The 237,627-nt window shown below is 42.7% G+C and overlaps 1 protein-coding gene across 3 annotated transcripts; it reads left to right on the top strand.

The window, feature by feature from the left end:
- The first annotated feature begins 47,965 nt into the window (after nt 1–47,965).
- Nucleotides 47,966–236,661, top strand: sorcs1 (sortilin-related VPS10 domain containing receptor 1). Of its 3 annotated transcripts, XM_030092968.1 has the most exons (27): nt 47,966–48,151; nt 137,240–137,307; nt 157,201–157,300; nt 177,760–177,918; nt 182,835–182,908; nt 188,795–188,859; nt 190,350–190,468; nt 190,640–190,729; nt 193,054–193,233; nt 195,739–195,885; nt 197,497–197,599; nt 202,530–202,606; nt 205,431–205,522; nt 205,872–205,979; nt 209,624–209,741; nt 210,847–210,980; nt 214,212–214,325; nt 215,720–215,891; nt 216,755–216,941; nt 218,695–218,828; nt 222,817–222,943; nt 225,441–225,553; nt 229,343–229,477; nt 232,715–232,814; nt 234,124–234,229; nt 234,904–235,061; nt 236,599–236,661. In XM_030092968.1, the coding sequence occupies exons 1-27, from the start codon at nt 48,122–48,124 to the stop codon at nt 236,658–236,660; spliced, it is 3,072 nt and encodes a 1,023-aa protein (XP_029948828.1). In that variant the 5' UTR covers nt 47,966–48,121; the 3' UTR covers nt 236,661. The 3 variants fall into 3 exon arrangements, with proteins under 3 accessions (XP_029948828.1, XP_029948829.1, XP_029948830.1); XM_030092969.1 differs by lacking the exon at nt 236,599–236,661 and having other exon boundaries at nt 48,027–48,151; nt 234,908–235,056; XM_030092970.1 differs by lacking the exons at nt 234,904–235,061; nt 236,599–236,661 and adding an exon at nt 232,986–233,079 and having other exon boundaries at nt 48,027–48,151; nt 234,124–234,196.
- The last annotated feature ends 966 nt before the right edge of the window (nt 236,662–237,627 follow it).

The following is a 237,627-nucleotide window of genomic DNA, read 5'->3' as shown; positions in this document are numbered from 1 at the left end:
GGACATTTCCAGGGTTTTAATCTGGCTGGCACGGAGCCGGCGTGGCCCCTCAGAGGAGGGGAGGGGAGGGGGTACGGCAAAGAGACAGGAATGTCAAGTCTGAGGAGCAACTCTGGTCCTGTGGAAAGATTTCTAAACAACTTGGAAACCTCTTTGAACTCAGTGGCCCAGTTTACATGGGTGTTTTTTCAATCTGATTGACAACAATCGTATTAAAAGCATCTGCAAACATGGACGCCATATAAAATTGAATCCTTGTAGACACGGACCCCAGATGAAGTGGATTATACTGTATCTGTGACATGAGTAAAAGACCTTTCTCCCACTTTTCAGGTTCTGATCCTAAGTTTTGCAGTCAGCAGTTCTCAGTCCATCGCAGTGTGTTTCTATCTGTTGGATATCTGCTCAAACAGTGTTCAAACATCTCTGTGATGCGCTCAATAGCAAGCGCTCTGCTGGCCAGCGAAGCCGCTTCGCCCGCCGCTTCTGGGCCCCGTGTCACCGACCAGGGCTCGTTCGGCTGGCCGGGCTTGATCCGCCAGTCGAACTCTGCTCAGGTCGGTCTTCACGCCGCTGGCAGGGCTCTGGTCACACCACATCTCACCTCTCAAGTCTTTGCTCTCTCAGGGTTTTTACTGAAAAAGTTTTTTTCGGCCAGCGTCCAGTTCTTCTGCTTATGTTTGACTTTTGTAATCCCTGCTTCCTGGTTTCTGCGCACTTCATTACATCACTACATACGAGGGAACGCATGCGCAGAACGAATAATCTGCAACACGATCTGCTGCCTGCCGCACAAGCGGATCATCGATTGGCTTAGATTACCTTGAGCAATTGGATCCTAAATATAATGTGAATGGGTCTAATGACAGAGCCATCACAGAGAAGACTTTCTAAGGTGTGTGTGAACTTTTCCATGTTCAGAAGGATTTAGGCCACGTTTACAGTACACTCCACTGGCTCACCTGTAGAAGCACCAAGCTTCAGAAGAATGTTGACTGAGAGTCATGACACTCAGGTGACCGCCATTGTTGTTATTGTCAACCTAGTTGCACACTTACAGAAATATTGAGTAAAGTCGTGGTGTACAAGACCAGTGTTCTAGAAAAGTTTTTTTTTCTGCCGTTTCCACTGAGACAGACTCATTTTTGAAAAGTTCCACCTTCAAAGAGCACTGTTGTCATTTAAACTGACTCCAAAATGCATTGAAAGTTTTCCATTTTCACTTAAAAATCACAAATCAGGCTGTAAAAATATGCAAATCATGTGGGATTAAACAGGACTTCAATTGAAAAATCCACATTATTGATCATTGCGAAGATTTACTTCCTGAACTTGTAAAATCTAAGGTCTTGATGCGTCAGATTGGGCGTGGTGGCGTCTCCAGCGGCGACAACTGAGGAACTGCTGCCTCATGAAAAATGGGAACTCAGCATGTTTCACATACTCAGAGTTGGTTGGTCAAAATAGCGAAGTCATGTGCTTCAGACGCTGGCCGAGCGCTTTTCAAAGGCGGCGTCGTGTCTTCTGATGGCGGATTGATGCTTGGCCGCTGATTGGTTTGTTTTTTTCTGAGATCCTTGTCTCTGTGGTGGTCAGATGGATCTGTGTCACTTGTTTAGCTGCATCATCGGAGAAAAAGGCAATAAAGTAATGACACAGAAAAAACGGTGCGCTATTAGAACGGCCTTCTTTTGAGCCAGCCTTCTGCTGATTGCTCGTTTTGAAGTAATTAGTCATTAAAAGGAGACCGCATGAGCCGGCATGAAAATCAATTACGATATATATATATATATATACAGTATATATATATATATATATATATATATATATATATATATATATATATATATATATATATTTTTTTTTTTTTTTTTTTTTTTTTTAATGCGTCTGCCTTTGTCCAACAACAGAAATACTTCTTCTAATGAGCTGTATGGATTCTATCTGAGTCAGGCCTGGGCTGCTCAGCTCGCACTCTGGCTTCTCTCTACCCTCCTGCATCGCATCCTCACACACACAAACACACACGAGCGCAGTTCAAAGCTGCCAGGACTCAAAGCCATTTAGCAGCCTGTTCCAACACACAGGAACCCGGACTCATTAAGTATGAGAGGGATAATCAGGGTTTTGACTTTGGAAATGAACACGCGGGCGGAGCGAGTCGCGCTGTGACGGCCGACTTGCGCTCTCATTTATCTACATTCTCGTTAATAAAACCTAATCATCAATACGGGACTTTAATTAACCCTGCTTTGTGGTGAGGGAGACATGCTCGGCGGTGTCTGGAAGGCTCCCCGGCGACGCCGCGGCTCGGGCTTTAGAGGACATCCTCGACGTGACCGTCCGTCCACGCCACCCAATCGATCCCCTCCGTCTGCACGTGCAACGCGCAGAAAAGATGAATGTTTTCATCTATATTAAAATCCTCTCCAAAGATCCCTTTGGGGGAAATAGTTCACCTCTTTAACTCTGCTGGGGGAAAGTGGTTAGTATTCCCTGTGATAGATTATGGGCTCTATCATCCCGCCGTTGAAAGGCGGGTGCGGTGCGGAGGGGATGCCGCGGCGTTAGATAAAGGCTCCTAGCTGTCTGGAGCAGGAGCTCTCATTTGAATACAGTTTTGCACTTAAAAAGTGCGGGCGAGGGGAGTCTGCGAGGCCGCTAATGAGCCGATTGGTAATGCAATTATTGCCGCGCGCCGAATATGGAACACGCAGGCCTATTATTATGCATCAGGATCAACAGGCCAGCCTTGTTATTCTATTAGTTGTTCATTAAAAACTTGCAGTGACATCACTGTCCAATTAAAATTTCTTACCTGGCATGACATGCATTAAATACCGTTACCCTGCAACCTTGGAGCCGCGCACAACAAACGCTTAAGCGAGACTGTAAAAACTGATCTTACAGTACGTTAGTGTTGCAGCTATACATCGTCCTGCAATTAGCAGCTCATTAAGCTTAATCCCAGGCATCTCATACCGGTGATTTCTAACTTACAATTACACAAAACCCACAATGAACATTTAACACCTGCTTATTTGTACAATTACCTGTTCAGCCTGACACGTGGCAGCAGGAGACAGTCTGCATCTTCGCCCTGACACTTATGAGAAGTCTGCTCCGCTCTGCCGCAGGGCAGCAGACATATTCAAATATTGTGACTCTCCGGCGAAGCAGTGTAGAGGTTTGCCGTCTCCGTTCACACAAAGTCAGTCTTTTGGGTTTTCTTCCAGGTGATGTGAAAGGTGCTAATGAACGGCAGTGCTTATTGGGTCATTTATGAATCTGTCTTGTAGAAAGAGAGCAAATTGGACAACAAACAGCCAGATGAGGCTTCTTTAACGAGTTTCAGGTGAAAACAGATCAGTCCAGATCACAAACTTTTAAATGAATTTAGGAACGACTACAAATTACCCTGCAAACTATCGAGTTGCCTTCATATCCCCTTAAAAATAATTGTTCTTAAGAATCTTACTGTGTGTTTTGTCCTCAGTCTCGGAATACTTGTAACTGTAAGTGACACCGCCCAGAGAGCCCAAACACACACCATCACGGTGTTGTTGGAGAAACTGTGCTCCTGTCCGGGTGGCGAAGTTCCCGAACTCCCCTCTTTGCAGGGCGCCGAACTCTTTACCTCAGCGGTTTCTGCTCGGTGACGAGGATTAGCTCGGCATACGCGTTGCAAGCCGCTGCAGGATTGTGATTTTACATACAGAACAAGAAGAAGGAAGTTTGATTCGCACTCCCCCGAGTCTATCAAGAGATGTTTACGCCTGGTTGCTTTTAATACATCAGCAGTGTGGAGCTCCGGTGGGAGGACTGTAGTAGGGGAGGTGTAGATTTATGGCTTATGCCCCCCGCATTCACTCCTCTCCGTCGGCCCCAGATTAACCCAGTCCTAATGTAACAGTGCAGACATGGCTGCATCTGTGTGAGATCAATATCTCATAGGTTTGTGAAATTGAGTTTTGGGGAGCGCAGAGGCGAAGATGTGGAAGGCCGAGGCGTTTGAGAACTTAACTCCTGCCTAATTTCAAGACAGAATTAAGAACCCCGTTCTCTTTTTTCTTTCTTTACGAGGTGCTGATGCGTGACGACATGGTAAGCAGGCCGAGCCTCTGATCCCTCTTAGAGCGCCACCAGGCTTGATGCACTGTAAATGTTGCCTTCATTTTCAGAGCCTTAATGAGGCTTGATGAATGAATATAGAGAAGCAGTGACCTTTTGTAAAATGTAAAATAAAAACAGACCAAAAGTGCAAAGATAAGCATGCACCGCCTGAAATTTTCACAACTTCTCAGAAATATTGGCTCAAAATAAAAGAGAGGCTCATGCTTTTTAATTGTTTTTATTGAAGTAAATGGAAATGGAGAATACCAGCTCTCAGTTCTTTTTGCTTTTATGACTTTTTTTGGAGTTAGTCTTTAAAAAAAACAAACCGAAAAAATACAATGCTATTTTTAAGTGATAACAATCTGTTGGAAAGAGTAAAACTGGTGAAAATGACTGCATTTTCCAGACTAGAAGCTTCACCACAGGACTGGTTCCATTGATCCCGATATAAAAGAACAGTGATTTATCCTCGTCCAGGTGTAACAGCAGTGTTATTTTGAAATTAGACCGAGAGCTCAGAAGTACATGAATGAAAGCAACATGTTATTTACAGAGCTGATGATGTTATTCTGCAGCATCACGTCTCATTTTTGAGTACTTTCCAACCTTTTCTACCTTTGATAACTGAAGACGGCCTTTAAGAAAGGCTGCTGCCCTGCTCAAAGTGGACGGAAAATGCTTGACGCCTGTGTATCATCTTCAGTTAGTTGATTGTGTTCTAATGTTTCCTGATGTTCTGTTTTCCTCTGAGTCCTGAAGTTTCCAGTTTATGTGAGTCCACCGATGCACAGCCCTTCCTGCTGCTGTGAAATCAAACAAATGTGTAAACAGAAACATTGTCGGTCTGATGTTTCCCCCCGTTACCTTGCCCACCGCGGCTCAAGGAAAATCTTTTCATAAATCAGTGATAAAAAGGTTTCTCCTGTTAAAAATATGATCCTGTGCTTCTGTAATTGTCTGGCTGTTGTTATAAAGTGCTGCCGAGGTCTCGCCAGATATTTGTGTCGATGATGCATCGTAGGCTTTACCTTGAAATTTGCTGCTCCAACAAAACAAACCGTTAAATGACCGTCTCTGAGGAGATTTAGGTGTTCGGGGTTCCAAACTCGGCGAGCCTGTCTTGGTTTATATCACAGCTGCAAAGACCTGAACTGTGAAAATACACGCGAGCGGCACATTGACAGTGGTTCTTTTCTGTTTGTCTCTTGGTAGGAAGGTTGAGGGTTTGATTCTCTTTCTGAGCTGTGCACTTGCAAAGTGTCCTTGAGCAAAATGCTGACCTGCAAACTGCTCCCAATTGACATGATTAATAATAAAGCGGAAAAGCACCATATAAGTGAAATCCAGGTTGTATCAACCTGCGGCTGAATAACACATTTTCAGGAGTCTCAAAACATCTTACAGTGTCAGTCACAATCACCCATTAAACACACATTCGTAAAGGATTCAATGTTTTCTCAGGGTCAGATGGGGCTTTGAACCACCTACACCATGATCTGAGCACCGTATTCCCATCCAGAAACATGTTTGTCAGGTTAATGAGTGAATCTAAATCGCTCACTTTAACCAATCCAAGGTTAAACCTGCGTTTCTCCTCCTGTCTGCTCCTCACCAACTACATTAGTGAGGAAAATCTATCACACACACACACACCACACACGCACACACACACACACACACACACAGTAATCAATGCAGTTTGATGCTTCTCTGTGTTTTGTCTCGACAGTTCAAAACATATTTCTAGCCAAATGTAACCTTCATGGGTTTTTTTTCCAATGCTCCAATACAAAGAACTGAATTTTCACAACTTCAGCTTCTGTATATTCGGCTGGAATGTCTCTCCTGACAAATACCTTCAAATATAATCACCATTACAGAGGTCGGTAAATACACGGCGCAGTGTTTTGGATGCTAGCAGATGGTGAAATCAGACATTGTGACATTGACCGTGGCCACTGTATAAATATAAATGAATGGAACTTTCTGTTCCTGGTGTTAAAAAAAAAAAAAGAAAAAAAGCTTTGAAGTCTGTGAAAATGAGTCTGGTTTGTGTTTTATTTACAGCAGTGAATGGCTGAGGCCAATGAGGTTTTTATGGGGATATAAAATGCAAATGTGTGTATCTCAGCTGGCTCTCGAGGTTCATGGTGTTCAGTAATGTTGTGGACAGAAGGATGTATTTTGCTGGCTGATGTGAAGCGGATATTAATTTTGATTTCTCTCCTCTTTTCAATATTTACATTCTGAGAGATAGATGGATGTTTGGCTGCTTCCTGCAAAAACAGGCTGGAGTTACATCTGGAGGTAGAAATTTACAGTGCCATGATACTGTAGCATCGTATAAGGAAAGAAAGAACTGAATTCAAATGTTGCTTAAATGTTGATCAGCATGTAACTTGAGAGACATCACATCAATAATCAAAATTACAAAAGAAAAGACACTTGGAAAGGGCTTCAATCAAGATGTCAAATGGCAAATGAAGTTATCACAATTCCATGAGAAAATATGTTCTCCTCTGTCATAAACTAGATTTGGAAAAGACAGTTGGTTAAGCCAGTAAACAGACAACCACCAACATTACAAAACATATCCAAAAGAGCTGCGTTAAGAGGCTGGAATCCAGATGACAGTCAAAGAAGTCATGTAACCGATTCTGTTTTGCAAAGTAGACGTGCCTACTGGCTCAAGGCATATTTTCTGTTTTGCCTCTTTGCTGTTCGATTTGAAACCTATCACTGTTTCTTGTTTCAGGCTCCTTGACTTCCCCTCCCGGTGTCTGATTGCTGTTCTCTGGCCTGATGTGTTTCACCTGTGTGATCATCCAGTTGGTGACTTCAGCACATGTTAGAATTCAGTTTGTTGCCTCATTGCCAGTCTCCGCTGTTTCTAGTGAGCTCTTACTGGTTTCTACAGCGTCCATTGGATTCTGACAATCACCTGCAAAACTACCTGGTGCCTACAGCGACTACTGAAGAAAAGATGTTGATCATTGATTGATGGTAACCTGAAAAGTTATTTCAACCCATCTTTTTCTGCAAAATATATTTCATCAGGACACAAATTCGGTCACCAACGACTATAATCTACACATCTTTTAGTTGAAAGGACTAGTTTAAATAAACCCCGATGATTGATATTTAAAAAAGACCAAATGTGAATGAACTTTCTGTAACCTTTCCAACATGTCTGACTGAATCTTCCACATTTTTTCATGTGATGCAGAGAGTTTGTTTGACTTGGAGGGGTGAAAACATGACTTCCACCTTAGTTGACTGTCTGATGTTCAGCAGGATCTCTTTCTGCTTTTTGGCTGAGTGTGCCATGTCTGTGGCACGTCTTTGAATACCGATGGCGTGAACATCTGTTGAACTGAGAGCTGCCTGACAGGGAGTGGATGTGAGCGGAAATCTGCTTGATCCACGAGTGACAGCTCTGCTTCTACAGCTCTGTTACACATTCCCATAATGGAAATGCTCCCAATCCACCAATCCTGAGGGTTCAAGGCCATGTTCACACCAACCTCGTGTGTGTTCGCCACCGCTGGAGAACCATTAGAGGCAATGGCTGATGAGTCATACACCGGCTTCAAGAGACCTGGAAGACAAAAAATGATATTTAAGATGTTAAAACTCTAGCTGGATCTCTGGGGAAGAGCAGGATGAACATATATAATGTATTCCTTTAATTCCCTTAATTAAATTGAGGCTAATCATAATGAGAAGAAAAAAAAAATAATCACAGTCTTGCGCTAAAGTGTAACGGAGCAGTATTAAAATGTAGAAAATACATTAAGTAGATGTGATGTGATTTGAATTGTCGTGTAAATCCAACAGCTTAAATGGGCTCATAAAGATGTGGAATTTTCAGTGTATGGAGTGAATGAGATCAGAGTGAACAAAGCCGGCTCCAGCACAACGCTCATGTTGCTGAGTAAATGTGCTGCTAATCACAGGTATGATTCATTCATTCCCACCAGGGCCTCCCTTGAAGATCGTTTAAGAAAGTGTTACATAATCAAATCAAAACCTAAAAGCTTCCACTCAAACATGATTTCCTGTACTACTTTGCCACAAAATAATGGAACACGGAGGAAAAGTGGTTATGTTTAACTGGGTCATTTCTGCTTGTTCAGTGCAATTGAGCCACAGTTTATATTAAAATGATAAATCTTGATGATTTTATCGTTTTGATTAAATGAGGACTTGTTAATCTAACAAACCCTCAGCCAAATAAAACAAGAACATTAAAGTTCAAGATGCTGTGCTGCTAGGATCTGTGATTAAAGAAGAAAAGAATATCCATCAGTGCAATAATAGTCGTCTGATTACCAGTGAATAAAGTAAAGTAAGTAACTGGACGACTTTGTGGTTGATGCAGTTTTGTTTCAGAGAAGCGTTTACACTGTGACATTTTGGAAACAATGTCTGATCACATGGAAACCAGCGAAGCACGCACACACGCACGCACGCTCACACGCACGCACGCACACACACACACACACACACACACACACACACACACACACACACACACACACACACACACACACACACACACACACAGACAAAGACACTCACAAGCATATATGCAGGTATATATAGGGCAACAGCACTGTCCATGGTGCTGAAAGTTCGACAGGCATTTACAAAGCATGTTGTGTGCCAAATGTACGCCAACAGAGTGCATACGCAAACACACAGTTGCAGTTCGAATTCAGACTGTGCACAGTGCAATTACCTGGTGATGGGTATGGACCCCTGTTGAAAAGCTCTAAGCTGCTAGGGTGTCTAGTTTCACAATATGCAATGCAGTTTTTGTAAAGTTACAGTTTTGTAATTCTTATAAAATTGTGAAATAAACAAACAAACAAACAAACACACACTCTCACACACACACAATGAAACTCAGTCTCAAGCATATATGCAGGCATATATGGGGCAACAGCGCTGTCCATGGTGCTGAAAGTTCTACATGCAATTACAAAGTATGTTGATTGCCAGACATACGCCAACAGCCATGCAAATGTAAACACACACACACACACAGATACACAGACACACACACACACACACACACACACACACACACACACACACACACACACACACACACACACTCACTCACTCACAAAGACACTCTGTCAAAAAAGCATATATGCAGGTATATATGGGGCCCCAGTGCTGTCCATGGTGCTCAAAGTTGTACAAGCATTTACAAAGCATGTTGAGTACCACACATACGGCAAAAGTGTGCAAACACACACACACACACACACACACACACACACACACACACAAATTCAGGACACAACTTCAAGGAGAATTTCAGGCCACATTTCACAACAATACACTAGTGATTCTTTGAAACAAATAAGTGACTGCAATTAACCCACATGCTTTACAGATCGATAACAAATGAAACTCCATTAATTTTATAAAATATATTTCATATTTTGAACTTTTATAGTAGAAATGAATCATTCATTCAAGCTATAGTTAAAACAGATATTATCAGCCTTTCAGACAAAATGACCCAGTGCCAGGACTGACCCGGTTACCTTCCACAGTCCAGCCGGGCTTCACTCGTGCGCGACCCAGTGTACACTTGGCCCACAACCTTTCAAATAAATTCCAACATTGGTCTATAGATCATCAGTAAATCACTTCTTTGGTGATAGATGATGACCCCCCTGCCTCCTCCCGCTCCGTCCATGTCCTTCTAATCCAGTTTATAAGGATCCATTACCTCCTCTCCTCTCACAACATCCCGCATCCGTCCCAAGGCCTCCTGACGCTGACCACCAGTGATGAATCTACAACACATTTCACTGTAACCTTCCAAATACAGGCAGCTTGTTGGATGTACCTGTTTGCACCGCTCTCCCCCAACGCCTCCCTCCTCTGTGGGGGGGGGGGGGGCTGGACATGGCGGTCGGCATTTGGTACACATCGACAGCTCAAACGTCCAATTTAAAGGGGAGGTCTGGGAGTTGCGGCCGCAGCAAAGGGCCCATAATTGGCAACCTTCTTGTCTTATTAAAGGGGAGAGCAGTGGGATGGATCCCTGAAGCCAGATCGGGACCTTTATTGGAATGGTGTGTAAACAGAAGCACACCGAGAGACAGAGAACAACAGACTTGCTCATCACAGGGTTTCTCTCTCTTCACAGGCAGCAGAATAAAGCTGCTCAGTTTTGAAATATTAAACCCTCTGATAATTCAGCTTCACTGAAGTGGGATTATCTGGTGTAACATTAAGTAAATTATGCGTCTGTGAAGACTTTTAAACACACCTAAGGACAATCCATATCACCATTTATCCTTACATGCATGACTTCTGACCGTGAGAGGAAACCCATAAACACACAGGGAGAACATGCAAACTCCGACCAAAAGATATGACACAAATATATAAGACTGTCTTCTCAAGAAATATTCATTTAATGACTAAGGGATAAAATCAGCACAACCATACATTATAACATAAGCAATATGGATAAAATAAATAAATTTACGTAAATAAAAAAAAAAAAAAAATCCCCAATATGGCTTCTTTTCAATGGTTGATGACATGAAAAGTGAAGAGCTTTTTAAATAAAGCAAATAAATGCAATTGTAATAGGAACAAAAAATGAGTTGGGACTTGTTCAGGCAATCAGGGACCATTTTCTAATTGCTGCAGGTTAAAACTGTTAAAAGACCGAGAATGAACTGCTTTCATTTCTCAAAGTCTCTATATTGATCTCTCTCTCTCTCTCTCTCTCTCTCTCTCTCTCTCTCTCTCTCTCTCTCTCTCTCTCTCTCTCTCTCTCTCTCTCTCTCTCTCTCTCTCACCCTGACCTTGGTTCTGCAGGTTTCTTCCTGTTAAAATGGAGTTTTTCCATTCCAGCGTCTCCAGTGTTTGCTCATGTGGAATAGTTTCCTCTGTTAAAATGCCATGTAGTAATTCACTTTGTGCCAATAAAATTCCATAGAATCTTATTGCTGAGCTTGCAGATGGTCATGAAGTTTCTTTTTCTTAAATTACAGTGAAATAAATCTTAGGTTTATCAATTATCAAAGCCTAAAATGGTTCTCTTTAAAGAGGACTAAATGCTTGTGTCTGATTAAACCTTTAGAATATTCCAGATTTCTCACCAACACTTCTTGGTTTCTTTCTAAAGATTAAAGGTTTTGTTTCATGCATGAGATTGGAGATATTTTGCCCTCATGCCTGATTTTCATAAAACTACTCGTTCCATTTATGAGAGAGAACGCTTAATGCTGCAGTATTTTGTGGCCCGTGGATAAAGACGGGGTTGATAGATTCTCGGCTCCTCTCCCCTGCGTCTTCTGCTTCAGTAAAGCGTGTTGGTTCAACAAGTTCGTGCCGTTGGATGCTCAAGGACTTAATCCCCAAGGGGAGGCGACAAAGATGTATTCAGAGGAAGAAACCAAAGTGTTCTTGCTCGTTCTTCTCTTGTGTCTGCTCACTGAATCTCCTCCTGACTCGGCGGCATTGTTGGAAGACATGCCCGACATGAAGGGGCCCATTCAGGATCTGCAGCCCCCCCCCCCCCTCCGAGCAACCAGAAGCAGCAGCAGCCCACCTCTGCTGCCGCTCTCCGCTGTGCCAGCAGTCTCACCCCCCCTCCCCTCTGCCGGCACGAGCTGTATTTAGAATCCGCTGACATGTGAACAAATCCGACAATTAGCAGTTTTAGTGAGTGTGTCGCAGCGCGGGCGAGTTAATATCTCCTCCGCAAGCTGAGTAAGAGGGTGGAGACCCTGAGAAGGCTCTGGAGAGGGTTTGATGGAGATGGCACACGCACAATTATCATGTTACCCCTGTGGTTTGCTTTAACAGCTTGTTTTTCAAAATGCATGCTGAATTAGCTCCGTGAGCAAACTGTGGGGCTCCAAAGACTGAAGCGGGGCGCCGAGTTGCCCACTCCGCAGCACGGTCCAGCTTTCTGCTTTCGCCGGTAGTTTGATTACAACCCAGGCTACATTAGATGTGCTGATACACCTGGATGCTTTAGCCCCTCAGCCACCGGGGAACCTGCAGGAGGCATCTTCTGGTCAAGCTGAGTCACAGTCACTGCAAGCAGTTCATTCTATTCCTAGAAGAAATGCAGCCATGAATCAAAACTATCAAGACATGGCTGATATACCAGGTTTGACATGGAAATGGGTGGAACAAACCCTACTGAGAGATGAACTGGCATCTACACGACTGTGAACCAAACAGTACAGAGAGGATGGACAAATGACTCACTGCTGAAAACAAAGGAGGATTATTTTGGTGCTGGTTTGACACATTAGCTGAGCTGTCGGCTCTGTGTGGGTCTGTCTAATAACTGATCCTGTCATTACATTCAGCTGAAGTTACATCAATTAGTTCTCTAATCAAGATGTTAGTCGAGGTTGCATTAGTCATTTAAGGAAGATACTCTATGATCTGGAATATAATCTCCCCATATTCCACTGAATACACATCCTCCACTCTGATGCATCGTGCTGAGGAGCGCCGGCAATCATCAGGGTTGGCCGCTGGGTTGACGTTATTTCATGTTTCTCTGTCGGCCTTTATATACCTTGTGCTTCCTTCACAAGTAGAAGGCTAATAGTTGAATCTTTTCCTTTCATAAGTTGTGAGTAATGACGTGTAGTACTTTTTGAACTGTAGCCCATTTGCCAGTGACGAGGACTCAGGACCTAAGGCTGTTTCTTAGCTGTAAAAGTAAATGTTTTGAACATTTTTTTTTTTCCACTTCCTTGCATATTGGCTACAGCAAGTGGTGAACAAAATAGACTCGCTGCCTATATTTTGTGCCACATAATGCATCCACTGGAATAACAGCCATTCATGAGAACGGGGGCTATTCGTTGCGCCTGCCAGCATGGCCACAACGCATTCAGTGGAATATGGGCTTAAGCTGAAGATACGTCACTCAGAGGGAGAGGAAGATGCTCTAAAATCAGGACGTCACCTCTCCTCGAAATACACAGAATTGTGAACAGATGAGAACAAGAATGAGCAGGAACAAAACAGCTGAGACGGCTCTAGAAAAAGAAGCTAACTACTACTGAAGCATGCTAATATTAATCACAAGGTGCCGGCTAATGCTAATTCTACTCAGGGTGGGACATCTGTTGTCTTTCTGTGAGGACTGAGTCACTTCTTTAATGCTCAATGAAACATGACTCTGCCATTAAACAGGAGTTGAGTGAAATAGTAACTGAGCAGTCAGTGGCTTCAGCCAGCCATTAGCACGGTACTCAATAAAGCGGTACCTCACCTCTGCCTGCTATTTGACAACACATCGCTGGTCACAAGGTTGTGTGAAAAAGGCTTGTTTGGGTAACACAGCTGCCTTCAGAGACAGACGATTATCCCACTGAGCAACAATATGTGTCCACGGAGAACCAGAAGAATAGGCTGTGTTCTTCAGGGGGGAAATCCATCACAAGAAAGCGTCTATGAGTGGAGTGCACGCTCTCTTGAGGAAAATTGTCGTTTATGATGGCACGAATACCAGAAATAATTGAAAACGCTCTTCAAAGCTGTTTATTGCTGCGTGACACTTAATGGGAATTCCTGTATAAGATGCCACAGCAAAGTGATGCACTTGTTATTTAGAGGATCTGTAGTCCTCATAAATTGGTCTCATAGTTGAAGGTGCTCGATTTTCAGAATCACTTTTTCCTGCGTTTCCAGGTACCATTTAAAAAGGCCACTAAAGAAACCCAGAGATGAATGCTTTCTGACGGAGCTGTTCTAGCCATCACCGGAACCAATGAATCAAGTTAAAAAGAGGCGAAGTGAGAGCACGGCCCAAGGTTGTGCTTTTATTTGACACGATGCCTTTAAAGACACATCAAGACCATCCAAATTACCCACTTTACAGCAGGCAAGACGACAAACAGCTTCTTTTAACACAGCTGTTAACCTGCTGATCTCAGGACATTGAGGACACACTCGCTTACTCAAACACACACAAATGGGATAAAGCAGATTTCATAGTTTCATGGTGTTTGGGCATGACAGGTGTAATTTCAGCTGACTTATTCTACAGTCTGCATGTGAACTTCTTTTGGTCGATGAGACTGGATCCAGAAACTCGCTGTCTGTGAATGTTGGTAGCCGTGGACACGAGGACAAATTCCATCCACTCGTGGTAGAAAACGTGACGACCACCTCCAGATCGGGAGAACAACACATATTCTGTTCTTCAGTGTTTGGCTGAACAACAAATCTTCACTGCCGTCTGCTGTCTGACGTCAGCTTCTCACTTAGCAGTCAGGATTTTCCCAGCTGGCCATTTTCCAAGTTCCAGTCCTTATGACATGATGATATTTTAGTTTCCTTTTGGACTAATTTCATAATCTCTTCACTACTAATACCCCACATCTTAAAGAGCCGTCCTTTCCAGTTTACCCAGCTAAACAGTTCATTCTCAGAAGGTTCCAAGATATTTTAAAAGTAGAATTGTAGGTAGATCTTCCAGCTATCAGGCTCTTCATGGGAAGCTGACACAGCCTTTACTTTCAATGTTAAAGTGAAAACTTTCTATTGAACAAGCTGAGTTAGGGCTGGTTCAGGCCTCCCTGAACCATTTTCTTGTTAAACTGCTTTAGGTTTAGACTGCTTGAAGACTTGTACTGAACTGGGCTTTTTCCTCAAATGTTTTGTAAGATTTAAAAGTTCATCTTTTTTTAACTTTTCCAATCATGAATTTAAGGATGTAGAAGTTCTATACATTAAGAAAAAATTGCAACTTCTGTGTAAAATCATTCTTCCAGCTCACATTAACTGTTCATGTTCCAATGATCCAAGGTTTGCAGAGTTCTGCTCTAATATGACAAAACTAGCAATAAAAAAAAAAGTAAACCCTTTCCTGTCTTGGCGGTCTTGTTATTGGTGTTAAATATTAAAAACTGAAAACCTCATTCTAAATTAATAAAGTCACATTCTACAAATTCACCCCCAGCTGGATGTTTAAATCCCTGATTCAGGATTTCTTAGTGTTTACAAAATCTGGACTTGTAACCAAAGTAAGTCATGTATATTCATGTTTGGCCTCATGTCTTTGAAACTCTGTGACAAACTTAAAGGTGGAATACAACATTTTCTCGAAAAGACGAAGCCCCACGTCTGTTACTCACTTTTTGAACAACGCGCATGCGCCAGACCATCCGCCCAGCTCTCCTGCTTCTCCCAGAAAACGTGGAAGTGTACGAGCGCGATCTCCTCTTCTCCGGCGTGCATGGCTCTGTACAGTTTCTGCGATCCGCCTCGCTCATAAATAAAGCTTTTTTTTTCCGAAACAGCTACAGTTTCATTATGTCAGACTCGCCATCGGTAAGTACGAGCTCAGAAGCTCACCGGCTACATAAACATTCTGAATGCGCATGCGCAAAAGGGAGAAGCTGATTGGGCGCAAGCAGGGAGAACCGCCTTACGAAAGCAGCTCGTCAGAATGATTGACAAACAGACCCACCAATTATTTAGGTGATCCACCCGGAAATCAAAATGTTGTATTACACCTTTAAGCTTTGTGACTCCTCTTGTCTCTTCAAAAAATTACAAAACAACAACAGCACTCTTGAACATCAGTTTAAAAGCATCTGTCACACTTGTTCACTTTTCGTGGTTTTATCTGTGTTTGATTTCTTCTTTTATTTCATTCTTGGTCAATATTCTGATTCATCTTTGATATTTGTGAAAAGTCTCTCAGTCTCTCTCTGTGCTGCTCTAATTCCCACTGTATCTTTTTGATGTCTCCATTGGAAAGCACTTTGTGTTAATGTCTCTGAAAAGAGCTATTTGAAAGATAGAAATAAATGGACCAATTTATTTATGATATTATCATTGACTTTGTTTGATGAAGTGAACTCAGCCACGTTTCCTTTACAGTCCACAAACAGGTCATAAAGTAAGTGTGTGTCCTGTGACGGACTGCTCACCTGTCCAGGTGGAACCTGACTTCACACACTCCCAGCCAGGATCACGTTCAAGTGATATCGAAGAAGATGGATGAATTTATTATGTGGCTTGTTCGGTCTGCCGGTGGAGTTGATTTAATAACTGAGAGAGGGAGATAGATTGTGTTCCCCAGTGTGAAGGGGGATGGATTGACCGGAAGGGCTCAGATCCCACCGAGAAAATCGCTCCCTGATGCCCTGACGGTTTAAGACTTGAGGTTACCTTAATGCAGTGTTCACCATAATCTGTGGGATCCTAACCAGCACACCTGTATTCAAACATGTGTTTGTCTAACGTGTAGACCAGATATTCCCAATCTTTTCTTCTGGGGACCCAGTTTTTTTTCCAGTTGTAAGCTAAAGTAACCCCACCCCCACCATTCCATGTACAATTACAAAAAAAAAAGTTGAAGGAACCTCTCAATGCACCAAATGTTGAATTTCACTGGACTGTTTCTTCAGCTCACAGTTTCATATTTTTATTTGCGAGTTTTTCATCAAAAAAGATGCATTCAGCTGTAATTTTATCCAATTTTTCTTTTTGACTGATTCATCTGCCTCCTTAGCCTGATGCTGCTGACAGTTTTAATGTAAACAGATAAACTTAGTAGTTTTGTGACACAAATCAAATAAATGCTGACTCGCTAATTTCCACAACAAAAATAAACCTATTGAGCATATTCTTGTCACTTTAAAAGAACCAATGGCATTTAAGACTACTCTTATTGTGTGAAAATATCGAACGATAATATTTGCTATTTGTCACATCATTTCGGTCTAGTTTATCGATCAGCAAAATTTAGTAAGTGTTAGACAATCATGGCTTCACCATCCTCAGAAAAACAAAACAGCTGAGTGTTCATCAGGGCAGAGTTGGAAGTGGGTGTATGCAATGCTAACTGAAAAATAAGTCGATATACACCGTTTAATGTACATACCCGAGGATACACCACAGCCTGAGTCCCTGCTCCAGACCTCTACTGAATCGAATCAGGCACCGATTGCCAAAAGCGGTGAAAGAAAAAAAAACAAACAAACATGCTATCTGGTACAATTAAAATCCTTCAAGCCACCGAAGTTGGGTCGGTCAGCTCTGAATGGTTGTAATTAAAAGAGTCCTCACTGTTAATCATGGAAGCAGTTTAGTCAAATGAGCGGCGGGAGCCAAATGTTGCAGCACACGTTTGGGATTTGAAGTTTGTCCACCAGCTGTTTCCACATTGGCAGACCCCCATCGGCACCGCACATCACTTGTGGACATTAAAGCCGCCATTATTCATGACACCATCCCGCTTTGCATCCTTATGAATTAGAAAAGAGGAGGAAAGAGAAAAGAAGTGGGGGGTGGGAGAGAACGACGTTCGGAGGAAGAAAGGATGCGGCGGTGGCAGTGTCGGTAGCGGCGGCAGCATGGCACTCGGAGTCTGATGAAGAAGACTGGTGTCAGAAGCGGTGACATAAATGATGTATCTCTGCAGAACCATCAATAACACCCAAAGAGGGCCTAATGGAGGTATAAAACCGGACAGATAAGAAGTTGCGCTCAGAGCTTTCATAAATCAGCCACTCAGAATGACCTATATAAAAGTGGACGGCGCTGACAGGCTGCATAAATTACCACCGGATGCTGCAGGAAGTATTACTGTTATTGTAATTATCATGAAGCTGCGGAACACTTTCAACACACGCAAAAAAAAAAAAAAAATCTGCTACAATGCAGAGTTTTTACTGCATGCGGACACGAGTCATAAGTGATTTATAGCTTCACTAATGCTGCTTTATAACACAGAAACATGTACCTAAGTGGCAGCAGAGCTCCAACTCAAGGTATGTTCACTGAAATTACAGTAATGGGGAATTGAATGTGGTGTCCACTGTAGTTTGTTCCATCTAAATCAGCCTGTGTGCATGTGTGTGTTTGTCAGAGCTTGACCTTGACCCGGTAATGACTCTGCATCTGAGCTGAAATATCAGCAGAGTCTGGTCCATTTTGGAAGCTGCTGCCATTTAACAGGGAGCGATATTAGCACCAACCTCCTCAATCTAACTGGAAGATGACCTTTCAGAGCCCCGACGCCTTCCCACCAGAAACAAGACGCCAGTGATGGATTGCATTACCCGAGTCCGGCCTTTGCGCTGCAGACCACACACTGGCCATCGCCTCCAGTCACAACTGGGACGTCACGTCAGCAGAAGGGGCGAAAAAGAATAGACCACCACATCTGACGGTAACATGTTCCACAACTTTTATTTGATTTTTGTCAGAGATAAAACAGCTGTTCAGTAAATTGCATTTCGTCTGTTTTCTAAGTTTATTTGCACTGCTTTTCAAGTAAAAACATGTTTTTTTTAGGTGTTTTATGTTTCAGAAATGTTAAACAGCAACATTTTGGAAATGATGTCTGTTTACAAAGCAATGGCAGAAATGCTGAAAACGGTGTAGTTTTCATGTAGGACCACAGGTGGGTGCTGCTGTTTGTTTTTGTAATGAAACCACACAGGTGTAGTGAGAACAGTAGCATATGAATATCCACAATAGTGAATACAGGGACATTCAAATGTTTCACCTCTGCCTGATTATCTGATTGTCTTCATCTGCTAACAGCTCGATATACTGGGCTTGACTTCTGTGTCTCGTTGCCGGTTCATCTTTGTTTCCTGTGATTCTTTGTGATCCCATTTCTTTGTTTTCCTCTGGTTTCTACATTCCCTGTGTTCACTCTTCTTTAATAAAAGGAGAGTTTGTCCCGACACCTGCCTTGTCCGCCTATTTTGAGTCCTTCCTCCACAAGTGACATCTCCATTCGGCCAATAGCGTTGGTTAAAACAGCTATCTGCTGGATAATGGAATAGAGTTCAGGTCTCTCTTTGTCAGCTGTCACTGTTAGCTTGAGCATTAGCTATAATAAAAGTGAATGTCTTCTTTAAAATGTTATTAATCTAAAAAGTCCTGTTAACTCCTGATGCCTTAGCAGTCCAAAATAAATGGAATATTTTATGAATTTTTCTTTACTAGATTGTTGTTTTTTTTTCCTTTTAATTCATAAACTATGCTTTGTGAAGATACTATGGAAATGAAGATGTACTCGTAGCTAACTGTACTTTGCAACACAAAGAGCTGTTTCAGATGAAGCTGCTGTCTCTGTCTTTCTCATCAGACTGATTATCACATCAGTTGAATTTAACGACCAAAACCAAAGAAAGTCGTAAAGTCAACTATCACACTCGCTTTATCCTTCAACGCTGGGACTTACACATGGTTCTCACACACGTGCATTTCAAGTTGCAGAGACATCATGGCATGAAAGCTTCGTCCACGCCGGTTTGAACAGAGCCGAGCCGAGTGGAGATCATGTGCGCGGCGCCCAGCGGCGCCCTCCCACCAGGGGATCGCCGCGCCGAGAAGCGACTCGCTTCACTGCCTTTCTGTGCTTCTGCTCTCAGAGCGGCTACAGGAGGCTCGTGTGCAACATAAAGATTACTTTGCCGTCGGTGGCGTCGTTTCAGAATCCAAATGAGTCTGAATCGGGTCCTGCCTGTCAGCGGTCAGTGCGGATCCTCTCACAGCTGACCGGAGATCTAAACCAGCTGCTCCACAGTCACAAGCAAATTCCTTTAGCTGCCGTTCCGTGACGTTTGAGCCTCATTGCCTTCATCTGTCTCTCTCTGTCTAAAGCATCATGCAGTTGCATTCACTTATATCAGGAAAAGTCATTTCTCAGGATCCTAAAACGACACGAAGAATTGATGGATGTGCCGAAAGCTTCTACAAAATATAAACTGTGTGTGCAAAACACACCGCTGTGAGGACATGCCACTTTTTATCTCCTCCTTGTCCTCTTAACCTGAGCAGTCAAGTGAAGCTGGACTTTAAGGAGGCGGCGTAGAAGTGCCGGGCCCGGCTGGGAGGCGGTTTTCCCCGGCTCTGTAACGAGATATGTCCATGTCTGGGCGATTGGAGAGGCGCGGCGCTTTCAGCCGGTCCGAATGCAAAGCCGTGACTTTTTTTCCACCGAGGAATCAGGAGTGATGGGAAGAGAAGGGAGGAGGAAAGAGATGCAATTAGGAAGGAAGTGAGTGAAGGTGGCGAGGACGGAGGGAGGGAAAAGCAACAAAGAGAGACTGAGAGCACCAGGAGGGGAAAGTGGAAGGATGAGAGGCCAGCGGAGACAGCTTAAAAAATCATTTAGCACTAAGCTAAATGCCAACTAAGAATAGATCTTGAATCAATCAAGCCTGAATAAGTGGCTGGAGAATTAATACGTCCCCCAAGAAAGCATCGCTCAACCCCCACGAAGGCTGAGGCAGGACGTCTGTTTCCTCAATCCCATCTGACATGTTCACATGTCACAAACCCGGCGAGACCGGCGCCCACGCTCATGTTGCTCACTACAAGGATCAGTGCTTTAAAACCACGTCTGATGAAAGGGTGACAATCAAACGGGCTTTAATACGGCAGCAACCAAAGGCGCTCCTTCTCTTTGATGAACAGAACGAATGCATCGGCAGCAAAAGCACAATGAAAGCCAACGAGTATCCTCATAAGTGCTCTTCTCTCACTTTGAAGCGCCTTTTCTGCATTACAGGTACGGCGCTTCCTCTGGAGGTATGACAGCTCGGCTTGGTCCCTCTACATCTTCTCTGAGTTTGATATCTTGTAAGAGAACACAGAAACTGTTTGACAAACGGGGCCCCTGAGGGCATCCGTCCTCCCCAACAAAGGCTCGACTGAAGCAGAAACAAGGTCTCATCATGCAAGACTGTGATTAGACTTACGCCTCTTTCCCTTGACACCTGAACACACCACAGCCACAGCAATATGGCCACTGGTAGGTGGAGGGAATCGCACTGATTCTTTTTATGTGACACATTAGCAGGCGACCATTCAGATCCCATTTATGTGTCGTTTTAGGGTTTTTCATTTCAGAAAACCTTGGAATTTATATGGCAACCTTCTGAAAACAATGTCCATTTATACAGAAATAATAAATGCTGAAAACTATGCAGTTAAGCATGTTGTTCCACTAGTAGGTTCTGTTGATGTTTTTGTAATAAAACACACAAACATGAACACAGAAAAAAAAAGGAAAAAAATAATTATTTCCTATGACTGTGGCGCACATTTTCGCGCACATTTTCGCTCAGTTCATGGAAATGGTGTCCGAGTGTGTTAAAAAATTCCAATGTTTTATTTAAATTGTTTCATGTTGTCTGTTTTAAGGTATTTTTAGGATTATTTGGTTGTAATTTTGTGTTGCTGCTACCAACAGGTCCCCCTTGAAAATGAGACCCTGGGTCTCAATGGGGCTCACCTGTAAAAATGAAGTTTAATTAAAATAAGACAAAAAAAAAAAAAAAAAAAAATGTCGCGTTTTTATCACGAAGATGGAGCATTTTCTGGTTCCCTCTTGGGAGATCCATGTTCCACCTCAGGATCCATTTTCAAAAAGCTGCATTTTGCCTCCAAGCAAAGCTGTTCTGCAAATGGATTCCCTAAAATGTTACAATTTTTTTTTTTTTTTTTTAAATATGTTTTCACTTAAAAATGTCGCATAAACCTTGTCGTCAAATTTGATTTCAGAAGCAGAAAAGTGGGTGACTGTGACGGCTTGAGTGAGTTTGCCTCCCCACCTGCAGCTGTTGAGGGGTGTTCCCAGTCTGCAGTAACAAGTATCTATCACAGGTGATCCCAGGATCGAACAGAGGTGACAGCCTGATGGATGGCCTTATCGATGCAGGTGGTCCAATCCTACAGACAAACTCCTGGGGCTCAAACAGCTGCAGGAATTCAGGCTGGGTCTGATGGAAGAAAAGTCTGGGTGGAGCATACTGACTTCTGTCCACCAGCAGGAGGCACCAACAACACCAGAGAGCAGCAGAACTGGACCAAAGTAGGGATGTTTTCTTCATGGTATGTGAGTTATCTGGATTCTTAATCTAAGGGATGATATATCCTGACACAAAACAGCTGAATCCATTTTTTTTTTTTTTTTTACTATAATTTTGATTAGTTTTGAAGTGTCTTTGAATATAATTTTGCAAAAAAGATTTGGGACTAGTTTGAGGAATAGCTAATTTGAGTTTTTAGCTTCCACATTTCTCAGCCTTCAGTCCAAAGAAGAATGTGTTGTTGGCTATGGACAAAGGTTTAAATTTAGAATTTTTTTTTAATTGAAAGGATTTGCTGAAAATATCTGGATGGCAGACACCATGACACCATCTTCTGTCAGAAGGAGCAACGCGATGTCAAGAAGGTTCTCATAATGTTATAGTTAGTCAGCGAATGAGCAGAGAACAGTGAGCTGTGCCAATTTCCATTCTTATCGAAGCTTCATACATTTTGCATTGAGCGTCTGTGAAAACTAGCTCACCCGCTAATTGTCGGGCTGAAGGTAAAAACATTTGCGTTTAGCTAATGAGGCAACAATTTGTCACATTTCTGAAGGAATGAACGGATTTTTCTCCGTCCATTAAACATTCATCATAGAGCTCCTATTATTGTCAGCACTTTCTTTATTCCTTAAAGATAATGGCTTGAAAGAAAATCCTTCTCCTGCTCGCATTCAGATTTGTGGCAGGAGTTTACAGAGATCTCTTCAGCCGTCACCTCTCCGGGTTTTGAAAAGACCATTTTAAACTGTTGACGACATAATGGATGCCACATGAAAGAACGTCCTGCAAAAATATCCTGTGTCCCCATTTATCACTCTTAATCATTTCCTCCAGATTTCTCAAGACCACGTTTATTGAATGCATCTATCTTTCTCTTGTTGAGGCTGCGGACAGAGATGGATTGCCCCATCCAACACATTTAAGGACTTTTAAGGCCAAACAGAGCACAGCTGACACTCTTTAATTCTGCTAAATCTGAAGCCATGCTTTGTCTCAAGCACCTTTTTATTTCCAGCCTGTTGATTTACATGCAAAACTGCCCGATACTTGATACACTGAAAACATCACACTCATAGTGTATCAGTATCCTGGTAACTTGATGACTTACAAACATGTGTAGGAAGAAGCACCAGCAGAGCAAAGTCAAACTAGAAAGATCAATACTGCTTCCTGGTTTGACTGCAGAAAAATGAATGGAGATCCAGCATGAGATCAGACGCAGGCGTCATTCACATACGTACATAAATCAGATTTGTGTCGGACATGTGCCAATGCGATCACCGTGTGACCAGGCTGATGGAATTTTCTCAATGTCATCAAATCTGTGGTCATCTTGCTTATTTTTTCACATCAATAGTGAAAATGCAGTGAACAAGTGAGAAGCATTTAGGCTATTCGACAGGAGGACAATCCAGCACTATGGTCAGATGAAGATGTCACATGCCTTTTCAGTCTTTGAGGACAAAAGAAAATGATGAAGTTTGGAAACAGATGCGTGTCACTTCATGAAATATGTGTAATCGCACAGTAAATAAAAACCCCATTCAGGCAGCTAATCTGATCTGGACTGTAAGACTTGCAGTCTAAATGCAAAAATCATTACAGATAGTGGACGGATTGATTTCTGACTATTCACTTGTAACCCTGGACCAACCAGTCAGCCACAGCTTAATTTTTTAAAAAATGTTTTTGGACAGTCTTAGGAAAGTTCGGACTGTGGTCTCTTCATGGTCAGTCTGCCAGCACTGCGACAACAAGTTCTTCATCTTTTTCAACAAGAAATGGCTCAAATAGCACGTCGTACCAACACAGTCCGCAGACCTCAGCCTCCTCCACGTCACTGTGAGAGCTTTGTAACTTATGTAACTTCATCTCACATCCAGACGACAGAGCCAGTGTGAGTGACTCCAGTCACATGGAGGACTTGCTGGTTGAAAATGGCCTCAGCTGCAGATCTCCTGCAGCTCTGCCTCCCACCGAGGAAACGCCTCCTGCTGCGTGTGCCCCGTCAGAGGTCAGCAGCCTCATTAGACACTGCAGACGATCGCGTTTTGGGCCGCTTTTATCCGAATTAGAATATCTTTGAAAAGTTTTGTGTGTGTGTGTGTGTGTGTGTGTGCATGCTGCCAAGTCCTCTTCTGCTGCCTTTTACTCCACAGTGCTACTTCTGCTAACGCTAAAGCTGTGGAGAAACTCGTTCCTGTTTTGCCCGCAGTACCATTTCACTATGTAATCACCTAACTCATGAAAATTGCAGGGGTGGTGAATAATTTAAAGCGGCTGCATTAAAAATTACGTGTTGCGGGGTGTCATAACGATGGCCGTCCTGACACGGAGAAGGAGATGGCGGAGTAGATAAAAAGAAATCCAAGTGAAACATTTTTCTTTGTCGCTCATTTATAGTGCTCGCATTACATATTCCTCTGTTTCCAATATTTCTTTATTGTTACTCGGGGGCATGTTTAAATTGAGATGAGGAGAGTGTGCTTGGCAGCAGAGGAGGAGAATGTGCCGTACCTATGGCGCTATCCATTTTAATCCGCCGTGTATCCGAGCACATGTTGTGCGCCGAGAAATGAAATGCAAAATGTTTCATGATTGACTCAAAGTACAACAGATTGCAGTCTGAAGCAGAACCGTTTGCCCTGGCAAGCTGTACAGATGAGAGAGAGAGAAAGAAAAAAAAAAAGAAAAGAAAACACAAGTGAAGCACTTGAATGAAGACCTGCACTGATTTTATTTGATTCACTACAATCATGAAAGCCAGACTCTCTGAGGTCGGCTCCCGTCAGGCTCTGCAGAAAGAAAAAAGCCTCCGAGTATTAAACAAATACTTTGTCAGGAGGAGAGTAAACAGCATCATTTCTGCTGATGTATGTGTGTTAACTGAACGGGTAACGACTGATTTTACAGCAGCCCCCGTAACGAGCGTGTTGTGTTCGAGGACATATGAAAACCAGCCAGGCGTTCTGGAATAAAAGCCTTTATTAGAGGGATGCGTGTTTTTATGAGGCTGCAGACTCGTGGGTCACAGTTAAAAAGCACCAGAGTCTGATTCACCTGATGTCTGACTGATAAGTATCTGGAGATTCCCCCAAAAGTGGTTCTCTTCCATTAAAAAACTCTTCTCATGTGAAATCGGACAGTGATTCTATCTGACTGTTTCACTTCTGCCTCCCCTTTACACCTGAAAATTGAAAACTTTGGTTGCATATTTTGGGTGTCCATTTATCTGACAATGGTGCTCTGAGCCACTAAAAACAAGCTTTTTGAAAATGCTGCTATTTATAAATGGACATAGTTTTCAAAATAATCTAAAACATAAAAGCAAAGTCACAAAAATGTTGCATTTTCATGTAAACCACCTTTTTGTGTCGATCTCTTACTGTACGTTCTAGTATTCATGTTCTCTCATAAAAGCATGTGTTTGACCTTATTTTACACCTTTGAATGTCCAGTAGTTTTGATTGTGTGGCTGAAACAGCAGCGTTTTCTTTCTTTGGTGCAGAAAAGCTTCGTGCTTGGACGGTAGACTTCTGAAAACAATCACCATGAAGCAGAAACACTGAAAACGCTGTAGTTTGTATGTCAGGCAGCCAGTCGGTGTAAACATGTCAGTTCTTTTTAGCACTCTGTCTTTATGGTGGAGGTCGACTCAGCAGCCACTGCGATAAGAAACGTGAGTAATAAATATCATAAAATGTTGACATAACTGAAGATACATTGGTCAATTTAAAAAAGATACCATGTATGAGGCTGTGTATTTAAGAAAAGTAGAGTTGAGACAGACACTGAGGCGTGTCTATAATGATGTCATGTCCATATTTCATTGACTTTAAACAGAGCTGAAAATGCTCCATATGCTGATTGTTTTCAACTAAATATGTGATCAAAGGACTGCTCACCTGTTCATGTGTACATTTTCAGTCCTCAGTGCATCAGTGTGAGTGCACTACATTACATCTTCAAGCCTCCAGTCGATCGGCTCAAACATGCTTTCTTATGAGATTCTATCGAAAGCCTGACATCAGCTAAACCTTTCTGCTTCCTCTGAGAGTGCATGATCTGAGAGTTCGGAGTAAGAGTTTGTCTTAACGTGTAAGAGATGACAGCTCTCCTTTACTTAGAATTTTGAATATATTTTTAAGATATTTTGTCCAGTGAGAAGGAGATACATTGTATCCCTCCCGGCAATAAAAGTAAACCAGCAGAAGATTATATCCTCTTATATAAGCTACATTTTTTAAGCCCTTCAGTCTGACGGATTTGTCAGACGACTACTAAATTTCATCGCCTATAAAAAATGCCTGTGAATGAGTTTGGCTGCTGATTTTTTTTTTTCATGCCTCTCATATCAAGACCTTAATGGTGCATTAAGGAGTTTTGCAACTTTAAAAATACTTATTTTCCACCATAAATATGTTACACATTTTTAATGATGTGTACAATGTGCCCTGACATATTCATCGCAAGTACCGCTAACAGCGCTAAATTGTCACTTGAAAGTTGCAGTGCCGGTCCGGCACCAGAATTTTTTTGGGGAGAATTTCAGAGAATGTGACGTAATGCGCACTGCCGCGGACTTGATTTCCTTAAGTTTCATTTTGTCCGCCATTACTCTGCCAGATGCTTAGTGAGCAACAACTGAGCAGGATCTTCCAGAAAGTAAGAAAAGACTGGCTTCTAGCACTGCCACAGCTCCAGCACAGACCCCACCAGGTAAACTTACTTAATTAATGCTCCTGCGTTGGGCTGGTGTCCCGTCCCGTTGTGTAGAGCCGACCAGAGAAACCAGGTTTTTCCAGTACAGGCGATCTTGTGCCAGCAGGTCTGCGTCCTTCACGGTTACTCCGTGTTGTCGGAGGTCATCCGCAATAATGTCAAGCCATCGAGTGTGGGGCTTGCCTCGTGGTCGTCTCCAGCCTGCGGCCTTTGGATCAAACTTCAGGATGGCTTTTGTCGGGTGGTCAAGGGGGAGATGGAGAACATGGCCGAACCAGCAGATGCGGCGTTGTGCAGCCAGGCAGGAGGCTCTGGGCTGGTTTGTGCGGGCTCTAAGCGCTTTGTTGGATATTCGCTGTGGCCACCTAATGTTCTCAATGGTTCTGAGAGCCCTGCTGTCAAAGCCATCTATTCTTGTGGCCAGGGTCTTATTTAGGGGCCATGTTTCAGAGCCATATAACAGAATGGAGAGTACGGCGGTGTTGTAGATTTGGACCTTCGTCTTGCGTGAGATGGCTTGATGTCGCCAGAGTGGTTTCCAGAGAGACTGCAGGGTCTTGGCCTTGATGTGGCGAGGGGGCTTGCGTGTTCCAGTGATCCTGGAGAGCGATACCGTCTGGAGCTCGCTCCTGGTAGGGTCACCCTTGGCGGGACGGTCTCCAGGTGGGTTCCTGACAAACAAAGACCCCAGTGTGTCGGTACACTGCGAGGTGGCAGCCCCACCAACCGACTATCCTGCGGAGGACTAACAACCCACCCAGGAGAAACCATTTTGTTACGACACTGACCAGGTAAAAGAAACTTAAATTTTACTTGAGCGCTACTAAAAGAGTGAGAAAGGAGTTCCCCTGTTCTGTGCACGCAAGCCACAGGCACAAGTTTTTCACTATGCTACATTACGCCCAAGGCCTGCAGGGGGCGCTGCTTCGCATAAAACGTGCAAACTCCTTAATGCACCTTTAATGTGGCTGAATTCCTCAACAAAAGTATCATTTGTGCGATAATGGTCTAAATATTTGTGTCGGACTATCGTCAAAGTGAAAACCCAATATTTGCTCTCTCGACCAAATCAATATTTGGCATCATATGAAAATATACAAACTCAAATTTCTATTCAAACTGGAAATTTATGTAGTATGTGTAGCCCATTTTCTTGAAGCCAGTGAGTGTTTTTATTCTTATTTTTATTTTTGGAATAACATCTTCATGTCAACGTGAAATTACATGATTACACAGTCCGATGGAGGCATAGTGAAATATTGTTCCGATGCCACACACAGCCTGAGTTCATCTTGAGTGTGCTGGATCTGAAAAGTTGAAAGTTTTTGTTTGATGCTTTGTTTTCTTTCCTTGCAGAGTGTACATGATGAAAATGCCTATTTTCACAAAACCACACAATTATAATTGAAAAATAACTACTGTATACACATAAAGTCAATTTTATTGCTAGTGTCTGGTGCAAAATACAATTAAATGTCCCCAAAAATGATGCTATACCTGCTGCAATATGCCTGTGTTTACAAAGTCACTGTGAGGGCATCGTTTTGAGACTAATGCCTGTTTTCTAGCTTCATTACAGCATCATCAACATCTCAGCTTGGGTCTTGTCGGGTATTGTCTTGTGTCTGTTTTCTTTGGATTCTTTACAATTTTCATGGTGGTTTGGCCGGATTGGAGCCTCTTGCAGGCCGACTTTGGCCCACAAGCCTTATGCTTGCCCCTCCTGATCTAACTGGTGGGGCACAGAGGCATGAGATTTAGTGGGTGCAGGATTGGTCTTCCATGCTGTGAGAGTTGAAAGGTTCCATCTTCTATTTATACAGGTTCATTACATCAAGAGATCAATCACCTTGGCTCCATGTGTTCCACATAAGATCATATTTTGCACGTCGACTTTGTGATAAGCATGAATAAACCCTTTCCAGCCATCCTCTTATTGGCATGTCACACATGTTGTCGCTCCCACTCAGTACACTCCGTTCCTTCATCAAATGCAGGGAAACACAAACCAGCACCAACATCAGAAAGTCAAGGAAAGGTTTTTTTCTTCTTCTATTTTTTTCACTCGTAGGTTCTCCTGCACTCTTTGAAAAGACTTGTGATGTGAGGGTGCTTCAGAGGGTTGCGGTGTACAGCCTCACCACAAGATGTCCTTCTGCCTTGGCTTTCCCGTCGGTCTCAGCTGGATCAGACCGCCCCGCCGTTCGACCCGCTGCTGCTCGTCTTTGTGATGAACTCTCCATTCTGAGCACATCTCCTCTGTCCTCGCCTCTGCTCAGCAGCTCTCTGTAGGATTGACTTTAAGATTTTATTGTTTGCCTACAAATCTCCCCACAGTTTATCTTCATGATCAACTGAAGCCTGGTGTCCCTTTGAGGTCATTCAGGTCCTTGAACCAACAGCTCCTGGTCATCTTAAAATATCAAGGCTGGGCCCACATCACTGCCTGTTTTTAAATCAACTCTAAAGACAAAAAATATCTTCTTTGTCTTAGTATCACTAACACTAACTTGGTTACCTCATTTGAGTTTATTTATGTAGCATTATTTCTCTGTACGCAGATGACAAGCTGATTTACACAACAATGATGAGATTACCAACCAGTCTTCTACATCTGTCGATTAAATGTATGGATGAAACAAATCAGCCTTGAATCATCAAGATATTAGATACTATTGTGAAAGCCTTTTGGGATCCACAGTTGGGACGACATTGTGCAGGAAGCTAGCTTGTAGCTCGCCACTACAGTCTGGTGACTCACACCCGAAGCTAAAATTCATGGCGTCACTCAGCATTTGTGCCAAACTGCTCATTATGCCCAGAAAGTAACCCAGAGGACAAGCACACACTCTGAAATATATCTGTTTATAATACGACTGCATGCATTGATCATTGAATTCCTCTGTATCTCTTTGCAATGACATTGAAAAGGATCTAAATTATCAAGAGGTGTGCATATATTTCCTATTGTAGCTGAAATCCAGATGCAGTATCTGAGTATCTTTCCATCACACATGCTGTTGCTGTAGTTACAGGGCATCGCACCCTCCTCCATTATTCACAGGTGATATTATACTCAGTTATATCTGTGCACAGAGAAATGGGTGCTGAAAATGAGCTCAAACAGCCCCGCCGCTGTAGTCGGGGGCATCTTTTCGGATGCTGGTGGTCAGCGGGTATTAAAGTGTTCAACTGTGCAGAATCAAAACTTTCAGCTCATCACCACCTGGAAATCTTCAATATCTCCTCCCTGCACGTGACCCCCTCAGAGATGTCTTCCCCCATATCTCCTCCGCTTTAATCAGCATAACACGTGATTAATAACAAAATCCAATTAGACAGTGACCTTTTAATGTTTCTGGCTGCTGTTCTTTTCTGTATTATTTCCATGGCTGTGTCATTGAGAGGTTCATAGGGAAAACTGAGCACTTGTGGCTTTGATCCAGTCACTGAGCCAGGAGTTGTAAATGCCATCACATTAACGATGCCTCGGGGGGATCGGCGGTCCCCCGCATCTCCGGGCTGCATGTTTGTTAAACACGACGAGTCCACGTCTCCTCCTCACTGCCCCGCTGTCACAGCCACACTATCGCTGTAATTACTGTGAATAACTCGATGAATTAGACCTCATCTTTTTTTTTTCCAAATCAAAACCTGCTCTGATGGTAAATTTTCCTGCTCAGACGTTTAAATTTTAAAAATTATTCTCAGGATATGCAGCTCATTTCATGCTTTTCATGTCGGGGCCACTTTATATAGAATGGAAAATGTGGGTAGGTGTGTTCAGATTGTTCTCTCCTCAGAGACTTGGAGCAGAGGGAATCCGAAATTAAAGATTAAGATATGTGAGCTATCACAACCTGCTGGTAGTCCTTTAACTTATCTCATTCATCGGCTTAAACAGCTTAAGATTGCAGGGTGCTGCAGATTCTGAGATATTGGTCATGTTTTCATGAAAGCAACATGACCTACCTTATAGCTATCAAACTAGCATTAGCCTGACAGCCATGCTGTTTGGGTGAGTTTGTAAAAACATGGTGCAAAAGCTGGAGGAGTTTTTTTCTTACACTTCACTGTATTTCGCGTCAGAGGATTTCATTAAAATATGCTTAATGTTGTTTCTGGCAGTGATTGTTTGGTTATGTGAAAATATAGACATTTTCATCACAACAACAAAGGAAAGAATTTAATTTTAATATTATTATGACAGCATTTTACCAGTCAGGTCTACTTGAGGTGAAAATGGCCCCTGAACTAAGATGTGTTTGACACCCCTTGTCTAAGGAAATGGTTTATTTGTTATATAATGTGTATATTTGTTTATTTGTTATATGTCTCATATAATGGAGATGGAGCTCTAAGCCTCAAATAACAAAATTAAATATAAAATGCTGGAGTTGGATGTTTTGGTGAAGAGCATTATCAAACTTACTGTAGCAATCACAAAAAAAAAAAAAAAAAAAACTGTGGGAGATGATGTGTCACCTCGGCAAACAGGGTACAACACAGTAATAAAGTCCACAAGGAAAAGTTGTGGTGAGCCAGCTGAAGAAATGTTTGTAATCAAAATCAGAAACACTGCTGGAAGAGTTGAATTTATACCCCTTTCCCACTGGCCAAAAAAATTATTTAAACCCCCCTAATAACTGGCTCCTCATGGCAGTGGGAAAGGGTTTAAATGGCATTTCGGCCCATGTCGATTAACCCTGCAAGCACCCTGGGTTCTGTCATTCTGATCAGCTTTACTGTAAAAGCCAGACCCGGGTTGACACGGTAATTTACGTGATGACGTCGACGTAGGGTGGCTACATTAGCCCAATGTCATAAACTTGGGAAAAAAATTTCATCATCTCAGGTGAGGAGACCCTTGTTGTTTTTGGACACAGTGTGAGATATCCTTCTTCAAGATGACCCAGCATTGGCAAGATAGCGAGATCAAAGAGCGTCTCTTGATCCGTGGGGAAGAGGCTCCTCTCCATTGTTTACTTCGTCGTGCTCCGGGAAAACGCAGCCACACAGCTCGCCCGCAGGCGATTAGACCCGGGTCTGCAGGCAGTGGGAAAGGAGTCAAGTGGGAAAGGAGTCAAGTGCTGATTGTTAGCGGGTCAACCCATGTTTAAAAAACACAGGTTGACCCGCTAGTTTCAGCAGGAAGGGAGTATTCCAGACGCAACATAAACAACAGCATCATATAATATCAAAGTAACATCCAACCCTTCAGTAGACCGGGCCCTGAGAGTTTAAAACACATCATGATCTGATGTGTTTGATTTAGTCGTTTCGAGACAAAACTTCAAAGAATATTTAATCTCATTGTTATAAAAATTCTTCATGGTGACGGGAAAAGGAGGATCCATTAACCAAATGCTTTGACATGTTACTCAATCCATGTGTGAGGTGTACATTTGTTAGTCGAGTGCTGCGCGCAGTAGTAGTTGTGCTATCGATATCTTCTCTGCCTCTTCGTCTCATTGATAGATCGCGGAACAACATGACTCCACCACCCAGAATATCAGGATAAATAGTTGCAGCCTTACTTGTAAGATCATATAAATTTGGATAATGAATGCAGTTTGATTACTAACGTCTTCAAACTAATGGGCTCTCCTTGGTGGAGCGGCTCATGGCGACCGCCTCCTTCCCGGCAGTCGCGTCGAGACCCTCGGCTGCACAGACTTGATGTGTTGGCCGTGCAGCCGCTCCGCTGATATATCCCACTCCAACTGAAATGACAGATTGACTGTTTTGCCCACTAAAGCCCTTTTATAAAGCTATAGATTGCCGAGCAGAACGTCCGCCAAAACCACAACTCTCTCCAATAAATCCAGAAGGCTGACAGGGTGTCTATTTAGTCATAAATATGCATAGTGGACTCAATTACTCAGCGTGTTGTTCGCGCAGCCGTCCGGGCCGTAGTTTACCGTGAGCCCCCTTTCAGTAACAAGCCCCGTTATTTATTTGAGTCAGGTGAAGGAATCCGGGGTAATTGTCACCAGGTTGGGAGTGATTTGTTTGTGCACAGTTTCGGGGCAGTAATGGCTTGTGCCACTTTGGTGATTGAAAACAATCGATTGTAGTTCATAGAGAAGCACAGGACGGCGACTCTTTCTCAGCGTGAAGCAGCCGAATCTTCCAGCCTCCCTCCCCCTTGAAACTTAGAGGAGAGTGCTGCTGCAGAAATCCCCCGGAGCCCCTTCCTGCCTCTTGGTAGAACAGATGTGTCCTAATATCCAGGCCAGCTTATTTCTAGTAATTATGGCCACTATATCAGATATGGCGAGGGTGGGATTATATTAGGAACGTGTCTCGGATGTTGAACGAGAGCTGGGGAGGTGTATTTCAGTCGTTTTGCCAGAAGCAAGCATGGAAAGTCAATTTTGTCACGTTTAAAATTTCAGTGGGGAAATTTAAGACAACAGAGAAGCTTCCACTGAGAGAGGTTAGAAACATTGGCATTAGAATTACAGAACATACCTCTCAAAAAATATCATGTGAGCTTCACACACTTGCTTATGTATTCATGCACACACACATACTCTTGTGCATTCACACGCTATCATGTTGTCTTGTTTTTCTGAATACTTTACAAGTAGCTTACGCAGTTCACGCTGCAGCGATTTGAAAACGATGTCCGTTCACATGGAAATGGCAGGAAAATGGTATAGTTTTCATGTTGGGCTGCGAGTCGGTGCTGTTGTTTGTTTTCATACTGAAACCACAGGTGGGCAGAGAACAAGGCTCACAGTGTTGAGAATTGCTACTGTCACTGACTCTAAACTCTAAAAGTAGCCCTAGGAGAATATCGACTGGGAGCCAAGACACTCTGGAGGCAAACGCATGGTTTTGTGCATCTACTCACACAAGTGCAGAAAAACTATTTCCATTTTCACAAACTATTGTTTTCAGTGCCTCTCAGCTCCTTAGAACACAATATTTCCGTAAGGTACCATCATGGTTTGGGTTTATTAAAGCTTTCACTGCAGCGTATTTCTCAGTTTTGAACATTGTTGTCATCTGTTGTTCAGTTTTAAACCTCTGTGTTGTGTTACAGCCTCTATTCTCACAACAGAAAAAAACGTATAGGAACAAGTGCTCCAATTCTTTTCTTTTTTTAAACCACCCAGCGACTGCCGAAGCAGTAAAATCTGTTACACAACTGCAGCCCGTTTGAAAGATGAATTTTGGGTGATTTCCAACGTGACCCCTTTTTAAAAGTGGGTAAACAACCTTCCTTCATTATTTCCTGTGAACCGTGGAGACTTTCAGACATGAATCATAAACACAGCGAGATTTTGTTGCCTCTCCTTGTCATTATTCAGCGACATCTCACATCAGGGAACAGATGCTAATAGCTGCGGAGAAGTGAGACAGACTTGCTTATTAGGCATGCTCAAACTGAAGCGAAAAGACCACCCACTGTCTTGCAATTATTCTGCGGTCTCTGCCTCAAATTGCAGTTTAATTGAACTTTTCAAAATCATACCAATGCAAACTATTCCCGGGGTCAAAGTTGACTGAGTGGCGAAAGGCGCTGGAACTTAAAGACATCATTAGCACGGCTCTGCTCATAATTATCCTCTTAGGCCGGTGGCTCTGCTCAGATGTGAGGTCAATTACAAATATACTTATTTGCATGGAGGTGCGTGTTGGCAGGAGATGTGCAATTCCTTCCTCTGGAGCAAATTAATCGCTTATCTGCCAAGCGCAGGAAATACTCCAAAAGGTGTGTCTCCACTAAAATGTACAAACCGTTACTCACCCAAATGATGATATCCGGGCATCGGTTAACGGAACAAAGCAGATTATGTGCATTATTAAAAAGAGGTGGGATCACTGTCTTCCTCCACAGTTATGCAAATGAGAATTTCTTGGTAAAAAAAAAAAAGTGTTATTTCTGAAATAATAAGCCTTAGAATTAGTTTTAAAAGCATCTTTTAATCCATATCGCCAATCAGTTGTAAATGAATGTAAATTTATTTAGGATTAGTGGATAAATATTTCACTGTTAATTATTTCCCAGTGTTGTATTTAGCAACTTGTTAATCCTCATTAAGGTAACATAAAAAATATTTTAAAAGAATGCATAGAAGGAGCTGCTAATATGAGTTTCAGTGGGGCCTCGTGAAGTTGTTTGATCTTTCAGGTTTTCAAAATTAACATATGAGAAAAAAACAAAACAATAAAATACTTTTGAGTTTGAGGTTTTTCAAACTGTCTTTTTTTCAGTTGTACAAAACAATCATTAAAAAAAAATCTAAATTGTAATTAAAAATAGAGTTTTTGGTGGAAAAGAAAATCAAGATTTCGTTTAAAGTCAAAATTTTGGAGCCTGAAATCAGGGTTAAGTGGAAGGCCCTGTGTACTTGGCAACGTTTTCAAGTGAAATCAACACAATTTTGTTGCACTTTGTGTGTTTGTTTACACATCGACGACACTTGGAGTCACTGAAAATAGAATTTTTTCTCATCACTCCATCTCCAGGAAAAACAAAACATTTCCATAATGGATTATTTCCTTGAGTGAGGAGATGGACAATAACAGTAATGACATCCTCCAGAGTGTCACAAGTCTCTGTGCATGATTTCCTAGGATTTGGTAGCTTTAGAGTTCACAATTCATTCATTTATTTATTTATTCATTCATTTATATACTAATAATTTCTGACATTTCTGTGTAAATGGTATTGTTTTCAAAATGTTGCCTTGCAGAAACATTGCGGTATCCCTTAGAAGACTGTCACATAGCCGGGGTCTCAGACAGGGATGTAAAGATGTAAACTGAGATAAATAAATCAACCACAACTTTCACAAGAAGGGAACATGTCCTAACTATTACCTATGGACGAATTTCCTGACAGTCTGACTCTAAATATATAGCTTTTTAAAGGCACTATCCGCGATTTTAATTTAACCAGGACGAGAAAAATGCTTTTTACATCATGTACTACTACGAAGTCCATGCTATATTTCTGTGAAAAAAAATCACACATTGATCAGCATGTTTGGGTATCTGGACCCGCAAAGGGCTGCCTGAGGATTTAGCGTGACGGCCTCTCTGCTCCACTGGCAGCAGCGGCAGCAGCAGTGGGGGCGGGGGCGGAGCGAACATTACAAATTCATTTTTGCAAGCTAATTTCTGCATTGAACATGTAGTGACAAGATAAAATATGGTTTACCTGAGACAAAGTGGCCATTTATTTTGAACAAAAAAGAGTCGGAAGTGGCTTCTGCTGTGTTTCCTACCGGAGGATTGTGCACGCGTATGGGATGTGCATGTAGCGTCGTGCAGAATCACGGATAGCTCCTTTAATTTACAATAAAAAGAATATTAAATAAATCCAGTAAGTACATGTTCAGGTTTAATGGGGAAAAAATTCTCATGAAAAAGAGCTTGATGTGTGTGTGTGTGTGTGTGTGTGTGTGTGTGTGTGTGTGTGTGTGTGTGTGCACCTTCTCACTTTCCCGGATCCTCCTCCTCTGCCAGCAATCATCTCGTCAGCCTGAAGCCTCATTACCTGGTTCCTCAGCCACTCGTCATTTCTTCCTCTGTGGTGAGGAGCTCGCGTTGAAGGACACTTTTAGATTAATGCATCTTATAGCCTAGCCAAGTTTTGCTTGAAATTGACTTTTCCCTTCTCACCATCTTCCCTCTGGACACCCCCCCCCCCCCCCCCCCCCCCCCCCCCCCCCATAACCCAAACATTCTGCATTTCTGCCAAAGAACCATTTACACAGAGTTGTCACACTGGAGGGCCACAGGAGGGACTGATGAAAAGATCTCATGTGGCTCTCTGTAAAGCATTTTTGTGTCCTGAGTAACTGATAAACTGACAGGAAGAACTGTCCTTGGATACACGAGCGCAAACATAAAAATCACAAACCTGAATGAGGCTCAGCTGACAGCAATCAGTGGAGGAGAGTGAAGAGAACACATCATGAAACCATCCAGGACGAGGAAACACGGCGAGGCAGAACATCGCACAAAACCAAGAAACACAAAAGCATTGTGACACTTGTCAACTGTGCCTTGCTGTGATTGGTGAAAGGGAAGTGTCATTACTTCAGAAAATGGCTTCGTGCCTGAATTACGCCTTTTTTTTACACGTGAATGTAGGAATTCATCAACTCCCCATTATATCATAGACCTTTTGAAAAAGCCTCTTTTCCAGGCTCACTGTGTCCCTGCTGCTGTTGTTGTCGTTGTGAGACAGTTTTCCTTTCAGTTCAACACTGCCTGCGTGTTTTCAAGACATTTCTGGAGCTTATATTAAATTTACTGAAAAAAAAATTTTTGGATTTTATGTTTCACGAAGCTAATTCCATCAGCCTGCTGTTGAACACGTTATGAACAGAAGAAGCAACAAATTCTAGAACACAAGAATGAGCTCTAACACCAAATACTGAAACATTTAGGAAGGTAATTCCTGAACTATCTGGAACAGTGACTCACTACTGCCACCAACAGCAGAAAAGTGGTGTTGATTATAAGACGAGTAGCTCTTGGTGGTGTAATTATTACCACTTGTCACCAGTGTTTAGCTACAGTTTCAGTCTTTATTGCTGAGATATTTTTTCCAGCCATGTTTGTGTTCACTCAATCTAAATCGACCAGTCTTGTAATACTGCTTTCTGCCACAAGGTGACCATTGTCTTCCAACATTCAAACAGACGGAGACAGCATTCTCTACGAATAGCCACTTGCAAAGCTTAAACTTCATAGATTGACTTGTTTTGATGTTTAAGGAAGACGGAAACTTTACTCAGACTGTTTTATTCTGTGAGATCTGATCGCTCTGTTCGCCCTGAAACCGACGCGGTTCTCCACATGTTCATGAATAAGTCATTCCGGGCACAACCGCAGAGGTAAACAAATCAGCCCGATGAGCTCCAGCCGCAACGCGACAATCGTACAGATTGTTCATTTCTGGGCCCCCGACTCCTGATGGGAGGCGACACTGTGCTTTGCTTTCCCTGTGAAGGTCGCAGGCACTCGGAGCACCCAGCACACTGGCCCGAAAATGAGATTCATTAATAATTATCGTCGCCTCACTTCAAGGATACTAGTAATGTTCCTCAGCAGCAAACATTAATATTTCAGCTCCACTCGGAAAGCTTTTAAAGCAGTCACTCTTTTGGCCCTTTAAAATGGATTAGAATAGATCTCGTTCCCTCTCTTTACCTGAATTTCTAAAAATTTCCCTCCTCCTCCTTATGGTTGATTGGAGAGCTCAAAATGTCAGCAGGAGATGGCGGTGACAGCACACCCCCCCACCCACCCACCCTAAAAAAAAAAACCTGCCCTCACTCACTCCGCACCTCTGTTCTCCCCTCAGGGAATGAAGATGGAGTGAAGAACAAAGCCCGACCTGATGAATGGGAGCTAATTGCTTATCTGCGGACGGATTAAACCCGTTGAATAAACAGCAGGTGGATTCGGTTTCTGCTCCCCAAGTCAGAAACATGGCTGATTATGTGTTCAATCAGCAGTGCTTTGTGGACGAGTCGTTTGGGCCTGCAGGATGTTGAGATGGGGGCATTTCTAGGAAGGCACCGGGATCTGAATGCTGCTAGTGAGAGCTGCCTTTGTGTGGGAAATATGCACATTTCCCAAACAGTATGAATGAAGTCAGTGTGCACTGAAATGCCTCCTTCAGTCGACAGAGAAGTCCCTCCTCCTCCTCCTGTTGTTTACTGACAATTACACTTTCAACTAGCCACAATAACAGCTCCATTGGTCTTTTAGTTATATTTCCAAAAAACACCAATTTGTGGCTTTCGCCTTTTGCTCTTAGTGAATTAAGAAGACTCAAATGAGGCTGGAGACTTGGCCCCAGAGGTGCCGCTGGGAACCGAGCAGTGGGGCATAAAGTGCTCTAAGATAAAGTCCAGTGTGAGGGGAATGAATAAGAGCCACTCTTTGTTAACAAGTAATCTCCATGGAGAGAAGAACTCAAATTGGTGGACAGAAAAAGCTCCTCGCTGGATGTTCTGCTCAGCTACTCTGACCGTGTTGAGCTGTCTGTACATGACGGGGGCCCGCAGTGTGCATGTCACTGAGAAATAATCCTGCATTATAGTTAAGCGGTGTTCAGGGTGTCATTTATGCACTACTTTTGTTTTTCGTGATGATTCGTTTCCTGATAGTTTGTAGCATTTATCTTAGCTTGTTTGTATCGTTAGCATTAAGCTTAGTCTAATGATTCACTCATGATTTGAGTTGACATGACTTGGTTCCGGGGTCCGTTTACATGACAGCAGTGCTTGTAGCCGCTGAAAGTGCAACTTTCTTTTTTTAGAAGGATCTCCATAGTTTTAGAGCTGAAAATTACCTGTCATAGCAATCCAACTCCATCGTCTGTCCGTGCGAATGTCTGTGTACTCCCATTGTTCATGTTCATAGAGTGTTCTCCATGTGTGGCTTCACTTTAAAAATAACCAATCAGCAAGAAACGGAACAAGAACAAGAAAACGGCGTTGTTTTCAAAATGTTACCGTGTGAAAGTCAAACTTTTCTGAAACATAAACTCAAAAATGATGTTTTTTCAATTGAAACGTGTAAAACAAGGCCCAATATTGTTAAAGTAATCCATAACTGGTTCATTAAAGTTGTGGTGTGATGATGAAGCCTCATGTCCGTGTTTGAGGTTCCTCTGATTGCTCTTCATGTGGGAGATTTCTCACCGCCGTATTTTCAGGGCCTCATCGCCATCAAAACAGATCATCCAATTACTGCTTTTCAAACGGCGTGACAATACGGCATGACAATTTCAGACACTGCAGGCTACATGATCCAGGATTTGGAAATTGAATCCTAACTAAACGGCCGCCGCCGGCCTTTTATTGTTATTATTTTTTTTTTGGCGGGTTTTGATTCAGTCCGTATCTCACAAGCTCACATTATTATGGGCGGATGGTTCAGCAATTAATGGCAGTCTGAGACAAAAACATGCCAAAAAGTGGCGGAAATTGAAAGACGGTGAACTCCGCCGCTGCACTCTCTCTCTTCCAGCTCATAGCGAGTTGATTGCCGCTGACCCCGCGTCTGCTCTCCGCTGTGGATGAATACCAATAACCTGTATGTTACTGGGGAGCTTATTTATCTGGAGTAACTTCCTCTTTTGAGGTGAACACGGGGAATATAAAAGAGCCATGTACTTAATCCCCTTCAACCCACCCTCTTCTTCCTCACTTCTCGGTTCTGACTTCCCGTCTTCTTTTCAGATCCAGGTTGTTCACCTAGACAAAAAGATCTGCTACCAAATGTTTTGCTCTCCTTGTGTCTCGAGCTCTCCTGTGGTTGTGTAACAGGGAAAAACGACATCTGAGTTTGTTCCAGTCTTGTTTGTGATAATGCTGTGAAGTGGACTGAGGGGTGACCCCGGGAGCTGAGCAAGGCAGGAGGATCAGCGTTGTAAAAGGTGTGGAAAAAAGATTTTATGAGTCAAAGTCGTAGTTCAATCGAATAATGGAAATAATACCAGATCGTTGCTTTGAGAAAGGAAAAGGTCACACCAGACCATATTTTTATGTCTGGAGAGAAACTCCACAGTGCAGGAGAACTTTTCATTCTTAAAAGACGATACAGTAATAATAAGAAAGGATGGATGGATACATCTTACTCAGAATTAGAATAATGAAGTGAAAGAATTGAGACTGAATATTGTAATATTAAAAAAAAAAAAAAAAAAATGTCAGCCAAACATTCTAAAGTTATGATGCAGGTTTTAAACTTTTCCAAATGCTTCAGTGATTTCAGATTTTTTCTTTACCAAATCTGAGGAAGTGAGTATAATCAGTGTCAGGGAGTCATGTTTTGCTCAGATTTACCATATTCTCATCTGTTTATTAGGCCCTGTTTACATGACAACGTTTCTAGTGAAAACTATGTCCAAAAACGATGTAATTTGCATGTTGGGCCAGCAGTGGGTGCTGTTGTCTGTCTTTTCCATAAAACCACACAGTGAAGGAAAATTCCCACCTTGAGCCGTTTTCAGAAAGTTGTGTTTTCAGTGACTCTGAGCTCCCCAAACACAACAGAGAGAAAACAGTCAAACTCCAGACAGAAAGGCCCAGCTGAGTTTGTGTCTGAACCTGATCCGACGACTCCATATTAAACCATAATGTTTTTGTTGATTAGCGATCACGGCCCGGAGCTGATGGACTGTTTACCATTGAGGTTGAGGGGCTTTCTGTCAACATGAGGACTGAACATGCTGAGGTTCAAATCACAAAAAAAAAAAAAAAAAAAAAAATCCATCATCAAGATGCTCAAAGGTTTTTGGTTTGAAAGAATTAATAGCTGGAATCATTCAGAGGAAGAAAATACTTTCAAAGTATTAAACCCTCTTGAAGTCGAGTGAAAAACCCGGCGGAGCTGACACACATCCCTGTCCACGATGAGGAGAAAACTCAGCAGAGATAAAAAAAAAAGAAAGCACTTTCAATGTAAAGACGATTCAGAAATGCACCTGAAGAATAGCGTGTTGAGACGAGGGGAACAGCTAACGGCTTGAGTCTGTCAGACGTGGCGCCTCCTCTCCCGGACACGCCGGCTGCCAGTTAAACTGTCATGCCGGCGTTTATTGATGATCTCACCGCTGACAGAAGCAGCAGGATGAATGCAGCAGTTTACAGAAGCTCTCTGCACGCTCCCATTCAGACAAATGTATCAAAACTCTCCAGACAACATTTCAGTATTCAGCCAGGAGAATGCTGTTAAACTCCCGGCCAAGGCAAGGAAAGAACTCCTTAGAGGGGTTGAAGGGGGGCGGAGGGGTGAGGAGGTCTTCAACCGGCTGGGCAAGACATGCAGCCGAGGTTGGTTTAGGTCAACCAGAACATCACTGGATGTTTGCTGAGAGTGTGTGAGTCCAAGACTGCCAGCATAAGATTTCACCCAAATTACTAAACAGGATCAATACGCTTCAATTTATGAGTATCTGTACACCGAGTTAAAAACTCAAAGCTTCAGGGAAGCTCCCACACACTCTTCCCAGCTGATATTAACAAACTCATATAAGAGCACTTTACTGTGGAGTTCAGTCTTTTTGGACATTAGATATACTGCAGGAGAAATAATGTTAGTGTCTAGACTATTTTGGAAACTAATCCTCTATTATGACTGAACTACTTTTGGGAGTCACAGGGAAGTAAATGATAGCTATTTGTATCTTGGTTACGTTAATTAAAGTGTCTTTTCTTATCTAAGACCATATCTGCTCTCCATATGGGCCAAATGTTAGCATTAGCATGGCTATTTCACAAAATTGAGCACTGTGACTACGTTACTTTCTGTAACTGAATATCATGATCAGATTTGTGACTCCATTACAGGTTTTTTTTTTTTTTTTTTTTTTTTTTACCTTTTTTCAGGTATCTTATTTTTGAGGTGGATGGAAACTGTTGAAGAGCTAATGAGCTGCTGTCTCTCTCTGCCCTGTTTTCTATTTGATTTAGCATTCACCAAACAGTATTTGACTGAACTCCTGTTTACACCCGAAGACAGAATGTGCTGCTTCTCAGCCAATCTTTGCGCTCAATTGTTCATTTTGGCCACAAAAATGTGCGACTGGAAACTAAACACTGCCAACCGGTCTGATGTGGTTTAGTGACTGATCCTTCTGTAGCCCGAGCATTAAGGCAATATTATATCTTGGCCTTTAAGTTATAATCTTGAAATTTACTATTTAACTAGACTCCTGTTTATGGGGGCAGATCATCATCATTTTCTTTTCTTATATCAAATGTTAGCTTTAGCATTAACATATACCCAAAGCAACTGTCTCTTGTATTGAATAGTATTGTCACCATGTTGATAAACTCCTGTTTCTGGAGAAGAGACACTCTATTAAAGCTGGACGAGCTCAGTCCACCAGCCCAACAGAAGGTGAACCACTGGAAATAGCATTAGCATTAGCCTGTATCTACAGAGCCAAAGAAATCCTCCATTGTCCTGGTCTTGCTTTACTTCATTGTTCATCCTCAGTGTGTTTTCTGTAATGTGAATGAAATGACCCTTCAAATGACTCTGTCCTCTTTTGAGGGGAGGCCACTCCTCCCCTGCTATGTCCTGACTACAGACTTTAAAGATGATAAGTGCCGCATCTCTTCAGGGCACACAGGGCATTAAACAGACAGATTGTACTGGATTAATGGTGCTGCAACGGACAGAGCCCACATGGCTTCATGTAGACACTCATCAAGCTCTGTGTGAGTGACTGCGTTCGTGCGTGCGTGTGTGTGTGTGTGTGTGAGAAGGTAACTGTCTTCACTCAGCATCATCTCCCATCCCTGTCTGGAGTCACCATCCATTCACGGGGAATCGATGCCCTGCCAATAGCAAAAATGGATTTCTGAGGATGTTGCAGAAGGCAATATGCAGGCCTGAGTGCTCTGATTTGTATGTGCCGCCTCGGACTCTGAATGCACAACAAGATGGGGAGCTGCAGGAACCGGAGCAAGGGCTTCTGTGCACAGACTACGAGGGGTGTGAGTCTGCCCTCCTGTCTTAATATGAACTTAAAGCAAATTATGTTTGAAAATCTTCAAGTCTTTAAAAAGACAAGTGGAAGCTCTTTATTACAACATTTCTAAAGTTTTGTCCAAAGCAGTGAAACCACTAATGACGGGTATTTCATTTCAAAGCAATGGTGAAACAAAACTTTACCAAGTAACTAGATAGTGGGAGGAAGATGCTCTATAATCTGGATTTAAACTCTTGAAAGAAACATTTATAAATTAAAGATATGAACAAACAGCTCCATGGAGAAAAACAGACATCTCTTCAAGCTTTTTATCTGAGCTAATAGATGCTAAAGCTAATGCTACTTTGAGCTGTAAATCCTTAATGTTAACTGGATCGAGTTATTTTGAAGGATTATGGGAAGCCCTCCTTGGTAAACAGGAGTTGGGTGAAATAGTTAACGCACTAGCTATAGCTAATGTTGATGCTAATGTTGTACTCACTGATCCAGAAGGGTGAGATGGCGTTGGTGTCAACTTCAGTGATAAAGATTTGAGACAGTCAGAGTCAGAACATGTGAAATGATCTAATTAAGGGCCAATCCCAATTCTACCCCTTACCCCTACCCCTATGATATGCGCGTTCACGAGGCTTAAGGGCTATCCCAATTCTCCTTTTTGAATAGGGGTAGGGGTAAGGGGAAGGGCTATTTCACCCCTTTCAGCGAAGTCTGCATCGATGCTCCCTATTCTCAATAGGGGTAGGCGGAGTTTCACATTGGCCAGAAAAAAACAACATGGCGCCCACCACGGAGTCGCACAAATGTAAGATTGCTTTCTGTATACTATTTAAAAAGCTATAAAAAGTGTATTTGCTTCATTGAATTTATAGATAAACTCGCGTGACAGTGTCCCAGTCATGGATTAACGTTTTAGCGCTGCGCAGCACCGTTTCCAATCGTGAATTTGTAACTTCTTTAGAGCACTAATCACTGAATTAACGTCATCCTTTATCATGTTTTTAACGTAATATGTTAGACACAGGGACCCCCGATGAAACCCGACTGCTGATTCAGTTTAGAGCCGGGTTCCTCAATTAGCGGACCGCGGTCCACGACCGGACCGCGGCACACCTCGCTGCGGCCCCAGGGCAAATGTATGGGGAAAAAAAAAAAAGAAAAAAAAATCTTTCTTTAAACGCTCCATGTTCCGTGTGAGCACCGTTCTGCACCGCGCCGCTCTGCGCGTGGTGTAATCCAGCGCGCTCCGTCGCACCGCACTGCTCGGCAGTCCTCGGTATCGCCCCCCCCCCCCCTCCCCACAGGGCGCTGAAGTCCGGACCCATGCTTGTATATAAAAAGCAAATGTGGACCTTCAAGATTTGTATTTGAGGACCCCGGGTTTAGAGGTTAAAAAGGAAGAAAAGTTTTTGAAATCAAAATACAGCGCCAAAACACATTGGGAGTAAATTATATTATTCGTCTAAGCTATAATATGTCAGTAATAAAGCGTGTTTATATAAATATATCTGTATTACTTTAGGAAATTCATAAAAGAAAATGGCTTGGAAGGGGAAGTTACAGCCCAGCAAGCTTCAAAAAAGTGGGAGAACCTCAAAAATAAATATAAGGTAAATAATAATACCATTATTAAAAAATAAAAGTAATTTCTAATGTAATTTCTATCATTTCTAATATCCATAATTTTTTGTTGTTATAGGAGTGCGGCCGGGCTTAAAGGGCCAAGGGGTATCCCAATTCATAGTGCTGCAAAGATAGCCCTAGCCCTCAGCCCTATTCTAAAAGGGGTAGGAGAGTGATAGGGGTAGGGCTAAGGGCTAAGGGGTAGGGGTAAGGGGTAGAATTGGGATTGGCCCTAAAAGTAGTGAAGGATTTTCTATTTGAAAAAAAAGTGTGAGTGAAAAGTAATTAAGAGCCGTGGTGTATAATGACTGGATGTGATGCTCATGCTGAACACGTGTGTGTGAATCATTATGATTCCGGCGTTGGGGAAGGTGGAGACGGAGATAAGGAGGAGCTGCTCTGGGGAGCCAGTCAGACTCTCTGGTCATGAATGTGGAGCAGCGCTGAGCTTCGATCACCACAGATGGGTCGTTACCGTCACGCCACGCCGACGTCTTTATACCCGGCATGTTTGTTTAGAGAAAACACACCCTGCGACATGTGTTGGGATGAGTCGTTCGTCTGAACAGGAAACCACAGACGAAAACCTCCTTTCCAGTGTTGTTTGGCTCTAATTCAATTATCTATTCCTCTTTAATTTCCATTTTCTGGGGCTTATAGATATTTTCCTTGTGGTGGAATTAATCACCTCTCCAGGCTCAATCTGCCCGTTTTATTCCCTCCTGGCAGCTTCCTGTGCTGGGAGGGGGAGGCGGCCAGCTGTTGTGGTCGTCTGTGTCCATGAGCGCTCATCAGCTATCGCCATAACCTCTGATGAGACTCACCGAGCTGCGGGGAAGTATTGAAGAGATGAATCTCCGGGCCGGCCGGTCGTTCCTGCACGCGTCCTGGTGTCACGGCTCTCTGGAGGCTTGATGGGCCGTGAACGTGCAGAAAGTACGACATCCAGGAGGCACCTTACAGAAAACACCTGGTTCACACAGTAATTAGCGCATCGCAGCGCCGGGTGAGACGTGTGCTGGAAACAAGTGCCGGGAGTGACTCAGACAACAAGTTCCACCTTGGTAGCCATTTTCAAAACGTTCTGTTTTCAGTTGCTCCGAACAGTGTTGTCATGTGGAGGGATACCCATAATGCAACAGAAGCTTTCCATCTTCCCTTGAATATGTTGCCTCGTACACAGGGCCTCTCTCTTTCTCTGATCCTCCATCTCTTTGTCTCTCTGTTCTGCAGTGTGAGCATTAACAAACTGCTCCTTCTTTCTATATCAAAGAGAAAAACGTCACCTTTAACCTTTAACCCTTGACATCAGAATGAACAGACCTACTGGAGCTTTAAAGCTTTCCTACTAACACACCTTACACAGAAACGCCGTGCACACATCCACTGCACATTCTCTTGTGGTTATCAGCGTGGAATCAACGAATTACAAACGCCCCCATTAATGGAATCAAGCAGCAGTTTTTGGATTCTTTTTATATTTTTATTTCAGTAATTTTACTCATGCTTTAGCAGATTTAAGGACACAATGTCGTCTACTAATTTGCTGAAGATGCCAGCAATTCAAATCGATCCCGAAACCTTTTGATCTGCATTTTTGCAGCCAACGAGTTGATTCTTTGAACAGATAAATCATCTTCTTTCCATCCACTTTATTGATTTGCCTGGGAAACTTTATGAGTTTTTTTCCCCCCCAAGGATATAATTTAACTCATCAGTAATGAATATATTTGATGCATGCTCACATTTTTACTCTGGAAAATCCTTATATATCTGCATTTGTTTACACTTTGAACAAAGGTACCATTTAAATCCAAAATATTGCAAAAAGCTAATAGAGGCTTTTAAGTCTAAATCTAAGTGATGGAACAGAAATGAGAATTTCACTTTAATTCACATCTACAGGTATCCAATAATACTACTCATAATATTAGGATTATCTATATTTTTTTGTATATAATTTATTGCATTGTTTTAAGAATTAAACATCTTTCTTTGAACCTCGTTACTGCAGATGCAGGATCGGTTCCTTCATGAATGCAGAAATATGTTGCGCATAAAGAAAAAAAACTCGTGTTCCTTTGTGAGCTGTTAAATTCTTTATTGCTGTTTAATAAGTGATGGAATCTGCCATCCCTGACACTGCTGCCTAATTGGAAACATATTAATATGTTCCAATTACCACAAACCCCCGTGGAGACATGAGAGAGCTGGATCTAAACAAGTTCATCAGTCCTATATAGGAATGGATGAAAAAAAAAAAGGTTTCATTTTCTAAATGAGGAGATTTCTTCTCCCTGGAGGGAGGTCGATGACAAAATCTGCAACAGGAGGAAAAAAACGAGCAGGAAAAGCTTCAGTGAAAAAACAATGTGGCTGTGAGGAGGAATAAAAGAGCAAATGACTGAATCAGTGACTGCTTTAATTATACTCGACCATATGGTGGAAAATAACAAATATGGAGAAAGACAGTCGCAACATTATCCTCCCATCTCTCAGTCTGGCTCCTCAGCTCCTCCTCCTCCTCCCCGGTGCGCGCGCGAGCCCGCGCGCAGGAGGGGGGCTTCATTTCATCAAATCCTTCAACTTGGACCACTTGGAGCTCAGCCGCACTTTTTACAACAGCGCGTCCGGGCAGCGCAGCGCTGTGTGTACAGAGTTGGCAGATCGCGGACAGGAGGATCCTCCAGCAGCCTCAGCTTCCCTCGGAGCCGCCGGTCCGGCCATGGAGACGGGGGTCACGTCCAGCCCGAAGGGGCACCGTGCGCTCTGCGCCGCGCTTCTCCTGCTCCTGCTCTGCGCCTCCGCCGCGGCGGACATCACCTGCAGGTCGTGCCAGCCTGGAAATAAGTGGCGCGCACAGGAATTACTGCTGAGATTTGACGCATCCCAAACTGCAACAGGGCTGAGCGGAGAAGTTTTGGGGGACGGAGGCAGCGGCTCCGCCGGGGGGGCACCGGGGGCTCCGGGCGCGGGCAGCCGGCGGCTTCTCCGTTGCGCAGCGGGCTCCGCCGGGGAGTGCGCCCGGCCGGGACACGCCAAACGGAATACCGACAGCCTGCGCGCAAAACGTGACACTGACGAGTTTGCCAGCGTGAAAGTTTCCAGCGGCGGTGACTCCACCCGTGGTACCGTGACACCACGGCCCGGCCCGAACCGGAGGCAGGACCCGGACACCGGAGCGGCGGCGGCGGGACGCAGGGTGACGCGCTCTGAGCTGCGCGCGGAGGAGCGGAGAGCCGCCGGTTCCAGGCAGGAGGAGCTAAAACTTAACAGTTCAACCTTCGCACTGACCGGAGACTCGTCTCACAACCAGGCCATGGTGCACTGGTCCGGCCAGAACAGCAGCGTAAGTCCCGCACCGGGGCCACACACACACCCACACACAGCCAGTGCGTGTGCGCGCGTGTGATGCAGAGTCCGAAAGATTGTCTGATGAAAGTGTCGGATGAACCCTGACATGGGCTCTGCTGATTTCTGAGTTTTGGTGACCTCCAGAGAGGGTGGGACAGGTGTGTGTGTGTGTGTGTGTGTGTGTGTGTGTGTGTGTGTGTGTGTGTGTGTGTGTGTGCAGGGGCTTTATCTCCGGAGCTCCTTCAAGTCTGAGTGGCTGAACTGATTGGGTGGATAAAGCAGGTGGTGCTGAAGCTGGGAGCGTCTCTGGCCAGAGGGCAGGATTTTCAGTCGCCTGCAGGTTGTGGGAGAGGTGAAGCAATTTCAGCCTCCATCCCTCCATCACCCTCCATCATCCCTCCTCCATCCCTCCTTCATTCCTCCAGCAAGAAGTGTTTCGGGGGCTGCAAAAGTTTCCTCTGCACTTGTTAGGAATGAAGAATGAGGCGGTTGAAAGGCTCCAGCTCGGTCGCTGGTTCTGGAGCAGAGAGGAAGATGAGGATGGAGCAGGTTGATAAAGCAGATGAAGATGAGCCGGGGATCAAACCTGCGCTGTTGCACCATGAATCCCTTTTTATTTTCAAGTCATCATTTACAGATATCGACCTGTGAGTGCACGAGGTGGTTGGAAATAGAAGTCATTCATTAAATAGCTGGTTTGAATAGTTTACAGCTGATTGAATTTCTCCTTTGTTTTGTGCCTTTTGTGCTGTGTGGATTCAGATAAATCCATCCTGCGTTGATCTTTGGAGTAAATCCCTGCATACATAAATGCAAGTTGAGGCTGCGGGTAAAAAGCCAGAAAGGAAATTCAGGGTGCCTTAACACAAACTAACACTTGACTAATCCCCCTTTTTTAAAGACAAACAATCTGAATTCTATTATTCACAAACAGAGTTGTCATAGACCTCAGAGGTTTGTGTTTAGCACAGATCAAACTGTGATTCAGTCCGATCTGCATGACCTCAGAGCTGCATTCTTTCTTTCTTTGCTTTCTTTCTTTCTTTCTTTCTTTCTTTCTTTCTTTCTTTCTTTCTTTGCCGCCTCCTCTGGAGTCACCTGCTCTCCTCACGTGTTCACCTCAGATGTGTCACTGTGGCGTCGCCTCTCTGCCATTAATACAAGGTTAGCCTCCACTTCCTGAGGAAGTTTCCTGCTACGACCATACGAAGGTCTACAGTCTTCATTTTCCGGAAATGTGTCTTATTTATAATTATTGGATTTTTTTTTTTTTTTTTTTTAAAGATATAAGTCATGGTTGCTGTTTTTATTTCTTCATTTTGAATTCATTATTCTCATTTTCTTAATATATACTAAAATAAATATAGATGAACTTTTTTTTTAACTACTCGAGCCAGTAGTTGATTAAAACATCTTAAATTTTACAAAAACCTTTCATTTACAGACAGGTTTTGTTTAGATATGAGTTTTTGTCATCATCTAGATTTGTAATTTAAATTAATGAATACATTAAAAAAGTAGCTGACTTAAACTATATTTTGAGTTAGAAGTAGGAGTGTGAGACCCCGGTTAAAGAAAATACACACTTCTCTTCAACTGACCTGTTTTACAGAATGAGAAAATGAAAAAAAAAACATTGTGAAAATTTTTTGAAGAAATTCAGAGCAAATTCTTGCAAACTTAATATGTTAACTTTTGTAAAAAGTTAACCCCTCACCACTCCACCAATTTCAATGTACAACAAAAACACCCTCAGCTCTCAGCTACAATTTGGTGTTATTGAAAATCTGGATCTTCATTTGTTGCCTTACAGCGATGGAAATTCTGCAGGTCGCAAATTTTTTCTTGTTCGGGAACCTATTATCCAGAATTTTGCCAGGATCCAGATCAAACTCTAAAAAATTGGATGAGAAGGCTATTTGAAAATGTCAACATAATTCGTCCATAAGTTTTTTTAATTATGGTGCCAACAGAAAAACAGACACTACTGAAGCATGACCTCCTTGACAGAGGCAATAATTCACATGAAATATTGTATTTTTACAATAGAGCTCGATGTTGAACTGGCAATTGGTTCTTGATTACAGTAATGAAATTTACTATTCCTGTATTAAAACTCCGCATGCAGCTATAGTTGTATTATAAAACAGCAGTAGATTACATTTACTGCATTAGGAGATAATACTTTGAACAGATTACAGTTCCCATGTTGAAAATTGACAGTCAGTGTTGCTGTACCTTTAATATTTTTCTTTACTTTTTTTTTTAACCAAACTGACTTTACATTTTTATTCACCTTTTGAAACTTTTTGCACTCCCCTTCCTAATATTTAAACTCTGCTTCATTCTTTGTAATACAAATGTATTCTGAACTTTTGAGCTTCATCCTTGACATTTAATTTCCATTTCATCCCTTTTCTTGTTTTTTTTTCTCCCATAAAGTTAAACAACTATTTCTTTTTTGTTTTTATTCAGATCTCAGTTGCAGACAGTTTTTGATTGGAGCAGAAGAGCGAGAAGGAAGCTACATGATGATGTTCTTGCAATAGTAATAAAAATTACATTCCTACTGTAACGTTTGAAGCACAAACATTTCTTAGATATTGTCATTGAAGAGATTTTCCAGTTTAATTTGATATGTGACATCCTCATACATTTAACAATGACTGCATGGTGTGCAGACCTTTCTAAAAACCCTTGTTTTATAAGGTTATCATGAAAACAAACACATATTTTCAATCTTTATTAGTGTAAAGTGGCAGTTCTCTTTCAATTGGATCTTTAGGCCACGTTTATGTGACGTTTCTTTTCAGAAAGGTTTTGCTTTTATGTGGCAACGTTTTTGAAATTATGTTCTTTTACATGGAAACAGCAGAAGCACTGAAAGTGATGTAGTTAGCCTACCGGGCCACTAGTGGGGGCTGTTGTTTGTGTGTATGGTGTGTATATCTCCAGCTAACAGCACCCAGCCTGTTTATTCCTCTGCTCTGAAGACCTTCTTCTTCTTCACAGTCAACACATCATGGAAACACAGAATCTGCTCTTTTTCCTCTGAGATGAGAAAGTCCTCATCGTCGGCTCGTGGTGTTTGAAGTCCTGGCTGCGGCTGCATGTTAACGCGGTCTGTAACTAAACCGGTTAGAGTCCAACACGTATCAGCGGCCGCTGGGCTCTGCTCTCTGAGGCTCCGTCCTGATCCTCCACGGAGCGCTGCAGAACCACCAGCTTTTCAACGATGCTACATTTATGGAAGTTTTTTGTGAAAAAAAAATCCAAACATTCATCACTATTGAGCAGTCCTGATGGATTCTTTTTTCAGCGTTTTGCTCTGAGACAATCCGTCCTGATTCTTTCAGTCGGAGCAAAGCGAGGAAGTCGGAGCGTGCGAGAGCCGAGGATCCCACATTAAATATGTAAGTCTTGTTGCTATCAGCAGGAACGAAGGCGGTGGGTCTTTACAATATGAGCCGCTGTATAAATAAACAGATGAGTCAACAGCGAGCCACCGAGTGAAAGGGATCCGGATACCGTGCTCTTAATATTTAACCTCTGAGGCATTTAAAAAGGTGCAACGTCAGATCACATCGAGGTTACGATTCTGACTCACGAGCGGCAAACGCAGGTGTAAAAATACACCCTGAGCAGATGAATGGGCTGCTCAGGATGGCAAACTGCCCACTTCGAATACACACAGGCTCATTTGATTGAAAGATATCGAACTAAAAGAAAAGTAATGAATTTGGATTCCTGCAGTTGAAAGAAGTGCAATTTAAACCGGTGAGATTTTGTGGAGGATAGTGGTTCTCAAACCCAGATCAGGGGTGTCAAACACATTTTACTTCCCATTTTCATCTGGAGGGCCCTAACCTTAACCCTTAATAACCTTAGAGTTTAAACTTTGTTTTCTTTGTTGGGGCACTTGATGAGAATTTGTCTGTGATGAAAATGTTGACAGACTCAGGAAAACAAACAGTTATGATTGAAAATGCCAACAATGTTAACATTAAGTGACTTTTATTGATACGTTCTGGTGCAAAATAGAGTGACATGTCCCAGAAACTTCTCCTGTTTTTACAACCTGACAGCATGAATTTCAAGTTAATGCTGGTTTATCTTTCAACACCAGTATCTCTGTTGTGTTGTGTCCGCTACTCTTAGGAAATTAAAAATGAATAAATAAATAATAATAATAAAATAAAATAAAAAAAAAATCAATGCTTTCTTTCTTTCGGTTTGGACAACCAGATTGGAACCTCTTGCAGGCCTATTTTGGCCCATGGACCTTATCTTTAATATCCTTGTGCGAGACTTTTGGAGAACGGTTCCTCACCGAGCGTCTGAAACCCCCTTTGAGGCGTCACAGGGGAGCTGAGGCGTTGCATTCTATGAGGTTGCCAAATTAGATTTTTTTTTCCCTACATCTTTAAATGTAAAGAGAAGCCATTGCTCTGTGAGGGATTTGGCCATCAACTCATTTAGTAGTATTTCTTAATATTGGAGAAAGGCTTCTTGCACATTGGTTCCCAGTCTGGAGGTCCACGACGGAGAGATGACGGACGAGTCTGATGCTTTTCCTCCACCCTTCGACCAGTTGGACATGGCTGGTCCACCAGGAATACAATACTCCAGCCGACAAAGCTCTAGAAGTCCTGGAGATACTCACACTATCCCATCACATTAAGCTGGTTCATGAGTTTCCTGCTCTAAAGTGGCTCATGTTAGATTTTTACATCAAGCCAAACCAGAACAACCAATGTTTGGCTTCACTGTGATGCTTTTTTCCACTCAGAAATCAGAAAAAAACAAAAAAAAACAAAAAAAAACTTCGAAGTCTTTGTGATCAAACCACAAAATAAGTAAGGGTAAGGTCGTATTTTGAAGCAACAAAGCAAAGCAGAGTCTTTTATAAAATCATTTTGCTGCCTATTTACCCTTGTCACAGCTTTAAGTGGCTTTAGTACTGTTATGATGAAACATGATTGGATCTGTGACCTTACCAGACCTGTGAAACACTGCAGAGTGCTCATTAGGGGGGCAGGCCGGGTGGATGTGTGGATGGAAACATAAAGCCTCATGTCTATAGAAGTGCTCATAAAGAACATAATGTTAGCAAGGTCATATTCTGGAGCGAAGTGACCAACTCATTAAAATCAGACATTTTTCTAAAGCATGTTTTCGTGGCGCTTCAAGCACAACAAACCGACTCACAACATCACTGTGGCATTCGTGATGGTGACGATGAAAGATGAAGGTCTGGGTGAGGAAAGCGAAGCATCAACACTGATCTGTCTTTTATCCTTAATGATTGAAGTGGTACCTTTCACTTCATTTCCTCTCGGTCAAACCAGGAAAGGCCATTAATTCAGGATAAAAGACACAGTCGAAGAAAGCAGCAGATTTGATACCTTGAGCTGGATTCGGTGTGATGCGCCCCTGATTTGCTCTTGAATATTCATTTACCGTTCAGTTCGGCTCAGACAACTTTATTCCTCCCTTATGGGCTTTTCTCTTTTTATCCTTCCTCAGTCTGCACAAACAACCGCCAGTCAGCGTAGTTAAAATGTCAGGGAACATATTAAAAGCAGAGGAACATATAACAAATACGACAATCAGGAAGAAGCTGAGTCACTGTAAAGATACATAAAAATAAAAGCAAGCTGCCTTGGGCTGAGCGGACTCCTAGCTTCCCTTGTGCTGCACTCACACGACCCCAGTCCGGTCTGACGTGAGTCAGCGACCCTGAGCTTAACCTATTCCCCAAAACTGAGTCAGAGCCAAAGTTTGAAGAAGCCCTCCTCTCCGTTCACTTCAGGACTTACTTTAGTTTGTTTAGTTTATTTTTTTATTTAGTTTTTCCCAGCATGGATCATCTTCTTCCTTCCTTTGTCTTCTCCGGTTTGTTCCCGCCTCTGGAAAGACGAGTGACAGCTCGGAGAGATCAGCTGTGAAGCGGGTGCGAGGAGCTGTGTAGGTGGACAGCGCCGCACTGTAGTGACGGCACGGGAAGATCTGAAGAGCCCGAGTCAGGAATCATACGTCTCTGTCAAACAGCCAATGTTCTTCAGAGGCGTCTCACCCTTTCTTCTCACTCCTCTGAATGTGTGTCTATATGTATAAGACACGTAACTGCTACTCTTTATATTATATTTAGCGTTTCTTTCTTGGTTGTACTTTTTGAATTTTTTTATGTGTTCAGCGCTGCCAACGCTCACATTTGACTCTAAACTCACACCCTTGTGTGACACGTGCCTTTGATCACAGCGGGCCGCCTTGTTGGGTTGCACGATGTATGGAAGACGTTTGGAATTCCAGCCGACCTGATTCAGGCCCGTTAACACGATTTTACCTGTTTACGCAGCCGAAAATGCAACTTAGTAATCAACTTGTAACTTTTGTGGAACTTCTGTGAAATGTTGCTATATTGCATGCGCACCACAAGCGTAATATAAAGTTCTTCTGCACATGTTCAGTAGATGGAATTTAACTATAGCTATCCGACTTCCCCGGCTGTCCATTCGAATGTCTGTGCTAATGTTTCGTTACAAAAGCAGCCAACAGTGCCAACTCATGGCCTGGCAATGAACCGTTTTCAAAACAATGCCGTGTAAACACAATACTTGTTTTCACCAAAAATGCAAAAGCGATACGTTTGCATTGAGATGCGTCTTAGCTCAACAAATGAGAATATGTATAGACGAATTACAACATTACATCTATCATCAATTTTTCTCATTTCAATGAGCGATACATGATATTTAGACATTGACAACTTGATCTCAGACATAAATGACAGTTTTGGGAGCATAACAACGATCAACCTACGACTCGGCCTTGAAATCCCAACCGTCCCAATTCAGTAAATCATCTGAAGGATGTACTTTATGAAGAAGCTAAATCTATGGAGGCTCAAACCTGCATCACTTTACGTTTGTTGCAGGCGCCACAGCAGACCTTGTGATGTCTGGAGAAATCCAGACCTCTGCCTGGCAGAAAGACAAGCCTGCATATAATGCTAGGGCTGATTGGTGTAGGTTTACCAATTAAAACAATCCAACTTGGACTCAATCAGTTATTTTTCTCTTGAGACACTAATGGTGCCGCAACTGTTTCCGCTCACATCAGATCTTCAAGTAAGCAGAGAAAGGATGCAATTGAATAAATACCTGCTGAGTTCTGGGTTCAGCATTGATATTTTGAGGGGGAAAAAAGGTTAGAGGTAAAGAGCAGGCTCAGTGTGGCCCGCTGGCATATTGCTCAGATGGATGTGCGACACACGGCGGGACAGCATTATTTACATTAGGAAATGTCAGGCATTAAGTACTTTGGTCTGCCACTCAGGTGGATTCAGGCTGACATATTGTCTGTCAGCGGCAGAAATTTACTCTGGAGCTCCTCGCAGACGTACGACGACTCCTGCTGGATCACGTCCAATTGAAGCAAACAGGAGTGGAGAAATTAGAGGATGAAACCCCGCAGAAGCGACGGCGGCTCTCGGCGTGAATGAGGAATCAATCACATGACGTGAGAAAACCGGCTCACGTGTGGCGTCTCAGCTGACAGTCTCGCACGCCTCCAGGTGTTGAGGGAGTCTATTTGAGGTTGTGTGTACACCTTCGGGTCGCCATGGCAACACATCCACTGCTACACCAGATCCACGTAGGTTCCACCAAACCTGCAGTGTCAAAGTCTCATGTCAGCTCATTTCGTTTGTGGACTGAAGTTGTCATCAGTGAGCTGCAGGACGAAGCTGTGAGGTTTTAGAAAATCAGGAACTGTCCACACAAATATCCGTGGATCTGTTTTATACCATATTGTTATCTGTGCGTGTTTGTGGTTTTCAATCAATCAATCAATCAATCAATCAATCAATCAATCAATCAATCAATCAGTCTTTATTTATAATGCGCTTTTCATATAGGAAAAATAACAACATAAAGTGCATTACAGCATTAAAATTTGGTTTTATTACGAAACAAACAACAGCACCTACTAGTGGCGCAGTTTGTTAACGACTTTATTTTCAGCGTTTTTGCTGTTTCCATTGTAATGAAAACAGCAAAGAGATGACTTTTTCATTTGAAACGTTGTGCAAACGGTAAATGAGACAAAATAAGTTTATTTTTTCATATTATTTTGTCGTGCACAAGATATCAACGATTTTTCACTCTGGACTATAGACATTATGAAAAAGCTATCCAACTATGAAAAGTCCTGTTTACTTGCTCTGAGCATTAAAGCTCTGCAACTTCAAGTTGATTGAGTTTTAAATGTGAAGTAAAAGTGTGATTACATTAATTGAGCTACTGTCTATTGTCAATGGAGCATGAGGCAATAATTAATAATGCATCAACATCATCTGCATAAGTGCTTTCTTTTTGAAATGTGTATCTTTTTTTTTTTTTGTAGTATTGAAAACAGTATTACATGTCCAGAATATCATGCAGCTCTGTTTAAACATCATCTCATTTACACTTCATTTTTTTATGGCTTGCTTCTTTGTGTTTGCTTCTTTCTCATATCTTTCAAGAAAGTACAGCAGATGAAACTACTCAACTGATCACCTTGTTATTATGCTTCAGTAAACAATGTGGATCTAATTAATTATCATCCCTAACAACTGCAGATGATGCATTTCTTTTATCTGTTACGCTTCACTGCCTGTTAATGCAGATTTAACCAACAGGGGGTCCCAGACCTCCCTTCTGAACCCGCCAGAGATTAAAAAAACAAAAAGGTAGTTAAAGCATCTATCTATCTATCTATCTATCTATCTATCTATCTATCTATCTATCTATCTTTCTATCTATCTATCTCAAAATTAAATTCTAAGGATTTATTAATGATCAAAATGCACCACAGTCTAATGCAGCCAACTTCTCCACATCACAACCGCTTCATGGAACATTAAAAATTTGTCAAACAAACAAGCAAACAAAAAAAACGAAAAAGATTCTAATCATTTATTTGAGTGATTATTGCCTAAAACGGTTGAGATTTTAAATCTATTTGAGAAAATTATTCATTGTTCTCAATTAAAAGCTGAACTTCATGAATTTCACAACTTCAAGTGTTTGTATAATTTAATTTTGCTTTGGAAAAAAAGACAGAATACTCCTTTTTTCTTCTGAAAGACTTTAATTACTTGAGCGACTTTCTCTTCGTACTGTTGGCTGTTATGCTAATGATTTCTTTTATTTAGAGTGAAATAAGGCAACATTTTGAAATTAATAGAGACTTTTAGCTGTTCTCAAGCCGTCTCAATTAGATTTGAATGTTGAAAAGAATAAAGATTAGGTTTCCTTTGGAGAGCAGATGTGAGGAGTGTGTGATTGTCTTCACTGGAATTCTTCGGGACCTTGTCTTGTTTAATTGGTCTCATTGGTCACCGCTCTTTGCTTGTATTTTCTTAAATCTGTGCGTCGTGCAGTGTAATCTGTCTCCATTCACTTCCCTGGCGTGCACGGTGCGTCTCCCCGACATCCCTCCTGTGCAACGCCGCAGTTACGGCGCGAGCTCCCGGATCAGGTGGTGAACATCGACGTTTAACGGAGCCTAATCTGTGCGCGGAGACAAGAGAATTAAAGCGAGGGGGAGGGAGGAATAATGGCAGGAAAAACACGCTGAAGCAACAAACGGGCGAGCCGAGCGGAGCGGCTTGTGTGGGCTGAGCGATCCTTCGGGTACGTGCCTGGGAGTGATCGGGAAGGCGGACGCCGTCACGCTCCGCTGAGCAGCGTTTACTCGCCAATCAGGCTGTGCGAGCCCGTAAACAAACTGGATTCCCAGTGTCTGTGTCTGTCTACACAAGGAGCGTCCCCAGTGCTGCCCGCACACAGAAATCATTATTCCCTTTTAGTCTGAAGTTATCAGCTGTAAGAGTCCGTCCCCGGAGACGTCCGTCCTCCTGTCAGCAGAGTCCATCGCAGCTCTTCTTTAGAATGCGGTGGCATTTCTTGCTAATGAACAGTAACTAGTTACTGAGTTAATGTGGAACACTCGATGTTAGCTGGAGCAACAGGCAGCAAAATTGATTTGCACCTTTTAGTGGGAGGAAAATACTGTATATATTATGGATTTACAGATTCATAGATGAATATGTAGTATAGATAAATAGTGATAGAGTCAGAAGACAAGAACTTTGCATAATACTGTTGCTAAAGCTGCCTCCTCTGGGAACCTTGTTGTTTCTATGAAAAGAACTGAGTTTGTTCTCAGTTTATCAGACGCTTTCTGAGCAGTAACCATTCAGACAAATGTCATTTCTAACACAGGATTAAAATGCAGAATGGCTTCACAGCTGCTCTCGTTCAATCTAACGTACATAAATAGCTGTGACTGATCCGTGCGTTATTCCGAACACCGTCTTACCAGACAGGCTACATGGAAAACAGTCATTCTGTGGATAATATGTCAGTCGAGCCTGCGAGGCGTCACGAATGCACACTTTATTTCAGGAAGTACCCTCGGGTGCTCCTCAGAGAGCTGCTCCGATTGCTCTCGCCGTTCTGTAGTTTTCAATCATGTAACAGCGCTGCTTCCACTCGCTCTGCCCGCTCAATTTGTGGCACCTTCAATTTACAGTAAGTGGGGCAAAATGCACACACACGGTGTGGATTATGGGGGCTCTCGTCCAGGTGAGTGTCTGCTGGACCACTCCGAATCACCGTGAAAGGACCTGAGTTTACAATCTGTGTTCTGCCGGTTGTCTGGTGAAAAACCGACGGCGGCCATGAAACTTTTAAAAATGGGACTTTGGTTCTTCCCATTCTTCATCCACCCCTTCAAGGTTTTATGTGTTTGTTTTGTTGAGGGAAGGCAGATTAATGTGGTTGAAGGCTTGTTTTTGTGCCCTGTTTTCTCAAAAATTGTCTTAAATTTCGTGACATTTTTAAACAGTTTTTCCCAGACCAGCTACAAATTTGATTACATTCAAATCCATTACATTAGATCAAATAAGATCAGATTACATTACATAAGATTAGGGGTTATAAATGCCTGTTTGAAATACTCTTGCCTTTATCACCTTGCTAAAATGGAATTAAACTACAGCATGACTCAAAATTAAATTAGGGCTGGAACTTCAACTCGTTCATCTTAACAAATTAACTCATCTAAAGATAATGTGTTTTAAACTGTAACATATTCACTGAACTTTCCTGAATGCACCTGAGAAACTTCCTGTCAGTTGTCAACAGGCGTATCACAGCAACGCATCAGATGTGTTAATGAAAATAGACATATGTGAATAGACACCCGCCTCTACAGTATTTACTTCTATTGAGGAAGGAAGTTCTGACACTCAACACCAGTCATGACTCACACATTTGACTTGGTGTGTGATGAATGTCGAAGAAGGAGCGATAATCAACCATGCATCTACTTTACATTCCTGTGCAGAGGCTTCATTTATATTGCCAGTGATTTGAAGGACGTTGATCAATTTTAAACATTGTTCATACTCAGTTAAAACACAAAAGCAGCATGCATGCTGAGGGATTTTGCAAGTTTATCAATGGTTATAGTGGCACATGTGCAGTCTGGTCCTTGTGCATGAAGTTAATGAGCCTAGAATGAGATATAAATTTATTAGTGTCATTGTTCTGTAATTGTAGACATTGCGGGAATAGATAATATGCAACAGATGTAAAGACAATATTCTTCACATACATTATGCAGTAATTCCTCAATATGTAGTTTATATAACTTTAAATACATGAACATATACATAGGTGCATACATATGTGCAGACACCCTGACCTAACAGTGAGAGAGTCCTTGGTTCAAGTTTTGACCGATAGCAGATTTAGCATGTTCTGCCTGTGTAAGTTTGAGGCTAACTGGCAGGTTAACGTTGTCCATCGGTGTGAATGTGAGCGTGTGTGACCGCCTGCTGTCTTTGTGTCTGTCCTTCGATGGAATGCTCACCTGTCCAGGTGAACCTGCTTTCACACACCGTCAGCTGGGATCAGATCAGATGGATAAACAAGCATCAAACACAGACTGTCTCTTTATACATACAGTGCTGTCAGAAATATTATCTCCGGAAGGGCAGGATGACTGAAAAATCATGAATCCAAAGCAAAAAGATGCCAATTTCTTCCTCTTATTTCCAACAGAAGTCTTCAGTTATTCAACACATGCTTGAACGTACGCGGAATGACACAGCGGTTACCTCTGACATAACCTGAAGGCGAGTTGAGACGGATGCTTGGAGCTCTCTTAATGTGTGTGGTACATGGAGACCTCACAGTGAAACAAAGCATCTGGCAGGAAGCCAGTGGTCTGATTGATGCTTGAGCGCCGTGAACAGGGAACGTGGAGATGCGTCACGCTGCTTTACATGTTTGCGCACCTTCCACACAGCAGTGCCAGAGACTTTCTGTTCCTTTGCACCAAGAAGCCTAAAAGGTTTTTATTTTATTCACATCTCAGAGAAATCCATTCACCAAACGTTTACAGCCCACCATGTTTTCCTTTTTCTTTCTCTCTTTTTTCTTTTTTTGGCACTTAACTCTGGGATCTATCAGTAAATCTCTCCGATAGTTAAACTCAGAAATGTTCTGCAGTTTGTTTTTCTCTGTTTCCGCTGTAGGTTTATGGCTTTTTATCTCCCAGGGTACAGGATGATAATAACATCTGGGTACCTACGATGTTTGTGTTCAACACAATCACAGGTAGCTTTTATCTGAGGATGGTGGATTCCTCACAGCGACCTGGAAAAAAGGAGATTTTCTGGGAAGGAAGCGATGAAATAAAAATACATCAGTGCAGTTGAGTCCTTTCACTAGCGTTTTACTTCAGTACATTTTCCATCATTTAATCTTCATTTACAGGCCCACAGCTTCAGTGAATCAAACTTTTTGATCTGCATACGGAAAATCATTACGTTGGATCTTGCATTTGTATTTCTTTACAAAGTGTAACTGTTTAATGATTATGCTTCTGATTCTGTTAAATTGTATCCAGTGCCTGCTAACGTCCAAGACTTTGGAAAGTGACTGATACTCTTCAGTAGTTTTTCAGAAAGATAATTTAATTTCTTTTTTAAATTGTACCTTTACTTGTAATTGAGTAGAATTTTACCAGTAGTTCCACCCAGAGAACAAATTACTGTTTTCGAAGAAGTCAGGCTTGCTGATTGTGATGCTAATCCACCGATGACCCTTTGTATTTTATGAAAAAAAAAAGGTGTTGAATTACTCAGAGACTGCTGTGATGTTAAATGTTTGATGGTGTTTTCTATTGTGTGGCCTGCAGATAGAAACGAATTGAATATGGTGCTATAGATCTCCACTCATAAAGATTAATGTTTTGCGAAACATGGTCCTTGGCAAATAAACTGAATAATTTAAATTAATTAAGTAATAATGAAAGTCAGTACCTGATTCATATAACAGCTATTTACATTAGCAGCATTATTTATGGTGTAGAACAGAAAGGACGTGCAATATAAACAGACCGCTCTCCTCTGAGACGTTCACACTTTCTCCTATAGAAGGTCAGTTGTGAACTCTGGAAGGAGATATGGACTCTTCAAAACCTCAACAAATAGACCAAGAAGGTCTATAGAAGCTTGAGGTTCAGCATCTTGGGCGAGGACCTGTAGCGGAGCCAGAGTGGGGGCAAGGGGGTGGTCGCCCCAGGGCCCACAAGGTCATAGGGCCCCGTTTCATGTGATGTGTTCACATTTAATCATAATTAAATTATTACAATAAAATGTGCAGTGTGTGCGAGAAGGTATACGCATACGATTGTGGACTCCAATTTGCCAGTTCTTACATTATGACTGTCCATGAATGCATCAGAGCTGTAAGCCAGCGCTGATTGGCTGTGCGGCATTAATGAGTTTTTTCTTTTGCACTTGATCTGAACTCTTTGGAGGGAAGTTCAACAGTATGCTAAACACTATGCTAGCTGCTAGCGGTACTACCCAAAGCCTAACATCGGAACATCAGTGAAACCTTCAAAAATATTATCTTTATCAGAATGCTGTGGTCTTAAACACCTGCCTATTTGAATGTGCCTTGTGTTGCTCTCAACTATAAGAGACCGCCGAGTCTATTTTTTTTCTAATATACGAGATTTCCAAAAGATATAGACAGCTGTGTCTATATCTATCTGAATAGATTGTGTAATTTTAGACCAGTTGTGTTCATTTTATATTTAAGCTGTATCAAAGATGGTACAGATTTAAACAGTGAGTTTTTATCTGAGTTTTCAGCACCATGGAAAGCGGACGCTCTGAGATTGACACACCTGTCAGGCTGCAGTTGTGTGTGTGTGTGTGTGTTAGAGATGAGCGGATTGCGGTTGCACCTGCGGAGCTCGCAGATAACCGCGGATCGGGCGGATCGGGCAGATGACGTGTCGAAAAATTAAGATTTTAATTACATTAGGGCGGGTTGTGGTTGAAGCACTCAAATAAAAAAAGCAACATTTTAATAGCCAAAACACTATTCTGCGGATGGCGGGCGGGTTCGGTTTTGAAAACTGATAAAAAATCTTTTGTGCGGGCGGATAGCGGGCGGATGGAGATTTTAAGAAGTGGTTGCGGATGGAAAAATGAGCCATCCGCGCATCTCTAGTGTGTGTGTGTGTGTATGTGTGTGTGTGTGTGTGTGTGTATGTGTGTGTGTGTGCGTGCGTGCATATGTGTATTTGTTCTTGTGTATTTGTGAACTGGTTTGTGACTTTATTCTGCTTTCTGAGGCATATAGGTTTGCTTGGCTCAATAAAAGTGAGCATTAATGTGTTGTTTGATGGTAGCATGAGGGATTGTTTGAATGGTAAAATTACTATCATAAGGGCCCATCCAGAATGCTCTGCCCCCTCTGTGCTGAGACCCACGCTCTGCCTCTGGCGAGGACACTTTGGCACATGTAAACAGGGTCAGACAGGGAATTGAAAGCCTAACAATGAGATAAGAAGATGTCTAACAGAGTCCCTTAGCAGTTGCAGTATTTAGCATTTCAGTCCCCATTTACTTAATGATTTCAAGTGAAAACAGAAAACTGCTGCTCACCTGGAGATGGTGGTCGAAGGCACTGAAAATCCAATGTTTGGAAAATGCACTGACTCTGTCTCTGTGTAAACGGAAAACACAGGTTTCTGAAAAGTCCATGTCTTTGTCAGAAAATCTGCACAACACAGTTGGAGTAAATACTTCTGTGGTTTCTGTTCTGTTTTGATTCATGAAAGAATTGTGCTTCTTGATTCTCGTTGGAAGGAACCGAGTAGGAAATCATTTGTTGGCTTTGAATGACAGCCGATCTGTGGCTGCTATTTTTAGACTCCTAACAAAATCAGCACTGTGAGCTTTGACTCGTCTGACTCTGATCTAGCACGTGTACTGTACGCAGTCCAGCTCTTATCTCCTCACAAACATCAGTATTTTGTGCTGCAGCTGGCGACGTGACTGAAGCTGCCCCGCCGGCCCAGGGTGTGATTGACACTTTGATGTGAGTGATGGCGATGGGAGTGATGGTTGTGTCGGAGAGAGGAGCTCTGCACACTATTAGGAGAGCGCTGGAGCGTGGCTCAAAGGCCGGGCTGCGAGCGGGAGCTGCACGCTCACACATCAGATTCTGTCTGGACATTTGTGGAAGTTATGGTCGGCAAATGTAATTTATTCAGCACACAGAGAGTACTAAGGGAGAGCAAGGAGGTAAAATGACTCAGGGGGGAAGAAGAGGCTCATAGGTAGTTTCTGACATACAGTCTCATACTGTATGGACCTCTTACCTACATTGGATTTTTCTCTTTGAGATCAGGCTGGAGGACCAAGCCAACAGTGGGAATCCGTTCTGGTTCCAACACTCTCCTTCTTGCATCCACATCCATGTCAAACCGAGTGTCTCCACTGGAGATGCTGATTTAGCAGTCAACCTTCCCAAAAACAATGAACCGCCGCCAACAAAAAGTCCATGACCCAGGAAGGCTGAAAGTAGTGTGGTTCTAGTATCTGATCAAGATAACCCTCCGGTGTATGCATAAGGGACAGATTACATCTCTTGGCTGATCTGCGTGAGGATTGGAGCCCTAAACCCCGGAAGTCACAGTGAACAGGGATGTCTTGAACCTTGTGGACTGAGGAAGGAAAAAAAGTGGATAAAACTGGCAAACTTCAGATCAGGGTGCAGCTTGCTACTGCTGATATTCAGTGTGAGGCGCATGAATTCAATTGCTGTTTATACATTATCTGCCTCCTTTGAAACCTCGCTTCCAACTCAGATTGACAGGACTGATTCTTGTAGCTCCTGCAAGATTTTCTCTCTCAGAAATCAGAGGCTCGTCCGATGGGCCTCTGAATGGAACGAGACATTTTCTGTGGCACAAATTGAATCCCTGGTAATCTGTAAACCTGAGGAAGCTTCCACAAACTGAAGGCTGGTCAAATTAATGGAGCAAGTCTAATATAAAGCGGACACACGGAGAGGTAGAAATAGCACCACATCAGAAAAGGCCAGCAGCAGGAAGAGCGGCGCTGGATGAATGGCTCCTTCACAGCGCTCGCCGCTCATGGTTTTTGATGAGCAGCTGTGTTTTTTCCTGCTCCATCTGCATGTGAAGCAATGGAAGACTTAAGAAGAAGAACAGACCTTGTGTTGCCCACTCATGCTCTTGAACACGGTACATACCGAATGCGTTACGTTCAAAAGTAACAACAAAGCCTTTTCCGATTTTTTTCTCTGCCTTTATAGCGCGCGCGCACGCACACACACACACACACACACACACACACACACACACACACACACACACACACACACACACACACACAGAGGCTTTAGTTTCCTCACATAGACACCAGATTTCCTCAATGAGATTGTGTAAAGACATTTATGCTATTACAATTACATCCACACACAGAGACAGTTTTCGTAACTTTTAGAACCATTCCACAAATTTAATTTCTGATTTCACCTTTATATCTCTAAATGCAAATACAAAACAAATTAGTAAAACAGATTGAATACAAATAGATATGTGTTCCTTTCTGTGCTATATTGAGACCAGTTCTGTACTACAAAATACTCACACTCTCGAAAGCGAATGTCATTTTGATTAAGTTAACATACCACCAGTTATTTTAAGAAGATTTTATGAAGCTTACAATTTTAAAATATGATTACTGAATAAATTACTTGAACTTCTTGTCACTTCTTCACAGTTACCTGTCTGCATGTTTGTTTCTGTGAAGAGTTACTGTATGTAGATAAAATCATGGCTGGACAGAACTAAACTTCAAATGGAATCCCTCTTTTGGTTCAGTTACTCACCTTTTAATCACGCGAGACAGAAATATAAAACAATCAAATGTCTACACTCAGCAACTTGCAACCAACTCTAAACTTGGACTGAATTTTTTTGTGACAATGTAATAAAATTCTTATGATATGATTGTTTGGTCCTAGCAATAGTTATTCATATTGAAATACTGAGTACTTATTTTGAAAGTCCATTTTATTTACTTCCATTAAGTTCATGAAGTTTTACTGTGAAGTTAATCATAAGTACATCCAGATTAACTGTAGCCTTTACAGTCCATCTAACCTGAAACACAGGCTATTATATTATAATATATAATATATTATATGACAATATTTTTACATATATGAACAATAAGCTTTAATAACACCATTGCTCAAACAGAATTTGGTCCCCATAATAATAATAAATCCGGAGAAACACTCCCTCAGACTCCAGCATGCAGAGATGACCAAACACTGCGATGCACAAATCAGCTTAATGAGTCTGCATCACACGATTCTGTTCATTATGATCAATGCCTTCTCCTCACATCTTTCTACAAACACCGCCGCTTGAAGAAAACAAAACCAAAGAGGCCAGAAACAAACAATGCTATTTAGAAGTGGTGTTGCGATTCATTTTCTGTCTCATCTCACTGGGTGGTGAAGTTCACACACTGTTTCTCTGCCAGCTGGCAAGAATCCTGAGGGCTGGTGGAGGGCAGGTGGAGGGCCGGTTTTAGGTGGATAGAGGGCTGGTGGAGGGGCTGGTATAAGACTGATGGAGGGCTGGTTTCAGGCTAGGGAGGGCTGGTGAAGGGTTAGTAGAGGGGCAGATGGAGGTCTGATGGAGAGGTTTATGGATGGTTGGTGGAGGAGTTTGTGGAGGGCTGGTTTGAAACTGGCACACATCCATGGTGTGCGTGAGCATATCCTGGAGCTACGGAGCTGCTGAGTACATGTAGGAGTGGGATAATCCAACAATGGAGAAGAAAATACTTGAATCCACTCTTTGATCTTCTGTTTGAAACAATTAAAGCTACATATCTGGGTTGTTCACGCTATGGGATAGTCACTTAATGTTCAGCATGATTTTATGTGAAGGTGGGGTCTTTAACACATGAGCCAAATGTCCAGCCTGTGACAGAATATCAGAACTAACAAGACTCACTGTACTGGATTTTGTGAAGTTGAGCACCGGTATCAGTGATCCTGTGGCACCATCTGTGAACCACTTTTAATGGACCCTGACCCCAGCCGACTGTTAACGCTCCACAAAATCTCCAGATTTAAAAATTCTGTCAAAATCTCTCCTATCTTTCATTTCATTTGCCTCTAATATCAGCTTTGAAGACTGAATCTTGACATGTTGTCTGATACATCCCACCTACTCTCAGTGGCCATAATGTTGTGGCTGATCTCTGCGTGAAGCAGGTAATTTCATCCAACATGTTTCATTTAAGATTCTCACATGTGAGTAATAGTTCACACGCCTCCTCTTTGGAGGTGCATAATGCTGCGAATCAACACAATGAGTTATAATTGGAAGTGTGAAAGTCAGAGAACGCACCACAGTCTGAAACAGACACTTAAAGCTAATCCTCTAATTATGATGTTTGTTGAAGGAAGGATGGCACGCAGGCGGAGGGGGAGTCTGGGGAGCGGCTGTAATCGTCGCTCCCTGCAGATTGAAGAGTTTCACTGCCGCTGAGTGTCAGGATGTTGTTGACTGCAGCGTCTGCCGGGGTTTAGCATGTTGCTGCAGGTAGCAGGGGCTCTGAGAGCTAACACTGTCAGACGGTCCACAAATTCTGGCTGCTCTCGTTCAGTTTCCCAGTTTTTACCCAAGCTTATTTACAGATCCGTGCTTCGGACAGAAAACAGCATTGTGGATTTCTCCGCAGTGGAGCCGAGCTGAAAGGAGATGACACCAATTAGCATGTCCTTGTTATTGGAGCCGGCTCTGCAGCACTTGATAAAGAAAGGTTGAGATAACAATGTGACAGTGTAATTTTAAACAGGGACCAGACTCAAAGAGCAGCACACATCAAATGATCTTTCTATTTTGGGGGGTTTGACTCACGTAGGGCCAACTGGAGGTGTCATGGTTGATGTGATCCTTGTGATGGTGATTCTTGGACCATCCACCAAAATTGTCAATATATTTGACCCATCAGATAGAGTCGTACTGCATCAGATGTTCTCCCACTAGGTCATTTATCTTGATCCGCTCAAGTACTTGTATTTAATCATGTAGTTAAAGAAGTAAGTTAATGTTGTGTTCACCTGTTGTCACACATCCACATTTGTGAGTTGGCGAACAATGACAGTGCCATTGTTGGCCACAACATTATGACCACTCACAGGTCAGTGGAACAACTGATTGTCTTGTTACATTGATGTGTATTTGGGAGCAAGTTAACAGTCTAAGCTGGAGTCCCAGGCAACGGGAAATCGCAATGGCAAACATGCATGTGTCAAATGATGGGAATCTCCCTGGTCTGATGGCTGGTTATTCAAGGTTTCATTTTCTTTGTTTGACAGCAGTGTTTAATAAACAGATGAAATACAAATTGAAACCTAGACTAAGTCAGTACATATAAAAGTAATGTACCTGAACAGTAAATAAAAAAGAAAAAAAAAAACACACAAACAAAGCAAAAGCATTAACTCAGTCTGGATACCAATTTGGTTGAAGTAACTTTCTTATTCTTGTAATGTTGACTGATAGAGTGGGACCGACAGTTGGATTTTAATGAAAGTTGGACAGTTTATATAAGCATGTCACAGTAAAATGGAGGCAGCAGCACATTTTTACTTGGTATTGTATTATCACTCTATATGAAACCCAAGAGTGAATCTTGGATGGTAAATGAGGAAAACTTTTCACTATAACATAAAATGGATCATTTTTGTACATCTCAAAAATTAGCTTCCTGTGTTGGTGAAAATAAGACCTTGTCTTTGAACTACTAGGTGGAACACTTTTCTTCTAGTCAAACTTGTGATCAACCAACTAAATCCGACCAAGTTAACTATGAGGATAAGTCGAATCATCAATTTCAATTTCAATTTCAATTTCAGTTCAAATTATGTTCATGTTGTTTGATGAGTCATTTTGACAAGAAACTAAGGAAATACTCTTGAGAAACATTGTGACTTTTTCAGAGTTTGAAAACTCATATTTAGTGCTGTTGGTTGGTGAAAACCTTGAAAACGAGCTTCACCCTGCAGCATTAAAACAAAATTTCCGGACGTGATGAGTCATGTTTTGTGATGAGTCATGGTCTGACTAACCCATTAGGTTACCTAAGAAAACACTTTATGATCTATATAGGTTCTAATTCACAACGTAAACATCTGGAAGCATTTGTTTCTTGATTGGGCGACCTTCAGAAGTCTTGGAGAGGTCAGAGATTCATGATGGCAGGAATGACAGAAGGCTTGGAAGGTTTTTCCTCAAGTCTAGGGTTGATAATGAGGCCAATAATCCTGTAAATCACTGGTTCCCAATCCTTTTCACTTGAGCTCCCATAGATATTTTCTAAAAAAATTCAATTTTCAGATTTAATATCACATGCATTCTAAACAGTGAGTTTTAAAAGGGAAAGTGAATTGATGCTAACTGAGCTTTGTTTAGTGCTCAGTACTGGAAGGCACTTAATGTTTGGAAAAATTGCCAGTAGATAATGTATCATTATGTTCTTTTTGACACTCGGGTCAAGTGGCTTTCATGCAAAGGTGCCAGTTGAGAGGTTTGAAGGGTCAGAAGCAGCAAACCACCTGTGACCTCCCTTCTGTTTCATCTTGTTGACAGTTTTTCATCCGAATGATATGCGGACCACTTGTGTCAACACCTGCTGAAGTGCCGTTTGACGGATTTGTACTGCAACCCCATTAACCCAGTCTAAATATTATCACCGTGTGGCATGTGGAGGTGGAAATGATGCTGCGCCTTCAGAGGATAACACTCCGTGAGCTGTCCTGATGCTCCGCTTTCTTTTACCTTTATGACCGAAGATAATTGATGAGTGCTCGGTTAAGAGACTGAATAACGGAGCGATGACAATAACGAGGATTTATGAAGTAGAACTCTGCAAAATCAAAATTAGATTGCAGCGCAGTGACGAGCAAGCCACTGCCGTCTCACAAAATGAGACAGACATGTGATGTACAGGTGTGGAGTTATGGGTGTGCAAAGAGCAGCCAAAATATTATGACCAGGAGAAGTAAAAAACACTGAGTTCCTGTTTCTGGTGGGTATACCGCCAGCAAGGGAACTGTCGTACGCCCAAATTGTTGTGACAAGTAGAGAAAATGACATTAATAAATGATCAATTTAATGACTGGATGAGATTATCTCTGTTTGGGGTTGCCGGTCTGCACTTGGAGGTAACGGTCTCTAACTGTTCCAATGCAGCAAATGAACTACTGGAGCTCAAACTAATGTCGAAGTTCAACTGGTTCAGGTTTATCACAGTCAGAATAGCATCACAATCCATTAATACTAACAGGATTAAAATCCTCCATAAGTTGTTTGCAAAGAAACAACAATGTTCTCCAATGGAAAAGGAACACTTTCATTGCACTGCTCAATAGTTTTTCTGCAAAAGCACGAATAGATGGACAGTCACAACAAAGACAGCCTTCAGAGTGTCCTGAGTCCATACTCTCCTGGGACTTGGTAGTTTTATTGTTGTGTCACCATGATAACAATTATTGGTATGTCCATAGGAATGTCTGCATGCTTGCCACGGTTAATGTTTATAGAGAACTGTTGCCTGTGCGCATGTGTCTGTGGTTTAATTCAGTGTTTCTGCTGCTTTCTAGTAAATGGGCACCATTTTCAAAACACTGTTGTGTCAATGCGAAACATCTTACTGGCAGTGAACCTACTATTTACTGGTGCGCAAAATATGAAAAGTTATACTCAGTTTCTTCTTCAGTGTATTTCACGTTTTTGCAAAACTATGAGAAATTCAACCAGTCCTTTTGACGTCCGTAAGCTTTATGAAGCAGGAATAGTCTGCTATCAAAAAGAGGCTACTTCCTCCTTTTTGGCAGGTCCCATCTGTGTATACCGTCATCCTTGAAAAGACACACCAGGGACGGATGAAGACATCTGGAGGTACAGTCGCTGCCACATCTGCCGGTGTCTGAACACATTTAGCTCAGCCGTGCCATTAGCATGTGGATTAGCATGTATCTGCTGGCTGCTGCTTTGATCGGCGCGGCTCCTCGTGTCACCGGTCTTGAAGGCGGCGTGCAGCCATCACAGCCCATCAGACGGCGGCAGAGGAAGGCTGTTGACACCGGAGCGAGAGAGGAGTGCATCATATTTCAAAAACATCCTCCTGCTATTAACGGCTCCCAGGCAGCCGGCGAGGGAGGACATCTAAGTAAGCTCATGAGCGTTTCAGCTCCTCCAATAATGATGGGGAGCGTCGCAATAATAGTTTTGGGAGGGTTATGAAGACATTATCATGAAGTTTAAATCAATGAGGGGGGATTACAACTGTGGGGTGTGTACACGCACACACTGCTGAATCTGATTAGCACCGTGTCTCCAAAGTCTCATCAGGGAATATCCAGTTCTGACTCAATAATAAACAGAACGGAGCTGAACGATGAAGGTCGATGGCAACCCCACCAGTTACAGGCAATGAGGACTTTTCAGGATTGTGTCATGCACGCCCCTATTGAAACACCCCATAAAATAAACAGTCCAGTCCTCTCGTTCTGGATTTATCTCCCGTCAGACGTTTGAGGACTCATTCTGTATCGCAGCGAAATACTTGTTTTAATTTGTAAGCCCTGCCCCTTGTTCATCTCACACAGAAAGAGTCTTGGTGTCCCATCTGATGCATATAGCTGTCTGTTGCTCACTAAAATTGGCACATCAGCCAATATTTATTCCAGTGTTTGTTAAACCATAGTGTGGTTTCCCATAAAAAGTGTGAAAAGAGTGGCTACAGTCTTACTATTTAAATGTATTTCACTTTGTCACACATGATGTTTTTGGTCATTTTTCAACTGATACTTCAAGCCAAAACCCTGAGAAATTTTCTTGAAGTCACTGACAATAACGTGAATTAATTGGCTCAAAGAAATTAAACAACAAAGAACCGTTTACAAATTATCCGAATGTTAAATTTGTGTCTAAAATCTAAAATACAAATCCATTCAGCCTTAGTGACCCCGTTTACATGGCAATGCTTTTGAATGAAAACAAAAAAACTTTTGTTGCGTTTTGGGTGTTCGTTTACATGACAGCGGTGCTCGGTGCTTCTGAAAACATACATTTTTTAAATCAGCTTGTCCACGTTCTCGTCACTGTTAACAGGTCAGTGTTGGCTATTGCTAGTCACAACAGCACCTACTAGTGGCCAACTTGAAAACTATATAGTCTTTGTGAGTAAACAGGACCTGTAATTACCTCAAACAGTCACATTAGTTGATCCTGTGGTGATAGTTAAAAAAAATTAAAAAAAAAAGAGTGGGTTACTCAGATGACAAGAATGTTCTCTTGTCTATTTTTTTTTATTTTTTATTTTTTTGCCCCAGAAGACTCTTTACCCTCTAAATTCGACATATAGTTTTCTGTCTCATCAGTTGTTGTAAAATTAGCCATTTCTGCTGCAGTTTTCCACAGCAAAATGTCTATTTAATCTGTCCAATTCAACATGTTTGGTAATTTTGCTTTGAAATGAGCCATTTAAGGGAATCATTACAATTAGCTGCTGCTGCTTCTTGTAGTAAACAAATTAAAAGTTGGTTCCCTTCCGTTTTAAAGCTTCCTTTTATTTTCAATCTTTTTGGATCTTTTAGACATTTTAATGGCAGATTCGTTTTGAAAGAGAGCGAGAGAGAAAAAAAAAATCTGGTCCGTGGTTGCATTTGAGTGATGTAGTGCAGAACCTTTAAAGGTACAAATTTGTCAAGGAAAAGGAATAAAATATAGTTGTGAAGTGCAAAATGTGCCAGGAAGCTGACATTTTTTCTTTTTGGTGCTCTTCATTATTTATTTTTTTTCCTTCCTTCAGCCATTTTCATTTTTAGTTTCAGGTTTGTTTTTTTTTCATCATAGCACGACAGCATCGTCATGTTGCAGTGGTTGGTGGAGGGAGGTTTGTCTCCTGGTACGGTCACCCTTGCCAGAAAAGTCAAAGATTAGAGACCCAAGGAAACACCATCCACTGGTCCTCCAGTTTGGGAGTTGGACATTATGCTAACAATCCTAGTTTGTAAAACACTCCTGGTATGGTAACTGCATCGGCGCACTTCAGCTGACAAACTTTTGTTGAAATTATGTATGTCTTCATTTTTTGTGGGATAAAAAGTCACAATAACTTTGGAGATGTTTGCAGAGTAAAAGCAAAAATGCCTCAAACCACTTCTAAAATAAGCAGAAAATAGTTACTTTTTTTGGTATTTCATCAACTAATAACCACTACATATTGACGAAGTCTCACTAATTGGCATGCTAGTGAAAACCAAGCCCAGAGTACAGAGGGCTTTCAGAATGAAAGGAAATGTTGGTTTGGTTGTAGTTGTTATGCACGGTCGCGGAATGCAGATGGCAGGATGATAGATTGGATAAATGGGTCTCGGCACATCGGGCGGAGGCTCATTAGTATTTCAGGTCTTTCTGTTGGACACCGAGCATACAGAGATTTAATCAATTCATCCACTGAGCTGTGAGTCAGTCCCGGGGGCAGCGAGGACCTCATGAAGCACGACTCCGCCGCGCCGCGGACCCCGGGCATCACAGCGCCGATGTCAAAGAAACATGGCCGCCTTTTCAACGTGTCATATGTTTCAGACTCAGACTCCAGTTCAGCCGTGTGAGATAATGTGATGGTTTCCTTTCTGCAGATTTCATGAAGTAAAAGAGTTTAGTTTTCCTTCCTCAGGCTGCAGAGGCCAGACGCTTTTCTTCCTGCTGCGGTCGGCTTTTTAAACAATGCAATATGAGCTTCGCTGTTTTTTTTCATGTTTCATCATTTCTTGCTTTTCTTGCTAAATTTTTCTTGCTTCTCACTGTTCTCCGTCCCTGAGTCATTTCTTGAGGATATTGAAGACATCCGACGACGTCTCAAAAGTTATCAGCACTGTTGAGGCAGCGATGAGCTCTTCAGGTTTCCACTGCCCACCTGCCTGCCGGTGTGGTGTGGATGGAGCGACGTGGAGATGTGGAGGTGTGGAGGTGGGAGTTAGTGGGAGGCCGAGAAAAACGAGTAGCTGTGAGGATTCAGTAACTGTGGTCTCTCTTTTGAAGGTCTTCGAACATCGAGTGTATCATCCACTTTTAAACAGCGTTATATCATCAACATAATTATACACAATCTCTGTTTCATCACAGCTACTCATTATTTCCATCGTGACCACTTTTGTTTTAACAAATTGCTATATTCATATGTGTATCCATATAATTTTATATGTTATATATGGTTACCATGCTGTTCTTTTTATCGTCTTTTTCTGCTTTGATCTTCCTTGTTGGATTTTTGTCTTGTTTCTATGTGGAGTGATTCAATTAGCCAATAGTCAAACTCATTTTGACTTCCCTTTGGCTTTGTTCTGTATCTATTTTTAATGTCTTTTAAGCCATTTCGTTCAATCTTTAGTGGTTGTTCTCTAATAAAAATGTCTTTAAAAGTACTTGTAAGATTTTGGAATTCATTAAGTAGTGAATTCTCATTCATTTCCCTTCATTTAATGACAGGAAAATAAATATTCTGAATGTAACAGTTACTTTGTTTTAGTCCAAAAATCCTCATATCTTGTTTCACGTTCGATAAACACGTCAGTACTGTAGAATAGCAGCAGTATTACGTCTTATTCTTCACTAAACGTGCAGCATTAGCCTCCCAGTTGTTCGAGATGATGCTCAATAGTGGTAAAAATAGTTTTTCTTAATTTTTTGCTGCTGTAAATCAAGTGTTTTCTGACCCCTCAGGGCCATCACCACTAAAACTCGTATTTGTGGGTTCATTTAGCTGCGAGCCTGCTTAATCTCTGAGGAGCATCCCTTTCCTGGATGCTACAGTTCGTACGAGCATGAGATGCATATTAAGCTCCAGCAGTGCTGCCCTTTGAACTTCCTTTGCTCCGTTTGGTAACCTTCCAGCCAGAGGGCCTTCACGCTGAGTGGGCCCGTCCGACTCAAAGTATGATCTCTCCACACTGGGCAGACTGCCAGGAAGCTGCTTGCCAGATTTGCCAGGTGCCCGTGGCCCCGGTGTAGGGGCCAAAGTCAGGTAGAGCTCCTCAGGCCAGATGGCCCTTACATGGGGCTACATTTCTCAGCCCTCCTGCTGAGCCTTCTGGAGACCTCTGTATTTGAGCATTTCTCTAATTTTCATGGCCAAACAACGAGATGTAGAAATTCATACATAAATGCATGTTGTCGAACTGTACTGTAGCTTTCTTGCAATATAAGCTCATCATGTCAGGCCATAGATATTAGGGATGCACTGATACCACAAGCATGTGTACTAACCTGGTGATACCAAGTGCTAATACAAGTACTTATTAGTTGTCATTAAGCCAGTAAGCCACACACAAATGATATGTGAAGAATATGCCTTATTTTCATCAGTATTAAAGAATGTCCAGTCAGCGTACATCACACATTGACTCTGTTCTCCCTGCTCTTAATGTCACGTTGCGCTGGCAGGGCTGTATTAAGAACTTTCACAAGTACGAGTAAGAATTTGCCGTGCGCTGTTGGTGCATCTCGCTGGAAATGTTCATCAAATGCTTCTTCTACAGCTACAAAATGAAATGCTAGCTATTCTTCATACCATACAGGCCATCAGGACAGATTTAAATTCATCAGCTCACTCTCCAAAACTGTCGGCCATGTAGCTCTTTTTCAATACCACTCCAAGCGCTTGATTGCCGTAAATCAAGAAAAGGCGCGATCGATGGTTAAGTGACAGACTGCAGTGCAGCACGGCGGCAGCGCGCTGTGGGAAGCTGAGGCTCGGAGCGATCCGGCCGCTCACTCCCTCACACGCTCCTCCTGCAGACCCACACAAGGTCAAAGTTACCGGCAGAAGCGGCTGCGAGTACAAGCGTATCTGTGCAGCTTGTCTGTAAAAAGCCACTCGGCTGGTGACTCGCATGGAAAGTCCTCGAGGCTGCGCGCGTCCCGAGCCGCTGATACAATGTTATCTGTCTGCAGGAAGAGATCCTGAGCTGTGATAGCAGCATGCTTGTTTGCTAATGGCAAGATTTCTGTCTGTGATAATGAACCGGCTGCAGCGAGGCACTCAGAAATTCTCTTAGAATAAGAGGAAAATTACAAGCCTCCAAATTTTTGATGAATCTCATGATCCTTAGAGGTTCTTCTGCTTTTTTTTTTTGTCAAGCATCTGTAATATCTCAGGTAGGTATGAGAATGAATTTGGCTGCCTTGGGGTTGAAAATCTATTTTAAAGACTATATTCTCTTCTAGAGGGTCCGAGATCATCTCCAGGGTGGGTGATGGTGCTTTAAAGATACAGGTGATCACTTGTCATCGGCCTGTAAATGTCTCGGAGGGGAGGTAGTTTGGTTTATGGTGTGCTCTGCTACCCTCTCCACCTCCAGCCTCTTGACAGTTTCTCCACTATGAACTGCTTATTCAAACAATAAGATAAAGGTATGAGATAGAAAAGTGGCATTTACATCATACCTTCAGCATTTCCTGTGAGGGGAAGGTAGTATTCGGTTTGTGATGTGCTCTGCCACATTCTTGGCCCGCTGCAGGTCCTTCATGTGAACCTCACAGTGTAGCTGTAGATCAGGAGACTCTATTAATATTGAATATTACCATAGAAATAAAATTAGTGTGCAGACCAGTTCTCCACTGTGCAGCCACCTTCATAACTGTGATTTTGATGTATTTTAGCAAGTTTCTATTGACCACTCCTCTTTGAAAATAAGCCATTTCTCTGGTTGCGGCAAAAGTCGGCCCCCGAAAATGGAGCCAGTACCCACAACATGGCACCTCTCACTTTTCCAAGCGATAGAGAAACAGTATTTGCTTTGTGTGGGGGTACTTCTTCACATCTCCCTCCTTCCACTGCTTCTCCCTCCATCTCACTCTCTGCTGTCAGATGTTGACTGAATCAGGTTAGAGAGGGGAGGTGCAGAAACAGAGGCATCGCTGATGAAAATGACAATGCCTCTCTGCCCTGTGTGGGTATTCAGATGCACAAACCTGCCTGGAAAACACACGCTTACGTAAGATACGGAGAGAAGAGAGCGAGATGAGCTTCACAGGTGTGCCAGAGTAATTGGAAAGGGAAACAGATTCAAACACAGATTAAAAAACTTACAAGCGACGACTCTTAAAATATTCATGCGCGCAATATGGAACGCTTGGAAGAAACCTGGCGTGTTGTTTGACAAATGTTTCTGTGATTTAAAGGAAGCGCTGGGACACAGAGTCATAAAATGGTTCTGCAGACGGCAATGATGGAACGCTCCGCAGGTTTTATTTGATGTGACTGTGACATTTACTGATTTGTTATTCAAATAATGTCTGACACAACGAGCGCAGATCGTCTTGACATTAAGGGACTGAGTGTTGTAGTCGGTACTTCCACCCAGGATGAAGAGTGTGTTCATCTTTCAGTTCCTGGAGGAGGAGAAGGATCATGTCCTTACGTCTCACAACCCGTCTCACAACACACTGCTTAATCGTCCTTTGTTGCCTTTCACGTTGATCCAGCCAGGCATTAACATCCTGTACCTTGTATGACTCTTCATCTGGTCTCTACCCTTCAACCTGTTCGGCATGGGCAGCCCTACCGGGAGTGTAATGCTCCAGCCAACAGAGCTCTAGGAGTCCAAACTATCCTTCCATGGTAGGGTAGTGATCCCATCAGGATAGAGATAAAGAAAGAGCTTGGTTTTAAATTGTGAAGTGCCTGAAACCTCTTTTCCCCTGATGACTGCACTTCAGGCTTTTGGAATTAATCTAACACCCATAGTCAAAGTGTTGATCCGTTTTGATGTGATGTGACGTGAGGTTACGAGGCGGCAGTGACAGACAGGAAGTGTTCTCGGTGACGAGCTTTCGGCTCTGCAGCTTCAGAGACAACACGGCACCAACAACCCAAAACCTTTTAAACTCGCTCCGTCACTCGTCTCCTGGCCATCGTTCAGCTTTTGACACTTTCACCCCAGAGTAAACCGTCTATTTGGCCCGGGTACGATTTGGCCTGGACGCAGTGGGAACAGGGAAATGAAGGTCGTTTTCAAATGATTCACAGTTTTGGCTGAGATCTGGCAAGTCGACGAGAACCATATGGGAAGCTCTAATGAAGGCAAAAGCAACGATTTCTTGAGGGAAATAAACCAATTCATCCCATTAAGTGATTTCTGAATCATATTTGATGAGAAGCACTGTGTCTAAAAACAAATATGATATTGTACGCTATGGAAACTTGTTTAGTTTACTATCCTGATGGAAAATATTCTGGTTATTTGATGTCAGAACCTGCTGTTCAGTATTGTGACAATTATATTTTATTTATGATTTTTTTCCACATCTTTAGAATCACACTATTGCTCACGACTTTTAATAATAACTCCATTTCACATTAAAAAATATCTCCTCATTTTGAATTTGTGAAGCACGAATGCAGTATATCAGAACATGAACAGTATACCGAGCCTTTTTCCATGAGTGTGTTGTCCACAATAACATAGCAATAACACTATATTTGTAATATATTGTGCGCACATAGCTTTATTTAAATTATGATAAGTGTTTTTATTTCTTGCTTCATTAGTCACGAAGAATATTGCTTTACATTTGATTTCATGGACACAGAATATCGAAAGTTTCTCATTCGCATAACACATTGTGTGTTATGCGAATTACCTCTGAAGAAACTTTCACGTTATTTATCTATGTGTTTGAGCAGAAAGTGTTCATCAGCTCCTTCAGCAGAGACGCCCCTATTACTGTGGAGAGAGACGTTTCCTCAGCTGGCCCCACACAACTTTTATTTACAACTTTCAACAACGCCTTGAGTGTAAAGAGGGAGAAATAAATGCAAAACCTCCAGTTAAACGCTCCTATTTTTGTGTGAAGTCAGATTCTCAGTTGAGCTTCTGCAGCACGTGTGAATTGGAAGTTCTTTATGTGTGGGTGCCCGAAAACTCATGCTTTAGTTTGGACTTGTGCTGAGGAGAGGTGAGTCTCATCGAGTTTTTCAACATTTATAAATGAAATCCTCCGATAAAACAGAGTAATTCAATAAAGTTTCTTTCTTTTGGGTCTAAAAAAACAACATTAAAGTACATGAGTTCATCCGTCTTTTGCACCATAAAGGTGAAGTTGGCCTTGAAGATAGTTATCCGGCATCTCTTTAGCTGGAGAGTTGACTCATGGAGAGTTTTTTTTTTTTTTTCCTCAGCAAGAAACTGAACAAAGTCTCGACTTGTTTGAAGCTATTTTTATCTGGGAGACTTTTTTCCTTCTTATCTTGAGGAGACTTTTTTCTGTTTATATGTGCTTCGTATGCAGGAGCTTCCGTTCCTCCACCTGGGAATCTAAAATATTGCTGGTTCGAGCACTTTTACTTCATCTCATGGTGAGAAATTTGCAGCTTGGCAGCTTTCTTTCTTTCTTTCTTTCTTTTTTTTCTTCCTTTTTTGAAGACGTCTGTTTCAGTGCCACCGAGGCACATCGAGGCGAGCGGGATGTCTTTGTTTCTTCAGTTTGCTACTTTTCTTTTTTGTGTCCTTAAACCCGACTGCTGGGATTGCTTCAGTTCCACATTGTGATGGGGCAGTCGTGCAGGAGAGGTATTGTGCCTAATGAGATTTCTTCATGTTTTTCCCCCTTCGCCCGGGGGCCCGGGGAGCCCCGCTTAGTTCAAGTGGAGGTCTTATTACCGTAAACCTCAATCGAAGGACTTTTTTTTTTTTTCCAGATTCACACCTCAAGCAAATTCCAGCTTTTTTGATCCCTCTTCACTGCATTGATGAGTTGATCTGAGGGTTGAAAAAAAAATAATAATATACATGAAGAAGAGTGAGAGCATCACTGTCAGATGAGAGGTGGAGGCCTGCTGCGTCTCCCAGCGCTCTGCTGGTTTTAATTGCTGGAGAGCTCAGTCATGCATGCATTGTCGTTAGATAGAAAACCCAGATCTGTATCGAAACCAGATCTGGAGAAGTGTTTAATCCTTGTAGAGCACTCATTGAAATGCTTGGAAATTGAACATTTTAACCCTTCAGAAGACATGAAGTCAGTCTTAATAGGATCTGCTGGGAAGTGTAGCTCTGACCACGATCATGAGTAATGTTTCCTTTGGTTTCAACCTTCAAAATAAGATAGATTTCTCTTTGGACTGCTGTGAAAGTTTATTCAATCAGCTTGTCACATCTTAAATATGACTGATTCCTTCTGCCAGACAGGGTTATTTGCATAGAAGTACCTGAACTCCTATATATTTTGAATAATGGACCTGATCCTCCTTGAAGTGTGTTAAATTGTACCTGTGTTTTGCAGATGATATTGTATGAATAACACCCAAGAGTGATCATATGCATAGATAGGAACATTTTAATCAAGGGTTTTTCTTGCTTTTTGACGATTTACTTAAGAAAGGATCAGGTGTGTATAATGCATTGTGTGTGTGTGTGTGTGTGTGTATGTGGCGACCTTCACAAAGACTAAACTTGACGGATCTTAATGAAAGGCATCAACTAAAAAGGGGCACGACGGAACACTTTCAGAGGACGCTCCAGCCCGAGAGAAAGGGGCGATCAGAGGAAAGCTGTGACTCAGTACGCAGAGCGGATTGCCGTTCAATCCCCTCGCTGGCGGTTCGATTCCCATCTGGCTCTGTCAGAACGTCCTTGAGCAAGACACCAAACCCCAAGTTTCTCCCCTGAAGGTTAAGTTACTTTCCACGACAGCTGTCACCGGCACAGTTGCCAGTTCTGCTTATTAAAAGTGACTTTATGTTTCTTCTGCTGCCACATTACTGGAAAATATCTTCAGCTGTGGGTCACTTTTTTTATTGTTTTTCCCTTCTCGTTAAAATGTTTTTGCTTATTTGGACTTCCTTCCAGAACCATAAGTTGTCATGCTGAGATTTCAGAGCATTTTCAAAGAACAATAAGTAAACTTGGATCAGTTATTAGTTAGTTTACTGAGATCTGTGTAATGTCCCTGCTTACAGAAGTCAAATCTGTTTTATGCTTTAAATGTTGAACATGTTGTGATTTAAGTCCCTCAGCTTCTTTTTTCTTTTTTCGTTGTTTTTTTGTGTGTTTGTCTTTCTGTTTCCACATTTATAAAGCCATTATGAAATTACATAAATTAATCAACTTTACTTACTTAAAGATAGAGCATTATTTCCAAATATTTTTCACATTTCTAAGGTAAATGTATTTAGTAGTAGAACAGTTTGCCAAAGAAAAGGGCAATAACAAAACAACAAAAACACATTTTTAAAAATTCAAAAATGATCACAAACCTTTTCCACAATACTCAGTATTTTTGAATTCTGATTGCGCAGTCAACACAGAAAATCACACAAATCTACTTTTGGGAAAAGGTAGAAAAAAAATTGGGAATTGTTCCCACATATTCTTGAATTTATGGAATGTTATAAATTGTCGGGAACTCCCAATTTTAAGTATGTTCACATTTTCTACCATTTTAGGGTTCATCACAAATTGTAACGTGTTTGAAAGTTCTAAAATTCAAGCAAATTTCAGAATCCTTTAGATATTAATGGATTCTTTAAATAATTATCAGGTTTTTAAATACTCCTAAATTCCCATAACCACATTACTCACAATTCTACTGTGTCACACTGAGTCTGTCTCTCATCCCATGTTTCGTGCCTGTTGTTTTGTTACAAATTCGTTCCTTCCTGTCGATCTGGCTGCAGCTCCGCCGCTCCATCAGTTTGATCTTCACATGTCCAGACGCTCGAATCCAAAGCAGCATAACTCAAACCGGAGCCGGCGTGGCGCGGGTAATTACGGCGCAGATAAAACAGACGTCTGCGGCGCGCGCGGATGTTGAACTTGGCTGATGGGATTCGCAGGGGAGGAGAGTGGAGGCAGTTTTTTTCATTAGCATCAATCATGAAATCGTTAATTTGCGTGATTAATGTTGGCTTCAGCCTTCCTCGCTTCTTCTGCCTGTCTTTATCCACATATTAAGCTCATGGAAGTGGGCTGCAGCCAAAGTTTCCTCCCATAAATTAATGTTGCAGGAATGAATGTGGACGATTAATTAGAAGTCGTCATTAACGGAGAGTAATTTAAGACTTAACGGCAAATAGAAATGAATTGTTTGTTCAAAAAATACTTTATTGGTAAGGATAAATGATGGTTGCAAGTAGTTGCATGCACTCGTCCCTAATTTGGTATTCAGGATATTACCGGCTGTCTTTGGAGCGTATTTATGAGCGCAGCGGCTGTAACTGGAGACGACAGAATTGCATATGAGCAGATAATACACTGAGCGGGCAGCCTTCCAGATTTCTACCGTCAGCCTGTCCTTTTTCCTCTACAAGTCTGAATTCAACTCTGTTTATTGTCATGCAGTGCTCATACGAGAGAAAACGCCACGAAACAGGGAGCGCTCGTCTGCTTACACACAACAGAGAACGCTGGATATTCCACTTTATGTGATATTAAACATGTTTATTGGTAAGAATCTGGTGCTACAGAATATGAAACAGCACACTGATGTAGGTAATTTATAAATATTCAATGACAAGAAACACATCATTTATTAAAAATAGCATGAAATGCAAACACATACACATACTGTACAATTTTAAGACCTTCACTGAGCCTCAACTGTAAAATGTGAGCTTCCTCATTATGTTCATCTTTTTCTCAATTGGTATTCAAATTATCCAACCTTGACAAGTTGAAAATTTGAAGAAAAAGCCATTTAAACATTGTAACCTTGGTAATTATTTCTTCTAGTGTAAAATACGTTAAGATTACAATAAACTGATTTCTCCGTTAATGGCTTTCATGCTCGCCTTCATTGTCCTGCTGCTGGTTCTGCAATAAGGTCGCTGTCCTCCACTGCTGCATCCCCGATTTCTCAGCTCAGGTCTCAGAATCGTGCTGATTCTGACTGAAAGAGCACTTAATCTCTGCCGTAAGCAAGGAAGGATCATGTAAACTTTGTGCATTATGGCCTCGATTCCGATCTGGAGGTGGGGCTAATGAACTGTGAGGAGTGTCCGCTCGTGGTTCTGGATGGCCTTTGTTCTACATGTTTTAAATCCTAACCCTACACACAGGCAGAGACAAAGCGTTTTTTCAGAAAGTTCCAAATTTACACAGAGACAGAGTTATAGCTTTTTCAAAAAGTTCCACTTGGTGAGCAATGTTCAAAAAGCCTCGGTGCAAAGCCATAACTCCAACAACTCAAGAGTTCATACATGAGAGAAATCAATGAGCCTTGGACGAGGGAAGCTTTATGTGATCTATGGATCTCAACAGTATTATCTCATATTTTCAAAAGCCTCAGGCTACTGGTTGACTTCAGCCTAGAGTTTTGAAGCCACCCTGCTCTAGCCCGAGGTGTCAGGGTTTGAATGAATGGTGGCAAAAGAGAGACGGAGGTCCAGCCGATTGCCCCCAGTCTATTGTATGACTCGCTCTTGAGTGTTTGTTCTGTGGATATTTGTCTTGAAGGCTTCTCATAAAAAAGAAGGAGCAGAAATGGCCTGGGACTCAGAAAAGTGGAGTTTTGGTATGAAGAGCTTGGAGGTTCGAATTTGCTTAAGTTTTCCTATGAATATGATCAGTTTAATGCAGAGGAGGGGTTTATCAATAGAGGGTTCCAGTGACTGTAACTCCATGCCGCTGTTCAGGGAAAGATTTGGTGAAATGAGCAGATCCACAGTTGAACTGCGGGAGGAAAACATGCGCCGTGCTCTCCGCTCACTTCGCCTCACCTGCAGCAGACTTTCATTACGCTGTGGACAGCTTGGCCCCGACACATTGAAGTGACGGCTCCTCATGAGTGAAGATGTGCGAGTCGGCCGATATGGAAGCACGTGCTTTGAATTATGCATGACGGTTCCCCATCTGAACTCTTCGTCACCCAGCCGATGTTGTTCGGCTTTAATTATAAAGCTGCGAGTTCCAGCCGAAGCGTCTCAGGGCGGCTACCCGGCGCGATGCGCACGGTGGACACGGTGCGCACGCTGCACGGCGGGGGGCTCCAGGAGGATGAGGCAGGAAAAAGGACAGCTGTCGGGATCTTGTTGTCAGACGTCTCTAAGCCGAACTTGTCTTACACGCCTCTGGAGACTGGATACTTACGTATTACTTTCGCTCCGTTTGGTTTCAGGTTATTTCTGGATTAATTAAAGCAGCTGTAAAAATCAGCACCTTCAAAAGATGGTTTCTACTCTCCAAGAGTTTCAGGACTTCAGGTTCAGGTTAAAGAAACACCTGGTCAGAGCTTTTAAGTTTCATTTTGACAGAATATTTGCTTTCGTCAGGCTCACTGGCTAAAGCTCCGCCCCTTTTCCACCTCAACCAGTCTTATTTTCTTGCACAATTTCAGCAATTGCTTGATTGACACAACTTTTCTGAAATGCTGCTGCTGCACATGTGCACTAGTGGAGAGTTCTGTATACTTGTTCAGGTCAGACTTTCCAGAACATTAATAAACACGTCTTGACACGTCTGAGTCTTCATCGCTTTCAGATTCTCTTCCAAAAGCCGCCTCTTAACAGTCCTTTTTTATCATAATTTATCAAAAATCTAAGGAGCCCAGAGTTGATCTGCAGTTTGCTGCGGTGGTCCGAGGGTCGGCGTGATGAGAACGACTTCGCTTTGCGTCACACTTAAACATCGTCTGGGACAAATAAAGAAATCAGACCAAACATTTGCAATCAAAATCCACTCATCCGCAAACTGGACAGACGTCTGTTTTCTTTTCTTTGGACCTGTTCCTGCTAGTTTTAATCCCTCCGCTGTGTGTGTGTGTGTGTGTGTTTGTGTGGGTGATAATCCTGCCGTCATCCTTCCCTCTGACCCCCCCACCCCCCCACTCTGAGGATCATAACTCTCTTTATAAACTCAGCGGCATTTTTTACCCCGTCCGGCCCGTCAGCAGCCAGAGGAGCGGCCGGGCTGCGAGGATCCATCAGTCACAGTGTGCCGTCATTACATCAAACAGGTAGGAGTTTCAGCACTCCGATCCGCGCCATATTGTAATTTGTAACTCTTCTTCTCTCCCCTCCTCGTTTCATCGGGGAAGATTAATGTTGCGCCACAGCTCGCTTCAGAAACCACTCTTTTTCTTTTTTATCGCTCTCTTTGCCAGAGTGACGAGCATCTTCATTAGAATTAGGAAAACTTGAATTAAATCAGCATGAAGAACATTTACCGAGTCACGCTCTAATATACTGCGTGCCCAGGGGAAGGCTGCTTGTGAGATATTAACAGAATTATTGCTTTATTAAAGGTCCCGATAAAAATGAGAGCTGCTGGGGCTCGTCGGCGCGGGAAACGGAGCGTGACGCAGCACGATCTGAGCTGCAGGTTAGATAAACAGCATCCACACATCGTTAGGACACGAGAAAACTCACACATCAACTCTATTTTCACACAGCTGACTGAGTGATGTTGGAGTTCTTCGACCAGTTATGTGTCTCCTTTAAACTTTGAAAAGAAAAAAAGCGTTGAGAATGAGAGAATGAAAGCTTGTTCGTTTACTCTGCAGAGAGGAAATCATTTCTCTCGCTCCGTCACGGTGAAAATGAGAAATAAATGTTTCGTACGGTCGTTTAATGAGCAAAAGAGCTGCTGATTTTCATGTAAACATTATTTAACGTGTGGGATAACAGTGCAGGAGATACAGGGATGACTGAAGGCACAAGACACGGTTCTATGAGGAGAAAGATGATTGAAGGTCTTTAGTCTTACAGTGAGAGGGGTTCACAGATGGATGTTGTCACAGATTGTGTGGCTTAATCTTCAAATTAAAATAAAGAAATGCAGCACAAATGTGAATCATTTTAATGGAGGAACTTCCATGCCCCGTTTTGAGCCGCTTTGAACAACTTCTGTGTTTCTATTAGCAAATATCAAGGAAAATGAGAAACCACACTTTTTAGTTCATAATTCACGGACAGAATTTCTAGGTGCAGCCAGGGGCCGGAGGGGGTCCGGTTCGGGAACCACAGGATTTCATCTCTGCTTTTTGCAGATGATGTTGTCCTGTTGGCTTCATCGAACCCGGACCTACAGCATGCACTGGGGCGGTTCGCAGCCGAGTGTGAAGCGGCAGGGATGAGGATCAGCACCTCCAAATCCGAGGCCATGGTCCTCGACCGGAGGAAGGTGGCTTGCCCCCTCCAGATTGGTGGAGAGACCCTAGCCCAAGTGGAGGAGTTCAAGTATCTTGGGGTCTTGTTCACGAGTGGGGGACGGATGGAGCGTGAGATTGACAGGCGGATCGGTGCAGCGGCTGCAGTGATGCAGTCGTTGTATCGGTCCGTCGTGGTGAAGAAGGAGCTGAGCCGAAAGGCGAAGCTCTCGATTTACCGGTCAATCTACGTTCCCACCCTCACCTATGGTCATGAGCTTTGGGTCATGACCGAAAGGACAAGATCCCGGATACAAGCGGCCGAAATGAGCTTCCTCCGTAGGGTGGCTGGGCGCTCCCTTAGAGATAGGGTGAGGAGCTCAGTCACCAGGGAGGAGCTCGGAGTAGAGCCGCTTCTCCTCCACATCGAGAGGAACCAGCTGAGGTGGCTCGGACATCTGTTTAGGATGCCTCCTGGACGCCTCCCTAGGGAGGTGTTCCGGGCATGTCCCACTGGGAGGAGACCCCGGGGAAGACCCAGGACACGCTGGAGAGACTATGTCTCTCGGCTGGCCTGGGAACGCCTTGGGATCCTCCCAGAGGAGCTGGAGGAAATGTCTGGGGACAGGGAAGTCTGGGCATCCCTGCTGAGACTGCTGCCCCCACGACCCGGCCCTGGATAAGCGGTAGAAAATGGATGGATGGATGGACACTTTTTAGTTGATTGTTTTGTCCAATCAGAGGTCAGAGGTCAGATGGAGCATTCAGCCTGAACTCAAACAAATTACGGCTCGAAACACAGATTCGTGATACCAGTTGTTTTTCTGAGTTTGTGGCATTTGATAAAAGTCTCTGTGGATTTTGCGGATTAGATAATGAATCTTCAGCTGTGTGTGACCTCTGGTGACGGCCAGCAATGTGATTAATGACTCATTTACATTTTAGAGGACACGACGCTGATAAAACACTTTCATTCTAAACCTGCATTGATTTTGATGTTTATTTGCATTTGATCCACTCAAGAATTTTTTTCTTTGTGTGTTTTAGCTTCTTCAAACTATTTGTTTTTTCTATTTGCGCATGTTAATGTGTTACACTCGTGAGTCTCATTCTAATCAGATAAACGCCAATAAACTCCACCTGACCAACCCTCGAGAAAAAATTAGATATTGAAACAAAAACATACATGAAGAGAGAAAACGTTTCGTTTGAAGATGCTAAATGCCACAAAGCACAACTCCAACAAACTGCAGGTTTGCAATGTGACGGGTTTTAACTGATTATTTAATCCTTGACAGTACATCAGTCAGTGGGGAGAAGATGCTCTAAAATCTGGACGCTACCTGACGTTAAGTCATCCTCTGCCGATTAGCGTGAGTTAAAACAGGTTTTCTATTGACTTCATAAAGGCAGGTGTTTTATAGGCGGGACGGCGGAGAACTTTTCAAGAGGTCCGGGGCATCAAATGTGATTTCTTTGTGTTTACGAGTGAAGACAAATCAAATAAGGAGCTTCGGCGTGAGCGCGGATTGAGGCAGTTTGTTATCCGGCGGAACAGCTGGCCCGCACAGGCCGACGCCGAATCCTCTGCGGGTTTGTTTTTCCTATCAAAATGCTGCAGAGAACAGAGCCTGGTGAAGAATTGCATTACTCTACATAATTACAACAAATTATGCGGCGTGGTTTGTCATCCCGCGCTGAAAAGCTCATCAGACAAATGTTTGGCCGCTCGGTTTGTAGTAATATCGAGTTTTCCTTTCGGAGTCTGCCGAGTCATCTGTAAAGACTCTCGGTTCGAGTCCCACAAAGAAGACGTGACGCCTTCATTGACCACCTCACATTTTATTCATCCAACAAAATAAAAGAAAAATAACAAAAAAGCTCTTCTTAACTTCAGCTCAGCTCTCTTTCTAATTGTATATTCCATTTTTATTTTCAGCCCACATTCATTAAATATGACTGTGGGTGTAGTACGTATGAAATAGCCGAGATTTCTGCCAACACGCTCTCTACATCATTTTAATATATTCATAAAGCTATCGTATTTAAAGAAACAGTTCATTATTTATGGGCCCGGCTATGAGTTGCAGTAAGTGTGCTGTGGTGATTCTGAAAGGTCCAGAGAGCACCGAGCCGATCCGGCTCCCCCGCACACAACCACCCTCTCCCAGCGGAGCCGCTTCCCAGCCTGTAATCTCAACCGGGAGACGTCCTGCTGAGTTTAAATATAGAAAATAACCCCATCACTGAGATGTTATTTGGGTAATTGCTCGTGGTTTTTCTTCGCACCGTGGTGAAGGAAGGTTTCAGACTCTGTAAAAATACTCCAGTGGGACTGAAAAACCAGGCATTAAATATGTATTTTAGATTATAACATGCGGGTATCAGGCAGAGAAGGTTCTTTTGGTTCCGTAGTGATGCAGTCAAGTGGGAAAGGGACATTATTGTTTGGATGGTGACAGGTGCAGCTCATTTTTACAGATTTGGACATTTTCTCTATTAATGTTATTATCATTTTAGTAATCTAGTTTCATATCTGTCTATCTATTGGCTGATTTGAGATCTGAAATTAAAATGAAACATGCTAAAAATAAATCAAATGATTCCATATTGTGATATTCATCATGATTAACTGGATTGTGGCAATTCTTCCCTCATACAGAGTGGAATATTCTGGATTTATAGACAATATGCTCACAGATGAACTTACTCCCTTTTCCATACAGTTCCTCATTGGACATTTTTTCATACATTCTTTCAAATGATTTGTCTGCTTTCACATTTGTCAAGACTGCTGCTGCATTTTCATTGATATTAGATTTTAAATTTCCATCTGAAGATGAAATCTCTTGTCTCGAGACCACAACATCTGTCTGTGAACCCGTCTCACTGTATGACTAACGAGACCTTTTATCAAATGAAAGCAAAGTTTTCTCAAAGTAAAAGTACTGCTGGACTGGAGTGTACTTGCGCCGTGTTGCAGCCTCGGCTGTCCTTTGTCCTCGTGGACTCCCAGCGAGCCCGGATCAAACTAAATGAAGGCCCAAAACGCTTCGCAGCTGCTGATAAATCTGTCACTTCAGGCACCCGGAGATGCTGCTGCTGCTGCAGCCAGGTTTGTGTCTGCAGGACTCGGACAATCGGGACCTCCGAGGAACTGAACCTGGAACTCCGGAGCCTCACAGAGGAGACGGCTGATGAGTTATGGAGGTTTTTCTGAGGGCGTAAATCTCTGTTGACTTGAAAAATACGAGAAGGATCCGTGTCTTTGTGCGTGTGTGTGTGTGTGTGTGTGTATGTGGTAAAGGATTTGATCCAGGGTTTTGAACTCTCTCCTGATGGGACTTTGGTCGCTTCTTGTGGTCACCTTGTATATTTCTGCTTTTCTTTCTTTTTAAAGTACTGAAAGTTACTCATCTTTAATCCCCGCTGATACTTTAAACTTGGCTGTTGCTCGAGGATCAGATACACTTTAACAAGATAAAAGTCCCTCTTTTTTTTAAATCAGGTTAGCTTGAGGTTGCTATTTGAGCGCCTTTTGCTGAAAATTGGATGGATATTAGTTCAAAGAACTGCTCAGTAGTGGTGCTGTGTGCAGCGTTCCCGCCTTACACTGACAAATCCCCTGGTTCGAGTCTGTGTTTGAAGGTCTTTCCATGCGGTTGGAGGTTAGTTGATGACTGTGAAAGAATGGATGAGAGTAGGTAACACCTGGATGGGTCATAAGGTCACCATAAGGCAAACTCCTCACATATATTTGGATTAATGAAGGAAAACATGCAAACTCAACATCGATGTTTCTTCAAGCCCACATTTTTGCTGTGAGACTACAATGTTAACCACTACGCCACTGTGCAGCCCATAATGGTCATAACATTATGGGTGATCGGTACTGAACATCTCTGTATGATCCATCCATCAACCCCAAGCTCCTCATCAGAGCTCTCCACAGATGCACTTCTGAGTCATTTCATAAGTTCTCACAATCTCACAAGATTTTCTATTTTCTCATGAAGATTGTTGATATGTTCATTGTTTCAGCACACTGAGCGACTGAAACAGTCTCACTACGCTTTAATACACCTACATATATCAGTCATATGGGAGAACTAACTGCTACATTGGGAGTTATGACGGTACGATTTCGCTCTACACGAAGCCGTTATCCTGCACTTCACCTACATATGCCGCTGACGCCTTCAGGGAGTAGGCAAATGAAACTAACGGACCGTGGAGACGCAGTTCTTGGAGCATTTGTGTGGAAGGAAGAGTGTTTGTTCTGAGAGGAGATGGGGACAGACGGCTCTCAACAGACGTGGTCAAACATTTTACCTTCTCTGGAATCAGCAAAGCTTTGGTGTGTAATGCAGTGTTTTATTACTGAAGACTGGTCTTGAGACCACATTTTCAAAGACTTTAAGTTGTCAGCCCTTCAAAGTCTTGACTTTCAAAGTCTTGACCTTCTTGACCTTGACTTCGTCTTGGTCTTTTATGGTCTTGACTTCAACACTATGTTTCCATTGGTTGCTCGCAGCTACATTCTGGAGCAGGAGGATAATTGCCAGGTGTCAGAGAAACTGCGTCAGATTGGAGAGCTAACTCATCGTTCAGAAAGTTTTACCTGCGAGGTGAGGCTGAACGCTACTTATCCATTTGTGCTAATTGCTTTATGAATGGATAAAGAATTTCAATGAGGTGTGCGGTCTATACCATTGGTCCACAGCCTCATTGTTATTGGCCGTAGATGCAGAATATTAAGCTCCAGATGAATTAGCGAGGATCCCCAGGCCTTCCATTTGTCAGCACTAATGACCGCGGTTGCCTCCCTCTCGCTCGGCTGTTGTTTCACCTGTAATAATGGATTGATTTGTGACTCTGAGGCAAAGCAGCTGTGAGTTACTGAGAGAAAGTTTGCATTGAACTCATTAAAGTTTGTATTACCCAGTGTTTAGCACACTGATTATAGCAAAAGGAGCCATCTGCTTTGGGGACCGCGGCTCCCATCACAGCTCCGTATAATTTACCAAACAAAGTTGGTCACCGCCGTCAGAAATCAGCAATCCAGCGGCGCTGGTAGACTCAGCGTCACCCGCTGAACCGAGAGGTGTAGGTGTGTCTCCGGTGAATGAATATTATGTAGATGATGTTTTCGCGGGGTCCTCCTCGGTGCTCTCTGTGTGAGTCAATTAATGAAGTCAGCTATTAATCTGTTCTTCAAAATTGGATTGGCTTCCTGAGAAATGAGATTGACTTGTTTCTCATTAAAGGGCCGTATCGTCGGGTTTTTCCTCTGGAAGACATTAGCATATTTCCTCTGTAGCTTCTTTAACATTCTGGACTGATGCACAAACGATCACACGGTCTTTAGGCCTGAGAGGACAACGGATTAACTCTCCTCTTTTTTTTTTTTTTTCAGTCTACAGATGTCGTCTAATACTCAATTTCCACTTACAGCATTAAGATAGCTGCACTTTCCCAGCGCAATAAAGAGAATAACATAATCTTATTATGAATCTATTAACATTGTAAAACTAAGCTTGTAAGGTTTTCAGCAGCCCTGTGATAATTGGATTGTGTTTGGATTGAGTCAGGTGTGTAATGAGGCCGTCACTCCATTAAAACTGTCTGATTATTTAATGGTAAAAAGGACTAATTTAGATAATATAAAGTAATTTTTCTTTCCACAAACGCTCACATCCAGATTATAGAACATTTATTAAAGCTAAGAGTCTTTATTAAGATTTTCATTTGTTGTACGAATCAAACAAAATAAAGGAAAGTCGTGCGGAGGTCGCTCGTCTCCATGACTATATTAGATTTAGGTTCAGTCTGCTGTAATAATTCATTAAAATACTGTAATAATTCACAATCAATTTATTTCCCAATCGGCTCCATGTCGTTTCACTTTGATCAGAATTAAAGCAGACATCCCATTGAGGCTTTTCCTCCTTTTCTGAGGCATTTGTATGAACATGTTCATTCATATTTTAGTGGCACAGGTGAGGAGGTTTAAAGAGTTTTCAGCCTTCGTCAGACTTCTACTTTCTGTCTCTCATTATATCCACATTTTATGAGCCATTCACACCGGCTGTGAGAGTCATTATTCTTTCATCGGAACGCTTTTAACTCCAATAAAGCACGACGATAACTTCAGAAGAAGAAGTTTTAATCAGTCAGGTGAACAAAAAAAGAAAAAAAATACCTGAAAGGAGATGAAATCAATATTAACTTTACCTGTAGGGGAATAAGTGTTGATTCATCAGAGCAATTCGTCACTGATGAGGAAATTTCACAAACCTGGGTGAACAGTCAGCAGAGAAAGTTCATCTCATCATCCAATCAGTGGACGTGAATCGCTAAAGCAGAGATCATATTGAATGAGAACAAAATACAAAGTACTGAATCTCAAGGTGAAGTTTTAATTCTTATAATAAAAGAAATGAAATATTTTTCTTGTACAAACTCCATTTGATTGGTAGCAAGTTCTTTTTTTTTTCTCCTTGCCAATTTAATTTCATGTCTGTAAGATTTTTATCAAATATGTTAACTCCACGTTTGTTGCGGTGGCATTTATTTAGAGTTGTATAACTCCCAAAAATCGCTCTACTTTAAGCTCAGTTTTCTGATTTCTTGAAGGAAATGTTCGTCTCTGCTTGGCTGTTTTCTCAGTAATTTTAACTGTCAGACATTTGGTGCTCAGCAGGTAAAAGTGCAGCTACATGTGGAGCAGCTAGAAGCACTAAAGTCCAGAAAAGTGCAGAAATGAGCTGAAGGCTGCCAGAAAGAAAAAGAAAAAGTATGGGCTTAATGAGTGAAAGAGTGAAGTGAAAGTAACCAGAACTTTTTACAGTCCATTTCTTTATTAAACCGATTGTTGAAAGAGTCAAGATGTTCCAGACAACTAAATGAAAATTTTAATTAGTCCTCAGGAACATTCTCGAGACGCTTAGCACAATTTCTAGTTTGGTGTTTTGAACAGAGTGTGTGCCAGGAGCCATTTCAAGCCTCTAGTGGTAATCTCCAACAACTATTACAGATCTTAAATACCGCTGGAATTTGGGGCTGTTTCCTTCGTGCAGTCTGGAAGTTAGCATTTAGCATTTAGCACTGTGTATTAAAACTCATTAACAGTCTGAAAACTTTCAATAAGTGCAGCAGCAGCAGATCTTTGAGCTTTCTGCGGTGAAGTCCAGTGTTATTTTCTCAAGCGGGGTCACAGAGTGAACTGGTGTTACTCACCGATCTGCCAAAAGTGACAAGTCTCCATGGAAACACGCCGTCGAAACATGTCAAAGCCGTGTTTAAAAAATCGACTGAAAAGACAAAAGCAGAATAAATTTGAACAATCCAAAGTGTCAGTGAACTTAACTGAAGTAAACTCATCAGACCCTGGCTAGCTAGCAGTGCTAACAGCAGGTTCATATCAAAACTCGGTCGGACATTTAATCATTTAGCCAAGTGGACACTTCCAAACCGAACGAGGATCCGGACAGATGCGGCGTCAGTGGGGGTGTATGTAGATAAAACTGACTCCCGGGGTTGATCTGTCCAAAGGAAGAGCTGATAAAAGTGAAGTGCCGTGTGGATATAGTTGTCCTTGATTTCCCCAGCTGAACACAATCTGATGGACGGAGAAGTGTCTGACTGTTATCATCACAACAAACAGGATTAATGATGAATTAGGACTCCATTCCTCAAACGTCACGCCGCCGCCTGCAGCTGCTGATGGTCTCAGATCATCTCTGTCTTTGAGGAGTCTTTGACTGCTCCAGGGGGAACAAAGTTTGAGGATGCAAGGACAAAAAAAAAAAAAAACAACCAAAAAAAAAAACCCTCACATCTGCACCTCTGGATTTGCTGCGTTGTTAACTAAACAGAAAAAGACCTGTGTTGTATTTTCCTGCCACAGTAATTTATTTAGAAGTCAATTTTAGAGTCTGATTTAAGTGCCCGCTCCATTTGTTTCAGCTAATAAAGGCAGCAGCTTTGTGCGGATAAAAAATGCTCATTACCTTTCAAAGTTCACTGGCTTTTTATCTGTCCTGTTAAGAGGGTTTTAAGTGCCTTGTTAAGTTGCCCATTAATTCCGGCCTTATTGATTTCACACTGGAGCTGCAGTTCCAGCCAAATATCATATTTTTGAAAACTTCCCTTCGACTCTATAAAATGCCTCCGCGCTAATTATTTTCGCAACGCTTGAACCTTCAAACGTTCGCCGTCAATACCATCAATTCCCCCCGCGCGTGGTCATTATTTGTGTCGGTGCTGCAGTTACGGCTCGGCGCTGTCGATGCTCAGCTTCTGCTTGTCTGCAGGGTTTTTACGCTGTGTTAGTTAAAGTTGCGGTCACACACAGGTTTTAATGCACCGCCAGCTTAATGGCACCCAAATGATTCTGGAAGCCAGTGGAGCCTGATACAGAGTTAAAAATAAAATAAAATAAAATAAATAAAATAAAATAAAATAAAATAAAATAAAATAAAATAAACATATTTCTATTATTCCTGAAGTGAGTTGACATGCTTGTGTGGATGGATGCTTTTCATATAAAAAAAAAATAGAGTTTGAGTTGGTTATAATTATACAATTTTTTTTTTTTTTGTTGGAGATTCATTATTTTTATTCTAAAGCCCCCCTAAAAAAAATAAAATAATAATAATAACATTTTTTGTTAACCTAGTTGGTGACAGTTATGTAAATATTTCTTAAGCTTGTCTGGTTTCTCTCTCTTTGGTTATTATCAGCAACATCAGCATTATATGCCAACTTAGCCTATTCCCAAAGCTTTAATTATCTCCTAAACTTTAGCCATCAGTACTGCCTGTTTAATGTGTTTTATGATTAGAACCAAAGGATCGACCCAAACAGGCTCTTCTTCTAAATGTAACTGAGCTAGAAGGATTGACCAGTGATCCATACAGTGAGCTACATTGATGTATTCAGTATCAAATTCTGGTTTAGATGTGTGGTTGCTAGTCTTTACCACCATTAAACACAGATCAGATTTATCAAATCAACAGAATGCCCTTCTGAGCCTCTTTATAAACATTAGCCACAGATGCCGTCTGATATTTCTCTGGACGTGGTCATTATTTGTGTCTCTGCTGCTCGGTGGGTTTCGATGCTCAGCTGCTTGTTCTCCTCGGTGTTATTTAGAGTTAGCTAAAGGAATGCTCGGCTAGTCATTTGCATCGTCTCCTCACTGATTTCTTCTCCTCGATCTCTGTCTTTTGTTCGTCTCTCTTCAGTGTTGCTCTAATGTGGTTTGATCTCGCTCTTGGCTGGTATTTCCCGCCAACCGGGTGTTTTTTTTTTTGTTTGTTTTTTTTTGTTTTTTTCTGTCACCAGCTGGGTGAGGTCCAGTCGCCCACGGTGGGATTTCAGTCGGCTAACCAACTTGTTTGGCTGCTGCTTTGCAGCGAGACCAAACTTTTTCTGTTGCGCCCGTGACAAGCCAGAACAGATCAATGACAAACACAGTCACAATTCTCCAAACACTTTCTTTTCCATCATAAGGAAGTTTGAGACGGCGTTACACCCGCGGTAACTTTCAGCACGCTGCACCTCTTCCTCCTCCTCCTCCTCCTCCTCCTCCTCCTCCTACTCGTCCTCCCTCACTCTGGCAGATGAAAGCTCCTCTCTGCCTCCTCTCCGCCTCTCTTCTCCCTGTTCACTTGTCACTTCTTATGCCTGCAATAAATATAGACGTTGGTATTTTCTAATGCTATTTGCATTCAGCCCCATCTACCCCGTTTCCATGCCTGTCGCCCGATGCAGCGCCGCGTGTCTGCCTCACATCCAGCCATTCGCTGGTAAATTTAGAGGCGGGTAAACAACGGCAGCTTGACTTTGAGCCCCTCCACTGAACCCACTCTAATACGCCCTGCGTGTAAAGAAATAAACAATCACACGTATTGAAGCTTTCTTCGCTCCGACTCCAGGTTCAGTGTTTCCACCTTCTCGTCGGATTCGCTGCTGCTGTAAGTTTCAACTCGGTGACCCGTGAATTGATTTTTTTCCAAAGTTAGCCACTTCACACGTTTTCTGTTAAAGGTTTTACACGCATAAAAAAGTGTGAGAACGAGATGCTGCCCGCAGACACGTGTGGAAGCTGATCTGCGAAAACCTTAACACACAAGAATGATTTCACACATTTACTCTTATGGAAATGTTCCAAACTGTGCAAAGTACTTGGAGAATGTGTTTCTGTTGTCATGATTCTGCCTGTTTTTTGTTTTTTTTTGTTGTTGTTGTTTTTTTGTTTTGTTGTCTGTTTAAACATTTGTAAATTGAAATCAGCTTTTAGCAGAGATAGGTATTGTGGTGAGAGACATTTCCTCAGCTGGCCTACCATAGCTTTTTAATGTGGATTTTCTGATAAAATAATTTCAATCTTAATTTAAAAACTTTAACTCAAAGCAATACCGTTTTCAAAATTGTCTCTCAATTCAATTTTCAAAGAAAACAATATGATCGTTTCAGGCATCTCCACAGAGACTTTCTGCTGTCCCTGTTGGGATGAGAGGATGAAGAACAGAAAAGGATCAGACAGACAGATTGATTACGGTGAGGGATTCAAACTCTGATTGGAGCAGAGGATAAGCATTGAAACTGTAGTTTGAGTAAGGGGGACAGATTCATGTGAAATCCAATTTATTTGCTGTGATCCTTTAAGAAACAAACAAAAATGATACAATACCCATAAGATCAAGAACGACAAAACCTTCATTTGAAAACTCCTGTTGCCACTTGACGCCGCTCCTGTATCACCTTGATACAAGCTGATACTGAAAGCTCAATGTACTCAACGCAGCACACTTTGAGCAGAACCGCAGACTGTTGCTGCTTCCTTTCTCATATCGCTGTCTGCGTTGAATCATCTGCTGCAGTTCAGGTAATCGATAATCTGATATCAGTGATCGGAGCAGAAATAAATAAACTGGAGATAAAAACCCTTCAGATCAGGATCTTTCCCTGAAAGATGGTTCCTGATGTTTTTATATGCGAGGTTTACTCATGCCGGAGAAGAAAACCCGCAGAGATAGTTGGAAGCGAGGAAAAAATACAGTTGATAACGGTAAGTACGAGCAGATATCAATAAAAACAGAAATATGTCCAGGCAGAGCTGTTTCAGGAAGTTCTCTGTTCAGTTCGTTCAGAGTTCAAGAGACAAACAGAAACTCATGGGTCATTTTTGTTTTTGATTCTTTAAGATATGAATGTATAGTAGACACACACACACACACACACACACACACACACACACACACACACACACACACACATCATATACGCATATCTTTTCCACATTCAGTGTGTTTTTTGTAGCATACTTTCATGCCGGGTGTGACTGCGTTTGTGGCAAACAAAACTTTTTCTGAATTGAAAAGGTAAAACATTAAAAATGTTCCTTTATAATATCATAAAAAAGAAGAGAATGAAGAACCAGTTCCAGATAAAAGTTGAAATTGGTCATGCATCTCCATGAAAGATGAACTTGATAAGATAGTATTGGATAGAGAGATAAACGGTACGATACAAATGGTTGATCCTGAATTGAGACTTTGTTTTTACAGTTTAAGTCCTTGATTTAATTAGGTGACTTAGCATTTAGTCGTCATGTTTTCCTTGCTGGCATGTGAGGGTAACGTGCTGTAATGACATCAGCCACCAGGGGGCGAGTGTAAACGTTCATTAAACATGACCGAAATGCCCTCCCCAACCTTAGAAAAGACCCATAATGATATTTCTTTGGTTTCCTTCTTGAAATGTTAGCGCTGTTTTTTTTCCTTTTTCTTCCACACTGTCGGTTCCTTAATCAGGAAGTGGGTGTAAAGCGCAGCGTGAAGCCCTCTTTGTTCTGACGGAGCTTCTCCTCACCGCAGTCCTGCTTTAACATGAAGGAAGCAGCTTTTCACAGCCTGATCTTTTTTTCAAAACCGCGCTCATTACAGGAGGATTGTTTTTAAACCGGTTTCAGCTCGGAGAAGAGACGATGATAATACATGATTCTCCTTAGTTTGGGACCCAATTAGCCACCGAGCCAGATGCTTCTCAGTCAAATGAGCGCGACGCAGATCAAGCCGTCCCCCCTGTAATCCAGAGTTTAATTGATCACTTCATTCCATTAAGGGCACGCGCGATGCTTTCAGAGTAATGTGAGCGATGGCTAAAGAGGATTTTTAAACATGACTGAATTGAATAAACGAACCTGTTTTATTCAGGAACTAAGATCATAAATCTCATTCATCTAAATTTTAAGTATAATTTACAGTGTTGTGAACTATTCTAATCATGCTCAGTGTTGATGAGGTGCAGCATCCGGGTGCAGAAGCTGACGCCTCCTTTTCACGAATGGAGGATGTGCCTTTCCAACTTTCATTGTCTCTGTTGGAGCATAGAAAGCCTTAATCATGTTCATTGCATGTCAAACTGTCCTACAATTTTAGCCAAGACGGCCTAATCCAGGACCAAGTTAAGACCAAGACCAGAGTATCCCAAGCACAGTTTCCAAGACTGAGTCAAGACCAGAGTTCTCAGGACTAAGACACAACCAAGACTTTAAGGGGCAAATCAAGACCAAAACCTTGAATATGTGGTCTCGAAAACTAAGATAGATCCTGGAGTACCTACAACATCAGCTGTCACGGGTGAGATCAGTTAGTATTCGTGCCAACAACCAGAGTCTTGTTAGTTGTAAGGAGTAGTTATGGTGGTGGTTGGGGTTAAATTGTTTTACATTGACAGCAGTTCCACCATTTAACAGCAGACACTTAAATCCAGTTTTTATCACATTTTGATGGCAGCAGTTTAAGAGTTAAAACTGTACTCAGCCTGACCTACATAGACCATATCCATTTCCACAGACAAAGTCAAAGTAGGATTAGATTTTCTCTTGAACATACACTATAGGAGTTTTTAAAAAGTGTGAAATTGTATTGTGTTAATGAAACCTCCAGATTCCGTCCTTCCTTCCTTCATCCCGCCTCCCTCCCGCTGTGCAGCTGCGTGATTAATCCACATCTGGAGCTCCGTCAAAAAGCCGAGGCCTCTTCCTCGGGCCCCGGCAGGCCCCTGTCCTCTCAGCCTCTGACATGAACAATGACCTGTCCGGAGTGAGCGATCCTCTCAGCCGTCGGTCGGACCTCCCGTTTCCGTTGCTCCAGGTGCCAGGCTGAGCTGTGAAGGTCGGACTGGCAGACATCACTCACAGCAGCCTGCCAGCAGCTTTCCTCACTGCCATCAACAACAACTTCAGGTTTCTATTAACCCACAGACGAGGGGGAATTCATGGTGTGTGGATGCAGGATGTGAAGTTTGGGTGACTGACGTGTCAACGCCCTCATTAACAGTGAACAGCCATGCGTTTAATGACTATTCAGCCTGTCTTTTGAAATGTGTGTAATGTGAATGGTGAAATGATGAATTGGCATCAAATTTGTGTTATATGGTGCAGCCCTAGATACTAGTCAGCTAATGATTTTATCTAACTAGATACTGTGGTATTTTGCAGGTTATTCAGTTTCCTTGCTGATACCATTTGGACATCTTTCATGTTGCTAAATTACTTCAGGATATTGAGGCTCTTCCTCCAGCAAACAGGAGTTTGGTATGTTAGTGACTGAATTCATGAAATTGGATATGAAGTCATATTTTTATGAAAGGCCAGGAACAAATTACAAATTGTCTTCATTGCTTTTTTATTTTTTTTAATTAATCTGGGAAACGTTACTAAGATCTATAACATGTACCCCGCATACAAAACAAACAACTCTTGAATTTATTGTTGAATATTTTCTATGTATTATCCATTTTTTTGGATAAGTTTATAAAATAATAAGCCAACAGTTTTGCCCCCATTCCTCCTACGAGCTGCTTTTATGTGCTGCACGTGGCGTCGGCTGCAGGCCCGGCGTGAGCCCCGCTAATTATACACAAGGTGCGCGCCGCACACAGACATTTGGCACACCCGGTCGCTTTTATTGTCCCCCACCCCGCCTCCGACTCCGTGCGAGCGGCGCTGATCTCAAACCGTGCACACCTTTCCACGGTAATTGAGACTTCCGTGTGAGACCACGTCCACGTCGGAGCACAGGAAGAAAGCGAGAGCCCCCCGGCGCAGCGTGCCCCGGGGCCGCCGTTCGTCTTTGACTGGCTACTCATTAGGCCCGCACAATAAAACACCCACACACCCTGCGTTTTGCTTATTCCCCTATGTCAAGCCCAGACTTCATAAATTGTTTACGATATACGAAAACAAGTGCCGCAATTAAAGCTTTAGTCTGTGAGTAAATCATTTAGCGCGTAAACAATTCAGAAATTGTTGTCAGGCTTTGGAGGAGAAAACTTTTGATTTGCTTCTGGCAGAGAATGTGCAGCTGCTGCTCGAGGACCTCTTGCACCTCCTTTGGAGTGAAAAAATGACGTTGATGCACGACGGTTCCTCTGCAGCAGTGATTGATACGCCGCGTTGGAAGAACTAAATTGCCACAATTTGTTTAGATCCTTGGCAGAGAATATTTTGCATTAATAAAACATTATCAATCATTAGCATGAAAAAGTGTGCGTGCGTTCGTGTGTGCGTGTGTGTGTGTGTGTGTGATTGTGTGTGTAAATTAGTCTCTGAATGTAGCCAGAGACGTGTGGCTCATAAAAAAGAAAACACATATGTCTTGTCAGCCACAATCCGCCCAAGTCTGGAGATTTGAATAAGCCAAATAAAACGTGTGTGTTTGTGTGTGCTGGAGGCTGCGGGCTTATCGTGTTTCTGGGAGGAGTGCTGACAGCGTGGCAGCAAAGCAAGGAAAAGAAAAAAAAAAAAAAAAAAAAAAACTTTGGGGACTTTTTTATTCCCTGCGCGACTTCAATTTATCATCGTTTACTGAGCGTTTCTCTGCACTGATTGGCTGTGATTACATTATCTCGTGACGTGTCCCAGCATTTGTTTTGGAGCTTCCCCACACTGCTGCTAAGAAAGGCTGAGGTCTCCTCTTCTGACGCCTCCCTGCAGTATCACAGCGAAGCTAAAAACAGTTGTGGGCATGCCCACCCTAACAGTCGTCTGCTCACGTAGAAAGACGAATTGCTATGGACTCACGAGGAAGCCGGATTTCTATTCTGGGTGACTCTGAGAGGCGGTGTGTCCAGGTTTTGGCTTCTCTGATGTGTTTTGGCCAATGTGCTGCAGCTTGTCCTACAGCGTTTGATGACCTCCAACAAATAAAAAGCGGCTGTAATCAACTTTTAATACAGCCGTAATGATGAGCTAATTTTCGCTAACCTGCACAACACTGTGGTGCTGTGCCGGGATGCGAGGAAAATAAGCAACAAATTAGTGGATCTAACCTGTAACCTGACTATTGTACTTCCAAACACCTTGTGCTGCCTTGTAAACAGACGACAGCTGAAGGAGTCATAAACAAACCTGAGGCAACGTACAAAAAAATAAATAAATAAATAAAATAAAATAAAAAAGACGAAGCAAAAAAAAAACATGGATGTGGTTGGGAAGAGAAATGAAAGACAAGTGGAATACAGCAGAGTCGGATCTTCAGAAAATAATTAGTCTCTGTAGGGATGAGAGAGGAGAAAAAAGGGAAATGTAAACCGAGAGGAGGACAGCGATGAAGAGCGAGGCAGCTTCTCATTGTCAGCGCTGAGGCCGCTCTTCATTCCCAGAGAACACAGGCGTCACTTTGCTTCGCTACCTGTGATACTCGGCTCTGTTTGCTCTGATTTTAGCGGCTGTAATTATTACAGCAAGTGTTTCTTTTCTCTGTCTTTTGTTCAGAAGTGAGGGAAAAGGAAAAAAAAAACTGAGCTTTGCTCTATCTTTCTCTCTGTAAGATCTTTTCTGGGCCAACCGATTTGTCTGAAGCATGAATGATGGATGTGAGACTAAATAATACCCACATGAGCTTAAAACGCTGTACATGAATTATTCTCCGAGATTCTTTGACTGGTGTCAGAAGTGACGATTCGACAGAGAAAAGGAGGAAAAATAAGCACAGATGTGTGAAGCACCTGCACACAGTCGTCTCGGCGGCTTCCCAGAGCTGCAGAATATCCCTTTAATGATAATCTACAACTTTACAGCACTCAACTTTCTGCTGTTCGCTCTCGATGGACGCTCCAGTCTTCGGGGGTAGATCGGCGGTCCCCTTCCCGTCTGCGTATTGGCAGTCACTCTCGCCCTGACGCTTCCTACATGCAGATTAAACAGTGTGACATTTAAGTGAGCGCCGCGACTTCGCCTTTGACTCTCCTCACACTGCCTCGTCTTGGAAAGCGACGCAGACTCCAGCCGAAGGAGCACATGCAGCACGCTCCATGTGAGAGTCGCAGTGAGGCGGAGGCAGCCATTCCTTCTGAGGAGGGCTTGAGAAAGAGCTCTCTCGTCGCAAATCACAAGCCCTCCTGCTGCTGCATTCAGTTATCCCGGCTTTTAGAAGGATCCGACTGAGCGCGGCACAATCCTCGGTCAGGTCACAGAAGAATGAATATACCTGGAGAAGAAGAATGGATGACATTTATTCTCACATTCCCAATAAGAAGCTCCTCGTCTTTCAAATTTTCCATGTATCAATTTGAGATGTGGCCATGACAAAGACTGTCTTTAGCTTTGTAGAGTTTTTTTTTTTTTTTTTTCACTTCCTTATATCATTCACAGTCCGTCCATCCAAGATCTTACCCCGGGATTTATTTTAATCTGTGAACGCATCCTGTCTGATCTGTTTCTAAAATGTCTTCAACTCCTTGTGAACATTAAAAATGATTGCTTGAGGACCACAAATTGCAGGTAGAAGCAGAACAGGTAGGAAACTATTCTTGTCTTCAGCTTCGATGTCAGTTTTTGTTCACTGACTCCGAAACTGAAGGACTACTGTGATCCAGCTTGTGTTTTTTTTTCCAGTGTTTGTCCATCTGCTCTGAATCTGCAACATGTAGAGAGAGCTCACGACATTGTACATTGCCGATTAAATGAAGGATCCTTTTACAATCCAACTGGACAAAAAGAGTTTCTTGTGTTCAGCTTGCAGGGTCTACTTGTGCAAGGTTGAGTTTTTTTCAGGCACTTCAAGCTTTGTCCCGAACAATAAGTTTTGTCTTAACCTGTCAATAAATCTGTGTTGGACGTGCGCGTCTGCAGTTCTCTGTTACCTTCAGCCTGATTGAATATGGGCTGAGAAGGTTTTGAGAGGGTATTTCCTAATTGTGAGTCAAACATGAACTGGTGGTTGAAGGTCGCAGTCTCTCAACGAATGCGCCATCACCTCAACCCATTCCTTAGCCTTTTTCTTCCTGACTAATCTGGGGGATTATATAGAAGAGGACATCAGGGAATTAAAGTGTCTATGTTGTCTGTAACGATGCATAGAGATCTCCACATATACAGCAGGACTGAATGTTTCCCAGCAGAACATTATCCAGAGGAAGACAGTGATTCCACTGGCCCTGAGGTAAATCACACATACACAACAGGACGTCAATGAAAGGAATCAATGAAAACCTGATCCATCTTCCTCCATTACTCCATGATCCAGTTCTGACACTCAGTGGCCAATGTTGGTGCCCCTGCTGGTGGTGGACAGACAGCAGCAATGCAGTTGCTTCTTCTATATCCAGAAGATCTCACAAATCCTGCTTCAAAAAAACTTTGGGCTGAGAGATTTCTGCACAACAAAGGCGACGGGAGAAAGTTGCTTTACTTTTCCAGCGCCTGCATCACTTCTTTAGGCATCCGTTTTCATATTTATAGAATTTGAGCTCAATTTCTCTGCAGCACATGAAAAATGCACAAGCTCCGACTGTGTAAAACAGCCCCATGTTGTGTTTGAATGTGTAGGCAGCTCCGGTCCCATCAATCCCAGAGAGCCCCCCCTCCCACTCACATTGGGGCTCCTCTGACAGGTTCTAACAAACCAGGGCCTCCATCCACTTCAAGGTATTTAAGATAAGACCCGAGTGGGGATGGAGTGAGAGAGACGGCGGGAGAGAGACCATTTTCTTTTGTTATCAACCATGCCCGCGGCTGGATGGGATTTCCCATGAGGCCCACAGAGCAAACAGACCTTATAGAGAGTGAATGAGCCCCCTGCAGAAGCAGCGGGACGGGTGCGCTCGCTGTCAGGGGACCTCAAACAAAAACCTATCTGGACGTCGGCAGACCAATCAACCCCTCAGAGGGTTTAATTCAATCAACACATACAAGAAGCAGCCCGACTCTTGTCTTTTTTTTAACAGTTTTATCCTGTTACATTCAGAGCGGGAGATTTCCATTTGCACGTCTTCCCCCTTTAGACCTCATCATCGCTTTACATATTAAATCACTCTGACAAACGTGTTCCAGAGCAGCGTCGGGGTTTATGTATCCCACTGATGAATTTAATGGCACCACATTGTTTCCAAATTGGATTTTTTTTTTCTTCATGTTCCCTCAAGTCCTTGGCATATTGAAGAGGACTGTATGATGCAGGCTACAGTTACCACCCAGTCAGCAGTAATGGATTCCTCCTAATCTATTTGATCTCATTAAAATGCTCGATGGCATGTGTTCGTGCTTGGGCTGGTTCTCCACAGCTGTCACAGTGGGTTTGCAGCACATGAATGCCAGCGTTTGGGAAGAGGAATCAATATGTGTAGCCTGCAGTGGACTCAGCCATCAGACTTCACTCAAAAAGACCAGAAGGGAATCTGGTGTTCTTTTGGTTGAGCTTCATGACACTGGAGCCTTCAAAGGGTTTTGAAGGCATCATATTTACAATCTAAATTACAGTAACTTCAAACTACAGGAAGTACAAAGTCCCATCACAGGAACACAAAACCATATATACTTTTGAGTAGATCTCCTATCTTTACTGCCTACCAACAATTTCTTGAAGTTTCCTAAACTGCATGATCACCCAAACAGAATATGCTTTCAGACTGTGTGCATTATGCAGACGATCAACCAATGTACAGTAAATAAATGTGGCATTACGTATAAACAGCAGCATTCAGGTTTCCAACAGAATGATCTGTTGGAAACTATCATATTTGTGTTGTGCTTGCTTGAGTTCACCATACAGTGACTGGATGGGGCTTTGAGCCCCCGAAAGCTGAAAATGGCCTGTGAGACCATGATACTGGAGAAACCTCTCAAACATATTGGAACATTACAAGAAGGGCACTGGAAGAGTTATGACACAAAACATATCTTTTAAAGAAGTCTACAATTAAAAGTAATGCAGATTCAGCTGAAGTAATTCCTTTGATCCACATTGTAATAATAGCTTTCAAGAAACTGTTAAGTTACCAGTTTGTTGAAAGCTATTCTGAATGATGACTATCGAATGATCTGCTCTCTTCCGATGACCTTCAACTCTAACTTCTCGGGATAACTGGGCTTTAACATTCCACTTAAGCATTTCAGCAAAAAAAAAACCAAAACAAAACAAAAAAAACAATATGAACCCTCCAAGGAAGCTATTCATCCACTGACTGTTTCTGAGTACAAATCAAAACATAGCACTGTGTTTCATTCTCAGTGATGTTGTAACTTAATACCCAGTCGCGGTTGTGTGTATGAGTCATCAGAATAGTTGAAAAAAAAAAAAAAACTTTTACATGCTGTAAAGCAACAATAAACAGTTTATAGTATCAGGAGGTTTATGACTGTGTCCTCTGAGATGCATTGTGGGAGGTGCTTTGAGAGTAAAAAGTACCAGGGCTGTCTGTATACTTCACATAAAATCAGGTTTGATCAAAGTTGCAGCTTAAGTCATTGTGTGTGTGTGTGTGTGTGTGTGTGTGTGTGTGTGTGTGTGTGTGTGTGTGTGTGTGTGATATCAGTGACTGTTTCTATGCATGGGATCTTTTTTTTTTTTTCCAATGTTGCATCTCGCTTTACCTTTTTGTAGGAAAAAGAAATGATCCTATAAATCAGTATTTGAAAACCTTTTTGTCCTTTAAGCCCCGTTATATCACCTGTTAATTAGCTTGCTATTTTGAATGCTACAGTAAGGGCAAATCATCACTTTGTGCAGTTCTTCATATGAGATCTTGTAAAAACTGCACTATATGAGAACATTTTCGGATGTTCTTTTATTTTTTGGCACTAAAATGTAAGAAAACCTTGGGAGCTGTCCACATTTAATTGGTTATAAGATTCTTATTTTAGTGCCAGAGCCCAATTCAGACAAGCTGAATCCGGCCCCTGACCTGGATTGAGCTTCAGGCACTGCAACTTCACTACACATTTTCCAAAATCTGCTTTGAGTTTGTGAAAGCTTTATCGTAGACAAATTTAAACTTTAGAATCACGGAGCAGGCAAAACCTCTACCCTCTAGCGTCACTCACAAATCCTCTCAACATGCGCATTGGAGATTTTTCCAGACGTTCTTTGTTGGAAAAGGTTTTTCGCGTTAATGAAAGTCGTACACTTCTTCAAGATATGCAACTTTACTGCTGCCATGCAGGAAGTGGTGAGTATATGAAGTGTCTTTAAGAGACTGTTCTAATAAAAGTCCTTCAGGTAAGTTGCAGAGGCAGCAGCTTGGTGCCGAGGGGCGGGGGGCGGCAGGATGACTTTGGTGTCTGGCAGAAGTCCCCCGGTCCCCCGGTGGGACAGCACTGAATTTACATAACTAACATCTTGATTTGCTGCAAAGTGAAATTAGGGCTCGCGCTATGTTCAATTAACTCCGCGGATCTGCTTGTAATTAAAACTCGGCGGTCCCCCACTGTTCAATAACTCTGTGCCAGGAGAGCAGGGACTGAAAGGTGGAGAGGTGGGGAGGCTGAGAAGAGGGGGAGATATGAAACGGGAGAGAGAGATTGAGAGAGAGAGAGGGGAAGGAAAGGAGGGGAAAGTGGAAAGATAAACTGCTGCTTCATCATGTTTTCATCAGATATGACCTTGGCAGTCATAATAGTGGGCAGGAGATTTCGCTGGAGAAGAGCCACAGTATCCATAAGTTGAAAGTTAATGCGAGAAGCATCGGCCGTGGTGGCCCCTTTATGGTGCCCTTGCCAGCTGTTGTATGGAGATCAGCGGCGGTGCTGCTGGCCCCTAATGAGATGTTTCTTCTTAAATTGATTACACAGGGGCCGGATAATGTCCCGCTGCGCAACTCTAATGGCTCCACTTCTACAATTCCATTAACCATTTACTGCTCCGTCTTCATTAATTGGAATAATCCCCTTATTTAGGAAAACCTTCCATAATCCCCTTCTCTTCCTCACTGGTTTTCACCTGGTTCTACACCTGGAGGCCCCCTTGGGGGGGGGGGGGATTCTGCTGTAAACCACAGAGGAGTCCGAGGCTTGTCTGTAATTACTTAGAAGAGAAGAGTGAGTGATCCACAAGGTAAATAGTTTGGGGATTTAAAAAAAAAAATCTACTTGAGAGGTTGATGAGTGTCGATTGCACCCTGAGGAATGTCCATGGACCTCCTAATGGACCCCCAAGGGTTGTTTTTGATGGTTTGCACCTGTAGGACCAAAACCTGAAAACCCCCTTGGGGTGGCTGTGATTGATCAAAGAGTGATCGGACGCTTTGCCTAATCTGAGATGCTAAAAATTAGAATTGCGTCTTCAAAAGAAACCTGAAAAATCATTAGCTTTGTTTTTGAGAGACCTGAGTAACTTCTCAGTGTTTTCATGATGATGAAGGTGGGTCTGTCTGCAATTATTTGGCTTTGCTGCACCGTGAAATCAGAGAGGGAAGTCAGAGTACACAAGTATTTATTTTTGCCATGAGTCACAAGTTTGAAAATGTGTTTTTTTCTCTCTTGACGATCATAACTTTTAGAATTCCCAGGTACATGTGAACAAAAGACTGCTTTGAAATGCGGGAGTAGTTGGAAATCACTGTTGGAAATTAGTCCCAATATTTCCATTTATTCACCCTTTACCAGCAGCATATGGTTTGTCATAGAGTGCATCATCCTGATGTGCAGGAATTAATTTGAGCACCATTTGATTTGCTTCCCTGAGCTCCAGCAGCATTCAGATGTGTTCTGTTTTTCCATCTACTTGTTAATGCACCATAAGTTGTTTTTCTTAAAGTGACTGAGAGACTGTTCCCAGATTTTTGCAGTCATGATGAGGCCGAGTGTTGGAGGAAGTTTATGAGAAGTTTTTATTTACAGCGCTCCCAAGAGGTTCCGAAAAGAATCAGACATCCATGATGGGAAAAACACAAACATGATATAAAGAGAACAAAAATAACTGAAAACTACTGAAATTGTATAAAAAGGGAAGCTCCAATTAAAATGCAACTCCGTCAGCATTCCTCAGGCAGACAGCACACCTGTTGCCCCTCCCATGAGACCAAACCATTAACAGAATTATTATACTTAATTGAGGCTCTGCAAATGAACTCAGCCACAAATCAAACAGCTGCTAACCACTGTCACCATCGGACACTTTCACCAAACCCGAGGAGCATCAAATTCAAATTTGCAAGGATTAATGTGTTTCATGCCACCCCTGTCACCTGTCACACTTGGTACATTCCATTCAGTTCACCATAACAGGACTTGGGCCGTCCTTCTTCTTGTTTGGTGGTCAGTCCTGGAACCTGCCGACGAGCCGCAGTGAAAACAGACAGCCTCAAACAGTTTGGACGAAAATGAACAAAAAATAAGAACAAGTAAGTGTGTTCTGATCTTTGGGTCAATCATGTAAGTATTTCCATGGGTGTAAAAATTAAGACAATAACTTCTTCTGCCTGCTTTTCCGACTAAAACTAAGTGACAGTTTGGAACTGCATGTTTTTCTGGAGTCATGAAAAGTCAAGTCTTTTTTTCCCAGTCAGATATTGGGACGTTTCCTTTTCGCTGAATACGTCCGGCACATTGTGCTTTTTTTTGTTTTAGAGGATTGGCAGCGACTGGCATTCACGGTTTTCACGGTCACAACGCTGCGTCAGCGAACAGCGCTGCAGTGCATGCTGGGATTGAAGCTCAGAAAGTGGAAACACTGCACGTCATTCTGATTTGCTGCTTTTCTAAAAGTCTTCAGCTTTTTGTCTCATGCAGGCCATTAATCTTTATTATACATTTACCTGAAGACTGCAAAGTGACAGAAGGACTGCGTCTGTACGCTGGCTGTAGCAGGCATCCAAAGTGGCTGTTTTATGGGCTCGGTTAGAGAATTTTAACGAAGCTATAATCTCTAAATTGATAAAATTGCCTCCAAATGCAGAGTAATGTTTAATTCATGAGCGATGATATGCAGGTAATAAATCTGAACACAGAAGAAAGGCTTCTGCGCTTCCTCTCAGTGATACCGCTGAACTTTCCAGACCCCGTTTGCTTGTTTCTAATTATTTTTATGTTTCATAACGATAAAAACGTGAACCGGAGGACCTCTATTAAATACAACACAGTGCACGAGGAGAGAAGGCAGCCAGAGTCCAGTGATGAAAAGAAAACCTGCGTGCGATCCTTTAAAAATATATTTATAGTGTTTCTGTCCTTTTCTTTGTTCTTATTTTCCTTGTAGTTCTCGACCTCCGCAGATAAAAAAAATAAAAAATGTGGGATGATCTTGGCCGACCAAAATGGCCACTGTTAATTTTCTGCCTGTTCTGCTTATACCTGCAATTTCTGTTCCAAGCTATCAGCTAATTCCCCAGCTTACTATAAAATGGACTGCATATATTACAGCTGCATTAACTGCTTCATCCTTTCACCAGAAGTGCACCGCATCTCCGGGATCACTTCAGCGTTTCTTCTATTTCTGGAAAAACAAAATGAAGCAAACACACACACAGCTGAGCGCTGTGAGCTGTTTGTACACTCCGGCAAACATTTTTCATATTGTAGTCCATCTGCTAACTGTTGCAGTTCCTCCTGCTCGTGTTCGGCTGCACGCTTATATGAATCATCTCTGTATTATGTTTCATTAACTAAGCCAGCGTGGAAGAAACAAACAGGCACACGGTGACCTCAAAGAATACCATTTGTTTCGGAACATTTCCAGCCAAAAGAAGAGAAGCAGAGTGAACATGATGTTCTTAACCTTCTACTGTTTGATGTTTTCCCTCCAAAGTATTGTTACTTCCTGTGAAACACGTGAGCTGTCTTTAATGGCAGCATTACCTCAGCTCGGGTCTCAGCATTGTGTTTTGTGCAATACTCTTTAGAAATGTGTTCAAAAATCATCACACCGTCACATTGGGTATGTGAACATGAGAGAGAGCATATGCTGCATTGCTCATGATTGTTTCTGTTGTTTGACATTTGAAAATTTTGTGGATATTTTGTTCTGTTGAATCTCCAGCTTTCTTTGCTTGATCTTTTCCTGTATAAAACTCTTTGGTGTCACTCATGGAGCTTGTGAACTGAGAGAATGATCCGTATGTCTGAACATGCAATTCAGCAACTTTAATGCAGGAGCTCAGTAAATCAAACCCCAGTGTTCGAGTGGTTGGAGGGGAGGAGGGAGTATTGCCGTAGTAACCATGCGGACCATTCTCTCAAGGACAAAGCTTTTAATTTTTTCCTCATTATAAATGAGGCTGTACAAAAATAATGAAAAACTAATAGATTACATTTTTAATATGAGTAATTTGAACCTCATTTCATCAGGCTGCCTCGACCTGAAATGAGTTGACCCAGGTTTGAATCCTGAGTGCTGTGGATTTATGGTGCAAGTTGCAATAACTTGTCCCCGGTAGAACCAATCAGTAGAAAACACACAGATACATGACAGTTCCCCACACCTGCAGTCAAAATGACTTCGATGTCATGTTAAACATAGCTGTGTTTTCTGGTGGGTGGATTAGTTCTATCAAATGAGATTGAAAAACTACCCATTTATCACATATAAACAATGTACATGTTAGAAAAGTCAGCTATGCTGTGTCACATGAAGGAAATTCAATCACAGAATTTGACACTAAAGGTCTAAAACACTGTCTAAAAGCTCTGTGCGTGAACTTCCTCACATAACTTTAACGTACTGTAGAGGAGAAGCAGAGGCTGCGGCGTCTCTCCTCTCAGGGCTGTTGTTAGTAGCTGATTAGCTTCGCCATGAAGCCGCGATATCAGATGTGCTGACAGTAAAGAGGGCGGGGGGGCGTTGTGGGGGAACTAAAGGTAAGATACTGCCTAATGGCCGCACCGAGGCACTCGCCTTTGGAAGCAGGTTTTTAATCACAAGAAAAGTTAATCCTCAATCAATGAAAATGTAAAGCAGTGGCTTTCTGTTGTATTTGTGCTGATAGCAGCTTAAAGGATCACTACCGAGGGGCTCCGACCGCATTTGCAAGTTCCTGGCATGACTCCGAGTTTTTGTCTCGCAGGGGAAGAGCCTTCCTCTCTCTTTTTTTTCTCTCCCTTTTTTTTCGGACGTCTATGAAATGATGATTAGGAGGTGCATCTATTAATGCCCTACATTCCTCCCCAAACACTCCCTCCCGAAAGCTGTTAAAGATTGTTTTCCTGATACGGTAAATGGAGGAAAAAAAATCCCTAGTGTTGCTGGAAAATGCATTTTTTGTTCTAAATTTGGATCTCAGTCTGTTTTTAAAAACAGCATAATTTCCTTTTCACTATGCCTCCAGCATACTAACACATAAACGCAATGTGTGCTGATTTGATGCTCATTTTATGTTGATTTAGCCGGTGCGCCACCAGAACAGATCTGTATCAGACAGGCAGCGATCATTACAGTCCAGGGTAAAAAAAATGCCCGACTATCATAGGCAAAACTCAACCAGCAGCACACATAACCATAATCTTTAAATTACCAGCTTTAGATCAGTCCAGACAAACATCAGACCACCCTCGATCATCATTGAACCAGCAATGCATAAAACAGTCCCTGACTAGCCTGAAGCCAGTCGATTGAAGATTCACAGACCTTTATAAACTAGAAACAGGTGAGCATTGATCAGTAGAATGAGCATGGATCTTCATCAACCAGGATAAACCAGCTCTGACCAACATTTGTCCAGCATAGAGCTGAATAAGAATACACGGAACAGTAGAAATCAACATCTGACCACTATACAGTCATGTTTAACAAGCATAAACCAGCAGCAGACCTGCATAGACCTATATAAACCAATGCAGAACTGCAGAATCCAGCATCAGATAAACTCAATCCAGCATGGACCTACAGAAACCAACAAAGAACAGCATAAGCCAACATCAGACCAGAATGCACATGTAACAATAGTGTGCATGATGATAAACCTGGAAAACACGCTATAACCAACTTGAACCAGCATCAGTCCAGCGTAGACCTACAGAAACCAACATAGAGTGTCAGAAGCCAACATGAGACCACCACAGGTCACCACCAAACTAACGTAAACCAGCATTAGGCCACCTGAAACCAGCACCAGACCCTTTTAGATCAGCATCAGACCAGCATAAAACAGCACCATACCTGCATAGACCTACTTAAACCAACATATAACAGCAGAAACCAGTATCAGACCAGCATGGGACAGTAAAAGTAACATACACATAATAAATCAGTATAAACCAGCATGGACTCAGACCAGCTTTGAAACACTACAGAGCTGCACAGACCAGCATCAGATCAGCACAGACCAGCAAACATATGATGTTTTTCAGCAGGCTGTTGTGACCTTATTGTTGAAGAGTTAGCGATACGTATTGCTAACACCGGATACATAATGAATGCACTTTCAAAGGCTCTGCCATTGTTCTCCTCTCTTTTCTTTTTCCCTTTAATGTCTTCAGATCAGGGGTGCGCCTGTTGTTGCAACCATATTTTGTTTTGCTGACACGAACAAATCTGCAAAGTCATGAAAATGCACTGCAGCTTGTTATGGTAATACTTTGTCAGCTAGCGTGTCAGGCTCTGATAAGGCGAGGCGGGACATTATTCACCCTTGAATCTTTACAGCTCTCACTAAGCAGCTCTCTTTAAAGGGTCCCTAAGTAAGGTTGCATCAAAGAGAATCGGGTTGTGGAATAATGGGCGACATTAAAGTTGTATTTATGCATGATGCAATTCTCAGTGTCGATAAACAGCAGCTTCGACCTAAATATGTTTGTAGTTGGAGGAGTTGTGAACCCTCAAAGATGGCCAGAGCAGGAAGTATGAAAATCTTTAACCTTTTATTAAACTATGCTAAGCTAACCCTGAATGCTCCCTACGAAGTCCTCGGCCTCTTCATGCTGGATTCATTTCTTCTCCTCTTTCGTTCGCCTATAAATCATGCTCCACCTCGGAGAATAGCTGCGAGCTCGAACAGCCTCCCTCCACCTTGACACCGCCGTAATCAGATCGGCCACCTGTTTGTCTCGTTGCCGCCACATTTGTCACCTCGGAGACGGCTAATTACGCGCCGCCGGATGCTACTTTTTGTGATGAAATTACAGAATTGTTGGAATGGCTTCCAGGATTTGCATTAGATTTGCGTGCGGGGGACCATGTGCGCCTGTTTATGGCGTTTCTTTCTGTGTGCGCCGTATAATTGACTTCATTTGGATTCAATTGACAGTGACATTATTGCGTTAGAGCACAACATTTCAAAATGGCTTCTTTCCAGAGTTGGGGATCAAAATGTCCCTCTGGGTCTTCCTCCTGTATGTAATCTGATTTCCAGCCATGTTTGGGGGCCTGTGACTCTATAGCGTCACTCAGCTATCAATCAGAAAGAGCTGGCGTACATATGAACCTACCAAATATGTTGAATCCTTCCATTTTTAACCAAACGATGTAATACAAAAAAAACACAGTGTAGCTTAAATGATGCTACATATCTGCTCCTTACCATGAAAGCATTTTTACTTTCTTTCAGACCTCTTTATTGAGTTTTAGTCATTTAAGATTGTGTTAACTTCTACGTCCTAAAAATTCCAGTAAGTAAATACGGAAATACATTATATGTACATGCTAGCATGCTAACCTCTGACTAAAAACATCAACATGTCTGAAATGGCTGTGAGCTCCACCTTCAGATGTCTTAGCTCTTTCCTCCCTTCGTCAGAGCAAACAGTCCATGGATCACAACATTACTGTAATGCCATTATTTTTGATAGTGATGAGTTGGTAATTGATTAAGTCTCTGACATGAATTAGAGTCACAATTACTGATGTTTTCCTCGAGCTTGGTGTATGTTACATTTGTCAGACAGTGAACCGTGAAGGAGCTGCTGTCTCTCTTTGCATTGCTCAGTGTATCGGCTCTTCTCTAATCATTATTTTACTTCTTACTGAATCATCATGGCGCCATCAATCCTGAAGTTTATTCTGAGTTGGTAAAAGCTTGTATATTGTATTGTATAACTTATACACAGGTAGAACATGCAAACTCAGCCTTGCAAGCCCAAAAAAATCCATAAAACAGATCAGGGTTTGAGTTCCGACTATTATATAAGTACCCCCCCCCCCCCCCCCCCCATTTACATGGCAGCAGTTTCAAGCGGAAATGGAAAACTTCCCTTGCGTTTAGGGTGTCCATTTATAAGACAATGGTGCTTGAATCTACTACAGTGCAACTTTTTTTGCAAATTGCTCGAAAGGTTGACATTTCCAAAAACACTCCCACTCCACCTCTATGCAAACTGAGCAAACACAACTTTTTGAAAACACTCCTCTGTAGAAACAGGCTGAAAAGCAACTTTTTAAAAAAACTGCTGTGAAATTTTGAACAGTTTCACTTAGCGATGCGTTAACCTGACCTAAAATACTTAAAAATGTGTAGCATTTGAACCATTTCTCTCATGACTTCTACTGTCAGTGGATGCAGTATTTAGAGAGGTACAGACCAGTGGTCAATGTTTTTTTTTTGTTTTTCTTATGACATTGTTCCAAAAAAGGCCGTAGACCCTTTTCTGAAGCTGTAATATTAAAAACATCCTGTACAACCCCACTCTCACCAACTTAGAAAGCAGAATTCTTGTGCTCATTCGAAACACTATTTTAGTCCTTTTTTTCTTTGATGAGTTCAAAAATAATTTTTACAAACTCTCTAAAGGTTGGTCCTTTACTCCAAGCTGGGAAACACTCTTTTAGATCATTTTAGAATTTTGTTCACATTTATCTGCCCTATAATCAATATTTAATTCCAACAGTTTCCTGGAGGTTACCTTCCCTCTATGAAAAATTGAATTTACATTGGACAAATTAAAATGATCCTCTTTAACTCAGCGTGAAGCATGGAATCAAATCACAGCTCCAGGCGCAGGTGTTGTTCAGAGAGATCCCATGTATTATTACTGAAACAAATTCAACGAGGTAAACAACTGGAAGCACAACAACAGAAAACAGACTCGTTTCTTGCTGAGCCCAGCTTTGATTGTGAGATATTTTTAAGCCTGGATGTGAGAGTTAACAGTTTTCCTCATGAAACAAAACACAAAATGCTTAACAGGTCACTTTCCCAGATGTACCATCCTTGCTCAAAGTGTGTCAGCGAAAGCTTTGCCAGCAGTTGGAAGACAAAACACAGAAAAGAGAGCAAAGAAAGCTATAAATTGTTTTGGAAAAGCGTGTGGCGGAGCGGTTTGTCGGTGCCAGATCTCGGTGAAAAGTGAAGCACAGTGAATGCGTCTGAACTTCAGCAGATGAGATCTCAAATTGGCGGGCAGGAGTGTGATAATCAGGGAATTGGAGAGGCAAAATTGCATCAGAATGGAATCATAAGCCTGGCCAGAAGTGAGGATTTGCTGATCCCTGACCTTCTGTTTCAGAGCTGAGGATTTTAAGTAATGAGATCTATGCAGTGAAACAACTCCACCATCACAGAGAGGAGAGCGTGTGCCGCCACGCCAGGCACGGCTGATGGATTTAACACGTATTTAGAAATGCGCTGTGGCAGCAGGAGCGACACCGAGGGTTAAGGAGGGAGGATGAGGGGAGGAATGGCTTCTTGTTGAGATAAACAGACCTTTGCATGAAGCCATAATGTGCTGAGGAGTCTCTGAGGGCCTGAATGTGACATCCTCTGGCTTTCAGCTGCGTGAAACAAATGCTTGCAAGGAAATGAAAGAGAATGAGGAAAGAGCCTCGGGACCTCACTGAGTGGAGTTACCATGTTTTTCCTGCCCATGCATGGCTTTCAGTTAGATAGTGACTGGATTTGCTGAAGGAGTGATTGTTTGGTTCTTTATGATGAGCTGTTAAGGTGGTAGAACATCATTGTCATCCTGTTCGACCAGCGAAGCCTCTATATGAGCTCTGATGGCTGGTCGAGCCCACTTTCAAGTTCCAGGAGAATATGGACCGGGAGTCATGGCACTCTGGAGGCAAGCGTCATCGTTATTGTCCATTGTGTGCACAAGAACGATTTTGTAGAAGTTGCCTTTTCACTGGGTCTGAGCATCAAAAGTACGATTAAAGTCGAAAATGTGAAAATATGGCCTTGGATGTGTTCTTCGTTTGCTTTATCAATGATTGAAGCTGAATGCTCAGCGCAGGAGTCATTTGAAACACTGCTCAGGAAATCTGGCTTCCCCGTAACATGAGTGCAAATCAGAAACGGCGGTGTGGAGGGACAGGGACAGGCAGCGGGGCCTGGAGGGGCTTTTAAATGTTGCAAACCACAGATTTCACAAATTTCAGTCGCCTCAATCAAGCAGTTTCGTTGCTCGCCATTAATAATCCAAGCGATGTTTTGCGGCGGAGGTGGAGCTCCTCTTCCCTCCACAGCTCGGGAGCACCAGACGCCCGAGCCGCAGAGCCCCCGTCAGAACATCAGTGGCGAAGGTAATTTCCTCCCCTCGTCGTGTTATTTTAGCGGGAGGCGAGTTAAAAAGCCGAGTTTTCACCAGCCAGGCGGCCCAGGCAGAAAATCCTCTCATTAATTCTGCCTTTATCGTGGAGATGATCGCCTCGTGTTCGCAGAAAGATAAACAGCTCCAGACGCTGAATTACAGATTTTCAGCAGTCTACAGAAACCTTTTCATGACATCATTTCATTCAGTTAATTAGTCCCAATAATTAACCTAATTGGACTAATTTGCTTCATTATCTTCCTTTCACAGACTGTTTGTGGTGAGGCGCTGCGTGTTTTTCGACCCCGTTACTCATTTATGAGCGACTCCGCTCAACGGGCTTCGGAAACAAATTCAAACCAAACAATAAACCGGGGGACATTTACGGCGAAGCCAAACGTGCAGTTTGCATTCATTCGCTCAATTACCTCTGACATATGCAAAATTATTGTCGTCTGCACCACATGGCTTTATATCATGAACAGATGCATTGTTATGAATGTGTGCCTTGCAACAAAGCAGAAGCGGGCGTCATTAAAGCTAAGGTGAATATCAGAGAAGCTCGTGTTCACGACGGTGTTTTCAAGTTCAAATAGTAAACAGAACCCAAGTAAACGGTGCTCGAAGGCACTGAAAAGCAACGTTGCTGTGTGAACGTGAAGCTTCTCTGAAATGGAAACGGCAAGACATCGTATTTCCACTTGAAACATTGTGATGTAATTGGGGCCTCAGTCAAGAGGCAGCACAGTTTTAAAGGTTCGGTTCTGGTCAGAGGTAACAGCTCTACATTTGGTGGTCATGAATAAGGTTTGACTTTTTTGCACTGTAGAGCCATGACGGTACAGCACAGTGGCACTGGGGAAAACACAGTTTATATGAAATATTGATTTTGTGTGAATAAATCTATCAAGGCTTCACATGCTGCCCACATACTGTAACCTCCAGCCACTGGTAGAAGAATTACATTACAAGACACATGGACGTCCTGAGGCACTGCAGTTATGAAGCACATGAACCCCTGATGTTGCTTTACGTTGGAATACAACATATAAGCTACAGTAAAACGCATGATGCAGATGATATAGCGAACAGAATATGACACAGTCACATTCATCCACTCAAACTGAGGGAAAAAGCAGCCCCCAGACCCTCCTAAAGGCCCCCGCTGCCTTCCAGACGAGCCCTGCCGAAGGTCCTCAGACTGTTCACCGTGTACGACTTGTTCCTTTTAGCCGTTGCTTCCAGCTCTCAGCAGAAGTCTTGGTGATTTCAGACACGGATGCACAGAATGGGCCTGTCCTGTGTCTGAGTCCCCGCTGAAAGAGACGGCGGTGATGTGATGCGACGGCGCCCTGGAAACGGGCAAAAACCTGCCTCAGCAACAAGAGCGAGGTGAAATTGGCCGGGGAGGGAGAGCGAGGCGCAGCACACTGAGAAGATTGACTGCAGATTGCAGAGTGCGAGTGCGAACACAAAGAAAGGAAAGAGCTAAAAACCCACAAACTTCCTCTCTGCCTTTTACCACCTACACGCTGCAATCTGCCCCTCGGCTACCGCTCGCCGTCCAGGGACACACCGACATGCTCAGCCCTCCGACCGTCCATTCTGCCGCACGAACCTCCTGCAAACGCAAGGCTCCACTGGCGTCAACTATAAAGATGTTAACATATAATGAAGCTTTTTCTGCAGTCCCCTCACCCCGGATGCAAAGTCTGTCCGATCATGACCGCGTAAGCTGTTACTTTCAGGGCTGTTTTTGCAGCCTACCATCTGCTGCCCATCCATTTTTGTACCGCTGAGACTTGGACTGTGGATGTGTTTGTGTGAAAGTGCGAGGAACGCTAATCCACTAACTCTTTACTTTTCTTTTTTTTTCCTCCCTCTCCTCTGAAAACGACAGATTGACCTTGCAGTGGGAGCTACATGTGAAATAATGATTATTTATTTATAATCTATTCATTATTTCTGCCTGATCTACTGTACAGCACAGCCATTTCATGTAACTCCATGTTCTACTTGATTTATTCATCGTTTTCTCATCTTCACTAAATGGTTTACCCTCAGTTTTCTCAGATATTTCCAGGTTATTTTGTTTTGTTCTTTTCCCCGTCTTGGAAGTGTTTCCGCTCTGGAGGCGCATTGAAAGTCGAGCCAAAATAAGAAAGGTCAATCAGCATAAACTCCAGGAGGAGAAGGACTGGGAAACCTTGAACGTGCTGCCGTTTTTAGCAGATCAAACTTAAAAAGGTAAAAAGAGAAGAAACTCTCAGGCAGAGAGTGGGAGTGCAAAACTGCTAATAATACCATCAATCACCAGCGTCCCTGCCCCACACTCCTGCTTGGTAATCATATAAATAATAATAGTGATTATACAGTGGTGCAATCCAACAACAGGCGTCCTTTCTCTGAAGCGTGAGCCGGTCTGAAAGACATCCATCAGGGGACGTTGTTGTGGTTCGGACTCAGTCTGCTTCCTCCGGTTCTTTTATTGCTGCCCTACTGCTCCTTCTTTTGATTATCTCTTGTGTTTGAACAAAACAGCAACGCAGTAACAGACAACAGTCTCACCTTTCATCATAGTCGGAGACGTTTTAATTAGTGGGTCAGGACAGGAAGCAGAAAGGAGCAAAGCAACACAAGGACACAGACGCACGGAGGTCACCGTGGTCTGAAAAACATCCGCGTACAACAAGTTTTGGAGTTGGGAAAAACAGCCTTTGTGTGTTTGTTTTTATGTTAATCACTAAAGAAAAGAAAGGAAGAAAACTACCAGACCAAAAGAGCAGAGGAGGATTAGACAGTTGGATGGACTTTAATCCTAAATATTGAGATTTGACAAGGATAAGAAGACAGACAAAAGTAGTTAACATATCTCCAAGATCAACGATTCAGCCATAAAATTAAAACCACCTGTCTGATGCTGTGTACACTTTTCACCCATCAAGACATCAACTCTACCAATCTCCAAGAGGTGAGATGCAGATCCTTTCAGCCATGGTACCAGATGAACACGTGAGGTTATGATTCACCTCTTCTGAGGCCAAGAATGCCCCATCCCAGCAGCTCTGACCCAGACAGCATCAAATGTCTTTTCTCTCTCTATCTCTCTTTTAAACATTGAGGAAAAATGTTTACTCTGCTGCCGAACAACCCTGATGAGGACATAGTTCCAGCTCAGTAGAGTTTATCTGGCTGTATTTTATCCCGCATTTCCAATTTCTTGTTGCCTCCAGTCTGAACTCACCATCCTCACATGACATGTTGCTCCAGCAGAGGCCATTTTCATTGATGTGATGTTCTGTAAGATGATAAAAATCTCCAGGTACTGTCGTTTTGGCATGTTTAGCGATCATTTCATTGTTTTGTTTTTTTTTTTTTTAATCTGAGGATGGTTTGAGAGCAACATCCTGTTTTTCATGCAGTAAAACTGTCTTTTTTTTTTTTTGATAATTCAAGGTCATGATAACATTAGTAAAGAGCATTTGTAAAACAGTTAAAGCACCAACTATCAGTGGCTGTTTTTCCACGTACAGAACAGATGATAACTATTGTATTCCTTTTTTTTCCCTCATCTCATTTCAGCCCCTTTCGGCCACTGTGGTTCCACAAGCAAAGCTTTTAACCCGTATCTGTTCCCAGGACACTAAACTGAAGCAGCCAACTGCTTCTAATATGTGCAGTTACATGGTAAATGGATTTGACTCAAATGTCACATTTTACCACTTGAGCCATTTGAACACACTTTACATGATCCAGCAGCTGCCATGCAAGGCGCTCAGCCTGCATTTGAAGGAACTTGAGGTTGAGTTTCTTGCCCAAGGACAGTTTGGTCCATGCAACAGGGCATGATGGGATGGATCACTCCAGGAAGATTTGATTTGGAAGGAGACTCACGATGAATGGGATGAGTAAAAGGCAGAGAAACACTCATTCCAGGGGGAGTTTCTTAAAGTATCACCAACAGACTATACACCGTCTGCAAGGTGACCTGCTGAGGGTGATCAGCCTGCAAGTTTCATCATTTATCCTTCACAGTACACCATGTGTGGTTTGTTGCGGCTGTTTACTACCTTTTGAAGGTCTCCTTAAATATTGTCATGATACAAAATGACTTCATCCGCGTTCAAAATTCTGCCGAGGGGAGCGGAGAGAAGTCAGGAGTTGCAGTGGATTTGCATCAGGTGATTCAGTGTTTGTTACAGCCGTGTCTTCCAAGTGACGCAGCGTTTAGTGGGGAAGGTTGAAGCCAAACTGTCAGACTTCACTCCGACTGAGCGACTGTTGGCATGTGATCTGTCTCCTCGTGATACCAAACCTGACCAAGAATTCAACCTAGCCCACACAGGAAGTCATTCAAGGCCAGGCGGTGGAGCCAGCCGTGGCCTTGGCTGCAGTGTGCGTGTGTGTGAGTATGTGTGTATATACACGCCGAGGCAGAAGGCTTGCTGGCTCCCCTGTTATAGGAATAAATCCAAGGACAAATGAGCAACTTTGGCAGCTGAAACTGAAAGGAAAGCAGGCGAATCAGAAGAATTGAGTCGTTTTTCTCTTTAAGTACCAGCCGGAGCTGCTCAGTGGTTTCTAACCACAGAATCCATCTGCAGACGGTAGCAGTCTCAACAATTGATCTGAATAGGTGTCATTACCTGCAGGTTAATGTGGAGGACACGAGCAAACATGATCAATGTCTATCTGCTGCCGCCTGTCAGCAGGGCGTAAATGACCAGGAGCCTTCACTGTAAACCTCAGGTCGATACCGCTGATGGGCTTCGCGCACTTGACTGCAGAGTGGATGTAAAACAAGTTTGCATCTCCCTGTGTGGCTTTTCAAAGTCTTAATCCTGAGGAGATCATTCATATCAACTCCCATTTTTGATCCCATTTTTTTACCTGAGACTTTTCAGCCAGCCGACAACACAAAATCAATCAATCTGCTTGTCAGATTTCAGACAGTAAAGAAAAAAAAAAGCTAAAACTAAAAGTGTCTCACATTGAACCAGACGACATCCACAGACACAGATATTGTCAACATAAGGCCACTTCACTAGTTAGGTACTGTTTACATGGCGTGTCATGTGAAAACGCATTGTTTTTGCATTTTTTTGTTGATAAAAGCTCAGCGTTTACGCAACATTTTGAACAGGAAAATATTATGCTGAAATTGGCGTATTTTTAATCTTGGGCCACTAGTGGGAGCTGTTGTTGAAACCACAGACACAAGCTCAGACAGCAGAAGGACACAAACCTTAACAGCCTTGAGAACATGGAAGAGCTGTTTACTTCAGCTGTTATGCGCAGTTGCAACGTTTCAGAAACATTGCATTTTTTCTCTGATGACACAGAGGAAGAGCATTTTTAGAAAAGCTCCACCTTGAAAGCAGAATATTATATGCTAGCTGCGTTTTCACTGACTCCATGCACCGTTATCATGTAGATTCTAGAAGAACAACCAAAACGCAACACGAGTTTTGCGTTTCTTCTGAAAACCTGTAAATGGGGGATCGGTGTCCGTGGTGAGGCCCCGCCCCTTCACCCCTTCACCAACCAATCGCTGCAAAACACAGCTGGCAACATTTTAGGCCTACGCCTGACTGTCTGAGGGTGAACTGACGACAGATTGAATGTCAAGATAGTAAATTTACCCCAATGGACTTTTGTTTATATTAGCAGCTAGCATTAGCATTTTTTTTTCTTTTTTCCGAATTTTCGATGTAAACATGGCCACAGTTGCACCTGCTACACGTCTGCTTTTGAATTGCCGCTTCTGTATGATTTATTTTTGTAAATTGCATTTAGACTACATTATAAGGATTTCAATAATTTTATTTATTCGTTTATATATTTACTCATGACGATAAGTGCACATTTCTCATAGATCAAATCACAATTTGAATAAGGAAAACTGCTGTTAATATTTGAAATCAAAAGACAAATATAAACTTACTATACTCTTTGTGACTTTTAATACCTGTGTATGTTTGTTTTAAAACTAGTTTTCCTGATAATTCAGTTAGAATTTGTTTTAATCAAAGTGATATAATAAGTTTCATCATCCTCATCTTCCTTTTTTCCATTTTCGTAATGATACTCAGTAGTTTCATTACAGTAAACCCCTCAAGCCCATTAAATATAAACACATCTACAAGCCAGACAGAGTGGAAGTAAAATACTCCCTATTTAGTTACCGTGGGTCAAGACTCGGCTGAACACACAACAAAGCCAAGTGCTATTAAAAAGTAGCTTGCAGGAACTGAAACATGTTGAGATGTGAGAGTGATTGATTGTTGACCTGCTTCTGCCAGCCACTTTATAGGTTTTAATGGTATTCCTAACACCATCCAATTACTTACTGTGGTATCATTTCAGCTCGCACCGGCACGTGGATGCCATTGGAAATCTCACGCTGGACCTCTTCCAAGTTAATGCATAAATTAATACGAGGCGCGCTGGGAAAGGGGAACAGTGGAGTCTATTGCAGGGCATGAGGGTGCAGCAGCAAAATGCATAAATACAATAAATACAGCCCCGCCACGGAGGGCAATAAACTGCAGAGTTATTGGTAAACCATAACTTTCCACTCTGGTATCTGCACGTGTATTTATTGCTTACTGTGAGATCCTACAGCCACGAAATAAAGGCTCAGCTCACTTCTGTGCACAAGAACAGGGCGGAGTGAGGTAGTGGGGATTGTCTGTGGTCAGCTGAAAGCAGCAGAGCTGAGGAAACGTCCTCGGGGATGCTCGAGAATTAGCAGCTGATGGGTGCATAAGTAGCTTTAAGTTCTTATCGATAAGGACTGAGTGATCAAGTCAGGAATCCATCGAAAAACACGGAGAACTGACCTTACAGCAGTGGTTTTAAGGTTGGGAGAGATAAACTGTTAAGTTTTCAACAGTAACTGAATGGCTTGAAGCTCTGAGTAAGACAACAGACCTTTATGTGACTGATCCTCCGGATCCGCCGGAGTAGAGCTGTCAGTTTCTGATGAAATGAAACTTATCTGGACTGCGATCAAAGCCACAAAGTGAATCTGTGAAAAGGTCATTGCCTGATTTGTCAAATTGCTCACAGCGGATTGATTTGTGGGCTTTGAAAATCCCCCGGTAAATCTGCACATTTCTGCTGAGCAAATGACATCCTGAGTTCTTCTGTGTTGGTGGGAGAAATGTGAATGGAGGGGGCTTTATTGTACTTCAGCTGTCGGTGTATTCACTGAAATGTAATTACTGTTGTGTATCCAGGAGATATTGTGATTAGAGGAAGGATGTCGGAGCGCCCGGAGGAGCAAGAGCCCGGCTCAACGTTACAATTCCACTCCTTGTTTCACCATATTTGCCCGATCAGCACTTACATGTAATTTGCCTGATCAATTTCACTGGGTGCATATTTACCCTCGGTAATTAAAAATTGGCTCAACGCTGGAGGAGGTAATTGCTAACCATGCAGGAGTGAAATGAGAACATGTGTGAGAGCAGTCAAATTTTTTGGAAATCATTTCTTGACAACTTGGACGTTAGTGTCCTCAGCTCTCAAAAAGAAAAAAAAAAGAAACACTTGTGTCGGGAAATGTCACAAACCTGACAAAGTAGACGGACTGTACCGCACTGCAAACTTAGATAATGGCTGACGCAGAAATGTCAGGGACAAGTGCGCACCTGTTGACTCATGGAAATATACTTCCCCTCTAAGCATGCCGTTCCTAGACAAGCAGTCAGTGCTGAATCCTGCTTCTGTCTCAGAGATTAAAGTGAAACGTGACAATTTGAAAGGTCTTATCAATTATTACAAACTAGTAAATCATCCCAGTGGAACAGATTTGGAAATTTATCTTCAAAACTAATCACAAGTAGTGGTTTCCAAGTCGTTAATATTTTTAAGACATTCACATCAGTGACGGTTTTACGTGAGTTACAGCTAAACACAGAAAGTAGTTACATCGACAATGTAAACCTAGTTACTTGTGTATAACTCAGTGAGTGGGAGGAAGATGCTCTATCATCTTGATGCTAATCAGAGCCGCTGTGGATACAAGCTCATGCTAGTTGGACGTCTTTAAGGAATGTTGTCAGGTTGAGTTAGTTTGGCATGGAAGAGGTTTGTCCTCCAGTAAACAGGAGTTTGAAGAAATAGTAACAAAGACTGAAGCTTGCGTCATGCTAAAGCTAAAAATGGACTCATTGAGGAAGAGAGATAGAGACAGCTGTTTATGTACCTACAAGCAAAACGTGTCTTCAGTGAAAATATTAGCACATATCAGTTAGTAATTAAATAAGTGGTAGATTTACTTCATCCTGCTACAGAAGTAATGAACAATCATAAATTGCGAGCCTCATTTCTTTCTTTTTTTCTTAATTTGCTTCATTTCTGCAAATGTCTAAAGATTCTCCCGCTTCAGTCACGCAGCGGTTGACTCCAGCTGAGGTTCATCCAGTCACTGACTGCGTGTTGCGATGCGATGCTCCTAATAAGTGTGTGGACAGCGGTGCCACTGTCAGCGTGCATGTGGAAGAAGCAAGGCAGCCCCCAGGCTCCCGGGGGACGCCGCTTGATCATCTCATTAACGCGTCGTCGAGACAAGGTCGCGACCGGCGTGATTAGAATTTGCATTTCCTGTACGACGCCTTGTCAACGCTCCTCCCTGAAAGGCCTCATACTCCTTTGTCTTATCGTCATCTAATTTTCTGTCTAGGCTTTAAACACTGTCGGGCTCTCTGAGCACAGATATGCCCCGCAAAGTGAATTAAACGTATAACGCCGCCGTCTGCGAGATCAATTTCGGCGGCGCTTTGATGATCTAGGAGAAGCCGGCGAACAACAAAAGAGGGTCAGCGTCGGCACTGCATTGTTGTCTGAGTTGATTAAGCTGTCGAGAAGTTGAGGTGCTGCTTTTATTTTTTTTTCCATCGCAGCCTTATCTAATCACCTTTAATCAAATGCAAATGATGAGAATGGGGAATCTTTAATTCAGAATAATGTGAACAAAGGGAGAGATGTGAGCAAACATAAGAGCTTGTTAGTTACCACCATCGGTTTGCTCTCCAGGCAGGTCCTAAGGGGGCTTCTTTTAATCTTGCATCGCCTTGGGCAACAGCTACCCGGCCCGAAAGCTTCCAAACGGGATGAAATTAAGCAAAATCAATGAGCCTTAATTCTCTTTGACATGGTTGACAAGTCTTTCCTTTTTTGTTCCTCTGCTTCCACAGCGTTTGGCTGGGGATGATGTTATTGTAAGTTCCTTTATAGACGTATTAAACAATTATCCAACTGGTGGTACTCCTGACAGAGTCAATTTGAATAATTAATCGACTTCAGCAGCGAGTTTGTTCTCCTTTGATTAATCACAGTCCATCTAAAGCACATTGTAAATGATAACAAATCTCCATGTGACCCGAGAGCAGACCCGGCTGTCGACTCTCCGCGTCTCCGTCATTAAGCATGTTGGTCCTTCAGCTTTTCGTTCAGCCGATTCTCAAGGCCCGGCAACACCGAACCACAACCCACTCAGACAAAATATTTAATCATGGTGTTTATTTTCTTAAAAAGTAGTTGTTAGTTCAGTTGCTGAAATGAAACAGTAATTGGTTTTGATCAGTGGTGTGGCGATCACTGGAGAAGTCAGTATACTTGATGTTTGCCTTTTCCTCAAAGCAACCCAGAAACAGTAGCAGGAAAGACTACTCATCCATCTATATTATTTGCTCATTCATAGATAATTCCGGTAAAGTTGTATCAGTTAGTAAAATTTGCCTCGTCACGATCCGCCATACTCTGCCTCCCTGGAGACCAGGGTCATGGGGTCAAGAAACGCTGGGAAAAAAAAAAAAAAAAAAAAGTAATCTGACTTTTAGATAGTGTCGAGTAGTGATTTAGGGGGGATTTAGAAGCAGGTGTTCACAATGACGATTTGAAAATAAGTCTTCATATACTGTATGTCAAGCATTCCCTGGACTGTGCCACTGGTTCTGACTGTTTTTGGCTCCATCATTGGTTATGAGCGTCTCCTTTGTGGTGATTGGGTTAGTTCTTGACCTTGGCTTTGTGTGGTTTGGATTTGAATCCTGTTCCCCTCAGGAAGGACACCCAGTGCAAAGATGTCCACTTTTGTTGTGTCAGTTGCAATAATTTGCTGCACAAGTATAAAACTGAACAGACACTCAGTTACTTACTTGCTATTAGTGGCCATAGGTGTAGTGGATCTTCATTGTAGTCATATGACACTTGACAGCAGTGCAGAAATGCACTGTGCATGCCTTACGTAACAACTTCAAGCTCATCATAACAGATGGATGAAGCTTGACTTCTGACTTTCAGGGTTCGCCCAGGAGAAACAGGAACAGTGGCGTCGTCAGCAGCTGATGAAGCTCTGGATGATACTTAAATTTGTGGAACAAAAGTAGAAGAGTAAAGTTGATGCTGTGTAGGCAGCAGCTATTCTATAATCCTTTCCCTGCTTTGCATTAAAACTCCAGATTTTTCTTTACAACGCGGCTTGGGGACACATACGACTATCTCCGAGGCGAGGCGCAGCCTGCAGCAGTTCTCGCAAACTTCTCTGAGTTTGATATTCAATCCTGCAACTCCTGACTCCAGTTTGCATGTGTAACACATCAGAGTGTATTCAACCAAAGTGATATATGTGATTGAAATCTGTGTATTTCATTTGATGAATTGACCACAACAGGATGTTTTTTTCAAAGTGCACCTCATTGAGGGATTAATGCGGGTTTGAAGTTAAATAAGGTTGTTGTTGGAGTTTTCATGCAACGCAGCGAGGACATTATGCACTGGGATTGATGCTCTGTCTCTTATCAGCTGGATGAGTGTCCATGAATTTCTTTTTAATAATTGTGTCAGGCGTTATCTCCTCCCTTTATGACAAAGTGCAAAACAGTGATTGATTGTCTGAACAGACTCTTTTTCAGGCTTCGGAAGTTGTTAGCGAGCTCAGTCAAGTTGACTCCTACGAGAGGCCGTTTAGGCAGGTTTTTTTTTTTTTTTTTTTAATTCCGACACGCAAACGTCGTCCTCTCACTGTCATCTTTCCTCACTGCCGCACTCAGTTGCTGCCACTGTAGATGCAATAAATGACAATACAGAGAAGATATACACTCAGATCTAAAAGACAAATGTGTACAAAAGAGCCAAAATAATACAGTAACAATATGTCAAGATCTTAGATTTGTCACATCACTAAAAAGAAAGTCACTGAGAGAAGTGGGTGAAGATTAAATACACAAGACGAGATATGGGAAGCGTTTCAGTTTTATACAACTATGCATAAAACCAAATAGGAGGATACTATTGAGAAAAAGGACAGAAATATGAGCCAATGACAAAAACAAGTTCAGTCTTTTGACTATAAAGCAAGGTGGGAGCACCATCACATTGGAGGGCTGCTCTGCTTTTACCTGAGGTGCCACACATATCAAAAAAGGAATTAAAATGTTATGGTGATGCACATTAAGAAGTGAGTCCATCTTACCGTCTGTAAAACATGGCCGAGGGAGCATCATGTGGTCACATGTCAGGCCTCTGGTATTGGAGGCTTTGGTTCTATCAAAGAAACTAAATCTTCATCACAACAATGTATATATAGAAATGTTTTTTCCAGAGTCATGAATCTTGGTTTGAGGTGAACGTATTGCATCTTAGAGGTCATATCACAGGTTAAGCAGCAGAGAGAGAATCCCAATCCTGACAGGTTGCAATTGTCTAAGTGAAAGATACTGAGACTTTATAGCGTTAAATGTTAAAACCGGACAGTGACAAAATGTCTGGGTCGTCTCACTCTGGACAGATGCTGGTTGTGGGAGGATTTGGAACTCTGACCAATTCATTTGTCCAGACAGGTTGACGGGGAGGCGTTGACATGTCAGTGTTTTTTGATATTGTGGGTCTGCAGTGTTGACCCAAATGCTGTTGAATGAGCCACAAAGAAACCATCAGAAAAGGCTGCAAAAATGTCTAAACCTCAGAGATCCACAGCTTAGAAGAAATGATAGTTCTTCAGTCATCTTCCTTATTTCACATTTTTCTCCAATTAAACTTCCTCAAACTTCCTTCCTGTTTGATCTGGAAAAAAGCTCATAGGAAGAGGTGCAATAGATGGCTGTACTGTAGGTTTCTTATTCATTCTGGAACAATCATTGAACTCTAGCTAGTAGATTTTGTGTCACCATGAAGAAAATGCAGTTTTAGTTCAATTTCAGGTTAGAAGATGATTGGACTGAAAATAGGAACAATGAATTGAACTTCTGCAGCTCTCATTTATCTGTAATTTTATTGATGATGAGTTTTGAATGACTTTCCGCAAGTTGAGAATATCCATGTCTCCTTTTCAAGTGAGCGGTGATGAGTAACACATCCCCTTTTAGAGACGCCAGTCCCACACCAGTTTGAGTGAATTATAGGGCAAGCAGCTTCTTTGTAGAAGTTAAACTTCACAGCGGTGTAAAAATAGAAGTCATGAAATAAAGCCGACTGTCTGTCTGATAGGGGCTGAACTCTGAGACAATTATAGCAGATGTGAGGGAAGAGCTCGTCTTGATTGTCAGGCACAGATCTCACTAAAAGTGGTCATCAAAATTACAGCATCCATTTCACATAAAGTTTGATTTTTAAATTTTGTTTTAAGAAGAAGCTCATAAAAGAGACAAGTTTATGTTTGATAAACTCTGTTCTATAATTTAAATGTTAGCATTTTTAAGCTAACAACAGCTGAGATAAGCTACAAACATGAAGACAGCTCTTAGAAAGGGGAGCTAACGACTATTCAGACATACTGATGCTAATCAACATCTACTGTGGGTACAAGCTAAAGCTAATGTTCGAAGGCTAACGGGACATGTTTGATGTTTAAAATCCTCCTCAAGTAAACAAGAGCTCAATCACACAGTAACAGTAAGGTAATACTTGGCTAATGCTAACAGTGAGCAGGACAGAGACAGCAGCTCTGCAGCTCTATACCTGCAGCAACATCACAGTTTGTATTGTTTGAGACTGGTTTGGTCTCCAGACCACATTTTCAAGGCCTCCATCTTGACTTGGTCTCAGTCCCTGAAAGTCTTGGTCTTCACTCGATGTTGGGATGCTCTCGTCTCAGTCTAGACTTGTTCTCGGGTCAGATGGTCTTGACTACAACGCTATGTAACAGTAGAGGAAAGATCTGTTGTTGTAAATAGGTTAGTAAAGATGTCCTCCTCCAGTAAAGAGTTGAGTGAAATAGTACCTGCTTAGGCAACAGCAATAGCTGACGCTGTTACTAAAAGAAACAAGCCCTCTGTTCTTATCACAATATGATATTACAGTAAGAGACTGCAGCACTGCCTCATCCACAGCGCTGCAGAACAATGAATGTAGATGTAATTATTCAGCCAAGATGTCTGGCTGGACATGAAATTTCAAGTGTGCGTGCCGACTTGTATGTGAGGATGTTGGATGATCAAAATAGACTCACACGGAGGGCTGAATCTACATCTGCATGCGTTTCCGTCCACATGTTTGCACAACAGTTTGCCTCATGTGCATAATTCATGGCAGAAGGCTTCAGAACCGTCTCCAGTTGAGGAGGGCTTGTAGCTCCAACATGTTTTGTCACATCACCAACAAAAAAAAAAAAAAAACGGGGGGAAAAAAGTCATTATGTACAATCATTTCTCAGAGTACTTTTAATGCTCATTACCAGTAAGTATGCGGGTAATGTCTTCTTCGAGCCTTTCATGTCTTCAGATGCATTAAGAGCTGCCGCACTTGAAAGATCGGCGACTTAATTGCAATAATTTTCACACACAGAATCCATGCAGCAGCTTGGAAGGAAAATCTACAAGTAGTAAAGTGGGTTAACAACCAATTAGGAGGCTCCAGATCAAGAGAGACACAGCAGCGGTTGAATTCTGAGCCCGCGCCGTTTCCATACAGGCGGCAGGAGCAGTCGAAAACAAAGGTGATGGATGGATCAAAGAGGCGACACTCCGAAAGGTGCAGGTCGCCTCTCAAGCTCCTCACTTCTTCCATCTTCCAGAAGCTTCTCAGCAAACAGCACACGCACGGGAATAATCTGCTGCAAATGCATCAGGAAACCCAAAATGAGATGTTTCCTGTTAGAAGAAGAAAGAATCGTTTGACAGCAGAGCACAACTTTTCAAAAGCAGCCGAAGGAGGAAGGCTAAATGGGGTCAATGTAAACGGAGGAATGACGGTTCGATACCTACCAGTTGGTTCAAGCATTTTCTTTAAAGCTCTGGCTACTGTTTTATATTAAATCAGTGAAATAAGATGAGAAAAGGCAGACAGTTTCACACTTACACCTGTTAAGCTAACAAGTATTTTATATTATTGCCTTTTGTTTACAAGGACTTTGTCTTCAAAATGTTGCAGTGTAAATGGGAAACTTTCTGAAACGAAAACAGAAAAACGATGCGTTTGAGACAACATCTAAACCAGGTGATGTTCGAGCTGTCAGTCCCTTTCACCCCTGATTGGTTGAGGTGGAAAGGGGCGGGGCCTCACACCTTTACCTTTGTCTTCTTGCATGTTGGTGGAAATTCTCTCGACAGGTTTGCACATTGATTGATCCTCATCCGTTCTCATCTCAGTGAATTAGATTTTGACGTGTGACAAGTAGCTGGAAAACTGGCTGCGTTTGTTTTGTTTTGTGTTTTTCTTTTTTTTTTTTTCTATTAGCGATCGACACAGACAATAATTTCTCAGAAGAAAGACGTGACAGGCCGATCCACAGGAGAGAAGCGCTCCAGGCTCAGCCGTTCCCTCCCCCCCGAGAGTCTGACAGCTTTACCTGAAACTTATTTACATCACCGTACGTGTCGATTTCTCCGTTTTCATTACAGACGCTAAAGAAGCTGCAGAAATTGATTAAATGCACGCAGAGAAACCTCGAGAAAAAAGCGTCTTTTAAAAACATTTTCTCTCAGTAATGAAAAAGTGTTGAAAGATGTTGTCCCTTGGAGAAATCTGCCCTCACATGATTGAAAAAAATGAGATGTGGGAAAAACTAATAGTTTGGAATGGCCCAGCAGATCATGAACCCTGCTTTTAGAGCCTCCCAATGTGTGTTAATACTCTCACATTTCATATTTGTTTATTCTGCCTCCGTGTGCCCCAGGAAATGGTAATTATTGTTTGTATATGCATGTTGGGGGTATTTTGATCCTGGATGATATTTTCTCTCCTCCATCCAAGGACAATTACTAAACAGTATGAGAGATAACAGTATTTGCTAGCAGCAAAGGCATAGTTTTGATTAAAAAGGAATAATGGGGAGATATTTGAATCACCCAAAGCTTTGCACAGTTGTTACTGATCCCCACCTCCAGCTCAGGCTTCCCTCTGCATGACAAATATCTTTTTTTTTTTCCTTTACACATTTTGAAAACCCTCCTGAACAACCTCCAGAGACGAATTCTCTTTTTTGAATTCTGCTTTTTTTTCCCGTCAGACTGATCAAATGGGAGATAAATCACATTTTAATGGTCTGATTATGCTCAAACGTTGAAGCAGAAGGACCAAATTATTAGTCAAAAACTTCTTGTTTCAGATAATTTTTGGGACACAAACAGACTTAATAATAAAGTAAACAGTTTGAAAGCAGCAGGAATGGTGGATTAAACTGAGCGACCGTGTTTCCCAGAGCCCACCGGGATTCTCTCAGTAATTTACTGCCAATTAACCTGCAGGTGATTAATTCCCACAGATTTCTAATGAAATCAACATTACACCTCAATAAACTCTCATTTTCACCAAATCCCCTCAGCGCACTTACACTAATCTTTACTCATTTGTGGTGTAAAAAAAGGTAATTTTCAGGTTCCTGAAATCACAAAACACATTATCTTGATTTCCTGTGTTTTTGAAAAACAAGTGGTTGTTTTTATGTGGAAAATGCTGCAAAACTGCAAGTTTTTACACCATTTCCCAACGGTCCCCCTCAGCTAGAGGTCAAGATTTAACCTGATGTGCAATTGAGATAAATCTTCACATTTGCATGCTGACATGTGTTTGCTGCACAATATATCATAAATGTATCACATTAATATTAAGATGCACAGTATACATAATGCATAACACCAACTAAATGATAAATTACATTGCATTAATGCTCTGCAAATTGAGAATGACAGAATTTAAAACCTGAAAGAAAAGTCAAGAATAACTGATAAAAGTCCTGCAACGAACTGTTTATTTTTAATGGAATTTCAGCGGACATTATTAACCTGGTGACTACAGGATGGAAGTCAAAAACACAGAATTTAAGAAAATAATCAGTATAAATGAGGTTTGAAAAAAAGCGACTGTCTTTGTGTTTATCGTGAATAGTAGCTACAGTTGCAATTCTCAAAATCATTTCTTCATTTTGCCTGTGAGCCTGACGCCACTGCAGTGCTGCTCACTTAACCACCGAAACATGATTCCATCCATTTCAAGGACTTCATCATCAAAATCCATTGTATTTTTCATCAAAGTTGCTTTTTTCCCCCGTGTAGACAGAGTCGGAGTGTTTTCAAAAAGTTCCACCTTGGGAGCTGTTTTGAAAAAGCTGCGTTTCCAGTGTCTCGGAGCTCCGTTGTCACATAATCGGACACACAAAACTCGACTGAAGTTTTCCATTTTCACTTGAAGAATGTGTAAACGGAGCCCAACGCTCCTCAAAAAGCTGTGAAAATAAGAAAGAAGAGGTTCTGTATTTCATATTCATATATATACATATATATATATATATATATATATATATATATATGTGTGTGTGTGTGTGTGTGTGTGTGTGTGTGTGTGTGTGTGTGTTTTTGTTTTTCAATGTGGTTCAACTTACAGACTTCAGCTTTTCTGATGACGCAAGGTTGCCCCCTGCTCTCCCCCCCGATAAGAATGTTGCTCCTGTTTTCCTTGTTAACGTGACTCGGGGGAGCAGGGATGCCTGCTGATCCTCTGACACCCGTGGCAGCGGCGGGCTCCTGCGCGCACGTCCTTCCACTCAGGGCTTGTTTCCACATCTCTGCGGTGTCGTCTCGTCTTCGGCTGGATACGGATCCACAGATTCGAAGTTTTAAGCTTCTGTTAATGGCGGCGTCCCTGCGCTCTCCGTGATGCCTTCATGCTCCTCTGCACATCTCCAGACGCTTCCTGCCCAGTGCCGATGGGCTGGCGGGGAGCGGCGCTCATCATAGCATCTACAGTAGGACTGGGTCCACAGGCCTAATTGGCCTGGCCAGTGATGGAGCATATGTACTTTCCGGTGGGAGGCCATCTGACAGGGCCGCCCGCCGACCGCTGCCCGCAAAAACCACATATGTAGCGGACAGAAGGGCCGTGTGCTCACTGCCCCGCAACCACTGACGCCACGGCGCAGGGCCTCTACTGCCGACTTCAGCCCAACCTCTGCGCGCACACACACACACACACTAACAACTTCTCCACATGCCATATGGGATGAGTCAGAGCTTCACTACCCCCCCCCCCCCCCCCCCCCCCCACACACACACACACACACATTCACCCACAGACACACAGCAAAGAGAAGAACACATTACAAACATAATTGCTCCATTACCCTTACAGCCAACCTTCCCTCTGCCCCCCCCCACCCACCCACACACACACACACACACACACACACACGCATTGTATTATCATACATTTGAGGACCATGCCTCCTGATCTGTGACTTTTTCTTCAATGAGAACCAGTTTTTGCAACAACAGATCTCTGTTAAGTGTGGAAAAAAGTAGATGTACATACAGTTTGGTGTCTATGTGTGTGTATATTAGAGATGCGCGGATTGCGGTTGCACCCGCGGAGCCCGCGGATAACTGCGGATCGGGCGGATGACGTATCGAAAAATTAAGATTTCAATTACATTCGGGCGGGTTGCGGTTGAAGCACTCAAATAAAAAAAGCAACATTTTAATAGCCAAAACACTATTCTGCGGATGGCGGGCGGGTTCGGTTTTGAAAATTGACAAAAAATCTTTGGTGCGGGCGGATAGCGGGCGGATGGAGATTTTAAGAAGCGGTTGCGGATGGAAAAATGAGCCATCCTCGCATCTCTAGTGTATATACACATTCTATGTAAGTGTTCTGACCCCTCAGTATATTGTGTTTTCATGTTTTTGGGGCCAGTGCATTGACTTACATCCATTACCTGCAGAATTAACTATTTTCAACCAAACTGTTGTTCATGAATAATCAATTAAGATTAATAATATTGATGATTAACTAAAAAAAATGTTGCACAGTGCAACTAAAATACACACACACACCTGTTTTCGTGCAATTTTCAGAGCTCACCTCAGTGTGAGTGTGTCAACAGATGTTGGTACTGAAACAAACACACACAAAAGTATCAACAGCAAATTCCTCACTTTAGTCTCACCTTAAACCATGAAATATGCCAGAAAAACATTCTTGTAACAGGAAGTGTTTGTTTTTTTTTTTTTTTACCTACATATCCTAAAAGGTTAACACATTCTAATTCTGTCAATCACACTGACTTAGATTTATTTTCTGCAGACTTTAACCTCAGCCATCTAAACCGTTTGCCTGAGCTCAAAGTTTACTCTCACCTCAATTTGACCTTTCAGCATGTGTTCACCTGGAATGGTAATGATGCTCCTGAGAGAGACGAAAAGCTCTGAAAATGAGTGTTCCAACAGTTTTATGTCTCTGAAACAGTGGGGATTACATGTCCACAAGCACACGCAGAACGCAGAGAGAAACCTGTGTGAGAGCAGACATAAAGACCGAAATGGATGGAGTATAAAGGAAGGAGAGAAGCTGTGTGGCTGGAGTGTGAATTCAGCCTCCAGCTGGGCGCCTAAATGGACTTGGTCAGTCATTAGCATGCAAAGGTCCAGTCCGGACATTTAAGGTTATTCATTCCCAAGACTAATTCTCCCCACACTGAACATGCGGCGCCACTTCCTGCACCGCTTTTAATCAGCGCCCTTTTAACTGCTCTCCGTTGTCCTGGTGCTTGTTTTCCCTCAACACATCCTGAAGCCTTTCTCCAACCTGCAGGATCGGACCGCCACACGTTTCAGAGTGGGTTCAGGCGGCGGAGGGGGGGGGGGGGGGGGGGGGGGGGGGGTGCGCAGATGTTGGCGCATACTTAATGAGCCTGATCACAGGCGCCCCGACCTCGCGATGTAATTCAACTACCCAAGGTGCATCTGTTTGGCTTGTGTGCGCAGAAACCCCACGCTGGTGAAGCTGTTTCACAAAGTCACACACAAGTCGTTGGAGTGGCTCAATAACAGGCGGCGGGGGTTTCAAAGGCGGCGGGGCCAGCGGGGACCGCGGGGTGTCGGCCGTGCGCAGCGTGTCGTGACTTAAAGACAACAAACACGAGCCCGCACACAGTGGCTTGTTTACTTTACTCTGGTGTGCATCCCTCACCTTGTCCATACAGCTGTCTCTCTCTCTCACACACACACAGCTAAGTTAGAGGTAGGGATGCAGTCAAGAGGCATCGCCCACGCCGCTCCTCCTGACTGCTGCGCCCTCGGTTATCAGAAACACATGCAGGTCATCAGACAGGTGCTGGAAAAAGAAGTCCCCGAGGAGCTACATATAGACTTATCAAAATGAATCATAACTCGTGAGCTGGAGAAGCAAGGACACTCAACAACTGGTGAAAAGAAGAACATATTAGAGTGAAACTGCAGCGATCCCTGAGCGCAGCTTCTCGCCTCTTCTGCTACTTTAGAGTTTCATCCATTTCAAATACACCTCCAGTCACAAAGTAAATAGATTGTGAGTTTCCGTGCTTCTTTACTTCTTTCACGCTCCGAGCGAAATGTGAGTTTCTGCCTGTGTTTTTCCCCGAAGACTCGAGCTGACCCACTTTCCCCCCTCAGCCCGTGCACCTTGAGGGTGTTGCAGGAATAAGCAGTATTTACAGAGCAGCGCTTGGAATCAATCCGGCATGATTAAGTAATGAGTTTAAAACAATTAAGACGGGATGACACGAAGCGACTGCACAGGTTGGAGGAGTCTGTCTGCCGCAGCTCTCAGAGTGAGCAGGGAGAAAGTAAATCTCTGGTGCTTAAATGAATTGAGTTTCATTGGAACAAAATACACATCTCCTCGTCTTACACAAAGACTCCTGTAACCAGATTGAAGTGCCTCTTCATAAAAGAGAATTTCTGGTAAATTGCTTTAGAGCTTCTTCAGCGTTTCTTGAGGTTGTGTTTCACAGTGGAAGGAAACACAGAGGTGGGGTGGACATTTAAGGCTGCTTGTATTTGATCAAATTTCCCAAAAAAAACAAAGTGAATTTGGTTATTTCCAGTAAAGCATATCTTTATTCATCTATCTTCACAGTTTTTTTTTGTCCAGCTCAGGGTGGCATGGTGGCGCGGTGGGTCTGGAGTCCAGGCATGGTGCCTATGGTGTCCAAAACAAGATTCAGATTAATTTGAGACTGTAAGGGTGTTTAAGTGTGTCTCTCTCTTCATTGCCTTGTGTTAAATAGAATAGAATAAAATAGCAATATTCTAATAAACAGATGGGAAAATTACTCAGCTTAATGGCAATCAGCTGTTTCCCAGTGTAAACAAGCCAACCACTCCTCGGTATGAATGGAACCTCTTGCAGAAAGTCGACGCTTCCTTGCCAAGGAGGAGAGCGCTCAACGGTGGCTAAAAAACTCAAGAGCAGCAAAAAAAGAGGGAATGATAACAGTATCTTGTGGTATACTGAGCTGATCATTTTTCTAGCTAATATGTAAAAGTGCAAAATACACTCCAGTCATTAGATGCATGCATTGTTTTGCATGGGATACACAATGACCTCTGCGCTTGCCTTGTGTCTTCGCAGGTGATCCTGATGCTGACCAAACTGTTTGACTTCAACCTCAACAGTGTGACTGAGAGTTCATTGTGGAGGTAAGCTCATCACGCAGCACGAGCGCACCGCGTTTCCAGAAGGGCCTCCAGCAGATCCGAGTCCGACACAATAAATTGGTCAGACGGGATCGTCGGACTCGGTTCTGCATGTTTCTGATGTTTTCGAAAAGCTTGGAGCTCTCCTGATTGAAATAAAGTCCGGCGCTTCTTTCAAGGATCTCTTAATGTCAATTAATAAAAAAAAACTTAAGAAGAAGAGCGGCCGTCAAAGGAGGATGACGAGCCTCGGGAGCAGTGTCCTCGCTTGGTTTGGATGTCTATGGGCGCCAGAAGTCCCTCACATGAAAGTCGCTAATCAACAGCAGTGAAGCTGGCGAGTGTTATCCAGCAAATTACCTTGACCAACCTCGTTAGCAGCGTAGCCTCACTCCGAGCGCCGCTCTCCTCTCTGACTGGATTCTGATGAAATGTTGGTCGACGCCTTTTAGGAGAGAAAATGACTACATTAGTGTGTCAAACAAAGAAAGTTTTCAAGTCAGAATATGTGCAGAAGTAAGGGTTTGATAGAACTGTAAGAGACTGAGCTTTTTATAAGAACGTATTCGGAGGCAAATGGAGGGCGACTTGAAAGTGGCGGCCCTGCTGTATGCAGATGATGCCATTCTGTCACTTGTGGCATTTGAAATCCTAAAGCGACAAAATGGATGGAAACAGATGGGGAGCGGCACAATGCGGCTCACCTCACATCGAAAAGTCCTCTGGTTTGATACCTCTCTTGAAAGTCCTTCAGTGTAGGGTTTGCATGTTCATCCTGTACACCAGTGTTTTTTTTTTCCCCAGTTACTTTGGATTCCTGGTGCTAAAAGTCTAAAAGTCAGCTTATTAGTAAATTAAGCATATTAATATGGCAAACAGAGAAAAGTTCTTCACTGAGTTTTTCATAATATTTCACACTGCGTATGTTACAGCCATGTTCTAGATTAAACCTATGAGCAGTCTTACTTGCCAACTGCTTTATTCAAACCTGCTGAAGTTATGTTGTTTTCCCGTGGACAAACGAGAGGCCGTACGAAATGATGCCTGTCTGTTAGTCTAACTATAGCCGCGTGGGTTTGAACGCCTCACTTCATGTGGTGTCGGTGAAGTGTTGATATGAGCCGCCACTCACGATGAAAGTGGCTTGTTTAAGTGGCAAAAGGTTTATTTTTTCCTTCCAGAGGAAACGTAAAGGCAGGTGATTAAAATAAAGTTAAGAGTTATCTCACATAAAAGAGAAGAAGCAGAGTTAGTAACTTTCTACCTTCAAAGTTAAAAACTTTATTAATCAAATTAGACCATTCTGTGCATTTTTTTTAAACATCCATTATTTTTTGAAAAAAATCATGACTTTAATGTAAAACTAGCATTAGAAGGAATGTGTCCCTGCTTCAAATGATTCAAAGCACATCTTTTTAATGATTCCCAGTGAAATGATCAAGCTAGATTTAAAGTGAAAATGGAAAACTTTAGTTGTGTTTCAAGTGTCTGGTTATAAAGCGGTTATAAACAACTCCCAAGGTGAGGGTTTTGGAAAATACTCTGACTCCGTGGAAACAGATGCGCTTTGTGCGTCTGGCGTTCAAACTACTTTCAGCATTCTGCTGCCACTTCCATTGAAACAGACATTTTCAAAACATTGTCGTGTAAACACATAACCTTCCATAAGCCAAAACTATGTGGCTCCATATATGTCATAAGTGTCCATATTTGGTAACGTGCGCATTTCTTTGAGTTTTCTTCTCGGGGAAAAAATGCTAAACGATAAAAATGATTGTTCATTATGAGTGAGATCTGTGAAATTTTTGTGGAATTTCCCACAACTGCTTAATGTCACATTCAACTTCAGCAAATAATCTGACTCGTCCCAGTTAGTTCAACTTTTATTTCTAGAAAAAAAAAAAGAACTATGAGAAAAGTTGAGCTTGAAATCAACTTCATTTTTAGACACACCACTCAGTAAATCTATCCTGTGCACTTTTTTCTGACAACTCTCAACAATTAGTAGTTAATATTTAAAGAGCCTAAAGTCCATATCAAGGACTTTTGAAATAAGAAGAGCAAAAATGTGTGATTCTCGTCTTTTTTTTTTTTTTTTTTTTTTGTCACTTTCCAGTGTATTTGACTGTACGAGGGGGGACCCAAAAGAAACCGGACTGTGGTTATAAAAAAAAAAAAAAAACAAGAACGTTTTCAGACTTTTGGCCATTATATGTCGCTATAGCATAGTCTTAAGCATAACTGTGAACCGACCCTCCACCTCCGGCACAGAGGAAAATGTCTGCAAAATCGAAGCTGTGGTCATGGCAGATCAACGCACGACCATCGCATTTGACAGGGATCTCCTGGAGCTCCTGCCAGAGGATTCTTCGTGAGGATTTGGGCTTGAGGCGGGTCGCTGCCAAAATGGTCCCACGCCTCTAAACCACGGAGCAGAAACAGGCTCACGTGGACATGTGCCAGGAGCTGAACAGGCAGCTGGAGGACGATGGAGGGCTGTTTGGGAAGATCATCACCGGGGACGAGACTTGGTGCTATGGTTATGATCCGGAGACCAAGCAGCAGTCCACCCAATGGCGCCATCAGGGATCACCACGGCCGAAGAAAGCGCGTCAGGTCAGATCAGCGATTAAGATCACGCTGATCTGCTTTTTCGACATCAAAGGGATGGTCCACAGCGAGTTTGTGCCGCCGGGGCAAACTGTCAACCAGGACTTTTACCTGGAAGTGCTGCGGCGGCTCCGGGAGGCGGTCAGGCTGAAGCGGCCGGCGCTGTGGGAGAGTGGGGATTGGTGGCTCCATCATGACAACGCGCCAGCGCACAGGGCTCTGCGCGTAAAACTGTTCCTGGTTAAAAACGGCATGGCCCTGCTGCCCCATCCGACGTATTCCCCCGATTTAGCCTCGTGCGACTTCTTTCTCTTCCCGAGAATGAAAAAGGAACTGAAGGGGCGGAGATTTGATGATGTGGAAGAGGTGCGAAAAAAAATCGAAGGAAGCTCTTAAAGGGATCATTACGCAGGAGTATTGCGACTGTTTTGAGCAATGGAAATCCCGGCTCCAGTGCTGTATTCAAGCCGAAGGAGAGGACTTTGAAGGTGACAGTTTTGATTAAATGTGAAAATAAAAAAATAAAAAGTTATAACCACTGTCCGGTTTCTTTTGGGTCCCCCCTCATATATGTACATTTAGTGAACTTTAATGCTGATAAAACATTTAATCACTCAGAAAACTTTCAACCCACACGGCTTTCAGTCATTTACAGATTATAATAAGATAGACTTTCGCTTTTTCTGCCACCAAATCACTTCTGCACTCTTCCTGAATGTGATGCACTGACAAATGCCAAATAAATCCCTTTAATGCACAGGGATAACATTGCATTTGTATTCTACTAGTTTTTTTTTTTTCTTTTCATTCATTCTACATTTGTTTGTCTCTCTCTGTGAGTTTGATCAAAATCATCTTGTTGCATTGCTGAGAAAAATGCTGTGTAAATAAAGTTTGTCTCATTGTGAGAGGAGATGGACTTCAGGCTGTGTGACCCTCAGATGGATAAAGAGGGAATAAAAGATGAATGGAGGGGCATGCTTTGCTCCTAATGCATCAGAGTTATTTCATTTACTGCCACTTTCATCAAACAGGGAGGAGGAAACAACCGAAGAGCTCGATTTATAGCAGAGGCTCTCCACTGCAGTGGAGTGAATGATCTCTACCGCTATTGGTCAGATTTTATACTGGAACTATTCCTAATGTAAAAAGAGTTTTTTTATATGTGGGAGAAATTGCAGGTGTTTAAACAAGTTACTGTTATGACTGATTTTATATTTTATATTACCAATCGGACACAAAGTGTTTTTACCTTGTCACTGTGCAGTGCTTTGTGATTTTATCTGTGAAAAGCCCTTCATAAATAAACTTTACTTACTTCGTACTTCTCTGTAAATATAATGTAACATGTGGCTCAAATCTCTTGTAGTTTTAAAGTGAGCAACCAAGCATGACATGAGAGTTAATTTCAGATTACAGCAGTCAGTTTTAGTGTAACATCATTTTTGTGCCTGGACTTTAAAGGAGCAAAGTGTGAGATTTAAGTCGTGCCATGTTTGTGCACTGGGTGGCAGTAGTGAGTTCCTCAACACTAATAACATAAGTAGTTGCCAATGAAATCATTATCAATGAGAAAAAAAATGAAAATAATATAAATATCATGTTATGATTACGAAAAGGCTTTTCTCTTTCTTGTGCAGTTTTCTTATGATTGAATTCTTTTCACATGAAATTGTTTTGTCGTGTTTTTTGTCGATCGTCACCTGATCATAATGGTTAAGTCCAAAACTGATGGAAAAGGTTTGTGTATCCTGGTAGGATCTCACTTCACTTCAACTTGTATGACAGAATTATGTTTTACTTTATTTGTTAGGATAAATATGGACAGATTTTAATCACTAAGTTGCGTAAACATAAATACATCTGGATACTTGCAGTTTGTTACATGTTATGCTGCTGTAGCAAGATCTGATAGTCTTACAACCACAAAGTATGAATTTATTTGACACACTGTTTACAGACTTTGCATTAACAGTGTCTGCATTATCAGTGATTGTATTTCCTTTTTTCATATTTTGTTACATTATTGGAAATGTATTATATTACTGATTTTATTACATTTAAAAGAGATAACTGTGGCTAGTTTGCAAGCTTCATTAGGTTTTCCTTTAATATTTTTGTCCCTACTTTTCCTTTTGTTCTTTTTCTGCTGCTTTCAGACAGACCTGGATGAGCGTTGCATCACTTTGTGCACAGTTTCTGTCACTCGGTAAACTCATTTCACTCAATTTGTCCTCAAATAAACAGAAAGCAGTGTTTTGTTACCTGCTTGCCTGGATCTTCATATCATCCCTGACAGGTTATCTTTAATATTGACAGCTGCACAATTAGCTGAAGTGGAGGAGCGTATTTCAGCTCATCATCTGTCCTGTGGAAAAAAACAAAAAACGCCTCACGGACCAAACAACAACAGCAAGATTTCCACTGAAGCCGCCTCAAGGATCAGACTCTGCGATAAATGTTCCGTTATATGAGTGCTCCCACTCCACGGAGGAGCAAGTGTGTCTGGGATGATGCCGCCACATTACCCTGGTAATGGTGCGTCTACTGCGGACGCCGAGCTAACGTTATGACAAATCTGAAGCTCTGAGAAAACAAGAGGCTCTCGTAATGGCCGGATGATTAAAGGTGCGTTTGGGGAAGCCCGACAGATTGACAGGAAAGACAGATGAGTGAACAGATGATGCACATTTTGAGAGAGCGGGGAGCATAATGAGGGTGCAGAACATTAGTGGACGATTTACAACCGGGAAGATAGACTGAGGGCCAAAGCGGCAGATAAATGCGTTTAAGATCGCCGCCCGCTCTGCCACAGATCCAGCGCTCCTCGGGGAGCCTGAAGCCAAACCAGGCGTCTCTGCCTGCCGCGGCCCCCAAACAGCAGCATGAGGTAACAGCTTGAAACATTTATACCCATCATGTGTTGTGATGGCAAAGGCAGGAGTCTGTCAAGCCTTCTGTCACTAACGACAGACACACAAACACACACCCGCGTGCGCACGCACACACACACAGCACCTCGCTTTGATTTAACTAGCTTTATTTATTTCTTCTGCTTTTGTTTTTTCGCTGTCTTCGTTCACAGAGTTTCAGCCATGTTATAGCTTCAGAGGACGAAAAGAAGAAGAAAAAAAACAAAAAACGATCCGAGCCGGTCTGAGTCTTCAGGGTTTAGTTCCAGGTGCTCCTCTTAGAGTTACTGAAAAAAACTTCCCCGAGTGATTGCTGCCTGTGATTTTCCAATGCGGCCTGAAGTCCACACAGTATTTTTCTAATCAGGCTGACAACATAACGCAAACGAATAACAGTAAATGCACTACACCTCCAGTCCACTGGGAGCGATAAAAAGACGAGCAACAAAAACGCCTTCAAAGAGAAAGGGAAGTACATTTCCTGATTTGACTGTAAATATATGGAGATTTCCAGCACGGAGATGAGTTCTCATAACTAGATAAATTGAAAAAACACAGAAATGTTTCAATCATCCATTTCATCAAAGCACAAGCAAAGTTTTGTTTTTAAATAAGGAGGCTGAAATAGAATAGTTCCAGGTACTTGGTACTTACAACTAAAGGATTTTTTTTGTTTTGTTTTGTTTTCTGGGAGGAGGAGCCTAATTATTCCTAAATTAAACCCTTAAAACAACACAAAAGGTCCAATTTTTCAGCAAAACTCCGGTTTCACTGTGATTAGCATTAGCATGCTTGAATATCAGCGAGCTTTCCTTTCTAAGAGCTGTCTTCATCTTCTGCCTGCTGGTAGAAATGGTATAAATCCTTATTTACTGTCACACAGTCCAATATTATAAAAAGTGGAACAAAACAAAGTTAAATTTGTATGATAACAAGGAAAAATCGGAACTTTTCCTCAAAACTCTTCAGTTTTCCGCATCATTCAGACGCCAGCTGCACTTATAAAGGAGCATGAGCTCCGATTTAGACGCCCTTGAAATCAAACACACACATTTTAGGTTTAATTTGTTCCCTTGCGAGAAAATGTTGTGCATATCTGCATGAATATAAAAAGATTTAGAGAGAAAAAAAAAAAGACTCTCCGTGATGTGAGGATGCTTCTCTCTGCCAAGTTTAATCATTTAAAGCTCCTTTGTCTCAAACATCCCCTCATGTGGTGTAGCTTTAAGAGTGGAAGTTCTCCGTCCTGACGGGCAGGAGAATGATGGAGAGGGGCTGCGGATGGAGAGAGAGAGTGACAGAGGAAGGGGGGAGGGTATGAATTAGTCTGCCACTCCGAAGATATACTGTGTGAGCGAGCCGGGGGTTTCATAAATTCACTGGCCCGCCATTTGTCCGGCGTCTGGAGCGCCGCTGCCGGTGTTTTTTGCCCGCTAATGCAGCCGCTGACCTCACGCTAACCGTCCCGAGATGCACGCCGCGCTCATCCTCCAAACCACGATTAATCAAACTCCCCGCGGAGAGTGTAAAGGCTGTCTAGTAGCTGCCTATCAATGCACAGTGTCGACTCCGGAAATTATAATTGAAACTCCATCTAATGGGGCTTTTAATATGCCGCTATGGACATAATTCTAATCTATTTCGGAGGAAGTACAAAATAAAAAAAAGGGTGGAGGCTTTTTCCTTGAGAGAGTGTGTGTGTGAGTGTGTGTTGCCAGATTTAATGGGGTGTAGCTCAGTCGTCCTCACATATTCCACAATCCGTTTTCCTCAGTGAGCCGTGTCGCTGTAATAAGACCGATACCATGCTCGTGTCCTTATAGGGTTCAATAAACTCTTCCTATAGGCACAAATCAGAGCTGAGACAGCTGGAGGGGTGAGGGTGAGGGTGGGAGACCGGACCCTCCAATGTGTCGTTAGAGTAAAACTAGAAGAAACTATTAAAGAGAAGGATTCAGGCTCGTTCTGTCCAGAGTGTTTTGGTGGGTTGGTTGGTCCATGTTCTGCCTGTGGATCAGTGGAAGTGTGTCAGAGCAGAGGAAATGATCCACTTTACTCCTCAAACCAGAGGCGTTTGCGACTTTTTCCTTTTCCCTCTACTCTGTCAAAAGAGTCAGACATAAAAACTTGGTAGCTGGATTCAGCTGTGAGACATGGAGGGTGAATCTTCAGATCAGGTTGGACTGATTCAAAAAGTCATTCTGGTCTTGATTTCAGGCAGTTCAAGACTGGTTTAAGACTGGCCGTGGTCTGGGCTCTGGCTGATTTGAATCTGATTTAGAGATGTGATATTTCCATGTCAGTTTTAAGATACTAGACTGGTTTATGACGAGCTTCTGACTCGTCTTTGAGGTTTGTTCTGGTTTTAGTGATGTCCGAGCCACCTCAGCTGGTTCCTCTCAATGTGGAGGAGTAGCGGCTCTACTCCGAGCTCCTCCCTGGTGACTGAGCTCCTCACCCTATCTCTAAGGGAGCGCCCAGCCACCCTACGGAGGAAGCTCATTTCGGCCGCTTGTATCCGGGATCTTGTCCTTTCGGTCATGACCCAAAGCTCATGACCATAGGTGAGGGTGGGAACGTAGATTGACCGGTAAATCGAGAGCTTCGCCTTTCGGCTCAGCTCCTTCTTCACCACGACGGACCGATACAACGACTGCATCACTGCAGCCACTGCACCGATCTGCCTGTCAATCTCACGCTCCATCCGTCCCCCACTTGTGAACAAGACCCCAAGATACTTGAACTCCTCCACTTGGGCTAGGGTCTCTCCACCAACCTGGAGGGGGCAAGCCACCTTCCTCCGGTCGAGGACCATGGCCTCGGATTTGGAGGTGCTGATCCTCATCCCTGCCGCTTCACACTCGGCTGTGAACCGCCCCAGTGCATGCTGTAGGTCCGGGTTCGATGAAGCCAACAGGACAACATCATCTGCAAAAAGCAGAGATGAAATCCTGTGGTTCCCGAACTGGACCCCCCTCCGGCCCCTGGCTGCACCTAGAAATTCTGTCCATGAAGATTATGAACAGAACCGGTGACAAAGGGCAGCCCTGCCGGAGTCCAACATGCACCGGGAACAGGTCCGACTTACTGCCGGCAATGCGGACCAGACTCCTACTCGGTCATACAAAGACCGGACGGCCCTTAACAAGGGGCCCCGGACTCCGTATTCCCGGAGCACCCCCCACAAGACACCACGAGGGACACGGTCGAATGCCTTCTCCAAATCCACAAAACACATGTGGACTGGTTGGGCAAACTCCCACGAACCCTCGAGCACCCTATGGAGGGTATAGAGCTGGTCCACTGTTCCATGACCAGGACGAAAACCGCATTGTTCCTCCTGGATCCGAGGTTCGACTATCGGTCGGATCCTCCTCAACTTTTTTTTTTTTCTTTTTTCTGGACATCCAGACCAGTTTTATGCTGATTTATGGCTCGCTTTAGACTCTTTAGAATTATTTCCTTTTGAGCTGTGAACTAATTTCCCATTTGATTCATTCCAGAAATGCCTTTTTTCCAATTTCATACTAACTACTGAGCTTTCAGGCTACTTTTATCGTGATTGCAGACTAGCTTTGAACTGCTTGTGTATTCGCTTTTAGGATTCAATTCAGACTAACTCCAGACCTCTTTCAGGTGAGCTTTGCAGGGGTTTCATACTAACACTGTACTTATAGTAGCATTATACTGCTTCAGTGCAAAACAAGGCCTAGCATTATGCTCATTGTGGATTGCGACAAACTTCTTTGTGTGGAATAGAAATCGTGTGAAAGCAGCAGCCTAACCCTAACCCTTTTTATGCAAGTAGAGCCTAATTGCTGATACTTCTTCGAAAGTGGTTGTGACTTTATTTGTCCTGAATAGAAAGTATCTCGGGGCTTAAAGAGTTTTAAGTTTCACTGATCGGTGCTGCCTTAATAATGTGTTTTCTGTACAGAAGTTTGATCATTTCACAGATTTTATTTATTTATTTATTTATTTATTATTACTATTATTATTATTTATTTATTTTTATTATTATTTTTTATTTTTTTTGCATCACTAACTCAGAAAAGACATAAAGCTCTCGTAACCTTCCAGATTATGCATGGCAGGAATAGCGGTTATCTTCAGACATTCAGCAGAACATCATCAATACAGCTCTGAGAAGGCGTCCTGTTTGTTGCACCCTCCATCTATGAAGTGGGAGTTGTGCCCATCCAGCATGTGGACGGTGTGAGCTCACCTTGCAGCTCCCTGCAGAGCCGACATGCTCTCAGCAGATGAACTCAGCGTGCAGCGCAGTCGGAGCTGCGTTTTACAGCCGCGTGCAGGATGCTGCGAGGAAACTCCCTGAACCAGAAAAACAACAAACACAGGTATCTTAAATCAGAGTGGAACCGCCATGAAGTTCAAGGAAATAATTCAAACGCTTGCCAAGTAATCATTTTTTATGTTTTGAATGAAACTCACAGTAACATGCTGTTATGGTGCATATTGAAGTCTTAAATTCTGAAATACACACATTAGTCTTCACAGTTGCTTTCAGCATTTCTGCTTTATGACCATCTAATCACAGACAAGATTCACTGCCTGGCATAAAGAACGAACAAACTCTGTTCACATCAAAAGCACGCAACTTTTCCCATATTACACAATATATATATTAAAAGTTCTATAATTATAATTTTAATCATCTCAGAACCTTCTTCATTAAACACTTTTTTTATCCTTTAACAGAACTAACAAATATTTTCTACTTCTGAGCTCACGTGGCTGAAACTTTTGATTGTTTTTTTGAAAATATTTTATCATATCGGCAATGGAGAGAAATTGTAATTACAAAATAATATTGGCACAAATCTATCCATTTTCAGTAATTAATGTATATTTATATGTCGGTATAAACTCCTGGTATAAGAACAATCTGGAGCACACACACACACACACACACACACACACACACACACACACACACACACACACACACACACACACTCACACACACACACAATATTTCATATTACTGAAATCAAATGTGTGATTTTGAATCAGATGCCTCCTCAGTGTGTCCTGCTCGTAGGAAAGTTGCTTTTCTTTCTTTTTTTTTTTATCGACAAAATTAAGTTTTCAGAGGCGATCACATTAACAACTGGCAAATATTTTTAATTAAGAGCATCTACTTACAATGCTCAAGGCAAATGAGGCTGCTCTCTCATAGAAGTGTGATCACAGCCGTAAAAATGAAGCTGAATCATGCTGACACGTTCAAAATAATCAGTATCATTGAGGGTCCCTGAGAAAGGCCCCTAAACCCCTGAATGGTACTCAGGCTGCTTCTTCCACTTGATGATATTCACTGGATAATAAATTAGAAAGACATTGAAGGATCTTAATCATCTTGTCTGAATATTGATTCCTATTTATCCCTCCTTTATCATCATTTCTGGTAACGTTGAGAAGACTGCGCCCTCCCTCAATTTGTTGGGGTCGAACCCGGCTGACGGCCTCTCGGCAGCGTCCCGCCGCCGTTTCACTCACAGTCCTTGAGAAACAATCAGTTTCCATTTAAAGCGTCTTTCATCTGAGCGGGGCCCGCTGAGGTCGGCCATGTTTCACTGCCTCCCGTTCAAAGCGGCGGTGACACCGGGAAGACGTCACCGCGCCCTGAATCAAACGCCCGTGGGGCGGGAGCCCATCAATACCCCGATGATATCAGTGTGTGACGCTCTGATGAACGCCGCCGGACTCCGGGCTCGGCTGAATCTCGAAGGGTTACCCACATCCACCGTTTTCCATGAATATTTTTCCTGTGTTTTCATGGCTGCTTTGTAACTTAAAAGTGGAGCTCCTCTGAACCTCTTAAACAAGGTCTTCGTGTCTGGATTTAACGCACAACTGAAGGCAGCGCACAAAAAAGGAAAACATCAGTCGATGTGAGTGATTGCTTCATTTGAAGTCACACGATGCGTTTCGGCTGCGTCTTGGCTGAATTTTTAACATCGGCGTGCTTTGGGCTTTTTTTCCTCTATCTTCATGAGAGATTAGAATAGCTCCTCGATGGAGCGTCAGGCCCATCCCAATAAATGAAGCCTGACAGTTTAGATAAGTTCTTCAAACTTTGAAAGACGGCCGCAATGCTGAAACACAAATTTTGCATGAGCACTTCGACCGGAGTGAGAATATTTCAATCGACAATGGCCTCAAACTGTTGAAATCTCTTCTGTCGCCACACAAATATGCGAGGCTCCTGTTGCAGGATGAAAGTGAAAGACTTGAATCCAGAGGGAGGCAGGAAGTGGACCAGAATACTGAGCCGAGGTGTTCCAGCAGGTTCTGCATCACACCCTCATTCAGCATTTCTCTTTATCAGATCCTGTTCCTGAACTTCAATTTCAAATCAAACGCTTTATTTCTCGACTTGTTTCACAATTGGAAATTAAAGCATTTGTAGTTATAACACATTGAGTATGTAGATAAGCTGCTTCCATGTTCTTTTTTGCGATTGTAAAATACGTTTCTGGCTTTGTCAGTTTTTTTTTAACCTCACATTTTTCTTTTTTGACTCCAAAAGCCGACACTTCACAGTTATCCTTGATGAGATGAAAAAAGATGTTTGATGTCTTTGAGAAGTGACTCAATTTTACAGAATCCTACAATTTCTCAGTGAGAATATGGTTTTTCTCTCACATGTTCTTACACTGGTTCACTGCATTCCATCATGGTGAGATAAATTCAAACTGGTCCTCCTGAGCTCAGTTAGCAGCAGCTTCTCCTCATCTGATGAGTTTGTTTTTACACGTTTTTACAAGTTTGTTTTTACGTTTTACCGTTCTTTAGCAATCAGCAGCAGAGCGAAGGCTGGTTTCACCAGAAACACCTTTCTCTGACCAAAACACAGAGAAAACACACTTTTTTTCTGAAAAACATATATGAAGTATAACAGTGATTCTAATGGCATTTTTTTTTTTTTTTTTTTTTTTTTTTTTTTTTGCTTTGGGAACCTCAAACACCTGTGGTTTCTTTCTATAAAACACTGAAAATGACACTGTGATGGCAAAATAATCCATTATTAACAGATCTACATGACAAAAATGACACAGCCCGACAGCCAGCGATCTTCAAAGTGCTGACTGGAAAAATAGGTTTACCAATATAGAGTTCGAGGCGTTTTAAACACGTGTGTAATAGCATGCTAATGGAACACAAGGAGCTTCAGAAGGATATATATATATATATATATATATATATATATATATATATATATATATATATATATATATATATATATACATATATATACATATATATATATATAGTAGGATGAATTGTAGTTTCTCTTTGAGTATAGAGAAGAGGCAGGGAGTACAGTCATGGAAACTTCTGTAACTGTAATTCAGCTACTAGTTGATTACTGGCAAATATGCTCCATCTCTGCTTGTCTTAATTGTTAATTCTGTTTATAAGGAGCTACATGTTCGTACTGCCACTTTCTAAATAGCGAACAGCTGTAAACATGAAGCATTACATAAGGATTTCTGCTATCGTGGAGAGAGCTGATGCACAGCTGGACTGGTTTGGATTTAACAGGCATGATGAACTTTTACATTTATATGGACAAAAAATAAACATAGGAAGGTAATTTAATTTAAAATGATTTTCGAAAACAGCATTTTTAAAAAAAATTTTCCAGGACATGAGACATGCTGACTGTGTTCGTACGTGAGGTCTTCTTTGATTCCAGAAGTTCTGGATTTGTGTCGTCTTTTGACTGAATTCCAACCCACAGTTTTGTCGACGATAATAAGATGAAAAAAACAACCAAAAGAATTGACTTTAAAGGCTGCGTTGGGATTGAAGCCTGTTGTGTTTGTGTGTTTGCTGCTTGGAGACGACCTCTTTCTGTAGTTGTTTGAAGTTTGAGCAGAACTCGAATGATAAAAAGTTTGCTGTAACCCAAATAGACACACCTCTTCTACATGTGGTGACATGGAAACTTCTGGGACTCGAAGACAACGTTGTGGTTTACCACATGTTGAGAATACATGAAGATTAATAAAGACTGTTGCTAAGAATCTGTCAGACACAGCTCTGTTTAATGTAAATGACTGACTCTATTCTGCACGTAGATGATCATATCTAGGCAGCACAAAATCATTTTGAGTTTTTTTTTGTTTGTTTGTTTGTTTACATCACTTATAAACCTTGTATGTGCACATGTTGATTCTAGGGCCATTCGAAAATACCGATACTGATATTCCAACTGAGTCTGTCTGTCCGTTGTGGTAGACTCAGTGTAGCGCCAGTTCTCTATTTAAGGAAATGAAAAGATGTGATGAATTTTCAATTCAAACAATGCCAACACTTTCATCTTTCTGGGCTGATTAATAATGAAATAGATAAAACAGCCCAGTACTCAGGTAACATAACCAATTTGTCCACCTGAAAAGACTTCACACTGAAAAGCTAGTGGCTCCACCTCCAGAGAGACCTGAAGACCAGAAACCAACTGCTCAGGACACCATCAACACCAACATGCTGGGACTCCGCTTTGTTATTCCAACTCACAAGTGGTCCAGGGTAGGGCTATAGAAAAAAAAAAAGCATAAAAAAATCTAATTGATCGATATCAATAACTATTGAAATACCACACAAACCATGTACCACGTAAAAAAAATAAATTACCAGTAAAGAACAAAAATCTATAGGTGAAAGTCAACTCCCCCTTCAGTCCAGCATCACTGTGGGCTCGTTTTTTTTTTTTTTTCCCCTCTCATTTTGTGCTCCTGGAATAGCTGCAAACCGGTGGTCACTAGCTGCTAGCCGTTAGCCACTAATTGCTAGCCCTTAGCCGCTAGCTGCTAGCCAGTATCCGCTAGCTACTACTGCTAACACAACAAAAGCAAAGCAACCTCATTATCGGTGACGGAGCGTGCCTAGGTCTGCATTTGTAATTGGCTGCAAGGAAGTAACGATTGGTATTAAGCTTCATGATAGGTTATCATGAAAAGAAAAGCTAAATGACCTGTTTTTCCTTTTGCACCACACGTCTATCTATCAATATATTTTTATCGAATTAGTTTGAAATATTCCAGGATGTCTGGATAATGAAGAGAGCTGTTACTACGTCTTTCATCGGGGCTCAGCGAGTGACCCTACGATCAGACAGATGAACATTCAGAGCTGCCAAATCATCTGTCACATGTGTGCTTCGGCTCTGGTCTGCAGTCGGAGCTCCCAGTCCTCAGATGGCTGCTGAGACTGACATCTTATGAGGCACGGAGCCAGCTATCATGTACTTATTGAAAACCGTGTTTGAGAAGTGTGATATAGCAGGCAACACCTTTCATATGATAAGTTGTCGCTATGTTACATATTCAGTGCTTTATTACATATTCAGTTCTTTGCACATGTAGTTAAAGCTATAGTGCGTAACTTTTAAATGTCTATGAACGTCTGTTTTAGCCAAGCCACTACTAGTGGAGATGACAAAATGCAGATTAAGCCGATCGGCTCCTCTAACATGTCGCGGGATTTTTCAATATATATATTTCTTGCTTTGCGTGTCGACCGGCGACATTCCCGCGCTGGCGAGCAGGAAATTACGCATTTTACGTCACAACAAGAAGGGAGGGGGAGGACGCGCAGAGCGTCTCATAGCAACAGGCTCAACTCAGACATAATGAGGAAGCGGCATGGCGGATAATCCAAAGAAACGGCCGAGAAAGAGTCCTGGAGTGGATCCTACCACCAGAAAAAAAGCCTGGACGGTTGGGAGAAGGAAAGTGACCGACGGAGAAGGCAAACTTGTCAGGTACAAATTAGCAGGCACCTTGTCTCCCGTTTGTAATAAGCTATTTGCGTGTCTGTGGCAAAAAAACAAAAAAAACAAAACAATAATTACCTCTTCGGAAGAGTCCGTCTTTTTTTCACCAGCTGTCCTGATTCACACACAATAAAAACCGTTTCCAACGGTGATTGGCGCTGTGGAAACGCGAATCACTGTGGCAGATTGGGGGGAGAGGGGGAGGGGGGGGAGGGGGGGGGGACACCAGGGTGTACGTCATGTGGAAGCGCCGGCTTTATCGTTGTAAGAACGCAGAATTCCGCTAGAGGGCGACCGAAGTTACGCACTATAGCTTTAATTTGGTGTAACAGCGTGAAGTTTTTGTTCCTGCATCGGTTTCTCGTTTCTTTCACCATCCAGTCGTCACTCACTTTTGAAATAACTCACACACTGGCTAACACGATGCTAATGCTACCTGGAAACTAAAACATATCTTGGACTCCTTTTTCTGTTTTCTTGTAATGTGATGTAATGTTTCATTTAGAATTATTGATCCAGTTTGTTCTGTAATCTGGCAGATTATGTGTCTGCTGAGCTCTCACAACTCTACATTTCAATAAAAATGGTTTCTGCTTTCTTTCCAGCATGATTCCAACATAATTCAGTACGGTCTGCAAGTGTTACTTGCTTTTCTTTTTCTTTTTTTTTTATTGGATGATGTAATATACAGAAAACCAGAAATGCACTCTTTGTGTCCATTAATGCATCCTGGGAGGTCCAAACAGACCAGATTAATTTATATACACAGCACACTTAAAGCAAATAGAAAACATGCAGGAGTTATGTTAAACAGCCATTAAAAGGCAAGGAATGGAGAGATGGGATCATGTTTTATTTATATCTGGATGGCATCTTTAAATCTAATAATGTAACATCGGATGTTATTAATTCTGCGGCACAGCAGCAAAACAGTAGACTCCTTTTTACCAAGCTTATTTGTCAGTTGGGGTAAGTTAAAGATGAATCCCTGGCATCTGGGACATCCACAGTGAGCCTGTCCAGATCGTGGAGGAGATGCACGGCAGAAATCCTCATAAATAGCGACTGCACTAAAAGCTGCAGATCTACAGTTGGTGACAGAGACGAAGAATCGAACCTGCTCTCCTGCACCGTGAGCAGTCATCTCCAAAACAAGCGGCTGGGTTCAGTGTCTCTGATATGCTCCGTGGAAGGATTGAAGTGGAGATAGTGGATATAAATAAAGCTCTCACGTACAGATATGAGCTCAGAAAAATGAGAGGAACAGCTGTTAAATGTGTCGTGTGTGAAGGCGTTTGTGAAGCTGGGCTGTCTGCGGAAAAAAGAAATGCTCGTTTCACTTTAGATGCTCATAATATTTGAATACCCCGCAAGCAGTGTCTGAGTCAAGACCAGTATCTTGAAAATATGGTCTTCAATCCTGCGTGGAGTCCAACATGTTGGTGGTGAAATGATCAAAAATATCAGAACATTACAGCATACATTCAGAATATTAAAATAAAAACAATTCGATTTGAGGTTTGATGCTTTTCTATGTAGAGTTTGCATGGTCTCCCTGTGCATGCCTGGGTTTCTCCTCCCACCGATTAACCTGACTTGAGGTTAGTCTCTGTCTGTAAATACCCCGAATGCGACTGTCTCTTTTTGTCCTGTTACTTTAAAAAGAAAACATTCATCTGATGTGTCTTGTTTGGTTTGTCGGTGAAGTCACATTAATCACTGTTCATGATGGAACAGAAGGTTTTGTTTTGTCTTTTTTTTTTTTTCAAACAGAAATACGAATAATTCAGCAGGATGAATGTACCAGAGGGGAATACACATCAGTAAAACTGTCAAGTTAGCTCCAATAAATAATCTTTGTTTAGCCTCATGTAATCTCCTGAATGCAAAATATAATGCAGCTTGACTCATTTTTTTTCGGTATAGTTTAGTATCTCTGGTGACAGTGAAAACTACTTTGTGGTTGTAGTTAATTGTTAATGCATTTAAAAGCAACTCAATATTTAGTGATGATGATTACAACTTGTCATTTGTAAGTATTAGATTAGATTAGATTAGATTAGATTAGATTAGATTAGATTAGATTAGCCTTCATTTGTGTTTTTCCTAGTTGTGTTGAACTTTACAGTTACTCTCATCTTGTGTTGCTGTAAGGTTGCATCAGTCAGTGGGAGGAAGATGCTCCATAATCTCCACAGCTCTCAGACAGGAAGCTAAGTGCTATTATCCCAGTGCAGCATCTTTCCAGGACTGACTTCAGTATTTCGGTAAACAAGAACTGAGTAAAATAGTTGGCAACTTCATTGCAGTTTGACTCCGTTGTACTTTTCTTTTCTGTTCATAAAGTCACTCTAGAGATCTTTATAATATTTTGTTCGGTTCACTAAGCTGTAAGAAAATAAAACTGTGAGTATTTATTTGTTTGTGGTGAAGCCTCCACTTCATTTCTTAAGTGTGCACTTAAGATTTTGTATTCTGACTCGATTTGCTCCCATTAAGGCGGAAGAGCATTAGTAATGTCTGTCACTGATGATGGCTGATGAGGTCTGGCTCATCCCATAATCCTGAGGGGAGAGACGAGGTCAGGCCAGTCAAGTCTGACAATACCAAACACTGAACCGGGAAATGGTTATGCTTTTACTTTATTTTATTTTATTTAATGTTTATTGTGGATGACGATGCTCCACAACCAAGAGGCTTTTTGCTGAATCTCTGAGTTTAGGAGGAGAGGAGGGCCTTCAGGGGTCAGGGCTGCTGCACACATGCACGGGGACCTGGTTTTGAACTCACTTGACCTTTTTAGCCATCAATTTTCCTTCCAAGTGTGTAAAACAGAAACAAATGAAACTGTGCATGTGTGTGTGTACATTATTTATATAACAATAACAGCTAATATTAGTGCCATTCGTCATGCTCAAGAAATTTCGTCATTTTTCCTCCTTCATTGCGGCTTCCTGCTTTATTCTTCTTTAGTCTTCCCCTCCTGTTGTTCCAGGTAATTCGCCCCTTCTCTTGTGCTTCCTGCTCTTCTGCCAACTGGTCCCAGATGAGTCGACGACAGCAGTCCAACTTTGCGGAAGAATACGGCCATCAAGTATTTGAAAAGAGCCGTCACTAGATTTCCCATAAGACGCCGGAGAACAACAGGGTCTGATGCAATGGAGGTCATTGTCTCCTCAGCAGAGTGGAATCAACAAACCCTGCAGCCGCTCCCTCAGCAGACGGGAAGCAGCGCACCTTACGGAGTCTGATTTTGCAGAGGAGGAGATGGAAAGCAGCTCTTTATTTTTTGGAGTTGTCCAGCGATTTGGGAAACCTTCGCTCTTTAATGGTCGGTTGTGTCCACCTTCGCTAGCCTCTGAAATCTTCAAGACTTGAAGTTGAGTGTTTTTTTTAAAAAACAGCTTCCCGCACAGACGCATTCTGAACGGCTAAAAAACAAGCCCACTCCTCTGGTTCTTCCTTTGCTGTATTTATTGTAAGTAGAATTATACCACGCTGTCAGTCTGACTGTTCCTCATGTTTACCTCAAGAGAGTGATTTTCTGTTCCTTGACTTACAAGGTTTTTTTTTTTGTTTTTTGTTTTTTTTTTCTTGTCTGGAGAGATTTTGCTCTTGTGCTTTGTCAGTAACAGATTGTTTATTTGTACTTTGTCTTCTGAATTGTGCGTTTGGGTCTTCGCACGGTTGACGAGACTGCTGCTATCTTCTTACTGCTGTCACTGTTAGGGAACCACATGCTGGTGTAGTGTTTTGCATGCTCGGCTCGCAGTGAGAAAATACCTGGTCTGAGTCCGGCTGAGGGCCTTTCTTCGTGGAGTTTGCACGCATGGATTTTCCTCCCACAATCCAAAGCTCTGTTTTTGAATTTGAATTTAAATGTCCTGTTGGTGCGAATGTCGGATGGACTCATTACAGTCAGGGTTGTCAAGCAGTCTCCAGTCCGGCCCGCTAAATCCACCAACCGAACTGTAAATATTTCAAAGAAAACATTGATTGCATATATTTAAAATACATTTCTAGCAGAGTAGCAAACACAGCACAGCACTGAAACCTGAGCTGGGATATGTATCAGTGATGTTGCCGTTGAAAGTGAGATACTTTACTGCCATCAAACTTGTCTCGAAGCCATGCAGTCAGGATGAGTTTGTAAAAAGTTGAAATTTCAACTTAGAAGTGTTTCAGGCACTAGTTTGCCCACCCACTCAAGATGAAATCTGCAGGAACTGAATGTAGTAATCACACACAGTTGATACGATAGAAAACAAACAACGAACAAGACAACTTGAAAGTGCAAAATATAGAATAAGGGGTAAAAATCTCGGCAATAGAATAAAATTCATATTAACAGGTGAAAACCGTCAACTCACTTGTGTGGTGCTGTTAGAATTGTACATATCTGTTTGGGTGGTTGCTGAATGTTTTAAAACGTTCTGTACCCATGGCCTCTGCTCCCGCCGGGCTTCATGTTGCTTCGTCACATCATCCTCTCCCCGCTTGCTCGGGAATCTCAAGAGAGCTCATTTAACCGCTCAGAATGCTCACCGCACCTCTCTGATTACATTTCAGGTCGACCGACTATGGCGCCACGTACCAGAAGCTGAACGACAAAGTGGGAGCGAAGACGATCCTCAGCTACCTGTACGTGAGCCCCAACAACAAGAGAAAGGTACGGCCCGCCCCGCCCCGCCCGGCCCGACGATCCGTCCGGACGCGCCCGATGCCGAGTGACTCATCGCTGTCCGCCTCGCGTCTGTCTCTCCTCTGTCGCTGTCCACAATGTCAGGAAGACGCACTGAAGACTCGATCATTTATTAACACGCCCGAATCCACAGGGGCAGTTAGCCGCGAGCGAAGACGCCGCACTCTCTCTGATGAATACAAATCAATTAGAAGACAGACACAAAAGGCGGAGGTGAAAGGGCCTCCGTGTCCATGCCCTCCGGATTCGGGTCCGTTCATGGTTTACAGCCATCTGTCTCGTTTCCCAACTCCCTCCACATGCCTCTAATCAGGAGGAGGTCGTAATTTCAGTTAATTACCGTTTAATAATGGCGATGAAATGCGGCCACACCTCCGCTCTTGGCCCCGTCCACCCACATGATTCGGATGGCTGGGGAGTCGGAGACTGACACAAGCGAGGTCAATAAGATGATGGGGGCTGCAACCCGAATGCAGTTTGGGGCTAAAAGAGGCATAATTACAGCAGAAATACAACAAGCAGCAAGACCATGAACAGAGAAGCTTTCATGAAATATTCGAGGTTACCATTTTAAACAGTCTTAATATGACGCCCCCTTCATCCAACATCCTCACATAACAAGTATTTCAGTGTCTCACCCAAAGGCGCTCTGACAAACATACAGGCTGAATGAGGGATCGAACCACCAACCTTGGAGTTTACAAAATAACCTTTTTCCAACTGAGTCACTGCACACTTATCAAACAAATGTCTTGGAAACCTCAATAATCATCTACAGATGTATCAAAAGCTCATGAAACATTTAAACGGAGATCTGTAGAACAGTGCTTTCCTTCAAATTCTGGGCGTCCAGCTCGAAGTCGAGGGCCCGTTTTGACCAGGCCAAGAGAAAACTCATCTTTTTAGAGTTTCCTTTAAATGGACCCTGAAAAAAAGCAAAATGAGAGGCATTTAAAAATCTAGCAAATCCTTTAAAGAACACCCATTTATCATGAAATCTCTTAGTGTTGTGTTAGTGTTGGTGTTAGTGTTGGTGTTGGTGTTGGTGTTGGTGTTGGTGTTGGTGTTGGTGAGGGTGTTGGTGAGAGTGGGTGTGTCCACCAGTGATGCCTTCACTGTGACATATTCAGCAAATCATTGATCGGTACAGGTCTGCAGAGTTTTGATTTAGAGGTGGTCTGAGAGAAGTGCTCATCACTTCAGTCAGAGAACAGAAACGGTCCAGTCAGTTCTCAGTCTGCACTGCAGGCTCAGAATCAGAATGTTGGACTGTGAACAATCAACTGATGCAAAGTTGCATGACACGGCCATATTGAAGTGTTTTGGTATTTTACACTGTTAATTTGCATTTTTGATATAACCAACCTGTACACAAGTTAAAACACCTTATGGAGTCAAAGCTAATGTCTGTGTTCTGAGATTAGCTGTTATAAATAACAGTGCTCTTTCTCTCGCACAGCGTTTCTTAAGAGTAAATTCATCATTTTGCTACTTTTGTCCATAACGTTACATTGGTAGAGTGTTAATAAATAATGCATAGAAGCATATTTCATAACAGTTCAGTCAGTCTTTTATGATATTTATGTTGCTGATTCAAGTCATTTTTGTGTCAAACTTATATGTTTTCTCCAGGAGTTTGCTTACTTGCTTTATCTGAGACACAGAATCAGTCAAACCTGGAAAACGGGATAAAATATCTTCTCAGTAATGGTGCGTTCACACCGGACGCGTCGCGGGCGTTGTCGACGCTTCGGACGCTTCGAAGCTGACGCTTGTGACGCTTCAAGCACGACGCTTGACACCAGGTGGTCACAAAGCTCGCGACGCTCGCGACGCTCGCGACGCTCTTGACGCGCGTCAGTTTATTGGCGCGTGGGAGGCTGATTTCTGTTTCCCGCTATGGCGGATCGCATTAGGAGAGTGGCTCGGCTTTATTTGTTAAATAAAGCTGGACCGCGTCGTCGTCGGAAAAGTCGCTATTGGCTGGTCTGCTCCTCTCTGCTCTGACTGCAGCAGGGAGCGCTGCGCTAGACTGACCGCTTGTGAGTGCTTTGGGACGGGGAGGGGCTCACGCAGCACCCGCTGCTCATTGACGACAGCAACGAGACGTCCTGTCACGTCTCCAGAGCACCAGAGAAGGTCGCTAGATTTGTCGCTAGTTGCTTTTGACAAAAAAACGTCGCCAAGAGGCTTTGGAAAGTCGCCAGATTTAGCGAGAAAGTCGTCAAGTTAGCAACACTGGCCGGCCCGCATCGGGTGCTCGGATCATTCATAGTGATGTAGCACCGGAGGGATCATCTCTGATTGGTTGACGCGCAGCGGCAGCGCGTCAAAAGTTCAGTTTTCCCAACTCTCAAAAAGCGACGCTCACGACGCTCCTGACGCCGGGGACGCGCGTCGTGGGCGTCGACGCTCGAAACGCTCGAAAAGCGACGCTCATGACGCTCCTGACGCGCCGCCCCGCCGCCTGCTGCTCCACGACGCTCGTCCACCATAGACTTTGCATAGAAAAGCGCCGCTCATGACGCTTGCGACGCGTCCGGTGTGAACGCACCATAATACTTTTGTTTTATCAAATTCAGGTCTGTGTTCACCACTGGTGACTACTTGAATTCACTCCTCAGTTGTCGACAAAGCTGAAAAATGACAACTTGTCTGAAAACGCAGATTGAGAAACTTCCCTGAAACAAAGGGAATAAGATTTTTGATTTCCTACAGCTGGAATGTGGAAATATTTTCAACTTGATTTTCGTGTATTACTGAGATATGTACAACCTTATCTGGACTGTCGATGTGCCACATCAGAGTATTTGTGTTGTGACTGTCAGATGTCAAAGATCAAATTCCACACAGCAAAGGCGTACCAAACAGAATTTGTCAGGTTACATTTGTGATCTGGAGTTTTCAGTCTTTTCTGTAGTGTTGATGGTGAGAAAATGAAATGTTTTCCAGGATGGCCGGACTCAGTAATTGAACCATGAGTTTAAAGCCTCATTAGAGGCTCAAATGCTCTCTGAGGCAGAATTTCATGATAATGAAAATCCATCACGGAGCCAAGTTTTCAGATTGTTTCTAACAGCGATCATAACGGCAGAAAAACACCGTCAGCTCAAACTCGGCGAGCTTACAGGACAGAGCAGAGATTCCCTTTCCATTCAGTCAAGGTAAAGCTCCTTCTTTATATATCTGCATGTCTTTTATCCAAATTTACATGCCGAATGTCAGCAGATCCTATCCTTATTTTTTTTTATTTCACTTAGAGTATTTCACTTAGAGAAATGGCAACAGACCCCTACTTTCTTTAGTTTTCACCTGGAGACCCCCTGATGGGTCCCCTATTGATCAAGAAGACGGTCTGGGTTTTGACTCGTTAGTTGTTTTCAACATTAGATCTGCACATGTGAAGAAAACTACAAGACTGCCAATTTTTTTTTTTTTTTGTATGTTGATGAAAGTGGCTGTGTCTACCATTTCCTGTTCCAAAACTAGTTATTAGGCAGCGGTGAGGTAATAATCCCAGTTTTTCCCAGTTTGTTTGAATTCCTACTCAGCTACCAAAGCAATCCATCGGTGTGGCGTCACAAAAAACAGCAGCACAACAGTGAATAGCAAGATTTAACCACTTTCCCGCAGTCCGGTCCGTCTGGGTCATTTTGTTGGGGTTCCATTACAGCTCTGGTCCATTAGCGTGTGCACCATTTATCTGTTTTTTTTTTTTTCTTTCTTTCTTTCTTTTGTCCATGCTGATAATGAGTGCAAATATTGTTGCCTGGGCGAGTTTTCTCCCTTGTCTTTTTTTTTTTTTTTTTTTTTTTTTTTGTTCTTCATCTCAGTGTTCCTGTCCAGCCGCAGGAGCAGAGAACAATACAGTGGTTGTGACAGTGGATAACTTTCTAGTTCAAAGACTGTTAGTCACGGGTGCAATGCAGTGTAGAAATATGTAGAAACAAAGTCTCGCTACCTGATTCTCAGAAACTGCAGCAAAAGCCCAGTGTTTGTGGAACAGGGCCGTGTCCCAGAGGGTTCACGACACATTATCTACACAGTATTATTGTTAAATAATGATTATTGGTGTCTGAGATTCAATCTGAGTTTTTCCAGGTGTTTTGTAAAAGTTCCACCTTGTGGCCTGTTTGAAAAAATTGCCTCTTCAGTGACTCCAGAACCGTTGCCCTGTGAACGGGCGCCCAAAACGTGACGTGACCTTCCCGTTTTCTCTGAAAGACGTCGTCATCGTGGCCTGAATATAAATGAGCTCGTCCTGCTGATGTGGATGTTTCTGCCACTCAATAACCTTTTGTAGCTTTTTGCTGGTGAACCGGCCGGACGTCAGCTCAGCCACCGTGGAGCTTTAAAGGCTTCTGCAGGGGAAACAACAACAACTCACACCAGTCTTTGTCCCCCCCCCTGAAAAAATACCAGCCAGCTTAACAACTCTGAGCAGTGAAGTGATGAAGACCTGCAAACACCCTGACAGGCTGTTAATATCACACACTCACAGTACCACACACATGCACACACACCGACACACTGTCTGCTTTGGTCTGTCTCCTGTCTGTCAGCCATCACTCTCACTTACAGCCGTGCATGCTAATTACCTCCGTCTCGCACGTGCCGACACACCCTCCCTGCCTCCTGCGCCGTGTTACTAACAAAAATAAAGCCTCAGTTAAAGTGCTGCACCTCCACCAAGCCGTGAACCTCAGCACAAGCAGTTCCTGCGAAGGCCGGGAGTTCCCTGGAAAACACGGCAACATGGGAAATCATTTTGCAAGAATGTTTTTATGAGCATGCAATATTCCAATCCAAAAGACTGGATTTGTTCCATCATAAACCCACTGGGTGGACCATGAGTTCGTGCACCGCCTGCTCCGTCTGAGGCTTTGCTCGCTGCAGCCGAGCACGTTGTGTCACGGCTCTGTTCAAAGATTCACATGCTGGAGGGTCCGCGGAGAGAAGCCTCCGCTGGTTAGTCGTCGAAGCCCTGAGCTTCCGAACAGAGCCGTGACACCGCACGTCTGGAAAATGGCACAGGGTTAGTGGTTTTTAGGAGTGTAACGGTACACAAGAGCCACGGTACGGTACATACCTCGGTGTAAGGGTCACGGTTCGGTGCGTTTTTCGGTACAGCGGGGAAAATGGAAAAAGAAACAAAAGCTCACATATCAGTGTTTCCTGCAGGATAAAAGTTTGGACAGGGGGGAACGTGACGGGGGGGAAGACGAGCGGGGGGGGGAAGACGAGCGGGGGGGAGAGCGATGCCGAGCAGTGGGCAACTGCTAATTAGCCGCAAACACGGCGCTATTTTTTTTTTTTTTTCCTGTCCGTTGTCCGGGCGCTGCAGAATTTAGTGCGGGCGGGGTGCCCGGACTGAAAAGGTCTGGCGGAAACCCTGCATATGTACCAGAACATCTTTCCCAAGCTTTCCCACGCGACAGATTTACACGAGACTGGCGGGTCTTCCAACTCCACATGCTGAATCTCTCATTCCGCTTGTAGTTTCTTCTTTGTTTGTTCATGTTTGGATCTGTTTGTTCTTCTTCTTCTGTGGTAATGGTGGTCACTGGCAGCTTTTAGGCTCATTACCGCCACCTAAGGTTGTTATCAGGACTCGCTTTTTCTTTATTTTTTTACTCACTCGTGCATTCGTCATGTGATTGTGTGTAGCTACCGACCCGTGACCTCCGTACCGTGACGGTACGGGACGAATACAAATACCGTTACACTCCTGGTGGTTTTGGCTAAAAAGTTCTGTTTATGGAGCAACGGTGCTTGTAGTCAGTGCCAGCTCTCATGGCCCAGCATTCTGAGTACATCTTTTCAGCATTTCTGCCTTTTATGTGTAATGTGTAAATGTTGTATCAAAGTGGCCTGGAGACTTGGTGGAGACTAGATGGAGACGAGGTGGCGATCTGGTGGCAACTCGATTCTCTGCTGGTTGCGGAGATGTCTCCTTGACACTAGCCTCGTCTCCGGGGAGTTTCGGGAAACATGTTTGAGCCCCAGCAGGTCTCGGAGATGTCTACATCAGTAGAGGCATTGTTGTGGAGACTAATTGGTTCAGCTACAGGGGAGACGTCTCCGTGGCGTCACTGCCGGTTCTCTGAGATCTGCTGGAGAGCAAGGAGATGTTGCAGAGATGTGGAGATGTCAATGTGACATCCACACTTTGACTTGGGGCGAATTGCTTTGGAGAAATCTCCAACACATCGCCCTGGCATTGATTTGGTTAAATCCATTTTTGTGGTTGTGGTGACGTCTTCACCAGTGTGATTGGCCCTTAAAAATACATAGTTTTCAAAAAGCTGCTGTGTAAACTTGAAACTTTTTTGATACGGAAATGCAAAGACAAGGCATCTTAACCTGAAAGGTTGTGGAAACGAAGCTTTAGCGTGAATCCAAACTCCTCAAGAACACTGCACAATAGTTTGAACCTACTATATTAACTTTGTAGGGACATATTGTCACACCACATGACTTTCCAGACTCACAAACTACCAACACACACACTGGAGGATGCAGCAGGTTCGTCAGCCTGGCTCGTGCCATGTGATTACGGCTCGTTGCGGACAAAAGCCTCCTCTCTTCAACCCTGGGGTGGGAGTAAATCAGGTCTTTGTGGCTGCAAGCGAAGGGGGGGCAGATTGCAAGAGACAATGGAGGAGTGCAGTAGCGGGGTGGGAGGCTGTGAGACAGTAAATAAACTGACAGAGAGCAAGTGAGCATGGATGAGTGGAGAGGAGGAGGGGGAAAAAAGGAATGACTGAGCCAAAATAAATAAATAAAAAGAGGCATGGCCTGCAGGTCGCTCATGGAGAAAAACAGTCTGACAACACAGCAATTACATCCATTTTCATACGGTGGCTTCATACCGAGGCCGGGCATGAGGGGACGCGGCTCGAGTACACATTAGGGGAAACAATTTGAGGTTTTAGCCTGAAATTTGGTGTGAGAGCACATTATTACAGTAAATGGTTGAGTGCTGGTTGAAAAAAAAAACCCAGTCACACAAATGGGTATTAGCTATAATGGTTCGAAAACAAAAGAGAAGTTTTTCTGGGGAAGCATTTGAGTGACGGACGGACTCGGAGTCTGCTGGGGAAAATATTACACTTTTTTTTTTTTTTTTTGTCGTTAATGTGCCTCCTAAAAACAAGCAGACTCAGTGTTTTGGTCCCGGTGGCCCCGCCCCGCTCGCCCGCCGGCCTGCATGCGCACGTACGTGCACCGCATTCAAAAACAATTAGCGCCTTGTGTGACTCTGCGGGTGGGTGGAATATGAATTCCCCTCCGATGAGACGAGCTTCAAAGACTTTTCTCCTCATTGTCTCACTTTCTGGATAAAAGCCACAGATTTAAAAGTGAACTTTAATATTTCATCTCCTCGATCTGTCCTCAAAATGGCAATGACACACACACACAAAAGGACAAACAGAAATCTCAAGCAAAAACAAAGGAAAATGTCTCAAGTTGTGCTTCCTGATGTAAGAGTGTGGAGGAATTTCACACATAAAATACTCCACGGGATATAATATCGATGCCTTTGTGTGCAATGTTACTTCTTCTTCCTTTTTTACCTTTTAATATCCAGACACACTCATACAATCACTTTAATTCCTCATTTTTCTACGAGTATTATACAAATGTAAAATTATGCCCTCTGATTAGTGGAAGTACTTGTATTGTCCGGTCGGTCCCGCCCGCCCCCGGTCCGAGCTGTGTCAGTCGCGAAACCCCCCGGTCCGACGCCCCCCTCCCCTAGTAACGCCACTGTCCCGATCACATTTCTTTGCCTCCGAGTCATTTTCTTATCCATGAATTGCTCCAGTCTGAGATGGAATTGGGCTGAATGTAAAGTCCGTATGGAGGTAAAGAATGTAAAGTTTTTCCCATTCATGGCTAAAATCATCTGCTGGTATTCTGAGAGCTGTGCTTACTGCTACCATCTAGTGGACAGGAGTGACATTACGTCAGTCCTTTGTAGTGCACCTGGGAACAGGAATGAGCGAGCGGCAGGGTGAGGATTAAAATGGGAAGAGGAGAGAATGAGCAGCTTATAGATAGTTATTCACAAAAAGAAACCAATGCAAGAGTATAAAATGAGTGTTTTGTTATGTTTTGAGTTTACACGACAACGGTACCCAGAGTAACTGAAAACGCTAGTTTTTCAAAATGGCGCCCAAGGTGAAACTTTTCAAAAACATTTTCACTCTGTAACAAAAACTGAAAAAGAGACACATATTAGAAAATTTTAAATCCTCTAACTTCAAGACAAAACACCAATCCAGAGAATGCACGGACTTTGTTAAGGGATCTTCTTTTAGTCACCAGTCTATGCACATTCACAGATTGACTTGATATTTTCTCACAAATGCAAAGTCTGTTAGCCAATTAGTCTGCTAATGTGTGATTAAGGTCACAGAGAAGTGAGAAATGTTTCGCTCATGAGCTGTTTTAATGAAAACTGGAAATGTTGAAGCCATGGGTGGAGCTATGAGTCATTCAGCTGCACCGAGCACTGAGGAAAAGCATTAGCGGCTGATGGATGAATATTACTGATTTATTCCTTTATTTTGGGGAGAAATAACAGAGTGATGTTGGGAAATGGGCGATAAAAAAAGTCGTGAGAAGAAAGTTCAGAGTCCGTGTGACTTTTTTCTCTCTTCTGAGGTGAGGCTGCGTGCTTCCTCGGCTGTGTGAGGCCGACGAGCAGGTGAGCACGGCTGCCATCTAAACAGAGCCGTGAAGCGGAGCCGCAGTCTGTCTCAGATCTGCTGTTTTCCTCTGAGGCCAGACGGCGTGGAAGTGTGACAGCTAACACAAGCTGCCGGAGACGGCAGGCGGTCGCGGACGAGTCGGATTGTTTCACACTCCAAGCAGAAGACATCATCATTTTCTTTTTTATAAATAACAAAACGATTCTGTTAAAGACACAGTATGAAAATCACTTCAGCTCAGACCTTGTTAACATGACATTTCAAGTGAAAACACAGTTTTTTGTGTTCTCGTCCTGGAAAAGATTTGTGTTTTGAAAATGATGTCCATTTACATGGAAATGGCAGAAACACAGTAAACAGTGTAGTTAGCACGTCGAGCCACTGGTGGGCGCTGTTGTGTGTTCTGGAAATGACACAGTCAAGTAATCATTTTGAAAATGTTACATTTTCATTATTCTCAAGCCTCATTGTCTAATAAACACGTCAAAACCTTCCAGCAGTCAACAAAATATAAATATATATAATACACAATTAACATTCAGCACTATTTGTGATTCTTCTGTTTTTTTTTTCTCACATACAGTATATTTATTCTAAAATAATTCCACATTTATTTAACGATCATGAATAGAGAAAGTGATGCTGATCTACTGTATATCTCAAACAATTAAGAAACAATTGAAATTCCTTGAATGATAAGAAGTGATAACTCCCCCCCTGCTGTCTGTGCTGTGAGAACATCATGTGTTTACACACTATGACAGTGCTGAGGTGTTATAAGGCAGGATTCAGGTTATTCTCAAGCACTCTGGATCGAATAGCTTTTAACTTCCCTGCTGAGAAAGTGTCCGATGTCGCGTGATGGCGCGTAAAAGAGTATTGATTGAGCGACCCCCCCGGCTCACCTAGATTTACCCCTCCCGTCATCTTTCACCTCTCTTCACACTCTGTCAGTCTGTCTCCATCCGTCCCCCCTCCGTCTCTCCTCGGACCCCCCGGGCGCTCCCCCCGCCGCTCGCCGCAGCCATTTGGAGCTCGCGCCTCGGGGCTGACAGATGTTGCGTCTCCTCCCGGCTCTCTGTGTTCCTCCACCGCCGCCACCACCTCCAAAGGAGCCGCCGCGCGTCGGGCTGAAGCGTGGCTGATTCGCTGGCATACATGTGGCGTGCATCATGTTCTGAGAAAAAGAAGAAGAAGAAGAAGAAGAAGAAAAAAAAAACACTTCCACCCTTCTTCCTGCGTCAGTGTTGATTTCACCGGGTGGTTCCCCCTCGGGTTCATCTGCTCTCAGAGAGCATGTGTCGCTCTGACACACGACCTGATTAATCCAGAACATCTTCAGCTCAGATGGCTACCTCCTGGAATATGTGAAGCAGAAAGTGAAAATACTTCATGAGAATACCTGATTACAGTCTTAAAGCAACATTAGTTAATGCTGTGTTGAACAGCTGGAATTACATCAGTTAGGAGGAAGATCCTCTATATTCTGGATGTTATTTACGTCAGTCAGTGGGAGGAAGATATTATCATTTACTCGTCCGTTCCTGCCGGAAGTAGTTAAATTACCATATAATGCTACTTTCAAACATGTTCTTAAAAACACTGCTCGCTAATCTTTTCATGACAAATGACATGAACGTCAACTGATCAAAACCCAGCATGCTAACCTCCGGCCGTGTGAGCGAAGGCGTCCGGAGAACAACACGCTGTGAAGCCATTTACTGGTGATCACTGTGAAGAATTCATCGACACAGATCAAGACATGCGGAGTCCAAAAGCTGCTGGTTAATTATCCAAACTGACGACGGACAAACTCGGCTCGTGGCTTCGCTCGGACTGAAACCCAATTACAGCCAAAGGCAGGAACTGACATGTTTGTCAGGTGTGGGTGAGCTGAAATGTCAGGCAGCCTTCAATTAGCAGCAGATTTAAATGGCTCCCATCAGCACACAGCAGATCGCTGGTCCACTGAGGGGGAGGGGGAGGTGGGGGAGGTCACAGGTCCGACCACGAGCACACACTGGTTTTGTTCTGCTCCACGGACTCTAATGGCTGACGTTTTAATGAATATTCAGGCGCAGAAAGTGATTTGGTTCGACTGGAGCTGTCACACAGTTTGCTCAGTTAACACGGCTCGGTTTAGGCCTCGTTTTCTCCAAGACAGCGTTCGTCTTGTCACGCAGTCCTGGGGTTTCCTGAGCATACGCCCGATCCACCTCACTTCACCGAAGGCCATCGGATCTCCATATTGATTTCAGCAAAAGAAAAGCAGATCTGGCTTCACCTGTTCTTTCAGACCCATGATCAGTAGAAATCACGCCGCCTCGATAAAGGAAAGTCTGTCTTCAAGGGCTTCACCGTCAAAGGTGATGGCTGGTGTGGGTGATTCTCTCAATCTGAGACATTTATTGGTTTCTTGGTGAAGTAACCACAACAATATGTTAACTCTCCCTGGTGAAAGCGATGCATCCTTCATTGTTTCTAAGTGAATGATGTAGACAATAGAGGAAGGAAGCACCCATTAAAATAAAAAAAAAAAAAAAAAACATCTTAACAAGCTACAAAAGATTAATTAAACTGTTGTTGCGGAGTTATTACTGGGTGTAGATCTTCTCGTTGACCCTCAGCAGCTCATCGCAGCAGAAACAGGACTTATATTCAGCGAGCCTGTCTAACATCCCAGCTATAAAGAGATGAAATAGTGTTTTCCCATCTGCCACCGCTGCTTGGTGCTTAAAGCTCCGCACTCGCAGCTTATTTATAACTTAGTGTGTTATTGTACTGCTTCGACCTTTGCTCCCTGCAGGTAAATCATCATTCTCACATCCACAGGAAGTTTTTCTCTCATCCTTGTCTTCAGAGAGAATGGGAAAGAAATGCGTGCAACTCAGAGAAGTAACTTCAGCTTAGATTCAGTCAGACACCAATATGCTCAAGCTGTGGCTCCAGACCTCGATCTGGAACTCCTGAAAAAAAGTATATTTTTGGTTGAAAAGCTTAACATACTCTATATTTGCTACTTCTGATCAAATGCCAAAATGTGGGGAGTTTATTTGTTTAAAGACGTTCCCAGACATGAGGCTGCTACTGGCTGTCAATTTTAGATTTGTAGATTTGATCCACATAAAAAAAGAAAAAAAAAATAGATTAAGACACTTGGGCTCTGTTTGCAGGCACCATTTTCAAATGAGAATATAAAATTGTCATTGTTTTTTGGGAGTTTTTTTTTTTTTTGACAAATAGTACTTGGAGCCAAATGCAACTTTTTGAAACAGAACAGAAAATGAGCCATTTTCACATGAAACATAAAGATGTCCTAATGGCTAACGGCTAATTTGTGCTTTCTGCATCTGCATGGTCCTGTTATGACTTAAAAATCATCATCCAGCAACCTGACGTCATATTGACCACGGTGTCTCTTTACGGCTAACGTTAGCAACATCACTTTGCCAACTTGGCTGTGAGATATCAGCTGAGAGTCATCTTGCATTTCTTTAAAACTCGCCATGAATGGATTTCAAGCTAATGCTAGTTTGCCAGCAGCAACTTGGCTAACTTTAGCTGTGGTGTTGTGGGCAATGCCATTCACTTCCTGGCTTCACTGTTGTAGTTTTTCTGCCCTCAACAAGCAAATTGAGGGGGAAAAAATGCCTTTCCTTTGTAAGACTGTAGCATGGGCTGGGTCGTAAAGGATAGCATCATTCTTCGGCCCTTCAAAGGTTATTCAGTTTTTGTTGTTTCTGGGTCCATTAAATGTTGTGAATTTGTGGATAATCCAGTGTCACAGATTGTTTTAAATGTCACCTGTGTGAAAATCCTCTCGGCTCCAGTCGTCACCAGAAACAGAAGTCGGAGTGTTTGTTGAGCCGATCCTTTCAGGTTCTCTGGGTTCCTGCCTCAGAGGTTTTGGCGGGAGGTGCGGAGACCTTTACCCGGTCCAGCACATGTTTACCGCTGACATTTATCAACCTCTTGTGAATACTTGACTCTCTCCTGACTCCATCTGCTCCCCCTTTGACTGCCATTTGGCTTCAATTACCAGAGCGGGTTCCTCTGGAAGAACAACCTGAAGCTAACTTCTGCTGCTTGCGTGGCTCAGAGGAACATTTGCTCAAAATATCCCAGAAAATCCATCTTTTCAATTTACAGCACATTCATAGAATTGACACTGCAGATGAATAAGTTTTTTTTTTTATTACTATTATTAATTTTTTGCATCTTTGTCAAGAAAAATGTAAATACTGATGTAGAATTTCCAGAAAAAATTCCATTCTGCTTCTGTTTCTCAGATGGTTTTCTGCATGCTACTTAAATGCATCTGAAATATTACTTGTTTTGGCTGAAGCTCAATAGATTGCCTCTCATGAAGACTGTGGACCTCCTTCAAACCTTTGATTTCTGTTTGGTCAAACATTGAGGACAATCACCGTTGAACAGGCCCACTCTCACAAGCATGCAAAATAACGACTCTTCAAAATAGGAGCAGGAGGCAGTTTCTAAGGCTTCTGCTAAAGCTCATCTAAAAACTATGTGGTGCTTCGAGCCTACTGACGCCTTTGCAGAAGAATGGTTTACAGCGGCAGCGTTTCAGAAAACTTGCATTTTTCCCTGTTTACGCATGCAGGTGTTTTGGAAAAAGTTGCATTTTTGGATCATTCCCGAGAAATTCTGCTTTGGGAGCTGTTTTCAGAAAGATATGCTTTCAGTGGCTCAGAACACCAACTGACAACCAAAATGCAACAAAAGTTTACCATTTTCACATGTAACACTGTCTTTCCTGTGTGTTTCAGGTATGTTTGAAAACATGTTAATGAATAATATCTCCTTTTGAGGACCCAGGTGATGAATTCACCACTTTACTGATTTTATAGTGACTTCCTGTTGATTTTTGGCTGCAATCTAGAGTCATGGACATGAACCTCATGTTGGAAACCAGAAACCCAGCTGTAATTAATCTGGTTTCAGAGATTTCTGTCTCATCACTGTCACAGCTTTTTTCCTTCTTCCTTTTTTGGTTGCTGCATTTTTCTAAAAGACATTTTCACTCCGTAAACATCGATGATCATTGAACACACACACACACATACACACACACACACAGAGCCACAAGAACTATCCATCCCAGGGCCAATTGTGAAGTATGTTTCCTTAGGAGCTCTCAAACATGAAAAAAAAAAAAAAAAAACACTTGAAAGCAGGTGAACCAGCCTTGACCCCCCCCCCCCCCCAGCCCCCCACTCCTGCCGCCAACAAACACCCACTACACACACACAAAGACCCACACACAAACACACACACACACACACACCCTTCCTCCCCCCTCCACCCTCACTGTCCCTGCTTAGCTGTGCTCTGTCATGTAAAATTGATTTCAAATACAGACGAGTGCCTGGCTGCCGGCATCCTGCTGGCTCTGTCTTCAAACCCGTATCCTCAGGTGGATCGCTCTCTGTTCACCACGCTTCTCTTCCTCTGCAAAGACAAACAGCGCGCGGGCAAAAAACTGGTTATTAACTTGTATTAAATCATTCTGAATGGAGTTGCTGCCACTGTGAAGCTATAAGACTGGAAGGGAGAATACCCGAGCTTCTTCGCTTACTTCATTCCAACGCTTTTCCACATAAAACCTGCAAAGAATGTATTTTTTACTGAGTATTGTTTGGAATTTATGGAGCAGACTCTACTGCCCAATTACAAGGTGAAGGCAGGAAATGTGAAATATGAAGCTAATTTCACTAATATTCATTGTTGGAGTAGTTACACTGCAGCGGAATCACTCACAGATTCCCCACACATAACTTAAACGTCTTCCAGCCGACGTGTAAGAGCTTCATTAACCTTTGTCATTTTTAACCTTTCTGGCCTCATAATTCTCACACTCTCACACACACACATACCCTGTCGGCGTGGATTCTCACTTCTCCAGCTGTTCGTCGGAGTTTCTAACATCGGGAGAAGTTCCTGAGGACGGTGACCAGACCACTCGGCTGCTCTGCAGGGCAGCGACTCTCCATTTTTCACCAAAGGTTATTTTCTCACCATAAATTAGACTGCTTCGGGTTCATCGGTGAGTGGTTATTAACGAGCCATTAGCGTGATTGAGGAGCCAATACGATGACCCCAGAGAAGGCAAAGCTGCACAAACCTGCTGGAAAAGGCTTTGGTTTCTGTGCACATTTCAGAATGCATACAGGAAGCTCACAAACGTTACTTTGAATGTTTTTTTAGACTGCTGTGAGACAATAAGCAGCAACCTGAGACTTTTGAGAGAAAATTGTGAAGTAAGCTTGACTTTTCAGGAGATATTTCATCAGCTTTTCTAAGGATAACATCCACAGGCCCCAGACGCTTCTGTTCCTAGCACTGCACTGGTCAACCACCACAATGTCCGGAAACTGAAGTCCCACAGGATCGTACTCCTGCTGTTCTCTACCAGCTCTGGGGGGGGGGGGGGGGATGTCCCACTGGGATTTTGGTAGTTTTAGTCCATGCTGGGTACTGATGTTCCAGTATGGACTGTATGTGTGAGTGAGGTGAATATATGTCTGTGTGTGTGAGGGCCAGAATGAATTATGCCGTGTACGGCCCCTCATAGCCTCTGGGGCGTCTTTGCACAGCCTCACCTGTGTGGCCCTTGTGCTTAGTGCCTGTCCTCGTGCTGCTGCTATTATTATTGCCTCCGTGTTGATCTCTGTCAGTCCAGCATCAGTAGGTCTTCTGGATGTCAGCTACTTCCTCTGTCTGACAGCGGTACATGCCAGGTCAGGGCTTTTCTCTCCACTTTACCTGCTCCTCCTTATTCATGTCAAATTTCTGCTGTCTTAGACATTCACTAAGTAGTCCATCCTTTGGGTTTGTGCTCCTGATATATTTTTGGATTTTGGATGTTTCACCTTGAATAGTGGCTCTGGCACTCACTGGTTAGTGTGTATCCTCAGGATGCTGGAGTTGGGGTGAAACCCTCAATATATGGTGAGGTGCCTTTTACTTTAGGTGTCTGTAGCTTCTATCTCTGGTTAACGTCAATAGAATAGACACTCATAGATAAGAGACCATAATAGGCCGTGGTGTTTAAATGAAGCACACTTTGTACTAATTATCAGCTCACCTGATTCCTCACCTCGGAAGACAAATTCCAACCTCAATCCAAGTAAATGGTCTCAGTTTCCTGCGTTGCCGACAGGAAGTGAATCCTCTCTCCTCCTCCTGCTGCTGTCTAAACCTCGCTATAACCTGATGAGTGTTTGATTTTGTTTTGCTTTTCTCACATTTTCAAGTAATCTAATCATTTCTCTAACGTCTGGCACCAATGAGGCATCTCCACTGCAGCTGACTGGATATTTTCTCACATGGATCCCTGCAGATGTCCCCAGCAGGTTGCTGCACTTTGTCCAGCAAGTGTGGATAAACTGAACGTGCTGCGCTCAAAGACACTTCCATCCTCTTTCTTCTTCGTTTTCACGCAAAATTTTAAGCACAGCGGCTTGTTTAAATTCAAATTAAATGTGTGCTGACTAGATGTGAATAACATTTTGGCTCATGACTGTAAGGATTAACACTTTGTAAACGAGTTCCTGTGAAGACATCCAGATGATAGCGGTTTGGGTTTGTTAGCCACATTGTTGAGAGCATGGATAACGCACATCTTTCCTATTATTCCAAACTTTCCTTTTGCCTGTAAAAAATACGAAGCAGACTCATGAAACACTGACAAGTCTCCCATTATTAAACTCACATTTGGCTCCGAACGTTTCATATTGACATGACAGCGGTTCATCTTTTAATTTGGCCCTTTAGCTAAATCTGTCCCCAATTCACTCCCCTTTTAGCTCCATCTGAATGTCCTTCCAAACACGTTCATGCTTTTAGCCTGCTACATATTGGACTAGCTAATCGTTGCTATTGTCCGTATGCAATTTGTTGCTCTGCGGGATGCGAACAACAGATTCATGTGTTTGTGCTCAAGAGAAAATCCACCTGCTGCACGAGCAAACCAGTCAGCTAAGCACAGACTTGTCTGTTAGTCACGTTAGCTTCTGCTTTTATTAAAATATCGATTAGCTGAAGGTAAAAAGAGCAGCAAACAAGATAATCTTTGGTTCTATTGATGGCTGTCGATCATTCAGTCCAGTCATTGTGAGACTGTGGGACATTCTCAATCTTTTTTTGCAGCTTTTCTTTATGCAATCTAAAAGCTACATTTACATCCTTTCTGCTCGTGTGTAATCTCACATTTGTATTCAGGCCGGCGATGTGTTTGCGTTGGCACGGACCGTGAGGAGACCACGGACAGTTAATTTATGGGAAGTCATGTAAACGTCTGCATGCAGGAGTTGGATTCGGAGCGTGTTTGCAGGCTGAAGCTGCGGCCGAGCTTCAGAGGGGATGATTGACTGCCCAACGCAAACAAGGCAAAGCCTCCAGTATTCTCACTTTCACTGTTTTCTGGAACAGAACCAAATCGAGCTGCGGGAGTTTGGTTCTGCTGTGGCTTCAGTCGACAAGCTGTTGGTTTTCCCAAAAGGTTCACAAAGATATGTTCATAGTTTTACATATGTAATTACAAGAAATCACACCGTTACAATCCAGCAGTTTGAATAAGCAGGGCGTGGATGTTCATGGAAACATGATTAATCAGAGTTCAGTGAGTTTTCAGTGATTCACATGATGAAATTGCGATAACGGTACATTTCTGTAGTATTGTTCATTCCAGATTTCAACCCAAATTCTACAAAACAGTGACTTTAATGACATAAGTCAATGCAAGGATAAAAGGAGCTTGCAAACTATATACGCAAAACCAACTGAGAGCGTTCTGAGGTATTTCCCCAGTGGGGACTGGGACTTGTGCCTCCTACCAGTTCCTCCTGAACACACCATAGCTAACAGTTACTCACCATTACGCGTTGTAGCTCCGCTTTTTTTTCCCGTGACAGGGTTATTTTTATGAAATGAATAACTTGGGTACCTTAAGTTTCAATCATTGAAAACAGCTGCTGTCGCTCTCAGCCTTGCTCACTGACCTCCACACTCTTGCTGCGCATTAGCATTGACTTAAAGGTATAATGGACGATTTTCTCGAAAAAGTCGAAGCCAAACGTCTGTTACTCGCTTTTTGAAAACGCAAATGCGCCAGACCATCCTACCTGCTCTGCTGCTCATACGAGCACGCTTGACGGCGTGACGCAAGCATTTCTTCAGCGTGATTGACATGTCGGAGGACCAATAGTTGACACTCGCATCACGCCATTCATTGGCTAAAACATCATCCATTATACCTTTAAGTTTAAATCAGATCTGTTAACTTTCTCCTAAACTCCTGTTTATTGGAATAACAACTAAATGTCAGTTTTCTGATTAGTTCAGAAATATTTTATTTAAAAAAAGAACCAGTTGACAGAAGAGCTTCCTCCCACTAACTGATGCATTTTAAACTATTTTTTTCAGAAGATAGAGCATCTTCCTCCCACTGACCGATGGAATTAAGTAACACACTCAGAAACTATCAACATGAACACAAGTTGCTAATTTTCACTAACTTTCACCAAACTGTGGAATATAAATTCCTGGAAGGACGTCAACAAGTCCAGTCTTCCTGTATATTCAGCAGAAAACACTTCGGCCAATTATAAAGCTGTCTGCTCCTTTCTGCAGTTTGGTGCAATGAGAGAAACATTAATGGGTGTTTGTAGTTCAGACTGAGAGCGTTTGATTGGATCGGTCGGCATGTGGCTCACGTATGTGGGATTCTCTCTGCTGTGTGTGATTGATGAACTGCTGCCGTGAGAGCCGCTGGCTAATGAGTCGCCGGCACAAGTGACCACAAACGCTTGGCTGCCACGCTTGTTTATGTCAGGTTTTTTTTTTTTTTTTTTAATGAATGAGAAATTACACAAATCTGAATGCAAAAAATAACCCAGAAACTAATTTTAATGCTAAAATCAGTGTGTGAACCATCTGATACTCATTAACACTGAAAGACTCCAAATGACAAAAAAGCAGTTAGCATGTATAAATGGGTTTTCAAAGTGAGTTAGTGCCTGTAAAGATAACATGTGAAATTGAAAGATAGAGGGAATTAGCTCCGATGATACTGATATGTTAAACTGGACAGTCACAGTCAGTTGGGAGCTGTGATACTAACGGGTGCAGTAATGTGAGGGGATGTTGTGCCGCCTCTCTCTTCTAGTAGTTTTTCTCAACATACCTTTAACATGTTTCCCTTCATATGATGTTCTTCTGTTGTCATCTCGTCAACAGATACTGTAATTCATAAAACGTTACCCGAAAATCTAAAGGAGGCAGGTGGATTTTATTCAGCGTCCTCAGAATGTCATTAGCCTTACCGGCCCAACTTCAGGAACACGGCTCACAGTCTAAAGACATGATTCACGAGAATGTTGAACTGAAACTCCAAGTTTCCTTCACACATGGCTGTAATACACCTTTGCATCTGACAGACAAAGCTCAGGGCAAAGAAAACGGAAGTAAAATGTCAAATGACTGGCAACAGGCCCCGCTCTGCGCTGCTCCTGCAGTTTATTACTTTGAGCTGACAGAGATGGCCGAGGGCAGCTGAGAGGAGTGTATCAACATTTGTATGAAATCCTCTCCGGTCGGCGCCACGGAGGCCGAGGCGGCGCAGGCCGGCGGGCGGGACGCGAGTCGCCGCGTCCCCACTGGAAATCATGAGCCTGGACGAGGCCATCAATAAAAATACAGACCCGCGTTTTGGTCTGCTGTGAGCTGACTTCAAACTTCAGCTGCACGACGTGAGCTTTAACTGGGGATACAGTGATTTAGGTGGAGTTTGGACTGAAGAATTAAAGTTCTAGCTCCTGTTATGAATATTAATCCATTGACAAAGAAATAGAAGGAACTCTGAAAATGATGGAGTTAGTCATGCTATGTTTGCATTCTATATCATCTGGGGATTTTTCTTTTGTGTGCGTGAGATGTTTCTGGGGACCGAGCCAGAGTTTGGAGAAAACGGGGAACAGGGAAACGAAGTTGGACTGCAAAGAAAAGAAAGGAAGCTCGTGGGAAATGGAGGCATTGGAGGTCTGACTGAGACAAACAGAGATGGATCACACTGATTATATCATCAAACCGAACAGATACAAAGGGCTGTTTGAGATGTGCAGTCATCAGTGAGAGGAGTGACTGAGGAAGGCAAGTCTTTAACATGCTAATCTGCAGACACAGCTGTAATAATAGGCTTTATGTCTCTGATGTGGAAATCAGCCGTGATTGACTCGTCTCTGTGTGTGTTTCATCTCTTTCACGCTGGAGCTGTACGTTGACGACGTGACGGCAAATGAGGACGGATGAAGCCGAATTTGAGAAAAATGGACGCATATATTAGATCTATTTCTCAGTGTGTGTGTGTGTGTGTGTGTGTGTGTGTGGTGAAAACAAATGTTTCTGTCCTCATGCTTCCATTTGTTTGAGGCGCCTGATATCTGCAGCCAACTGGTCACCCCAAGACAGGAGCAGGAACCTGAATACAAAATGCAAGATTCTCAATCTGAAGGCAATAACGCTCATATAAAAGAGAAAGAGATGCATAAACCTGCAATGCAAACAAATATAAGCTTTCATTTCCTTCCGGATGTCGGTTTACATCTCCATCTCCACGTAAACGAGGGAAAACGCAGCTTTTCAGACAGCGGGTCTCTCTGCTCACGCCGCTCCTCCTGCCGTCCTCAGATCATGTTGCTGACCGATCCGGAGATCGAGAGCAGCCTGCTGATCAGCTCCGACGAGGGAGCCACGTACCAGAAGTACCGCCTCAGCTTCTACATCCTCAGCCTGCTGTTCCACCCCGAGCAGGAGGACTGGATCCTGGCCTACAGCCACGACCAGAAGGTGAGCGCACGCGCATGCACACGCACACACACGCACACACTCATATCCAGTGTTTTTCCATCCTTTTTCCATCCATCGATGACTTTACATTACTGCTGAGACTGAAAAAAACAGCCTGAGAGGAAATGTAAATAAGTGCTCTCGGACTTTTTTTTAAATGATATACAGCTTTTTTTGTTAGACATCTCACCCGTCAAGCAAATTCCACTGCAGGTCATTTCTATTTATTAGGAGAATTTTTAAATTTAATATTTCTTTATTTTGGCTTTAGAAATTTCCCTTTTTTTTGGGTTATCAAGAAAATTTAGTTGAAAGCCAGTATTTCCAACCTACACAGCCACTGCTGTAAGTCCTCAAGGGAAAATATATAGAAAACCAGCTTGAAATATTTTAATAAAGAAATGAAAAAGTTCATAATTTCAATGAGTACTGTGTATTTACTGAAGTTAGCAGAAGACGTGGCGTTTGACACAGATTTAAACACCATGTATCATAAGACTTTCTGTAGCAAAAGAGGATCTTTAACTTCTGGATGTGAGCTTATTCTAATATATTTTGGAATAGCAGCAGAACTAACTAACAAGTATCTGAAGTAGACAATGACTTCTCGATGACTTTACCAAGTAAAAAAAACAACTTGAAGACAGTCATATGTCTTCACCTCAAAACCTCAGGATTCCTTTAACTCTAATAACTGAACAAATGAAACTGCTTTTTATATCTCCGAGCCAGTTGTTGCTTGTCACTGGTGTCAGATGGGAAATGATTATTTCTGCCTTCATATCTCAGCTTCACCTCATCAGTCAGACTCATCTGAATGTTTCTCTTCTTTATCCTGATATACAGCTGACATGTTAGCTCAGCCCGGACGTCTGGAGATTCAAGTGAGGGTTCAAATCAAAGACAAAATGGTGAAACAATAAACCTTTTTTTTCCCTCTTCAGCAGGGAATTTGGGGGGTAGAATGTTTCTGCCAATGGGAGGTGTGTCATGTGCTAGCTAGAATCTGGCGTACTGGGCCGCAGTACGAACCGGCTCCATCTGATTCTCACCAGTAAACTCTGGCCCATAGCTAACCTGAACCACCCACACACACACTGCCGGAGCTGCTCTGGTGGAGACGGCAGCCTGTGGGCACCTGCAAGGCGAAATCCAGGGCAGTCCTTTTCCCAAGCCTTTAAATAGCTTTAATAGACTATGTGAATGTCTCATGCAAATTAACTTTACAAATCGGAAATGTGCTAATATGATACTTAAAGTAGAACAACAAGACACCTGAAGAGGTAAAACTGTTGAAAAATGCGTGTCGATCTGTGGCCACGGTTACATCAGGTTTTTAAAGTAAAAGGAGTAAATTTCATGAAAACTAATGACATCGCAACTTCTGAAATCCTGCTGCTGCTACGCATGCACAACTAGAATGACAATAACGTCCTCCAGTCCACGTTCTCCTGGGACTGGATAGTTTTAGAGTTGAGAATCATCCAGAATAGCGATCAAATTCCCATGTTTAAAAGTAATATGGAAGATATTTGACTGAAGTTTTAATTTCGACCTGAATGTGCCCACATCCTGATTCCATCTGATTCAGTTCCGCATGAGGTTCGGACCTCCTGATGGGCCTCACTCCCATGTTTGCTCCCCGTCCTTCTTTTCATTCTTCCTCCCCTTCGATGACTTTCCTGGTGTTCATCATCTAATCCCCTCCCAAAAACTGCTTCTCTTTCACTTTCATTGACTTTTTTTTTTTTTTTGTTTTGGCAGAGCCGCTTCCTTTGTTGATTGAGAAGGTTGTCAAGGCAGAGCCCCCCCACCACACACACACACACACACACACACACACACACACACACACACACACACACACACACACCCGCCTCATCACTGTCACTTGCTTGGCGACATACTAACTTGGCGTAGGAGGATAATTAGTCAAAGTGCCCCCCCACTCCCCCCTCCATTCCTTTTACACAGCTCAGCATTGACAGACTAAGATCCCGTTCACACCACAACGTTTTGAAGTGAAAACAGAAAACCTTCATTCTCTAAATAATTCAGGGTGATAATAATGATGATCTAAGCATCACTAATGAGTAGAACGATAAATTATAGTGGATATAATAATAAAAAGGATTATGCGTAAAAAAGTAAAGAATATCATTATTTCTTAAAGGGGCTGTATCATGTTTTTTTTTTAGCTAGTCCAAACCCTAGAAATGGCATTAACATGGTAATAGTTTATTTTTGGCGCTAAGGAAAAGTCATTTTGTGTGAAATAAAAGATTTTCTGGGGCTAATTCTGAAACCCGGAAGAGAAAACGCTCCGTTTCACTGAAAATCCCGCCTCTCCCCCTGTGACTTAGACTGACAGCGAACTTCAACCAATCAGCGCTTCAAAACAAATACGCTGGCTAGCTTTAGCGCTTTAGCTCTAGCTTCTCTACACGCAAAGACACACGAAAACGTCTTTTCCTGTTAGAAACTCACCAAGCGCAGACCCTTCAGACTCTTGCTCTTGCTTGATTGTTGCTTTCAGACGATGGTTAAAGTTTATCTCCGTAATCAGAGTTACAAAAAGCAGCAACGCTGATTGCCGAGGGCCTGCGGGAGGGGGGCTCAGGGGAGCCATCTTCTCCGTGTGACGTCAACGTGGGAAAACAGAGCGTTTTCACGGGTGCGGGAGGGGCTGCCTCTCTGAGCAGCAGAACAAGGAGGAAAGCTCAAACACGCAGGCACGAAGGGAAAAAACCCTTTGGGGGTGTTTTTGGTGAGTACATAACTATATAACAGGTTGAAACATGCAAAAAGTGAATTTTTGATACAGCCCCTTTAACTTTTTGATATTTTTTTTTCAACAGCCATCCGAATTTTGCTGATCATATAATCTATCACTGCCATCGCGTTATTATTAGATTAGAAGAATCTGGAAGTAATAAGGCATGTTCATTGTGACATTTGTGTTTTGTCTTATCGCCAGACAAGAAGGCTGTTTAAAAATACCTTTAAAGGTATGTTTAAAAAAACCTTCTTATCTGACAATACGAACAGAGAATATACTCAAGATAAAGTGTTTAAGAGTCATGAGACACTGTGAGAGGATTCCACGCTCCGCTTTAATACAATAAAAGTGGTCTATTGATCTGACAGCGGTGATAATCTGCATGGGATTTGAATGCAGGCGTTGGCTCGGCTCCTCCGCTCCCAGTAAATAAATGCAATTAGAAAATAAATTAATATAAACAAACACGATTGCGTTTTTTGTGGGGCGGGAGAGCGGGTGGTGGAGGGTTCTCCGCTAATAAATGACTGTTTACACATTATGCATGACTGCTCAGGCCTGAAATAGGGAGGAAAGGGGGAAAAAAAAAGGTCCAGGCGAGAAGCTGCAATAAGTTTGCAGCTTCATTGAGCGTCGTGCTAATCGGCTCCGTCGGAGGACAAAAAGGCTTCAATCTCTCAAGGTTGTGGATTCGCTGACAACGGCAGCAGGAAAATATCAAACTTTCAGCTTATTCATGTTTTCTTTATTTGATTTCCAGCCCACTCTTTGATTCAGAGACAGAATGAGGCGGAAATGAAAGCGTCTTCTGGTAGTTCCGATCGAACGCCGCGTCGTCTCACGGACCCCGGCAGCTCAGCCGGCATTAACCTTGAAAGTTAAAATGTAGTCAGTGCTCAGGTTCTTCAAGTAAAGGTGAAAAGAGGATTTTCAGTCACTGATTTATAAAGATAAATGAAAATATTGTAAAAACCAATATCTTTAGATATATTTTCTACTACCTCAGTTTATCAGCTCCTGTCCTCTCTCTCTCTCCTTCACCTTCTCTGTGCTCCGGATGGTTGATCAGCGACTTCCATCTCCTCCTGCGTCGTTCTCATTCACACACACAGATCCTGTCTCGTCTCTGACGAACTTGATTCCTCTTCTCTCCCGGTTGTTTTTCACCATCTCTCTCTACTCTCACCACACACTCCGGTGTCATCTGCAAACATCATGCTCCACAGGCCAGCTCTGTCATGTTTTCAATTGAAAATCATGAATATTCATGAGTTGGCCTCTCGTTCCGCGAATAATTACTGCTGGACGTGAGACAAGCGTGTGTTGTGTTTACCTGTAGTTTCTCCATGAGGCCGGCAGGGGGCACACTCACATCCCCAACGGAACTTCACTGTCTTTACAGACAGATCCAACAAAAACGATAATCTTGATGAGTTTGTGATCACATCCTGTAACTGGCTAATATATGCTAATGCTAACTTGCTAAGATGAACAATACAATTTCATAAAGGGGGCGGGGCCTGAACCTCAGCCCAGGTGTTTAATTATCGAACGTTTTTTTTTTTTTTTATTCTTCAAATGTAATGAAATTCGTCCGCCCGACTCTTCACACCTGCAGCTGTAACACTGGAATCAATCCATTAATGTCTGTATCCAGACCTTTAACCTGACCACGGCTCGTCTCTTCATCTCTTCCTCTTTCACAGGCTGGTTACGGCGAGCTCCACTCCAGCTCTCAACTTCACTGTGTGAGCGTCTTTATGTGAGCCCTCCGCAGTAATGGGGAGTCGTGTGGGAAGGCAGACAATGCTTGTATTGCTAAATGTCCCTAAGCCATGTTATTCCTCCACTGTGTTTGAATCTTATGTAAATTTTAATCTAATTTCTGTGAAGCTGTGAGGAAGCCCTGGCTCCCACTCCTCGTCACGGCGTCGCTGTTAAACGGACGACTGAAGCGCAAAGTAAATCGACGTGTGAAAACAAACCCGCCGAAAAGTCCCGAGCAAACTCGCAGCACTTCAGGGCCAAACACGGCGTTTCATAGTAATGTCTGTCGCACGGAGCGGCGACTCGGACCGGCTGCGGAGACGACGGCGTGTGAATCAACACTGACGGCTGCCTGCTTGTATTCCTGCAGCTCTACAGCTCGGTGGAGTTCGGGCGGAGGTGGCAGCTGGTGCACGAGAGGGTCGCCCCCAACCGCTTCTACTGGTGAGTAGAAACCCGAACCCTGACCCTCCACCGCTTTGCTCAGGGCCAGTCGGGGGGTTATTCAAGGTGAAAGGTTTGTTAACCACTAACTTCACATAAACTGAAGCTAAAAAAAATATATGCTTTCTTTGTGTTTATTCTATTTTGATTCTCAAAGTACATTCAAGCTGGGTTTTCATGCTCAGATCTCACCATTTCGTTTTTTCATATATTGAACCCCCCCCCCCCCCCCACACACACACACACACACACACGCACACACACACACACACACACACACACACACACACACACAAATGTCTCATTTAAAGGTCTGTTTTTAAGTTTACAATGATGTAAAAATGCAAACACATGACAGAAGAGTATTAGAAATTTAGCTCAAGGCGTGTTTTGATGACCTTCAAAACACAAAACCGAGTAATATCCAAACAAAATTTGACATTTTTTTGTTGCCAGAATTCAAATATACTCTATTGATCCCATAAGAAAGTGAATCATAACATATGGGGATTTTTTAAAAGAATGAATATACATAAGCAAGCAAAATCAGTCAGAAAAAAAGTATTTAAATTGTTTTTATTTCTGTTACCATTACTGATTATTGCGTATCATTATAGTTGTTGTTAGGTAATGCAGTTTAATGCAACACTGAACAAACAAAACCTGAAGAAATGAGTCAGTCACCACTAAAATGCCTCACAGTCCTACAGAAATTGCTATTTTTCTTTAAATAAATCATAACAGGCTCCCATAATACACGTTTATTTGACTTTTGCAAAGGAAAGTAAAAAAAAAAAAGCTTTCTAAACATCTCTCACCTGCTCTCCACTGTACCGGAGGAAAAATGTCACAATAATCCTGGACAAACTCAGTCCTCCTGACTGTGCCTTGAAATACATCCTGCAACAAGTAACTTCAACATCGTCTTGCATTCAAAAGAGTTTATTTTAGCCTTAACTTTCATAAATAAGACTCACCTTTCTTTTGAAAACTGGTCTGGATGCTCATGACTGATCTCAGCAGTTGTCATTGTTCTCATTGGTTTATTAGCTGGTTTCTTTGATAATTATGAAAAGTACGTAAACGTCCAGATTATAGAGCAGGGGTGTCCAATTAATTTGGAACTGGGGGCCGGACAATGCAAGTAGTTATTCTAACAAATAAATTAATAACAACAACACAATAAAGAAATCAACATATTGTGTTTTTCAAATGCTTAACAATGCACAGTGTGACAGACTGACACACACAGGCCAGAGGCCTTGTCACATTTTAAAATTGCAACAGTGTTTAAAAATAGACCAGGTGAGCAGTATTCAAGAAATATTAACAAAGAATTAGAGAAATGCTATTAACTGACAGAAAACTGCACCAACACAAATTTACAGGTCACTGTCTTCAGTGTTTGAGGTTGCAGTCGTCTGAGTGACAGGCACTACACATTTATCTCCAACAACAACAACAACAAAATAAAGTGCAAACAATAGAATGGCAACACCTTAGCAAAGCATGGGATTTGCACTCAGCTCAGTGAGCCAAATCAGCTGTTTAGAATTTAATTAATTGAACTGGCAAGCAACTTCCCAGTGCACCAACAAATACAAAAGAAATTTAAAGTGAATGTTATGCCTCTGAATAGAACTTTTAACATAGATTCACACTTCTCCCCTGCACTCACATACATGGAGGTGTGCAGTGAATCGAGGCTGTGGGGGCGGGGGGCAACCTCATGCATGACGTGCCGCCTCAAAGTTTGTGTCCTGGGCACGTTATGGAATAACTCTATAGCGATCATGGGTGTGGGGAGCTTAAGTGTTATTTTTGTGGTTTGTGTTGGCGTTGCAGTGTTAGTATTGGTTGTATTTTAACTTGTCTGTATGGAAATTTAGTTCGTCTAGTTAGTTCAGATGAGTTTAGTTTAGAAGTGTTTGATGACTTCCTGTCACTGTCTGTTCTGACTAATGAAAAGATAGCAACTATAAACTGTAGTTAAGGTAGGGAGACCACAGGGTATTGGTAGTGGACCACATTATTAATGTTAATAAACAAGGGCCGGTTACTGACCCGGGGCCCGGCAGTTGGAAATCCTGCATCAGCAAATTGCTATTTTGCTGCTTCTTCTCGTCATTACCTCATAAATATCTGTCTTTCAAGAAGAGCTAACATATTATAGAGCATCTTCCTCCCACTAGCCTACAGAACTTCGCATTACCAACAGCTCAGCTAATCTGTATGATAGAACTATGTTTGCACTATGAACACATTACAAGCTGCTTCAGAATAACTAGTCAAGTTTTTATCAGCAGTAGTTAGTTGGGTAACTTTCTTCAGACTTACAAATGTCACCCATACCAACTTTCAGCAACTTGCACAGCACCGGTTTTAATACAAGCATTTACATAATGATGAAGATTTATTGGTTTAAATTCATAGTGTGAGCGCTGCATAAATAAACACCACAGTTTTGCACAGTTAAATTATTCCACAAGATTATTGTACTGCGGTGTCAACTCGGTGTGGCACAGTTAAGAATATAAATTATAAATAATTACGGGGATGAGGAGCCGCTGCAGGGAGCGAAATAAGTCTGAGCGTATTGACTTGTTCTGTCTGACAGTGCGAAGGAGCTGCAGAAAAGTTTCATGGCCGCAGGCGGAAACGGCTCCGAGGCGGTTGCTGCTCGGCGTGAGGTGGGAGGGAGAGGAGAGGGAACTCGGACCACTCCGACACCGCCGCCTCGGAGCCCGCACCGCAGCCATGTGACTTTGAGCCTGACTCAGACCTCTAGAGGGTCCGGCTGATCCGGCTGCACTAACTGATGTAACTTCGTCTGAGAACCAGATTATAGAGCATCTTGCTCAAACTGATCAAACTGATCTTAGTTCAGCTGAACCTGATGAATCTCAATGTTATAGTTATTCAACCAATGATAAGACAAACTAAGTAGTTACTTTAGTTTATTAAACCTATTTAACAAGTGACAACCAACACTGAACAAGTAATTCAGAAATACTTTTTAACAACTTGCACAAACACTGCTGATAACAGTAATGCTGATACTCCACATGGTCTGTAAATGAATCTGCTATTTCTTCAGTTTATTTTAAATAATCACTTTGATGAATTATTTTTTCAATCCTGTAAAAACAAGCATATTTCTCAGCTTTGTGTGAATATTCCAATGAGTCACACATGAATGGATTTCTTTAACCTGTGGCTGTGATACAGCAGTCAGCCTCATAAAAACAAAAAAAAAACAAAAAAAAGTTCATTTAAAGGTAACTTGTTACTTTGTATGCCCAGTAAGTGAAAACACCACAGATTTTTCAGGATGTAATGAGCCGCTGAGGGATGTGTGACGGATATAAAGATAATGTATTTCCTCTGCCGTTGCAGAACATTTGCGTGGCAGGTATCAGAAAAACTAAAGCGAGCCAAATGAAGAGTAGTTGTGACATTGCGAGCGTCCCGGACACAACGCGTCATTGATTCTCTTCAAAGTGAGGAGCAGATGAGCCAGGAAAGGTTTTTAAGCTTTTCATTATTCATACGTCTGACATGCCGGATCGTCCTCTGTGGCGTCCGCTCACTTTATGTGAGCGACAGCTGCAGGAGGAAAGGCTTTGTGGTTTTCCTCAGAGATGAAGCAAACTGCAAGAACCCCAAGATGTTTTAATGCCTCCTCTCAGCAAGGCTTCCAACCGCAACAGAAGCTCTCATTTGGACCTCGCTGCAAAGTCTCTCTCTGGATGTGTAATTGGCACATTTAGCTCCACAGGCTTTTGATCTGCAGTGCTTTTTTTCCGCCGTCCTCAACACAGGTGCTACCTGCCCAGCTCTGCTGGTATCCAGCCCCTCCACACTGTAACTAACACATAACAGAAAAAGCTTTCACCTCCACAAACTGCAGAGGAACTGAGGGGCAGTAACAAGCCGGGCAGCCAGGAGTGGAGGCAGCCCGCAGGCTGGTGCTGCAGTGACTGACGAGCTATTTTTGGGATGCGCCGTGTGCAGTAGGTGTGGTGGAAGTCCTGGTAATGAGGAGCCGGCGTGTCGTCTTCATGAGGACACCGAACACGCGAGGAGGAGAGGCAGCTGGAGCACAGGTCAACAAACTCTTAACCTTCCAAGGCGTCGCTCCTGTTGGCAGCGAGACGTCACTAATTAGCAGTAATTCTAAACGCTGTGCGCAGTGATGTGTGAGTAATGATCATCAATCTGGAATCAGTCACTGAGGCTCTGTTCACACAACAACACTTGGGTAGATATGTTTGTTGTGATTGTAAAAGCTATAATAGAATTTCGAAGATGCCATCTGATCTGTGGATGATGCTTAAAAGCCACTAAAATCCATTAAAGGTACCAAGCAAAAGTAGGAAAACACAAGTCGACACCCATCAGTCACAGTCAAACATGCATTCAGTCACTGTCTCGTTGCACTGATCCCCGTATTGAGTGCGGTGATTGAAACTGTTCTTGATTCCGGTTGTCCTTGTTTTTATTGCTGTGTACCGTCTTCCTTGAAGGCAGCAGATCAAGTAGAGCATGACCAGGGTGTGTGTTGTCCTTGACAATGTTGTGCAGCTTCTTGAGGCACCGAGAACTGTGTAGTTCCTCCAGTTTCATCGTTTGTGTGTTTTCATCTCAGAAAAGCTTTGTCTTTCCAAGATGTTTTCAAAAATATGTGTGATTATATGACAACGGCGAAGACGCTGAAAACGATGTAGTTAGCATGCCAAGCCACAAGTTGGTGCTGTTGGTTGTTTTTGTGGTGAAACACAGACAGTTGTATGGACAAAAGACGTGGTTGGATTGCTGTAATGGTGACTGCAATGAAAGCTGAGTTACTTTAGTCACGCTGGGCTCATTACTTCAGGTAAAAACAGTTGAGGAGCTGCAGAGCTGCTACCACTCTGAGCTGACTATTAGCTTTAGCAAAGCTCCAGTCTTCAATGATGAGCTGCTCCTCTGGTTTCTGTGGTTTCTGTGCACAGTCCTGGTATGAATTCAGCTCGTTTCTCCACATGTGACATTCGAAAGCTCTGCATCAACATCTGGATCTGCCTGCATGCGATGCTTTGTGAAAGCCAACGGCTCCATCTCATGCCCGTCTCACCTCCTCAGAGACCACACGGCTGTCCAAACCAGTGTCACACAAAGTGCCCGCTGAAGGTATTCCTTCAATCGCTGAGCGCTGAAAATCTCGAAGTTTAAACCGATCATACATTATCCTTTTTTCCTCCACGGCTCACCACCTGGATGGATTATTCAGAGGGAAATGGAAATGTGGTCAGGATAAGTAGGCCGTCTTATTCACAGCCGTGTTTCATCTGGGAAATCACCAATACTAGCGATGAGTATAATGATTGGAAGGGGCCTCTGTCTCATTGTGTCTGCTTTTCATTCCCGCCATGTGTGTGTGCTACCTGTCCCCACGTTTCCTTCTGTGTGTGTGTGTGTGCAGCCTCTGCTTCTCATCCCTCAGTCTTTTTAATACATATTTAATGCCCTAATGATTATGTGCTATTCCATCTGCGGGCATCCCCACTGTAGCCAGGAAATCAATGGCTTTTCCTCTGCTAATGATGTCAGGAAAACCTCCGACTTTCTGGAGGAGGAAGGACCTTGTGGGGGCTCCCAGCATTTAGATCACACAGAAAATCTGAGGCCCTGATTCTTTCACACAACCATAAACAAAAAAAGAGTCCTTCCCGTTGATGTTTACCGCCACGGCTGTCGATTTAACTCTCTCCATCCGTGTAAATGTGTGTGACTTTGCGGCGTGCGATGTGTCTGGACTGGGACATCAGCAACGTCGGGCAGCATCTGCCCGAAGGTAAAGAGACTGATCGTGATGTTCCTGAAACACATTTGTCTCCCTTTCAGGTCGAAAATGGGTTTGGACAAAGAGCCGGGCCTAATTCACCTGGAAACCAGCATCTCTGAAGGACGTGAGTAATTGAATTCTGAGTCTTTGTACTGTACGCTGAGCATTGTGCCGCAGCCCGGAGGAGCCGGGAGCGCGGTGGACGGGCGAGCTGAAGGGTAACGCGGAAACGCTCTGAGGACACACAGTGACAACGGAGGGGAAACTAATGCATACATTACAACACTTTTAAAAGCCTCTGATTCGACTGAGGAGCTGTGCAGGCAGCTTATAGAGGAATGTCACACCATCAATAGGATGACTTTACTGTACTTTTGTTTAAAAAGTATCCTTTAAAACAAAGTGCTTGGACAGAAAGCAGCAACTAAACCAAAATGATTTATTCTATTGGGAGCAGATTTTTTGCGCAGTTGTTATTGTTTTTAAGTAAATATTATTATTCTGTCTCAATGCAAAAATGCAGTAGAATATAATGGAAACTTTGTTAACTTTATTAACCCCACAGGGAAATTCTCGACACTGTTCTACATTAGTTGTTGGAGTTGAGTTTTGGCAACATTTCCAACAACCAACCAACAAATCCCCATTCCGCTGGCCTTAAGTTTGACTCAGTTGGTTTATGCTAGTTATCTAACCAGTTTTAGAATTTTTGTTGGACTTGTTTAAGGTGAACTACTGAACTACTGATTTTCTTGATTTGACCGTCAATAGTGGTTTCGAAGTTTCCCAGTGTTGGGAAACTTGTTGCATTTGAACAAAAGTGTAAAAAAAAAAAAAAAAAAAAAAAAAAAATTGGACCTGATCAGTGTGTGAGGGGTAATCCAACATTTTCATAAAAAAAAAAAAAAAAACACAATATGATGCAAATCCATAAAAACTAATATTTGTATTTTCTTATCACTGACAGCTTCAATAGTTTTGATGCAGGAAGTATTGAGGATTTTATGTTGTTTGTCCAGCTTTTAACTCAGTATAGTGAGGACCTGGTGTGTTTGTGACTGGACATGAATGTCGACTCGTATTTGGCGATTGTGAACACACTGGGAGGACCGCTTGGTATTTTCCTCTCTCATGCAGTTTTGTAAGTATCCGTGCCACCTTTCTGTCAGAGCACTCCTCTTTGAAGCCAGCACATTAGAGAAAAGCCAATCATACAAACACGTATCGGCCGTGTCAGATGTTACGCTCACTCAGCCAGAGACCATCAGTATTGATCATGCGCGCTTGGAGGGAGCCAACACATATTTGGCAGAGGCTAACATGTGGGGACAGGCTCTCTCTCCAAGCTGCGATTGAAGGCAAAGAAAGCAATTGGCCCCTCCGGTCATCCGTCTTCCCCTCCGCCCGGCTCCTCCCTGACTGGGACCACTTTATTGGCGCAAGTAATGCAGGAGGCCCGAAGAGGCCGCCTGGCTCGGGGTGAAGGCTGCTGCCTTTCTTCATTGGCTAATACAGCTGCTGATGCCACGGCTTGACGCGGCTCTCTCTCTATGTGTGTGTGTGTGTGTGTGTGTGTGTGTGTCTGTGTGCGCGTGTGTGTGTGTGTGGGAGCAGAGGCGCTCTACGTCACCTGCAAGCTGCAGAACTGCACGGATGCCAACAAGGGCAAACCATTCCCTGGCTACATTGACCCCAATTCTCTGGTGGTGCAAGATGAGTATGTGTTTGTCCAGGTGGGTAATTGTCCAGTTTTCTCAGTGAAACACATTAGAGGAGTGTGCGGTGGGGTCACTCGTACAGAGGTGCTGTTATTAGTGGAACATTATGTGGAGCTGGACTGTGAAAAGTCTTCATCCGTTTCCTCTAATGTTTTTTTTTTTTTCCCCTTCTTTTCCTTTCTGAAGGTGTCGACGGCGGGCAGGCCGATCTACTACGTGTCGGCCAAAAGAGACATCTTCACCCCCATGAAGCTGCCGAAGTACACCCTCCCCAAGGTAACACGTCCACCGCCCGGGGCAATTAAAATGAGCAATGGCAATGGATTGATAGGCGGCGAAGATCACAACACAGCAAAGTGAGTTTATGAGTTTAATGAGGAGATTTATCGAATGAACGAGATTGAAGACGTGTCCGGTGGGGCTGGTGGAGGCTGGGGAGGGCGGAGGTTTACTGATTGGACGGGGGAGACGCGGCGTGTCATTTAGCGAGCCGGCGATCGTGCCTGAAAGAAAAGAGGGGATGAAATGTATCGATAAAAGATGGGTGAGGGAACAATTGATGAGGAACAATTAGAGAGAGTGCCGAGTGGAAAAGAAATGGAAAAGAATGAATGAATCCATCATGGAGTTTGAGTTGGAGAAGGCTGGGTGATACTGATGAACGCATGACATGAATGAAGTTACTGCAGAGAAGGAGGGGTGGATGATGACTGTCCAGGAAGTGGTTTAGGCTGATGATGACTGGATGGAAAAAACAGGGTGGCTCAGAAATGGATGGGAGAATGAATGGATGACATGAGGGAGCCATGTGGGTGGAGATGAAGGGATGAAACAAGGAATGAGTGCAGGAGAGGCGGCGTGAACAACGCAAAGGGTGGAAGATTGATGAGAATGAACGGGTGAATCAAATTGACAGGATGAAGGATGAGGCTGAATGGAGGGGTTTTGAATCAATGGGTGAAAAAAGGGATTAGAAATGAGGATGAATAAATGAAATAAGTTGTGAGCTTTACATTATGAGTGAAAAATAGGATGGATCACAGATGGACATACGGTGAGGATGAATGAATGAATATAAGGATAGTCAGGAAGTGATAGAGATGAATAGGTGAAATAATGGACAGGTGAGAAAATGAAGCAGGCTCATTATGAATGAATGAAATGAATGATGCATTAGTTAAAAGTGTGGTGAGGATGAATAGGTTAAATAAGGGATGTGATAGAAGAGTGAACGGATGAATGAAAAGTGAAAGCAAGGCATGAACAAATGAAACAAGGCTGAATGAAGGAAATGAAGACTGAGTGAGTGAAGAGGAATGGCGATGAATGGATGAAAAGAGGAATGGACGGGCTGATGATTGAATGCTGGTATGGATGAATGGATGAAAGAAATGATGGAGGCTGGTGGTGCTGGTGGTGGGATGAGGGATGAGGAAAAACACGGAGCAAAAGGGAGGGGAGCGGTGAATTGCTGAATGAAGAGATGCAGAAGTGAATGAAAAAAGCGTTATAGTTTAGAGTCACCTGGAAAATCAATCAAACCTGATCGTCTGTCTTTGAGGGAAACAAGGCGTGGCCAGGACGGAGGATGTGTGAACGGCTGAATCAATAACAACGTAAATCTCTTTAGGAGCCGCTAAAGTGGAAAAGCAGATGAAGTGCTACGAGACATTAACGGGAAAGACAGACGGAATGATGAGGACCTGCCACAGACGCCCCTCCTGGCTGCTTTGTTGTTTGATCGGCCTGAACTTCGGTGAAGTTTCCAGCTCCGAAACGCTCGTAATGATGTGTTTGCGGCTCTGATTGCTGTTTGGAGCCGGAGCTGCCGTCTCCTCGCTGCTCTGCGTGACGCCCTCTTTGTCATTTACGGGCAAATCAAGAGTCGCTCAGCCCTCTCTCCCCGCTCCGTTATTCACCTCGGCTCGGTGTGCGCCGGGCCCGGCGCCTCGCGTCCCCCTTCACAATTAAAGACGGTTCATTCAATCAGGCCCGTGGCTCCGGGTGGCGCCGGGCTCGCCGTGAGGCGGTGCAGGCGCAGTCGGAGGTGGATGAAGCACACACGCCGTCTGAGCTGCGTAATCTCTGCCCCAACAAGCCCGACGTGCCGCCGATGATTGCTGCATCCTCTTAGTTTTAATACATGAACACAGACGGCGTAACCATTCTGATTATTGAATATGATTAAACCCAGCGGGGGCGTAAGAGCATGTGTACGACAGGAGCACTCTGCTGTACTTATTGAGACATTAGCCATAATCTGACTCACTGAAATGGAAAATTGAAGTTTTCACAAATGTCAGTGATGTGAATGTCACTGAAAATCACTAGTTGATTACAACGATAAGGACGACAACATCATGCGCTGTAGAGCAAGTTTAAATCCATTGGTGTTACCGTTGGCTGTACACGAGGTACGACTTATTTAAAAATTAAAAAAAATTAAACTTGCTCATGTAACCAAATGAATATCTGTGCTCTAAAATGTAAAGCACCATACAGGACATCAAGCACTAACAGGTGTTTAGCGACCGGTAATGTATTGATGCCGAATAACTCAGGAAACTCGGTGAACTGAGGTTTAGGCTCTGTCCTTCCAGGACCTGCACGTCATCAGCACGGACGAGAACCGCGTGGTGGCGGCGGTCCAGGAGTGGAACCAGAACGAAACCTACAACCTGTACGTGTCCGACACGTCGGGGGTCTTCTACACGCTGGCTCTGGAGAACGTGGTCAGCAGCATGGGCCTGGAGGGGAACGTCATGGTCGACCTCTACGAGGTACCCGTGTGTGTGTGTGTGTGTGTGTGTGTGTGTGTGTGTGTGTGTGTGTGTGTGTGTGTGTGTCTGTACATGTAGTAATTTTGACTGCGTGAAATCTATAATATTAAGAAATATGTGAACTTGCAAGGACCTCTAAATGTACCTGTCTCCACCTCTGACCTCTGACCTGACTGGATTTGACTCGTCTGCTTTGACGCTTTACTGATGAGTGTTTGTATTATCTTTTTTACTTTATTTGTTGTATCATTTATTCATTTTTTCCTCCAAATGTGTGGATACTGCTTGAAACTATTAATTTCCATCAGGGATGAAAGTATGTATATACTCTATTATAATCTATTGAAGGGTTTTATTACCCTCAGTTTAAGCTTGCAGGCTCTGACTTTAGAGTTCGTTTACAAAACAACGTTTCAAGTGATAACTCATCATTTTTGTGTTTTCATTTCAGAAAAGTTTCACCTTGACATGGCAACTTTTTGAAAATGATTTCCATTTACATGGAAATGGCACAAAAAACTGAAAACGATGTAGTTTAATGCAGAAGATTAGCATTCAAATTCCAAGTTTAGCTACAGACAAATACTGGACGGTGAGGACAGAGACATTCACAGGTCCTGCATTGCATGCACAGGTTTTTGACACGACAAGCCTCTTATAATAGCCTCAATCCAAAGCAGCAGTTCGGGACACAAAATGACTCGCCTTCACTTTTTAAACTGCGCCGTTTTCGGCGTCCCTCCCTCTTTAAATAAGAGGCCTTGATGAGTGGCCGGACTGCAAGTTTATTATGAGCACTGATCAATATTTCAGAGCTGGGAGGCAGAGATGATGAAAAGCGCTTGTTTTGTCATTTTGGAGGGGAAGCGTGCTGCTGGAGGCCCACAGCCTTCACACGGCGCCTGCATACGAAGCAGCTCCCACTGCTGACATCAACAAAGCCTAAACAGCCCACTGCCAGGATATGGATTTCTGCCTCTTTTTTTTTTTCTTCTTCTTTTTTAGGAGGCTGAGATTATTTCTTTCTTTGATTAATAACTGCAGCTCTTACCTCACAGAAACACACCTAATGGAAAGAAAAGCTGAGAGGGAGTTTAGGTGTTGGTGCAGATAACTATTCTTCTTAACTTCCTGTTTCTTCCAAACAAGAGAAGACTTCAGTAACTAGTTGATCGTTTGCATGCAGCCGCATTTCATAAACATTTAATGTTAGTAGACCCTTTTTTATTTTACTTGACACAAATGAAAAAGAAAAGAAAAAGTACGAAGAATTACTTCAGTTTCAACTTGAAACAAATCACCCAAGTAAAAAATGTCATGGAGTTGAATATGAAATTTTTTATGCTGTTTTTTTGTTCTTTTTTACTTACAAGCCAGAACAGTAAAGGAAAAAAATGGAAATACTTCAATTATTTTATAAAATCTAACATATATGTTAGTTTCACTGTTTTTATAAAGTTACTTGAGAGATTAATGGAAAACATTTCCGTCCTTTTTTTTATGTTCTGTTAAATTTAGGAGTTTTAGTATAGGTAAATGAAATAATAAACGATAATACACACACTTGTTTGTTACACTTAACAACACAGTATCACCCTTGACAAGTGAAACTTCCAGATTCACTTTTTTAAATTATTTTAAATGGAAATGCTGTATCAGTCATACATATCAATAGTAGAAGCATTTGTCTTTTTTTTTTTTTTGGTTAATATTTTCACTTTAAACATAATATAGTACCCCACCAGAAGGGGGCTCCAGAGATCATGTCACTTATATTAAACCCAAATGCATTGCTCTTTGGTACCAAAAGCTGATTTTAATTTCTATTTTCACTACTTGCATTAAACTGGTGAAATTATATAACATCAGGATTGTAGAACCTGTTAATGCAACTCCAATAAAACTCCTTTCTTAACTTTATGTCATGAAATGCGTCTCATCTTGTTCAGGTTTGCATTTCAGCGACTGAAAATTCAGTTTCCAGGTATTTAAATGAGCTCCTTCAAAAGGGTTAAAAACCAAATGCAGGATGAAGGTTTATCTCTGAATCAAACAGTCAAATAATGGAGGCATTGATGATGCCGCCCGTGTCTCGGCGCGGCCTCGACGGGACAATCCGATCCACTGTCTTGATTGGGGTCGCCACCCGGAACGCAGGATATGCTAAATCTCTCCTCCAAGCAAGACTGAAGTATCTGCCAATTACTAAAGTGGAGTCTCATTGCCGTGACGCCGACTGTCGTCGACTCAATCCGGCATCCCTGAGCCGTTGGAGGAGTCTCCGACGAGGAGTCAGATTCATTTAAGGAGCGCATTGATTACTCCTGAGTCTCCGACCGAGGATCTTTATCCCTCTCAGAGCTCGTGGCCGTCTGCGTTTTGTTGGGAGTGGAGAAGAGGAGCATGTGGCTGCATTATAAGTTACCGAGAAGCTGCAGTAGCAGTTACTCCCTACTTTTTACGTATTTTCCAGGTTCCGACTTTGTTTTCTCTGCATTTTCTCAGGTGGCAGGAATTAAAGGGATGTTCCTGGCCAACAAGAAGACGGATAACCAAGTGAAGACGCACATCACCTACAACCGAGGCCGGGACTGGAGGCTACTGCAGGCGCCCAGCAAAGACCTGAAGGGCAACAGCGTCCACTGCGTGCTGGTGAGTGTGTGTGTATGTGTGTGTGTCTCCATCAAAAGGAGGCCTTGACAGGAGTTGACTGATCCCGGCAGCGTCGAGAAGGCCGAGCGTGGAAAGAGCAGCGGCCGTCAGAGCTGAGTGCTCCGAGGCTGGCGAGCTGAAAGGTCAGCCGTTTTGATCCAGTCCAATGAGCTGACCTCCCATTTACGAAACACGCAGGGAGAGAGAGAGAGAGAGAGAGAGAGAGAGGTGTCAGGCCGAGCGGCACAGGCTGGGTTTTTATCCGCCTCTCAAAGTTTCGGGCCGGCGTCACTCCTGCGTTGTCTCGTCTAGTTGAGCTTTCGATTCTAAGGAAAGTTCAACATTTCAAGTCAAGAATCTAAGAGCGAGGTGAAGTTTGAGAATGAAAGCTGCTTTTTTTTTCTTATCTTCTGTTTGCAAGTGCTGAATGCAAGAAAAAAGACTCAACAAGACGGCAGTAAACACAAGTAAAGCCAAGCAGAATGCAACACGCGAAATAATGATGCATTCAAATCTGAGTGAAACTTTCTGAAATGAATTTTCATTCAGTATTTGTACTTTTCCTGTTATTGACTGGCATGAATCAGTTCATTTTGTTAAATTTATTTTCTCCACACTTGACGAAAAATGAGAAAAAATACTCAAACTGGCCTCATCAGTTGAAATCTAACTTAAAAATTAACCTGAAATGGTAAAATTAAACTACCCTGACATATATTTAAACTATATCTAGCGCTAGATAGAAACCAAAAATGCTAATAAAAACATAGAAGAGGTTGAAAAAAGTCCTAAATGGACTGTATGTCTCATGTCACTATAAAACTAGATGAAAGTCTAAAACTCATTTAAACCAGATAAGAAAAGTGTAAAAGCAGAGCAAACCGAGCCTGAAACTAGTCTGAGCCACTGTGAAAATTAACACAGAGCTCGTCCAAAGCACTTTTTTTAACCTCTGTATCACTTTTATATCTGAATTTAAAACCTTTCAGAAAAGTTTCTCGTATACAAAGCAACATTTTTAAAACAGATACACAAAATGCAACAAAAGTTTTTCAGTTTTCTCCTGGAAATGCATATTTCCACTGAGCTACCATTTTGACAGACGTTAAATCATTCAAGCATTTTTAAGAAGCGACTTGACCTGTGGCCTGCTGGCGGCTTCAGTCCACGTCCACTTAACAGCAGTTTATGTACAGAAATAATTGAGGTTTTTCTTTTTTTTTTCCCTGATGGAACAATTAGCGATTCCGTGTCGTGCCTCGCCTTCCACTCATATTATACAGTCATTTGTCAGGAAATGTCAGAGTTTTAATAAACCTCCAAACAGGCCGTCACAACATGGCCGGCACCGCTGGCATTTTGCTGGGTCGTAATGAGAATTGTGTCGGTAAAGGTTAACCCAATCAAAATTAATGGCGAGGCCGGCCGACGGGGGGAAACGCTGTTTGTGATAAAACTTCACACGCTGGAGAATTTGCAGATCCGACTCAATGCAACAAGCCGTTTTATTCCAAAGCGCCTTTTTGTTGTTTTTTTTTTTTGTTTTTTTTTTTTGTGAACTTCCGATTCGTTGTGATAACTGTGGTTTTTGTTTTCTCTCCTCTAATGCAGCCGTACTGCTCGTTGCATCTCCATCTGCACGTCTCGGCCAACCCCTACACGTCCGGAAACATCGCCAGCCGGGACTCGGCGCCGGGGATCATCGTGGCATCAGGTGAGCGGATCCGTGCCCAGTTCTTTCTTTCTTTCTTTCTTTCCTTGAGCCGTTTGATCTTTTTCATGGTGATTTACAGATGGATTGTTTGTTTTTCAGCAGCTAAAATGTGATTCGGTCTCTGGAGAGACGTCAGTTAAGCTTTTGCCAGAGAAGAATATTAACAGAGCATTGAGATAAACAAAGGCATATTAGTCTTCATGTCTGTAGCCAGGCTCAAATATAGCCTTAAATTATGTTCTATCTAAACTATTCATGTACTGAAAGTAAAAAAAAATCAAATCCAGATCGCATAATTTTAAAACGAATGTTAAAATGAGGCTTTTCAGGGGAGAAGGTTGTTCTGCTCTACATTAGAGGAGTTTATGCTAATTTAAAGAGACAAAAAAACGTACAAATCACTGACAGAGTGAAGGAAATCTGTCTGTTTGGGGTTGTTAAATAATCCTGACACTCTTCTCCAGCGCTTCGCCGCAGCTCTCACTGCATTTAGCGGTTTACAGTTTACGCGTCTTTCTCGCTTGTTTCGTTGTAACTCGGTCCGTACACACATCAAACAACGTGCAGACTTCCCCTCACCTTTGAACGGGGGCAAATGACACCGGGGCGAGAAGCCACAGCACAAAAAAAAAAAACAAAACACACATGGTGCTCACACTTTAGCCCTCCGAGTCACGTTGTTCAGAAGAGAGAAAGCGAACGCCGAGGCGGTGTGAAGAAAACAAAGAAATGGAAGAATATGAGCTCCGGCGTGCCCCAGGTGGATTCACACCTCAGTGATATTTACTCCCACACTGTCAATAACGCATCGGCACACGCTTCGGGTGTCTGCAGAAGGCCAAGCTAACGCTAGCGGCGGGAGCGGCGGACCTCCGCGAAGCGCTGTGAATTAAACAGGTCTCGGCGACGCGGGGAAGGAGAAATCGACGGGTTTTCTTCCATCGCCGTCTCCGTCTGAGACTTTCCTCCCACCTGTGAATGAGTATCCTGCCTTCAGGGAGCGTTCGTCTGTTTTCCACGGCGGCCGTCTTTTCCCCGGTCCGTCCCGTCACTTATGATGGACGACTTGACTCAGCGTTTTCAAAATGCAGAGCTCACGTGACAAACCAGAGGGGGCATCCTCCACTCACTGCAGCATTAGTTGGAATTACACTTCAAGCACATCAAGCAACAGGCTTCAGTAACCCAGGAATAAACGAGTAAAATAATGAACAATAAATTGTTGTCTGCACTGTTTGTTTTCATGACAAAAACAGACAGCACCCTCTAGTGGCCTGGCATGCTAACTACGTCTTTTTCAGCAATTCTGTCATTTCTGTATAAACAGACATCGTTTTCAAAATGCTGCTGTACAAATGTGAAACTTTTCTGCAAAACAAAATTCAAAAATGATTTGTTTTAAATGAAGCGTTGTCCTTTAAATGGACTCTCTGCTTTCCTGCAGGATTCGTGACCGAACCTATTCCCTTGTTTATCTTTCTGTATTGCGAAGAAGTTTAGCGTATTGTAACTTTGAGTCATTTTTTTCATTGTTATTATTTTTCATTTATTTAATCCTGGGAATTGAATTCCACTTCAGTTCCGATCTCTAAAGACATGAATACTTGATGAGCGTTTGTCTCGGGACTGTCAGAAGGTGTGACTCGGAGTGTTAATGGCTTCTTGGAGTGGAAGCTCTCATACATTATGCTGCGCTCCTAATGTGACCTGGGATAACGGACAGTTTCTCTCTGCAGTAACTGATCGTAAATGACAGCTGCAGTCTACTGCAGAGCTACACAGAACAGGGTCAGGAGGTGATGGAAAGGCGAGGGGGTTCATTTCAGTGGCATCATTATCTGTTTAGTCTTTATGGAGAGAACCATTACAATTATTAAAATGTTCTTTTAATCTCCTTTGTGGACCAAGATCAGCTCTGTTTGCGAAAGACAGCAAATTCAGGTTTTAATCCTTAATCCGGGAAATCACCTCTTTTGTCATGTTTTCAGCCTTAGTTTTTGTTTTTGTTGTACAATTTTTAAATTAATTTTTCTTTTCATTTCTTTTTGCAAAAATGCATCGAGATGAAATTCCCACCATCGCTAAGTGAGAACACGTTTTGGAGGATTTGTTCTGAAGGGAAAAGCAGAGCTGGACATGTGGGAAGTTTTTTGTAAACTCTGAAAGGCTTTGAACAGAGGAATGAAGTTCACTTCATGAAGGAGTTTGTTTGAAAATTTTAAAATGTGTGTTTTGTTCAGATAAAGACAGCTATTTACTTCATGTCTAGTACAAAGATTTCATTTGTAAAAACACCTTCAGAAAACTTTGTTTTCTCTGCTATTATTTTAGCATCTTTTATCCAAGTATAAGTTCAAAGTTCTGAGACATCATTGGCTTTTTTGGGGAAATGGCTCCTGATCTGTAGCGGAGCCAGAGTGGGTCGCCCCAGGGCCGACAAGGTCATAGGACCCCGTTTCATGTGATGTGTTCACAGATAATCGTAAATTAATTATTATAATAAAATGTGCAGTGTGTGTGAGAAGGTATAGCTATATGATTGTGGGCTCCAATTTGACAATTCTTAATTTAAGACTGTCCATGAATGCATCAGAGCTGTAAGCCAGCGCTGATTGGCTGTGCAATATTAACGAGGTTTTTTTTTCTTTTGCACTTGATCTGAACTCTTTGGAGAGAAGTTCAACAGTATGCTAAACACTATGCTAGCCGCTAGCGATACTACCCAAAACCTAACATCGGAGCCATTGATGAGTCAGTGAAACCTTCAAAAATATTATCTTTATCAGAATGCTGTGGTCTTAAACACCTGCCTATTTGAATGTGCCTTGTGTTGCTCTCAACTATAAGACACCGCAGAGTTTTTTTTTTTTTTCTAATATATGTGAATTCCTAAAGATATAGATAGCTGTGTCTATATCTATCTGAATAGATTGTGTAATTTTAGACCAGCTGTGTTTATTTTATATTTAAGCTGTATGGTACAGATGTAGCCAGTGAGTTTTTATGAGCTTTCAGCACCATGGACAGCGGACGCTCTGAGATTGACACCCATCAGGCTGCAGTTGTGTGTGTGTGTGTGTGTGTGTGTGTGTGTGTGTGTGTGTGTGTGTGTGTGTGTGTGCGTGCGTATGTGTATTTGTTCTTCAGAACAAGTTTGTAAACTGGTTTGTGACTTTATTCTGCTTTCTGAGGCATATAGGTTGCTTGACTCAATAAAAGTGAGCATTAGTGTGTTGTTTGACGGTAGCATGAGGGATTGTTTGAATGGTAAAATTACTATCATAAGGGCCCGAGAATGCTCCGCCGCCTCTGTACTGAGACCCATGCTCCGCCTCTGCTCCTGATAGAGTCTCTAGACATCATCATTCAACTTTTCACATAGTCTGGTGTTAAACTGAACCATGAATGACAAAAATAGGCGGCACGAGCTGAGATGAAAGAAGCATTTCATCCCATCCTCATTAACTGAAGTCTGAACACCTCACGGAGGTGCTGAGTTCAGTTTCGAGGCTGGACAAAAAGCACATCATATTTTCATTATCCTTTCAGAAAGGTTTTGCACTTCCAAGACAATGCTTTGAAAACGATGTCCGTTCACACGGAAATGGAAGATATGCTGAAAAGGGGACAGTGAGTCTGCCGGGCTAAGAGCTGATGCTATTGTTTGTTGTTGTCATGAAACCACACACGCAACAACAGAACAATGGAAAGTACACAGTGGTTTGCAGAGACAGTCATGAAGGTCGATTGCTATTACAGGCGACATAACTATAAAACCCCAAAGTCCCAGGAGAATATGGGCTGGGAGTAATGACACTCTGGAGGCCACCATTATTGCTACTAAACATTTATGTGGCCACATGTATAAGAACCGTTTAGCAGTGGTGCGCGCGTTTCGATTTTTACTCAAACTGGGCCTGAAACACCTTTATAACACTGGATTACATGAATGTCTTTTAGGGTTATTTTAATCAATGAGATGCTCCTGTCCGGAAATGATTAAAGCACAGATCTGGTGTTAAAGTTCTAGCCTCATTTTAGCCTTGTGTAAAATAATTGCAGCTTAAAGTTTAATGAATTCACAATCAGACTTCATAAATCACTGACATTTGACAAATATTAATAAACACAAAGCAGTAAAACTTGGCAAAAAAGTGTACCGGACTTAAAACAAAAAAATAGGTGTAAATTGTAATAGATCAGCAACAGCTCTTAAAGCAGTTGGATCAGGTTAGTCGACCCTGGTCATTTGAGTTGTAAAATACTTCATCAGTTCATGAAAACGAGGCTACTTGGATAAAGCGTGAAATGTCAGTTGAGTTTGCGTTGCGATCGCTCCAGCCCGGCTCCAGCGTCGGTGTGGTTTTTCACTGCAGCGCGATCAGAGACACTTCCATATTTACCGCATGTCTGCATCTCACCCAGCAAGGTGAGAACGCTAACCGCAGGAGGTCTCCGCTAATATAGATCACCAGCTGGTTGCTCTCCAAACGTTGTGGGCGTGAAGCGCCCAGTTCTTGAGGAGGGTGCAGATTATTGGCCGACCGAAAACGCCGCCACCTGGCACCAATTACAGGGCCAAATTAAAGCGATTACATCCGTCTGTGCGGCATTAGGACGGCTTGTCTAAACATGGTCAGAAGCGCAGAGGGAAGAATGCAGTAATCGGTATTTATTGGTTAATTTCTGACTTCGGGCAAATGTCGCTCTTTCACAGTGGATCTTTGAGAGAAGTGTAATTACAGTCCCAGCGTGCAGCTGCAGGCTGCAGCCTCCTGCTGCACAACCACCGCTGCTCCAAAGTTTGGATCTGAAATGAATTTCATTTCCTGTTTTCTGCCTCATGCAGCTCTCACAAGCTCAAACACTCACATACTTCTTCTACTTTTTTTTTTTTTTTTTTTTTTTTTTAATCTCCTCTCTCCCGCAGGCTCCATCGGCGCCGAGCTGACCACCACCAACGTCAGCGTGTACATCACCTCGGACGCAGGGAACACATGGAGACAGGTGAGGAGGGCGTTCCACAGGTCAGCGCCCTGCCGTCCGGCTCAAACTGAAACAAAAGAGTCCTAACTGGAGGGGGCAACCTTGATCTCACCGCTGTTATTTAACATAATTCAAAAATCTGAAGCGATAAAACAGTTTTTGGGTTTCAAACCTGTTGGGGGCGTTTTTTTCATGGCTACAGTTGAGTGACAGTGAAGATCTTCCTCTGGTGTCCCACTGACTTAATAATTTCATACCTTCGTGCTCCTCTCGCTTCGTCACTGCATGAGACCCATTTAAATTTAAATAATAACTGGAGTTTAATTCACTGCTTTGGATGTATCTCTGTGGGTGAGCCTCACTTTGCACTGTCCACCTCAGTTTTAGAGACACAATGAACATTGGAGGAAAAAGTGCAAAAAAAAAAAAAAATCATGATTCTTATAAATCTTGAAAGAAAAGAATATTAACCACTGTTCTGCGAGTGTTTGAAAGGTTTTTTTTTCTTTTTTTTTTTTTTTTTTTTTTTAGTCAGGAAAACAGTGCAAAAAACCCCCATAGAAATCTGGTTTTTGGCTGAGGAAGATGCTATAGTGCTGCAGCCGGATGCAACCCAATTCTGATTTTCTGCTCACAAGTGACCAGTACTGAATCTGTTTGTGACACTGAATCTTGCAGTTTTGATTTTTGTACAGCAGACCCAGGCGTCGATCATGTGTGGTGCCAAATCAAATTATTATCTGATGTCTTTCAATATGGCCGCCTTCTGAACAGTCAGGTCATTTGTAGGTTGCTTCCACGTCATTGACGTCAGACTGACGTGACAAATCTGTGCTGGAAGAAGTGAACTGTTCTCAATCTCAATCTCCTTCTTTCGATCATCATTTTCTCTAAATCATGCTTAATCCTATTACACAACCACCACTTCAAAATGGCGCTGATCACCCACGCGTCGACATGTGAAGCATCTATATTTATTTCTGTAAACAGCGTTCTCGACGTGAGGCTACCTTTTCTTCAGCACATGCCGCTCACTTTCTGGTCACATCATGTTCACACTGCAGTCTGATGGAGGTCGCATTTAAAATGGATCAAGCAAAGAAACTAGATCTCAGTAAGAAATCTAAATTGATCATCAAGACCTGCAGTCTGAACATAACCTAAGTTACTGCAAATTCAGAAATGATTTGCTTCACTTTAGTTGCTATAGGTCGAAGTAATTGGTTTCATTGTAGAGTAACACCTGTATTTTTAGGGCTCTCTCTCAGTTTGGCCCATTTGGGTTATTACAGTACCAAGATGCTCTATAGTCTGGATCCTAACTGAAGTTACATCAGTTATGGGAGGAAGATGCTCTGTAGTCTGGATGTCAGTTCCTAAAGGATTTATCAACTAATCACAATGAGAAGAATGTGAAGCTGACTGCTAATCAAGCATGATGCTAATCATAGTTTTTATTTATTTATTTATTTTTTATCCAGAGTCCCATTAATTTCATGTTGCTGTCAAAAGAACTGCCCCGGGCGTGGAATGAGGCTTCTCCTCCAGTAACATTTAGAGATATTGTACCAAACGTATAATAATGAGCTCCCTTGAGTTCCTGTAAAGATAACTAAGTTACCAGTTGTTACAATGATATTCAGTCACGAGTCACTTAAGTAGAATTAAAATTGGTTAAAAAGATCTTACACAGTGTCATCACACAGGTAATATTTGAAAAACACAATATTAACAGTATCAATAAGTGTACCTTCAGATTAGAATTTAGAGTCTGTGTTTGGAAGGTCTTTTCATAAACTTTTGAAAGTGAAAGTGATGATTGATGGCAGTTAAATTTGGAGCACTTTATCTCATTTCTGAGAGGAAGCGGTTCTGAAGTTACCGGAGGCTGGAAACTCGCTGTTGTTTGCTCATTTTGAAATAAACTCCAAAGTACTACTGCCGAGTTTCTCTTTCAGCCTGATAATTAGTTACGTCCCAAACAAACAGCCGCTCGGCATATGTGCCTGTGAACTGACGGCCCTTCCTCCTCCTCCTCCTCACTCCCACCAGCTGGTCCGTCTCACATGCAGCAGCTTGAGCTTTGTGAGGTCGACGTTTGAATGAAATGTGGAGAGCGATCTGACTCATCACGCTCAGAAAGTAAAGAAACACCATCGTACCTTCAAGGATTCACTGCTTACTCATCTATTTGGCTCTTTTCAGCAAATGATACAGCTGTGCTCTACTATTTCGACCCCATCATTCATTCATAGAACTTCTACGGCCAACATTGTATCCGGGGGTCTGGATTATGGCTACCTGCCAGAATTTGAATTTTAATTGAATAAAAATTAATAATTGCATGTCTCTAAGTTTAATCGGCATTAATGCATTTTATACTTGTATTGTTGCCAATGTTTTGAAGGCTCTTTGACCATTAGTTGGCCATCTCTGGAGTAGGTTGTTCCTTGAGGTTTAAAAATTGGAGGTCTTGGTTTTGTCTTATCTTAAATTGCACAATTTAGATTGGCCCAAAGCAGAATAATAATTCCTTCAATGAAGATAGACCTTGTAAACTGAAGGATCCTCCTTGTGCTGGTTGGTGAAAGTGGGCGTCCGACAATGTCAGGCTACACTGTAAAGTTTTTAGTGAATCAAAGTTCAGAGTGGGGGTCCACAGCCTTCATTACAGACAATTTGGGGGGCTTTAAAAACAGTATGGGATCTTCTAATGTCAGATACCATCTCTTAAGTTCGTTCTCACTGTTGTGAGTTAAAAAGTCATATAAATTGAAGATTTGTGGTTTGAAGGTGTGGTTTCTGAAGCTCTGAGGGCCTGATCTTGTGTGTTTGGCCTCGGCAGATCTTCGAGGAGGAGTACGCAGTGCTGTACCTGGACCAGGGAGGAGCATTAGTCGCAATAAGACACACTCCACTTCCCATCCGACACCTGCGGTGAGTCATTTGTCTCAGCCTGATTAATTCCCCCAGAGGAGATTCAGCACCCTGAGTTAGTCAAACAGAAGCGGCTGAGCTTGTTTTTCTCGAGCCGGACCGTTAGAGAGGCCACCAGCCGTGAAGAAAATGGCCGCTCTGACAACACTTTGAGTTTCAACCTTTGTGTGTTTGAAGCCGATAATGAGCGGCGCTCTGACTCATCAGTGTTCACTGGGAGCCGTCCTTTTGGCCCCCGCTGCAGAACGAGAGATAAAGTTGTCCCAGGTCTCTCGGGGTCATTAGCTTGTGCACACAGTCGGGGGGATTAGCGCCGGTCCCTGGTAAAGCTGCTGTTTGTGTCCCTCAGGTTGAGCTTTGACGAAGGACGCCACTGGACCCAGTACAGCTTCACCAACTCGCCGCTGTTTGTGGACGGCGTCCTGGGAGAGCCCGGGGAAGAGACGCTCATCATGACGTGAGTGACGGCGTGAACACCAGACGCACTGAGCCAAGCTAACTGCTAGTTAAGCACGCTAATGCTAATCACAGTAACTGTGGATATGGACTAATGCAAATGCTACTGTCCAGGGAACTGAGTTAGTTCAAGGTTAATGGGCATTGCTACACCTGTAAACAGGAGATTAGAGATGTTGTAACAATTAAAAATTGTTATTGGCAGCAGAATGAAGCTCATGAAACTGTAACTGAATTATAGATTTAACATTTATGATCAGTTACCATCTAGTCACTGCTCATAAACAGATTTTAAATTTTATTCATGGATAATTATGCTAATGCTACTTCCAGTGGGACATCTTTCCTGTTGCTGTCAGGAGGACTGACTGCTCCTCCATTAATACATTAACAGTTGATGTACGGGCAGGTCTAAGACACCGCAGCTTTCCACCTTCCACCAATTTTCAAGTGAAAACAGAGAACGTCCGTTGCGTTTAGGTTTTCTGTTCACACAACAGCGGTGCTCGGAGCCTCTGACTTCAGTGGCAGCAACTGAGTTGCCAATTTTCACACTTGTGCTTAGTTCCTAGTTGAGACGACAGTTTTAGGACAGAGGCAGCAGCTGTGCAGCTCGACGGGGTTCATGTATGAAAGAGTGCGGTCGGCTCACATCTGCATCGGCACTCCAGTCTGTTTCCCCCCCTCATGAATAAGAAAGCTTTGTCTCAAGGTCTCCCCAACTTCAAACTGCCTGTGTGCACGTTCTGATCACAGGAGATCAGCGCTTTGGCAGCACAGCGACAGCACCGCCGTCCATTTGAAGAGCAGGCGTGGGGGGGGGGAAACGATCAAAATAAACCCTGAGAAAACAGAGCAGAAACTCTGCCTTCACTAAAGTTTGAAGTGCATTAAAAAGTGTGAAGAGCAGCGAGAGCGATCGGCCCTCAGACTGCAGATTTTACCCAGATTTCTTTTGTGCTCTTTCACATTGGTAATGAGGACGGCCCCGAGCTGGATTGCGTGCATATGCTATGACATGGCGTTCCTCCCTCACCGCTGCACAGACGGAGCCGCCACCAAAGGCTTTCTGCAGCCATTACATCAATGTTTCAGCACGTCTGGCAGCAGTGACGGACTGACGGGGCCTCGTCTCAGCTGGAGGGGCGGATGGGGGACGCGGGGAGCAGGAAAGTGCCGCAGCGATGCTCTCAAGAAGAGAGAAAACAGCAGGTTTCTCTCAGTCCGACGGTCATTCTTCACCAGACCATCACACACTGTTTTCTCATCAATTTGTACTCAGTGTTACACTAAGTGCCTGTCGCGGTCGGACGCCTCCCGAACTAATTGACAGCTTGATTGTGATAAATCTGTTGTGGTACGATTGGGTTCAGAGCGGAGACACACCCACTCAATTTAACCGGAGATAGATTATTTATCTGCTGTTTTATTTCTGACCACGTGAGGGGAAAAAAAAAAAAAAAAAAAAAAACCGTGGGATATTCATTCTGATTAACTTCAGCTTCCTCGAGTGTAAAGCTCATACCACATTGCTCTTGTGTCAGTGAAAGATCAAAGCACACTTCTATATTTACCCTCCACAAACCATTTAAAGAGTGAAATCTGTAGGTGGTGCAATAAGTTTAAGACTGAGTGGTTTTGTCAATGCATTAAATGCATTAAATCTAACCGAATGAGCCACATAGTGGCTGAGATCCTGGATTAGATCAAGCATGCTGGTTTGACTAATCAATTTTACAGGTGTTGCACTTGCAACATGACGTGTAAACAGTATTGAAATGAGGCTTTTACCTGCTTGAGTCTGTTTACTAAAGAACAATCTGCTTGGAAAGACTTTTTTTTGTGTGTTCACAATGCAGTGGTTGGATGGAGCGCTGAGCTTCCACAAGCACAAAATGAAATATAAACAACCAGGGAGTTTGAGGATGTTATCAAGCACATTCCATCAAATAAATCTGAATTTAACATCAACAAAAATAAAATGTTGTTATGCGAGAAGACATAATACAAAGTCGGAATAAGAGAGCAACAGAATACATCTTCCTGAAATTAGCAGATCTATGAGGGTACAATGCAGAAAGCATCATAATGGAGTCCACATATAAAAGTCATGGAGGGCCAGCTGAGGAAACGTCTCCAATCAAAACAACAGCAGAACCTCTGCTAAAGTTTGAATTGATTTAATTTGTAGACAAAGTCATAAAGCAAATATTTTCAGACATCAATCGGTCTATTAGCATTAACTCCTCCCAGTCGTCATGAAGCTGAATGTGCCAAACAACCAGCGGGCTTTTGTGTGTCTTTTGGATGTGATCCTCAGTTCCAGTGATGTGTGTCGAGCTTCATGACTGATGGGGTCCTGATGCCATCAGAATCAATGAACTGGCTGTTTCAGGTCTCATATAATTCTTTTTAAACGCAATCTGTCGCCCACTTAACAGTCATTTCAGTAAAAACAAAAAAAGGTTTGACCTTAACTTAGAAATGGTGTTCAGGTGCCAATATTTCTGGACAAAAACTCCTTTAAAGCTCGTGTCCGGAGTTTTGAAAGAGAGAGGTTTTTTTAATCCAACGTCTAGAGGTTCCGCCCTCCCTCTGCTTTCATGAGCGACCAAGCCACGCTCCTTTAATTGTGCACGCTATTATCTGTCGGGTGAAAATGAGAGCCTCTGAGTCCTACAGCATCCTACATGTTTAGCTGTTTACGGTGGATGTTCAGCAGACAGTGGATATATCCGAGGTAAGCGGGGCGGCTGCTGCGTAACGAACTCACCTCTGCTCGGACCAGCGGCCGTGCTCTCTGGCTGCGTGCACACTTTGATTGAGATTTTGAAGCTCGAAATCTATTGGCTGAAGCTGACCGGCGCTTTTTCAGATAACATGGGGGTCTATGAGATGAAGGCGGGGCTCATAAATAATTTTTTATATTGCTTTATGCTAATATTATATTGTAGTATTGAACCAGACTGACACATTTAAGCTCTGTTAAAAAATGATACATACATTGGAAACGAATGGAAACTCCGGACACGAGCTTTAAGCTCCGATTGAAAGCCACATAAAGAAAAAAAAAAAAAAAAAACACTTGATCCTGGATGTAGAATCATCCTTTCTGAAAGCATGTGAAAGAGAGTGAAAAACATGGATCTGTTCTTGACTCTTTGTAGTCACAGACTGTAGCAGCTGTTCGCTCGTTGCCTAGTCTGGACTCACAAGCATGCTTGTGAAGAATTACACAATTTCTGCTGAGAGTGATCAGCTGGTGCCACACCTCTCCATATTTGTACTGAAAATGCACAAATTCAAAAACTCTTAAAGTGGAAAATGAATGTATATTTAAAACCACTGGATAAACTCTTTAATTAGTTTGTTTCATATATATTTTCTACTTTCCATGTTGATGGGTCAGAGATAGAGCATCACACTCACTTCTGCTTTTTTGAATGTAAATATTCACTGGATCACGTTATGTGTCCATGCTCCAGTAAGTTCTAGAGAGCTGAGGAATTGAGTCAATTACTAATATAAGGTGTCAAGTTTTTTTGTCTCTCCTCTTTTTCACTGTTGAATGAGGTTACTCAGACATTGTTTGTCGGTTGGTTGAATTTCCTGGCTTTGTTCGGTGTTTGGTCGTTTGCTTTCCAGGATATTCGGCCACGTCAGTCATCGCTCAGAGTGGCAGCTGGTGAAGATCGACTTCAGGTCCATCTTCAACAGGAGGTGCACGGAGGCGGACTATCAGACGTGGCATCTCCACAACCAGGTACCCGGCAGCACTCCAATAACGATCCCACGTGTTTATCACACCTTCTAAAAATGTTTTACCGCTTCGACATTTCACACTCGCACTGAGAAGAACCCCCAACTCCAGAAACTTTTTATATTCTACTGCAGTGAATTTACTCTTGACTTGCTTCTAAAGGTGCAGTCGTGCAAAGACATTTTGGTTCCTGTTTGAGTGTTTTGTTTTGTTTTTTTTTTTACTGTGAATTAGTATGAACAACACCTTGAGTGGTTTCATGCAAACAAGGAGTATTGAAGATTTTACATTAGACTGAAGGGATAATCTCATGATCCACCACAAAGTCAGTTTGATGCAATATCTTGTCATAAAGTCTCCAACTAAAAGTCACGTGGAGCCAGCTGAGGAAACGCTTCTCACTAAAATAACAGCAGCTGAGCTGAATTACATCTGCATTGTAAAAACTTTAACAGACACAGTTAGAAATGATGCAAACATTTTGTCTGTGTGCTTGCATCTTCATCAAAACATGAATTCAGATTTTGAAACTAAATGAGGAGTGGGCAGCTAGTTTTCTGGAAGGGTCACATGAGGGCTGAGACTGACTTGAGTTTTACTCAATAACAGTTATCTCCTGATAGCAAGCATTATTTTGTTGCTGCTTTCGCTCAAATTTTATGAGCAACTGTTGCTCTTTAGGAGTTTCTGTTTGGATATCATGATCTTTTTTTTTTTTTTTTTTTCATTTTGAACTAAGTACATAAGTAAATAACTAAATATTTCCATTAACTGTCTTTTTTCCCCTATGGAATTTCTAAATAACAGCAGAAACTACATACAATGACTTTAATTAGCTCATCTCCAACATTTTACATGAAAGTGAGCTTTACCTGTGCAGATCCTTCCTCGCATCCACCTGTGTGAACATCCAGACTGTGACAGTCAGAACTGGGAAGAGGAGGTCTTGAAAGCATCTCACTGCTGACACCTAATGTGCAGCAGGGGAACATGAGACAATGAGAGGGAGCTGCTGTCGTCGCATTCACACAAGGAAACACAGAGAAAAACAGCTCAGGTGAAGACAGAGTGCTCCTTACTCTCAGTTCACTGGAAAACGTTGTTCCAGGGTGAGCCGTGCCTCATGGGAGTGAAGAGGATCTACAGGAAGCTGAAGCCCACCTCCAGGTGCGTCATGGGAAAAACCTTCTCGGTGACCATGACGTCAGGCCCCTGCGACTGCACCGAGGCCGACTTCGAATGGTTGGTGAACGTTTTGCTTCAGTCTCTGTCCTCTTATCCATGCCACACAGACGGATATAAAAAAATAAAATACTTACAGAAATATAATGAAAAAAAATGAATACAGAAAGATTCACATGAGGATTTTTTTTTTTTCACCAAGATCTATTTCATGTGGAAAATAATTTAATAAATATAAATAGTATAGTGTTTTTATGAAAAAGTAAGATCACAATTTCTTTTTATTTATTTGTCAAATACCACATTTTGTGATCAATAATTTTTAACCTGTTTTACTTGATTCATGTGTTTTACAAGATGTTCTTGTTCCAAAAACTTTTTTGCTTTGTTTTTCTCAAAGAAATATCTGTAAACAATTCAGTACAATTCAGCTTTATTTGTGTAGCACCAAATACAACAGTCATTTCCAGGAACGTTTATAGAGAGACCCAACAGTTCCGCATGAGCAAGCAACACATTCTTTTAAAAACAATCTCCCAAAAAAAAAAAAAAAAAAAAAAGTTTTTAGCCTCGACAAATAAATTACTGAATTTGTCTGATTTAAAAACAACATGTTTGCAACAATTTTTTTCCCCAAAACAATTGTAAAATAAAAATAATAACAACATGATTTGTCAATATGAATTAAACTTAATTTTTTTCCCCAGAAAGGTTGGTTTCTTCAAAGTGGAAAATGGTCATGAAAATGTCTTTTTACATCTGAATAATTCATCAATTTATTTGTTGAGGGTTAAAACACTATTGAAATAAAAATAATACTTTCGAGAGATTCGTAGCTTTTTCTGTTAAAAGAAATGCACAAAAAATGACCATACACACCGTTTCTTTAGTTATTGTTATTGTATTTTCAGATTACTCTCTTCAGCTTCATGTTTTCAGTTTGTAATTATCACTTTGCATTTATTAATCAGGAATTTTATAGAATTTATCATTTTACCATTGTTAATGAGGCGAATCTATAGAACTTTATACTCTGTTTAAAATCATGTTTTTTAATAAAAAAATATTTAAAGCATTCCTGAACTTTTTTAAAGTACAACCAAAAGTCAGTTTGAGGAAACTACAAAAGCACAAGTTTTCGATTATCTTAATAATTGTGCATTCTTGTTATTATTTGCAATGAATGAAATAAAAAAAAAAAATGAAATTTCATTGCAGTAATAAAAAAGCTGGAGTCTCAGATTAGTGGACTGGAAGTTTCGGCTCCTTTGTATTACAATACTGACCCTAACTTGAAAGTAAAAGGCTCAATATCTCACCCCAAGCTGCCTCTATTTTTTTAAAACATATCTCTCCTAAGGGACTCTGACTCTCACTTTAAAGTGTCCCGTTAAGTTGACGTACTTCCCCTTTAAATGCCCGAGGTTATGGCTTTAATTTCAGGAAAATGAGGGCAAACATTCTCCCCGTTCAAGCATGGCTGCCTCGAATTAGATGTCGGTCTTTACGGCCGCACCGCAGGCCGCGCCGCTGATGAATTTTACAATATGTTGTGAGATTGAGTCGATGCGTCTCTGTCGACGTGGAAGCCCTGCGAGCTACGCGGCGGCCCCCGCCTCCGATCGGCTCACTTCCAGCACGTTTTAACGTCGTCCTTCCATAAATCCATACAGGAGGAGCGAGTTAATTAGACTTTAAACTCGCCATTGACACTCCGCTCCATTTACTCCAAACTCACACCTACAGTACGAACTGAGCCACGTTTAAGAGTCTCCTGGGTTTTCTTTTTTTTCTTTAATCTAACAGACGCCACTCAAACTGCAACTCTGAGAAGAATGTTTTATTTCAAATCCAGAGACTGGAATGATTTTGTAAAGATTTGACTGTTGTTCATTTTCTGCCTTCTGTTGAACCATTAAGATGTTCTTGTCTGTGACTTCCTGTATAAAACCCACTAAAGGTGCTGTAAAATCTTCAGAAACACGAAGTTTGAAGGTTTAAAGCAGCTGAGGAGAATCGAACAAAGAGAAGGCTACTGGAAATAAAGGGCTGCAGTAGCTAGGGGGGTTCGTTTAACTAAATACTCAGTAACTTTCTATATAACTTAGTTTCATTATAGAAAACACAGTACCAATGTTGTTCTCCTGGCATGCTAACTGAAGAGTTTCTAGTGATTTTGTACATTGTTTTCAGAACGTAGGCGCGCAAACACAAAACTTTAAATGACGCACTTCACTTAAAACGTTGTTTTGTAAATGAAGCCTAAGATGGTCATTTTACTGGATGAGAGATGTTTCTGATTGCAGTACAATGCAATCCGATCATAAAGATGACGCTCATTGCTGCAGTCTGTCGGCTTGACCCCAGAGCAAAAAGGGAAGGGACTGCATAGACGCTCCATCCTGCTCCATGTGCACAGTAAGCGCAGTGTACTGGAGCCTGCAGGCTGCAGGGATTGAAAGATTTTCAAATATGAGTTTACAGCACATCAAACTGTGATTCACAGCCGCCAGCTGCTAACCAGGAGTTGTTTTTTTTTTTATTATTTTTAATTCTCTTATGTGGCACAAAGTTGTTTTTTGATCTGTTGAATGAGCGTTTTTTTTTTTTCCTTTTCTTTTTTGCAAGATATGTTAAAACTGGATGTAAATGAGGGATTAAAAGATAAAAGATCATTGTTGAGGGATCTTACATCCCAGAGATTAGAACTGCAGAGCAGCTCTGGAGGGCTTCTTAACTCTGTGTGTGTGTGTGTGTGGGTGTGCATTTGTGTGTGTCCATCGCTCGGAGCTAGAAGGACAAACATCTTGACAATAAAAGAGAAGATTCTTTCTTCTCTCCCTCTGACTCTTCATCCGATTACAGCTGCAGCTACGCCCGGCACATGCTTCGCCTTGGCCTGGATTCTGCGTGAGCCGTTCCCCCGAGTGAGAGGGCTCCTGGAATAAGCTCCATCACGCCCATAAATCAGCCAGCCTAATAGCTTTCATTAACAATCACAACACTGGCGCATCTGTGTGCGTGTCACGCTAATTGGGGCAATTTGTCGCCGTTGTTTTGGGGACGCCGCTCTGCTTTTAACTCTCGGCAGAAACCGCTCCCGTTTGAAGACGCTCAGAGGAAGTTCACGAGTTGATTTTAAACGTCTGATCGCTGCTCTGAAACATCTCTGTTGCTCCATCCATCTCCCCGTGAGCCGCATCAGTCATAGGGAGGCGATACGTCCGGATTTTTTCTTTCCTGGGTAGATCCTGATTGGATGAACCGCTCCGTCTGCTCCGATCGTTACAGTGATTACGGCTATGAGAGGCGGACCGACGGGAAGTGCAGCCCCGCCTTCTGGTTCCATCCATCATCCATGTCCAGGAGCTGCACCACCGGGATGACCTTCCTCAACAGCACCGGGTAAACACACACACAGACACACACACACACACACACACACACACACACACACACACACACACACACAAACACACACATTACCGAAACTTCAATATAATTTACTTCTACAGCCACCTCTCTTGAAAGTAGTGGGATTACTTTTCTAATGATTTCAATTGCAAAGTACATTACATGAACGTGAGGACGTCTATCAGTTAATGGGAGGAAGATGCTCTATTACACTATGTGAAGCACATTTTGATCCTGGGTGGAAAATCCGTTTTCCTCACCTCTAGACCATAGACCAGAACATATGGTCATTTTGATGTTCAGTCTTACTGTTTTTATTGAGGTGAAGCTGACTTTTAGGTCGAAATTGTTATTTTTGTAGCTTTCAGTATTCCACCTACGTGAATAAAGCAAACAAATGGCAGAAATTTTGAGTCAGTCCAGCTGCTTTGCACCAGCGCAGTGAAGCAGTGGTTTACTATTTCACTTCACATCGAAAAAAACATCCAGATCAGACTTTTTGCATGTCGCCACTTAGCTTCTACTGCTGTTCTACTGGTGTCAGCACGGTGGAGCAGTGGTCTGCAGAGTCACATCACATTGAGAATACTGAAGTTTGACTCTGGACCATTGTACTTGCAGTTCGTGTAGATTTTTTTTTTTTTTTTTTAATCCCCTCAGGAGAAAAAGAAGTTCCAGAAGTACATTTTCAACTTAATATGTTCTATTTTATTGTGCAAAACTCTAGTGATAAAATCCACAAACGTCTTTTTCTGACATTTTAAAATAAATGTTCGTGTTCAGTCTTGATTTTTGTCAGAAGTTACTGAAATGAGGGCGTGACGGAGACACTTTCATTAGAGGGTTTTACAGGTTTTGTCTTTTTTAACTCACTCGATTAAAGACAAACAGGTTTGATATTTTTCTCCTTTTCCCTTTTCTTTTGCATGAGCCTCAAAATCTCAACTCGCAACTTGATGTCAAAACTTTCCACCACATTTAAAATGACACTTTTTGTTTAACTCAAATGATGAAAAAAGGGAACTTTGTGAAAAGGAGCAACACATATGTTTAGTCGTTACTTTTATATTTCAATTAAAAGGTGACATTTTCAGAGATACATTTGCATTAAAAGAATCCTTGCACTATATTAATACCAGTTATTCATCTGAGTTGGAGAACTTTGCGTTTGTATTCAACCTTGCTTGCATTGTCCTACGTCTTTGTGTAGAAATCGATAGGACTTCAGTATCGTTGCTTATAGGTGTTGTAGATTCACTTGTGTTTTTAAAAAAACACAAATTGAAGCTAGGTGGCTCTCTGAAAAGAAGTGAATAAATGTTGAGTTTTTTTGTTTTTTTTTTGTGGATATGCAAACTCAAAATCTTTGTGTCCTGCGGCCTCAGCTACAGGAAGGTGGTGTCCAATAACTGCACTGCCGGAGTCAGCGTGGAGTACACGGCCCGGAGGCAGCAGTGTCCCGTCCAGGCGCCGCGAGGTCTACACCTGGTGACCAGCGAGGGCGCGCTGACCGCCACGCTCAACGCCAACGTCACCTTCCTGGTGTTCCTGGAGGAGGTGAGCCAGTCACAGCAACAGGAAACAACCTATGGATATTAAGTGCATTCTGTGCTTTTTCATTAATGTTATTGTTGACAAAATAGAAAAATTCTATATGAAAATGTACATATGTACCTAATAGACAGATAGATTGATTGATACTGACGAAATGCTTCATGTAAATGTAATTTTTTTTTTTCATGGAGCTTTCATGTCATTTCAAATGTATGTGAATTCTTTCTGCAAGTGTCCAAGAGTGTGACAAAAACTAGTGTTTACAGCCAAGACCAAGAGTAAAACAAGACTCGAAGGTGACCGAGACCGACCCAAGACCAAGACCAGAGCATGCCAAGAGTAAGACAAGACTGAGACTTTAAGGTCCTGAAACCACGTCAAGCTCAACAGCAAGCTAAAAGACAAGACTAAGACAAAGACCATTGGCGGCCGAGACCAAGCAGTCAAGACCAGAGCATCCCAAGAACAAGACAAGACCAAAATTTTAAGAGGTCAAGACCAAGGCCAGAGCATTGTGAGATCAAGAAAAGACCAAGCCCTCCACCTGGTCTTGGGTCGTACAAAAACTTACATATGTCCTTCAAAAAGTGTTTTATTTCTTGGGAGAGTAAAAACTGACAAGAACCGTGTCCAAGAATTCAATTCACATTTGTGTAACCTGCCAAAACTTGTTGATTGAGATGGTTGAAGTTTTCTAACTGAACAAAGTGACTCAAGAGCAGAAAGTTACACACTTTTTTGTGAGAATTTTCTCAGGTTTTTCCTCCCGAATCCTCACAGTGGCCGGACTTCTGCTCAGTTAAATGTAATTCCTGTGCTGCTGATAAAGAGCCAGACATCTGACGGGGAGAGTGTTTACCGTGCAGGGCGACGGAGCGAGGACCAGCATCACGCTGGACTTCGGCGACGGTCACGCTCTGACGTACTCCAACGTGAGCTCCATCGAGGACGGCATCAAGCACGTCTACAAATCTGTGGGGATCTACAGGGTGACGGCCACCGGGGAGAACAGTCTGGGCTCCGAGACCGCCGTGCTCTACCTGCACGTCACATGTGAGCAGTTATCAGTTAGTCCTGGAAAAAGTATTGGAGCTATTTTGTTCCCTGCAATGTCCTGTGTCAATCACACAGCTGTAAGACATTCTTTAATATCAATTGGAATGACAGAAGTAAGGCTACTTGAAGGCGAAAGTACACTATAGTCTCCCAAAATATGAAGGCGGAGAAAGGAGGTGAAAGCTAGTTATTATGTTCCTGATTAGTTTAGCTGCCCCGTCAGATTTTTGGAGCTCACATACCAGTGGTGCTACATGCTAAACATGATTAGGTTTGCTAACAGCAAGCTGGAGCGGCTGTCGACACATATGCTCCGTCGCTGACCGTATGCATGAAGCAGCGTTACGTGTAGGGCTGTCACAATTATTACAATAATCGTTAATCGCAATTTTTTTACATAATCGCGAATATTTTTCATATTCGCGATTACCGTGAATTATTTATTTTATCCACAAAGTTGCATAAAACTCAGAATCTGACGTCATGGTGGAGCGCCAGCAGCAGCAGCCGCATGCAGTGTCGCAGCCTCACCCTGCCGTTTCCCTCTCGTCTCAGCTGGACGGTTAGCGAGGCTACGCTAATAACATGGAGGGTGAGGAGGTCCTGGTTTCGAAGGCACGTACCAGGGCACCGCTGTGGATGCATTTCAGTTTTCAGCCCAACTAAGGGAGCCCAGTGACGTGGAGGAAGCGATGTGTTCATTTTGCCGTAAAACAGTGCCGGTCAAAAGCGCTAACATGCTAATGCTAATACTACAGCGATTATCAACTGGCAGCCCGCGGGCTGAATACGGACTGACGAACCGTCCAGGCAGGCCCGCGACTAGATTCCAACACACACGCATGCACCCCCCCACCCCCACAATATTTGTCAATCGTGATTTTTTTTTCCTGACAATTAATCATCTCCTAAAATTCCTAATCGTGACAGCCCTAGTTATGTGCTGCCGTGGTTCTCGGCAATGCAGAACCTTTGCGTATCAGTAGTGTGTGGAATATAAATTAGACTTAATGGTATTTAATAAATACTCGTATCAGTACTCGTCCTTTGAAGTTGAATCGGTTAATCCCTTGTAATTGGTTATTACCAGGTTTTTGTGGAGACAGCAGAAGCATCAGGGTGAGGTTTCTTTGCTTCATACTCGGGCCGTGAGCTACTCCTGACTGTTTGTCAGATCGATGCATACAAATGTGTATGTGGTTTTATTTCGACACAAGTTTGTCCAATTTGTTTTTACCCTCCCGCTTTCTGCTTTTTATCGTGTGGGGAAGGATTGCGACTGTCAGCCCGTTGCTTTATCTCTTCTCGGAGCACGCCGCCGTTCCCGAAACCAAACAAACAAGTCAGATAGAACAAATCCCATCACAGTCCTCCTGCAGTCAGCTGACGCTTCACAGCCCTCAGGAGCCCTCCGAGCCCCGCGCCGAGCCGCTCAGACCACCTCTGGAGTGTTCTGGGGGGGGTGACAGATGAACCAGAGCTGACTTATTGATCGGGGAGTGACGTAACACCCCCTACCGGTTTGTCAGTCCTGTGTTCCAGCAGTGGCGATGGCGGACTTTGCAGTGCCGTGGATGACAAATAATATGCAGATGTCCCAGCACAGGAGCAAACCTGAAGCAAGCCACCCTCCACACCCTCATATAAAACCTCCACCCTGCTCCCTCTGTCTTCATTTCCAACCCATAAAGTAGTCTCATCTCCCCATCGTGCATGGAGTTCACCGTGATGTATCTGTGTGCCTGAGTAGGTCAGCTGGAGTATATCCATCTCTCAGCTCCCTTTGTGGCCGTGAGGAACAAGGAAGTGAACCTGACGGCTGTGCTGTGGCCCAGCCAAGTGGGAACGGTCACCTACATCTGGTGGATCGGAAATAACACCGAGGTACTATGCACACTCTGCACTAGTTGTAGACTTTCTGCACGCCGGGCACACTGCAGAAACCCTGCACTCATACTGCGCACACGCTGCAAACATGCGACAAACATGCTGAAAGGCCAAGCACATGGCACGCACACAGGAAACATTGTACTCCAGACTCAGCCTCATGGGGGAACTGGGTGGGAAAATCAGCTGCATTGGATTTCTGGACTAGTTATGTGTCTTTTCTGGTTTTTAAGAGTGTATTTTGAACTGGAAGATGGATTATACTAATGAGCGGTTTATTATTTCCATTCCACTGGTGTATAATATGATTTTCTGTTTGTTTAGTGGCAACAAATGTGCCTTGTCAAATATGAGGCAGCCATTTTGGCTTGATGAAGAGAGAGCTGTGACAGAGTGAGACTGAAACAGTCGGAGTCAGAAAGCTGATTCACGAATGCAGGCAGTGAGAGGACTTGTCTGACTGTCTTGTTGGCTTTCTGTTGGCTGGAGAAAAGAGAGTGGAGATCCAATCAGATGAAAAAATCTCGATCTGAATTGGTCAACATATTGTTCTTTCTTCGTGTTGGCTGGAGGAAGGAGCTATGGAAGAGCTAAGAAAAGACCAAAGCCTCAACTAACTTTGTAAATACTTTCCTTTGCTCTTTTGGTTTTCCAACTTTGCAAGATTTTTTCTTTTTTCTTTCTTTGTTTTTTTTTCATCACTGCTATTTTGGAGCGATGAAATAAAACCCCTCTATTTAACAGTCATCTTTCAATTTCAGTCTGGTTTTCGCAAGATGCACTCCACTGAGACTGCTCTGCTAAAAGTGTCCAGTGATATTCAGATGGCTGCAGACTCTGGTCAGTATTCAGTTCTGGTTCTACTGGATTTATCTGCAGCTTTTGACACAGTGGACCACAAACTCCTGTTACAAAGGCTGAACACTGACTTTGGAATCTCTGGAATGGTTCTAGAGTGGTTCTCTTCGTACCTGACCAATCGGACATTCTCAGTGTGTGCCAATAACATTTTGTCTGAAGCCACTCCTTTGGTGTATGGTGTTCCTCAGGGGTCAGTCTTGGGTCCAATTCTGTTTTTATTGTACATCAGCCCCATTGGCAAAATCATTCGCCATTTTAAACATGTGTCTTATCATCTCTATGCTGATGACATTCAATTGTACATTTCTTTTAAAGAAAGTGAGTTGCACAAATTGTCTGAGTTAATGGACTGTATCTCAAGTATAAAGACTTGGCTTTCTGAAAACTGTCTCCAGTTAAACTCAGAAAAGACTGAATCTTTGATAATTGCCCCTGAGCAGAAAATCCCTTTTATTAAGAGTCACCTTGGTTCTCTGGGCCCCTCTGTCCAGTCGAGCATCAGAAACCTCGGTGTCTGGTTTGACCAGTCCCTGTCTCTGGACAACCATTCAAGACTTTTGGTCAAAAATTGCTTTTATCATTTGAGAAATATTGCAAAGCTGAAGCCAGTTCTATCCGGCACTGATCTGGAGTTGGTGATTCATGCTTTTATTTCTTCTCGTTTAGATTATTGCAACTCTCTCTTCTCATGTTTTAACAAAAATGTTCTTAACCGTCTTCAGCTGGTTCAAAATGCCGCAGCAAGACTTTTAACGGGGTCCAGCAGATGGTCACACATTACGCCAGTCCTGTCTTCTCTTCACTGGCTCCCTATTAAATTTCGGATCGATTTTAAAATCCTAGTATTGACTTTCAGAGCCTTGCATGATCAGGCTCCTAAGTATCTTTGTGAACTGCTTCAAACGTACTCACCTGGCCGCTCGCTCCGCTCCTCAGACCAGAACCTCCTCATGGTACCAAAAACGCGTTTTAAAACTAGAGGAGATGTGTCCTTTCAGGCCGTGGCTCCAAAACTATGGAACGCCCTGCCTCTGTCCCTCCGTGTGGCTGATACCATTGACTCCTTTAAAAAGCAGCTGAAGACACTTTTATTTAATCGGGCTTTTAGTTGACTGGACGTTTCTGATGCGATTGATTGGCTGTCTGTTCTTATCACGTTTATTTGATATTGTTTTTATTTTTGTTTTTTGCACTGTGAAGCACTTTGTGATTTTATCTGCGAAAGGTGCTATACAAATAAAGTTTATTATTATTATTATTATTATTATAACTATGCAATATTTTTTTGAGACGTTTAGCAGAAGGAACCTCGTCACAATGCTCCAAACATGCTGCAAACATGAAAGACACATCTTACACATACACACTGCAAACAGTCTGCAGACGTGCTCCAAGCATGCTGCAAACACACAGCAAAACAAGCTGCACACACACTCCAGACATGCTGTAAACACGCTCTGAACACGAGCGCAAACACACTGCGTAACTTGTAAACACCGTGCACACATTCCAAACATGCTACAAACGCGCCGTCCAGACGGGAAATGCATCTGCACACGTCTCCTTTTGCAGCTCTGAGATAATTAGGGTGCCGTCTCTCCAACTCCAAACTGTGAGAATCATTATTTTGTGGAGCTATTTTCGTGAATCCAGGTTGCACAAAAATATCCAAAAATATCGCAGCCTTGTTAATCAGCTTTGATAAACATCAGCGAACCAGCTGAGGAATCACAATCAGCGGATTAATTACTGAAAGCCAGTGAAGTGTTCAGTGTTGGTGTGAACTGCTGCAGCACAATTGATCAATCCTTCATTGTTCGAGCCAGAAGAAATATATTACTGCTGGTGCCAACTAGTGGTTGTTTGCTTTTTTTTCCACACCATGCATTCTTTCTTGTTGTGTTCTTTACATTGAGTGGCTGTCTGCTTCGAATTGATCTCAAATCAGTTATATTAGCTCCACTTTACATAGATCTAAAGCAAAAACAGGAAATTTGGTTGTTGGTGTTCTTGGATGCCTTCTTTGGATCATCAGAAAGCAAATAAGAATAATGAATCACTATGCTGTGAGTGGATGATTAAGTTACAAATATCTGTTCAAAATATGTGGAGCCTGTTGTGCAGGTTTTGGTGCAAAACAATACAAATGCAGTAACAAATAAACAAAAAAGAAAATTAAACCTCTTTTTCGAAATCTCTTGAAAGCAAGCTTTTTAGATCAATGATGTTTCCACAAATTCACATCGGTATCAGTTTGATGCTTGACACTGATGGTGTGACGCTAGCAGCTTTCACTGCTGTGTTTCTGCCCCCTGCTGGTCAGTTCTGATATTGACTGTTAGGCACCACTCACACGACATTTAAAGTTAAAAGGCGTCATTTTTGTGTTTTCATTCTGAAACGTTTTGTATTTTGAAAACGATGTCTGAAACAGCGGAAATGGTGAAAGTTGTGGTTTTCCTGAAGGGCCACTAGTGGGCGCTGCTTTTATGTAGTTAAACCTCCTGTGATTTCATCAACAGAACCCTGATCCGTAAACACTGACGAGCCTTTAAACAGTCTTTCTTCATTGTTTTGGAACTAAATGTCTTTAGTAAATATCCACTTGGAGCACTGTTAACTGATTGGGATACATCACATTCATTGTTATGAATGAATCCTTCTCGTGCACAAACGGCACTGTTTACTGAGACCGTCGTGTCCACAGGCCACATGTTGGACACGCTGCTCTACACAGAAACTACACGATGACCTGAATGCTCACCAAACCCCTCTGAGGACCCTGCAGATGCATGTAGAAGCGCCACCGCTCTCGTAATCCGTCTTCTTAATTGCAGTTGTGTAAATGTGTTTGTTCGGCGCCGACAGGGAGCTTAAGCACAGACAGGACGCCGCTATCAGTTGTTAATAAAGCGTAGCCGCGTTAGCATCTGAAAACCGTCTTAAGAGCGAATAGAGAGGGGAGTAATGACAGGAAGCAGCACGGGGAACTCTCAGCGGGCCTGTGTCCACATGCACTGTGTGTGCACGACAGCCGGCTGACACCTCTGTAGTGTAAATAACAGCAGTGTGAGATGTTAACCAGCCACTGATAAGGGTCTCTCTCTCCCTCTCTCTCTCCCAGCAGCCAGTAATCACCCTGGAGGGAAGCGTGGCGTGCACGTTCTCCCGAGAAGGCATCAATACAGTCACAGTGCAGGTGTCTGCAGGGAACAGCATCCTGCAGGACCGAAAAACCATCGCTGTCCACGGTGAGTCCGCGCCGAGTCTGACGGCAGCTCCCCAGGGATGCCGCTGTGTCACCGCAGTAAATGTGAGGCCGTTCTGACCTGCTGCTGCTGCTGCAGCTTTACTTATTCAGACAAACTTTCTCCAAACCGCGCTCTGAAAGAGTCTTATAACGGTAGTGGTGTTATTACAGTGAGACAATACGTCCGCTATGCTGGGAGTTATAATCTGCCTTCTTTGTAGTTGTAATAAAGATAAAGAACATTGTCCTTCTAAAGGAATCAGACAATAATTGTCAGATTTTGTCAATTATAATAACTTTCAGAGCGTGTCTTTGGATTTCCTCCAATACCCTGGATAGCATGGCTCTAGAGATCACTAGGTCCTTCACCAGCCTGTCCTGGATTTCTAAATATTTCACACATGAAATATGTCTTCACAAATCTCATCTAAGACACACTTATTTAAGTAAAAACACACATTTCACGCCACAAATCTCTTCAGAAACACAAAATGTTTTTTTTTATGCAAAGCATGTTGAGTATTACCTACCTGCTGGGAAAGTGAAAACTGATTGAGTTCAGAAATGGAAATGTAACTCCCAGAAAAGAAAACATCCATGTACAAACATCACTAGAGCAATAATCCTATTACAAGTTGCACGTGCAACATGAGCACCAGATAGAAAAAAAAGTTTAAAATTAGAGAATTTATGCAGATGAAACTTTACAAGAAACTGAAACTCATCAATTTCCTTTCTGTAATTAAAATGAAGAGAACTTTCCTCTGCCCAACTCCACAGTGGAAAAAAAATAGAAATAATCATTTTGCGGTGATTGTGAACATGAACAGAATGAAAATGAGTTAAACTAGTCTTGAGGACATAATCTGACTGCGGATGAAACAAACGACTTTTAGCCGAGCATCAATGTTCTAAAAGAAGTTTGTTTACAGATTTCCTGTTCATGGCCAGTTTCCATGGTGCTTTCAAGTAAAACCGGGTAAAACTAACCTGTCAACAGTGTAAGCCCAGCTCATGTTCCCTGGTAGTGGGTGAACAATCCAACACTTGGTGAATTCTGCTTCACGGCGATCAGAAGAGCCGAACAAAAAGCAACATTACGACAAACGCTGGGCCGCCACATGGCAGTTATCCCTGTGGTCACTTTTCTGACCTCCTGCTTATTAAACCAATAAGTCAGCACCACATTGTCTTTCGTGTATCTATTATATCTGTGCAAATAAATATCATTTTTAAAAGGTTGCTGTAGATTACAAAATGTTTCTGAAAGAAAAATGCAACAGCGATGAAATTGAGTCTGACTTGCAGACACTACTCCATGCAACAGACTCTCCCTTTACTCACCAGTGTTTCCTGGTGGGCATTATTTTTACGTCTGGAGAAACCATCAAAGAAACCATCTAAAAGTATGAGGATGAGATCATTTTGCAGTTGTGGCGAGTTTTGAGAGACAAAGACGTGAAAAGTCGTCATGTAAAAATGGCCTGAGATTCCCACAGACCCAGTATAGTTCTTCTGAACTTTATCTAAAAAACTAAATAAAGTGCTTTTGATGTTAAACATTTAGTTAAGGTGCTTTCATTCAAGATATTCAGAATTTTTAGAAATGTTCATTTAGAGGTGTTTCGAGGCACCCTGTTATTGATGCTGCTCCAATAAGATGATTACCCAGAGCATTACCCTGTCTGTGTCTCTGTGATAGTTTTTAAAACTTTGACCAGCTGCGCTCTGCGGTGTTCTGACTCAGTGACGCTCAGCTTGTTGAATTACCTGCCGCTCTCTGGGGAGCCCCCTCCGGGGCCTCCGGGGGCTTCGGAGCTCGTTCCCGGCTCCGGGCTTCAAACTGAGGAGGAGTGAGTGTTTGGATGAGCGTCTCCTGAACTCTGAGTCCTGCTCCCTGTGGGCTTTGAGAAGAGTGAAACCTGCAGACGCGTTTCAGCTCAGGATCCGCACGAGTTCAAAGCTCCATTTTTATAGCAACTAAACTTTTGTGTCTCTACTCTTCTGAGAAAAAAAAACAGGGCGTTCATGAGTGCCAAGTAAAGCAACACCACACGATGGAGAACATGGATAATTAGCTGTAGAACTTTTTTCAAGAGCAGAGCACGAAGGCCAGCTACTTTGGGTCATGCTAATGCTAAAGATAATAGCTTCACGAGTACAACAAAGACTTAGCAGCACAGATAACGCTGTAGGTTTGATAGCTTTGGACGATGCTCATGCTAACAGAGACAGACAACAGCTCTGTTAAGACTAACGCCAAAAATCAGGAGTCCATTCAGTTCAATAAGTGCTTCATAAGACACAGCTGGAGTCTCAAGCGAAACCCTTTGGCAGTCTAGGGTTGAGCATTTTGATTTCCAGGTATTTCAGTCATGTGATAGGCTGAGAAGTATCTGATAGAGACACCAACACAAGAGTGAAATCTCAAGGCTGAACGTTGACAGATGAAGGCTAAAAAAAACCCCTATTGCACGTGATTTCTTCCCTCCCCACAGAATACTTCCGATCTCATCTGCTCGCCTTTTCATCAAACCTGGACGAGCACAACCCCGACGTAGCCGAGTGGAGGCTGGACGTGAGCCGAGTCATCAAGAACTCTCTGATCCAGGTAAAGCTCTCCTCCTCCCCCTTTCCCTCCCTCGTCCAGGCTTTTCTCCGGTAAATACTGCGAGCGCCGGGCCGGACCCCCCCTCGAGTGCCGTCTGACCTGCCCCCGGCTGCCAGACATGAATCTGACTTTTATGATGATAAATGACGACGCAAGCGGGAGTGGAGGGGGGGGGATGCGGTGGAGGAGCGAGCTGATTGGCCAGGCTCACACAACTCTGGGAGGGTTCATGGCCACGCAGTAACCGGGATGCTGATGTCGAGGTGTTCCGAGGAATAAATGTCAGAGTGGGTCTGATGTGTTTCTGCTCCGACCGGAAGAGACCAGATGATTCAAACACACACAGGACATGGCAGACGCTCAGTCTGTGGAATTAACCTCACCGCGCGTGTGTGTGAGAAACTCATGTCTTACACAGACATTGCACACAATCTTCACACGCACACAAAATCTATAGGACACACAAATATACAAATTTAATTACAAACACACAAAGAATGTATTTAGGACTCACATATGTCATGGCAAGAACAAATCTAAGTTTTCGCACAGTTTACAAACACACACTTAAATCTCATTACAGACACACGTTCATTATTGTACACGCTAAATTTTGTCTTGCTCACATAAACGTGTGTACAGATGTGCACATATGCACACACATCTGATCACAGGCTGTTACACACAATCAAAGATGCAAATATTCACACCCAAATCCAATTACTCATTCAGAAATCTAATTACACACACATTTCATTGATGCACAGACTTATTACAGACACCAAAATATCACACACAAAAAATCATTACGAACGTGTATGTGTGTGTGTGTGGTTTATTCCTGATTGCGTGGGAGGAAGCAACCGCATCCTTGCATCATGTTTTCACAGTTTCTGATCTCAGGAGTCAAGATTGATGCCAAAAATATCTCAAACTCTTCAGTCTTCACTGAACATGTCGGTTCTGTTATTTGTTATTGACATCAATTTCTTTTCTTCACACCAGCCTGGAAGGCAGAGCACGGAGGGGGGGGGGGGGGGGGGGGAACAAAAAAAAAATATTCAGATAAAAATGTGACAAGATAGCTTAAAACATTTGCAACATCCACTGCAGCAAAACGAGACAAAAACAGAGGAAGTGGACCAAGAAGCTCAGAGGAATCAATGGAAAGTCTGGAAACTTCATGCTCTGTGTTTGTTGTACGCTGTCTGCACAGTGAGGCAGAAAACTGCTCAAAACAGAAAAAAACCTAGCAGATTTACATATTATACACACATGCTGTGGAGATGCCTGGTGGAAGTTTGATTCATTCAACCCAATTCCTCAACATGCAAATGAAATAAGAGGAAATAACCGAATCCCACATGAGCCGCTCAGAACGTGGAGAGGAAAACATCTGTGATAATCGGAAAACAAAAAAAAAACTCCATGAGAAGAAGATTTAGGAGAGCAGAGGTGAACATCTGCCTCCAACAGCTGGTTTGAAAGAACCAGACTCTGAAACACAACTAATCAAATGAGCAAAACTAGAAGAAGAAGCACAGATTAAAAACCTTCAGCTGCAAACATCTGCAGGAAGACAGAGTGAGGGAAGAGAAGGAAACCTTTGTTTCTCTGCATTTTAATCTCTTTCATTCATAGTGAACATCAGACATACATGTTAGGCGCTTCCACTTGTTGCTTTTCTTCTAGACAGAACGCTAAATGATGACCTCCTCCTCCCTTTTTCAGTATGTCCATGCCTGACTGCTTAGCTGGGATTAGTCCATGTCCAGAGTTATTGCTCCAACCAGGAGGGATGAGGAGAATCAGTGGATACAGAAAACAGGAGGGAACTACAGGGAAAAGAGGAAAAACAAGAAACATCTGGGACATGAAACAGGAACATATTTATTAGTTCAGCTGAAGTTTTGTCCCACTCCTCTTCAGTCTCAGCATCTTCTCAGTAATGGGAGTAACGGGAATCTCAAAGCAGCTCAATCATGTCAAAACAACTTTAATACATGATCAAATTCTTCTCCATGTGCCTGGTCTCAGTTCAACAAAACATTCATTCATTCTGCTTCATCTTAGATATGTTAACAGGACACTGGAGCCGTCCTGTATTTGGGTGAAGGGAGTCATTGGTCCCTCTCCAGACTAACATGGAGATACAGTTCCCAACAATTAACAAAACACGCTCTAAATACCTCAATGAGGAAGAACATTCAGAAAAGTCCAAGCCAGGGTAAAATCTGAGAGCAGTACTGAAAGTCCGATCACAGCACAGTTTTTGTTACGTTTTATTTTAATCCACTGTAAGTTTAAATAAAATAGTTCTGAAGCTAAGTAGTAAAATTCCTTGAAGACTGTTGTTTAAATTCTGCTTGAGCGTCATTGTGTTTGAAACCGTTGATCTGCTCAGGCTGTTCTCTGCCTTTCACTCGCTGTCAGCTGGGATTGACTCCAGTCTTCGCTATTGTAGTCTGGACAGAGTGTGTATAGAAGACGGATGAATGGATGCATCGATTTTGACTTTTTTCCTTTTGAGTGTATCTCCAACCTCATCAGCCGCAGATTGCCGGGATGTTTTTGTCCAGCCGCCCATAAAAACGATTGCCAAAAATTTTGAGAGCAGACATCAGGCGAGCGAGCATGAAGAGGCAGGTCTGATTGATGCGGCGCTGCGGCGGATCGGCTCCCGCCTGACGCCACCAATCTGACGTCAGGAGTGAAGACCCGCCCACACACACACACACACACACACACACACACACACACACACACACACACACACACACACACACACACCCAGCACCGCTTGGTGAGAAAAGTTCACATTTAGACAACAAAGTTTTGATAACAAACTTCAAACACACAAAAACGTCATAAGGGTATTTTGGGGTTTTTTTGGAAACTTTCAAGGTCCTTCAGTGTGTCTCCATATATGCAGATGATGGTGAAGACTTTAAAGAAGATGTGCCGCCCAATTCCAAAGAGTGAGCAACAAAACCAAACTCTGGGGTCGATCTACTTGTACATATGCAGAAGAACTTTTCACTTTGTTCAGTGTGCAAGCAACTGGAAAATGTTGTTCTCTGGTAGCTGTTTCCTATAAGAGACTTGCAACGTCACCGCCATTGAATTAAACAGTCATGCAGTGAACTGTTTTCATTTGATTCCCTTCATCTGAGTGTCTATATGATGGAAGACAAGTGAGAAAAATTGTGGGAACAGCAGAAATCATGACTAACCCGTCAGTCGTTGGTCAGTGTCGAGGAGGCTCAGCTGTTACAAACACACATTTCATTACAAACACACATACACACACTTATTGCATAGTGATCTGCAGGATGATTTATGATCCATTTGTTGACTGTTGTGTTGACTGTGATAAACACAAACTGTAGAAGATGATGTACTTGTGATTTGTTTCTCTTGACTCTAAACTGTACACCAGCTGTCGCTGGATCTGTTTTCGTTGTGTTTCGTCCGCAGTTTCCACCAGCAGAATGGATAATTTATGTGATTAGTTAATCACATGATCTTTATGAATTATTTACACTTTACCTTGAAATTTCATATTCTGTCTCTCTCCCTTTTCAGGTTGTATCACAGTGACAAATTGAAGCCGCAATCATTCATTTTTACACCACTTCCTTGTTTCTTTTATGACTTGTCAGTCTTCAGATGCTTCTTTCTGCAGAGGTCTCTAAACTATCTAAATGTGCATCTTGAAGGCGATGGAGGTGCAGAGTCCTGTTGTGTGTCCGCAGTAACACGTCCCCTCCTCCTTCTCTTCCCCTGCAGGCCACGGGGGTGCGAGAGGATCAGCTCCTGGTCACCGTCCTGCCGGGTTTACCCACGGCCGCGGAGTTCTTCCTGCTGCCAGACAAGCAGCTAACGGAGGGGAAACCCGAGAAAAACGCCGCTCAGTTAGACCAGGTGAGACGGAACCTGTGGAGGTGGACTTCAGCTGCTTCTCCAGAACCTCTTCATGATTGCTCCCCGAGTAAAAGAAAAAATAAAGCCCAGCTTCATGTTCCTAAGAGCTCCAGCAGATGTCAGTGTTAACCTACCGGAGCATGTCCGGCTCTTTCCTCCACCAGTCTAAATCAGGAACACGCCTCAGGAAGCTCAGCAATGGACTCATCAATAAGCCTGACAAGTATTAACAAGTTATCAGGGGGAATGACTCTTAGACTCCCTCAAGTCACATCCTGTGGGGTGGGGGTCGGGTGGGGGAGGTCTGAAATATCCAGACAAAGAAACGTTCACGCTCGATCGGCTCCTTAAATCAGGGACGCGTCAACACGGAGCGAATTAGCTCTCAGATGATGACTGATAATAACGTGGGATCGGTTCTCCACGGGAAGGGAACGGAGAGAGGCCGATTCGATTCCCTCTCCTCCCCCCACCTCGGCGCTCGCACCTGCTTGATCGCCCGGAAAGTTCCTCTCTCCTCCCTCGCAGGCCGGCGATAAATCTTCATTCAAGGTTGGCATGTTAAGAGTGCAGAGCGAGCTCAGCTTATTAGAATGTATAATAGATTTACTGACCCTGGTATACAGTGGGAAAAGGTAATTAGTCAAAGCGTGGTCTAAATTTAAACAGCCAAGAAAGGCGAGGATGAAGGACTGCGGGAATTAGTCATATCACAATTAATTTGGCAAATGAGGCCGACGAGATAAATGAAGCTTCTGCAGATGGAAGAATCGCATCTGAAGATGGAAAATGAAGAGTTTTGCTTGGTCTCGTTATGCAGCTTTATCAATACTTGTTTTTTGGGAGTACATTGACCTTTTTACTCTGATTTAATCACTGCTGACAGGATTCAGCCTGCAGACTTCTCCTCACCATAACTCCAAAACATCTGAAAAAGCTAGATCATATCGAGAAAGTTCAAAAACTATCAGGAAGCAGAGAAATAGACATTTGGGCAATGTTTACTCTCGTGAAATTACCCTCAGGTCTTCTACAGTAAACATAGACAAGAGTCAAAGTGTGTCAAGTTTGGAAGCTTCTCAGTGAAAAAATACAGTTTAATAACCGACAAATAGTGAAAACAGATGTCAGAAAGAAAAATGTATTTATTTTACATAAAAACTTGTTCAATCCACACAACCTGAATATGATTGGTTAAACAGAAAAAGTAAAATAGTTTTTGATTGAAAAGGTAACTTTTTTCATTTAAGCCAGGATGTCGAACATAAGGCCAGCGGAGCCAAAACTGTCCCGCTCGAGGTTCCAACCCAGCCCACAAAACTTTTAAAGAAATAGTAAAAAAACATATTTTTTTAAATTTTTTTTTAACAAATTTCTAAAAAGTAGCAGACACAACATCCTGAGATCCAAGCTGTGATATCAGTGAAAAGTTATCAAATTAGCATTAGCTTCAGGGCCATCCTGCTCTCAGGATGAGTTTGTAAAAACATGTAAAATACAACAACCAGAAGAGCAGTTGTCTTTTAAACATTTCACTGTATTTTATACCTGAAAATAAAACAGAAAATTTTCTTTATGGTGAGATTGTAATTGTTTGCTTTGCAACATTTTCATATATATTCTGCTCAACAACAAAGAAAGAAAGAAAAAGTTCAAAGTTTACATTTGGCAAGTTTACATATGGCACTTTTTTAGCGGTCTGGCCCACTCCAGAGGAAACCAGCCTGTATAACACAACTGCATCAGCACATCACGATGGACTTTTGTGTCAGTTTCACTGTCTCCTGTCTCTGTGGCGATCTCAAGATTTGTTTTGAATCGTCGTAAGAAAAAGTAAAAATGAGATTAGTATTTTTACATCATGTTTCCTTCTTTTTTCTTATAAAATGATGTCAAATGTCTTGACTCATGCTGCAGTCAGGAGCGTAACTTGATTCTACATCCAATAGAAATATGTACATGTTTAAACCCCACCTTAAACCCAAATGTTAAAATGACTGTGGGACACGCCCTCTTTCCCTTAGAACAGTTTTTTCAGCAGAAATATGGGATGATTTCAGTGGATTTTCCATTATTTACCTCCAGATCTGCACATGTTCTCTCAGCGTCAGATCATCTCGGGGTGTAAAGCCGCTTGTGATGCTGCGTGGGAAGCTTCCTGCACCAGAGACATAACAGATTAAACCCAGCGTAAAGCAGAAGAGCTCAGACAGAGACAGAGTTCCTGTTGAAGACATCAAGGTTCCTGATGCCTGCAATAAACATCATATTTACAAGGTTCACAGTTTAATGCTGCACTGCTAAACGTTCATGCAGTAATAAGATTGCTGATGAAGGTCAGCCGCACATGTGATCGCTTCACCTTAGACCATTGGTCTTGTCCGTCAGGTAATAATGTCACCACTTTATGGGGGATTTTATAGCTTAACTTAAAGCAGTGATAAACCCGTGACCAGGGATTGTCACAGCGCAGGAGACTTTGAAATGTAAACATTTTTCAAGTATATAAACTGAAGCTTCTTGGGACGTGTAGGCTAAGGGCTATATTATGTGGAAGTAAAAATTCAGAATCGCAAATAAAAAAAAACATAAAAACGGCATGTTGCCAACTCTAATGCTCACAGATGAAAAGTGTTGATCACTTCAGCTTTATTGCCAGGTACGATCTGGATTGTTGCTTTCTTAATAGGAATCAATTTTGGTTCTTTACTTCCTTTTTTATCAAGAAAATTCATGTTTTTTCTTCTTCATATTAATAAAAGTGGATTTAATGTGTTCAGATATGAAGTTTCCATTTGAAATATGTCTATAAGTAAACGAGAGCAGCCGTACCACGTTCAGCTCACCTGGTACCTTATTCCAGATGTCTTTGTCTCTTCTCTTCAGAAAACTTTTATTTTCCTGCCACACTTTTGATATGTTCCCCTCTATCTGTACTCTGGCTGTCACTCACACGCTGACTAAGCAGCCAGTCAAAGCCAAACACCTTCGGAGGTGCTGTCAAGGCCAAGTGATTTTTGGACTCGGTTATTTTTCACCCTGACGTACCAGGATTGATCGGGACTTTAAACAAACTCGCTCCAAAATGTCAGCAAATAAATGACAAATCCAAACTCCCATGAAAGACGAGATCTGACCGTCTCGGGCGTCTGTTCTTCTTCACAAGCCATGAGGTGATGCATGCAAAAAGAAAGTTTCTCTCTCACTCAGACTCTTCCTCCGTCTTTGTCTTGTCAGCTCTCCGAGGTTCTGCTCAGCGCCTTGAACCAGAACCTGGTCCAGTTCACGTTGCGGCCGGGGGTCCAGGTCACAGTGTACGCAGCCCACCTATCAGCAGGTATCCAGCCCGCCTTACCCGACCCCGGGGTCTCTGGAAACCCTGTGGTGAATGGGACAGAACATAAGTCACAAAGATGATGTAGAGTTACAGACAGTTAGGTATATTTTTTTTTAATATTTTTTCAACTAACAGCCTCAATCCTGTGTGTGATTGGCTCCCACCATGTAGCTACACAGAGACATTCAGAGAGTGAGCATCGTTATGTGTGCCTCTTCCTATTGGGGATGCTGCTTCTGTCCTAAAGAGGCTTATAAGATAAAGAGTAAGAGAAGTCCACACTACTGTATACTGAACTGATTCATCTGAACAGAGCGCAAAGTAAGGAAATCTCTGTTTGATGCTTTATTTCTATGTTGGAACAATGCTTCTTTGTAATAACTTCATCAAGCCTTTGGAAATGGTGCCACATCTGGAAGGAATATGCATTTGAGGGATGAGCAGCATTATGTGAGTCGTGCACATGAGAAATGAGCCAAATCTGTGCCGCAGAAGAGAAACAGCTGGTTTGTAAGTGAAGTCTTGTTTGGTGATTTGTATCAATGAAGTCTGAAGAGAAAGGACTGCTGGGAATGTGTTCACAGCTGGCTCTGTTGGTAGAGTGAGACGTCTCAAGCCAAGTTAATACGTTTCATGGGGAAACAGAAAATGGACATCGATTTGAAGACAATGTCCCTCAAAAACTTCCAGCTTGAGATCTGTTTTCAAAAAGGTGCATTTTCAAATGCTCCGACCAAGGTTTCCGAGACGACCATTGCCAGTAGAGACTGACACTGATGGTGAAGGGATCATATGGCCATTGATTCGCTTGCACTTCAGCCCACAGACAGTCTTTCTCATATAATGGAGGACAGGGGTTGTTTGTGAGATTGTTGTAGGAAACCAAAACAAAATGAATCCATGTAAACTCCACACAAATCAACCAAAGAAATTTAATCACCAAAAGACAACACTGCAGCCATCAGGGCGAAGTTCTCCAACTGTTCCTAGTTTCTGATATGGTTGAAAACATTCTGACGTTTTATGATTGGCACAACCTGCATTCCTCCCACAAATGCACTTCCCTACATATGTGGCGTCTCTTAAAAGTAAAATAAACCGGCTGTGAATTATTGCCAGGAAACATCGGTGCAGCACAGAAACGATCTACCAAACGCACATTTCCATACTTTTTGCGCCATGTTTATGATTCACATAGGAGTGTTTTCTGTTCACTGCTCATTGCATGATTCAGCTGGATGGAAATACAACCCGAGCTTGTCGCTTTGCGTCTCATGCCTCCACGCCTCTTGTCTCCTTGTCTCCGCAGCGCCCCTAGTGGACACCAGCGAGAACCACAGTGGCTCTGCCATGCTAATGCTGCTATCAGTAGTGGTTGTGGGTTTAGCTGTATTTGTCATCTACAAATTCAAGAGGTAAAGTGCTCATGAAATGCCATGTCTATATAGTCGTCACGTAGCGGCGCGCTGACAGCTCGGTAAACAAAAGCTGCCGGCGAGGCTGCGGAGAAGGTTGATAGCTGCCTGTCAAACGTCTGCGCCGCGAGAGGGAGGACTGGCTCACACATCTGTGGGGGTCCTGCAGAAATTCTTTTTATCAGGTCATTCTTTACAGAGGAAATGTCAGTCAGTGTCGGGCTGCTATCAATATTAAGCCCTTTGAACGTCGGCAATTGACCTTTCTGAAATGTTAAATTATGTCTCCTCGCTGAAGTGCCGCACCGAGGCAAAACAACGTGAAGGGTCAGGAAGATTTACAGACAAGCAGAGACGGGATGAAACGTCACATTTACACACTTTGTTCTTCCAGCATTCGAGCGTAAAGCAATTGTCATGCAAATAATTTCCAACGGCACTATAATCCACTTCTTGCTGCAGAGATCCACAAGATGTACCCTGACTGTTTTTCTACTGTACACCGATCAGCCATTACATTATGGCCATCTGCCTCATAGTGTGTCGTTCCATCTTCTTCTGGAAGCAACAATACGGAGTGTATTCACTTCACCTTGGAGCGGCCGTCATGTCATGGCTGATCGGTGCAGGCTGCTCTCTGTGTCCCTTTGCCTCACTGTAAATCTTTCCTCAAGGAAGATCCCAGGCCTCAACGTCTATGCGCAGATGCAGAACGAAAAAGAACAAGAAATGATGAGTCCAGCTGATCCAACAGAGTCCACGCCCAGCTCTCAGCGGGACTTGGTGCATTCTTTGGAGATTCTGGACACAGAGTTTAACTCACGGCCCATCGGTAACTGTCCTGTCTTTAACTCGCCGTCTGCGCTTCTTCTGTTTCCATCGCACATTCCACCTTCATCATGTTCATGTTGTCTCATCTCGCTCATCCTGTTTTTCATTGTGTTTCTCAGTGAAGTGGTCCAGTCAGCAGGAGAACTAGGCTAGACTGAGTGTGACATACACTGCGGCTCCTTCTTGGTGGTACGCTCAACACTTGGTTTTTCACCGGAACGTTGCCATGGTTTTATTTTCGAAAATACATGGATGGAAAAGAAAAAGGGTTCTTTCTGAAGTCTCGCGCAGCGCTGCTAAAAATGGCAGATGTACTTTTACACCTGTTAGTCCAAAAATGTGGTGAGGTGGGGAGCAGAAATCCAGGTCTGTTATTTTACACTGGGAATAGTTACACATGGAATAAGTAACTCAGTTTCATATAATACTGCAAGCAGCAATAGATCGTTTGAAGAGTGGCACAGCTGCTATCTCGGTCTGACCTGCACCCTGTGTTGACCGTTAGCACTAGCATTAGCCAAAGCGGCTGCAGTTACTCTTTGACTAAACTCCTTTTTTGTAGGGAGTAGAGCTTGTTTAATACCAAACTAACTCAGGTAAATAATTGCCACTGAAAGTACCATTAGCATTAGCCAATGCTTTCGTCCTAATGGTAACTATTACATCAACTCCTATTTACTTTAGGTGGAGCCTCCTTAATCAGAACTAACTCAAACCCGGTTAACATTAACCTGTATTCACCATCTGGACAGTGAAACCAGCGTAGCTCTACAAGCAGGTGACTTTGTGAAGTTTTCCCTCCCTGAGCTGTCACACAGCGGTCAGGCTCGGTCCCGGGTCCATCACAGCTGTCACTCTGTGTGGGATGTAATCAGATCCCTCTGCTGGGACAAGTCAAAACTTCAGAGTGCTCTAGTACCTGCAGTTCTCTGAAAGGTGAACGGGGACAGCTTCACGGTACACCAAAACACACTTTCAATCAACTGAGGTGAAATCTGTAATCAGATTACCTGCCGCCAAAAGTGAGCTTGTGCATGAACTTGGACCGATTGATGGATCAAAAGCTTGCAGAACAAAACAGTTTTCTTTCTGTCTGAGACCTGTAACATTACATTATTTTTGACATTTTCATATTCATTCATTATTTAATGCCATTTTTAACATTTTATTTGGGTGATTTTTGAACCACCAGCAAAGTATTTCCTATTCATATGTAATGTTTATGTTATAGCCTCATATCAAAATCTCATTAATTTGCTTACAGTTGTTGTATGTATTACATATTTTATGCTAGCATGACTGTTAACAGTTTGCGGTGATTGGTCACAGAAATATCACTCAGTTTATGTTTTGTCTCATCTAATACAGCTCGAGTCCAGGTTGTACTTTCGTTGTGGGGTTTGCATGATTCCCCTGTGTGGGTTTTGAATATGTGAATTAGCCTTATATTTTTTTTCCATTTGTGTTTGATGAAAATTGAGTTCTGACTCCAGAACAGACGTCTGATTTTGTGTTCTCTGTCCTCTCTCCTCCCGCAGGATGTATGAAACCTCATGTACATGTGAAATTCTCCACAGAACTCCCCACGTACATCGTGTGAACTCCGGACCGACTCATCCTGGATATTTTTTTACCATTTGGGACACGATGGTTTCGAGCTTTATTACCTGTGCATGTTGGACCCTGCTGACACAAACTACTGTGCTCCGTTCGAACCAGAACAAACTGTGTACAGGTCGTTTTGTTTCCCTTTCGCTTTTTTTCTTTCGTCATACGTCCAAGAAACATTTTTAAAAGTCCATTTATTTATCCGCTGTGCGAGGGGGGAAAAACACGGCGGAGAAGGAGCGCCAGCATGAACTGGAGAGAAAACATGAAATAAGCAGTTTGCTTACATATCTGAGCTCGGTTTGCTGTGCTATGAAGCTAACAGCACTAGTGTATTATTTATTCATATGAATATACTTTTATGATATTACAGTGAATTACACATTTACTTTGTAAATCATGAATGTCTATGTTAGAAAATTTGTGTATTTTAATAACATACTAAAAAGAATGATAAAATATGAATAGGGAACTTCAGAAAGCTGATTTATGGCACAATACACATTTTCTACTCGAGTATTTCCTTTTTTTGGATTTTGATTTGTTAACAACAGTCTGATGGGGTTTTTGTTTTTTTTGTTTTGTTTTTTTCAGGATTAATTTCAACTTTTGCTGTTAATCTAATGCTTCTGGTACTATTTATGAAACATACCAGTTTGTAAGATGTTTTGTGCTTCGGATTAACTCTCAAAAAGGCTGCAAGCGATCCCCAAATATCACCACATCTTTTGGGACTTGGAGGAAGGTAAGAGAGGAGGGGGAGGGGGGCAGGGAGGGGGTATCCCTCCGTCAGGAGGCGTCCCGGGCCCGGAGGTGCAGCTCCAGCTCCAGGAGGCTCAGATTTAGGAGGGAGTCCAGAGAGCGTGACAGACAGGGAGAGAGAGATGGAGGCGTGCGTTTCGGGGACACATTAAGAGCGTCCTGTTGAAAGCAGAGAGACGACTGCTTGAATACTTAAT

Source organism: Salarias fasciatus, chromosome 6 (assembly GCF_902148845.1).
Source record: "Salarias fasciatus chromosome 6, fSalaFa1.1, whole genome shotgun sequence".
NCBI lineage: Eukaryota > Metazoa > Chordata > Actinopteri > Blenniiformes > Blenniidae > Salarias > Salarias fasciatus.
Note: the sequence above shows the minus strand (reverse complement) of the source record. Positions and strands in the feature narration are given on the sequence as shown.

What these genes read in the sequence shown, in the direction of transcription:
- sorcs1 (XM_030092968.1), top strand. Translation starts at nt 48,122, where the DNA reads ATGGTGCACTGGTCCGGCCAGAACAGCAGC. An exon ending in GTCATCTACAAATTCAAGAG is followed by an intron (nt 234,230 to 234,903) that starts GTAAAGTGCTCA and finishes TCTTTCCTCAAG; the next exon opens with GAAGATCCCAGGCCTCAACG. An exon ending in GTTTAACTCACGGCCCATCG is followed by an intron (nt 235,062 to 236,598) that starts GTAACTGTCCTG and finishes CTCCTCCCGCAG; the next exon opens with GATGTATGAAACCTCATGTA.